Source organism: Chiroxiphia lanceolata, chromosome 6 (assembly GCF_009829145.1).
Source record: "Chiroxiphia lanceolata isolate bChiLan1 chromosome 6, bChiLan1.pri, whole genome shotgun sequence".
NCBI lineage: Eukaryota > Metazoa > Chordata > Aves > Passeriformes > Pipridae > Chiroxiphia > Chiroxiphia lanceolata.
In genome coordinates this window covers 25696532-25922301 of record NC_045642.1, presented here as the reverse complement: position 1 = coordinate 25922301, position 225770 = coordinate 25696532, and the positions used below count along the sequence as shown (strand labels likewise).

The 225770-nt window shown below is 41.6% G+C and overlaps 2 protein-coding genes across 4 annotated transcripts in view; one reads left to right on the top strand and one right to left on the bottom strand.

Annotated features, from left to right (window-relative positions):
• The first annotated feature begins 12028 nt into the window (after window positions 1-12028).
• LOC116788286 (transmembrane protein 263-like) lies at window positions 12029-217051 on the top strand. 3 transcript variants are annotated; one of them, XM_032690978.1, is made up of 3 exons: window positions 12029-12247; window positions 22980-23070; window positions 212138-217051. In XM_032690978.1, exons 1-3 carry the CDS (start codon window positions 12044-12046, stop codon window positions 212422-212424), a joined length of 582 nt encoding a protein of 193 aa, XP_032546869.1. In that variant the 5' UTR covers window positions 12029-12043; the 3' UTR covers window positions 212425-217051. The 3 variants fall into 3 exon arrangements, with proteins under 3 accessions (XP_032546869.1, XP_032546870.1, XP_032546871.1); XM_032690979.1 differs by lacking the exon at window positions 12029-12247 and adding an exon at window positions 12352-12596; XM_032690980.1 differs by lacking the exon at window positions 12029-12247 and adding an exon at window positions 12638-12836.
• A 2358-nt stretch (window positions 217052-219409) lies between these two features.
• The window catches only part of CHST1 (carbohydrate sulfotransferase 1), a 9133-nt gene continuing 2772 nt past the window's right edge, over window positions 219410-225770 (bottom strand). Inside the window, 3 exon segments of the mRNA XM_032690977.1 lie at window positions 219410-220194; window positions 220197-221141; window positions 221144-221410. Coding sequence (XP_032546868.1) covers window positions 220109-220194; window positions 220197-221141; window positions 221144-221366 — 1254 coding nt within the window. The 5' untranslated portion in view covers window positions 221367-221410 and the 3' untranslated portion in view covers window positions 219410-220108.

Here is a 225770-nt window from a genome sequence, read left to right as displayed (position 1 = left end):
AATGATCTCATCAGGAACATCCCTGTCCTGCTCCATAGCGTGTGTCAGCCCTAAGGGATACACAGATTTGTTGCAGTAACCGTATCTTTTCCTTTACTATCTTGCTTATCTACTGATTCCATCAACTTTGGTAGATTTTTGGTTGGTTGTTTTTTTTTTAAATAAACATATTTTTTTAAATAAACATATAACCCATGTTATATGTTGCCATTTGCCAGAATTTACAATGGACTTTATTTTCACCATCCAGATATGACTTCCATTCTTTATTTCTGCTGCTCTCTAACTATGATTGTTGTCTTTTTAAAAAGTCCATCTCAGATAAAGATATTTTCGTGCTATTTTCAAGATTTTATCCTTTTATTTGCTCCTTTTATCTAACTTCTTTGCTTTTGGGGAGTTACACTTTTTAAAGGCTAAACACATGAAAAATGTACAAGCAGATGATAATGTTCAAAACTTTCTTAGCATATCCCATTCAAATTATTTTGAAAATATATTGAAATATTACACTAAAAATGAGATGTGTAGCTGCATTTCATTGATAAAGAAATTCAGATGCTGACTTATGATAAAGCATATCAAGGATCTCTTAGTAGCAGAATGAGAACTAAGAGTCCCATATCATCACTCCCTATGTGGATTGCTACACGTTCCTGACAAACAATATTTCATAAAGGAACAGAGCCTCCAGTTTCCAGGCATTCTCTTGTAAGCACTTACAAAGCAGCTGGATGCTATTATCTCTGTTCTAGACAGAAATTAAGGTCAGGTTTTCAAAGCTGATTGCTAAAGAGAAGCAAATTCAGCCACATTAAGAATTCGAAACAGGTGTGCTAGTTCTCAAGTGTGCTTAATACCTGTGGCTTTCACAGAGTTTAGGGATTTAGCTTTGGGAAAGCGTTGAAGGAGTTTCCTATCTTTCTACAGTGGAAACTTCATTAGTCAGTGTTTCTGTATTTAATCTTTTCATACTTACTGATGAACCCCAGGGACTGCAGGTAGTAGTTGCTGTGGTAGTGGATAGCATCTAGTTAACAGCAGAAACTGGGTCTTTTGCACAGGATTTTCCCATGTGATGTGAGAGGCTTGTGGCACCTTTGTAAATGACTAAATAATTGATATTTTAGTACTGAAAATTCTGAGCCAGAATACAGTATGTGCAGGAAATGTTTGTCAGCACAGAAGAAGCACTGTGAATGCTTGATGGTATGAGCATGTATGAGTAAAAGACTGGAAGGACCCACTTAGTCCAGCTGCTGCTGGTGCAGGCATTAGTCTCATAGGTTAGCTTTCTTTTATTTTAAATTCAGACCCTTTTCTTCACCATACTTGCATTCTTGTTAGAATACTATTCTTAAAGTAGGTTTTATGAATCTTACCGCTACTAATGATAGTTTATTGAGGGTTCATGGGAGAATCTGGAGTCCAAGAACACATAGGACCCAAAATATCCTTTGAAGTAAAGATTTGTGATGAAGATGGATTGTAACATGAAGCTCAACTTGGGGTTAGATAAGTAGCATATCATCAGCACTAAAATATCTGTATTCTAATCACCATTGCTGCCTCTTACAGCACTGGTTTACCTGGTGAGATTCAACTCTACAATCCTATAGTTCTAAGGTGTTCTTTTCTGAAGTGAGAAAAATGTTGAGGGCACTGAGCTATGAAGGACAGTGTTGAATAGAGCAATCTAGGTTGTGTTAGGCAAAATTTTTCAATTAGCAAAAAACCAGCTTGTGAGGCTTGTTTTGCAGGCCTCTAAATATGTCTATCTTCCACCTTCTACAGAAAAATTATGCTGCTGAAATGGAGCTGTAGCGCCCAAAAGAGAGAAGAAAAGGCATAAATGGTCCAACAGCAAAGTGATTTGTGCTCTGCAAGAGAGATGAGTGTTTCCAGGTGTGCTGGAGGAATGAGGCAACATGGAGATAGAAGACAGTTTGCTTATGCCCTAGGAAAATTATAATGTCCTTTGCAAAAGCAAAGAAGAAATCTAGGAGCTAGCAAAATCACATTATCCTTCCTCAGTTTTGGAATATATATATTTTCGACAGCTTAAGACCTGACATCACATATTAGAAGAGCTTTCCTGAAAATAAATATTTGAGGCCCTAATTTTATAATTCATCTGAAATGAGGAGTTTCCAGCTGAAAGTACTTCAAACACTAAGCTGTGAGTATCAGTTGGCTATACTTAACAGGAGAAAAAGCAATGTATTCAATATATTTAGCAGTCAGCACCGTTTCTTTTATTTATCTTGACTATCTTAAAAATGCTTTTACACAGGTATTTTCCAGGTTTATGTCTGCTTTTGAGATCTCATGGGCATGTATAGAAGATAGACACTTTATAACGTTAACTCTGGATGCTTTCAAGAGTTAGAAATGTAGCAGTTTGACTGAGTTTGGTTTATTGCATTGCTGGGATTTGAGAATAGCTGCAAGTCAAAGATTGTGTTATCTTGGAAATCTCCGAACTGTGGCTTTTTGCCTGCATATTGTTGGTGAGATTCAAGAGCAGTTTCCATGCTGGAGCCATGTCATGCAGGCAGCCCTATAGCCTGTACTGGTACAGAAAATAATCTTCATATGCATTCTGGAGTCATACTGGATTCAACCTGCACATCTACTGCCACCTAATCTCCTAAGAGACTGGTGGCATTCTTGGAAAGGCATTGTTCTCTCTAGTGTGCTATCCATGCCCAGACTTCCTCTGCCTTGTCTCTCTGATGTTTATGAACAGCAGCTGATTTCTACGCTCTTTTTATCAGTGGAATAGATAAAGTAGGGGGAAAAAATAATTCAACAGGGAAATCTGAGAATCAGTCATGGTATCTTAGTGTCAGTTGATATTTAAGTCACACCTCTTAGACACCAATGTTGTACAGGGAAAAAAAAATTCAGTTGGTCACTGTCTTTCTCCTGGAGACTTAAAAGAACTGGATACCTCATGTACAGTAAAATTAAAGCAGGGAAAGGAAGAAGAGAAAAAGGTGACAGAATCGGAGTCCGTTGTATCTGAACCGGTGCTGACAGTTGTGGGATTGCCACAGCATCTTTTGCATGGAACTGCCATGCAAACTTAGCCCTTTTCCTGGCTGCAGCAGAGAACTGAGACCTTATGCCTTTAACATGTTGCTTTTAAAATAGCTCATATATTTTTCAGCAGTTACTAGAATCCATATAACTTGCCCATGCTTTTATCTCCAGGGCTAATATGCTAATATCCTATCTCCATAGTAGCTTTACAGTAGGTAAACCCAGGCCAATTTTTTTTCTTCTAGAGCTATCATTACCAAAGCACAACTCGCTAGTGGAGAATAGTATGAAGGAGATGAAAGAGATGAAAGTTCCCTTTCTTGGCAATAATGGTCTTACCACATTTCACTAGGCTTAGAAAAAGGACTAACTGTACATGCTAATCCCCATATGCAGGCATAAAAGCATAAGTGCATGCATAAATGCAGAAGCACAGGGTTTTGTGTATGGGCACTGTCTCTTGAAAGCACATAAGCATACAAACATTAACAAATATTTGCTCTGCAAGTTTTTTTTAAGAGTGTCTGAGATCTGTAACAGGCATTTAAACAGTCTGTGCAAAATTCTTCTGTGTAGTTTTGTGGTAAGAACAAGGCAAGAATCTCTTTCCTCCACCCCTTCTAATCCACTGCTGTGAGTTGAGTCCGAGATGGAACTGGATTCCTGTGAAAATGGTGGTTATGTATTTTACCATCAGCTCTGAAGCATTGTTGTGCACACTTTGTGTGCAACTTCAGTTAAATATTCAAAAATACAAGAAGATGTATCCTTTGACTCATGTCATGCCAGGCATTTTTTTTGTATGTGTTCCCCCATCATTCCTGTTCATGGAGCATCCCCTGTGCATGGTTTAATTCATGGTAAATTATTCCCTCATTCATGCAGCTTTTGCTCCAAGTAATTATCTGTGAGCCTCTGTTCTTACTGAAGTGAAACCAGCACCTACAGAATGAAAGACGGTCCTCTAGAGTTCATTTATCATCTCTAAAAGTACTAATTTTTACACAACTAATTTATTGATCAAAGAGTAATGGGATCAGTGTACTGGAACCTATCTGTCATTAGGAGAAATACTTATGCAGTTCTTTCCTGTTGAGCAGTCTAAAACTGGTTACAAGTCGAGATGATACAGAATACATTGAGAGCACTGCTGATACCAAGTGAATCTCCTCTTTCGATAGCAGGTACTTCAGGACATCAGTCTACTTTTGCAACACAATTTGGATAAAGCCATATGATGGCACTTAATCAGGATGCACATTTGCAAATGTTGACAAGCATCTTAAATGTAGTGGTAGACACCTCTGCAGGTAGGGCTGTCTGCTGGGATGCAATTCAACCTAGCAGAACTGGGCTATAAGACAAAATCCCTGGAATCTCAGGGCTCTTGATACAGAAGGAACTACAAAGCTGGCTATAGATGCAGCAAAGTTCTGCAACCAGTATGCAGAAGTAACAACTAACAACCTGAGTCTATCTGCTACAGTGCCTCTGATCTTAATTTCCCCCTGGTTCCCACTACTATCTGGAGAGAATCTCTCTCCAGCTAATTTATAAATGTTCAATACTGTTTAGCTGCTTAATTGTGCACCGGCATCCCTATATGGAAACAATGAGCAAAGCAGTGACCTGAGATTGAGCATTTGAGGGAAGGAACTCTTACCAGTGAAAGGGCAGCAGGGAGAGCCTGAGGAATGTCAGTGTATCGTCCTTGACTTCTTGACTGGTAGAAAGGTGGGCATGTGAAGAAGGCATGTTGCTTGGGCAGTAATGCCTGCTCAAGCTACACCATAGGGATGGTTTCAGAGTCCAAATACTCCATGTGAGAGAAGCCTTGAGGAATTCCTGGAGTGAATGTCAAGAACAGTATTTGTAGAGTAGGCCAAAAAATTAAAAAGCAAATCACCTTTCTACATATTTACCACTGCTATAAATAGTCAGAGGATAAGCTGGGAGAAGGTCTTCTTTAGAAAGTCTCTAAATATTCCTGATAGACATGTTAAGGGTGGTATGAGTGATCTAAAATACTGGATACTTCATGTCTTACCTACACTTAACCTACCAATGGCTTGATTAAAGAGCCTTGTTCTCCTTAACTGTGTCTGCCATCTCTGTTATAATAACTGGGAGAGAATTTTTGCTTTCTTCTCTTCTCCTCCTTGTCTTTGTCTCCTGGGACAGATTACTCACCTTTTCCCATCTGCAACTGTGGAACAATTTAATTTAAAGGGATGTGCATGTGTGGGCAATAGTGGCAAGATGGGATAAAGAAGATTGTTTCAAAGGAAGAATAGGGGAAAGGAAAATTCCACCTACTCAAAAAACAGCACAGAAACTCAGCAGGAATTATAACTATATATTAACCAAGTTAATATTTCATTAAGCCTTAACACTGTGAGGTACCATTTATGCTTGAATAAAAGTGTATCTCAGTTCAGTGTCACTAGTATTCTTTGAGGACCACAGATTCTGAGCTTGGAGGCTGCTAATTGATTTCTCATCCCTGTTGTTATCAATGTTGAGAAGAAACTTTACTCTGAAGAGGGGAGATCACAAAATGGATGGTAAATTCATTAGAGATATTGGCCAGAAGCATTGGTTAAAAGAAACACCATAACTCTGCAAGCATTAACATGTCAATGTCTCTTTCCCGTAAAAGAATTTATTCCCTGTGTAGGTGGAAAAGAAATACTTAAAACAAACAGATAAAAAATACCCTGAAAAGAGAGACACCACCATATGAATTCTATTGTTCATGATAGGGGAGAAATATTATCTAGAGCCTTGTTCTGGCATCCTGAGAACAAATGACTGGTGCTTCCAAATGTCAGCAAAATCTACTAGCAGAGCTTTGCTATCTGTACAGTTCAGAGTCTTTGGCATGAGTTCAAAGTAAAATATAATCTGAAATCTGAGAAGCTCATATGTGAATTCAGTTACATATCCTGGCATTTTGCAAGACTTTGAAGCCTACATAAAAAATACATTGCCTTCGTGCTCTATCACTAAAGGCATTTGAAATACAGCAGCTTTGTTAAGTGAATCCAAAAGTTCAAACTTGCTTATTTTCAGGGTTTTTCCCTCATTAAAGTTGTCAAAACTTGCTTTTATTGCGAAACGCATGGCTTTTTATGAAATGGAGCTTCCAGTTGCTTTTAAGGCTGGATTTTGCTATTAATATCATCTGAGTTTTAATTTTGGAAACCTATAAGCATAGATGCTTTCACAGTTTATTTGCTATAAAGTGATTTCAAATTTTGTTAGTTTATTCTTCTCAGTGATGCAAAGGTAACCATATGTTATATGAACAAACTGACTACATTTTAAAATTTAACTAAAATTAGTATCTTCTTCATTCTCAAAGAACAAAAATTCTAACTAAAAAGAACAATAATGTGAACTTTGGACAAAATAAAATTTTTGACCAGGTTGAGAATTAAAAAGATAGAGTATCTGATACATTGCTATTGAACTCCAAAAGACTAGCCCTATGGAAATTAGTGGGAATTTTGTATGACTTCAGTGATGAAGTCATAAATTTAATCTCTGAATGCTCCTATAGCTATTATCTAAGGAGCAGGAGATGCAACTGCTTTTATAGTTATGCTTTTATAGTGGCTCTTCTTATTTTATCATTTATGCCATCCTTCCATGTGGTAGCATTTTCTACCTAGTACATACTGTGTTCTGCAGGGATGTGCATGATATGAGATGCAAGGCTGTAAGAATCCTTGGTTGCCAACAAGGTGCCCTTTCTTATACAACCCATTTTGTAAAAAATCTCACTAGAAGAAGCCATCATCTGATGGTGGAAGTGCTTTGACCATTTAATATAAGAATCATGAAGTACCTCCTGTCACAATGTAATAGAAACTCATTCTTTCTTGGTGCTGTGAGAACAACCAGACCATGGCCATAGTTCAGTGAATCCTCATATCATCTTTGATGTATTTATTTTCTTGTCATGCTAACAGTTTTTGAGAGACTCTGTCACAGGTGTTAAACAGCTGGCCTCATTTAACAATGCTCGTTTGAAGAAATATAAGGAAAACATGATAGAGAACCAAAAATAATGATACAATAAGCCAAGCTGATACTGGAGTTCAGGTTTTTACACAATTGAGCAAAAAGCATTTGCATTCAGAGAAGTGGGCAGACTGATTACAGTACACCTCTAGAAGGTAATGGGTAAGTGCTCTATCTCTGTGCAGAAGGATCTTTAATGAAGAGATTTGAAATAGATTTTACATAAGAACTTTCCCAATAAGAGGGATATATGGTCACTAAACCTGCTTTATACATAAGGAATGTAATGCAGTATTTAGAAATATCAAAATCTCTTCCTTTCCATGGGTAAGATCCAGATGTCATGTGCATGAAGCTAAGCAATAATATATCAAATTCAGCTACAAATAATTTCAGAAACTATTAATAAGTCCCCTATTGTTACCATCCCCTAAAAGGGCATTCCAAAATATGCTGACCACTTATCTACACTAGATTTCATTCCTTTTTGTGATACCTCTCCTATTTCCTGAAAAAAAAAGACTTCCCACTGCCCAGGGGGAACTGTAGCTTACCTTTATTTCATGCAACATGCCAGTCTTTTGCTTTTAAACATCTTCACAGGAAAGGGCAGGTAGAAACCTGTGGACCTTTGAATGCTCCTTTCCACAGCTATGAATCATGAACCTCCAGTGACACAGGCAAATCACAAGATTGTCTATGCTTTTCCTGTTATACCATTAGGATTTATGGGTGTTTTAAAATGAATAGGAACAAGTACTTAAAAGGAATCAGTTCCTAAATTAGGCTGTTACTGATCCAGAATGTAGAAGGTTAAGTGATGCTCCTTGCTCTGTCACAAATGTTTTTTATGGCATCAGATAGCTCGTTCAGATTCCAGTGTAGGGTGGTGTTTAGGCAACTGACTGCTGTAAGTGTGTAGATTCCCTTGGTTTAGTCACCTTTGTGCCTTCAGAAACCTGAACTTCATTCCCAGAGAGAATTTTATGAATTCTCTGCTGGTGTTGGAATGTTCTCCAATATCCAGCTATCCAAAGCAGCAAGTATCTCCCTACCTTACAGGGATGTTGTAAAGGTGAAGTCAGGAAAGAGAGAATGAGATGCTACTGTACTGACAGCTATAGAAGCCTATACAATATAGAAATTCACTGGAGTTATCACAACATGAGTCCTTCACCAAGATGAAGCATGAGCAAAGGTTACTGCTTACATCTTTGCGAAGTTGTGGCTAATTTGTTTGCTGAGTGTTCTTGGGATTCTTGATAAGGCCAGTGGCAAATTTATTTTCTCAAGGTAAGGGAAATTTTTTTGATCCAGAACAGAGATGCCTGGAGGAGTTGCAAAAGCTACAGTCATTACTAATTAACAGTTTCATTGTCTGGAAATAATTTCCTTTCTACCAGGACCCTTTAGGCCATAAGCCAACTACTGCCACCATATCATGACCACCTGTTACAATAATTATTACTGTGTATTGGTTTTCTGTCTTATACCACCTGGCATTTGCATTTCTTTTGTGCTGCATTATGCTTTTTAACAGCAGGGAATGTGAAGGCTGTTCAAATGTCACATAGGGCAAGTATGTGGCTTAAGAAACTAGAGATGAAAAAATCATGGAGGTAAACAGGGACAACAAGGCAGGGCCATTCTGTTTTATGATGCCAGTCACCTGTACTCAAGTGGCAATATTGAAAGGTGAAACAGAACCTTGCACAGTCTAAAACAGATGAATTATCTCTGTTTAAATGTTTGAGACAACATTTGAGACAACATGAGTGCTTTAAAATGATCATGAGTTATCTCAATATGTTCAAATACATCTAAGGGAAAGCTCTATCACCCTAGGGATGTGATTTGGACTTTCAGTTGTTGATCAGGTTTATTATCTCTCAGACAGTGTCTGGTCATCAGTGCTGAAATCTCATCTCCCAAGGTTAGTAAATGTGACAGAAAGAAACCATTATGTTGTGCTACACCTGAGGAGTGTGCTTTCTAGTCTACACAAAAAAAAAATATGCCTGAATATCACTCTTTCACACACACACACACACTCACCCCTTCACAAAGAATGATAACTTTTATGAAATTGTCTTTCCTTTTCTTGTAGAAAGTTGTTCAGGAATGTACTGTGACCAAATCTGAAGGTCAAAATATTTTTTTTAAGTGAATATTTTTTAAGTGAGCAATGCTTTGGTTATGATGTTTGAGATCCTCACCCTTCACTGAAAATTCTAGGTAGGCAAATCTCTTAGAGTGATCTGCTCTTCAGGAATGCTGGGAAGGGAATTTCTGCATGAAAAGACATCATTTTTAATTTACAAACTGTGCAGTTAATGGAAGCATCTACATTAGCCTTTTTGCTCAATAGAGACACACTTTTGAGGTGAATCTCACCAGACCAGGCCTGGAGTGCATTAAATGAATTAAATCCTTTTGGATGAAACTAAATTGGAAAAGCATATTCCAGGAGCACAGTTATCACAGGCCTTAATGGGCATTCAGTCTAAAGTATTAAAGCTTGTTTAAAGCAATCACCCCCTGAAATATGTATAATAAGGACTGTTGTGGTTTAAACCCAGCTGACAACAATGTGTCCTCAGCACCAAGTATTTCACTGAACAAAATCATACCTCATGATACCACAAATACCTACTATCTGCTAGTAGGTATTTTGTTAGGGAATAATTTTGATAGCTGCTGAAATAGTTTCAGGACTAAAGTACTTTCTTTGCTTGGCATAAAGTAAACAAATTGCTATTTCCCATTCTTTGTCCCCTCCCCCCATTGTCTATCATCCAGAATATTCTGATTTTTTGGCTGGAACATTCTTTGAATGTTCTGCAGACATTGCAGACATTACTATCTAAAGTCAACTTGTTCAAATGATTGCACTCATTTTGAGGGGCTTAGGAACCTCATGAGAAATAATTTTATGTTCATCTGAAGTTCTGAATTTTAAATGGAGAAATGAATAATGTAGAGAAGGGAAAACATATTTTTCTTTTTTTTTATACTTTAGGCAATGTTATTTTATTGTAAATCAGGCTATAATTTACATATTAAACTCAACACAAACTGGATACGAGCTTCTTTCTTCTCACCAAAATGTGGATTTGTATTCTGCAGTTAAAAATTTAATATAATCTAATTTTACTAATACTATTGGTAAGATTATTTGATATAAATTTTGTTATTTGTGTTGAGGGAAGAAGTTATATTTTGATTATATTATTACAGTTAGTTTTAGATATCTAATGCATAGGTAGTATCTCACACACATGTAGTAGGTGTGCTTACATATAAACACATATATACATGCGTCTCTGTAGAGATTATTGTGGTATGGAAACCTTCCCTGAATTCACTGCCTTCCACTACTGGTCTCCTGAAAAGATTCACATGCTTGAAGTGAAGTATGTGTATATGTGCATAAGAAATTATAAATTATGCTATGAGAATCTCTGCCAGGAAAGGGCTGCAGAATACTTCCTCTGAGAAGTGATGCAGATAATTATTTAAGGCACAGGTGTGTTGTGAGAAGCAAAGGAAAGGAATCTCTCTAATTATCAGCCCATCTGGGGTGAGAAAATTACTTTCTTTGGTGTCTTTCAAGAGTTTCCTATTTAACTGAAAAATGGAGATGAGACTTATGGTACCACTCTACCTCTACCCTCTGAGGAGGTTCTGCAATTAGAAATGACAGTATGAAACAAACAAAAAGTTAACTGCTTTTCCTCCACTGTGCCCTGAGAGAAGGCATGTCTAACCTTTAAGCAATGTAATTGTTCCTTTTAGGGTTTCTGATTTAATAGGGTCCTCAAGAATGCTTTGGAAGACATACGTGGCTGCCAAGGGCATATTCTTTAGAGAAGAAATTGCAACATGTCTTAGTCAAGAAGTTAAAAAAAGGAACAACAGCAGGCTTTGCTCTTTTGGATTCAACCATTTGTTGAGTTGTAGTTATGTTCTCTACATATTAACTCAATATCACGTGTAGAATAATACTAAATCATAGAAAAATTAACTCTTATCACCAGCATTTGCTTATTTTTTTTTCCTCTATTACTTCACTGTTCTTTTTATTTTGCTTTGTGTGGCTTCACTCTTTGCACCAACCCATCCCCTAGCAGAACACAATGCTATCCGTGTGTGTGATTGTGCTAGATGATAGTTTTAATGCAATACACAAGAAAGAAAATTCTACATACTGAAGAATATTTCCAGATTCTTTTATCTTTGCCACCAAACTGCACTCATGTGAAGAAGCAGCACTGGGTACAGCCCCATCCCACAGGCTGGAGCCATGCTCCAATGGCTGAGGATAATGTGCAGAGGGCTAGAAAGCCCCAAGCCCTCCTAGTTACGCAGCACTCGACTTAGGATCGATTGTCCAGAGAAGGGCAACGAAGCTGGTGAAGGGTCTGGAGTGCATGTCCTATGAGGAGTGCCTGAGAGAGCTGGGGTTGTTTAGCCTGGAGGAGGCTCAGGGGTGACTTTATTGCTCTCTACAACTACCTGAAAGGAGGTTGTAGCCAGGTGGGGGTGGGTCTCTTCTCCAAGGTAACTAGGAATATGAAAACAACCTCAAGCTGTGCCAGGAGAGGTTCAGGCTGGACGTTTGGAGGAATTTCTTCATTGAAAGGGTGATTAGATACTGGAATGGGCTGCCCAGGGAGCTGGTGGAGTCACCGTCCCTGGAGGTATTTAAGAAAAGACTGGACATGGCACTTGTGGCCATGGTCTAATTGACACGGTGGTGTTCGGTCACAGGTTGGACTCGATGATCTTAAGAGGTCTTTTCCAACCTAACTGATTCTGTGTGATTCAGTGAACGCCGGCAAGCGTGCAGTGAGGGCAGAGCCCGAATAACTGGCTCCCCACCCTCAAGGCTGCCTGGAACCCTGCCTTCGCTGGAACTTCTCGCCTCCGCATCTCCCGGAACATCCCTGAGCGCTCCGAGCCCCCCACCAACATGGCGCCCCTGACCCCCGCGCTTCCTCTTCCGGCCGGGTTGCCATGGCGCTGCCCCCCGGCCCAGCCTCCCCCCGCCCGCCGGTGTGTGTTTACATCGGGCAGGAGGAGCCGGAGCCCCAGCGGCGGGGGAGAGGGGCACGCAGCCGACTGCCACCCGCCCTTCATCTGCACCGGGCGGTGCTCCGGGAGACGCGGCATGAAGGTGATGCTGGGGGCTGTCCCCGGGGCGGGGGGGGGTTCGCCTGGACCTTGGCGGCTCCCGGCGGCGGCGGAGGGGTAGGGGCCGGGCTCCAGGCGGGTACTAGCGGCGGGAGGTGGTGGCCGTGCGCTTCGTAACGAAGTACATAACTTCCAGAAGCTTCCAACTTCGCGGGGGATGTGGTATCGCTTCTTGGAACTGTCTCCCGAACGACTTCCCCCTTCTCTCCATTAAAAGCCGTATGGTTTCCTGCGGCACTGTGGGAGCCGGAGGAGGCTGCCCGCGCCTGCTGCCCTCCTGGGCTGCTGTGTCCCTGCTTTCCCCGGGCGTCTTCCCTCATCCACAGCATCTCGTAGGCGTTTCACTCCTCTGGCAGCCGAGGAGTTCCTGCCTTTGATGCGCGGCCGGGAGTGGCTACAGAGCTCACTGTGCTGCTTCTCTCTTAGGCCCGTCCGAGAGTGTGGGGGAAATCGTAGCCTTTCTCCTTAGTTTGCTGTGGAAAACTATTAGGATAGAGCGTATTTAACCTGAACCGGCTATTGGCTTCGGCGCCGTGGGAGAGGTGGACGCCGAGGCTGGCTGGGCTATGAAAGTAATATACAGGCTATCAGACGCGAGGTTGTGTCTTCAGTTGTGTTGGTTAGGAAGCAGCAGCGCTGTGGTATTGATTTTTATTCGGTTTATGTTGTCATATTTCTTTAATTTTCATGTATGCGACTTTTGAAATGGTTTCCTTTCGTTATTCAGCCTGAAACAGGCGGCACACCAGGCATTCCCTGTCTCCTGAATTTGTCTAGCAGTAGAAAAAATGTTGATTAGCTGGGTGGTAAGCTCTTTGAAGCAGAAACTGTATGTAGCTATGGTCTGTACCTATGCCGATGGAGAAATTTGGTTCGGGCCTTTCTCCAAGCATCTGAATCAAATAAGTATGTGTTAAAAGTTCACCAGCTTGTGCAGGGATTCTGGGCAGTGCACATGTGTCAGTCACTTGGGTAAACAATCGTCTCTGTGAACAAGAGGCTCTTAACCATAAAGGTCTGCACAGCTGAGAGATGAAAGAAAAGGGACAGCTTCTGAGTACATAAAATAAATATACATGAAAAGAACATCTCCTTCTATGCAGTGTTATATTTTGTTGTGCATTCATTCAAAACCTGATAATAAAAAGTATATTTTTTTCTTTCTCTTTGAATGCTTATTAGTTGAAATAGAGTGGGATAATAAAACTATGTATTGAGACAGTTAGTGTCAAATAGCACTATGGTTTTGGGTTGGTGTTGACTTATATTGTAAAATAAAAACTTCAGAGTGCAGTCTGAACAGTACATCCAGCTTGAGGCCAAAACTGAAAAGATTTCCTTTAGCTTCTGTTTTATTGCATGCAGAGTAAACATCTGCTTATTCCTGCTAAGCCCATTACTTCTGCCAAATTCCTCTTTTGCCCCACTAGAGTGGGGAAAGCTCATACCTATTTTAGATGGGCTCACTCAAAATACAAGAAGAGTGAAGTTATGTTCTGATTGCAAGGAAAATGTGTGTGTTTAGGGGGAAAGTTTGGGGCTTTTTAACCAATCATTTTTCAGGTATAAGCACTGCGTAAGAACTTTTCAATATAAAAGCACTCTTAGCTTGTCCTTTGACACAGTAATTTCTTTCCATGTGTGGTGTCTCTTGCTGTAGCAATTGCTTAAAGTTTTCTCTAGGTAAGATCATTGCAGATGATGCATGATTCAAAGTCTTAAGCTGGGACTGTGGATAATTACCTTTTTTCAATTAAGAAGTGGAATGCATCAAAGTGTGTAGTTTTTTTTACCCCTTTGAAAGGGTAAGGAGAGGAGAAGTGAGGAGAAGGAAGAGGTGTCTGTGTAGTGTGGGAGTTGGATCTGAATCCCTTTTATGGGCCTGCTCACAAATAGTTCAATGTGACTTTAAAACAAATGAGTTAAGTTGTTGATCATTACAAAGAATACAGCAGAACTAAGCTTTCTGAAAAGCTATAGTGCCATTTCTCTGAATCGTTGTCACCTCTTGGGAACTACGCTTGAATTTGTGTGGTTTAAGCAGCATTAGTTTTGATGCTGAGCTCACTGATGATGGTTAGCAGGTTGCTGAGAAGGCAGAGCAGTCAAAAGAAAACAAATTAATGCTATTGTGTATAAAGATGGTCTGCCTACTTTTGGGAGGGAAGAAGCAGGCAAAGGGAAGTAAGTGGTAACATCAGGTGAGTTCTCTGGAAGCGATCCTTTCAGGATCCATTACTAATGTCTGATCCTTGCTGAAGAAACTGAAGCTTGATGTATTTTATTTTTAGGTCAATCAAATAACATAAGTATCCTGTTAAAAAGGTAGAGTGAAATAAAGTAGTGTGGCAAACCAGTGCTTTAAAACTTGAGGTGTTGAAGCTGAATTGGATTCAAAATAGTCTTTGTGTACTTTTTTCCTGTTCCCATCTCTTTCAAGCAGTGTCAGTGCCGAAAGATAGTACCTCTGGGCCCATCCAGGCTATGCAAAATAGAAAACAGGTTAAAGCCCCTATTTCCTGCACTATAGGACAGGAATGAGAGGCAGTCAGCTTGAAAGTGGACCATTCCCATATGTAGGAACGCATATGTATGAATATGTCAGGAATGTTTTCTTTCTGTCAAGGGCAGATCGTCTTGATGGCAATGAAATACACCTTTTCAGGCTGCATTAAGAGCCTGGGTAACATGTCTGTCTGGGGGTGGGGGGCAGTTTCATTTCTTAGGGCAGGGGGGAGATGACCAAATCCCCACCTGTCCATCACAATAAGCCACTAATTACTGTCCCACAATACAGTACATTTCCAATCTTATTGTGTTGTGGCTGGACACTGGATTTCTCAGGTTAGGCAACACTGGAAAATGTTCTTGCATCCTTGCTAACTGAATCTCTTTGTGCGGTATCTTCAACTGGTGAATTGGTTGGGGCATTAGGATAGTCCCTGATGGTTACCTGGTGTGGTTGCTGCTGCACTGACTGCTTCTGACACTGCTCCTGTCACTGGTCTAACTTTAAGCCAAAATCAGAAGAATGAAAAGTGTCTAGAGTGTCAGGTTCATATTGATATTCTTATTTGTGAAAGCAAGTTCAAGATGTGGTTTCGGTTAAGTAACTGCTCCCCTTTTTATTAAATAGAAGTGACTCTCCAAAGTAGAATGAGAGCTTGTGGTGCTTTGACGTGTGCTGCGTTTTAAGTTATATATTTTGGGATAAGACGGGTGTCATAAATGGGACATTCCACTGAGAAACTTACAGCTATATTTAAGAGAATGACTTTCTGACTGCCTGTGATACTTGGTCTTGGCAGATGTATTTCAGAGATCAGATAAAGGCAAGATATTTTGAAGATGCAGCATCAAACATTAAGGAAAGCCCAAGCAAGTATTTTTCTTGCTTGTATTTACAGACAGCTCTGTTCCTTAAGAATGTCATGGATTGTCCTGTCAAGATGATGTATATGTTACTTTTTTTTTTTACATGTCTCCCATCCTGTTTAGCAGGGCTCTTGACAGTTGAAATGAAAAGTACTTGGGAAAGGAACAGCTTATAAAGAGAAGAGACAAGAGGTATTGCTTTCTATGGAGTATACAGTAATATTTTGTTTCCCTAGCATTTTTCCTAAGTGTGTTCTAGGAAGCAGGAGGAACATGAATGTAAGTGATAGAGTAAAAGGGAACATGGAGTGTAGATTCTGTAGATAATTTTGATGTAAGTATTTGCCTAAGGTTGATCACATCTGTTTATTGATAAATGTTACAGACTTTGTGGTGTTTTTCTTCTCACAGTGTTTCAGCTGAATTTCAGAGAGATGAGAAGAGGTTACATACCTTCAAAGATCTGAGCAAGGTACATTCTTACATAGCTGAGGGCAGTAGTAGAGCTCTTAAGCAGTGTCTTGATAAGAAATGTTCCTGGTTGAACTTTCTGGAAGTCACAGAAGTGGCTTGTGCTGGTGTTGGCAAATCTTACAATCTTAATGCGTCTGCAGAGCTGCTTAAGATCTAGTGCAATTCTTGAGCTTCCTTTCAGTCTAAAAACATTTTGGAGGATGAACCTGTGTACCTCAGAGATCCTCAAAAGTAAAAGGCAGCAGTTACCAAAAGCTATTGCTGCCCGAATGAATTCTTACTTTTTAGTTGTGTTGCTTGTGTTCTTAATGATCAAGTGTTTTCTCTCTCAGATGGCTGTTTAGTTGCCGAGTGTAGTAACTCTGTTTGGAATCTTGTATGCAGCAAGCTGTGATCTTTCTTACTACTTCTTGGAGTGAATTTGGAAGAAAATGAGATCTCTGTGAAGCCTGAAATAAAAGGGGTGTTATTGCTGACAGTAGTTCTGGCTGTCAAGTTTTGACATGTGCGTTAGGTGTGAAATTGGAGGGCTTGATAGTATCAGATGATGTAGTTTTTGTTCTGTAGAGTTAGTAAATATTTTATCTGAAAGGTTTCTGGTTTAAAACACTATAGCAATAAATGCATAGAATGACATGCTACACTCAAAGAGCTCTGATCTGAGTTCAAAACTCATTTGTAAGGAAGGAAATACTTAACTACCTAGCCATCAACAAAATAAATTTAAAAGTTATGTGGTAAATACATCATATTTCAATGTCCCAGCTAATTCCTAAATGTTCGATATTTTGCAGAAAATGCATTTTGAATTTCCTAATGAAATAAGGAAACAGAAATAAGTTCTGTCCTGAATAAAATATTTTCTATTTATCTTCAATTTCTAGCATTTAAAATTACTTTTAGGGTTTTTGAAGCAACTTTTTAACTTCAAATGGATTTGCAGCTTTTATTGTCTAATTTTTAAAAATGAAATTAAGATTTTGGCAAGATGACTTGTGTTTCAAAGTCTTCCAGTGATGTGTCTTGTGACTCTCTTTTAGGGGAGAGTGCTCATATTTTTCAAACTGGTTATATGCTTATGTGCTTTGAATTCAAGTCTTACTGTAAAAATTCCTATGTTCTAGCTGTAAACGCCCTTGAAAAAATTACTTAAATTTCAGCTCATTACAGCTAAAACAGTAATAGTGCACTTCTAAGGAAATGGAAGTCAGGTCATATGAAACCACAGTTACAGAATACTGCTTAATGCATCTTTCTATGAGGTTTTTTTCTTTTTTTTCTTTTTTTTTTTAATTGTGACTCCACTGAGGATAGCGAGAAGGGTATTACATTTTAAGTCTCTACCATGGTTAAGAAAATCTTAACAACCTCTGTTATGTATGCCTATTTTATTAGGCAAAGGACTTCTTGTTTTTATTTCAGACAAATTCCTCGTGTTGTCTGCAGCTTTTTAGAGTGGTACTTCTGCATCTCATTAGGAAATGGAGAATATTCTTTCTGCATAGTGCATTATCTTGTTTCTTTAGTCAAACTGGCGTTAATCATTAAATCCATCTGTCAAGAACCAGGCTAGAAAAAACACATTTGTAGTATGTTTGCTAAGTGTAGTTCTGTAGGAAGTGCAATAAAACTTCAGGCCATTAAGTCTTATTTCTTGCCTTTGGTTCACCAGCTCAGCTGTCTGAGTGATCTCCCCACCACCACCACCAAGAGTCTGTTGACAGACAGTGAATGACTGGCAGGATTTAGGAAGGCTTCTTCCCACTGAAATTATATAAATTAGTCAACAGTTATCAATAAGAGCTAACTGATATTTTGAGATTTCATTATTGGTATTGAATTGCTCTGAAATTGGTTTACTGGGATGCAAAGTCGTGCTTTGGTCCCACATCATTCTGTGTCAGGCTTGTCTCTGTTTCAGAAGAGTCTGTAGGTGTTTCTGTAATAACTCTTTTTCCTATGTATTAGCTTGCCCCCAACTTGAACAATTGCTAATTGTTTGAATTGTGCTGTGAAAGGGCACTTTGCCTTCATGTAACTTTTTTTTTTTCCGAACAAATGCAATTCAGCACAGTCAGGTTTTGAATATAAACTTCCCTGTGGGGGTAGTAGTTTAAAGTAGAATTGACAGCAAATTGTTCAGTATGTTTCAGGGTGGCTTTACAGCCTTCACACTGCTGCATGGCACCCTTCTGATAGTTGCGCTAGTTAAACTGCTTGGAGTGAGTGAGGAGTGTTCTCTTTGGGCCACATTGGTACATGATCAAATGAAATGTGGTTTGTTTGGTTTGTTTTTTGAAAACCACTCTTACATTCTTCCTGTGCTGACATTGATTTAGTATGTAAAATTCAGATGGAAAAGAAACGGTCAATCAAGACAAAATTCAGTATAATAATTCAAAATCCAGAACTGTCTGATCTACCATCGAGCAGACTGTATTGGCTGTTTGCTCTATAAATGGTGTCAGCTGCCCCATATAAAGCGTGAACATAAAAAGTGTAAACCAAGCTGTTTACTGGCATGCTGAATGGAGAATAGATTGTGGTGTCATTAGTGCTGTTGAAAATTTACTTATGCCAAATAAACCCTAATTTGGATTATTGACGGTACAAAAGTGTTTTGTTGATGTAAAAATAGGGTTTGGCTGTTCTGCTGAGAATAACAGAACTCAATCTGATTTGGCGTTTGTGACATTAAGACTCTCCTTGCCTCTTTTCTCCACTTTTGTTGTTGACAAAATTAAGTGTTGTTAAAATCATAGCCTCCCTAATGTGTTTGTCCAGATTTGGAGAAGAGCAAGTAATCTAACCAGATTTTTTAGCTCTTTCTTACAATGTACTTTGAACAGAGTGGTATAATTTTACACTACTGTCATCCTCAGCATTTCTATTTCTGTACTTTCCTTTAGTGTTCTAGGGAATTTATAACTGCAACTCAAATTGCCCTTGGGCTAAAACCTGGCACAGAAACTCTCATAAATGAACTTTGTTCTGCCAAATTAAAAGCAAAGCATCCATCAAGAGGCTTTCTTAAACATAGAGGAAAGTGAAATAAAATTGTTTATGGTTGCAGATCAATTTTATTCCCTCTGCAGGAAAAAATCCAACTGACTTTGGAAACCCCTGAGGTGTGGGTGTGCAATCAGTAGTGATGGCAGATTCACTGGAATGTTCCTATTGCATTTTAAAAAATTTCAGTGAAAGTCTTAATTCCCCAATATGCAGAAAACTCATTGCTGAAATAAAAGCTGCAGCTGCAACAGTTACCTGCCTAACAAAGGCACAGTGATAGTTTTAAACTTCCACTGTCTGAGTGTGCTTATCTGAGCAGTAGAGAATAAGGAGATGGCTGGGTAGTTATGTGCTTCAGCTGAAGGTAAGTACCTGTAGATCCTCAGCTCCCTGGAAAATGATGTCATCATGTTGAACAACCTACCCAGTGGCTGGTTGTTTAATTTTTTTTTTTTAAATACCCAACCCTATTGTTTTCTGTTGGTATTGAGACTTTATGTAATTGTGTAGAAGTAGACAGGGCATTGTGAGACACAAGCCACTTTCAGATATGGAAGATGGAAACATTTAATTCATATAAACATGAAATTCAAAGATAAGGTCTGTGAAACTTCATAGGAATGGACAGAGGAGGGATCCCAATTTAACCCTGTCATTAATTATGTCATTTTAGGAAAGTCTGATGAAGGTCAGCTTCATGATTACTGGATCTGACAAGCCCTTTGGAATCTGCAAGCAGTCAGCCTATTCATAATTTGAAGGAAGTGAAGCTGGGATGAAAAGAGCTGGTTTTTTTTGGTTTTGTTTTATTTGTTTGTGGTTTTTGTGATTTTAGAAAGGGGCAAAATATGCAAATATGCAGGAAATTGCGGGATTTAGTAGTGTGGATATGAAATAAGCATTCATTAAACCTGATGCAAAAATAGCCAGTGCTTTCACTATACTTTAAAAATATCATTGTAGCTTCCCAAAGCACTTAACAAACTGTCCTGTATTTGGGGATTATTTGTTTCTTCCCAGAGACCCACCAAGTCCTGTAATTCTTTAGCGGTGCATCTAACCTTTATAGTTACCAGTTGAGATGTATTTGATGCTATATAAAAAAGGTGTTGGACCTGTGCTGGGAGGCTTACAAGTGAGATCACAGATGTGGAGGGGTGAAGCCTAGGCTGCCATTAATTTTCCTCTGCTAAATTGCTTTATTGGAATTGTGCCTACATAGAATACCATGTCTGAAAGTCAGTATTGGGCAGAACATCATGGCTGGGCCTCGCGAATGAAGATTTGGGAAGGGCTCTACCCACATTTGTTACAAGCACGCTGGTGGCTAAATGGGCCAGTACGAGATAGACATGTCCAGTTGCAAAAGGCACAGCAGAAAGACTCCTTAGGTGGTATATTCTGCAAGACACGGTTCTTTCTGCGTTGTCTTTTCTCCTCGAGAGTGACCCTGCGTGTGTTCTCAAAGGAAGCAGCAGAGTTACAGATGGTGTGTCTCCAGACCTCCCGATTGCAGGCCAGAGTAGACCAGTTATGTTGATCAATATGGCCAAGGCTGAGATGTTGTTTCAGGGAGTCCTTGTTCCTCCTCTTCAGGGCTCCTCTCTTCGGCAGCCAATGGCAAGTTCACCACGGAGCACGATCTTAGGGAGGCAGTGGTCCTTCTTCCTTGAGATGTGCCCTGCCCAACACAGCTGTGTTCTCAGCAACATGGCCTCAGTACTTGTGACTGCTGCTTGTTCTAGAACAGATGTGTTAGTCACAAAATCTGACCAGTGGATGTTTAGGATTGTACAGAGGCAGCGTTGATGGAAGCGTTCTAGGAGACGGAGGTGGTGGCGGTAGATGACCCATGATTCGGAACCATATAAAAGAGTAGACAGCACAATGGCTCTGTAAACACTGATCTTGGTACTTTTCTTCAGGTGTTTATTTCACCAGACTCTTTTATGAAGCTTTCCAAAGGCCCTGTATGCCTTTGCTAACCTGTTGTCTATCTCTCTGTCAATCTTACCGTCCAAGGAGATGTGATTTAGGCAGGCAATTGAGGATTTGCATAGAGAGAAATAGCCTGACCTTGTGGGCTCTTAAGGAGAGGCTTTATGAGGAATGAAGCAGTTTCTTAGAGTGAAAGAAGTGAGATTCTAGGCTCAAGTCCAGAATGTAAATGAATGTGAAGATTAATGTCATAAAGGAAAAACTGGAGTAAAGTGTTCAGGAGGAAGAATGGAAATATGAAGATTTAGGTCAGGAAATAAATATCATTTTCAGTGGCAAATGCACAGGGAAAGTAGTAGCTAAAGCTGCAGATCTTAGAATTACTTCCAAAGGGTAGTCTCAGAACTGAGACAGTAAACTGCTGCTGAAGCCATGACTTTACATTCCTCCAGCTTCTGTTCTGAAAGCAGAAAAAGATTACTAATAAAATTGAGTATAATGGAGAATAGTATTTATGTTGTGTATTTCCTTTTGATTTTGCTTATCTAGGGGATTTTTTTAATGTCTTTTAGGAGTTCAGTAGGAATGGGAAGAAATAACAGAATTGTAAGATTTGTGGTTCTCTGAAGGTGAATAAAGGAAACTTGAAAGTTATTTGCCCCAAACTCATTTAATTTCTTTAATAATTTCTCACAGAATATATTCTTTTTCAACCTTTGATTGCCCTCCCTCCTTGTTGCCCTTCTTGGCCTTGGTTTTGGCATTTTATATTTTGCTATTCCTTAGCAAAATGAATTCCTGACCCAGTGAACAGTAAATTGACAGACTCTATTTCAATTTAAGATTATATACCATAATTAATGTAATGCTTTGTACAAAAGTAGAGTCTAAAAGGCCTAACACTGGAGCTGGCTTTTTACTTTTTTCCAGATGGCCTGTAGGGACTTTTTAGAAAGCTTGGCAGTTTCCAGTGTTGACTTACCTATTTGGAGCAATTGTTGTGACAGTCTCATGTATCTGTTGACTTAGATGCAGACTGGGCTGATACCGATTTGACTGGTGTTGGGGTTGCTCCTGAACTATGTGGGTATTTTGAGTCCTTAATACTCTGCTGAGACTGAAATAGTATGTGGTAGTTTGAAACTCAAAAAGCAACTACATTTTTATAGCTCCACAAGTCACGAAAATATTGTGTGTGCAAAGTGAGCTCAGCAGCCTTAAATACAGTTGTAAATCTGATGGCTCTACTCAAGTCCTTCCAGCAGTAACATTGCAGGGTCTTTAAGAGATTGTGAAGGCTGGAAAGTGGAAATGCAAAACTTTGGAGAGTAACTTTGTAATTTTTCAGGAATGGCTAGTTTGACATGTTACACATGGAGGTACAAATGGATGTATTGGGCATGTAGGGAAAAACTACATGGTCAGTGGTTAGAAAATTGCAAGTCAGTTTGCTCTGTTTTCCTTTGAAAAAAGAGGCATTTCAGAATCTGTCTTGATAAGACAAATCAAAGATTAGGATTTTTCCCTGTAAATTACAAGTGATGGTGAATCTGCTGACACCCTTGGTAAATGGAGATTTGAATTTATTATTTGCATTATATATGTTTTGGAAACAGTAATTTAGAAATTGTGCTTCACTGGTAATTTTCTGGTTTTCAATCTACTAAGACCCTTGTAACATTGCTTGCTATCTTAAAGGGTCCTCCCCCCCCCCTTTTTTTTTTTTTTTTTTTTACTTTCTGCTTTCTGTAAGTACTTTGACTGCGAACAAATCTCCCAGCAGCTTTTTTTCTCATCAGCTAAAGTGAGCTCCTTGTGTCTCTACTGTCTGGTGTATTATCTAGTCCTGTATTTGTTTTTGTGGTCCCTTTCTGAACTTTCTCCAATTTACCTCCTCTTGCTCTTTTGTTCTGCAGGGCCCTAGCTTAGAAACACAGATGGTGGATGATGAAACTGAGACTACAAGTGAAGAATTGCCTCCTCATCTGCAGGAAGAGCCTCCTGAAGGTACAGTGCTGGCAGTCAATATAAACTCTTTGCAATAAATTGCGGAAAATGTTCTGACCAAGAAGTCTTATTTCTCTGTCTGACTTGAGAGCTTATATCTGTCTATTTTCTGAGAGGGCTAAAGCTTTGTCAGTGCTGACAGTTGAGGCAACCTCCCAGCAAGAGGTCTAGCCAGCCCATAAGCTCACTTTTTGCATTCAAAAGAAGGCTTCACCCACTGAGGTGCAGACATTGTTCTGCATTCTCTTTAACAATATGGTTTCTGATTAAAATTGTCGTGCTCGATCATCCTGCCTGTAGGCTTAGGAATAAAATGCCTCCTCTGCTGTCTTGTTCATGATGTTTTGAGCCTTCATCAGGGAAGACTTTGTAAGTAGTCATTTTTTCTCTTGTTACCTCTCTCTGCAGCATCCTGCTCTTGAAATTGTCCCCAGCAGAGATTTGCAAAGTTAGATATTCTAGTGATTTTGTTTCTTTCTGCTGTCTCTCTTGGAAGCCAGTTTAGCCATCTGAGGAGGAGGCAGTGATACGCTGTAAATCAGCAGGAGGCTCAAAAATACCACTTCTAATTAAAAACCTTGTTTGCAATGAGATGCCCTGGATTTATACATGGAACAGATTTTTCCCACTGTGTAAAAGTTGTAGACTTTGTATATACGCAACAAAATAGGTGTTGGTACCTTTTGACTAGAAACTGCTAACGTTGCCACAAGTGATGATGCATTCTGAGCTTTGTCTCCAGTTCAGTGACTTTTAAAACACAATCACTCATAGTTGTTGTGGATGGCTTAAACAACCCAGAGAGTGATGATATTCTCATTAGCAACTTACTATTAAAATACCATCACATGTCTCTGGGATACGTAAAGTGTGTTTTGTATTTTTCCTTTAAGACAATAAGATGCTGATACAGCATTTATATTGACAGCCATTCTTAAAGGGAATGTGAACCAAGTAGATGGTTTTAGGAATTTGCTGCTCCCGTCCCTTCTTGTTGAGCATTCTGTTATAGTTTTCTTATTAAGTTGTAATTTCTTGGTCTGCCATTTCATATACCATGTGCTGACAGTTAGATATAGAGGTAAGTGAAAGGCGGGTTTCTTTTTGCAACTCCTGTAAAGCCAGAAGGAAATAAATGTGGAAAATGTTGTGATTACTATATATATACATGGAGGATATAATATTGCTATTCCCTCCCCTTCCTGTCTTTGTAAGTAATGCCAAGTCAGCATGTAATGACAGTGTATTGTTGAAGTAATAATTCTGGTCACTAGCCTGAGCTGATGATTACATGAGCCTAGAGGCTATATCCTGGAATGTAAAGCATATCTTGTCTCATCAGTTTATCAGGAATAGTACTAGATTTTGGACTATGGCTTTGAATTGAGTAATCAGAAGGGTTTTTTTTTAATGTGCCTAAGTATTTTTGCAAACCAACTTTTTAAAGTTGAAAGTAAGTGCTTCTGCCTGCAACCCTGCTGATTTGAATGACAATGAAATGTGTCAGTGCTGATGTTCCCCTTCTGTGACTTGTTGGGTGGTCTGGAAGAAGTATGTACTCTGGACATACCCACTTTCCTGGTGTGAAGAAAAAGAACTGTAACAGTTGAGCTGATTTAGTTAAGCAGTGATACAATAGATAAAGTCTGAGCTCAGTATGTGCTTTTTAAATTTACAACGATATGAAGAGTAGCAAATAGGAGGGATGCTGAGAGCACAACTGAAACTAGAGTTTCCTTGGGAGAAGAGGTGGAAAAATTGGTCCTGAAGGAGAGCCATCAGGATTTTGCTGAACTTACAGCTGGCTTTGCATGGAGCTCAGTAAGTGTACCTTAAAAGCTTCTGTCTACCAAGCAGAATTACTACAAAGGCCATGTAGTTGCAGGAGCGATTGCAAATGCCTCATGAAATAAATAGATATCTGAAGTTCTTTTACTATTGGATGCCATTCAGAGTACTATCTTCTTATCTTTGCTTTTCTACAGATTTCTGGTGTCTTCTGGTAGCACTTTCCTAGTTAAATCAAATGCTTTGCAATAAATAAAACCGTGTTGTTGTGACTACCGTGTTCTTGTTTCCTGGGATCTGTGAATTAAACGCTGTATCTGCTTGCCTTCTGGTAATGAGTGCATAAGGGATGGAAAGCTCTCCAAAGTACGTGTCTTTCTAGCACAATCCATTATTTCATCAGATTGCATCATAATGACTTCATTTCCTAGCTTGCACTGTGTATCTACTGCTCTCCTGAAAGGAGAATTGGAAGGTCTGTGCTGTAAAAATACTGCATTAAAATAAAAGTTTAAACTTCAGGGATTGTCATATTTCTAAACAGTGCTGCAGCATGGCCTTCTACAAATAATAGGACAATTTTTCATGTTCATTGTGTACTAACTAAATGGAGTAGATGCACGTGTGGGTAACAACTGGCGCAGAATAGCAAACGTCAGTTCCAGGTGTAGTGTGGCAGCCTGGCAGTATTTGAGGCAAGAGAAAGTTTTGTGTTTTAAAACGGGGACTAACCAGGGAATCAAGACGTAACCAAGACGTATCAAATGAGATGTAACCAAGGCACAGACTGGTTGGTATCTGTGTGTAACCTGAATCTGTTTATTTTATCTGCTGTTAAAGTTAGCTTTTTTTCTATTTGACTAAGTCAACAGAGTAAATGAGTTAAAGGTACAGCTGATGCCGGATCCTGTACGAGGTATTGGATATCAGAAGGGGCTTTTTGCTCCATAATGACGATGTCCTTCCCAGTGGCACTGCTGGCTGTGCCCCGCACGCTCAGGGCTGCGGAGCCCCGCGCTGTGGGGCCGCGGCCGCGCGGGGGCGCTGCAGGCCCGGCCGTGCCGCATTCCAGACAGCGCTCGCGCACATCCCGGCGAGCAGGAGAAAGTATTTAAACCTATTAACGCCTCTCCCATAAGCTACTTTGTGATATTACAAGGGAAGCTTTCCACGCTCTGCCTCAGGAAGGGTGTTTATCCCCTAATGATACTTTACCTCTTGACATCGTGATCCATCTGCCAAATTCACTTTTTTATTTTTTTTTTATTCCCCCTTCTGCTTTCGTTTCTCTTCGATCCCGTTAGCATACTTTTTTTTTCTCCCCTCATTTAAAAGGCAAGCATAGGGGAACAGTAGCAATTAGCATTTGGAGTGCTGCTCCAGCTAGTGTGCTTATCATTTCACAAAGCAGGCTATGTAGGGCAGGCTTAACATCACCTAACAGTGAAGCTCTGCAGAGGAGAAAAACTGCTCTAAATGGTATGAAATGCTTCCCTCTTTGCAAGAGGTTCAGTATGGCTGATCTGTGTTGCCACATGTTTGAGCACTCAGCTACCTTCAGGTAGATTCTGTTGGATCTTGAATGTTAAATGGAAGTCCGATCACAGAGAGAGAACTAGATTTAGTTACCCAAGTGCAGCCACACATTGCTATATCTGTTGCTTCTTTATCCTCCACTTCAGAGTTCTGTTGCTGATCACGTAATACAGTGCAATGCTAATTGATATAATCACCTTGCTTTTCTATCCTTTTCCATAAAATTACTCAAGGAAAGTGACAGCAATGAAATCCTGTGGTGATTAAATCTTCTGTGACGTTCTCCGTTATGAAATGTCAGCACCTCCTTGGTTGGATGACTCGGATCCTGATCTCTTCGGTTTGGTGAATCGGTAATCCTGATCTTGCTTCACAATTAAAGGATTGGTGCATTTCTCCTATGAGGAAAGGCTGAGAGAACTAGGACTGTCCAGCCTGGGGAAGAGAAGGATCAGGGGATGTTAATGTGTACAAATATCAAAGAGGAGGGTATAAAGAAGATGGGCCCAGACTCTTTTCGGTGGTGCTCTGTGACAGGACAGGAGGGAATGACACAAATGGAAACACATAAGGGAACATTTTTCCACTGTGAGGGTGACCAGGCACTTGAATCGATTGCTCTGAGAGTTGTGGAGTCTCCCACCTTGGAGATATTCAGAAGTCATCTGAACATAGAATCATAGAGTAGTTTGGGTTGGAAGGGACCTTGGGATTTAGGTGCTGAAAAAAATCTCCTGGAGCAGTTAATTAGGGGTGAGATAAGAAAGGGTTTATTATGCCAAGGCAAAAGATGTTACAAGACGCGCGCCGGCCGTGCCTGAGATGTTACATTTTATAATACCATCCATCCAATCCCAAATGTGTCCACCCTGTGGCCTTTACTCTGGACCACCCTGGGTCCACCCCCCTGAAAATGGGTCTGGGGTGTATTTTGGGACCCTCTGTTCATCCATCTTCATCTTCTTCAGAGCACAAAGGGTACATGGTTACCTAATTCTTGACTTCATTTTGTTGTTCAGGCCCTGATATGCTGTTCTCCAAACAATCCAGACTTTGCCTTGACAAAAGACTAAACATTTCTACTGGATTCAGGGGTAGAAGTGATATAGGGAGCATAGAATGGGGTAAGAGGGTTAAGGAATGTGTAAACAAGGGTGCTACAGGGAAGGGGATGCTGCTTTTAGAGTCTACTTCCACTACTTATAAAACTTACAAAGCTTACAAGTATTAGAAAAATAAAAAACCCTTAGGGGCTTAAGGCATCATTGTAAAAAAATTCTTCCTTGTAAGTAGTCTGTACATGGTCCTCAGTAACCTGTTCTAAGTGACCCTGCTTGAGTAAGAAGGTTGGACCCTATGATCTCCAGAGGTCCCTCTCAACCTCAACCACCATGTGATTCTCTTATGTACTCATACTATCATATGATAGTATATATATGATATGTATATCTCATATATTCTTGTACTATCTCTGTGTATTTAAAGTCTCTTTCTGACGTTCCTGCATATATCTCCCATTTATTACACTAATTTTTGTGGGAAAAGTAGCTTTTCTATGTCAAACTGCTAGAAGTTATGCATTTCAGGAGTGCATACTTGGTTGATATGAGGTATGACTGTAGTTTGTTTTGGCCCTGCATTGCTAAGGAGTACTGAGCTCAGTGCAAAGTAGTGTCATTGGTTAACAACAGTACTCCCTCTTGAGAGTTTACAAACCAGTGCTTTCTTCCAGTGCTGGTCTTTTAAGTATTAAGCATTAAGATTTTATCAGCCAACCTACTATGATCAATTTGGCAATAAGCCTGAGTCTCGTGTCTGAACTGTCTGCTACCTCTTCTGCAGTTTTCAGACTTAGCAGAGATGGTCCTTCTTTGTTGCAGACAGATTGGGCCTTGTGGAGTAAAGCTTTATTAAAAGCAGTGGGTCTTAGCAGCTCAGCAGTATATAACAAATCTTGGGAAATTTACTTTCCAAATAACTGTGGTGTTCTTAATTCAAATTGTTTTACACTTGCTGTGGGTAAAGAGTACACAGAGATAGTTACTGTAAATCTGATGATTTGCACCACTTTAGAACACAGTACCTTGTGTGAGCCTTATAATCTGCCTCCATGGAGGCATACAGCCTTTTCTGCTGTTTTATATCTTCTGCAGGATAAAAGTATATTGCATGCTTCTGTAGGAAGCTTTAGCATTCCTTATCTGCAGTTTGAGAATCTCCAATCCAAAGAGTCTGGGAGTTTTGTGGATTGCTCATTCAGGATTGACTTTTTATACCAATATTTTTTCCCAGATATATTATCAGTACAGATCTAACTAAATAAAAAAAGTTTAGTTATGTTTCAGTTGAGGTAGAACCATGCATCTGAAACTTCTGAAATTATTAGACTGTTAACTTCATGTTGGTGTATTCTCTTTCAAGAACCTGACAATTTATTGAAACCAGCAGATGACAGAAGAACGTACCTTTTCGGGCGCGTTATCTGTGATGAGACCTTCAGCTCAAGTCTGATACAGGTGTTTAATGTTGAAAAGGTATATTCCTACAAACAGATCCAGTTTTGATGAGTGGGCGGCACTTTTCCAATTAGTTTGGTTGAAGTATTCTTTGCAGAGAACAGTTTGGGCCAAGTGTCTGCTGCAGTAATTGCCACACCAAGTTTAAATGCTGCAAACTTGATCTGCACTTTTTTGCATCTTCTTGTTGCAAGTAATGTCTAGTATGTCTGCCTCCAAACTGCCTTTCTCCAAATAACCACAAAGAAATGACCCTGGAAAATGATGCCGTTAATTGCAATTCCATTTCCTTTCAGTATCAAGCTCTGTACTAAATACTGTTGCCTTTTCTGGTATAAAGTAACTTTAACAAAGTTGCCTGTGGCACTTAATGTCATCTACTACATACTAAGTATGTGTTTATGTAGTCTACCAGATTAGTATCTTGAAGTTCTGTGAAGCTGGTGGTGCAAAACTATGGTATCTGCTAAGCCCTCCTCTACTTTCCTGAGTCAAATTGCTCTCTTCATTGTGCTACCTCGTGAGGTCCATCGGTGAAATCCTTCTCTCTGAATGATCTGCTTTTTTTGTCTAGTGGCTAGTTGGCAACATTCTCAGCCTGAATTTGGTTCTGCAGTTCTGTGGTTGTGTAACTGAAGCAAAAGACTGGCAACTGGGACGGCTACAATCTATCGAAGCAATGTGCCCTGGCAGCCAGGAGAGCCAAGAACCATGTCCTGGGGGGACATCAGGCACAGCATGATCAGCTGGTCGAGGGAGGGGATTGTCCCACTCTGATCTGCACTGGAGTGGCCTCACCTGAAATATTGTGTGCAGTTTTGAGCACCACAATATAAGAAAGACATTAAGCTCTTAGAGAGTGTCCAGAGGAGGGCAATGAAGATGGTGAAGGGGCTTGAGGGGAAGCTGTGTGAGGAGTGGCTGAGGTCACTGGAGGAAACTGAAGGGAGACCTCAATGCAGTCTACAACTTCCTCGTGAGAGGAAGTGAAGGGGCAGGCACTGATCTCTTCTCAGTGGTGACCAGTGATAGGACCTGAGGGAATAGCCTGAAGTTGTGTCAGGGGAGATTTAAGTTGGATATTAGGAAAAGGTTCTTCATCCAGAGAGTGGTTGGGCACTGGAACTCCCCAGGGAAGTGGTCACAGCACCAAACCTGAGAGAGTTCAAGATGTGTTTGGACAATGCCCTCAGGCACATGGTGTGACTCTTGGGGTTGTCCTGTGCAGGGCCAGGAGTTAGAGTGATGATCCTTGTGGGTCCCCTCCAACTCAAGACATTCTAGGATTCTTAGCTCTACTGTTGACTTATTCTCTAGCTGTAATCAAGTAATTTGGCCTTCCTTGAACCACAGTATTCTTTGTGTATGAAACCGAAATTGCTGTTCTTATTTATAAATGAGGATGGTGAAAAAGTAAACTGTAAGTTTTTAGACTTTTGGAGATGAAAGATATGTGGAAATTGAAACAAAAATTGTGATTGTAATATATAAATAATACAAAACTTTACCTGATATGTGGCCTTTTCTTTTTTTTTGAGTCCTCAAAAAGGTGATTGGACTTGTCAGATAACTCTAAATAGAAAGGCAGGTTTCTTAAAAAGCAGAAAAAGAAATTAGTAGTGAGGCTTTCTGTTCTTTGGAACTGGGACTTTATGTACTGGTGTGTCCTCTCATCTGTAAAAACATTTCCTGAGCTACTTCTGTAAATGGCCTGAGGCTGAAGAGCAACATTTCAGTATCATCTGTCTCTAAGGCACGGATTCCTTGCAGCTGTACTCTTTTGTTGGCCAGACTGTTCTTGTTTCTGCAAAAGAAATGACCTGTGGTGTCAGCTCAGTCTTGTGCACAAAGTCTACCTTAGTATTTCTGGTAGAGATATAAAACACTTCCACATCTATCGAAGTGCTAATGTTGTGTTTCTATTAAATTTATCATCATTGTTTTAGTAAAGCTGAGGCTCTTCTGTGTTTAAATTCTCCATTGGTTATATTGGCTTCCTCATGCTTTATTTAATTTAGTTCTCTAGGGGAAATTGACAATCTGAAATGTGATTAATAACCAGTGTCTGTGTGTACCCCTTTTTTCCCTCTTTGAGCCCCCTGCCCTTCTGTTTTACTGTTGCTTGTTGCTGACAGCAGGCATCTTCCATTCAGCAGCTATGTTACATAGTCTCCTAGAAACAGCATGAAAGCTATTTAAATTGTTTTTATTCCACTTCTCCCTATATCCTATTCTTTCCTCTTCACTATTTTCATATGATTTAATGAGACGTTACTTTGACAGCTCAGCATCCCTTTTCTCTAGCCTGCTCCGTGCCCTGCAAATCATTCTGTCACCAAGCGTTGTATGTGTGCACAGCATATGCTGTTAATGGCAGCATAAATAGCCTCCAAGTGCCTGGTGAATTCCAGAAAAAAGGTTCTCATAACTTAAGTGTGGGAAGCCACTTATCAGTGGATCTTGTTAATACAATAACGTTGTGAAGTGAGTCAGTAACCATCTGGTTTTCCCTGAGGGTCTTTGCACATAGGATGGGGCAACAGTAGTTTTACCATTTGCCTGGGTATAGTAACTGTAAGTAAAGTATATCATCCAAATGTAAAGATATTTCAGTGTGAAAAGCCAGTGGGAAACCTCTATCAGAAGATACCTCTCGATCAATTACTAGTGAATGTGTTTTATTCTAGCAATAGGGGTTCACACTGTGTATCTTATTACCTGGCAGATGTTTGTCACTGTTTTTATACTAATTAGAGATGTATGAAATAACGAGTGTAAAAGAATGTATGTTCTTTTATAATGTATTTTTCATTTTGAGGGGCAAATACATTAACATAAAGATGCAGACAATTGTTTTTAAATAAATGTCATGGTTTAACCCCAGCCAGCTATCAAGTAACACACAACTGCTCACTCACTCCCCCACCAGCGAGCTCGTGGACAGAATTGGAAGGATAAAAGCTAAAAACTCCTGGGTTGAGATAAAGACAGTTTAATAGGAAAAGCAAAAGCCATGCGCGCAAGGAAAGCAAAGCAAGGAAGTAATTCACTGCTTCCTATGGGCAGACAGATGTTCAGCCATCTTCAGGAGAGCAGGGCTCCATCATGCACTATGGTTACTTCAGAAGACAAATGCCATCAACTCCAAACATTCCCCCCTTCCTCCTTCTTTCCCCCACTTTATATACTAAGCGTGATGTCATATGGTATGGAATATCCCTTTGGTCAGTTTGGGTCACCTGTCCCAGCTGTGTCTCCTCCCAACTTCCCATGCAGTCCCCAGTCTCCTCCCCAGCATGGCAGTACAAAAAGCAGAAAAGGCCTTGTCCCTGTGTGGAAGGCCTTGACCTGCTGCTCAGCAATAACAAAAACATCTCTGTATTATCAACCCTGTGTTCAGCACAAATCCAAAACAATAGCCCCATACTGGACACTATGGAGAAGATTAACTCTACCCTGGCCAAAAGCAGCACAGTAAATCTTTTGGACTTGTAGTTATCAATCCCGTTTGAAAGCTGAATAAGGAAGCAGTTCTTACCTGTTTCTAATGGACTAAAAAAAGAGTCAAGCAAGTCTCACTTATAACTACAGTCTGAAGTGCTAAATAAGAATGAGCAATGCAGTAAATCCAGGTCAGGAGTGAAATTAAATCGATACATCAGTGAGTTAACAATGATGGTATCTTGAACTGCTAAACTATCAGAGTATTATAGCAGGCAATTAAATCATAGGGTCAGTACATGAGGCTGTTAATTCTGCCTCAGAACTGAGTGAAATGCCCAGTTAACATTTCATAAACATCTGTAGTCTCATCCTGACTACCTGTCTTGATTTCAGCTGTTGGTGAACAAGTTAAGCCACTACCTTGATTACCACTATGATTGCATCAATCTGGCCTCTCCTGGACTGATCAGTTTGGATCACAAAACCAATCTTATTATGAAGAATAGGTTTTTTCAAAGCTGTTTATGAACTTAAGGATGAGCTGTAAAGTGAGGGGTTTAATGTCAGTTTCTTGCCCTCTGGGATAGTATTCTAGAAAATCTTCATCTACTTTGAAACTGAGTAGAATTCTAGAACAATTTTTATAGAGAATGGTCTTGTACTAGTATATGCATGTGTAATTCTATCTCTTTTTTTATTTTCATAATACAGTGAAGACCAATGCATATTCTTTTTTAATATATAGGATTATTAAGCTATTGTAGTACATTTCTTTGGCATATTGTGGGGAATCTGTCTTCTTTCTATCTGGCACTTGCATGGTCAGAAAGAATTTAGCGAAGGCTGTTGTTTTCTTTGTTATGCCCTCTCTGTACCACTGGTTTCAGTTTTTGCCTGAAGTATGTAATGAGTAGGATATACCTGCTGCCAAAGATTTAGGTGGCTTTATATTTTTGGGTCTTGTATTATGAAAAATGCATGTATCTTTCTAGATAGTATCCAAAAGGAAATAAGTATTCTTCATATAAAACATTACATCTGTTTTGCAAATAATGCTAAAAATGTGGCCATGACATTTATGTAAATTGTGGGAGGGTCTTAGCATATGGGATTAAAAGAATGTATTGGAATATTGTTACAGTAGAAAGAACAGATTTATAGTCTTGAACTATAACTAATTCTATTTTCTAAGAACTGAGACCTTGTCTTTGGAATAAGTGACCCATTCACCAAAATACCTGTTCATCCATTTAAGATTCTAAGCTGATAATGTTGTTGATATCTACTGTTTTTACCTTTCTGGAAATAAAATTTTGCTGTAAAGGTATAATAAAAATACTAAAAGGTCTGTCCTATGCAGACATTCAAAGCCAAGATTGTTTCCTTCTGCTTTCTCCCACCCGCTCCCAGCTTCTCTGGAGATTTGTGTGTGGTGGTGATGTGCTCTGGATTTTATTTTTTACTAGTTTGTTTTCCCCTAGAAAGTTCCTATATATATTGAGTACAAAATTGGAATAATTCTCATTAGTTATGTGAAGTCATCCTCTTTGATTAAGCCAGACATTTGTATGTATTCAGTACTGGAAAGTGTGATTGTATAAATTGCCCAGTACTTCTGGGCATCCCACCAAAAGCCAAAGAACAAACCCCCAAGATTTAATACAACATTATTACAATATGTTAAAGTTAGGGCTCACTTTGGGAAATGCAAATTGAGACTGCAAGTTTGGTTTAGTGTTTTTATAGCTTGAGAACATTATTGTTACTGTTACTGCGGTATTTTATTCCTAGCAACTTGGGGCTTGTTTTTTGCACAAAATATTAGACTTAATTGATCAGGGAAGTGTGTAAATTCTTCCAGTCTATGGATCTTGTACCTTTACGTCGAAAAAGGAAAAAACACATTTACTAAGTTTGACTTTTGCTTAAAAGTCTCCTTTATATTATGTAAATAAATCTGTTTCCTGGGAGATCTGCAGATATTTAAAAGATTGTAATTAGCTGAACCCAGCTGTAATTGAAAGACAGTTTGGTCACTGGTTTAAGCTTAATATGTGCCCACACACCTGCTGAAAGAAGTGTTCTTGCATTCAGCCCTGGTTGAGCATTACCAGTTCTGTCCCACTGCGTGGCCATGTGTGTTTGGGTCCCAGCACAAAAGCTACAGAGTACCCACAGAGGGATAATGCCTCTGTCCAGAGACAGTGTGGACATAACTGGAGCTAGTGAATCATGTCACGGGAACAATGTTCCTGTGAACCATAGACTGAAGGATGGGTTGCCCAGCTGAGTAGAGCCTGTACCGTGCATGTGAGATTGTATGGAACATAAGGACAGGCTCTGGGTTCCACGTGTGCTGTGGGGCTCTCCTGGCTTCCTCCTTGCTTTAGTGAGGAAGAGAGGTGAGGCCGCAGGCATCATTAAAAACCTCTTTTGTGGTAGTGTATAGGAGGTCATCTCTTGAGGTCTGTGTTTCTAGAAACGTCAGTGTATGGCACAATGATTAAGATAGAGACAAATGCAGAGGGATCTTGGCTTTCAAACTTACTCCACCTGGCTCTGATCCAAGTATCATTAATAAGACATGAGACGTTTTGTTGGTATTTGATTAACTGGGAGGCTTGTTCTTGTTTTGTGTGACACATTGCAAGTTAACCACCCGGCATGCCGACATGTGCGATTAAAAACAAACGCTTAAACTAAATTGAGGAGCCGGCTGCCAAGTGTGCTGCATGGAGGAGCTGGAGCAGCCTGCCCTGCAGGGCTCCACTGGGACAGGCCTCACCGACTGCTCTCCTGATCTTCTGTCGGCAAATTCCCAGCTCGGTTCTGTATTGCCGACTGTTAGTTTTTAAACGTTTTCTTCAGCTCTCTTGTGCAGTTAAAACACTCCCGACAAAATCTGGGAATGGCAAATGGCAACTCAGAGCCTCATTGTTCAGGCAGATGGTGATGGCCGCTTCAAGATTTTCGGCACCTCTGGGCAGCGTGGTGTTCCTGCTGTCCGGAATGGGAATGCCGTCCAGTCACGGGATTTTCCATTCTCCGCTTCCCGGGAGCTCCTGGCAGCCCAGCAGGGGGCTGCCGAGGGCTGGCCGAGACCTCCGCCCGCCTGCCCGGCTCGGCCTGAGGCGAGTGACGGGACCGCCGCTTTTATCCTATCACAAGGGTACTTTTGCGGTTTTCCTGAGTTTAAATTCCAGGACAGCATGAACGTGTCTGCACTTTCTTGGTTTATAATTAACTAATTAATTTTACAAATGAGACATGGAGACTTAGCAAAGCTGCTTTTCCCTCTAGCACCCTTCTCATTCTCCTCTTTATTTTAAGGTTTTTAACCTCCCCTCTCATTAGGGTCCTTGCTGTGGAAACAATTCTGCATTGCCAGTCAGCAGTAGGGTGCCTAAAGGAAGCCAGACAGAAAACTGGGTTTATGGGTACTAAGGAGCGAAAGCCATGGCAGGCACAATATCTCTTGAAGTCTTGGAAACCCTTAGGTTTATTTTCAGACCCAAAATGTGCTTCACTGTGTTAACAAAAAACCTGCTGATTCAGTGGTCACTTTCAGTTCCACTTAAAGCAAAACATGCCCTCTGACCTGTGCACAGATATGCAGTGCTTGTGAAAACTCACAAATCCTCTTGTTTAGAACTGCTGATCTACATCATGTGGTGTAGCCTGGTGTTGGGCAGCCTGGGAGGGCCCATGTTAGCTCCTCCTGGAAGAGACAGACACTGGGAGAGGTGCAGGAACGTGAGCACTCTCACACCTGACGGGTTACTTCAGCACGTGGCTCCTGTGGGAGTGGCAGGGCTGTTCCCATTTTGTCAGCTCTGCAGCTGAATGCTTTACTTCTAGTTTGCGTGCAGATTTGTTCCTAAAGCAGGGTAGTTCCTTAATTGATTATTGACTCTGTTAAAAAGTATTTTTGGGAAGGGCTAAGCAGGCCTTGTATAAAGCTATCTAGTTCTTCAACACCGCTGTCTGCTTTCTTTTCCATTGAGGTAAATGACAGGGGAGAAAAATACCTTTAAATGTACCTGCTAATTCCCAAGTTGAGATTTTAGGCCTTTCATTTGTAATGTTCCTTTTCCCAGAGGAACAAATTTTATGCTTGCAGAACAAGAACCATGACTAGAGTAGAGGAAAAACAGCAGCAGCAAGTGAAGGGGAGGTGACAGCAAATGTGCTGAGAGGGGACACACACACGCTTTCCTGCTGCTGCCATGAATTACAGCCAGAACCAGAAATCTGTAAAGACACTTAAAGTAGGGAACAAATAAGAGTGTTTCCAAATAGTTGGAGTCTCCATGACATTCCAGCAGTTCTTTTAAATGACCTGTGAATTTACAGTAGCTTCTGGCTAAAACGCATTTTTAGAGTACAAGAGCAGAGTGTTTTTTCAGCTGACTTCTTCCTGCAGCACAAAAAAACCCTGGACTTCAGATGGAGATAACGAGGGTTCTGCAAGGACAGGTTGGAAAAGTTATTCTGACAGTCTCTCAGAAGGACCTAGTTGGAGTCCATTAGTAGTCACAGGTTTGATTTGAGATCATGAGAAAACTTTTAGCTCAGAGAAGCCAACCATCCCTTGCCCTCAGTTTGTCCTGAACAAGCTCCTGTTCTCAGAGGGTCACTTGAACTGAATTGCTTTTCTCTGCCACACTGGAAAATGGATCTATGAATAGTGAGTTGACAGGAAAACAAATCTTCAACCTGTCTTGGAGTATCTAGGATATTTTTGGGCCACTACAATTGATAAATAGGGAAAAGGTAGTCTTTGAATTGCACAGCAACTTTTAACTGCACATTTTGCTCTTGTTCCTAAAAATTGTGGTCAGGATTTTCCTTTCAGATGTTCAGCCCTTCAGATGTAGGAATCCATTTCTTTTCAGACAACTAGGAGTTTCACAGTCTTTAAAGGGTGGGTTTGAAGGATGTGACCGTACCCCGTGTATTTTTCCATTTCCGGTGCTCGGTGTGGAATGGACGCTGTTTGAGATTAAAGGTGTCTTTACTGTAGCTGGACAAGATATCCTACATTGCTAGAGAAAACAGTGTGATGTTAAAACGTAAAGCAGTAAATATGTGCATAGCTAAGTGACTTTAGGAAAAGGAGGGAGGAAACACAGGAAGGGGGGAAGGAGGTAGGTAAACTGACTCTGGTGAAGATTTTGACAAGAATATAATAACTGTAAATGAGATTTGTCCCCAGCAGACACTGAAGACATCCTGACCTTTTTTAACTCTGATTTATTCATCATGGGAATGGATTTTGTACCTCATCCACTCTGTGACTGATGGGCAGGAGTAATTTTTCTCTCAATACAAATGAGTGTGCTATAGTAGACTCCATTTGCCACACTGACAGGAGCAGAGTGCCATCAACCACAAAGTTAGCTAAAGAAATATTTTCCTTTTCGGTCTTGCACTCTAATGTGTGCCTGATGTATGTGTAGGGTGGGGGGCAAGGTTACTGAATTTTAAGAAACTTGAGTCATGAATTTCTTCTATTGTGTGAAATCTTCTCAATTAACATGGAAAAGGAGTATCTATGGCTTTACTCAAAAGAAGACAAAGACTAATTAAAAAAAAAAAGCTGTGAAGAAAATTATCCCACCCAATCCCAACTATCCTAATATTATCCCAAAACTGTCTCAATAATCTTTCTCCCATATCACAGTTTTATGGATCTTTTGCTTGTAAATATGCTCCTTCTATCTAGTGTCTTTAACTGTTTCAGCCACATCAGTTTTTACAACTGCTTTTTCCTTGTGAGTGGCTTTGGGGTGAGAGCACGAAATACAGGAAGGGAAGAATGAGATAGTTGAACCAATGCTAAAGAATATAATATTGACATTGTCAGCTTATTGTATTTCAAAATATACATACACAGTAAAGTCTTGTGTCAGTGAATATCAGAATAAAAAACCCCAAAACAACCAAACCCCTAGAATTCTGATGGTGGGTAAGAAGACAGGACATATGTAGTGAAAAATTGTAACAGCAGGGTTTATAAATCATAGGGGTTCTTCAAACATAAATGAGCTACTCCTTGGCTCTGGTCACTAAACAGTCACCATGTTAGCAGGCTATTTATTGGAGCATATAGGCAGGTTTTGTGTTGGGACAGGTGGTGATAGTGCCTCTATTCTGAAGTACTTTACTACTGCCCAAAAATGTGTTCAGGAAATAACCAAATTATGTGTCAGATATAGTGATGGCTGAGCATCTATAAATAAAGGAGGAGAGAGGGGGGAGAAAGTCAAATGTGAGGATACTGGCATCAGTAGAGCACTGTATTTTTCCACTGTGGTTCCAGTGCAGAAATGCTTCAAAAACTGTTTCACAAACCATTTTTGCCAATCCAGTCTTGCTGTTCAAGCGTTTCTTCCTGCGAGTAGGTGAAGCCCACATAAAGGTGGGGAGCCCCTATTAGATGTTACAGTGTTTTTCAGAGAATCCTTCTGAAAATCAGTATAATCAATTCCTAGTGAATGGAAAGCATCTCTAAACCATGGTTTCTTCTTCTGGATTAATGATCTTTAAGGCTTTCCAGAGAATTACTGGCTTTGCCGAGGTAGACTCGGCATCTTCATGTTGTTTTTCCTCAGCTTTATTTAGTAAAAGCTTGAAGTCCATTACTGTATTTCTTTCTAGACTTTGGTCTACTTGAGATTTTAATCAATACTAACTGTCAGTGTGCTGCAGACCAAAGCAAACATGCAGCAGTATTGTCTGTGATACCAATTCGCTTTATGAGATTTGGGAGCTCAGCTAGAATGTCATTGACACAGAGGGGAGGGATAGTGTGGGGCAGAAGGTTTCCGGAGTTGAGGGATTTTTAAAAGGCTTTCATAGCTGGCCAGCAAGTCATTGTTTCAGTCATATGTTTGGAGTTCTGTTGCTGGCTCATTTGGGATTTGCTTGGTATCTCAGCTTCTTCATTCAGGAGTCTTTAAAATGGACAGATGTAAGCCTGTTGCACAAAACCTGGGGTATCTGCTAAAGTCTGCCTGCTTTTTCTGGAAGGTTCACAAAGTAGAGGCCTGTTGATGGTGGTTTAAGAAGCTGAAAGGAATAATATGTTGCTATTTTTTCCCTTTACTCTTTTTCCAGGGTTACAAATGATGAGATCACAGGACTCTGACCCGGTTGGTTGCAGAGGAGACTTCAATTGTATGAATCATGGGCAAACTGGTCAAGTCATCAGCTTGAAACAAAATCTCTGTGTTTTACCTTTCACATTTCTAGGGATTTTTCTCTAATGACACAGACATTAAATGTAACTAGTAATCTCTTTGAAAAGACCCATCTTATTATTCTATTTGTCCCACCAAGTCAAAACTGATTATATGTTAATTTCACAGGACCCTCTGAATTTCAGCTGCATCTTCTGAGGCTGGCTGCTCCCTGTCAATGTCTACTGTGCTAGGAAATGAATATAAGAATGACATAAAATATACTGGACTTCATATTGAAATTAATGGAGGTCATGTGTGGTTTGGTTTTTTGGGGTTTTTTTCAGTATTTCGTATATAATTATAAGAGAGCTTCCTTTTATCTGTCTAGATATACCATTGCAGCACATGAAAATTTTACCACTGAATTTTGCACTTGCCTACTACATGATAAACAATGTCTTGGCATTTGACAGCTGCATGATAAAAGCTTTGGTATTTTCAAGAGAAGAATGAGAATGCTTGCCGAAGTGGAATGGTTTAACTTCCTCACGCTGCTTCCTGCTACTGACCATCTGACTTTTTTCTCCCCTTTATCTTTAGTGATTCTTTCCTTCTTTCACTTTCGGAATATAATTTACCACTGCCTCTTTGCTTTCATGACTGCTTGGTGCTGACCTTTAACAAGCCCTGTGAGTGTTACACTGGGTTGTAGGATTTGTCCACTTTTTAACAAATAAGGAATTTATACAGCTGGTAAATGTTCCAGTATCAGTGAAGTGTTTTTAATTGTGTAAAACCCAAAAAGAATGGCTCTAAAGAGACAAAAGGGATAGCCATCCCAAAGGGCTGTTGCTTTTTTAATAGTTTTCCTATAATACCAGTTCTACTTTTCATTTCCCTTTTTCTCCATAAAATGTTGGCTGATATGGTTCATGCACTAGAACAACAGCTATGGCACTCTGAATTATTTCCATCAGCTTTAGTGTCCAGACCAGAACTGTTGATCCGGTTTGTGTTGATTGCTCTCCTCCATCCCTTCGCCTTCTCTTGACTTCTGTCTGTATGGAACTCATGACAAAGCTGAGATGTACTGTGAGACACTAAAGTAGCACTCTTGGGTTTTTTTAATGTTTAATATGTTTGGGTATTTAATTTCAAGCTTGACATTAAATTTAATAAGTTCAATAATTCTAAAAAAAATTGTCCTTAATTAAACAATTTCATGCTGCTATTCAAATACAGCTTTCCAGTCTCTCTGTGAAGTGTAGCAATGCTGCTGCTTAGCTTGTGCATTAAAACCATAATGACTTGTGTGACAGTGTCCAGCATACTGTGATGTTCCCAAAGCTTGGGATTCATTTCAGTTTGGAGGGTGAAAATCTGTGTATAATCAAATGAGTGATTCTGGTATTAACAAAATGCCAAGTGCTCTAGTGTTTCCAGCTGATAATAAGTGCATTGTTAATGGAATGCTGACACCTCTTCCATGCTTTTCCTTCTCAGAGGGTTTAAACAATCTTTTCAAGTAACCTTGGGAATTTTAATCCTTACTAAATACAGCATTTTTTCTTCAATTTGCCACTTTCTGCTAACCCTACAGTATTTCCTTGCAGTTCCTGCATCAGAGATAATATCATCTAGGTGCCTGAAAGTGATAACCTGATGTTGTTTCTCATTAAAAGAGAAAAGAAAATCCTGTTTGTAAATTCCTACCAAAAAACCCCTAAGCACTGTCATGGCACTGCCTAAGTATACGTGTGGGATCCAGCTCCCAAAGACAACTAGAAAGAATTTTTCTTTTGTTGTTTTTGTTTTGTTTTGTTTTGTTTTGTTTTTTCTCTTAAAGTGAATCTGCTTAATCTGCCATCTTCTGTAGCCCATATGTTTTATGGGTCGCTTGTGTAACACTGGATAAAAATTTGGCCTTGTCCATGTGCTATTAGTTTCCAACCTACCTACCATATTTAAGGAAATTGAAAATACATTCTATTGTGTAACACCTGTAAAACATACAGGATTGCTGAAGAACAGTCTCAGTGAAATGATTGCTTTCTTCTTGCAGCTGATCAGTCAGAAATTTTGACTGGGATGTAATGGGCTGGGTCACAGCTACAGTTTTTGGGATCTGTGTGTTTGCATCCATGGACAGACAGCTTAATTTTCAGTTCTGCCATTCGTTCTTCAAGTACCAGGCTACCTCTCTGGGTCTGAATGAGCACCTCCTTATGGTACTGGGCCTGAGTCTCAAACTGACCTATGCTAAAAAATGATTGATCTAGCTTAATTTTTAACTTATCAGAGAAATAAATTATTTCTTTGTTGTTTTGAATGTGTCATTGGTTCCCCTCAAACTGTTACAGTTAAACCAGAAGCATGTTCAGATGGATTACCATCTAAGAGATCATATTTTACAATAGGGATCAGCCTCTTCTCCCAGGCAACTAGTGACAGGACAAGAGAAAATGGTCTCAAGCTGCACGAGGGTTCAGGTTGAACATCAGGAAAAATTTCTTCACTGAAAGGGTGTTTAAGCATTGGAATCCCGGGAGGTGTTCAAGAAATGTGGCACTTCATGCTATGGTTTAGTTGACATGGTGATGTTCAGTCACAGGTTGGACTTGATGATCTTGGAGATCCTTTCCAGCATTAATGATTTCTAACATGGGCATCCTGCCCAGTCAAAGAGATAGAAATGTCATCATTTATCATTTAAAACCCAACCAAACCCCTATAATTTGCTCTGTTATTTAGTGGCCATTATGCAGTGTACAAGTATGTAATACATTTTTTATCTTACCTTGTGTTATAAAATTTTCAAGTAGGCAAAACTAGTCTAAGAATGCATCAGTCAATAGTGAACTCAAAAGGGTAGGTCTAGGTAAGGAAATGTTGATCTTTCTTCTAATACCTCTGGGCACACTGTTTTCAACAAGTCTTTAACTTCCATTCGTGAACTTCTGTTGCGCTTGCAACCTGAGGGGACCATTCTGATACAATCCTTTTATTTTACCATAAATTGTGAGGAGGGGAAGGGGACTGGAGCAGTTTTCCTGAACATACTCTCTCTAATGCACATCCTATCTTTCTGATCCTCTTCCAGAACTCTTGGTATTTTTTCTTGGTTTTGGAAGGCTATGTGGATTCTTACTCTTTGGTGGCAATAAGCAAGTATAATCTCAAACTGGTCTCGTTTCTTCTGTGAAAGACATGGTATTGTCCTGAGAGATTTTACAATCAATGTTGAAAAGAGGAATTTCTACTAGAGCAATGTTATGTTTCTGGTGGAACGCAGGAGATGTGAATTCTATCGTCACGCCTGTACATATAATTAGAAAGATAGAGAATTGGAGGCCTAAGGTTCATGACTGTGGTATGTGACCTGAATTTGGTCCCTTGGATTTGATCTATGTTGTACTGTTCTGTGCATGCTCTTCCAATGTCTGCAACTTTTCATTTAACAAATGTAACCTAGTGCATATAAAAAAAACCCCAAACCACAAAACAAACAACTGTGTTGGTACTGATGTTATATTTTAATTGGACTATTGTATAGCTTAGAGGATGGGCCGCATGGGAGCAGCCAATTGCTCTGTGTATCTGTCTAAAAGCCTTTTCATTATAGAATACTGATTAAGATTGTATAGCTTCATATTGTTTCATGTTATTGATTTCTACCAGCCCCAAGTCAATGGTTCATTAATTGACAATTACCTTTTTTCACCATGTTTCAGAAAATTGACATGAACAACTTGAGGTGTTGAGTTCAATTTCAGCTAGGTATCAGTGTGCCTGTTTAATCTTTAACAAGACCCATTAGGCTCCCTGTTTTAATTTTACACAGGCCATAAAGGCATCTCCACAGGGAGGCTATGACCCTCTCACTATAAGGAGAGCAAAGATAGTCTTTACAGAAATAATAGGGAATATTTTTGATAGAGTTTCTTGCCCATCTGTGCTGACAGGAGGAAATCAATATTTTGTGTATCACAGATACACACTAAAGTTTGGGGCCATTGACAATTCCAGCTTGATTTGTGCCATTAATTTGTTTCACTGGATGTGTCTTGTTGGAGTTATCGGATACAAGGAATGAAATCTTCGTTTCATATGTCAGAGGTGAAAATGTTTGAAACCTAAAGGACAGAACTAATTATTTTTTTGTATAAACATGTATAAACTTTGTTTTGTGAAATAAACATTGCCTTTGTTCAGGATCCCTTACCTTTCCAAAAATACTTGCTTGCCTATGTTGTGTAAAGCAGTCCACCTTTGATCAATGGTATGTTATATCTACCCTTCTAGCACCTTCACCTGGCTCAGCTAGCTGGCACTAGTTAGTCTTCCAAGTTCCACATCCTACAAGACAGCTCTGTTCCTGAGTATCAGTCATTGTGGAAGTGGCAGTACAGGGCTTGAGGACATCAGCATGCTGATAGTGCCACAGCCCCATCTCTTCATGAACTTTCCCAACAGTCCTCAACCACAATGAGAGCCTTCTGTATCTGCAGAAGAGATGCTTCAGGGCAAAGAAACAATTGGCACAACCACCCTTTGTGTTTAAACAGAGAAATAAAAATGCCTAGTCTGGCATCTCTGTGCCAGCAGAACTTTATAACAATGGAGAGCATCAAAGGTTTTCTCATTGTGCATAATGTTTGTTCATGCAAAGAGTAAAATTTATTAATGCTGTGGTGTTTTAGTTGGTGTTTCTTGGTCTCATGCAGGAGCTCAGTGCTATGAAATTCATAGTTGTGTACGTTTGTCAATTCTCAAAATAATTGTTTTTTCCAGTCCCGTCATCTTGTGAACTTCTGTGTCCAACTGTACTGCACTTTGTTTTGCAGAACTCATCTTTCTCTCTTCTTGTTTTAGTTCTGATTCACTGGATAACCTCAGTGACTCAAAATTAAAAGATGATTTTGAGAGAGTTTCTTGGGAAGCTTGTGTTAATTTAGATTAAAGTAGTCTTCAGAACGTCTTGGGTACTGTCCAAGTGGAGAGTATAATCCCTCTTTCCCAAAGGTTATTAATTCATTGATTATTAATTGTATCAATGTTATTCTTGGGAACTTTTGGCTGGGACCCAAGGATTCCAAGTTTTAGAGCTGTTCCTCTTTGTTCTTCATACTTTCTTTCATTTTTTTTCCTGATGTGGATTTTAATGAGAGATCATTATCATTTTACTTTGAAATAATATTTTGTTTTGCTACTGCTGAGTCTATCACTGTAAATATCTACGGTTTTGTTTTATTTAGTTAGTCTTTCTAAGAACAAAGGAGATTTATGGTTCAATTACAGACACTTCGATCTTTAATGAGTTGTGATAGAGGAGATTGTAGCAATCTTCAGTGAGCCAGAATTTGTTACTGTAGTTTTCTAAAGAAACAGTTACAGCGGTTTTCATGCTGATGATTTAAATATTCATTTTAGCTTCTCTTCAGGTTAAATAGTCAATCCATTTGAAGTTGATTTCAAAACTTCTGCTGACTTGAAAACATCAGAATTTTACCCTCTGTTTCCTCTGTCCCGTCTCAGAAAAATACTACTTTCCCTTTAGCTGTTGCATCAGGGAAAAGCATGTTTTTGAAAGAGATTACTGTACACTGATTACATACATGCAGCCATATATCCATTCTGGTTTCCCACAACCTCACTTTTATTTCTTATCTTGGCCTGTTTTAGAATTGAATCTCTCCCAGGTTTCATTTCAGGATGAGGTTATACTAAGGAAGAGGTGGTTGTTTTGGTTTTTTGTTTGTTTGGGAGTTTTAGTGGCTTTTTCCCGGAGGAGAAGAAGCTGTTTTTAACATTCTTCTCTCCCTCTACTTCCCTCCATTCCTTTATTTGGTTCTACTTTCTTAGTGGGTTAGGAAGAGTAAAAGATACAATAAACTGCAAGCATTTTGAGGTTTGCACTGAAAGAATTTGAAGCTTGGTAGGTCTGCTTTTTTTTTCTATAAGCCATTGACACACACTGAATTGATGTGAAGCCTCAGGCCTTCCACTGCTGAATTTGTCTAGAGCATGAAGAATCTCATTATTACAGAGTGCACTTGAAGCTTGAAGTACAGAGAGGATGATGACTACATTGATGCTTAACTTCTGCACTGTATGAGTCAGTGTCATCAGTGCATTTAATGTCTAGGTTTGTGCCAGCATTCACATTCATGTGCTTGAGTGATGGCAGACAATAATGACTCATGCTTCATTTACTGGTGTCCTATCACTTTTTTTCTGGCTTCATGGACTTTTTGTTGAATCTCAAAGAGCAATTACTGGGAAAGAATGAAGTCTCTATGCATGAATAAGGGTCAGAGAACTCAGAGGTGCTCTGAACATTGTTTTACCAAAGAAAACAGGATGTTCTTCTTTCTTCAGTTTTCCTGGTTTGTGTCATATTTTCTGATTTTATGAGAGTAGTTTAAGATTCCATGTTTTAGGTTTAGCTCCAGAAATTCAGACAGTAGGTGGCTGTGCTCATTTGTCCACTTCTTTATTGAAAAGTAAAGTAGGTATTGTTGCTCTAGCTTAAACATTAAAGCAAACAGAAACTGTGATATTTAAATATGTTGCACCAAAAGTGGTTCCACAGTTTCCATTTCTGTCAGGAAAAAACCCTGTTGTACTAGTAGAGATCTGGAGAGATTTTAAGCTCATAATTACTTAAATAAGTACTGCGTTAAGAAGTTAAATTAATTATTATCTAAATGGAGAATTTTTAAGTGCCAGATATCTGGCACTTACCATCCTACTTCTCTATTTCTTATTGTCCTTCCTGGCAGAAGCAATGCAGAGAAGTATGGTTGATAGCATAAACATGTGACTGTAAGGCGACCAAACAGACCCAACCAGGTCTGTTCTAAAGCTGCTTCTTGATGCAACATCACATGGTCTGAAAGTTGCAAAAAATTGACCACCTCGATGTGTGTAAGGTAAGAGGCATCTGCAGCAATTGAATACTTAGTATTGCTGAAGGAAGTTTTAGGTCATATTTGGAAATGAGAAAATATTTTCTGGCATGACAAGTCAGACATCTGTGAAAGGTTTGGGATTTTCATTGGACTCAAGACAGATGTGCAGTGTTTTGCAAATTCTTTTGTGTGTATGAACAACTAAAATAGTTTTCCCGCTTGTGGGACCTAGAACTGTAAACACAACTATCTACATGTGGAAGTAAAAAGACATGTTAGAAAATGTTGAGTGAGTAACAGGTTTTCAAGGAAGTGTAGAGATGTTCGTATGGGCTGCAGGTTTCTTTCTTCCTCCAGCTGAGAAAGAAACTGAGGCCAAAGTAATTTAGAAAGTCTAATGCATGCGTTGTAAGGCAGCCTTGCATGTAGTCTCAAAAGGCTTGCAGAGAAACTTTAAAATGAGGAAGCTGATATAAATACTGGTCTTCAAACAGTTCTTTTCCCTGTAGAGATACTGAAAGGGAAAGCTCGGGAAACAGCTCCCTGCCACAGCAGCTGAGAACCCACAGTGTTACTTGGAGAGCAAGGGTGAAGCTGTATGAGACAGCAGGATCTCATTCTGACAGTGAAACTCTTGATATTCCTCATCTGGGGAGTTGAAAACTCTGTTCTAAATGTTTAGCCATATGCTATATACATTTTCAGTATTCCTAGGGGAATGGCAAGTGTTTATCACTGATTCAAAAATCCTGAATAAGCCCAGAGTGCATTAGCCAGCCTTTCCTGCTCAAGGCAGTTTGATTGCAGACTGGTGCTTCTAAGATGGTGCAACATTTGAGACATCACTGATGTGACTGCTGAAAACTTGGTGTGATGGCTTCTGCACCTTGTTACATTTTAAGCGGCAGTGGCTTGAATCTGTCCTTTCTGAAACACAAATTTGGATCAGATCTTAGTTACAGCCTGGCAGGTAATGAACTGGTGCTAGGAGACGGTAGCAGACACTTATACCGACCTGGGAGATATACTCATGGCATTTCCTAGATCCCTAAGGTGTAAGCTGGATATGCAGTCTTAACTCTGAAACAAAACTGTTGTGCTTTTTTTTCAGTACCTAGGCTACTCCTCTGCACTGCGAAGTTAGGAGCTCTGCTCACCAGCATTAGGGCTGTGCCCTGGCTGAATGCACACAAATGTACTGGGCTCTTTTTGAGGCAGTATTCCTAATTGTGTATGTTGCCTTTGGAACAAGATAGAGTTTTTTCTCTGACTTTGTTATTTTACCCTTTTAGCCATCAATCTTTCTTTCAATTGATTTTAAAAATTAAAAGCAATTAGGAAGTTTTAATAAAAGACTGAACATCAGATAAACTTGCTACCCATTAAGAAAATCACTAGAAGACAGTGCTTACTATAGGGAGTTAGAGGGGATGTAGAGAAAGCAGGGTTGGAGTTTCTTCCCTGAATTATCATTATGCTGTGTAATGAAGCAGAGGCTTACACAGCCATGAACTAATTTGTTATGGCTCCTCATGAGGTCTGCAGTCCAGCTGGAGAGAGGTAAAGAGATGACAGTAGTTTGTTAGGAAAGGGAAGGAAGAAGCTTCCTTTAATAAGTTATTTGAAATTTTGGATTTTCTAATGCCATCTTTGTTCAAAAGCCATTTGGATTAAATCACTTGTGGCTGATCTATAAATTGCTAGCGCTTACCTTCCTCTCCCTCTTTTTTTGGACATCATGAGTGTAAAAAGAGAATGTAACTAAACACCGATGAGTGATGCTGTTCACACATTGCAGCAATCTGTTACCAGCTTCAAGGGTAGGGTGCTGTTTTGGATCTGTTTAAATGAGAAATATGTTTATCACAAGGGTGCTGAGCTGTGCTTCCTTTTTGATTCCTTAATTTTTAATGTGTAATGATTCTGCTGAAAGCACTTCTCTTTCCATTTTTCTTAAGGCACTGCAAATTTCATTAATAAGAGCAGCACTGTTGTAAGGTGCAGCGTGTTGCTGCTGTATTGAATAATACATATTTGAAAACAGCATTTAAAATGATGGTTTGAAGTTATGTTTCCCATGAGCAAAACAGAGGAAATGCTATTTTGTCCTTAATTCACCTTGTTATGTTACAGATTGCAAGAACAGTAACATTTGGAGAAAGTTGGGTTTTGTTTGTCTTTTTTATCACGTGACCTGTTGTTTTTAACATAGGTTATAGAGAATTTCCTGTTATTTTTTTTTTAACAGATCTTAATTCATCTTGCAATGAGAAATCTGATGAAACATCCTTAAAGAATTTGATCTATAGCTCAGAAATCTCTTAATTTTTTTTTTTAAACATGAGTAAGGTTTTAGTCTTTGAAGCTTTGAAGCTGACAACCTGGACACAGAAAACAGGCCTTTTAAGGTCTTTACACAACTTCGATGCACCAGGTACTTGAAGTTAGTTTTCCTGCTTGATGGCTCACCTTCTCTTAGATGAGGTCTGTGTATGTAGCCCTGTAATAAATGCAATATTTTGCCTTTTACAGATGAAAAGGATTTCTAAATTTTATTGTTTATCTTAGTCCTTCTTTTAAAGTTCCTTTTTTTACGACTGTAGAGTTCTTGACTGAGATTTCAACAGCAAAACAAGCATATGTGCTAGTGTGAATCACAGTTGCTACCAGCTTTGTTTGCAAGTGGTCCCAGAGTGCAGCTCTGTCTCTTACAATCTGGCTTTTCTGGCATGGGGCTCATCTGCTTTCCCTTGATATGGAACAGGGATTTTTTCTGAAACCCTTCATCACTCAGCACCTTTCCCTCCCCTGCATGAAGAGTAACAAATCCAAGAGCGCAGAGCCAGTGTCTGTCATTTCTCCTTAGCTTCCCAAGGACTTTTTGGAGGAAAAAAATATCCAATCTCTTTATTGCAGCAAAGGGGATGATACCTACTTGTCACTGCCAACCATTCTAGCTCTTTTTGCTATTTCTTTTAAAATGCTGGTGGTACTTAGGAACAGCATTCTCAAATTTAGGTATTTTTTACATACCTGGAAAGTGCCACATAGTTCCTCTGAGTTCCTCTGGCAGTTTTAGACAACCAGTAGTCTCTTTCAGGAAATAAATAAGCAGAACATCTGTACTTCCATTTTGATTTTGAGTTTATCCCAATAAGCTTAGACAAATTGACAGCTAGGGCATATTGAAACAGTGGTGCTTAAAACAGCACACACTTGTTGAACAACGATACATTTACATCTTTTGAATCTGCTGGTGTTCCTTGCCTCTTGCTTTTCTGTGGTGAGGAACTCTTCTGTTTGTCCATGTTAATCAGGTGTATCTGCCTGCTTGATTCCAGCAACCGTGTCTACTGAAATTCAGGGCAAATTATCAGTAGCTGGTCATCAGGTTCCTAATTTATCCTGTGCAGCAAACTCCCCTGTTTGCTGAAATTGTCTACAAAATTTGTTAGAAGGGAAGAAACAAAGCAGAAACTCACTGGTGAATAAAATGCCAAAGAGCAGTGAAACACTACCCACAGCAAAGGTAGTGAGTGTTGCCTTGCTGCTGAATTCTAGTACGTCTGGCAGGTGTTTAATGCTTAGAGTAAACTAACCAGTGGTTCAAAAAAACTGTGGAATTTTCCATCATGACCAAAATAAATACATTTCTGTCTCTTCAAGTAGGAAGACAGCCTCTAAACTGCTGAAGCTGCACATTGACAGGAAGACTCTGAATTGATAATTATGAGAAAAATACAACTAACTTTTGAGTCTCTTACAATGGTGGGTATCTCTTCTCGAGTTTTATGACTTTTTTTGTTCTGAAAGATGGTATTGAGAGCAGCAGTAAAGAAATGTCATTTATGAATAAATCTCTTCTCTACAGAGAACTACCTTTTTGCTTTACTGGTAGCATGTAGACCTTGCACAATAACACTCTATATGCACTTTCTAACTACAAATACATATATTTAAAAAAATGCACATACAGAATGGTGGAAATAAATGCCTTGTTAGACTAAAGAAAAAAATCACCTCAGAGAAAGAATTATATTGAATATACACAAAAATAAAGGGTAATGACTGCTGCACAGGCAAAAGGAAGCAGATTATTTCATTGCATACAACTGTATTATGTGTGATTGGCAAAAAGGAAAAGGGAAAACCTTTTCCTTCTCTCACACAAGAACAATGATTCTTTTGTATTATTGGCTCTGATGCCAGGTTCCAAAAGTGGATCCACATGGTTCCAAAGTGGTAGATTTCCCCTACTTGTATTGTTGGCTGAATTCAATTTCCTCTCAGAGAGCTGGTTTGATAGCTCCTCTGATCAGTCCACATAACAAGAGGATTCATCTCACAATGTCTGTTTGATGTTAACATACCAATTTTATTTCAGAATAATAAACCAATATGCCATTGCAACAGGTCAAGCATTGCTAGACCATAATGTAACTTGGACATGTGAGAAGGCTTCTTTTTTTAATTTAAAAGTGAGACTTCATCATGGCTCAGATTTTTTGGAGGATAAATTAGGCAGGGAATGTTTTAATGGTGGTATTCTGAAGATCATCTGAAGTTATTTTGTTTAGTCTGTATAAAGTACAGTTTAAATATATGACTTCCATTTCTGCTTTCCCATTAGTTTTTCCAGACTGCTTATAGAGCAACTCCCTTTAAAATCTAAGTAGACAATTGTTTAATTGCCTGTCTTAAGCAGAGCGCTTAAATTGTAGGTAAAGGTTAGGATCTGATGCATTTAAAAACAACAGCTACAACTATTTTGTTTTGCTGTAAATGACTATCCCTATTCCCTGTGATAGATAAGAGTGGGAAGTGCATCCTTTTTTTTTTTAGCTGCTTTAGACCAGTCCATGTTGCTGTCTTAAACTGCTGAAGAAGGTGGGTTTGAGCTGTATTGTGAATTAAGGTACAGGCACACACACACTGGCTGGGCTCTGTAATGGAGGTTGTGACCTCTGAAAGTGATAACATTCCCACATCTATTTTCCTGGTGATTTCTTTGAAGATACAGCATTACTTTCATAAGTCACCTTATTTGTAGTGTGGCTTTGGGTTGTGGAGTGCAATGGTCAGTTTTAGTAGCCTAAAGACAGAAGGATATTGGCACTCCAATATGTTCTCAAAGTAATACTCTTGAAGATGCATAGCTGAAGGAATGTGTCGTATCTACCCCCTTGCTTTTCGTCACGGTTTGTTAACACATTTGAAACCTGATTTCAGGTTATGTTATTTCTTTAATAACATAATGTTAAGGCTTCTATTTGTGTAGATAAGCAAGCTCATTGACTACTTGACTCCAGTAAGCTGATGTACGTGTGGTGGTTCTTCCACTAGACCAGGTTGCTCGAAGCTCCATCCAACCTGGCCTTGAACACTTCAGGGATGGGGCCTCCATAGCTTCTCTGAACAACATGTTCCAGTGCCTCACCACCCTCATAGTGAAAAATTTCTTCTTAATATCTAAAATAAACCTGCCCTCTTTCATTTTAAAGACAATCCCCCTTGTCCTTATAACTACCTACCCTTATAAAAGTCTCTCTCCAGCTGCCTGTTGGGCCCCCTTTAAGGTACTGGAAGGTGGTGTAAGGTTCCCATAGAGCCTTCTCTTCTCCAGGCTAAACAACCCCAACTCTCTCAACCTGTCTTCACAGGAGAGGTGCTCCAGCCCTCTGATCATCTTTTCTGCCCTCCTCTGGACTCAGCTGGTCCATGTCCTTCTTATGTTGGAGACCCCAGAGCTGGATGCACTACTCTAGGTGGGGTGTCACGAGAGTGGACTAGAGGAGAAGAGTCACCTTCCACAGCCTGCTGGTCACACTTATTTTGATGCAGCGCAGGATGTAGTTGGCTTTCTGGGCTGCAAGCACACATTGCCAGGTCATGTCAAGCTTTTCATCCACCAACAGCCCCTCAGGTGATTCTCCTCAGGGCTGCTCTCAGTCCAACCTGTGGGTAGCACCTTTTCCTTGCTGAATTTCATGAGGTTCACATAAGCCCACCCCTCAAGCCTGTCAAGGTCCCTCTGGGTGGCATCCCTTGCCTCCAGGGTGTAAATGACAACCACACAGCTTGGTGTCATCAGCAAACTTGCTGAGGGTCTGCTCAGTCCTACTGTCCATGTCACGGACATGGGCGTTAAACAGCACTAGTTTCAACCCTGAGGAGCACCACTTGTCACTGCTTTCCACATGGACCTTGAGCCATTGACTACAACTCTTTGGGTGCCAGTTCCTTGTCCATAGAATCATCCATCTGTCAAATCCATACCTCTGCAATGTGAGACTAGGATGTTTTGTGGGACATTGTCAAATGCTTTGCACAAGTCCAGAATGTTCATCTTTGCAGTTCTTAGAACATTACCATGTAGTCATGGAGCTGTTCATTATGCTGTAGTTTGGCACCCTCCTCCTCTGTAAGGTTTCTCTCTTGAAGGCAAAGATAACAAACTTACAAATTATATTTATTTATATAAATTATATAGTCAAATTCTTTTGTTTCAATTCTGTTTGTAGCTTATCCTCAGTCAGCGGTTGTGCTAGGGCTCTGCTGCTTTGACACCTTTACTAACTTTTTAACTTCAAATAACATGAAAATAAATCTGACCTGCCAACCCTGCATTTAAAACCAAACAGTGCAGAGAAGAGGCACTCGTAACAAAGCAGTGTGACAGCTCTGGTGCTCCTGTCATCCATTTTTTCCCTAATGTCTGTGACTTGGCAGTTTTTGTGATTCTGAAGTTTTCCTAAGTTAAATCTAGCACTGCGAGACCTTGTTATATTGTATTTTGTTTGAATTTATATAGACTGGAGTAGTGCTACTTTACACAGTACTCTATGGTTTTTCCTCAGAAGCGTATGGATAATGAAATCTTGCCTCATGGTGAGTGCAGAGCCTTTGGCTGTTTTTCTGTATTACAAGACAGCCAAGCTGAAGTCTTTGTTCTGATAAGAGTACTTTATCCTATCTCTTGCTGATTCAGCAGTGCAGGTACTAAGTCTGTGCTCCCTACTTTGGGGGCTGACATTCTAATTTTTGTCTTCGGTCTCAATTCCCCCTCCAGTTTTGAGAAATAGTGAGTCAGAACAGCATTTTTCTTCACACTTCTGGGTTATCTTTAATGCTGATGAGAAAGGCACACTGTAGATCTACCATGCACAAAGGCAGACCATACTGTGCTGTACGCTATGGTCAGTGAACAGAACTAGACAAAAGGCCTCTAAAGGGTTGGTAGCTTTTGCTGTCACTTTCACTACAGCAAGAAGCATTGGTGTGTTTGGGTCTGTGTTCCAGGAATCATTTGTAATGCTAGTGAAACTGTGTGAGTATCTGCAGGATATACCGTGTCTTGGAGTTCAACAACCATAAATAACCCGTCTCTACTCTTTTTCCTCTAGGCTGTGTTGTTAGGTACAATAGGCAGCATATAATTTTACAGAGTTATCTATTTTGTTTTCATTATTGAGCCAATTAATATCTCTTTCATTCTAATATTGAAGATTTTGGTACTTCCTCAAATTGTTCATGTACAGAAGCAATACAGTCTGTGTTGTTAATCCCTTTACTTGTAAGCAGCTATGCAGCTGTGGGTGGAGAAATAGGAATTGAGTGATTTTTCTACTTTTACAAGTTCCCAATGTCTCTGGAGAAGCATACTGTTCAACACACAATAAGAATGAATGTAAGAAAATGAGAACATATTCTGGTAGCATACATGAAATAATTAAGATGAGTTTGAACGAGAGCTCAAAGTAGCAAGTAAAGTATGATACTTAAAATAAGAACAACTGCAAATAATCTTAGGAGAGGAAAACTTTAATCGGTAATAGAGGCTGGTTGTACTCTTGTTCATTCAAGTTATCATAAGGTCAAGTTCTGGGAAAATGCTAGTGCAGGAAGGTAGTGACTATAGCCTGTGGTGAGAGGAGAGAATTCTTTCTGTTTCCATTTCATTATTTATCCTGCTTTCCACAGATTTTGGTCTAACTGGGAACCAGAAACTTTCTCTGGGGGACTTTACCCTAGGCTAGAAGCTGCAGGGCAAAGTGGTGGTGGGACCCTTTCCCTCCCTCTTATTTTCTCAAGGCAGGGAAACCCATTACATTGGTGTGATTCTTTCATGCAGTTTCAGTATCAGCTGACTCTGCCACTCCCACAAACAAACAAACAAAAATTCAACCCAAAACCTCAAAAAGTGGCTGCTTTGATCTGAGATATGGTGAGGAAGAGCTTGGCACCAGCTGGTGCTAGAATAAATAAGGTGCATAGGGGCTAATGTACAGGGCCAGCAGGCTACAAAGAAGCACAGAAAACATGAAAATTGTGAGAGTGGGCTAGTATTGATTCGTAATGTTTTGGGTATTGTTTGGTTTGTTTGTATTTAGAGTAGCAATATGAATGTTGACAGTCTCTGGTCAAGAAAAAAAGTGAAATGGTGCAACTCCAGTCTTGCATGAAGTGAAATCCTGGCCCTAGTACAAGATGTCATGCTGCACGGTGGAAAATCACTGTACACCTTCCAGACAAACTGTCCTAACTTCTGAGCCTTAAAATGTTCCAGTGTTTCTTAAATAAAGACTGTCTGGACCAGTTCTCACATTTGTGCTTCCTGTATTGCTTTCTTAGAAATCCATTTCTAATCCCTTTTTTGGGGGGTGGACATGATACTACAAGAACCTTAAGATGATGTCAGATTTGACTTAAACTGAGTTGTAGCAGAGATGCAGTGGTATGGTTCAGATGAGTTCTTACTGTATTTTGATTTTAGGAAAGGAATTCCTAAATCTGTTTATATACTAATGAAGCATAACTGATATATTTTTCCTTGCCACCTCACCCCATGACATTGTTTCTTTCTTTGGCTCTTTCTGTGAATGAGTATATGCTTTGTAAGGCAAACAGTCCCCATGTGAAGGGACTATGTAGCTCTGACAGATTTGATGCAAATGATAACCTCACAGAGTTAGTTTGCAAGTTCCAGGGCAGGTGTTTGATTTTGTAATTTTAATGAAAGAGGGTTAAAGGTGGAAAAGACCTAGAAGTCATCCCGTCCATCCTTCAGCTAATGTTTGGGTCATGAAGCATGAGATCCTTGTGATGTTTGTTAATGCTGCAGCATGAGATTGTCCAGACTGATTTGTTCATCCACCCATCATGATCTTGGCTTGGAAAATGGTGTCAGATATGATTGTTGTTCTTGTGTTTTGTGCTGGCAGATTATTGTTGCTGGTTTCAGCTACCATTGCATCAGGCAAAGAAAATAGACCTTTTCCATCCCCCTCAAATTCAATTACAGCTTTGGTTGTGGATATCAAATACATTCATAGCATCAAAGAACAAAAATAGTCCAAAGATGTTTGTCATAGCCATAGGCTGCAATATCATACTGACTCATTTCTGCGTGCAGTAAAGTATTAGAGAAGGAGGAAAAGGGGGAGAGGAAGCAGTGTGCAGATGCTGTGCCAGGCTGTCTAATGCATAGAAATAGATTAGTAGTGTCTGTGGGGCCAGGCTTTTTCTCATAGGAAACCTTGAATTTACAGATTTGTTCAAAGCAATTTGATCTGTACCATTTCCTGTCACGCAATGTGCTGTGTTCAGAAATTGCAATGCATGTGTTAGGACAGATATGGTAGATTTAGAGAGTCATATGAACAGAGAAGTGGGGAAGCTTACCTATTCATTATTCTCTTTCAGGATGGCTACCAGAACACATCCACTTAAGTTTGGGGTTGGTGTTTATTCACTCAGTTTATCGCTTAAGGAAAAAAAAAAGTGCTCTGGCACTGTATATTAACCTTTGCTGAAAACTCTCCAAGTATTGTTGCTGCTGTTCTCCGTCGTCTCTCCGTCTGGGTCTTTATGGCTTTTTTGTTGTACCATGTCTGTAAATGTTTTCCGTGTTCCTTGACATAGGAAGCATGGCTATTTTGGTCGACTTTTAGAGGCCTTTTGGGTGCTTCTTCAGTAAGAAAAGGTGAAATAAAAATGAGCCTGCCAACTAGTAAAGAGGTTGCTTCCTCTCTTTTGAGAGCTTCCATGTTTGTTCATAACCTGCTCAAACAGGAATGGATTTGGGGAGAATTATGCGAAATTCCTCCTTCACCACACCTCCTTTGTCTTGTGTTTCTGTGGTATAGATCTTGTTAGAGTAAGCCATGATGAATTAGCATTTGAGAGATGGTGCAGTATCTCAGATGTTTTTGTTTTGTATTTTGTGTGTAGGCTTTCTTTTCCTCTTATCTTTCTCCTCTTAATTAGTTAGTGCTGTGTGGAAAATCTGATCTGCTTGCTGATTGTTGCCTTCATTATTGAGTTGTAGCACTAAAGCAGTACCATTATCCTGTGAACTACTTTATTGTCTTTAATAAATTCACTCTTACTACTTTGCACAGGGTCTTAGATTGATGGCAAAAGCTCAAGATGAGAGAACAAATTTCTTCAGTGTTGTGCTCATGTTCTGTTGCCTTTGAGCTGCTGCTCCTTGAGCCATAAGCATAATGAACACAATCATTTAAATCGTGGTTTTCCTTTGAAAAAAATTAAAGTGTATTACCATGGGTACCCTGTCTTTTCTTTCTACCCTGTGGAATGAATGTGTTCATTAGAATTAGAAAGCTTGGTGAATACACATAGATGGATTTTTTTTCTCCTTAAAATGAATGTGTGTTTATGATCATGTTGTATGTGTTCCCAGTATCAGAAATAAAATGGAAGAGATCCTTGCCCAAAGACAGGCTTCTCTCTTTTGCTTTGTTTCCAGTTGTCATACAATCTGATTATGCATGTGTGCACTGAATGACTTCTACCACTAGGAGAAAATAAACAGAGGCCTTGGAAGACTTTTTTAAAATAGTCTAGAAAGCAGAAGCTGAAGTTCAAAGAAGTCTCATGTATTAATTCTCTTTTTTTTTTAGCCTTCTCGGTCTTAGCTAACAGTTTTAAACTAAATCACAGCTTGTCCAATATAGCAAGTCTAGCTAGGTGAGTTGATGCTTGTTTCCAGTTCTTCAGACTATACGTAGTAGAAATTCATCTCCTAAGTAGTTAGGCTCTAGGGCAAATCTTAAGTGCATGCTCACACTGGGAATGGCCACTCAATCCAGAATAACAGAGCAGCAAAACTAGTGTGAGTGTGTAGGGTTGTGCCATCAGAAGAAAGAGTCTTATGCCTGTTCAGACAAAACAGGGCTATGGGGAATGTATTAATTTTACTCATTTGCTGGACATTAAATCTGTATAACCCAGGATACATCATAGCTCACTGGTGCTGTATGATAGAGTTCAGTCCCCATCCTTATGTTTTTTATCTTTCAACTTGGGCACAGGCAGAACAGTGGCAGCTGATCTGGCATAATTGTGGTGAATTCTCTTAAAGCATTGCATCGTTCATCAGGATTAGCAGACTGTTTTCTTACATAGTTATACTGTTCTATTACCTCTCTCCTTCATAATACCCTTTCCTTCTCAGTGAAAGATGGCTATATTTTTCTCTTACAGGTAAGACTGATAACTTGCTGTTACTCATGTGGAGGATGAACTTTGGTTAAGTGAGAGAAACTTGTAAAATCCTCAGATAAAATTATTGTGATTCTTCCTTATGTCAGGTAACTTAATCTCTTCAGGTATATGCTACCTAAATAAGGGCATGTTCTTTGAAGCCCATCATTCATCTCCTTTTCTAACCAGAGTAAGCTTCTGGTATGTCAGTCACCTCCATTAATTGTGTCATTCTCACTAAAGGATTATATTGGATTTTTTTTAGTTAATCTTTATAAAGTAACATTTGGATAAATAGCCGGAATATATATGGATATGTATAGCCAGAATTTATATAGCCATAGAAATCTGTAGAAGATAGTGAGTTGCATGTAGGCAGAGAAGCTGCATTAGTTTGGCTAAAGCTGTTTAGAACAGCAAGGTTTCTAATGACATAAGCAAAGTGAAGACAGGACCTAGTTGGTTGACTAATTCTTACATAATTATCTAATTTTCCTTCCCTTAGCATCTTCACTGAATTTACCAGACTGCACAGAGATCTTAAGACTGATACAAAGGAAGTGTTCACAGTATAAAGATGTGTTAATGCCAAGGTGCTATATCAGCCATAGCAGATTGGGAACAAAGTTGCCTTGGCTCGGATATTAATTGTTTGTTTTTAATAAACTCTCAATTTACAAACTCTACCCTTAAGAGTTAAATTCCTTCTCTCTCTGGCAATAAACTTCCCAGGGAGAATTCTGTAAACACTCTGTGTGCAGTAAAGCTGACACTTCAGATGGAAAGAGGCTGAGGTGTTAGCTCCTTCCTGTGTGCAGCAGAGCTACACAGGTATGGCTGTCACAACTCTTTATGTCCCACCTCTTCTTTCTTCCTAGTCCAAAACACACAGACTGAAAGAGCAGGAGTCTCTAGAAGAAGACAGATATGGCCATTTCTAGGTGTGCTTTGCTTAAAGGGTCATTGAAAGTCTTCTCTGAGTGTTGATTCCCATGACTTTCAAGAAAGGAAAAGCCAGGTAATCCTACTTCATGGGTGAGAAGGCTGTATAAAAAAGAAGCTTACTGAGTTGTCCAAAACTACATAGCAAGAGTGATGAAGGCAGGGAATCCTTAATACTCTACCCCCCTACTCTGACAACTTACTCTGACTGGCAACAGCAGCGTTTAGAACCTTAAAATTGTGATGAAGTCAGAAATGTTTCAGAAGCATGTGTTCTGTCCCTGCAGCAAGCTCCCTAGCTCCCTAGATCAGACCAAATAAGGGTTGTAATGCATTTTTTTAATGGCCTTGGTTATTTCCCAGTGCACCATCATGTTAACTGTGCAGTTCCATTACACTCTCAGAGTCTTGTTGGGTGCTCAAGCTAAGTTGCACTGCTGTGCCTTCTGCTGCGAGCAGCCTTTATATCACAGTGAAAGTTTGAAGAAGGCTTGGGGTGGTGGAGAAAATCATTCCTTTGAAAGGAACACCCTGCAGTCATGGTGGGATTTGTATTCTCAGATTTATCATGGGTATTCTTAACTGCACTTTCCCACTGTTGTTCAGAATAAACAGGGTATCTGATTTACTGCCGAAAATCAGTTTTATTTTGGAGATTGTTGTTGTGGAATAGGGTCTTTAATGTTTTTTTCTGTTCCTACAAGGACACAGGAGTAACTTTATTAAGTGGCAAATTAATGCAGGGTATCTAAAGCTCTCAAGTGACTGGCTATGGTGAAAGTAGATTTTCTCTTAGGACTTTACTGTGGGCATTGTACTTTTCCTCTAAACTTTAGTGATGATCTTTGCGAGCTAAGCTGCTCCTCCCATGTGTTGCTTTTGAGAGAAAGCTGAGCCTTATATAGTTAGAGGTACATGTGCAATGTAATTTACTATGTCTTTTCTTCCCAGTCTTCTCAGAAGACCTTGTCTGAAGAGTGGGATCAATCAGCAGGACTGCTACACAGTACTTTCAGCTCAGCCTTTCCATTATAGATCTCCCCAGTGAGTGGCTTATCCTCAAGGTCTGATGCCTGAAGTGCTTTCAGGCTGAAACTAAGTGTACAAGTTCTCTGCTTAGAAGCAATCCCCACTTTAATATTCCCCTAAAAGCAGGTTAGCTACAGAGAGTGCCTTCTGCACTCTCCAGATGAAACTGTTTAAACACTTTTCCAAACATTAAATTAATACTTCTGTCAAATCAGTGGCTTGATACTAAGGATAAGTAGATCGATTTCATATATATGAAAACAGAAGAGCAAAGTGGTGTACAGAAGGTTGTGATTGCAGAGCTAGAAATACAAGTGTCTAGTGTCAAAAACTGCAGCCTGTTTTAAGAAGAGTCTTTAAAACAGCTTATGAGTTGTTGTTTAGTTTTTGTGTTTCTTCCATCTACAATCATCTTATTGTTGTCTGAGATCTATGTGGTGGTAAGTCTCTGACTTTTAAATGTACTTGTATGGCTCTTGACTAACCGAGCCAATCTCTTGATTTGGGTTAAAAGTAGCCTTAATAAAATAATAAATCATGTTAAGATTTTGTAAGAAATGTGTCACTGTAAGTAGCAAATACAATGCTTTAGAGCTTCCCAGCATTTGCTTTCAAAAACTTCTTTAAATGGTTTGCGTACATGGGTGTGTATTTCAGTCAGGCAAAATAAAGTTTATACATTGCCTTGCATTTATGCTAAAAAACATTGAGGATGGACTCTTTTGTTTATACTTGATTATGCCAGTTTCTCTCAGGAAAACAAAAAAGCCTTTGCTGTCAATGCCTCTGTACTTGTAGGGTGCAGCAAGATTGTTGGAATGTGTTCTGTAATAATTTAAACAAAGAAGAAAATTTATTATCTTGGTCACTGTATGTCTGTCTAGTTATTTACTAGTCTAATGACCTACTCAAAAACCAGAGACTGTGAAGTCAGCTGTTTGGCATGGATATTTGGAGAGCTGTGGGAGGCTCGGATATACAGAAGTCTTGGCAGATGTTTGAGGCAATCATCTTGCTTGTCTAACCTGAAATCTCCCTCCTGGGAAGAAGAGATATATGACAGCATGAAACAAACCATTTTCCAAAGTGTTTAAATCAATAAAATAAGGAAATGGTGAATTTAGACTTCTGCGGAGTCTTTGACTCAACCTCTTGTGTCTACCTGTTAAAACAACGTCTTTGCTATGCAGAAACACAAATAACTGAGTTTCTATGCTGTTATCACTTTCAGACCAAATGGCAGCATTTCTATATTTGTGTTTAATAATACAGAATTGAGTGCAGGTCTTTAGTTTCCTGCAGAGATGGAGTTGAAACCTGTGAAGTCTACACAAATGAATCAAGAATTTGAAGATTGACTTACTTTATGAATTCCAATAGACCCCTGTTTGCTATTGCATGTTAATAGGAAGATGAAGGAGGAAAGTGATAAAGACACAGCATGTGTGATAATAGAGATTCCATTAACCTGAGATCCTGTGGCTTCTGATGCTTGAGCATCACTCAGGATGTATCTGCTCTCAAGACATAATTACTTCATGGCACAACTTTATGTATATTGACTAAGGGACCCAAGGGTGATTTTCCAGATCTGTGTAGGGCCAGATAATTGAAGTGACTTGAGCAGTTGTTTAATGGCCTACACCTCATGCTTGTTCCCATGACATAAATAGGGAGAGTAGCAAAAGCTGAAAGAGATCTGAAATGAAGAAGTTAAAGGAGACAACATAATCAGAGGTGGTACTTTTACAGGCTGGGGAGGGTGCAGAGAGGGAGAAGGGAAACAAATTGTCCAGCACCAAATGTTTCAAATTCAAAATGCCCTGGGAAAAGTAACCTGTAGGATTTTGACTTAATGATTGAATTTTAATTTTTCTTCCTCCACAAACAAGCAAGTTAGGGACACATTTCAAAGGAAAGTTCGCAATCTTTCCTTCTCCCCTAGTCTGCAGCTCTGTTTCTCTTATAGAATTATCTGCATTCATGAGGCAGCCATGTCATTGTTGCTGTAAGGCAGCTTGAACTGTAAGGCTCCCATTAAAAAAATCTATACGCTGGACACAGCATTCTGCCTCACACCTGTTTGCAGAAGTGCTTACCCTCAAGCAAAGGCAGTACACAAGTGAATCGTATTCCATTGCTCTGACTTTTGGAGAGCTTCAGGTGACACTTAGATCCCATGGAACACACACTGCAACCAAACCTCCTGCATTTTTTGTGTTGCAGTTTTTTAGTGTAGGCTAATCACAAAGCAGCTTTGGTTTTTTCCTAATTTTTTCTTTTTACTTCTGTAGAGGTAACTCCCATTCCTCAAAGTCAAGAATATGTGATTTTGATGCTTTTGCTGAACAGTGTTTTTGGGTCTCTTGGAGTCTCTGGCACATATTGGTACAGAAGTATGATTCAATGATGAGCAGACATAGAGTTTAATTTGCATCCCTTTTAAAAATTCCCTTGACACAAAACCTCCTGTGAGCTGAACTAGAGCAGATTAGCTTCCTGTGCCCCAGCTCTCTGCAGAGGCAAGGCTGCGGCCACCTGACAGGAATCTGTTAAAAAGTGTTTGTATAGATCAGTTTTAGAGATCATGTGTTTGTAAGTACCTATAGCAACACTTTCTGCAGTAGTCCTAAAGAGCAGAGAGTTGTACCAATAGCTAGCACAGTAGGTGGCACTGGCTTTTGTACTGCAGGTAGGCCTACAGATCTGCTTTGATGCATTGTTAGAAATTAACAATAGAAGTTCACGATTGGTTTTGTATTGTTTTTTTCTTTTTTAATAACTTGTAATTTGTTCCTTGCTTGCATATTATTCTTCTTTCCCTTACTGATACTAGTGACAAGAGCTTTAGCAAACATTCATCATTCTGCTTCTGTCTTTGCATTCTACTGTGAAGTGCATCTTTCTTTGCTTATCCACAGTCTGTGCTCATGCGAACACTGGATTATTTTTTTGGAGTAGGTGGACTTGAAAACATCGTGCTATCATTTTAAAGAGATCCTGTACTGTTGGGAGAGCTGTTAGGAATGAGATGGAAAACCCATTATAATCAGTCACTTGATGATATTCCTTCTGACTTTTATGCAGAGAATTGCTGAATAATTTTTAAATTAACCCCAAAAATAGGTAGCCACCAATTACAATACTGAGCATTGGTTCACCAGCAAATTCAAGTTACTGCTCCTGGCAGCCAAACCTCAAAAAGACATAATATCTTGGCAGTCAGACATGAAAGTCCTTTCACCCAAGAGGTCCTCCAAGTTCCTCCTATAGGAGAAATATCAGATGCAATAATAAACTTTAATTCTGAAAGTCACAGCTTGTCTGTAACTAGCAAGTCACTGAACCCTGAGAAGGCAGACAGTACGCGCAGACTTTTCGCAGCTGCTAGATGTTCCCATGTGCCATACTGTTCTCCGGGGACTTGTCATGACAGCATTCTCTCTGGCAGTATTATCATCCCTGCCAAGGAAAGTCCATGTGTTCTGGGCACCTGTGAGGCAGGTGAAAACTAAGAAATTAATCCAAGATGGAAAAACAAAGGTTTCTTTTGTCTTAGTTTTGCCCAACTTATCAAGCTGTGGCCACCTTTAATTTAAGTGTATTGCTATCAGTGTATACATATCCTGATGTTTTGGTATTTGGCAAGGAAGAGATTTTTAGTCTTAAATAATGAATAAATTTTTTAATCTTTGTGCTGTCTTATATCCCTTGATTCTGCAATCCGTGTAAGGAATCAGGAAAGTTTCCCCAAGAGAGACAGTAAAGCAAGAGCCTGATGTAACTGTTCTGGACTACCTCCTAGAAGATCTCATATTGACTACATAGGGATGTTGTATGGCTGCAGATCTATAACCTACAGTTATGCTTTATAAACAGTCACAAATATTTTTAATCAAGGTTTATAGAAGTAGTTTTATGTAGTAAACTCCTAGAATGTTGGTTTCGTAATGGTTCCACTTTTAAACAAAAATGGTCTCACTAGGGATTTACTTACGATGATCTTGATAACACTAGAAATAGTTTTGGTATTTTCTTCTGTTGCTCCAAGGCTACAGTCTACACTTGTGATGTTTCAGTCTTTTGTTATATGCTGAAGTTCCTAAGAGCTTTATGGCCATCTTTTTTTCTAGGGTACGTCTTTTCCCTGTTCTGTGAGTCTCTACTGCATAGGATCTCTTGATTCAGTTATTGCATGCTTAGATTCTAAACTCGTTCAAGTTGTGTCTTACCTGAAAATCAACCTTACCAACAATGGTGATACATTTCTGTCAAAATTGGGCAGAATATGGGCTCTTGCAGAAGCAGGGATTAAATAACCCAGTTAAAAACTGAAGCAGTGGTTTTGAGGGGAACAAATCTTTTTTTGCCTTTTCTAAGATTCCAGCTGAATGCAGGTGCCCAGTGACGATCTGATCTTTGGTCATGTAATGCTGTCTCCGTAATGAGCATCAATACAAAGCAAGAATGTGATTATATTGTCGCTCTGCAGGTAAGATATAAATAGAGTTTTAACAGATTCCGTATCACTTGCAAGGCTCCTGCTGCTCACTGGTGGTGGCGATGCCTTGAAATGTTTATTAAAATGACTTAAAGTGTTGTTTAAGCAGAGTGTCTCGCAGAGTCAGCTAAGTTAGCTGCTGTTTTCAATTCACTGTATCAATCAGGACTTTAAGTCTCTGTATTTTAATTTCTTTTGCGTCAGAATCAACTTTGCCGGCTCATTTCTGGACCTCAGTTGCATAAATTGCCTCCTCAGCTGTCAAAAGTAGGTAATAGACTGCTTTGTAAAGAGTCTGTACTCTGAGGACTCAGGAAAGCTTTTTCCAGACCAGACATTTTTTAAGTCCAAACTTCCCGAAAAACAGTCTTAGCTCTCTCCTCTGAAGTTTAAACATAACACTTTAGGCACTGCCTCGTATTTTTAATAGCTGATAGTAAAGGTTTGGCCATGGGACCTCCTAGATGCTAAATGCTGACAAGCAATGTAGATGAATCTGGCAGTATTTGGGGATTCTAACCAAGCACACAGAAGTAGACTACTGATCAGTGTCCAGGACTCAAGTGACTTTTTTTTTTAAACTTGAAAAGCTGAAAATCTAGGCTTTCGCTTTCCGGATTAATTCCCGATCTGCCTTAGGGAAGTAACAGGAAAGAGGCTGTTGAAAGCAGTAGTGCTGGCCTACCATAACTATGAACTTTCACTTCAGTAGTTCTAGTGTTTGATACAGACACTTTGTTTTAACTCATCTATAGTAATCCCATTATAAAATCATAAAATTGATTAATGACTTGATATTTTTACAATCTGAAACCTGTGAACAGCCTTCAGAAGAAGCCTGGCTTCTTCTAGCTCTTTGTAAAAATGCATATGGATGAGTTTTCTTCCTGTGTCTTCATCCTGTGTCGTAATGTGCAAGTCTGGTACCTTGCTTTTATCAGACAGGGCCATATGACCTTCTGTATAAAATGATGAGAAGTTCTCTTGAGGCTAGTTAAATTATTGGTCCTTGGAGTAAGTATCTTCTCTTGCAGTTAGAATCTTCTTGTGCAAAAGGGCAGTAGAGCATGTCAGCAGTTTGGATCCTTGAGACTGTAAAGAGATTAGTCACAACTTCCTTCTCAAGCTTCAGGACGAGCCCTTTTTGCTGAACATAATCCCTGGTTTAGGTGCTAAAAATTAAAACAGTGTGTTTTGTTTGCATATGCTTCTTGTCTTTTTCTTCCATGACTAGCGGATTTATACAACAATCAAAATATTATTGTTTTCCTCTTCCTAATGATTGCACCAAACACGGAGTATATTTTGTGATTTCAACCTTCTGGGTTTTTTTATTAGAAAATATTCTGGCTCTGTCACTTTTGTGTCACAACCTTTTAAAGGTGAGCTCTCTGGATAACTCTTTTGGGACAGTCAGTTCTATCTCTGCTTTGCCTTAAGATGAGACTGCAGTGAGATTGGCAGTTGTTGGAATTTGAATTTCTAATAACCATCAGGAGAAAAGGATCTCTGCATTAATAGCGGTTCATGATACTTTTAAAATACCGATAAACTTTCAGTGGCTATTTCCAAGCTTAAGGGGTAACAGTTGTGGTTAGTCAACCCACCACAGTGACACACTCATAGTAGTTGGTAACTGGAATTTGTTTGCAGAAAAACTCCTGTGTTTCAGTGTTTAAAAAAAATAATAAAACGTCTTTAAATAGTTGAATTCTGTGTGAGTGTGAGACCAGGTGGGTTGCTGCTCTGTTGAAACCAGTAGTAATGTGGTCTTCATGTCCAATATTTGATCCTTCAGAAGAGCTGCTGGAATGGCTCATGGTATTTAACTGCCTCATTTCAGCTTGTTTTGCGGCAGAAAATGGTCTAGTGATATGAAAAGAATCCATTACTCAAACACTGCGTGATCTGTTGTTGCCTCTGAGAAAAAAGGAGAACAGATTGCACACTGAGCTGCAAGATCAGTGCAGTTGGCCATGAGTTCAGTGGCAGTAAGAATAGTGTGAGTCTGAAAAGTTCACACCTATGATATTTCTTTGCTGTTATCCTTAAAACTGTGTTCCTGTAGTAACAGCAGAAATGCAAAACCCAAACTCTCAATCTAGGTTTGCTTAATGCATGGTTCCACCCTGCCCTCAAATGTTCAGTTTCTCATCACCATTTTCTTAGTAATGTTTTGGAAGTTCAGCATCCGATATGAAATGCCTTTTTTTTTGTTTCCCAGCTAAAATGAGATTGGTGGTTCTAGATGAGATCTTAATTGCTTTTGGTTCACAACATACTCTGTGTTGCTAGGTAGTACAAAGCACAGCACTACATCAGTCTGCTGAAATGAGTCTCAGGAGAAAAATAACAGAATTGGGGAGCTTGAAAATTAGGTGTGATGTACAATGTCAAAGAAGTGGTGGAGAAGTGGACTAGAATTGGCCTTCTAAAGCTTCTTCTAATCCAGGAATAAGAGAACCTGACACAGAGATAAATTTAACCCCAGGGGTCAGAACTGCGGTAGCTGTCTGGACTGCAGGTCAGAGCTGAGGGATGCCATCAGGGTTCTATCTGAAGGTTTTAACAGCATCTGCCTTCTCTTTGCTGTGTAGTGTATGAGCTTGCCTTTGTGAGTGCTAAAATAGGCTTGTATAAAAACACCTATCATATACTATGTGTAAAGGCTTTCTATAGATTACTCAAGAGAAACAGTAAGAGGGATACAGACTCTTCTTGCTCTGTGTGTTTGTAGATGACAAGTCAGCTTTGTCAGCTCTGATGTTTTCCTTGAAAGGGCATGGTCTAAAGTCACAGAGCAAAAACACTGAAAAGGGAATGTTTTAAAAAGGGCACATACTAAATGAATACATTGCTGACAGCCCCATTGTATTCTTAATAATCCATCTCACAAGAAGAAAACTTATAGTGCACAGCCTTGAGTTTATTTTACATCTGTCATGTTTTGCAGTCCTGGCCCTGTCTCTGATTTAGATTTCTTATACTCTTCATCTCTCAGGTAAATTATTGAAACAGCTCTGTGTTGCCTCTCAGAGTATTGCTTCTATGTGAAAGAACAGCAGTGTTCCACAGGACAGAAATTAGATAGGCTCCTCTGAGGAGAAATATTTTTACATCTAAATGCCAGCCAGTTGAGTGAGGCACCCATATGTGGTTTTCAGTATTGATCTCTGCTATTATTGCTGAAAAGATGTGTCCTGTCATGAGGTAGGCAAGTGAGAATGTAACATCTGCTAAGGATAAGGGACAAAAAGATGTACTTCAGACCTTGCTGATTTAGAGTATTAGATGCATTTGACCTGCAGTTGTTGAAAACTGCATCTGTCGGATCACTTTCATTCATTTAGTGCAGTAATTTTACCAAAAGAAGGTAGGCAAGACTTTGTGACATGTAGTGCTCGTGAACACAGTGCTGCTTTTTGCTCCCAGTTTTATCATCTGGTTATTTAAATATTAATTTTATAAATGTTTTTTACTGAAATCTCTGTACAAAGAATAGAGGGGTTTGTTTGTATAGAGCCTACGCTGCCTTCTCATCTTTCTCCTCTCTCTTTTATCATTCTTTTTTTTCCTAGAGTACTTAAAGAAAAAAATTATCGTGCACTTTGCTATGCTAGCCAATATTTTTCTGTTCTAAAATAGCTATTATTTTTCTACTGATACTTGTTAGAAATTCTGCATATACCTAGACTACATTAAAAGAATATAAAGTGTTGCACTCGTTCTAAACATGCTTTGGTTAAGACAACCCTCTGTTATGTATTATGGTACTGCTTAATAATATGTTCACATACTGCTGTGATTTCCCACAGAACAGCTGCCTTGGTGTATTTGCTTTTTCTCATTCTTTCTGAGACTGCATCTTAAATACTGCATACAATGCAAATTTTGTGGTAGGGTCAGAAATTCTTCTCACAAGTGTTTCTGTAGAATTGCTGTGATACCTATGTTTGACAAGAGTGGGTACAGTTGCACTGTAGCGGTGAAACAAAGTATTTTCATCTGGACCGAAGCTGCAGCATAACAGAATCTTTGATTCGGTTGTGCTGTGCTTTGTGTTCAGTGTTTCAGCAGGTAGCTGGGAAGTGTTCTCAAGTTGGCAGAAAGATGGGGTAGGAGCAGAGCTCTTCCTGCCCCTGCCTTGACATAACATAGTGCTACAGCTGTGAAGGCTCCACTCCAGGCAGCCAAGGCAGGTGGAGTGGGAGGCTGTGATCATCTTCCCTGCTGAGATGTGCAAAATGGATTTTTTCAAAAGCTTGTAAACAAATAAATCCCCGGTGTTTTGGATTTTTTAGAGTGGAAGAATCAGGGTTCACAAGCCTTATGTGGTTGTCACATGTTTTGCCTCCTACTTGCTGATAATCTTTAGAAGTTAATGAGTGGTGGTTGGCCTTTGATTGTATCTCAATGTAAAGTCACTCTTATGTTGACAGCCCTTGATAATTAATTGGTAACAGACCAAACGTTTCTGTGTGAATCATTCACACCTTCATTTTCTAATTCCATCTGCCACCCAAAACCTTTTAGTTCTATCAGGTCACAATACAAAACAACTGGATAACCAAATTGCAGAAGTTTTAATAGCTCCTCTGGTAACATATGGGAATTACTTTTTTCCTCACACAAGTGTGCTTCCATTACAGAATTTTACGGAGAGTCTGTCTCAATGACACTGCTGTGACTGTCTCTAAGCCTACAGAAAACAGAGGTCCAATTAAAGTTGTAAGAGAACATATACAAATATTTCTTAATAAAATGAATGTTATGTGGGAGGTAATGATAAACCACTTTTGCAGGGTTTCCTTTCCTGTTTCTGTTGACCTGTATAATGTGTAATGAGGTAGTTCCTTTGTAGTCCAGGTTGTTCTTGGGTTTGTTCCTTTTCTACAGGGGAAGGTATTGCATTTTTACTTTTGGTGGCATGTAATAAGTAGTAGTTATAATGTGGAAGTGTGAAACTTTCAGTTTAGTTATCCTCAGATTAAATTAATTTTTCTTTGAAGTAATGGAAAATCTTTGTCTTTCCATCTTGGATAAAATTGTTGGGAGGAGTTAAATTTTATCTTTTGATGTGCTTTTGATTGATATTCCGTACTATGTCTGCAAACAAACAAACAAAATGTTTAACCCCTCTCATGTCACTAGTTCCCAATGGAGTTTATTCAGATGCTTGAGATTATAAAAAACTAATAAAAATAATCAAATAGGTCCTCAAGTGATGCAGGCAGTCAGATAATTCTAAGTTTAAAAATTTGTGCAATATAGGAAAAAATGGGAGCTGGACAATCCTCACTTCCTGTTCAATAGGAACAAGGAAAGAAAATGAAGCCAGCTGGGAGTTGTGTAGCTGTTTGCATGGTGTGATCTGTAAGGCTGAGTCCACAAAGCATGGAGCCAATCTTGCATGCTTTTAACAAGAGAATTAGCTAATAAATCTGCAGCTGTTTGGTGCTGAGGCACAGGATGTGTGAATTTACTTGCCAGGCTTTAGATTTCTAGCTGGGTTTTTGTTTGAACTGGGTCTTATGGAAAACCAGGCAAATGTATTGAGCTGGAGCAGTCCCATATACACTGCTGAATGCTACTGATTAGAGAGCTTCAGGTCAGCTGAGCATGATCAGTATGTAAGGTGGTGAAATGCATTAGGAGCCCTTTTGCCCTAAGTATCCACAGTGCTTTAAAGGTGCCTCCTCTCCTCCGGCATAAAGTCATATTACCTGGAGCCACTTGTATACAGCACTGACTTCAGCAGTGCCTGCAGCCTCCAAGTATCCTTTGTCATATGTACCTTTGCCAGCTCAAGGGTAAGGTGGATCTCTGAAAAACTGTTAGTTCTTCTTCTCAGTTTTCTTATGCTTCGTTAGAGCTCAAATGTCTTTGTACCTAGATGTATAATTGTCCTCTAGAAGAAGGTAGATACCACCGGAGAAAACAGACCAGCAACAAACAGTTGCTTCCTTAGTTTCCGTTTTGATCCAGAAATATAACAATATTAATCCTAGACAAGAAATTCCAAAGCAAGGCCCAGAATCTTTGGAGGGGTGTGGGGTGTGAATGAGTATAAAAGGTGGGATATGAAAGGCTCCTCAGGGTAGGATTAAAGGAAAGTTCAGTCATAACCTAAATATTAAACAACTGGACAAAGTTCATAATCACATGAATTGAGTATCTGTCCCTGAATGCTGTTTAAATTGGTAGCATGTGGCTTGATTAGTTTCTCTTGGGTGATAGGTGGAGAGCGAGGTCTGAAATCAAAGTTTATCATGTTCCTGAGAGTGACTTAACTGCTGAACCATCCTTACCAGATCTAGTTGCATAGTACTAGTCATCCATCTTGTTAGCACTGCCACCTGAAACAGGGCTTTATGAGAAAGGAAGCTGAATTTTAGTGTCGAAGTGCTGTTCTTTGTTTGTTATCTTTGTTTGCTTACCTAAGGCTCCTGTCCATATTGCATCTCTTCCTTAGATAAGCTGAGGACATGTGTTTTAGAGTCATCCAGCCTACAATTCAGCTAAAATGACCTCTTACTGCTCCAGGGAGGCTTCTTTTGTATTGGTGCTGGAATTATTCCATAGATGTCCCTACTTCAACTCTGATTAGATTTTACAGACTAATTTAATGCCAGATATAAGAGGTAGTGAAGGCATGGCTGGTCAGCTACTCTCTCCTGAGTCCTTGTGGTGTGTGAGATTGTCCCTGCTAAATATTTATGAAGGCTTATCTTTTTATTTCTTAATATTTATCCAGGAGTGGGTGCTTGCACTCTTGACTTGAAGAGCATGCCATATTCTCATTCTTCTAATTCTGGAAGCTTTTCATAGTATGAAGACTCAGAACTCTCCAGAGTTATATTCTTGCTAACATCTTGTATGTTTTACTGCCTCTCCAAAGACACTTTGCAGGTATTGATTGACAGGCTAGTATCTTGGCATCTAATATCTTTACCTTCAAAACTGTAAATATTTTCTGTCTTCATATGTCTGTTTCTGTGTGGTTTTTGTGTTATTCATGGCTGCCTTTTTTCATTTTGCTGATTTTCATCTGAAGTCTCATGATTTTGGAGAAAGGCTTCTTTAGCCCACTGCATAATGAGTCAGCAAATGAATTAATGCAACAGTTTAGGGGGCCTGTATGCCTGCAGCACTGATTCTTCCCTCACCCTCCTTCAGTGGACTAACTAAATTGATTTCTACCTGGTGAGATCTCAGGAATATAGTTTATACCTTGAATAGATTGATGAAATTTAGACACAGTTTATTAGTCTGTGGTTTGGTGGGTTTTGTTTGTTTGGGTTTGGTTTTGTTTGGTTGGTTTTGTTTTTCTTTCATGTTTCATGCCAACCAAGCGTTTCCACCTGAGCAGCTGGTACTGACACCTTGTTCCTTTTCCTTGTGCAGACAATGCCTATTGTAGAGACAGTGGATTTGGTGCTAGACTATGAGTAACGAAGTGTCATGTCTCCCATGGGGTGATTGGGATTTGAGCATCACAGGGAGGTTTGGGGACTTGTTCTCAAAACCCCTTTCGATGTCTTTAGGTTGTGACCAAGTTATGTCCAAGTATATTCCTCATCTTTGCTGTTCTATCTTTCAGTTTAAAAAAATAAGGCAAATAAAGAAACCTACCCCCAAAAGAAAGAAAAACCCTCCTAGCTGCCTAATCCCCACAAGACACTGTAGAGTTTTCCTGTGCCTTAATGAATGTTATTAAGTTGCAACAAACATTAAAAGTGCTGTACATTATTAATTGTAACTTCTCCTGACAAGGAATTGGCTTTGACCATTTGCATGGATCAGGTTTCTCTGAGGCCTTTGAAAAGAAATACCAGCTAGTGCAGCTTCTGACCTAGAAAGGGTTTTTCATGCTTTCCTTATGTGAGTAGTGCATTTTGTAAAGGAGCCCTTTCTACTGAGTTACTGATTTCAGTCAAAGACTTTGCCTGCTGTTGCTGAGGAAGGACAGAGATGTCTTCTATCCTCCTGCAGAAAGTAGTGGTCCCGGAAGGTTCCCAGACAACTGTACAAACCACATAGTTCCGTTCCCAGGGAAAGAGTGTAAGACCCTTTCAGGCAAAACTCTGGTAAAGAAGTGCTGAAAGAAAAGGAGAGAGAAGGAATGATCCAGAACTCTTCTTCAAAAGTCTGTTGTGCAGCCTAATGACCTGTGGCCTTTTAAAAGCTAGATCATCCCTATTGTGTAAATCATAATACGCTGGTTGGAAACACTGTATTTAAGTGAAAGCTGGGAAGAGAAGTGAATATGAAAATAAATGTCATTTCTGTAGCTATTTTTTAACTTAATTCTCCAATGCTTCCTGTAAAATTGTTCTAATTTCAGTCATTGTTGTGGATGTTCAGTTCCCATTTGGACAACACAGGGAAATGGTCAGCTGCCATCTGCTAACAGAAGTACCAGCCCTCCCTACTGTGTACACAGATGTGGCTGGAAGATCTCTCTTAACAGATAGATACTGCATGTGTGAACTTCAAATAAAATTGGTGAGAATGCCCTGGCAATGTTGCATTCTGGGAGTCATGCCCATCACCAAGCTGATTGCCTCCATGTGTCTCAGAGCTCTACAGCCTTTAAAAGAAATCTGAAGGCTTGCTTTTGAATATCTGTAATAGAGGAGAATGTGATTTGAAAGGCACTTATATAACTATCTAGGTAAAAATAAGTGAAATATACCAGATAATGAAAAGCCTCTGAACTCCAGTGATGCATCTAGAGTGGTAATGTTCACTGCTTGTTTTTATCTTATTAAATGTATAGTTTTAACACCTCCGCGTAGCACATGCTGTAAAAAAGGAGAGTTGACATCACAGTAACTGTTAGCAAGGGACTCTCAAGTTGCACAGCATTATCACTGTTATGATATTAGTATATTATTATGAGTATATGGATAGGAGGGACTGTTGAGTCATTGAGTGTGCTCTTCCATAACAGCAACAACTGTGTTAAGCTTAGAAGTATTCACAGAAAATGAACTCCACATATTATGGGTGATAGTATGCTTCTTATCAATGTAGTATGAATTGATAACCTGTAATAAAAGATCAGATATTACAACTAAAATGTGCCATAAAGCAGAGCTAGAGAGTTTGAAGATATCACTAGAGTCTTAGGCCTATGCATTTGCATAGTGTTTATTAGCCAAAATTTGTAGATTAATCTAGGAATTAGACTGTATATCTCATTAGTGAGGGTGGCAAAAACCAATGCAAAAATCCTAGCATTCTGACCGGGCTATGAGGTGGTGCCATGTTACAGAGTTTCCTTCCACTCAAAAGTTTTGTTAATGATTTAACATCAAACATGAGCAGGTCACAGCACTTAGGCTGCTGTCTGTGTAATTGCATTAAGAACAGGAACACACCGAGTGGTCCATTCCCTAGCATCTCGAAGTTTTGTTTGCCTTCTGCACCATTATTCTACTCATGTGCTCAAACCCATGCCCTCCCACACTGCAGGAGGAAAACGTGGAGGCCAGAACATGAAACAGAATTTTATCTCACAACAGGTTTGCATTAAAAAACAAGAGAGGAGGTTGGGCAAGTTTTTGGCAGTGGTCCTTCCTCAGCCCCAGGTTTGACAAGACCTGGGAGGCTAGACTGGAGTCCTCTGCTCCCACTGTTTCTGAACTCTTACAGTCACCTGGTCCCTATCTTTCTCTGCAGTTGTTTCAGCAAACTTTCCTAACTGATTTGCTCATATATTTTTGCTGCTTTTGTACTGCATATTCATCCCGAAAACAGGCTGATGTCTTACCTTCCCATCTCCTTGCTTGAGCAATCAGTCTCTGGTGAAGAGAAAGTCTGGAGTGGGAGGCTTGTGTTGACAGCAAATCAAGTACTCTCACACACTGGAGTAAATACAGAGTAGTTTTTGCTTGGGCTCTGCATAGGTGCTACCAAGGTCAAAACACTGTTCATTTGTAAATCTGTCCTGAAGCACACACAGATGCCTGCTGAGCACCCAAATCATATGGAGATGAAACGGAAACAAATCTGCTTCATAGCTTCTCAGACTTAAAGTTAGCAGATGTGTGTCTGTTTCTTCCTCACACTGCAAAATCCCTTATGTCAGTGCTCGGGACAGAATTACAGATATTTGCTGCCTTTTGAAATTGATGTTTGTTTTCGCCTTTCTTTTGAACCTCTTCTGTATTGGTATTTTTCACTGGATGAAAAAGTGACAAAAAAAGATATTTTCTTCATCTTTGCCTTGGAAGTGTGACAGATAGGGGCTCTTGAGCCTATATACCAGGTGCACCATTGTTAAATTATGATACATTATTGCTTCCATTTCTTTGCTGTCTTATTCTGGTGCCAGAAGGATAGGGAGTTTAGGAGAAAACAAAGGGGCAGGCTGCTTTCGGGGGTGGGGAACCTGAGGAAGGAAGACCGTCACAACCAGCAGTAAGAGAAAGGATGTGTTGTAAAGGGAAAGGAAAAGGTGCCCAGCAGAGGTGAGGTGGGGGCCTGCACCAGCAGTTGCAGCAGTGGGATGTAAACACTGAAGCAGTGCTGGAAGGAAGGTTAAGATGTATTTGGAGCCTATCACTGGAGGCACAGGCAAGCTTGCAAATCATGTTGAAGTGGTCACGCAATAGAGACAAGTTTAACCTTGGCACATACTGAAGCATTTTCTTAAAGCATCCACTTTTCAAATGAGTGTCCATTTAACCGATAGAAAAAATCGTGTATGTACTATAGATCTTTTCCAAGACAGAGAGCTAACATGTAAATATTTTCTTCTTTTCCCTTGATGGGATGGAGGCATTTGCCATGGCTTCCTTGAAGCTGTGACCTGCTTCCATGTGGTGCGTGTGACCAGCTTGCTGGTGCCCCTTTTTGCAGTGGGGTTCCTCTGCGAGGCAGGCGTGCTGGTTTTTTGTCAGCTCCCCCCAGCTCGAGTTTTCAGGCACAACTGAAACAAATGGTTGGATGTCTTGCTAGTACATATACTCTTTTCAGGCTGTGAAATTTAAATGAAACTAGTTGTAAATCCTAGGCATGTCAGAAAACTAAATAACAAGTGAAGGACAATGTATAGAAGATATATGTAGAGAGAGTATTTTTTATATGTGTAGATATATAGGTAAAAAGAAAAAAAAAGTAAAAGGAGTTATCTTCATGTGCAGCTGGAGAAAAGGAAGACTGAAAGAATGACTTGAAAGAACTAGGGAGATGGAGGAGGGGCAGGCATAATACACTTTCTTCCTGATGGAAATCAGAGGTAAAAATTTTGCTCTAAGTTTTCTGAGCAAGAGCAGTAGTTGATTGATTGCATTTCTAATTAGACGCAGTAACATGCACATGCGGTGGATGCATGTGTCTGAAAATTATGCCCTAAATGAACTCAGTAGTAGAAAGATTTCTTTTTTAGTGCAGTTAACAAAACCCCAAAGAGAAAAATGTCCTTAATCTGTATTCACTTGTGGACAATTTAACTTTTAATTTAGTAATGTTACTTAAATTCTGATCCTATCTTCTGGTGTGGTATATGAGCACCTTTTAATTGTTGGGTCACTGATGATCTAGGAAAGCAGACTTGCTAATTGGATGATTCAGACAGAGTTTAAATCCAGTTAAAGTTTGAGTACCTTGGGCACATGTTGCTTTTAAGACATGAATTTGACTGCTTTGAGCCTGGGCTTTCCAAACTTGTACATCTTTAGAATACCCATTATTCTTCAGAGAAACAACAAATGCAACGAGACACTTGCTTTAAGGTGTTAAAACCAAACCACGTTAATTGAATAAGTTGTTAAATTGTCTATTGAGCTTCTGGGAAACCATTTTTACTCTTTTCAACACCAGAAAAAAATGAAGATGACGTACTTTCATTTTGGAGGGATTTATAGTTTTAATAATGCAGCATTTCCCAATAATACCACCATACTATTTTGTTCTCTCTAAAAATGATTTGAAAATTAAAACTTAAATCTGTACTTTTAAAAATAAATCTGGTGAATTGAACATCAGTAGTTTTCACAGGAACTGTGGTCTAGTCCATTAAAGTAGACACGAAGAGCTTTTTTGAGTATTTTTAATTTCCATATCCAGAACTCTCCATTCAAGAGATGAAGAAGTTAAAGCTTGTCAAGCTGTGGAATTCCCATCTGAATTTTAAGAAATAGGCAAAAAATTTGCAAACATTCTGTGGAAGAAATTGTAAATGTAAATAATTATTTCAAGATTCTACATGAAAATTACACTTGAGCTCTTGGTGCAGCCATAGCTCTCAGGCTGTTGGCTCATGTGTTCCTTTCCTTGCTTGTGGCAATGAGTGGCAGATGAAACGGGGATGATCTCACAGGACACAGGGTGAGTTTGGGATTTGAACACATGTATCCAGGCAGCTTGGAAGCTTGCCTGTGGTTTGTCAGATGGTGTGTTAATCGACCTCAAATTTAGGCAATCCGAAAACATAGTCCTTCATACATGTATTTCATGTGTCCTGTGTGTAAACAGAGGACCAAGGGGTGTGTTGGTAAGGGAGAGAGAACAGCTTTCAGTGACTCCTCAAGTGTAAGAACCTTGTGTCTGCTTATCCCTGGAATGTTTAGCAGTGGTATTAGAAGGAGTCTTCCAGAATTTAAGTATTTTATTAGTTGGGAAAACACTAAAACAGTTTGTTTTCTAGTCTCTGCTTTTATTACATACAGTTAAAATGGAAAAGTAGAATCCCTCCCCCTCCTCTTGATCCTGCCCTCTGGCAGAAAGGTCAGTAGTTGTTTGTGATCTCTGTCATTTGTATCTAAATTCAGCTGGCATGCTCTGTTGACTTGTAAATTTGTAATGCATCACAAGTTCATGAACAACAACAGCAGTATAACATGGGATAGAGACCTAAATGCAAAGGGATTTGCAATGTCAGCTTTATTAACATGTAAGCTTCTCTGTAATATTTGTGGTAGCTGATACTGCTTGTCGTTCAGATTTTTCGATTCTCATTGACAGGAAATGTAGCTCGTGACTTTTATCTGATTCAGTACTTTGATTAAAAATGATGAAACAATTAATATCTAGTGTGTGCTGCAGGGGGAAGTTGTATTTCCAATGTATTTACCCTTGGAAGCAAAGGTCCCTTCCTTAGTGGTTCCAGTTTTATTAGTCAGTTAAAAACAGGCTTTTACAATATACAGTTCTCCTTTAGAAAAGTTATTATTCACCTAAATGTAGTTTGTGGAGATGGACAGAAGACTTTGAAATGGAGGATTAAAGATTATTTGGAGACCTTACTCAATGTATTCTGAGATGTAGAGCTCTTTCAAGGAGAGAAAATAAATGACTTTTCAGATGTTGGATGAGAACTAATTCCATATGTTGCTCTAGGTGGTAAACATTGATTTCCTCTTCAATTCAAGAAGCTTAGAATGTGTGAAATCCTCTTTAAGGCAAAGAGTTCCCAGTGCATCAGTAGGGCCAGCTTTTGCTGCAGTTACTGCAGTTTACTCCAATGCTTAGACTTTGGTGAGTTGAGATTTTCTCAGTACATAATTTTGCAGAGATTAATCTGGGAAGCAAAACATCTTCATTGTGCTACACTTTTGGAAGGCATTCTGCATGTGGCTATTTTCCAGTTATATTCTTAACTTTAAAATCAATAGAAGCTTATGACCATAAACCTCTTGTGTAAGAAGATTAATTGATGGTCATTTATTAATAGCAAATTACAACAATACTGTATTGGGTTTCTAAGGGAGACAGACAGGTGTCCATCTAACGGTTTTATAGTCGTTCTGTCTTAGCAGATGTCTTTTCTTTCCCTGACACGACACTGAAAAATATATGGGGTTAGTAATTCTAATAAGCTTAGTACTTCTAACAAGCTAGATGCATTCCTGAATTTTAAAAAACTCAGAGTGATAAGTTTTAGAATTCCAGGACAAATGAAAGTACTTATTTCCTTCATAACTGTGTGATCTAAAGTCTTAACTTTAACAGCGGTTGATATCCCAAGTTCTGTGTTTGGTTCTGCCATAGCTGGTTACCAAACATGTACTTTACCAGACTTTATTAAAAAATTGTCTCAGAAAAGCACTATTATTAGTTAATATACTTCATCTTCTTCTGAGGAAGTGATGCCTTTTTCTCAATTTCTCTCAAGTCAGATAATATCAAAACAAGAGCTGTAGTAATGATGGATGCATATATAATATTTGTTTGACATCTCCTTGATGAAGGCTGTCAAAATACTTAATTTCTGTGGACATCATCAAATGCCTGGATTCACTTGAGGTATAGAGGAACCAAAGCCAATCCTGTCCACATATTTATCGAGAAATAGAAAAACTGATGTACAATGAACATAGTGCAATTGTATCCAGATTCCCTGGGTTTGCAGCTTCTAGAAAGACTAAAGCACTAGATTTTTTTGCGGCCTATCAAAATTTTCAACTCTCAAATTTTTTAATAACATGTTCATTTTAACTGCCTTGTATGTGAAATTACTTCTGCTCATAAGTAAACATACATTCACAGATAAAGCTTGAGACAGAGGTCTTCTGGTGAGGAGTTGCAAGATTGCTGTACTTGTCTTTGCCAATATAAATTTCAATAACATGTTTAATAGTATCTTGGTGTTATTTTGTGAGCAGTTTGAGTGTCTGCTATAGGTCTATTATGGGAAATAAAGTAGAAGATTCTTGTCATAGTATTTGTATCTGGAAGAGCTGAGTCTCCAGTATGAAGAGTGCAAAAGCAGGCTGCTTGCTGTACCTGTTGAGTCGCTCTCCCATCTGGATTATAATTACTGAATTTGCAAATGATAGGAGCTTGGAGAGACTGCAGATATGCTGAAGGACACAGTGAGAACTGAGCGTAACCTTGGCAGGTTGGAGAACTGATTTGGGAGGAAGGTGGAACAACACCATGCAAAGAAAAGTGTAGATTCCTAGACTTAGAGTAGTGAGGGGCATAAAATGCATGAACCCAAAATAGAGAATAACTGTCTAGTGAGTAGTTCTGTAGAACAAATATGTTATGTTAGCATTTAGTCTGTGATCCACCTACGTGGAAGGGTTAGACTTGCAAAACAGGATGTCAGGGGGCATGTACAAGAAGATGTATGAAATAATCTGTAAGACCTGAACTGAAGCGTGGTGTTTGGTTCTGGACATGCTCCAGAGAGGAGGTGAAGCAGTGGCAGTGCAGAGGAGAGCAGTGAGGATGATCAGCCTTGGATAACTTGGTGTCTGGAGGAGAACTGAAATATCTGGGCTGATGAATCTAAAGAAGAGAAGATGGGAGAGGGAATCTTAAGAATAATCTTCAAACACTCTAAAAGTCAGCTGAAAAAAGAAAAGGAAACTGAACTCTGTGTACATAGTGACTAGAAGAAGTGGTAAAGAGCTCTAAACTGCTCTAGTAAGGTAGATGCAAGTTGGGAAAATACTTCTAACAGGAAGAACTCTGTCAAATTGTGAAGGAGATTGGGATATTGTGGAGTCTCGCTTATTGGATTTCTTTCTCATTTGCTGTTGGGTTTTTCTCAGGACAACCATAAACCTGGATTCTTCTGTGGACAGTGTATAGACTAGATGACTTTTTAAGATTTCTTATATCCCTGGTTTTTGTGAGGTTTTATGGAGTCTTTTGGGGGGTGTTGGGTTGATTTTTTGTTGTTTTTTTTGTTTGTTGTTTTGTTTTGTTGTTGTTGTTGTTTGTTTTTTTTTTCTTTTGGCACTTTATGCTGGACTGCAGATCTGCCTCAAGTGCTTTTATGGATGAGGCATTTTATAAACAGTGTATGTCTTTTCAAGAATATAAAATAGTATACTTTAACCTGCTGTTTCCAAATTTCTCTCAACAATTCTCTACAAGATCAAGTAGTATAAAGAAAACTGTGTTTATAAAGAAAACCAGCTTTTGGAGACTATAAATAATGGGTAATTTTCCTTTGTGATAATTTGAGAATTATGGCTTGGGGTCACATCAAAAACTGCAAGCAAAAAAAACAAGAGTGAAATTGTTTCTTTTGTCCCTCTTCCTTTCCATTTTACCAAACTGGTAATAATGGAGAGATATTTTAATTTTTCATATTTCACTATTTAATTTGATCTATTAATTGAATTTTAAATATAAACTAGCTTCTTGTACGTATTTAAGACTGTTTTACAGTCTGAATATCTTGGCACGTTTAATATAAGTGGAAAATTGTATAGAAATTTCCTTATCATCTATTCTCTATTGCTTTTTACTGCTGACCTCATCATTCAAATACACATAGCACATGCCCAGCTGGTATAACTTAATTATGTTCAATTTATGTAACTTAATTATTAAACACCAGTTTTTAGGAATTTGATTTCTGTGCTTCCTCCAGTACTCTTGATGGCTTAAAGGAACAGCTCTATGGAAGAATACATTTTCAGGAAGACGTTCTTTAAAAATTGCACATTTGGTTTTACTTTCTTTTGCCCCCATTTCTTTCTGGGACCCTTTTCTTTCTGAATTTCAATTAGGTCAGTAAAATACTACTTTAAAACCAAAACAACTTAACTTAGGGAATAAAAAGCAGGAGATAAAGATGTAGTTTGTCTAAAATTTATTTAAAATACTCTCAGAAATAAGACCTTAGATTGTTCATGAAATGTGACGGTATAATAGCAGGATAATTTTTTTTCCCCTTCTTCTCAGCAGAGACACCGTTGAATGGTTGTCTGAACATAGCGCTGTGAGTGACAGGCTGAAAAGTTTGCTGCTAGTGCTGGAAGACCACAGGTCACCTGCTGTATGTCTGAATGGACAAGAAGTTTTGTGAGATGGAATTAGATTCCTTGGGAACTGGAGAGCTGAGTGGTGTGCATATGTAGATATTGCCCTTGTATAAATGCTCATCATTCTCGTCCTTCTGTGGCTGGTGAGGCACTTCACGAGGGTGATTCAGAACTTGGTGTGAATCATCTTCTGGAGGTTCTTGTTTGTGTAGAAAGATGAAGAAAATTATGCGTTTCATTCAGGGATTCTGTCAGCTGCTTAAAACTAGGCTGGATTTATCTAAGCCAAGGTCCTTGTGTCTTTGAAAAGTAAGAATTAAAGACCAGATGAGAAATAGCATTAATGTTACCTGCTTCCGTCTCTTATATCTGTTTCAGGACATGAGATGACCTTTTGACACAAGATACCACCAGTGTTCTGAGACCCCTGTCCCATTCTGTGTGCTCTCTTGGTGTATGTGTCAGTCCATGCTCCAGGTTTTAGATGGGCATAAGTTTGCACGTGAGAACTTCCCAGCGGGGAAACTGATTCACAGCAAGTGAATACTTAGTATAGTAAGTATAATTAACTATTTACTGTAGTAAAATAAATAAATGCATACACACATCCATCATCCATTTTCCACCCCTCTTAAGCCCCCTCCCCCTCTCCATTTCTGGAATCTTTACTTGGGAGATGAGTATGGTCATACATGCACATCTGTCTATCCATGTCCCCCCCCTCCATTTCTGGAATTTTTACTGGGAAGAGTAGAATGGTTCTCCTTCTCATGGAGCAAGAGAGCAGTTCTGTTGACTGCTGTGGTGGTGTTATGAGTGCATCTGAGCTGAAAACAAATAGAATTAGCCTAAACCATTTTTTTTACATGGAAGATGTTTCTGAGTCTCTATTTTGAATATTTATTTCTAGAATGTCTGCCATTTTAAACAAAAAGTCCATAGTGAAAATGCTGATAATTTTTCTTAAATTGTTTTGCTTAGGAGTTGGTTTTATCCCAGGAGGAAGGATAAATTCAGATGTTTTTCTTCTTCATGGATTTATTTTTTTCTTATCCATTCATTAACAACAGCAAAAACATTTGCCCTGCTTTGTTAGGTGTGTCCTTTTGGACTGCATTTTATAGGCTGTGTTCAGACTAAATTTAGAGGGAGCTTCACCATTCGTTGCAGGCCTGTAATTATAATTGCAGCAACCTTTGAATTGATCCAACTAAATTAAAATCCAAATTGCTTATGCTGCTCCCACTGTTTGGATCACCTGAACATTTATTCAATTAATGGTACTTTTGAAACTGGAGAATTTTTGGTTTTGAAGAAGGGGGAGAAAAATAGTCCAGCTGAGCTTTGACATTAGAAACCTCTCTTGGTACTATTTCTGATGGTTCCCCCTGCTCCCACTATTTGTTTTTTGTTTTTTTTTTTTTTTAATCCAGTCATGACCCCCCGTGGCAAAGTGCCTTATCCCTGCTGGTGAGAAGATGTCAATAATTCAGATCACATTATGCTGGCAATTCAATCAAATAGAAAGTTACCTATGTTTCAGAAACATTTAAAATTCCTAGTTATGTAGGAAGTTAATTTGAAAGAGCAGCTGAATGCCTCCTAGAAAATTCAAAGAGTTTCTCTTTAGTACCCATTCTGCTTGCTTGCTCTTATCGTATATTTTCTGAATTTCTCTAACCTTGTTCTTGATGACAAAAGACATTTGCATGAAAACAGGATCTTTGTTTCTTAAGTGTTCATCTGTTCCTGCTGTTTATTTCCAACCTAAAGTCATAATCCTCTGTTTGTGGCATCACAATTGGTTGCAGTGGAAATTATTATGTCATCACAATCGGAGGATTATGACTTCAGGTGGGGGCATAAGCAGCAGGAGCAGATGAACTCTTAAAAGCAAAAATGCTGTTTCATGTAAATGTCCTTGGTAATAAAGAAGAAAGGGAGGCAAAATACAGAAGACCAGAAAATTAGTGTGGGCAGACTTGTGTCTGAACAGTAGTGCAGCAGATTTTCCTTCAGGCAGGAGTAGCTATTTTAAATTAGGGACATGTCCATGTAGAATTTATGCTTTTAAATATTTACCTCTCAATTAAAAAAAAATTACAAATACTGATGTTGCTACTCAAATACTGAGATGACTACTCCATTCAGGGAGGGATTTTTCATGTTCTTTAAGCGTTCTTTTATTCCTTTATGTATTTGTTTGTCAAGACACTTCTAATCTTAAGGGAGATTCCCTTTTTGTGCCTGCTGATAGGATTTTCAAGCCCAAACCCCACCATTTGGAATGGAGCATCTGCCCTGTGTAAAGCAGGATGACCATGCTGGAAGCTCATCTAAACCACGCTGCTGATCCAATCAGCCAAATGCTTTTCACAGACTGCTTCCATTTAAAACCACAAGCAGCAAGCTGACATTTCTCTTCAGTATCATAAGATGGAAAGCTCTGAAATGCCCAGAAGCAATCTCAGCTTGTACTTTATTTGGGTTTATGCAAGCTTTTCTTTTCCCCCCCTGCAAGTTGCAGCGGCTCTATTCTTTAGTAACAGGAGGTTAAAAAATTATTGATGCAAATGAAAAGGTTTATAAGAACAGAAATTAAAATAACGAATAGAAATGGGGTTAGGGAAAGATTAGTAACAAAGCCTATTGTGTGCTTCCTGTGGTTGCAGCCGATTTGACTTGCTTTCATTAAAATTCTGCTTGTTAGCTCGGGTGATGTTTTGGGGTGATGGACTATTTGATGTCTGAGAAGTGGTGAGAAGTTAGCTGTCTAATGATAGACTAATTAGAAAGCCCATCCTAGCAGGATCCATGGAAATTGATTTGCACAGTGCCATTTTTGCTAATGACAGTCGTGAATACGTTTACAGTCCTTTACTTGCTCTTCCTACCTACAGCTAATGAAAGAAAAGCAATCATTAATAGCTCAGCTACAGTCTGTCCAGAGTTTCCTTTGCCTTGTAGGAATAGCCATACTTTAAGAGCTTCAGTTTTAACTAATACTCTTCATAGAGAAGCAAGGGCCTCGTGTCTGCCTCCTATAAAATGCGTGTGTTTTCTAATGGATCTCTTTGCAAATTATCCTCACTAAATAGGGAGTCAGTGTCCTCTCTGTGCAATTCACAGAAAATGACCATCACTGCTTGGGACTAGAAGAAACCATAAATATGTAATCTGAATAAAATTAAAATCATCTAATTAGATGGTTTTTCCTACAAGGATCTAATCTGTCTATACACAACTAGGTCAAGCATTTTTAATGTTTATTGGTCTAAGGCAAACAAAAACTATTAGTATCTCATCTTATGATTTTGTTTGAATTCACAGTTACCCAGTTGCTTTCGCATACCTTTGAACTGCCCAGATGGTATTTGCCTTTCTAGGCCCATATGGCCCACAGATTATCCACAAACTAGAAGTTTTTGCACAAAGATCTCCTAAATAAAATATAACAATCAATGCAGTGTGGCTGCCCCTAAGTATATCCTCTGTTGTCCATAGGGCTTTAGCTTACTCTCGCTCTCAAGTTTCTTGAGGTCTTCTCTAGCCAATAATGATCTGGCATTGCATTGCTTTTCTCTTTGACTTGTATAAACTCCTGTAAACTCTGCAATAATTAAAGAAAAATATAGACTTTTCAATATACATAACTTAGCTCTTTTAGGTGGTGACAGATATAACCAGTTGCTGGGGGTTATTGCATTGGGCTCCAGGTGTTAGCTGTACCAAAGTTTTCATATGTTTTCAGTGTAACGGTTGTCCCGTAAATGCTGCAGGCAAAGGCGGAGTTTAAGAATAGAAGCGAAAAGTGTAAGCTGACAAGCAACTGAGGGTTGAAAATAAGAGTGCAAGGGAGTGGTGAAATGACTTTGTAGGCAGCAATGAAGGAGTCAGTGCCCGAGGTTGTGCAGTGAAGGACTAGAAACAAGAGGAATGGATAACTTGAAGCTGATTGTTATCTGGATGGATTAGAAGGCGGCACAGCAGAGGAATCAGAGTGAGTTACTCAGAAGAGAAATAATGGAAAGGAAGGAGGAAGGTTCTAATGACTTTATCTGGATTTCTTAGGTTTCGTCTTAGTTAAAAGAGACAGGAAGGAAAAAGGAATTCTCGGGGAGCCAGAGATAGCAAGCAGGTGGGGAAACTTGGAAATCTTCGTGAGAGATTCTAGTAACAGGACAGTTAATATGCTCTGGGACAGGGAGATTATGTGTAGACAGTATCACCACAACAACATTGTATTGTTTTCAATGTCTGATTAATGATGAAACAAGAAAAGTTCCATTTATTTTAATGAAACTGAGTTACCTCAAAGTAACACTGGGAAAAAAATATCGTCCATCTTGCCACAAAGGAATTTAGGTGAGGTTAGCACTTTAATTTATTTCTGAGATTGAGCCTGGCCAGTTTATCTTGTGCCTGCATTCACTACTTTACTTTGAGGAAGTTCCTATACATTAGTCCCCTGAAGCAAAAGCATTGTCTGATTTTAGCAGTGAAACGACTGTAAGTGTATTCATCTAATGGCTTATTTTTCCCCTGAAAGAAGAAATTTTCTAATTTAAAAATTTACTTTTAGCTCCCTACATTGAAGTTTTCTGCTGTCAGCATCTGTAAAATAATATGGATGTGCATATTATACATGTATACATATATATGAGCAGCATCTAGATATGGTAGCTACAAGATTTTGAATTTCTTTGCTGTTCAGTGTTTACCTCCCAGCATTAGCTACTCCTTAGGTTTGTGGGGTTTTGTAATACTTATTCCTTTTTATTGCTGTAGTACAACCTATGTAAGATATTAAGAAGAAATATCAAACCCTTATGTACTTCCTGCACTGTTAATGGAGTGGATTTTCAGTAGTCTATAATGCATACCATGCAACATCTAAATGCACTAACATATGTAAAGAAAAAATCCTAACACTTTCTTTAAATTAGCTTTATGGACATTTTTGGTGTGCTCAACTACTTGAAAATGAATTGCAAAAGCAGTTGGAGGATGCACAACTCAGATAAAGGTATTCCAAAATGGCAATGGGGATGACTATCCGGTTATAGCAGACTAGCGAATATTTATGTGGAGACCATAATAGGACTTTCAGAAGATTACTTAGAAAACTAAATTATGAAAGATATGGGTATACAGTAATGTGATCTGCTAGCATCACATAACATACAGTATTGATGACTATCTTTTTTGAGAATTATTGCTATATACAGGCTCAAAATCTCAGTTAATTTAAAGTTCAAGTCATATAGCTGTTTACTTACAAATGAATAGTCTAGATAATGATTGTGGTGTGCTTCGGACAAAAAAGCGTTGATCTGGGCAAGTGGTTGCACAATTCTGATAAATATGTTAGTTAACTGTACTATATTATATAAAGCAAATATTAAAACCATGTTGAATGTTAGGGTTTTGCAAAGACATCATTAACGTAGATCATGTGGCTAAGTATCTATGCTCGGTGCTCAAGTCCTGCCATGTTCTTTCTGTATGGAAAACATCCCTGCATCCAAAGAGTGTTATATTTTAGAGATTTTGATAGCTGTTAAAGTGGATGTAATGGGGAGTAGGCAGCCACTGGACAGTGAATTCGCTGTAATAATACAGAATGCTCGCAAATAAATCCCTTACTCTTCCAGTTCCCGGTCATAGTCTTCATAGGAAAAGAACTACTTGGCTGCAATGAAGCAAACAATAAAGGAAAGGCCACATTAATGAAAAAGCAATGGGTGATGTTAAAAACCTAGATACTCTGTTAGAAAAACAGTAGTGATCTACCTAGCTGGTATCTGGTGTCTGCATGTAAAAGCAATCACTACACAGTTCTGTTCTCACGTAAATGCGGCCTTTGTTCTGCTTTGCATTTCTTCCCCTCACATGTACTTCTCATCTTTCTTCCCTTAATATGCCCTTTCACTTCATATTCCCAGTGGAATGCACTACCTCCTATGCAGGCTCTTTTTTCCCATTGCTGAGAACTTGTATCCTCTCTTCCCTTTCTTCCTCATTATATGTATTTTACTTGCCACTAAATTCATTTTTGTGAGTTATGCTATTCTTGTTTTTCCTCAATTTTATCTTAAGAGAGGCAGCATTTGTTTTTGTTTTCTGGTGATCAATCATTTCAGGTGGGTGTGTACCATGGAACTTATGTAGATCTCCATGGGAGCTTCCTTAAGTAGAGCCAGTGGCCTTGCAAAGCACAAAGATAGATGATCGCTGTCACTTCTCCTTGCTCAGCTGGAGATTGTTTAGTAGACCTGCTGAATATCCAAGGATACCTAGCTTTTTGTGTTGTAGTTTATTGGGAAAAGCTTTTACAAAATGTTTGGATTTACTTTTTAACATTTTTAAAAATACTTTTGTTGCTCTTGTCATCTTCCGTTTCCTTGTGTTTACTGCAGTCAGAGAATAGTGGCAAAAGCCTAGCAACAAGTGAGCTTGGGTAAACTTTAATGCCAGGAGCTTCTCTGGGGTGTCATTGCTTTTATTTACAAATCTCTCCTGAGTTTTGCTCCAGGTTTTGCTTTCCTATAAGATGTGTTAAAATGTAGCCCTTCACAACCACAGAAATCAAAGCCATTGTGCATGTTGGTAGGTGAGCATTGTATTTTGGAAAAGTCTGCCCTGGATTCAAAGTTATTTCAGACCAGTGAAGTACTGGAAGTATTTCTTCATCTGAAGTGTAGTTGAAGGAAGCTGTTAAAGGAAAGCCTTTTGTTTTCAGTGGGGATAGTTAGGAATCCTAGTCAGGAAACAGAGAAAGTCTTTGGAATTAAGGTGAAGAATCACAGTGTTCAAGTTCCACAATAATGATTATTAGAATAATTTTTGAGAAACTCATTGACTGAAATATGTTTTTAATAGTCTACCTCATACTTTCATACTTTACTTACCTAAAAAATGGAACCTTCAGAATTTTTTAACATAAGGGGTGCATACAAAGAATAGATAAGTATCTTGGTTTATGGACTGTAGTTGCCTATTAAGATGACAACTGAGTAGAATATTCTTGTCTTATCTATTCATCAGTCATGGAAATTTTCTGCACACTCTGATTTCCTTGGAGAAAGTTTGTGTATCCCTTGGGAATTGAACAGTGAGCTTGTGAATCATCCTGCAGTTGGGTAACCTCCTAATCTGGCCTCTCCCAAAAACCTGTCCTAGCAAAACCAAAAATAGTCTGCTTTGCACTTCCACATCCTCTCCTGCCTCCATGATTATCCTTGACTGAGTGTAGTCTGTTGTATCTGGGGTTTCTTAAACCAGATGAGGTGAGGAAGGGGACACCACTGGATTTTCCTGCTCACCATGTTGACGGACCAGCTTGGCTTATGCACAGTGGTACCCATAGATGTGATTTTTCTCTTTTATTTGGTTCACAGTTGGTAACATTGTTTAAAAAAAACCAAACAATCAAACAAAAACCAGCAAAAAGCTCCCAAAGACCCCAACCAACCAAGCAAAACACTGAAACAAATAAAAAAGGCTCAAACAAAAAACTCCAACACCATAACAACAAAATCCTCATAACTTTGAAATCTGTAGTAAAGAAAAGGATCCATAGCTTTATTCAGAACTTGACACAGAATTAAACGGGTCATATATAGTTTTCTCTACTGACATTTTTCAGAAATGAAGACAGTTTCCTAGAGAAACATCTTGGGGAAAACAGTTATTAAAAAATTGTTTAGTTAACTAATTTTTTGATACATTTCTTAGTTCCTATCTGTCCTACAGCTAAAGTCCCCCAGAGTATTACGTTTGTGTTAGATGTCATCGTGCGTCATAGAACACCATTTTTTTCAGTGTTAGGATTAAGTCTTTTTCTCAAGAACTCCCAGAAGTTTGATACCCCAAAAGTTTCAGTGTATGAAAGCCAAGAACAGATACAATATGTGACCGTCAGTGAAACCATCATTGAATATAACACTTTGCTCCTATAGCCTTGCTCACTTTGTCCAGGTGACTCAACAACACAAGAACAGAATTTTGAAAATGGCAGTTCAGATATGAAACGTCTTTTAACACCAAGCAATTGATTAGCTTAGTAATGATTGTGGCTAGTTTCCCATAGGAAACATGCCCTATATAGACAGGTTTTGTATACATTGTCTCTGCAGTGCAAGGATTTAACTCTTAGAGTTAGGCACAATTCCATTTAATTTCTGCGTGTAGATTTTCATCCAAATGCAGTTGCATAGAGTAACTCCTTAATTACAAGGAGCTTAGTTTTGGAAGTCCTAGCCCTGCCTGAGAGACTGTGGACCCAGACCCTCCCAAGGACCTCACCTGTGCAGAGTTCTGGTACACACATTCCAGGCCATGGCCCAGCAGACAGGGCAGCACTGTAGCCTTTGCTTACTCTCCAAAAAGGTGTGCTTGCCACCTTGCATAAGCTGGCTGTTATTGACACTGTGTGAGTGTTCTGAGCCTTCAGTGAAGGAACTGATGTTTGTACTCTTGTCCCAGCTGCTCCTGCACCTGCCAGTAGTGACTGGATGCCAGTTTACCATGTGACTTAAAAATGTTCCCAAGCATACTTGCTTTCATGAAGGACAGGTTTCATTCCCACATGTCTGAAAACTGGGATCTTCTCTGAAAGCTATGAAACAGCTCTAGGATGCAATGAATAGTGACAAAACAAGAAATTGGTTTGTCATTGCTGGGAGAAGAGGAGCACATGGTAATTGTGACTGAACAAGGCATCCACCTTGCTGTGACAGGCAAAAATTTTAGTTAGCACAGGTTTTTTTCCATTGTATTATGGATGCAAAGAAAGATACAGATGTAGACAGAACAGCTGAAATATATTACTGTGTATCATATCTGCTTGAAATATTCAGAAATTGTTAGTAATGGGTAGTGTGCTTGGGGAATTGTACAGTTTAGCCAATGTTCAAAGCAACAATGTTCAAGGCACATTCAAAATAAATACAATGCAAAGAAATTTTAAATATGAGGGTGTTTTGCCATGTAATTATCTATCTCTGATGTGTATGGGGTATCTTCTGGGTTGAGTATTTCACACTCTTCTCTGCTGTTTGGGCTCTCCTAAAGGAGGACCATTTTTTGACACTGAAAAAAGAGATTTTTATTGACTGACCAGTGGCCCATCCAGTGACTAAACTTGTTGATTCTTCTGAAATTTTCAGCTACTAGCAGGAGAAGCCAAAAATGAGAGAAAATGAAGGACTAAAGTAGGAGAAATACCTCTATTAACAATAAAAGTATAGACATCATATTCTCACTTTACTAATGGATTTTTTAAATCTTAATTTCTCTTTGGGAGAGGATAGGCAGTAGACATGTACGCCTGATGCTATTGCAAAAATATGTTTCAATTTATACTCATTTATTGATTATATTAATTTATATTCATATAAGCAAATAGAATGTGTCTATTCTGCTTTACTGAATTGGAACTGTATACTGCAATATAAATTTCATCAATCAGCTGTGATATAGACCAAGTGTGAGACAAGAATCTATCATGAAATACTTTTTTATTAAATACCTTTAGTCACAGGTGCATGTTGGGATGTAGCATGTTGTACGGTGTTGTTACTCTCAGAGTACTTGAGTTCATGAAATGCTACTTTAAATCTGCAGAGTATAGTAGGGTAAGGGAAGGAGGGATGAATTCTTGTCTTTTCTTACAATTTTTCTGTCAAGATTTTTAGCTGTACTTTTATATTAAGAGATTCTGGAATTTTGCTTAGGTGTGTCCACAACAGTCTTGTGCACCTTAATTTAATAAGCTCTCTTTATTGCAGTAATGTTAATGCTAATCTTGTGACAGGAGTGCCTTCACAAGGTTTCAGGTCTGTCTCTGCAACCCTAGAGATCTATGAAAAAGACTAGGAAAAAAAATGGAGACATATATAGGCTATACCTCCAAATATCCAAATTTTTCATAGGTAGAATTTGAAGGATCAGTAAGGTGACAGTTCAGAGCATGATTCTTTACTCCTGTGTTGTGAGTCAGAGCAACATGAGACATTCTTATTCTTTTCAGCAATAAAAGTAGGTGAAGTAGTTAAGTGTAATAGCAAGGAATGCTTAATCCCAGGTGTTGTGTTGTCTTACAGTCTCAACGTGAAACTATTGGGGTGGAAAAAATAGATGAGATTGAACACTTCACAATATTGCTTCCATTGGAACTCTGCAGAGGTGAATGGGTAGCTGGAACACTATGAAGTGTCAGATGAACTAGAACTGAAAACCGCTGTCTGCTGCTGACAGGGCTGAGAATATGATTACTGAACACATGAGCTGAGCTCTCTAGTACCTCTGCTGCTTAAGACTAGGGACTTCTTATGAAGACCTGCTGTAGAAAGTGCTCTGGTTTTAGCAGAGTGAGCCTGAGGTGTCCTGACTACGCAACACGAGCTGCATCAGAAGGAGGGCTTGGTACACAGGCTACACAACTTGTAGATGGCTTTGGAGTAGAGATGTTCCTTCATTTTTGGATGGTCTCCAGAGGCCACTAGTAGCCTGTGTAATTTGTGGAAGTCCTTTACTTAGGTCAAGTTGTGACAGATATTACCTCATTTGACACTCAGGGTGTTGCACCTAGAATTCTGTCAAGCTTTGGAGAAAATATAGGCAGGCAGATAAATCCAGGCTCCCTCCCCCCCCCCCCAGGAACTTTAGGATAAGATTTTTTGAGATATAAAAAGGATAAATACTAATAAATTGCTCTTAGGTACTACCTTTGAATATAAGCCAATAAATTAGACTCACTGGTGAAATGAAGAGAATCTGGACTGAACTTAACAACCATCCAAACTGACCTTAGGAGGAACTGGGCAGAAAGACGATTGCTGAGACTCAGAGCCTTGTAATAAGATTTGAGACAAGGCTTTCAGCTTTTTATGAATATAAGTAGTATGTAAAATTACCAACAAATAGGCTTCAAAAGCCAAACTTTGTGTTAGGAATGTTAGTGACTGCTAGGAGAGGAACAGAAAACATCATTATAGCACTGAATAAATTCATGGAACATCCCCATCTCCAATTTTTTTATGTGGTTTGTGTTCCTTTGTCCCTCCTGTCATCAGTCCCTCCATCTCAGAAAGAAAAAAAAAAAAGGACTAGGAAAGAGGTAAGATGCAGAGAAAAGTGGTAAATATAATTCAAAGTTTACAACAATTTATGTATTGAGGTAGACTGAGTCTCTGTACTGTGAAAAAGAAACAATGTGCAGGAAATCTGTGATACAGACTTCTTAAATTGTGGGCATCAAAACAGGAAATAGTTGTTCACTGTTTCTCCTCATACAAGGACTGAAGATCATTAATGAAGTTATTAGCTAATAGGTTCAAAACAAATGAAAGATAGTATTTCTTTTTCTTCACAACATCTGCAAACTGGGATCTCAGTGCCATGGGTTGTTTTGATGCAAAAGTTTACATAGGTCTGAAAAGTGAGGAGAAGAATATGAGAAAGAAAAATCCATCAGGACCTATTAAACACAAGGTTAACAGATGTAGCTTAGTTCAAATGCCTTAGCTGCAAAATAGCTAGAAACTAGGAGAGCATACAGAAGAAATATAATTCATTATAAACTTACCTTGTTCTTCCCTTCATTTGTGCCCAAGTGTTGTTACAGAGAGAGAAAGATACTGGGCAAGGTGAGGTTTTGGTCTGATCCAGTTTCCAGTCATTCCCACTTTTTAAAAAAATAAAATCCAAGGTTCTTGCTTTAGGACGTGATTGATGTTTCCTTTAGGCTGGTTAATTCCTTTCTGTGCTTTCCAGAATCTGCCTGTAAACATCTGATGATGATTGCTATGGGAAGCAATCATGTTGAATTGTCCTTTCAGCCAGTGCTTTGTGTCTCACTGTGCCTATGCATTCTAGTATGTGTCTTTTTTTTCTCATATAGAATACTTCCATAGCTACGGTGTGTGGTGCAATTGTGGGAAATGCTGGAATTACTAAAAGGATACTGTGAACTCTGAAATCATACAAGTTCTTAGAGACGCTGGTGATATGTAATTAGGAATACTTTACTGACTGTTTAAATGCTCTTCTTTTTTTTTAATGACACCTTTATCGTAAAACTGAAATCTAGAGCTACAAACATTATGTAGTGTTAGCTAATGCCTTATTTTGACTACAGAAGTTCCGAACCTTACCCCATGTTTGCTCTCTTTATACTCCTCAAGAGAAACAAATTAAGTACTGAATACATCCAAGCATGGGAACACCTCCAAATGCATGTACCAGCACATTTGTATTGTGCTCATAAAAGCAGCAATGGCGTATTGTACATGTGGCAGATAATGACATATCCAAGCCTCATTTGAACTCCATCTGCTCTGGACATCCTACACTCAAAAAAGCTCGCTCAAAGATGTACCCTCAGATGGCCTGAGCAGATCTGTGCTACGTCCTGCAGACCTCTCTCTATCCAACATTTCCACCCCCCCAGCTGGGAGGCAGCCTGTTGGAGAGCACTGCCAGCCTGCTGATCTACATCATCCCAAGGTTGCTTCTACTTACTAGGGGACAAACTTAGAATAAGCTGTACAATGGAATAAGCAGCTTATTTGTCAAGTCATACAAACATTTTATGGTCTCTCTTTAATCAGTATAAAGCACTTTGCAGAATTGTAGGTAAGCAAATACTCCTCTAGAGGGGCTTTTTCTGCCTTTCCCTGCTGTGTCCAGTTATATGCATCTCCTAACCTTGAACACGGGGTAAGCAATCTCCTGCTGTTGTTCTCCTCTACTCTGTAGTGTATGGTGGTGTGGAATAGAGTATCTAAATGCCTGTCACGGACTGTTCTGCACACATGGGTGCAAAAAGGCAGGTTAGTGGGAAGTACACAGAATTGGTGACATACTGAGTTACTGAACAAATGTTGGTTGCTTCAAGGCTGTAGAAGGCAACACATACAAATGTTAATTCACAATGTTGATACAAATGCTCTTCTCTTTAAAGAAGCTTTGGGATGCCCTCAGCCATGTGGTTGTCATGGAACAGCACATGGCCCTTTTCATGTAACAATTTGTAACCCTTTTTATCTTCTTGATTACTATTACAGTTAATTTGCGGAATTGGAGAATATTTTACTTGAGTTTCAGACATGACCTCTTTTCCTTGCTCTTTCATTTAAATAGTTTCATTAGTGTCTGTCTCACTAAGGCCACTCCTGATAATGCAGTTCTTGCTTTTGTCACTTTTCATTCCTTTGTAGAAGTTGCCACCAGGAGACTTTTGTTCTGTCATTGGAGAATTTCTTATTGTCAGAGTTGCTAAATAGGAATAATGCAGCTATTAGTATTTTCAGATGCAGAAGGGTAACTGACACAGTTGAAAGAAAACTGATGGTTTTCACCACAGTTTGTGATACAGTGTATCTGGTAAGGTGGTATTCGACTTTTCATTTGTCTGAAAAGAGAGAGTCTGGTTTTTTCCGAACTGAAATTATTTTGAGTCTTAGCCTGATCTACACTCTGCTAGATGATGAAACCTAGAGATTTTGCAGACAGAGGAGGAAGTATGAGATCAGTGGCATCTAGGACAAGACTTGAGTACCCACTGCTACTGGAGAGCAGGTAGTGTGGCAAAGAAGGTCCAGCGCAGAACAGGGATGTCCCAGGCCAGCCCAAGGATGTTGAGGTGGTTGTTTGGCAAGGACAGAGGGTTATTGGCATGCTGGATTGTATTCACCTTGGGTCAATCTTACTACTTACTACCTTCTTAATTTGAGCTCAGATTTAGCTCTAAATTTGCCTAGATTTAAAAACAAAACCTGTAACTTCCTGGTAGCCTTTTCATTTTAATATGGCTGTCTTTGTTGTTGTTCTTTTCTTACAGTGAACAAAACAAGTGTGGTTAAAATTGAGTTGCTAGCTCATTTATTTGGGGTTGTTCTTTTCATTGCAACCTCAGGAATAAAAAAAGGTATGGTTGGAAACTGTTGTGAGCTGTCAGCTCAGATCGAGTGTGGTCCGTGCAGCTCAGTGCAGCACGCAGTGTTTACTGCACACAAAAGAGAAGGAAGTATAGTTAATTCTTGCTGCACTGCTTTCTGTGAAATCTGAAAAGAATGCTAGGAGGATTTTGATTTTGTTTCTGCTTTGGTAAAAACTATTTCGTGTTTCTCGGGGTACTGTTCTCAACAAGCCACGTGTCATCAGAACCCAGACCAAAACTCAGCCCTGCTTTTCCTAACACCTTGTGGTGCACTAGGAGCCTGGCAGGAAAATCTCAGTCATCCATCCTTAAGCCGTCCTATTTTGCCACCATTTCCCCTGAACAGTAACCCAGCAGAGTCCTGCCCCACGCTGGTCTCGGCTGCAGGCTTTTCAGTCAGCACCGATAATTAGACTTTGAGATAAGCCATCTGCTTACTGGCCCCCAGTGGTCTGTGGGCTTGGCACGGAGCTGCGGGGGCCAGTGACAGGTCTGCCTCAGGAGAGGCTTGGCAGTGACACAGCAGCTGCTCGCCGAGATACCGAGCGCTCTTGCAATTGAGCACCTACGTGCTGGGGGTTTTAAAATATCCCTGGCCAGGAGGAGCACATGGTGCTCCCATAAACAGCAATTGCAGTCCCTCTGAAGCATGCACTAATGGAGGAAAGTCAGGGTGGGAGGGCAGAGGGCTGAATTCGGTAATGAATTCATTATTTTATCATGCTTTTGAGCATCCATGCAGGGATGGGAAGGCATGTTTTGCCCAAGTTAATTCTGGCTGATTATGAATGGAGGGGGGCAGGGGGAAACCTGCCTATTAGATGTTGTTTTTTCTGTGGTTTTGGCAATTTTGTCCCCTTTATACAGATCAGCAGTACGCAAAGCTGTATTTGCAATGTGATAGATAGCTCAAATTGACACCTTATTAGAAGATTAGAAGTACTGTGCATCTACCTGTACTGTGATTGAGAGACCTGCTTACCTATAGAGTCACTTCCAATTCTGCCTTTTGTTTCTCCTCTTGCCTCATCATTTGGCTAGAAATCCCTCCCTTATTGCAGGCTCCTCTCTGCTGTGATTCTGACATTGGAGTACAAAAGCTTCATCATCGTCATCATTATTATTATTATTGTTGTTGTTTATTACTATATTATTAGTGCCCCAGTCTAGTCCAGTTGACAAATTGGTCAACAAAGAACCTGCCTTTTTCTTCTTTTTCTGTTGGCATTGAACATCTTGTGTGAACAGAGAGGGATAAATGTTGGTTTCTTTTCAAAAGCGAGCAGCATCTTAGCTCAAATCAGTCTCTTTCTGCCTGGCTAGATTCAACAGCAGGATAGCTGCAATTTTTGTTTTATTAGACAGGAAACTTCTTACTTATAAGGGTAATCCCAATGAATTCCAGCTCTGTGGGTCACCTGGCTTCAAGAACATCCTGGAGGGTGTAATGGCCTCATTCTGGACCCTAGAAGAAATAGAAGTCCTCCTATTAACTTAATGGACAGAAGTTTAAATCTAATATTTAAGAGACTGATTTAATTTACTTTTCTAGTGATGAGGTTAAATTGTCAACAATTGCAAAGAGAGACTAGGTGCCCCCCCTCTGCCTTCAGAAAAAAGGAAACAGAAAATGTTGGTGGTTAGTTACTTGGGACATACTTCTGATTCTGCAGTGATGGAAACTGTGAAAACACACGTGTTCAAAAGCAGATGCAGCACTGACTGCATATGTAGTGTGGGGGCAGTGTGGTGTGAGCAGATGCCAATCCATTGATTTAATTACAGCTGGGCTCTGATATTCCAAGCAGCAATTTGCCTTTCTGCCTTCCTGGCTGGATGACACTGGTAGGAACAGAGGAGAGGGCTCAGGAATAAGTAAAGGATAACAGGACAAAGAAAAAAAATTAAGGACTATCAGTGAAAACCACATCAGATTAACAAACTTTAATTATATTTAATTTTAATCCTTAACATTATCTAAAAGGTGATTGAGGGAAGGTTTATAGGATTCTGTGTCCCACAGCCCTTCTTTGAAAGAACACTGAACAAGATGATTGCTTGCGTTTCTCTAATTAGAAGTTTTTCCCCTCTTGATCACCTAAAGTCAAATTCATTTACTCTGCTTGAAACAAGGATTTAATTTGATTTTTTTTTCATCAAAAGATGTCTCTCAAACATGATACAGAACCACAGCCTGCTAATCAAGACAGAACCCATTACCAGCCCAGGTTTTATGAATATTCACATCAGAGGGCAGCACCAACCTCATTAGGAAGGGTGTTGGCAATAATTATAAACTGTTGGAGTCCATTATGATTCAGAGTGCTGTAATGATGACTGATACCCACTGAGGAGCTGAGAAGAATACAGAGCATAATGACCTCACCTTTTTCATAAGCTTATAGGGCTTTTAAAGGCTTTCAGTTTATATAGTTTGTATCTTTTTAATCAAGTGCGTGAAAAGTGGTCTTAATATCCCTGATTCTCTTGCACAAGTGATGTGAAGGGAAACACAAGAGCAATTAGGGAACCTGGAGGTTATGTTTGGGTGATGTGCTACCTCATTATATGAATTCTTTCAGATCTTAGGTCTCCATTAATGAGTAGATTCTTGTCAGTTAGACTAAAGCTCAAAATGGATAAGCTGGATCAAACCCCTTCTGTTCCCTCCTTGTAAAGTGCGAAGACGTAGTGCTCCTAAACCTGAGTTGGATCATTTGGCAGCAGAACTGCTGTAGTTAATGGACCATCAGCACTGTCAGCATAAGCCCTTTCTTCACTCCTCTTTGCTTTCCTGCTCTAGAATAACATTCACTTGAGGTTAAGTGTTGCTACAAACAAGTGCTACCCTTGTCTTGCTTTCTTCAGATCCCTGCTTTAATGAAGCACAGTGAAAGGAAGTTAGCCTGAACTCTCCAACTCACAATCCAATGCTGCCTTAGTATAGTTTACATAAATTAATTTTGTGCAAATTAGCATAGTATTGGTGGATTTTTTTGGGGCATTTACAATAACCTGGAGGACTTGTGGTAGCTGTTAGTATACTATCTGAGCTCAGAAAGAGGTTTCTGATCCCAGCCTTCATGTAATAATGCAGTAACTCTACCTAACCAAAGAAATTTGTATGATTGTTGCAGTGTCCAGTAGCTGAGAGAGAGTTCTACTGCTTTTTTTCTGTCCTCAAGACAATTTACTACCTTAATTATACTCCTCTGTTCTCCTTGCATCTAGAGATTATCTTCAACCCAGGAGGAAGCCTGTCTGGAGTCCTGTGGGATCTCCTTTTGCTCAGCCCTGAAGGGTGCTGAAATTTGTGGAGGTTGCATGTGCCACCCTGTTCCTCCTGCAGGCTGGGACTGGAACCTGGATGTCTCTTGTAGCACTACAGGCTCAATGCATCTGTTTATAACATGTTTTTAATTGACATTTCTTGCTACAATCTTCTTTTGCAAGAGTCTGTTAATGCAACTGGTGAGGCTGATTGTGAATTATTCTGTGATAATGATGCTATAAAAAGGAGGCATTATGGACAACTAATTGGTAAATTTCAAGCGGGATAGCTGTGTGCCACAAAGAGCATCTCTTTCTTCGTTCTTCTTCCAACTTGGCTTTGCACTAAACTGTGAAGGATCTCTCTTAACTTGAGAGCTTTCACTTCTCAACTTCCCATCTTGTGTGAAGCGAATGTGTCCTAGCTGGTTACATAGTTGTTACAGCTGTTCACAGCAAAGTACCATCACTCTTTGTAGGATAGAAGAGGAAGGAGCTTCAACCAACTGCAGTGTTAATTAAATCTAGTGAAGGAGTGGAAATGTAAGGGGTCTTGTAATAAGCATGGGTGGAATCTGGATTGTGATTAAGTGATATGCCAAGTGGATTAATTAGAAGATTAACTCAAATACTCCTAGAGGAGTCTGTAGAGAAGAATGTCTAGCATTTCAACAAGGGAAACTGCAGTAGGCATCTTACAAAGACTGGGACACATCTCCTTTACAGTGATTTGGCAGAAATACCAAGTTGTGAAGCAGCCTGTGTCTGGCAGCTGAGACCATCTCGTAATTAGACTGTTTGCACAACACTTGTTGGCAGGAGAACATATCTTGTTTAGGATCTTTGGGGATGTCCCTCAAGTAAACCTTTCAAGATGAGAATTTAGACTAAGCCTTTATATTTATGTCGTGTCTGATTCACCCCAGTTTACAGATTTTATTGCTGGTAGCATCAACCATTATTCAGTAATACTGGTGTTCAGCAAAGACAGTCCTCTGTTCTGAGGTGAACAGAGACAGATTTTGGGCAAACCATCACTAGATGAAAAATTATTGTCACCACTTCCTGTGTGAACTTGTATTTTGCTGAATGATGCAAGGTCACCTTCTCAGGTTGATGTATGCCTTCATTATATGTGGCAATAAACAACAAGTGGAAAAACTGCAGTTCAGGCATTCCACGTCTTTGGAATCGTAGTACAATTTATTTCTAAACAAGCGTAGAAAACTCATCAGTACTTGGTTTGAGAAACAACCATTTCTTTAACAGGGAATTTCGCTTGCCCTGGATTACATTTCATGTGTCCTTTTAACAGTTCTATTTCAAATAAGTCTATCTTAATTGATCCCCTGAGAGCTCTGAGAAGTTCCTGCTGCACCAGCTCTTGCTCATTATGCGTTTTACTATTGCTGAAGATATGTAAACACCAAGTTGTTTAAAAAAGGGCTTCACCTCCATTATTTCACAATAAGCCTGCCATTCCTACAGATATTTGCTGATGTTAGTTAACAACAATGCCTGTTTCTAATGATCATCTTGCCCTGCAAAATAACTTGTGATACATTTCATGGAAATGAATGAGAAGCAATATATCAGCTCTGGTAGTGATATCTGGGGCATTGTAAGAAGCAGAGTTTGCTGTTCTCTCAAGGCTTCAATTCTCAGGAGACGTTAAGATGCTAGCTTCCCACCTGCACTGATTTTTTGATAGTATTTCAGTACTTGACTCTTTTTATTTTCCTTTAAAAATCTTCACTTAGGTGATTGTGCGATCCTGAAATTCTTAGAGAAATTATTTTTCTTATACACCTCTTAAACTTGAAGTACTGACTTTTTTTTTTGGTCGCTCTTGAGTACAGCTACCATTTGTAGCAATTCTTTTGCTTGGCCACTGACAGACCCGTATAAATCCTAGCCAGGAGAGAGAGGGAAGGTAGAAGAAATGCACCCACCTTCTGAGAGTTAATTGTATGCAAGACAATGATCGAAGGGTTTTTGAAGCAAATGGAATTAAAGCACTAACACAATAAGTATAAAACTTGAAATATTTTTGTTAGCATCTCTTCAGTATCCATCCCAATGATCCTTCTGAAGCTTGTCCGGTTTCTCTTTGTTAGGCATCGGAGGATGACTAACATGCTGCTGTTCAGAAAAATGAGGCTTTTATTGGCAGTAGTCATCTTATGCAGTAGTACTGCTATTTTGGAATTATAAGATGCATTTTGCACATAAATCTGTACTGATTTCACTGTACCTTTTTGATTATTTTCCACAGAAAGCACAGTAACCTTATTCTTCCTCTAAGGGCTGGTTTTAAGTAATTTTTGCTCCACTGATATATAATGTAACATTTTCAGGAACACTGGACATCTGTTTCTTCCTGTTGGTTTTACGTGGGATCTGTTCTGTCTTTGAGGAATGGGTCGCTTTTGGTGTCCCAGTGTACAGCTTGGAGTTCAGCTTTTGGCACCTATCTTTGGCAGTTGATAAGATCTCCTGCAACTTAAAGCAAGAAGTTTGATCCTGCTTAAACAGACAAATATTAAGCCAGGAATTTTCAAGGGGCTTGATTATTTCTGAAAACTGCAGTACAACTCTGCCTGTCCCCTTCAACCGATCGCAGTGATTATGTGACAGTTGGAATTTGGGACTGTGTTTCCCTGAAGCATCCAGAAAAACAATCCAATACATTGCCCATCTCCTGTTTTCCATACCACATAGAGAGTCTTCTTTGGATTTCACAAACTAAGGTGTTCCAAAAAATAGACTCTAGAAATGGGCTGTGTTTTCCTTTTTCTTTCTAAGTGACTGCCCTCTTTCAGCTCATTTAGGAGAGTGGGAGGAGAAGTGTTTGTGGTATTCTCTCATGTTATGGGCTCTTCAATGATTGTTCAATGGACAATTGCCTTTGGACTGGTACTGAACTTTGGTAATGCTTTAGATTGAAAGAGTGGTTTCCACATGTGCAATTTCAATGTAACTGTTGGAAAATCTGTTTCTGACACGTTCTTTCTGATAAACCCCTTAATACTCACTGTCTTCAGGGATAGGACACATTCCCCACATATAATTAGCCTGTCTCATTTCACAAAAAAAACCTAAATGAGTACTTTTCCATCATGTTGAACTGTCTCCTTGCTTTCAACCCACAATCCAATTTCTCATTTCAGGCTTCCTCTGTGAAGACAAAACTCTGTGCTCAAAGAAGAGAAAGGAAGTGCGTAATGAATCAAAATAGGTTCACTTTATAGTGTCTTATTCTAAATGCACATCAGGGTATGTTTGTTTAGTAATTGTGCATTTATGTTTAACATCTGTGTTTTATGTAAGTCTCTGAGTTCTTTACTATTGTGAAGATCTCTAAGGCGTGGCAGAGCAAACTTCAGCCAGCTGGAACTGAAGTAGATTCTTACCTGTGAGAAGGGGAAATATCACACATATTTGCCTACCCGTGATATGGATCTTTGTGTGTCTGTATTTGACATGCATATGTGATGTTAGATCCTTTAGGATCTACAGTTACTTAAATATTCTCAGTTTAATAACCTGCTTTCAATCACTTAATTTTGCTTACCTTATTAACCTTGGCATTAAATTCTTGGGCTTTTTTTTCTGCTAAAGGTAAATATTTCGGAAAATTTTTAAGGACACTTCTCTGACTACAAGAGGGGTGAATAGAATGACTGAAGACAGTGTGTAGGGTTTTTTTCAGAGCTGAGTAGTATCAGTAGGATTGCATGAGTGAGAACCTGAAAGTTATCATGGAAGTACTTGCATGTGTCAAGAAGTGATTTTGCATGTTCCAGTGAAGACTGGCTTGGTGCTTACAATATGACTCCTTGAAGACCCTTTACCTGATTTATTGTATGACTTCAGCAAGAAAAGGTGTCCAGCTCTGAAAAAACATGCAAGACAAATACTTTTGATTTGTGTTCAGTAGAAAGTGGGCCATCTGGACCTTGGTGTTATGTATGGAGTTTTCTTTCTAGCACTTCTGTCTAAGCATGCAAGGTGAAAAAAAACCTGAGAATATTGTCTTCCACATATTTTAATGTTCAAAATTCAGTCAATAACAGCACTAGTACTGCATGCCAGCCTTGTTGCTTTTTCTTTATGTGAATATGTTTGTGCATACTGTAATCTAAATGCCTTGTTGCATGGCACCTCCCAGACATGTGTGCATTTTTGTACAGTCCTTAAATCCCTTGGATAGTACCTTTTACACTCCCTTCATCTTCTCTGTTTTCTGCTCCTCTCACTGTTGTTATGGTTTAGAATCGTAGGCTTTTTTTTCCTGTGACTTGGATCTTGTCATCACATCCATTATATGCAGAAAGGGTGACCCACAGAAAGTAGCAATGGAGTGCATGTGATTCTTCAGAGGCACAAGTATTTGTCGAGGTGGTTACAGCTGCATAGGGCTGGGGCTGCAGACCATAAGCTTGAGTTGTACACATCATGTTCAAATAATAACCTTGCTTGCATTAGATGATTTCCAGAACTACAAAGGCTACAAAAAGGCACTTTTATTGGAAAAATAATGTTGCCAGAATACATGTATTTACTCTTAATCCTGGAAAGTGCCTACATATCTGGAATTTTACTAAAAGACCATTTTTATATGCTTAAGAACTATTGTAGGGATGTTACAGGTTTTAAAACATAGCAGTTACAATTTTTCTTGCTGCAGGGCATGCCACAGTGACTTAGAGTATTAAGGTGACCTGGTTTTATAGGCCATATGGAAAATACTACCAATAAAATACCTCAGAAGTCTTAAAATAGCCTAAAATAGAGCAGCATGGTGGATGGTATAAAAAATTACTTCTATTTTGTTCGAGATGACCAGTATAATTTGTTTCCCACCTCTTTAAGCCTTTTCATCACACCACACTACCTTGTATTTGTTTCATTCAAAACCTTTAGAAACTCTTGGCTTGAAAGTACTGGATAGTAAAGAGAGATTATGGGTGATGAATGGATTGAAAGAAACCATATTGAGAAAGGCTTGGGGATACTGGTAGATGAAAAATTATATGTGAGCTGCCAACATGTGCTTGCAGCCCAGAAAACCAGTCATAGCCTGGTCTGTGTAAAAAGCATGGCCAGCAGTTCAAGGGTGGTGATTCTCCCTCTCAATTCTGCTCTCATGAGACCCTTCCTGGAGTGCTGTGTCCTGCTCTGGGGTCCCCAGAGGAGGGCCACGAAGGTGATAAGAGGGCTGGAGCACCTCTCGTATGAGGACAGGCTGAGAGAGTTGGGGCTGTTCAGCCTGGGGAAACATTGGGGAGCTGTTACTACAGCCTTTCGAAATGATAAAAGGATCTTAAAAAAGGATATAGAAAGACTTTCTCCCAAGGCCTGTAATGACAGGACAAGAGATAATTGAAAGAGGGTAGACTTAGAGGAAATTCTTTGCTCAGAGGGTGGTGAGGCCCTGGAACAGGTTGCCCAGAGAAGTTGTGGATGCTCCATCCCTGGAAGTGTTCAAGGTCAACTTGCAAAGGGCTATGAGTAACTAGTGGGAATAGACTAGATGATCTTCAAAGGTCCCTTTCAACCCAGACTGTTCTCTGATTACACCCATGGCTCCATCGTGTCATTAGTTAAGTCTCTTTTGCGTTGAGCAAAGGCAGAGGAGAGGCAGCTGGGATGTTAGGACTCCTGTTTTTGGGAGCTGTGCCCTTTTATAGGAAAATCTTTCAGAGGCATTGCATCCTGATGAGATATCTACCTTTAGTGATTGTCTCATGGATTGTTCAGTTTAGTTACACAGCAGTTGTGCTTGAGTTGGGGTAATGCAAAGGTGACACAGTGCCCTGTTGGAGTGCTGTGACATGACAAGACAGCCAGCAGTTTGATAGGCACTTCTAACTGACATGTAATGCCATAGCTAAAGTTCTCAGTCCCTCCAGCAAAGTATAGGCCTTGATGATGAGCTCCTGTATTTTGGTTGTGAAGAAGGGAACATCTGAAAACAGTTCAACTTATATTTAATATTGATGGTGAAGAAAAACCATGCCAGTGGCAAACACAACCTAAAATTCAACCAGTTTAAAAAATAAAGCAGTCATTTTCTCATGTGATTTTTCATTCCTGTCTCTAGAAAAAATGTAGGGGAGGTGGCAGGTTTTAGCTGACATGTTGGCATCATCTAAGAGGTTTAGCTGCAGTGAGAGAAAAGCCAAGCTGACTGGGAACCTGTAAAGTACCCTTTTGCATCAGTAAATGTATGCAGATGTGCAGGTGGGAGGTTACAGATCTTCTGTTAGCAAAGCTCTAACAGTCAGATTTGCATCTCACAGTTCAGGCACTAAAATAATTTCCCATAGTAGTGGGATTTCAAATTAGAATATGTGCATGTGGAAGGGACAAGTGAGTAGGCTTTTACATAACTGAATAGTTGAACTTAACTTGCGGAGCACATCTGCTGGGGCGGTCTGTCTCGTAGAGTTGCACCATCAGAAATGTCCCACATAAGGTTAGAGAAGGACTGCTAAGGCCATATCTGGTTTCATTCTCTTTAGCTCAGATGTTGTGTTGATGGTTTAGTCAGCTGGAAAAGTGCATCTAAGGGGTCCATTTACCTCAGATCAATTTTCTCCAGAACAGAAAAACTAGTTTATTTAGTGTGCATGTTATCCTCAAAAGAAAGAGATATAAAGGCAACTTTTCCCACAGATATTGAAGTCCCAGCATTTTATCGTGAATCACCCCAATATCATGAATCAGCAAACATGGCTGCTCCTACAGTAACTAAAATAAGCGGGTGGGAAAGGTGACATTAAAATGCAGAAATTTTAAGTGTAACTGATAACCTCGTTGGTGCACGTGCCCTTGCACTTCATAACCAGAGAAACCTAATTGTCATTCAGAGTAGGAATTTGCACGGGGAAAGAGAGGCTGGTGGCTGGTTTGGGATTTTTTCAAGGAATACAGCAAAAGGAGGCATGTCTGTCAATTGTGTATCTGTTTCTAGTGGATTTCCAAGAAACCCAGTGTGCTGCATCAAAGACATGCAGAGCGATGGCTGGGAAAGATTGTCTACCTGGTAATGCCATCTTTTTATGACATTTAGCTACAGCAGAAAACATATCACAGATCTGAGAGAAAACAGCCTAATGAGAGTATTCAGAGGTGTTGAAATAAAGATAATATTGTCTAGGTGGTGACATAAAAGACAACTTTGTGTCTGGAATGGTAATGAGGATGTTTCCACCTTTTAAGCTCCTGACAGACTTTGAAGTAAAGAGGGGAAGAAGTATAGACAAAAGGGAAGAGTCAGTGGTGGCCAAAACACAGGGTTGGACAGATCATAAAATGCTGGCAGAGAGAGCTACCAGAAAATGCTGGAAACTGCACCCATCCTGCACCTTGCCCTATATTGTAAAAAATAAATAAATGGTAAAGCCATCTGCAAACTGGCTGATAGTTAGCTCCAAATGAGTGTATGCTAAATAAAGGTCTTAAAGAAACAGGCTACAGAAAGCCTTTTGTCAACACCCCTGGCAGACCTTTCCCAGGACTGTTGCAGTGAATGTTTGAGCACCATCACATGCACTGTGATGTTTGTAGCTGTCTGCGGGCACTGCCACATGGGGTTCTGCTGCCTGCTGAGAATTCTGCCAGCAGCAGGGCAGGTTTTTTCCTCCCATGAGATCCTTCCCATCTGATTTCTGCTGCCTTGGAGCTGCTGCATGACTTACCTTACTGTCTTGCAGTGCTTCCTCGCAGCCATCTTTTAAACATGCCTTTCTATATGCTAAGTTTTGTAAAAGTTATGGTTGGTTCATAGCACGCAATTGCTTGGAAGCTGTGTTAAATCCCCTCTTTTGGTTAGCAGAATGAAACCTGATAGCTTGACCTAGAAATTGAAAGAAAAGAGGCAGAAGGAAAAGGAGAGTTAGTGGATTAACCCAACAGAGTAGCTGAGATAAAGGTTCCATGTTTCATTCTGCTGCTGTTTCAACAAAGAGAGGTTTTTCTTTAGGTGTCTACTTTAACCCATGTGGATGGATCTCTGCTAGCTGGTGACCCAGGAGAGCAAAGAAATTTCATCTGTACCAAAGAAGTGCACAGGTTCTTTTTTATCTCTTTCAAACTCATTTTAAAAATACATTTCCATTTTATTTAGTGAGAATAATGAAATGCCAAAGGTGAGAGTTAAGAAGGCAGAGGTAAACAAGAAAGGGAAAATGTTTTCTGGTTAGCCTACTGGAGAACGTGGTTAGAAAAAAATGTTGCACATGGCAGGGGCCATGAGGGGAGGTTCCTCTGCTGCCAGTGAGAGAAGGAGCAATTCAACGACCAAATCTTTCAGTTATATTATAAAAATAAAATGTGCAATTATCACTGGGATTCTGAAAGTACATGAAGCTTCTGTGTATTTTGTGGGAAGCTTGGGGTTAGCCAGTGGTGGTCTAATCTCCATATTATTCTGAAGGATTCTATAATTAAATAAATAAATAAATATTGGTGTTTATTTCCTGTCTTGTAGGTGACAAAGGTCTGCACATTTCCTCTAGACAAGCCTGTTTCCTATTAAGAAGATGCTGATCATTGACATTTAACATCTGTGTCCAATAGAGAGCACATAGTTCTATGTGGGAACTTAGGTTTGGGAAGGAGGCAGGGACCTAAAATTGTTTGTGCTCCACTGAGACATTCATATTTACTGATGTCTGAGAGATGCTTAAAGGGCTTGCCTGGTAAATTATTCTGCGGTCTTGCTTGACTCTGGGGCTGCACATTGGAAAGATCATATTTTACCATGAAATGAAAAATAGAGAGGATGTCTGTCTCCCTGGTCTGCCTGTGTGATGGTTTTGCTGGCACCATCTATCTTGCAAAGCTGTGACCTAAGAGGTAAACTCTGTGACTGAGTGTACCCTGCTTCTGGTCCAGCTGTAAAACAATCACTAAAAGAGCTCTGACCTTTCAGTTTCTTTCCTTATGTAGTTTCTGGTGTGATCTAACAACAGTTAAGTAACAGCCATGGAGATGGTATTTCCCCAAATAATTTTCTTCTGTTGATTGAGAAACACTGCTTCCTGGCCAAGAAACTCACAACAGTTTGTACTAGATTTTACATACAATTCTGTTTTTCTTAAAAATTTAGCAGTTTCTCTTTGCTCGTGTTTTGAAACATTCAGATACAGTAATTTTTAATTAATGTTAGTTTTTATTTTTTACTTCTAGAAGTTTAAAACTGTAATTTGATTTGTTTGCAACTTATAAGCTTGGAAATTTTTTTTCTTTTGAGAACCCCTTTATTTTACTCATATAATTTTAGTCTATTCAAGTCAAAGGGCAGTTCAGGTACCTGCTCTCTCTTTGTGTTTAGACAGTGTTTGAGGTGGAGGTCTGCAGTTTATCAGAGAACTGAGATGTGACACCCGCGCTGCTTGGCACTGCCAGAAATACTGATTACCCGGACAGTTACATGGTTCAACTGCCTTGTCTCCCTTAGCAAGCATTCCAGTGAGGGTGTCCAGGATCATCCTGTGCTTACAGATTTTCTTCTGAATCAGGGAGCAAGTCCTGAAATGAGTGCCCTTACATTTGTCAATGACCAATTAACTGAAAGTTTCAAAATTGCAATAATCTTTTATTTGGAGAAATGCACATAGGTTAGAGAGCTACATTATCATCCAGAACAACTGGTCTGCACAGCTAAACAGATTGTCTAGTAAGGGATGATCATAGGAGAATTATGAACAGAAGAAGTGCCACCTGAAACAGGGAGTAAACAAGTCATACATTCCAGAATGGAGATTTTAGCCTGACACACGTACAGAGACGATGTTCAGTACAGTGGATGATTCTTTATCTGTACATTGGCATCTTTTCCAAATCATAACATAGCTTAAGATGGAACTTCTAGTTTTTCTAGTGCCACAGTGTGTTGCCCTACACTTGTCAAGCAGAATATAAAAACTCAGAATATGAGAGTACAGACATGAAGAAATTAAATAATACATTTATACTCTTATCACGTCATAACTCCGCATGTCTGTATTGCATGGTTTGAGATGGACTTCTGACAAGAATAAATTCTGCACTTTAGTTGGCTGATGATGCACACTTCTTGATCTTTAAGTAAGAGTGAAGGCTTGAGGCAAAAGATGTCAGCTCTGTAATAGTAGTTAAAATATATATACATCTAAAAGAATTGCAGTTAGGTTTTCAAGGCCTTCACTTGTAGTCTGTGGACAGGACAAAGTCTTACCATGAAAAGAAAGGAGATTCAGGAATGTCAGACCCCGGACATGAGTGGGAATGAAATCTATTTGTAACCTTTGAACCCAAATTCTGAGGTTACCATAATAATGAGATGATGCAGTTGCAGATCTTGTATAAAAAATAAGAATGCCCATAATTTATATTTTTGTTCTTAATGAGCACACACTCAAGCTATTTTTTTATTTATACTCCAGATGAGATTCTCCTTTCATCACATAACTCTGTGAACTTAAGCTTTATACATAAGGCTAATATTGCAAGCTTTGTGACAAAATAAAAAAAAAATATTGGCAAATCTGTGAGTAGAAGATTAAGTTGCTTCAGATTATAAACATAATGAATTTTCAAGACGTGTGATGACTTCCAAGTAATCTTTTGTCATTCTGGTTTTTTGAAGGTTTATGAAAATCACCTGAGAGCAAATAGCATGTAGAATGGCACAGGAGGGAGTTTTTCATCACTATGGTATTTATCATTTAGCACAACCTTGAGTTCTGTCAGACTTAAATGGCAAGCTCATTGTTAATTTCAAAGTTCAAAGTGTTCTTTAATCTTTCCCTTGTTTTGCACACTCATAAATAGCATTATGGTTTTCAGTGCCCAGTTCCAGGGTTCCCACCAGTACTATCAGGTTGTCCTTGATTGGTGGGAAAATCCATCTTACTAAAGGTTTAAGAGGCCAGAGCATTGTCTGTCTCTGGAAACAAGGCCTATAAAATACAGCTTAACAGTAGGTCTGTTTGCAGTGTGGAGCCTGAACATATATCTGTTAAGTGCCTGAATGTCTGAGCTGAAGAAAGAAATTAAAATAAAGGAAATAAATACCCAGTGCTACTAAACACTTGCCAGAGAAGAAAGAAAATGAGCCACTCAATAAAATGAGCCACTTTTTCCTTTTTTGAGGAGTTTTCTTAACAAGAATTATTTCTTACTTTTTGAAATATGCTCATGGTGTTTTCACTTCTAACTAAATGGGAAGAGGAACATTTTGTGAGAGGCTCTTGCATTCATCCCTCCTTCCCCTACAGCTTTCATGCTAATAAGCTGCACAGATCCCAGAAACAGTTTTCTGTGTGACTGTGGCAGGTTTGTTAGTAGATTAAGTGGTCAAGGTGGATTAATGAAAGGATTTAGTATGTTTGAAGCTTTTGAGAGATTTTGAGTTTAAAACTCACTACAGTTGATTATTGTCAGAAGAGATAAAAGTTGGGAAAAAATGAGGGAAGTTCCCCTTCCTAAACCACCCAACTTGATCCCTTAAAATCTAATATAGATGAAAAAGAAAGGCAATGTTGACCTTCTCAATCCTGGAAATACAGTCTGGTTGGCTAGCTTTGGTGATAATTCAGCAGTTCTGTCTAGGAAGTGGGTCTGGAGCCCAGAGTCCATGTAACCCTATGAACGTTTGGCTGGATTTCAGGCTAAATTATATTCAGATTGGTAAACTAGAAATTAAAATTTCCATTGCTAATGTGCTTTATTTCCATTGCTTTATTATAGTGTTTAACACCATGCTGCCCAACCGACCAAGTCCATGTCAAACTGGAACGAATGCTCACAAAAGATGTTATGTCACCCCCTTCTAAAAAGCCACTGGAATTTCACAATGTCTATTTGTCTTTCAACTGAGATTCTCACTCTTCCACATAGACATTCACAAGTGTATAATAACCTTTGTTGTTGTAATAAAAAAATCTTTAAGTATTTTAAATGATTTTCTGCTTCATGTTTTCTGTATTAGAAATGTGTTTTCTAAATGGGGACCACAGGACAGAAACTGTTGTCTTTTTCACGGGATCAGTGTAGGTTACTGTTGTTGGGACTATTTTGCAAATGCAGATTTTTTGAACTTTGGTTTATTTTTTGTTAATACAGAATACCAAAAGACAACAGTAGTTTTTCAGCAATAGATAATTCTCCGAACTTTTAAGGGCAGGGGGAAGATAATACTGAGTACAGTCACTGTGCTGGTCTGATTAATGCCATACCTTCAGCAGTGGTGGTTCAGTTTCCTACCACCCATCAGCATGCCTCCCAAAGGCAGGAAAACCAAATAAATACGTGTATTCTGGACTTGCCACCATTGGGGCAAAATGTCAGCCTTAGAAAACCAATGATCAAATACCTCATTTAATTCAATTTTGGGAATGCTTATCAATTCTCATCAAAGATTGTCTATTCTGCCTTTATATGAGCAGCCACAATCAGCAGAATAAAAGCTTGTTTAAAAAAGATGATGATAGAAAAGTGAGATTCCCCTGCTGATACATCTGTAGCAGGGTCACATGTACTGGAAGGCACAGGGGAAGCAGAAGAGCTCAACCTTCTGAAAGATGCAGCAGTGTTAATTTAGTCTGTTGTTATGTAAGATGTACCACTCTATGCAAGCAGATGCAGGTAGACTCGCTGCTGAAAATAGTTGCTGGTAAAATGCTCATAATTTTTTCATGTGTCAATTATATTTGCGAATGGCCTTAATTTCCCTTGTCTGTGTGACCTGGCCCATATTCCAAGGTCTCAGCTTGTAGGGCCATTTAAGGTCTTTCTGTTTTAGGAGTCCCAGGATATGGAAGAGGTGTTCCAGCCATTTATCTTTCTGCCATGTCAGCATCTGTTCAGCTCACTCATATCCCAGCTCCTTCAGCGCTTTGTACTGTCCACCTGTGTGGGGAATGCAACGGGAACTGAGAGGAAAGAGGGCAAACAAATGGGTCCCAGCAGGAAACTCCAGAAGAAGGCGTGGTACTTTTGATGGAGCAAAACAATACCTTCCACAAAAAGAATCATTTAATTAGGTGGACATTTTATTGGGTAGTTGTCAGGTAAAGAGCCTGTGGGATCGTGCAGAGTTCTGAGGAATACTGCAGAAGATATTCTCAGGCTCTGCAGAAGGTTGGACATGGACTGGCTTGCTGGATTTAGGCTATCTTTTTGTTGATAAGGCCAATGTTTTTTTTTCTAATCCTAAGATTCTACAGAAGATCAGTCATCTCATTTATGTATATAGCCGGCTTCTTCTTTGAATTATTTTACTTTGAGGAGAGGGGTTGAACCGCTACCCTCTGGAGATCTCATCCAACCTGAATGATTCTCTGGCTCTGTGATTCCATACTGCAGGCTGCCAGTTCATCTCCAACCATGCCTCTCTTTGCAGTCAGCAACTTTGCCCACAGCATTAACTTGCTTGTGCTATCTGGGGACACCAGCTGGAGTAATTTGGAAGCCCTGTCTGTGAAATAAGTCACAAGGTGTTTTGTTTCTTAGCATGGATTTAGTTTTCAGGGCAGTGACCATTTCCAAAATGATGTCCATTTGTCTTTCATGCAAAAGTTCTCCTTTTCCTGAGACTTCATAAGCTTTATGATGATTATTTCTGGGTTTGGAAGTTACAGTCATAACAGTTCTTCAGGCCAACACTAGCTTTGGTCCTGCATAAATTCTGTGGTACCTTTTTTTTGCTTGTTTGCAAGAAAATTTCTGAAATTCTCAGCTTCCATATTGTGATGAAATATAAATGTTCTCAAAAGCACAGATTATAATGTGGAAAAGCAGCCAATTCCTGAGAATACTTTTGGTCGAAAATAATTTCATACTATTGCATGTAATCTTGATGAGATTTACATAAGGTCACTAACCTATCAGTAGATGATGCAGTACCTTGTCACAAACTCAGGAAATTATATCATTTATATGAAGTGGAACAGGTTTTATCTGTTGTTGCTGCTGGGTTTGGGACTTTTGCATTTGTGTTTGTGGCTTTGTTTGTTTTAAGTAAGCACATCCTACAGACGGCAAACAGGGTTTAGAGTGTTTTCTTATTAAAGACAGCTATAATGCCGTCTGTTCTTAGCTTTTATGTTAAATACACTGACAACTGTGAAGCAGATTCCCTGTTTCCAGGAGATGAATCTCAGCTGTGGGCTCTACTAGAACCATCCTGGTTAGGTCTACTGTGTAGCTATGTAATTATATGTATATAGTCGTGTATGCATGTAGCTATTTGTAACCAGAATGGTTCTCATATGAGGAAAGATTTCCTGATGGAACTGCTTTCAAAAGGAGCTCAAAGAATTTCTGCTTCTTGCAATAAAGCAATTCCTAAACTTCACAGGGTGTTTTAGCTGTGATATAACTCTGGTAAGATAATGTCTCCAGTCAGCTTTACCTCTGACAGGAGTAATTTCTGCCCCCAACCATTTGTTCCCTTGCTCATCTCTTTTGTCAGTGTAAATGTTTGTGCAGCTTTATGGTAAATCAGACTGGGGAGCGGACATGGGTTTTTGGTCAGGGCAGCCTAAGGGTGATAAGAGGAGGCTGGGGTAGGGAGGCAGGACTGCTTTCAGCAACAGTGTCAGTTTATGGCAGCTTTGCCCATTAGTGATACCACAGCCAGAGGCACTGGGACTTTTCAGAAAGGAAGCATCACTCATTTCTTGAAACCAACTTTTGCAAACCAGTGTAGACTTGATGAAGTGTGTGTTGGATAAAAAAAACTTATCCCAATCCAAGGAACCAGTTTCCACTTAATAATACCCTGGATGGATGAAGTGTTATGTTTGACCTTTTAAATTGTCCTGTGTGCATTTGCCTTCAATGTGTGTGTGCACCTGCTTCAACACCAAGAGATTATAAACTTAGCTAGTTTCAGGCTCCTTAGTTCTGCTCTGAATCACGTCATCCATGGGCACAACACAGCTGTAATTCAGCTCTGAGGATGAAGAATATTGGGTCTTTTGCTCAGGGGGAGTCTCTCGATTCACTAGTCAGCTGCCAGGTAACCAGTCTGGGAGGAACTGAAGCCCTGGCATGTTCAAGAGGGTAGAACGTACATAAGATGACAGAGAGAGACCTCTTTCCACTTTACTTGTAAAGATACTGGATTGCAGCTGGAAGTAAGTGATAAGGAACATAGTAAAGCTGGAAATAAGCAGTGACCATCTTGCCTTCTTTCAAGTGTGTTGTGCCCTCTTGGGACATCAGGGAGCTTTCTGGTCTGTAAAGGCCGGTAAATTGCTGATTAGTGAGCAGAAAGGGGCTGTAAATCCTTCCAAAAACATACTTTGCATTTTTATTAAGTAAAAAGTCCCCTTGAATGATATACAATCAAATGTGTTTGTATTTCCTATCAACTAAGCTAATTGATGCAACGACTCACTTTACAGAAAAGCTTCTCTCCTGCATTTCGTTTCTTCATCTTAGTCTAGAAAACAGATCCTTCTTGTAAACTGGCAGAGACCTTCAGGGCTAATAAATTACATAAGTTTTAAGTAGAAATAAGCATGTTGTTTCATTGTTCTCTGCCCTTTCTCTGCTGCAAATCTAAATGCCCTCTAATGTTGCCCACCAGTGTAGCATGGGACATTTGCTCATTCAGTGCTTTTGAACTGAGGAGAGCCTTAGAAAACCAAATTAACTTTATTCAGTGTGAGCTGTCAATAGAGTCACGAATGTGGTCACCAAAAACAGTGAATATAGCAGAAATAGGGAGCAGCCATAGACAGCCTCCAGTACCTTCACAACAGCTGTTCATGCTAGCAACTTTGAGGTGAGGAAATAAAGTGGACTGGAATTCTAGTGCTACCAGGGCAACATGAGGCAAAATCTGTGGGTAAGTGGCCCTGACCAACTTGAGGACTATGCTGACCTGTCCTTACTCTTTTTCACTCTGAATGGTTTTTAAAATCTTCCCCATTTTCAAGGGAAATAATGAAACCAGCTCGAGAGCAATATGCTTCCAGGCTTTTCTTGTATGGTTGCTTTAACAAAATGTATATTTTCATTAATCAAATACAAATGCAATTAATTTTATTGAATTACTTTAATTAAAATGAAGACAATTCTGTGGAGAAAACACACTGAACTAATGAACCTGATTTTTTTTAAAGCATTTGGAATTGAGGTAATCTTTGGTTTCAGAGCATAGAACAAAAGTAATTTGAGTTCAATTAATTCTCTGTTTTCTAGACTGTACCTTTAAAATTCATAGCAGCTGGTAAAAGAGAAAAAATAGTTCATTTCCTTATCTTTCCTTTTGCTTTCTCTGCTTTAGCTGAATTTGGGAGAGTGACGGTTGCTCCAGTGGCAAGTGATTAGCTTGTCCGTGTCCTTTTTTTTATCATTACTTGCCTGTCATTTTCAATCCCCTTCCCTAATTCTTTTCTATATAACATCTCATATGCATGTCTTCTATCATCTGGGCATCCTCTTCCCCTCCTTTGCTTTACTTACCGATTTCTTTGTTTTTCTTTCAATTATGCTTATTACCAGCCTGTGCTGTCTGGAGTCAAAAGTGTGCATGTTGCTTGGTTTTCCATGGCTTAGAGAGATTTGGCTAGCACTTTGTTAAATAGTCTGTGACTATGCCTTGCAGATGAACTACATGCTATTAGGAAAGATCTCTACGCTCAACTGGTATAGTCATCAAGGGTATGCATAGCTCCTTTACTTTGCTTTGCATTAACTGAGTAGTTTTATCTCCTTTCTGTGAATTTGCTGACTGACATGCTACAAAACGTCTCTCTGTTTCTCTATTTTTTTCATCTCCCATCTGGGGTGTGTTGGGATACAGAAGAGATTCAGCGTGAGATAGGGTTATGTTAGTGCTTGGATGCAGTAATTACCTGTGTTAAGCTGAGCTGCTCTTTAAACTGAATCACTGCACTCAAATGTTGTTTTCTGCTATGCCAAAAAACTGTGTATGTGGGCCTGCCTTTTTTTTCCTCCCTTTTTCAATCCATGGCACAGCAGATAGGATAGCCTATTTGCTTTACGTTCTCAAGACAGACATATGTGCAGCCAACTCCCTGAGACTATGCTAGGTCTTGCATCGCTGTGAAGCAATCCATTTTTCAGTTTCTATTCAGTATACATGACATTCACTTAAGTTTTAGTGTACTGAAAAATAGCAGGGTTGTAAGTGTAGTAACACAGTTCTGTTTTCTCACCAACTGTGCTCTTCCCCAACAGAAAGGAGAAGAGAATGGAGGAAAGTGAGAGGAAGCCCTAGACCTTTCCAGCAATTAAATTATATTGTTCATTTTGGGTTTAATACTCTGTTAAGGAAAGGATCTGATGGGTAGTGCTGGTTTTGAAGATTTTAATCCAGTAGTCCCTAACACAGATGAATCTTCACTTGCATTTTTTGGCAGCATGCTTCATATGTGACTGACTTACGTGCTGAGACAGCCAGGAGAAGCATGGTTGCAAATCCATGCTGATTTGTTGGTGGGGTTTTTTCTCTCTGCATGAAAACAGAAGTTACTTCCAATTGTTCTTCATCAATGTAAAACCAGAGGAACTATACTAAAACTTTATTTCCTCCTTCTCTTTTTTTTTTTTTTGTACTTTATTTTCATATGCTGCAGCCCTTTATGTCTTGCTAGCTGTACCTCCAAAATGCCACGTCTAGTGCACAATGCCTACAACTAGGGTTGAAAGTAGGAAAACTGAGGACTTGCAGAATGAAGCCCAACTCTGGCAACATCAGCAGATTCATGATCTGCCCTGCTCCTTCCTTTCCTACTCCTTCTGACCCAAAACTGTGTCTTCATTCAAAACCTGTCTTTGGTTAAGTCATCATCTGTATTCTAATAAAATCGACTGTGGATTGTAGGGATAGGTGTCCTTTTTTCAAAAGATTTCACTTCAAGGAGATTAGAACTTAATTAAATGTTCACTTGAGGAGACTTTCTGCCTAAAAAGAAACCCCTTTTTCAAAGACAGGGGGATGTTTCTTTCCCTCTTGCATTCCAGAGAAAAGCTGTCCCTGTGGGCAGCTCCCTGGAATGTGGAGAGATAAAACAGATGTTACAGGCAGGCACAGCAAAGAGGACAGAGAAGATAAGAGGCCTGGAAGAAAACAGGAGTTTGTGTCTTTCTCAGGCCCAGCACTGTTTTGCAGTGTGGTGCAGCTTTTCCTTTGTAAGTTTTTAGCATTCTCGTCTTCAGAATAAACCTTTTTGTATTCTTTCCACTGCCTTGGCATTTTTTGGGGTACCTGCGTGTATCTTACTTTACATGGATGCTCAGTGATGCCTGGAAGGACTGGTAGGTCTGTTGAGAGAAGTGCTGACTGTTGGTCTCTTTCCTCTGTGCTTGGAAGTAGCCCATGCAGAATAACCTCTGGTGAAAGCCAGCATGGTCTGTAGCTCATCCATGGATGTAAGGGTAAGTGCATCTGCTCATTATCTGGATACAATTGCAGTAGAAAATGTGACTCAAAGATGGAGGAGAAAACTTTGTGTGAGAGCACAGACTGTGCTGCCCGGTGTGGCAGTTGGTCCTACTTGCCAGCTCATCATGACACTGCTATGAGGTGCATCCAGTTTCAGTAACATATATTGTGTCGATGATGACATTTATCTGCTTCTTTGATGACCAGACTAGAATCATCACTGGAAAGAGAATAAGAAAATGGGAAATGTTATTTGGAAGGGAGAGATGGAAGGCGTAAAGGAGAGGACTACAACTGTGTGGTCAGGCAGGATCTTCACAGGGTACTGGAGATTGTTTAATGCTCTTACTTTCCTATGTTGAGGTTGACTAGAACTTAAGGAAACTCCTTTACTGAAGAAAGTTGATCTAGCATTTCAGTGTGGTTGGTACCATGTGATACTTTCTTTTCAGTCCCAGGAAATTCCCAAACCTTATGAACACAAGAAGATACTTTATTCCACTGAACCTTCACTAGTCTGACTTTATAGGAACTCCTAAATAGGTCTCTGAGGCAGTGGAAATTCTCATTTTCCGTAATACAGATAGGACATCTCTCCCTTCTCCTTCCTTCTGCTGACGTTTGGAAGAAAAAGATGTGGTACAGTGAGGGGTGTTTCATTCAGAAAGTTTGTTCTTAAAATATGCTGGGCTGTATCTGTTTAAGAATTTACAGAAAGCTTTTTTAAAGCTTCTGTGTATGTTTAGCATACCTTCCCTGCAGGGCAAGAGCACTCTGGTGTTTCAACCATAGGCAATGGGCCTGGAGTATGGATATTAGCCCTGAAAATGGTCCTGTCAAAGTCGTGTGGTTGGAGTTGTTTGGTCTAGGGTAGCTTAATACATGTGAGACTGAGAGTGAGAATTAGCCTCACACTGGGCACAACCAGAAAGTCTGAGACTCAAACTGTAGGTTCTGGATAATGTGTGTGAACTGTGTTTGTCTAATAATAATTTTTGTAGACTTATGTGTGTTGCTTAGGGGAAAATCAGAGCATGAGTGCCAGATGTGAGAAACAGGGTAGTTCAGGTGGCATCCCATCCCTTTCCTCTACTGACTGATAAGGAAATAGTTTCAGAGATAGATCCGCTCAGTTGTTCTCTAAACATTTTAAAGTTTCTCTTAGGCTTTTGCTGTCAGGGAGAGCTACTTGTAACACAGAATCAAAATGTCAGTGCCTCGCAAGGGTTTGTTTAGTAATAATAAATAAATGTAATATATCAGAATTCCTGAAATACTATAGTGTTTTCTACATACTAGATGTGCATAGATGTCCATTTGTAAGAAGAAATGAACAAAGGAGATAATTTTTTGGCATCCTCCAGACTTCTCCATATTTTCTTTAGGTACTTTGAGCTTAACCTGGGAAGAGGGAGTGAAACAGTTTGATCCCATGTCTGTTCCAATTTTGGCCTTTTTGCTGACACAGCTAAGAGGAGGGTAGTAATGAATTGTTGCTGAAGCTGCGTAAATTGTAAGTCATAGACACACTACGAAGAGATTATGCTACAATGTCCTCATATGTAGGAGGAGATGGTTCTGCTGTACATTACTTTCTTACAGGGTACTGCCTGTGCTGCATGCAGGAGCCTGGAATCTTCTGCAGTCAATTCTTTTTCTTAAAGATTGTGGGGCACAGTGCAGCCAGAAAAAATGTCCAGTGAACAGAGCACAGGACTGCTAGTTAAGTGAACTAAACCCGTTTTCAGCTCTGCTACTGATTCTTTGTAAACTTTGTCACATCACTTAATTTTTGTGCCTCAGTTTCAATATCTTTAAATGCCATGAAGCCCTGGAAACAACTTTGGAATAAAAATGTTCAGTGCTTTCCCACAAGGGAACCTTCAGGTCGCAACTGTATGAGACCCAGTTTTTAGATGACTGCTGCGCAGCTGTATGAGAGCCCTTGCATTAGCAGAAACTAAATTTAACAACTGCTGAATGCTCCTTCGAAGGTCATCCTGTCCTGAATATTCACCGGGTTCTATTGCATTTTTTGTCTGTCAAGAAATCTCCTGACTCCTATTGCTCTGTAAACACCACTTTGAAAACTGGAGGGTTTTTTTCAAAAGTGCTCTGCTCCCTGAGCTTCCTGGTTTTCCTCTCCATCCACCTCAGGCTCCTCTTTCTCTTACTCTCAGTCTCTGTGCTTCTGGTGTTGCTGGCTGAATCTTGCACATCCTTCTCTCCATCCCTTCTAACTCTTATTAAATGCAGTTTATCTCTCTGCTGTTAAGTAGTCTATTGATTCACTTTGGAGTTTATTAGATTATCTCTGTCTGGGTTTTGAATTTTTTAAGTGGTTTTTCAGACGTGTACGTGTGCACATATGAAAATAAATCAATGAGCAGGGACAATGCACAATTATTTACGCAGCTACAGCCGCTACTCTAATGTAATATTATCATTTAAATGCTTGCTGAGTATTCAATCAGTGAAGGTCTGTACTGCATGCTCCAGAGTGCTGGAGCCCTAGGGTAATGTTTTTCATGGCTGTTTATTCTTGATGGAAATACAAATGCTACCAAAGCTCCATATGTGGTTTGAAGTACTGGAGAGGCCTGTATTGTTTCAAAAATGGCACTAAAACTTTAAAATATGTCTGAAAAAGAAACTGGGATGCAGTGGGTATGGTTGGGAGAAAAGAGTGATAAAACCAAGTAGAAAATTGATCTGCAAAGCCTGTAAGTTTATTTGTAAAATTCCCCTCCAGCAGAGGCTTAGACACTTGACTGAAAACATGCTGCCAGTGCTGAGGTTAACCCTTAGCAGCCCTGAGTAGTTTACGTCCACCTATACCTTCCTTGTGAGACCTTTACTGTTATCTTTGCAGGATTTCTCTGGGCAGGAAAGGCAAACAATTCATCCCATCAGTACCTTATAGTTGTATCTCTGAAATGGTTCACATTTGTTTAAGTGCATACAAATGCACTACACTGTTTTAGATTGTGATGGAGCTGTGTCATGCTCAGTGGGGTTATATTTTTCATTGTGCTGGCGAGGCTCAAACGTCCTCTGCTGGATCAGTTCAGTTTCACCAGCTGGTGTGAAGACAGGAATTTGGGGATTACAGATGTTCATGCAACCAAAAAGGAAACAAGCCAAGTTTAAAGGGACATTGTTAAACTCAGTCCCAGGGGTTTGGCTTTTGCTTTCCTGAAGATATGAAGACTTCAAAGGACTTTTTAGTGTCACAGTTAATCACTCCCCTCATTTCTTAGTAATTTCTCTCTCTCTTAAGAGTTTTAGATGAACTCTTTAGTTCATCTAAAGATTTTCAACACACCAAAATTATATAGTTGCACCAGAAAAGACTCCATCTTTTCATGGAAAACCTCCAGTTTACTGTGGATGTTTTTGTTCAGTTGCAAGCCTCAATTTAGCAGAACTTAAACACATACCAAAACTGCTATGGTGATCGAACATTACATTTAGAATCACAGAATATCCTGAGTTGAAAGGGACCCACAAGGTTCATTGAATCCAACTCCTAGCCTTGCACAGGACTATCCCCAAGAGAGTGCCGTGCCTGAGAGTATCATCCAAATGCTTCTTGAACTCTGTCAGGCTTGGTGCTGTGACCACTTCCCTGGGGAGCCTGTTCCGGTGCCCAACCACCCTCTGGGAGAAGAACCTTTTTGTAGTATCCAACCTAAACCTCCCCTGAGACAACTTCAGGCCGTTCCCTCGGGTTCTGTCACTGGTCATCACAAAGAAGAGATCAGTGCCTGCCCCTCCTCTTCCCCTTGGGAGGAAGTCATAGACTGCATTGAGGTCTCTCCTCTGTCTCCTCTTCTCCAGGATGAACAGACCAAGTGACCTCAGCCGCTTCTCATACAGCTTCCCCTCAAGGCCCTTCACCATCTTCATTGCCCTGCTTTGGATGCTCTCTAAGAACTTAATATCTTTCTTGTATTGTGGTACCTAAAACTGCACACAATATTCAAGGTGAGGCTGCTCCAGTGCAGAGCAGAGCAGGACAATCCCCTCCCTGGACCACCTGGCGATGCTTTGCCTGATGCCCCCCAGGACATGGTTGTCCCTCCTGGCTGCCAGGGCACTGCTGACTCAGATTCAACTGGCCATCAGCCATGACCCCCAGGTCCCCTTCCATGGCACTGCTTTCCAGCATCTCATTCCCCAGACTGTATGTATATCCAGGATTGCTCCATCCCAGGTGCAACATCTAGCACTTGCTCTTGTTAAACTTCATATGGTTAATGATTGTTCAGTCCTCTGATTTTGTCTAGATCTCTCTGCCTTTGAGGGAGTCAACAGCTCCTCCCAATTCAGTGTCATTGGCAAACTTACTTAATATTCTTTCCAGTCCTGCACCAAGTAGTTTATGAAGATGTTGAAGAGCACAGGCCCTACGATGGAGCCCTGTGGAACCCCACTAGTGACAGGTCACCAGTCTGATGTTACCCCATTCACTATTACCCTCTGTGCTCATCCCACGAGCCAATTGCTCACCCACTGCATGATGTGTTTATCCAGCTGTGTCCAGAATTATACTGTCTCTCACAGTATCATTGGGGACACTTGGGGCCACACTCTTTGTATGGAGAAAAATATATAAGTATGGACACATGCATGTATGCTCAAAGGAAGATATTTCATATCCAGTATTAAAACTGAGCCAAAGCCATTAATGTGGGTTCACAGTTTCTTTGCGGGGTAAAGTCTCTTTCAAAGAGCTTCTTGTTTGTCACCTTGTTTTTTAACTGATTTTTCTTTCTTCACTGAATGATTCCTTTTTTAGTCCCCATATCAGCAGGGTATTTGCTTTCTGTGGCACAGCCATTGGTGTGGTACAGTCAGACTCCTCTGTTCCATTCTTCTGCTAAAGGCTTCCTCCAGCCTAGCTTTATTTTGCCATCAAAGGCTGATGAAAACAAACTCTGTTGCCTTCCTGCTTATTTTAGTGAAGCTTCACTGTAAGGTTAGCATTAGTTCAGCTGGAGGAAGAAATGTGTAGTCCTCTTCTATACTAGATTTTCTCTACTGCCATGTATACTGGTGTGTATTGGTTTTAGTATGGTTCTGCAGCTAGTGCTTTCTTGTGCAGCCTCAGGTGTTCATTTCTTTGTCACTTACCTGTGGTTTTGTTGATAAAAACCAAGGGCAAATTGTTGATGTTATCCAAAATAGATTGCATTGCCGGAGGTGTGCGGGTTTATTTTCGAGTGTTAAGAATTTCTATTCCATGCACCATGCATCTCTTTGCCTCTCCCCGTTTCCGTACCTGCTTTGCTGGAGCAGTTTCCATAGCAATAACCTCTTCAAGTTTTCCAGAAGTGTTACAGGAATGATTTTCTATCTCCTCCTCCTCAACAATTCAGGAAAATGGAGCTTATTAGAGATACTTTTTTGTCCTCTGTGCCTTGATAGGAGCCTGGCAGGGGCACTCTGCAATTCCAGGTAAAGCTGTCTGCAGCACACAACTGCTTGTCCATGATGAGGACCCCAGCCGGGCTGCCCACTGCTGCAATTTGCTTGACCTAATATAGGTTGTCTTTCCTTCTCTCTTGACTTGGGCACAGTATTTTTATGAGAAGAATGATCAGGACAAGTGTAAAAAAAAAAAAAAAAAAAAGGAAGTCTTCTCAAAATGAGGAAAAACTATTATAGATCCAAAAGACTTGAGAGCCAATAATTCCATCACATTTGTTTTTTCTGCCAGGCATGTGTGGTACTACACAAGAGTTTAATTTGCAGCTAAGTAGCATATGGGAAAATATGCCCTAGAGAAGGAAAGCATTAAGCAACTGCCTGGAATCCCTCAGGAGCCTAACAAAGGGGGAAGTTGGATGTTAACATGGGATACTCAGTTATTATCTTAAAGATATTAAAGTTACTATATTAAAGTTATTATCTTAAAGAGTAATGCATTTAAGAGCTGATATGAGGTTGTGGTTTGAAAGTGAGATGTAGATGATGGGCTCTGTAGCAGTGTGGCAAATCCTTACTTTGTGACCTACTAGTCCAGGGCAGACTGACCTGGTAAATGCAGGTATCTGCAAATAATGCCTGAGGAGCCATCCTGAGATGCTGCCTAAACCTACAGCACTAGGACCAGGCATTAGGATACTACCATTTCTAAATCGATAAGCAAGCTATCATGCCAAGAAAAGTCAGAAATTATTGGTCAGAAATACATTGAAAGCCGTTTATATACAAAGCTGTGAAGCTCTAGGGTGACACATGCAAAAACAGCTCTCAAGCACGATAGGGCTAAGTTTGCCTAACAGAGACCTTGGAAATAGCTGACTTTGAAGCACTGTCTGAGGCACCAGTCTGTATGGTTTATGCTTGATGTTCACATTTGGAACTGAAATAGTAGGACATAAGTTTGCTTTATTTTTGCATTCTCTCTCCAGATTTGTGACCAGACAGCAGCAAAATTGTGACGTTCATGAGAAAAGCCTTTCTCTCTGGGCACAGGAGATGAGCCCCATCCCAATGCTAATGACCTCCATGTGCCCTTGCCCATATCTGAATTTTGCCAGCACCCTCAATGTGTAGGCTTTCTCTTTCACAATTTGTTTCAACCTTGAAAAGACCTTTTTGAATGCTTTAAATTAACTATGTTGTCATTCCTTAGTTAAGAAAGAGCTTTTCTTCCTTCATTTTTTTCCCCTTTAACCTCAGTTGTTCAGACTTTTAATAATTCATATCCCTTTAGACTTCACATGCTACCTCACAGTGCTCGGTGAGAAATGTGTTCTTTGCAGAGCTCAAAAGATCAACTGAGAAATTAGTTAAAATTAAGTAGGTGGAGGGTTATGTTTTACCTCCTAATTGAAGTACTAACCTACAAGTGTTAGGGCTCCTACAGCAACCTAGCCAAAATGCCAGTGCTAAGTTTGTTGATGGCTGATTTGTCCAGTAAGCATGGATGCAGGCTTTGTAGAAGTGAGTTGTTGCTGAAGAAACTGTGAATTCAAAATTCCTTATCTTTGTGTATTACATCTCAGCTGCAACATTGTGCTGTTGTATTTTGCACACAGTTACATGCACAGACTAGTAGAGGGAAGTTTGGAGAACAACACCAGTCTTTCATCCCTTTTGCAATTTCTGTAAGCTTCCTCTATATGGAAATCCCAGGTGTTGTGCTATCTTACTGACTTAAAAAAACCCATCATTTTGACAACCTAATCTTGCAAAAAGACAAAGTCAAGTGTATTTCTTCAGGAAAGTGTCTTAGCCGCATACATACAAGATTTGGTTTTTAATTATTACTACATCCTCTAGCTATAATAAAAGACCTGTCAGCATATTCATGCTGTCCCTATTCATATTCAGAGGGTTGGAAAGGAGAGGTTTAGATTCATTCTGGATTGAGGTTAGGCTAGCAAGGTCTTTTCTTCAGCATAATGTCTTTCAACTCAGTTTGGTGACTGATCAGTTCAGTTATCTGAATTGTGTATGCACAAAGAGAAGCAGGGTTCTGCTTTTGCATACATTCAATTTTCATATTTATAAATCAGAATCTGTCTCCATTTAAAAAATGAAGTGTCGTTGCCTTGAGCTTATAAAGAGCAGCTGCCACTGCCATTAAAACTTTGAAATGTTCCCTCGAGAACTCTGAGAATGCATCTGTCTGAGCCTTGTAGTGGTCTGAGCTTACAAGTGGCAGCAAAGGGTCCCTTATTGCTCAGGAGTTTAGGTAATAGATCAAAGACTTCAGGTTTAAGCAGCTATCTTTCTTGGATGAGCCTGTCTGCATGCGTAGTTGCAAAGTTCCAACTGAAAAGGATAGCCCTGCTGCAGCCAAACTTAGGCAGCGTACTGCTCTTGACTTCTTTAGAAGCAGCACTAGGTCCTAAGCTAACAAACCACTTCAGCAGCATAAGAAAGACCTCTGGTAGCTTTTGGCAGAAAGCCTTTTCTCATTGTCCCAGTGGCTTAACTACAAAACTACAAGTGATGTTGTGGAGCTCTGCAGATCAGTGCTCTTCTTGCCTCTGAGGTGGTGTGTGGAGTGAGGCTCCCCTGAGTATTTCAAAGGGCACATCCACACCTTATGATATGAAAATTGTGAGATAGCTCTAGGTGGGTTTGCTCCAAAACTGGAAGTGACTGGGCCACAGTGGTGTAGTGTGGGTGAGACACAAGGCTCGAGTGCCCTCCCTCAGTGACATGGCCGTGCTGTTGTTGAGACTTATGCTGGTATTTCCATATGGCATTGCACTGCATGGGCTGAGAATTATTTCCACTGAGGAGGAAATGTAAGAGGTCATTGCCATGCTCATTGCCTTAGATTCCTTAGCTTGCTCCTGTGTGACACTGACACCATGAGTGGTGCTACCCTGCAGCTACTGTGGTGCTGGCAGTAGGAGGAGCACACAGGAGGTGGCAAGGGCTAAGGTCTTGTTCAGGGAGTGTGTTGGGACTGTACTGTCTCTAAAACTGTGTTCTTTCTGACTATCTTTTCCCACCAAGTCTCGGCTTCTAACAGGCAACTGTGGCCCTATTGTGTACATCACACAAGGAGGAAGCCTCACCTCTCTTCACATAGGCATCATTTGCCATGGCTGCACTGTAAGGATACAACTGCACACTTGGAAGCATCTTTGACATGTTACACTTATCCTTAAATATTCAGCACATCAATAAGAGAGGTAGTTGCATACTATGATGCAGCTGTAGCCATGCTAAGTTTTGGTGACTGTGAAATGGTGTCTACACATGAGGGATCTTAAAAAGTAATTTGTAACTACATCTTACTCAGCTTTACTATATCTTAGTGTTGCCTCTACCTCTTGTCTTACAGGTCTCAGTCACAAACACTCTCCTGTGCTGCAGGTTTGAGTTAATGCTCAAATTAATTTTAAAGACTTTTTCCTCTGACTTTATACACAGAAAATAAGAAGGGATAGAAGAGCTAAAGTTGTCTACTTGTGTAATTTCCTAGTGTCTTTTGGCTTTCTGGGTTTCATATCTAATTAATTAACTGCCTTGGCATCTCTGCAGGTTGTACAGCTCTGAGCTCATTATTGGCACCTTCCAGATGATGACTGTAAAATGCTCTGAAGAAAGTGGTAGTGATCATGTGTTTTCTTTTTGTGTTTTTTTTTGTTTTGTTTTGTTTTGTTTTTGTTTTGTTTTGTTTTGCTTTTTTTCTTTTCAAATAAGGTCATCTATATTGTCTTCCTTCATATGTCTTTTTCTCATTTTGTTTCTTTCCTTCTTTATTTTTAAAGATCTTCTAAAAGAGTAGTGTGTGACTAAGAACCATGCTGAGTGTTGGTACTTCCTCTGCACTGGGCACTGGGCAGACAGAATTGTCTTCTTTGCTCACAGAGTGTTACAGCTCTTGTGTTGTGCTCTTTTAGCTTGGGACTAGGGTTACTGTTGTGCAATTCAGCTCTCAGTGCCAGAGAATTGAGCAGTGACACTTGATTGAGCCCACTCTCTCATATCATCTCTGAATCATGCCAGCTAAAGTGGGATGGTGTCATAAGTGGATGGGTTTTGGCCTTTCATACCACAGTCTTGTGAGACTGGTGGCTTTGTATAGAGTAAATGGCTCAAATGAATACTGTGTATTTGGACGGGTAAGTGGGATATAAAATAAGTGTAAGCTCAGACCAAGAGTTTTGGCTGTGACATCAGTTGGTTTCACCTTGTGGATTGATGAGCGTTATCCAGAGCTTGGCAGCTGAGGTCAGGCAATGGCAGCACTGTCTGCATTTGAGCTCCAGGCTCCTTGTGTGGCAGTGTCCTGGGGCCAAGGGAGGACAGAGCAGCCCACAGGGCAGGCATGAAGGTATCTCCTCTCAGGGGGATCAGTGGAGTCACAGACTGGTAAGTGTCAAGCCTGCAGACCTTCCAAGTGCTAGTGTTTGACTGCACTTGAATTCTCTTCCCCTGGGGGAGGAAAAAAAGCTTTAATTTATGAAGTGAAGTGTCACAACACATTACAGCACATCACATCCCAACACACTGCTGCATGGAGCTGACATTTGTTTGCTTTAATTCCTCAAAATAGCTTTTATTTAGAGCAAATGTTCCCTGTTAATTCAAACAGTTCTCATTTTCCTGTGCTCCGTACTTGCCAGTTCCCATGGGGACAGTTGTTCCTGTGGTGCTTTGCCCTGTATTGGTGAGCTGTCAGGCCTTTTTAGGGCTTTCAGTTATTTTTCTTATTAGTAAAGGAGGACTTCCTTGTTGCCCCTCAATCCAAATAATACTAAACAAGATGCAGTGATGCTTATATTTTTAAATTAGAGTATTGTGACATACCAAGTGCTTTGCAATCCTGAAAGGAATGGGTTGTTTCTTGACAGAGAAGCAGGCTTCAGGTGTCTGGTGATCACCTTACTGGCTGAGGTAATGGGAGCCACGATGAACCCCAAGCGCTGTTCTACATGAGCTTGCTGGAGGGGGCAGCTGTGGCAGAACCCACCTACAGAAGGTGTGTCTGCAGATTTATGGTGCTGTGGTAGCTGCTTTGCCAGGCAGCAGCTGCCTTCCCAAGGGTGGATACAGCCTCCCCAAGGTCAGCCAGCCTGTCAGGCTGTGTGTCACTCCAGCCATGCAGGGCAGCATTCTGCCGAGCTCCTTGGGGCAGTTTGTTCTGAACCTGTCCTCTGAGAGTGCTCTGATAAGCTGAAGTTTGTCAGCAAATAGCTGATGCTCAGGCCTACTGAGGATCAATACCCTGTTGCAGTGGGGACTACATAAGCACAGAAGAGGCACCTGTATTGAAAAACTAGAGAAGATCGTCACTTGTATATTCAGCAAGGATTTTCTTGTATGTGTCTTGTGGGAGGATGAGTAACTAGTTGCTGGACCATTTTCACAGCTGTATGTGGACTCCTGCTCTTTTTTTTTAACAACTTTATGGCACTTGGTAAAGTCCTTGGATCAGGAATGTTCTTCCATCTCTCTTTATTTGGAATAAGCAGAAGAGTGAGATGATTGTCAGTGGCTTTGCAGTTTCTTTCCTTGAAATCTTCCCTTTTCACACAGTCTCCTTCACTGTCCTTTATTTTGCTGTGTCTCCTGTGAGGAGAGAGCCAGAACTGACTGTGCTCAGAAAGGATTTCTGCCTCTCACATCTCCAAATGGTTCAATGCATTAGCAAATTCCAGGTCTGTGTTGCATCAAGCCCTATGTCACACTACTTGTGTGGAAAACTGCTGCTGTCAAAAAGTGTAACTGCAAGCAAGGTGAGAAGGACAATGAACAAGAAGTGGAAAGCACTAAAATTCATCATCCTTCCTGTTCTATGTGCATTCCTGGAAACATTTTTGCTATTTTCATCCTTGATCCCTACGTGGAGCCATATTCATCTCCAGGCAGGTACTACAAAAGCAAAAGGGAAAAACAGTCACCAGTGTTGCAATGGGTAAACATAATATAGAAAGAGCCTCCATGAAGTTTGTGTCCACTGATTCCTGTCTCCTGGGCTTTGGAAATCACCAACAAATTATCCCTTCTTCAAACCACACATCATGCAAACAAATCTGCTTAGACTTCTGAACATATTTGAATACTCTCTTTTGGATGGAGAGGTAACTTGGGCTGTTGGGGAAAGTAAGAACTTAAGATCTCAGAAAAATGTCAGAACTTTTTTTATTTTCAAAAACATTTTCACTTATGGTTGAAAAAGCTAAATGAGTAAGGGAGGCTGTTTTGGAAGAGAGAGTGAGTGAAGGAACAGTGTGAAGCAAAAGGAGATAAGTAAGCAAGCACGTTTTCTGTTGATAGGGGAGTCTCAGCTCAATCAAAAGCAATGTTTATGTAATTTAATAGTGAAGTGTGCCTCTTGCTTTCCTTTTCCTTGCATCAAAACTATTCTATTCTGTTATGTTGTGAAGTAACGTGCATATATTTATTTGTAGGTGGTCATGATTTTTGTTTCCCATAGTGTCTCCAGATGTCTAAGTAGGACTTGGCTTCCCTCTTGAAGTGAAGTGATGGCCCGAGCTTTGAGCGTTGGGAGCAGTTCTTTCTGTTGCAGAGGGATGAGCTAGAGCTCCTGCCACTATAAAGTTATCAAAATGGCAGCGAGTACTCACAGTGGGTAGAAGGCCTTCCCAAGCCTTAACACCACAGTGGTAGGCTGCCTTTAAGCAGAGGTTAAGGGATCATTCATATATAACAGCCTATAAAATTTATGTATGGTATTTTTCCCCCTTTATAACAACACATGCTTTCCCTACTATCCATCAGCATTTCTGTGGAGCTGATTCTTGTTCATCTAAATAGCATCCTCCTTCTCTGGGCAGAGACCCAACTCACTTTACTCCTTCTTTTCTTCATTTTTGTTCCTCACTATACTCCATACCCAATGGTAGATAAATAATAACTTCAATAGGAACCACAATCACCCAGTTTATTCATGCTGCTTTGTGCTTTCTTTTCTGCTCATCATGATGGGGTTTTTTTCCAGGATTATTTTTATGAGCTAAAACTCAGTAAGCTTTTCCAAGTGCAAAGCGTGTCAGGTTTTTCCCTGCTTTGGGCATGGAAGCTTTAAAAACGTGTTGACAATTTTAATTTAATACACACCCCCCCCTTGGTTTATGAAAAACAGTTACTGTTTTGTATTTGGGAGACCATTGATTCTCCCAAACCCAAGAGTCACGGGACAAACCTCGAAGTGTTGATTTTCTGTCTGCAAGGATTTTGTGTGAAACTGCTTTTCACTGTGTTGTTCCTTGTCTGAGACACATTTCTCTCAAGGGAACATGTGACACTTCAGTCCTATGCCTGCCTTGCATTCCTCATGTAATTTAAAGCATTGGCTTCAACCTTTAACACTTGAAATAGGAAGAGTGGTGTGTGGTATAGCCCAAGTGCATCTGTTGATTTTCCCATCCTGCTAACAGCCAGTTGGCTTAGAAGAAGGAACAGTTTAACTGGAAGCCTTTGGTGCTGTGATACCTTTTGGGTGTTGTCTTGCCAGTGTCTGAATGTGTCATTCTTTAAGAGGAATGGTGGATTCTCCTGTGTGTTGGGTGTTGGAAGACAAAGGAGCATTTTCTGAGATGGGGCATAGCAGGGCAAAGTCCCGTAACCTGTAGAGCTCTGTGGGAATGCGTGGAGCATGGGGATAGGCATTATGTATACGTCTCCCACTGTTATCCAAGCATGAGATAGGTAAAATTGTAAAAGCTGTGAAAAGTTACTAAAACTGAGGATGAAGGGAAACAAATATGGAGTATTTTCCTCCAGCAGGTCAAATGAACAAGCCAGGGTTGCTTTGGGCAGCCACCTCCCCCTTTCCGATTTTCTCTGTCCTGGGAAAGAATTTGATCCAGACAGGAGGCTCTCTCAGCTGCTGTGCTTAAGCTCCATTAGGCAGAGCCCATGGATTCACTCCAGCTTGTGTCCTCTGACCTGTTCCAGGATCTGTACTTAATTCGCACCTACTCCTCACTGCCTATTGTAAGGGATAATATGAACTTTCTGGAAAGCTTTCTCTTTAAATTACATTTATTTGTATTGCCTAGTGCCTTAATGTATTGCTTTGCCTTCAGCAAAAGGAAAAGGTACTTGAATGAAAAGAAAGGGGTAATAGCAGAGAAAAAAGAGGGTTGTTATGTATCGTAATGTTAACATTCTTAGGAGAGATGCTACTCTTAGTTGGAGGAAATAATCTTGGCTTGCATAAGTAGACAGAAATGCTGACAATTTACAGCAGCCGCTCATACCCAGATGTCAACTCACATTTCCAAAAAGAATCATCAACTCAGGAGATAAACAGCTGGTGCATGTGAGAGGAGAATAAGCTTGTAAGTGTTTAAAGAAAAAAAAAAAAGTGTTAATTTTTATGAAGTGTAGTGTGCTGGCATCTAAACAAATGAAAGTTAATGGCTAAGAGCAGGAAAGTGAAAGGGTTTCTTTTCGTTTGTAACATCTGAGGAAGTCTTGGTACCTCTCATAGCAGCTTCACAGCATCCCTGTATTTTTGTATCAAGTTTTTTCTAGTACAGTTTCATATATGCTAGCAGCAAAATGAGAGCTAGCGTTGTTGAGTTTTGGACATTCCCACAGCCCTGCCTTGAAGTGCGTTAAACTGACCCAAACATCACAGTATGGCCGCACACCCCTCTAATTGTAGATTGTAACCTGACGCACGTGTCTTGCCATTGGAGAGAGTCTCAGTAGCTGCTTCAATGGCTTCAGGTACACTGCTGACCAAGAGACAAGGCAGACCTTGACATGTTCTGGATGCCACATACAGGGTACTCAAAATTAGACTCCCTTTCTTCTTGAGAATTCAGGCATTTGCCTAAACTTGTAAGTATTGGTCACTAGATAATTATTAAACAGTTACATGTAAAAGCAAAGTGTTTCCATAGTCAAAAACCATAGAATTGTAGCTGCAGGGAAAGTCAGTTATGGGGATTATTGCTGAAAGAGCATCTCATAAAGAATGCTGAGTTGCAGCATCCTTTGCATGGAGTGAGAAACAGCAGGTCTGCTGCTTGCCTGCGGACATCTTTCTGTGCTGGCAGGAGGTAGGTTTCCATCCTAGTTGAGTTGATAACAAAGCAGAGTAAACAAATCTTGGGAAAAAAATCTAAAAGAGAACTATAAATTTTGTACTCCTTGAAGGAAAATAAAGTGTGGAGTATTTACTCTCTTCCTCCCTTCCTCCCTCCTGTTCATTCTCACTCCAGTCTTCTAATGCTCACAGGGCCTAGCAGGGTTTTATGTGGAAATCATTGGGATTATCTCCCAATTTTTTCTCAGATAATTCAGTTGAAAGGTTATACAGAACTGAACAATTTGGAGGCTGGGAATCACAAAGCTAGGGGCTTTAAGATGCTCACGGGCTCCGATTTGGACAGAACAGTTCGATATTTATTGGATGTGCTACTAGTTGGATGAAAAATCTATATTTCCAACTTTTAAAAATTTTTTTCAAGGTCATTTTCTGAGGTTTGGCAAGGGCGTGAGAGAAGCAAGTGTCCCAGCTTTCTGAGATCTCAACCTGTCAGAGTGTACTGAAAATTGCTGTGGTGACTTGCGATTTATACTACGTTACCCTATGGTACTTTCCAAATGGAACAGTGGCTTGCTGACTATCTCTGTACTGTTCTGGGATGGGAAACCCACAGTCTAGCCTGGCCCATGCAGCCAAGTTGTATGTGACAGTGCATGGAGAAGCACCGTATGTGACAGGCAGCACAGCTTAGAAGGTAGACTTGGAACCATATTTATATGTCTGCCTTATTCGGAGAAGGGCTCCTGGTTAGCAGAGATAAAAAATGCAAGCAGAGAGTCCATACTGTAGCTCTCCCTTAACAGCCATTCCTACAGAAGCAGACCCCTGTGAAAGTTCTATTCCCCATCTCTTCCAGTAACAGAACCTGCAGCTGCCAGCACTTCCCTCCACTAGCATTTGAAACAAATAAATTGTAATGAGATGAGCTGTCTTAGCTGTTACAGTATTTACAGGATAAACAGTTTCCACTTCACAGCCATCAATATGTCCACCCTTTAAATCCATTAAATTCCTGACTGCTATATGCTGCCTTAGTAATGGACTGACACTGATTTAAGACTAGAAAAAACCCTGTTTAGAGCTCCACATTAGTGAGAATGAATGTAAATTGTGAGCACACCATTTGGCCTGGGACTAAAAATGTCTGCAAAAGTGACACATTTCAAACTGTGCTTTGGGTTACAACAGTGATGGTGTAGTGTTCTTATAGTCTTAGTTGGTGGATTAGCAGGAAACCTGGAAATTAGCAGCGCCAGCTTTCTTGAGAGTCCTTAATCTCTAGAGAAACATGGCTGCTCTGGACTGCTCTGTTGCCTCATCTAAAACCTGGCTCTGCCCTGGACCATCGTGCTTGCAGATTTTGCTGATGTTGATTCCCTGCATCAGTGAAAGTCTTCCAGAAAGATAAATACTTTATTTCAGCCATGTTCAATTCCTGTCTTGGACCTGTCACAGTAGCATCAAATGGTAACTGTTTTTAATCTTTTCTAGCTGATTGTTTAGAGGAATTGAAGCAGACTTCACTTATTTATTGATGGCTGGAAACAAATACCCTGCAGCCTCCCTCTTGCATTCCTAGTGTGTCCGAGAGAGGAGAGGTGTAGAATTGGAATAGAAGATCTATCACATTCATCTGCAGGGCTATTATTTGAGCTGCCTCAGAAATGTTTAATGTTTTTGCCTTTGTGTTAAAGCATTGGCAGTTGGATTTTGCTAAAGATGACACAAGTGGAGAGGTTTTATTTGTATCCCACCCTCATAATCTTCAGGGATTTATGTACAACAGAATATGAAGTTTCTTCCCATTTTTACATATCACAGATTGGCCTTTTTATCTTGTGATGCAGAGAGTGTATGCATTTCAGAGCCTGGGAGGGAGGAGAAGGGAAGAAAAACAAAGGAGGTGAGAGAAATGCATTCTTTTTATCCTCTCCTGATATATTTAGTGTATGGTTGGTTAAAGCCTCTACAGCCAGATGTAGTGGGACACTGAGAGATATAGGCCATGCAAGGACAATCAGTTGTGTATAGTCTAGCAATGAGATACCATTTCAAACTCTCCCTGGCCTGTGCATGGAGAGAGATTCTGTGCCATGCTGTATCCATGAGCAGCGATTTTATAGGTGGAAGCATATGACCCTGAGCAGCTAATACAAGAGCAGCTACACTGGCTTCATCCTACACGAGCAATCAGCACTGAACCTGTCTTCTCCACAGATACAAACCTCCTGATGTTTTGCTCCTGATGTCTTTCTCATGAACCTTTCCTCTCCTGTTCGGGTTTTTTCAGTCAGGGACACAGGGCAGGCAGTAAGAATACGATTTTTGACGCTGTATCCTTCAGTACACAGTGAGAACCAGTCCAAGTGTCTTTTTTGCTATTTGTTTACTTCCTGTTATTACAGTACTGATAGATGATTGCCAGTCTCCATTAGAAATAAGCCTCCTCAATTTCATTTGAGGGAGGACCATGTAGAGAAAATATATGGCAAGAACTTGTGAGACACAGCCTGTCACTTCCAGGAGGTGAGAAATAAAAGGGCAGGTTGCTCTGCAATCTGCCACCAAGTTCACTTGTGCATGCTTTTGGAGTGACCGAGGGTGGGAGGTTTCCTACAGGGCTATTTGTGGATAAAGCAGCCAAGCAATTTTGAGCATCTGTTTCATTATTAAACCATTATCGTTAGCTAATTTTTCAAGCCCAGTCAGTTTAAGAAGGGAAGCATTCTGCTTTTTGCTGTGTGTATACGTGCAGCTTCCTTCATTTTCTTTGTGGATGCGATTACTCTATTTGATGGACGTTAGCTGAAAAACAGTAAAGTCATTAAAGGGCCATAGGTGCCCTCCGGAGCCACTTGCTGAAAGTTGATAAAGGGAAATGGCACTATAATATAAAATATAATCTGATCACTGCATCTAATTACATACAAGAGTAAGCTGCTAAAGAATGGTTCTGTAAGAATATTATAATTGTGTTCATACAGTATGTCCAACTTGAAAGCTGTCAGCAAATATCGACTAATCCACCCAGCAGCCCCTGAGGTTGGGAAGGTAAATCTATTACTGTTTATTAAGAATTTGTTTCAATTAACTTTAACCACTGCTAAAATAACTATGAATTGCTGAAAAAATTACCAGCATTTGCCTTCTAACAATTTTGAACAACTTCGATGTCTCAGTTCTGAGCAGCGTTTTTGGTATCTCCGATAGATGGGCATCATTTGACTGGAATTAATTTTTGGAAGCATCAGAAAAATGCGTATTACTTTTTATTTCCATTAATCTTTAGTGTCTTATTAAATACTAAATATTCGTGTTTGTTAAATATTTAACAAGCTATCTGGGGCTTTGTAGAATGTATTGTTTTCAATAAACTTACACAGCACCTTATTATTATTATTACTACTATTATTATCATTTGAGGAAATATTTTTCTGTGCAGTATAAAAGTGCAGATGTTACTAGTAATGTCTCTTTTTACAGCACAGAACTACTGCAGTTTGCTCCTTTAATTGGAAACATTCTCTCCCAGCCCCAGGCTAGGGAACAGGGGTGGAAATTATAGATAAAATCATTAAGCACAGCCTAGGCACCTGCAAGGCACAGAATGGACAAAATGTTGGTTTGGCTGCTCCTGGTTTTTGGGTTCTAGATGATAGTCCTTGATGTTGATCGTCTGGCTGACAGCCCCTACAAATTTCTACTGATGTCAGGTTGTGCTGTGGAGGGTCAAACCTTCTAGCAGAGGAGTGGCATTTCCTATGAAAGGCCGCTCTAGGAAATACAGCAGTTCTCTTTTGGCATCTTAGAGACTGAAGAGTTCTTGCTTTCTTTCGTAATGTGTGTCTCGATGGCGAGTCAAAGATGGGGATTCATTTCAATCTTTGCTTTATTTTTATTTGGGGGGTTGGCTGGTGGGTTTTTTGGGGGTTTTTTTGGTGGTGGTTAAAGCTTTATTCCAAATTTATACCTAATGTGTAGGCCCAAAAAATTGAATATTCTGTTTGGAGGAGAAAATGGAACATTTTTACTAGTTGCATGAGAATTTGGCTTAGCTTTCGTAAGATTTATGCTCTGGGCAATCTCTCTCTCTCAAAAAAAAAAAAAGAGCCATATTTTGGGGTTTTTTATTATTTATATATCTTATCATGAATATTTATCATCATTTTGGAACTATCCTCTTCATGCAGAAACATGTAGCAGAGTACGTACTGTATTCTTGTCGCTTTCTCAGTGAATGTTTTCTATGTCATTTTGTTACATAAAACTCCTGGATTTGACTCAATGCTTAAATAGTTGTCAGGTGCTTGCAGTAGATGGCTGAGTGTCTTGTGCCCCTTTTTTGCTCATGTATGCTGAATGAAAAGCTGGTGTTTGTCACTTGTTTGGCAGAGGCTCAGTGCCTGTACGCAGCTTGCATTAATGCTAATGGGAGCTGCATACGCACTGAAGAGACAAAAGAGCCAGGTTCCTCCTTAATCTAAGCTATTAGATAGTGAATACCTTGTCATAGTACTCAGGGTGGCCTTTTGCTGCCCAGAAATTCAGTCTACCATGCCCTTATTGCTTAAACTGCTTCTAGAAGCTAATCGGATTCGTCCCCAATTCTGACAGATGAAATATGGGATAGTGTATGAAAGACAAAGCTTGAATGAGCAGTAACAATTGAGTAGGCAAATGGTGCGTGCAGAAGATCACTAGATCTTTCTTCCATTGTCACTGGAAATCAGTGGGAAACACCAGGCTGGTGCAGCTGAAGGTTTTGGGCAGCCTTCCTTGTTGTTTGTTCTTTTTCAAATGTAGCTCTTCACTGTTCTGCTTTTGTCTGTAGGTGATGTGCTGGGTACCTGGTACCTGCAGCAAGGGTATGGGGAGGCTTAATGAGAGAACATCAAGGGTGAAGGGTAAGCAAGCAGCTGATTCTTTGGCAGCCCTGGGCTCTCCTGAACTACACTTGCTTTCTCATTTCTTGACCTTTTCTTGTTTTAAAATAATCTCTTACTGTGTGTCTCATAGTTAAGAATTCCCTTTTTTTCTTCAATGGCTCACAATAAAATTGCCCAAGAAGTTGGGGCAGGGTAGAATTCTGCCAGAAGCTGCTTAAAAGCAGAGTCAGCACTTCCCGCCTGAGTGGTTCTCTTCCAATCGTGTTTCCTCTACCAGCTTCCCTCTGAAATGTCTCCCATCTCAATACAATACAGTGTTTTGAAGCTTGATCATTTCCATAATTTACCTGGATTTCCTTTTTATGACAATTGCAGCCCCTAAGAGCAAATTAAAGTGATTGGGCTTTTTGGTGGCTTTTATTTTGTATTACTTTGTCTTTGGAGGCATTGACTGAGGCTCCCAGCTGAGACTCTGGACAAACTTAGTGTGCTGCCTACTTCTACTTTTTCCTTGTACTGATGTGCTCCTGTTGTTCTTGAATGCCTGAGCAGCCTTAGAGTTGCTTTTTCCTTAGTCAGAGTTGATTACAGTGATTTTGAGACAGGAGAGTCTATTTAGTTACTCCTCAGCCAGCCTGAGTGTAGTCTTTCCAGTAGAGCTGCTGACCTGCTTTGTATGGACTGACTGGCAGAAACAGCAGTTGTGGGTCTTCATTGGTTGTTGTGCCCCTTTTACAGATTAACCTCTGCTCTCTTCCTATGGCATTATTTTGTAGGCATGTTGACAAGCTGCTTTGATAATGAGAAGTGGGTGTGTATTAACTGGGAAAATGTTTTGGCTCACCTTCCTGTATTGTATGAGTCAATTAGACAGCTGCCTCCCTCTTGTAACTGGGATCTGGGTGAATAAAGCCAATGGTTAACTATAGGTGGCAGCAGCTTTCTGATGCTGTTATTACGTGTGCATGTTGTTGGGTTTCTCTAGAGTGGAGATGATGCTTCATTCAGCTGCTATTCTTCTTTGTTTAGCTGAAGCTTTTTTAGCTTAAGCTTTTGTAGGAAAAAACCTAGCTGGCTCGACAAGTCATTACTACTCAGAATTTTTTATCAGCAGAAGAGGATGTGCTCTGATTGTCACACTCCTTGAGACTTCTTAATTTGTAACTTGTATGTATTTCCATAACTACAATTCCAGACGTACAACGTTTAAGAAGATTTCAGACTTGGCCCGATTTCTGACTGCCTTGTCTGCTGTGCTCTCACAGGTTTTCTTGAACTTGGTAGAGATGTATAGCTTCCTACACCAGCATCAAGCTCTTGAACTGGCCTGCCGTGGCAGAGCAGCAGCCTTCAAGTTGCAATCTACAGGCCCTTGGGGACCCATGTGCTACTTCCAGGGAGAGTCTGTTAAAAGCAACTAAGAAAAGTCGATTGACTGTGAACTTAGGCTTGCTTATCATGTTCTGCACCCACCCTGGAAAATGCCCTCAGGGGTCTGTAAATCGCAAAGGTGGAAAAACACTGTAAAGAAAAACAAATATGTGCACTAGGAATCACCTTTAAATCTGTCAGTGTTAATGCAATAAACAAAAACATTTTGGACAGCAAAGCCCAAACACTTCTCTTAACCATGCTGTAATACATTGGTTTGCAGCAAATGCGGTGGTAGACGTTCTGCTATAACAGAAGAACCCTGCATCTCTCTTAAATCCCTTGAATTTAAAACCAAATTACCTTGCAGTTTTATTTGCTAGATCAAAATGTTGCACTTGTCCTCACACCTGATCTTTTGTATGCTCGCTGTAGGCTGCTTCTCCGTCTAGTGGGCAGGATTCCCAGAGCCGTGTGGCACAGACAGTGAAACAGGGGCTGCAACAGCACCTTTCAGAGGTCTTGTGCCTGAAGCTATCTGAAGGCATTTTGAGAAAATTAAATACTTAGGAAATGATGGTTTTTGAAAAGAGAATGGTTTGCACTATGAAAGCTTTCACTGGAAGAGTATTCTGTTTCCAGGAAGGAATTTCAAGTAAAATTCAGGAAGCTCCTTTCTATGTTCAGTACTGTCACTTGCAATATAAAAGATCACACTTCAGGTTCTCCCTCTCCCTGAATTAAGACCAGAGACTGGACTTCATTTTTCCAGACTAGGTGAGAGTCCTGGCCAGTCACTTCGCAGCCCTTAGATGGAGGCTTTCTTGCTTGGTCTGGAACAAAGTCTGAAAAGCCTCTTGGTTTCATTCTGGAGAAATGTCTGAAAACCTCGAGTGGCATGGGATGAATAAACCATTGCCATTCACCTGTAGACATGATGCGTTGCCATCTGGACACCTGTTGACTTCTGTAGGCTTTCCTTCAGTATTCTGGCAGGTGAGCATATATTTGTTCTGTACAGTGTGTAGGTGAATTTCCTCATAAGGACCTTGGTGTTAAATGCAGCTGCACAGCTTTTAATATGCAGGATAACTGCTTAAGCTAGTTTAGCTGTCATCTCTGCACAGTACCAATTAGGGTACTGAGAAATTACATCTAGCCCTTCTTGTACAGCTGAGAGGGGAATGCTTCCCATTCCAAGGGGCTGGATCTTTCCTTGAGTCCCCAATGATATTTTACTATCCTTTTATGTCTCACAATGCTCCTTTCACATCCTAACTTCATCCTGCAGTCAATTAAAAAAATACAGTACTTGGTTTCCCAGGAGTTTGGTGTGTTCATGCAAAAGCCATTTAGCATTAGTCCATGAATCAAGCCATCAGGTGGTGGATGTGTCTCTTGCCCTTATGCACGGACACACTCTGCAGCTTTCTACCGATCAGGAAGAAGCAGCAGCATGACTGACTCATGATATTCCCGGTTGCTGCTGTTGCCTAATGAAATGCTTCAAAGCCAGAGGGTTAATGTTTTGATATGTAGTCCAGGCTCAGAAAGTGGTGGTTCTGAAAGAGACTGAGTCCATAAGCTAATATATTTTGTCTCCTGGTAGAAATTACAGAGCCCAAACACTGCTCATATTTTTTTGCAGTCATCATTCCCTCTTCTTGTTTGTTTGCAATATACTTTTGAGTGGAGACTGTAGTGGGACATTGAGTGAATGTAACTATTAAATTTTGCTGGAAATTATGAAAGTGCATATTATATTCATACCTGATGCCTCATTCTCCTGCCTCTACCTTCCGGCCCATCACATTCCAGTCTATTTCAGAGATTTAGATGCATTTATGTCAGATCTCCCATCCCAGAATACAATCTACATCCAATTATCAACCCCTAGGGATACATTAGATGTAACTATTATATCTTCTTCTGTCAATAAAATTATAATCACGGAATGCACAAATGTCCTACTTTGGTTTCTAAAAGCATCATGGATAAGAATGAGATGAAATGAAAGGGCTGTTATGCTGCATCTTACGCACACTTATATGCAGAAGATTACCAAAATCTCACGCTGAGGTATATATCTCCTTTTTCTGTCCTCAACCCTGAACAAGCTAGTGCCTGCTTAAGATCTGGCAAAATTACACACAAAATGAATTAGGCTTTTCCTTGATTTGTTCACATGCTATGTCCAGGAGAATCATGAGGGCCTGAGTGACTTCTGGAGGTTCAGTAAGGACTGTCACATACAGATTTTACAGGCCTGTCTACACAGAAGTACTTGAATGAATTTCAGATATATTAGAACTCACTAAACCCCTTCAACATTCTCCTTGAGTAATAAATTGCTCTGAGTTCTCATTAGCTCACTCAGACTCTTTTTACTTCTAACTGAGAAGATCTGTACAGGGGTTCCTTAGTTAATGCACCTTAAACTTAAACCTGTACTTAATTTGGCTTACCTTGCCTGAGTTTTCCTTAACTGTGACATACCCTAGGTGAAACAAGCTGTATTAGCTCAGGAGAGCCTGGAGAGCAGTAGTCACTCTTTATCAGATAAAAGTCTTGTTCTTCCTTTCAGGCAGGCATGGTTAGTTACCTCGGCTCATGAAACAATCATCACTGGTGGTAAAGTGATTCAAAGGAATCCTTACACAGTATGTAAAGCACACTTTTATTATGGCCAGGGCTATGCAAGGGTTTTTACCCTCCGAGTGTGTGTCCGACAAGTAAAAAAAATCCAACAGCTTTTATACATTTGGAAGGAGTAAGTTTCAAATATTATCTATCATATACATTCTTAGATAATTGGTACAAAGTCTGCCTTATCTAAATATACATTTGGTTACCATCCCCTAAATTTATTACTATAGAATAGTTACATAAAGGCTTATAATTTCAAGCAACTATGCCCCCCACCCCCATGTCCTGTCTCCCTTACAATCTTATTGATTACTCTTGCTATCTGCTAAAAGCCCTTCTTCTCTGGCTCTCCCTGTCAGTCTCTTATCTTACGCATTCATGCAAGCCATAGTTCCCCTTTATCTTAACTGCTCAGAATTGGGCAGACCCCTACTTGCAGTGGGCTACACTTTTGCAAAGTCACATTTTATGCTAAATTTCAAAAGTTATGCTAACATGGTTAAACTTTTATTTTATTTTGTTTTGTCTTTGTTTCAAAAGAAAGAATTTTTTTCTCCTTAAAAAAACTGCATGACACTTAAAGGAGTAAGGGAAAGGGAGAAGTTACTCTGCGTGCAGAATGTCTTCTCCAGTGTGTTTTTGCACCTTTATTTAAATTTTCTGATATTGACTACTGTCAGAGAGAAAGGATAAGGCTAGACAGTCTCTCGCTGATTCAGGAATATGGGAATTTTAATACTCTAAGCTTCTGTGGCAGGGCTACAGGCAGGGCTAACAGCATCTCTCTCGGACTGCATAAAACAGAATTTCATTTTCTAGTACTTCTAACAGTACAAAAGCTAGAAATGCCCATGTGAAATACTGGTATCTGGCAATTTCTATTGTAATTCTCAGTTTTTAAACTAGAGCTCTTACGTGAGTGCCAAGGAAATGGGAGGGGGAAGACGTCTTAAACTGCAGAAATACCTGAAAGTACAATAACTTGGTTAAGGATTTGGTGATCACTACCAGTAAAGAGAAAACACATGGGCTGAGTTGTGTTTTTTTAAAAACAAAAAAAAAAAAACAAAGCAAAAAAAAAAATGGGGGGGGGAGGTGGGAAGAAAAAAAATAAAATGAAAGGGGAAAAATTAAAAAAAAAAAAAAAAAAACCCCCACAAAACACAGAGTTCTGTTTCCCTGGGCAGTAATTAAAGATTGAATATCTCCCACCCTCTGAAAGGAAAGCTTTCTTGTCCAGGTATGTATTTAATGTCTCATAGGTTACCACAATTGAAAGCAGGTGATAACAGTTGGTCTACTGTGTAATATCCAGGAGAAATGTTTACCTAGATTTAGAAACATACTGGGATATCAGTGGGATTTGTGCAGTAGCTTGTACATAGGGCGAATGGAAGAGATGGGATTTTAGGAGGGATCAGGAGCATAAATCTGATGGTTAACATTTTAGGAGCACAGAGTTTAACAGGTAGTCAGATCTTCAATTCACTTCTACCATGGGATTATATTCACCAGAAATTTTGCTGAGAGATACCATGGTGAGCATCTGTAAAACTTGAACATCTATTTCATACAGTCAGCAAGCTTGCAAGGATTGAACTCGACTAAATTTCATCCAGGTTTGTTAGACCTTAAAGGGTTTTTTGTAGGTAAACCAGGTACAGCTTAGAACTGGACAAAGGAAGTTTTAAAATGGGGAGACTTCAGTCTTTTTTTTTTTTCAAAATTGCCCTGATGCTGTACACAATTGCCATATTGGTGGACCTATCGCTATCAGAAATTCTATCTGTTTACTTTCATTTATCACTGTTACACTCTTTCAAGGTACTGCTATTTCTAAAATCACCAGCATTTCTGTAAGATGAAGATCAGTTGTGCTTTTACTTAAACTTCCTTGCAGAAATTGTTTTCCCTGGTCTGTGTATGCATAATTGCACTCTTTACCCTTTTTCCTTTCTGTGACTCTAATTTACAGTGTCCTGTAAGCAGTTTGTGCTTGAGTAGATGACTGCAATGTAAGTTCAGGAAGAAAGCAAATGAGACTTGGAAGCAGCAAAGCAGATCCAGTTGCCGGAGGATGGCTAACAAAAGAAATGTGCTGAAAAAACGCTCTCCTGCTCTGCACTTTTGGAGTACTATATAATTTATAAGTGTTCTCAGCAAAGTGTCTGAGGCAGTGCCAGGTGGTTGGGAGTTAAATTAACCCCTGTGGCGTGTAGTTATCGGCAGAGGCCAGAGCCGTGGATCGATACCTCAGTGCTGTGAGTCACCGTATCAACTGGGGAAAGTGAATCTGTAAGCTCCTTATTTCGCCATTCTTTTAATCGCAGGGCTGTGTCTGGCTGTGATGAAGATGGAGCAGACACAAATGCCTGGTGCTGGAAGCTCTTTGATTTCTGAGTTGATGGGGTGAAGCCAATGAAAAGCTGTGAGAGACTCAGAGAGCTCATAGTGTATTGTCTTTTTCCAAGTCTCCTTAGTTCCTGTTCTCCTTTTTCTTCTCTCCTTCCCCACAGATCTGGTTACACTCAGTAGCAGCATAATCTGTGCTTTGGTTGACCAACACAGATAATTTCTAGCATCGCTAGTTAAGCCTGTTTTTTATTATTATTAATAATAAAGGCTGGTTTAGTCTCGCTTAAATGGATTAGCCTTGCTCCTGCCTGCTTTTTGATTGTTTTTGCTGCTGGGGGCTCACTCTTCTGATGAGAGTTCTTGCAGATAGTTATTGCCAAGCTGATCTGTCACTGAGGCATACCTAATATGGATCAAACAGGATGGTGTAATTGGGTTTTCAGAGAGTTACCATACCAGGAGAATGTGTCTTACTTCAGGAATGAAAATTTTCGTTGTAGCTATGAAAGTTACTTGCACAGCTGCTGAGTCAGACGCCTCCTCTAATGCATCCTCAAACTTTATGGGTGTGCCCATTTTCTGTATGCAGACTCCTGAATTCATGCCTGTTGACAGCTGAGTCTTCTTGCTTCCCTGAAGACAGTGTGTGTCTTCCAAATCTATTACCACCCCGTCCACCTCTCTCTTTAAATAAAATAAAATAAAATGCTACATTCTTCCGGTTAAATTTTTTCAAAAACTCAGAGTTACCCATAAATTGCCCCTTTGGAATGCACTGTAAATCAAGCAACATGTTGTTCTTTCCGAGCTGCACCTACTCTCTAGAGGATTCAAAATTTGGCATCTGTAGCCACCACCCAACTGAAAAATAAACAGGATCAAACAGGTGCAATTAGTTTCTTATAAAGCCAAGTGTAACATGTCCATCAAAACCACTCACCTTCCTTCCCCTCACAATAAGTGAATTATTTTTCTCTTTAAACAATGACTGTGACCCTTGGCCCTAAAAACCAGGTGCCCCTCAGCTGAGACTTGAAGCAGTTACAAGGTAAGCTGGCCTTTTAGTTGAGCAGTGGTAGCTGTGGATGGGCATGTTGAGTGATTGGTTTCAGTGATTAATGAAAGTTGAATTTACAGTCACTCCTCAGCTTAACAGCTGAGTTTCTGGCTGTTGTTCTGTGTTGTATCTGCCCTGTCCCTGAGTTTATGTTCCGACTTTAACCTCACTTTCTAGCTCAGTTCCTGTCCTTGTTCTGCATCCAGTTGTACACATTGATTCTAACCACTGGGCATGACCATTTATGTCCTGGTCTCTTTCTTTTAAGAAAATCATCTGAGCCAGGACTGAGCTTTCCAGGTTTCTTATTTATTTATTCTCAACCCATTGTCATCCTCTCCCAGCTATGGAGAGTAAATACATATGTGCAGGTTTCTGCATCGCTGTTCCTAGCATAGCCTGGGACATTTCTGCATAATAATAGGAGGTATAATTTATCTCAGTGTGCTGACCGTGTTGTCCAAATTGGTTGTCCCCATCCACCTTCTCCCCAGCTTTTTGTACGTGGTCAATTCTGTATCCCTGAGCTTTCTTCCTATTTATTCATATATGAAGGCACATGAATACTTAGGTCAAATAAAAAATACATTATGCTGAAATTAGAATGTCTGGAGAGGGATTTCCATCCCTTAGTTTTATTTGGAAAAGCATTAGGTAGGTCTTTAGTAGACAAGTATATGTTGATTTTAGATACTTTGATTAAAAAATGTCTCTGTGAGCTTGAACAGAAGTGACCAGTTTTAATGCTTACAGCTTTTACTTCAGTGCAAGTTTGTTTATGGTCCCAAGAGGCTGGGTGAGACATGTGAAAGACTCTCAGGGTCTTTGAGCTGGGATGACAACAACATGCTTCATCTCAGACATAACAGAAAAGTAACTGTGGTCATAATAATTGTGTCAGCCACAGACGAAGGGCTGATGTTGCAGCAGAACTGCGTTAAAGACGTTTTCTTTGGCTCACCGGCACTTGAGGAGTGACTGTAAACAAGACACTGCAAGGAAGCCAGTGGACAAACAGGTAGACAGTAGCCGACACTGTCTGGATCCTGCAGATGGGAAGTTACTGGTTTTACTGCTGTACTTGTGACTTGGCATTGGGTATGATTTGTGCATCAGCACAGAGGTTCTTGCGGAGGAGTAACTGAAAAAGTATTGATATGAAATAATGGGGAGCAGAGTCATGTGCAGAAAAAGGGGAGGAAGGATCAGTGTTCCCTTTCTTCATCCCAGCATGACTGCTGTTTGGAGGACTGTTGGCAGAGTTGTGAATGAGTTTTCCACAGGCTGACTTCAACTGCCTAAGTGAGGTCACTGGGCTTTCGAAATATTTGAGGTAGTGGTTTTAAACAAGTGGCTATCTCAACACAAACAGGAATAAAGCAATCTTGTATAGTCTTGGTCATACAGTAACCACTTTGTTCTGCCTTCATTGCTCACCTTGGAATGACTTGGCTTGGTAAATTGGAGGCTTTGCATCCCTCTGTGGTCATCTACCCCCATCTGAAGTCTACCTGAGTCTGCACTGCAGATTTTCTGTGCTTCTGCTTCTCCAGAACTGAATTTATATTTTCAGTTTTTAAACTGAAAGAATTGAAGCTGTGGTGAAAACAAATAGCTGAAATTAGAAAAATTTTTTGATATAACCCTGACCCTGACAGCATGTGATCCAATACAAGTGACTGAGGGGAAACTCCCTGCATCACAGTTGATGCAGAACAAGCCAGCAGCTGGGAAGCTTGCTGAAACCAAACGCCTTGTGGTAGCAGTGCCATGGTTACAGTTGTATGCTGGGAGGAGTTTTAATTGGGTTGTATTTTTTCCGTTCTGAAAGAAGGTGACTAGCCAGGGACAGCTTACACACAGATTTAGTTCTTATGTTCTCAAATGTTTGTCTGTAACTGTTTGGCTTATTTCTTTATAAAAGCTTAATATGAAGTCACTGAGTTTTGTTAAGGCTGAATTATGTATTTCTTGGCAGTCCTGGTTTTCATTATTGACCAGAGAATTTAAAAAAAGCATTGCCTATGTCTGTGAGGATCCCTCAGAAGTGAATCTTGAGTAAACTGGCCACGGTGTATATATTTGGTTTTTTAATGTTGGATTTGGGATTATCTTTTGTTTCTGCACTTTGTGTATAAGCCTAACTGCTGGAGGGTTGGAAACAGACAAGATTGAATGGGTCAATTGTTTGAATTGGCAAACACAAGATTTCCTCTTTCACACACTGTGCTCCTCTGTTTAATGTTCTGCAATAACAAAGAAACATGAAATGTTTGGTCTGAGTGGTGTATGAAGGCTTTTCAAATAAGTAAATAAGCAGAAGTTTCAAGTACAGACCTTACTTGTGAAGCAGAATGATGCTGCACACACATCTAACACAAGCCTGCAAAAGGAAAGAAATGAGAAGCTGAATCCTTGCTAGGTGGTTAAATAACAGCTTTCCAGCAGTGGCTCAGAGCCCTTTGCCATCTCCATAATCCTGGTGGATTATACTGGAGGTGGGGTACAGTCAACTGCTTCAAAACAGGTCTGGGGTTTTTTGCTTTCTTTGTAACATGAGCAAAAAGAGAAAAAGCCCATATTTTACCAATTCTTTTATGCCTGAAAGTTTGAAATGTTGCTCTCATTTCGCCCTCTTTCCTGTCTCTCCGTTTTTGCTTCATATTTGATTTGCAGAGAGATGGGGTCAGTCAGACCCATTGCTCCCTCCCCCCCCCCCAGGAGTATTGGCATCTCTCTGTAGTGCTGAGGTGAGCTGCTTGAACAGGGGAAACCTGTGGCCCCAGCTCTATGTGCCCATTTCTGTCTGTTGACAAGCTCCAAGAGAAGGGCATTGGTCTTGCACTTCTGCCAGAAATATATGCTTTTTCTCTTGGGGACCTTGCCCTGAATCACGATATTGCCCTAGACCTGCCTCAGAAGGACACCACCACACTTTGGAGCAAGGCCACAGTTTTGCTGACAATGTGGGAGTCGAGTTTCCCACTGCTGAAGTATAGGTGCCTCTCAAGAGGAACATAACGGCTGTTTTATGACAACACTTTGAGAAAACTACTTTTGCTAATGGTGAAAGGTTGTGTTTCAGTGTAGTATTAGTATTTCTTTCCGAACATGAAATGGAAGTGTAGCTCATATATCTCCTGGGTACTGAATGAGAGAATAACTCACATGGACTAACTTTCTGCACAGAAGAACAGTGCCAATGGGCTGTGAAATAAAGATAGTTTTGGGGTTGTGCAGCTCTAAGTAATGTATTTCATAGTAGGACACATAGTGTCTGTGGGAGTTGCATAGCATTGCATGCACCAGAGGTATATTCATGGACACGTTGTGGGCAGCATCATACCTTCCATATCATACACTGTTCTGTCTTCCCACCTGCAAATAAGCTTTTTTAGCCTTCGTGGCTTTGCTATCTGCTAGTTTGAGAAGACTTATCTGAGGCTGGTGTTGTTTTGTTGGCAGCCTACCTCAGTCATCTTGTCAGAAAGCAGCTGTTCAACTCTCTTCTCCCCATCATATCCCAACCCACTTGCATGTCAGCTTCAGTGTACTGTTGTCTTATTAGTCATCTTGGAGAAGGGGTGTTTTGAATTATATTCACCAGGAGCTACTATAGTCGTGCCTACTACAATTTTCAGTAAGAAAAAAGTTTGTAACTCCCTTAAAAATGGAAAAAGTTACTCCCTTATCCCTTGCAATGTCCAGTACTAGCAAGGCACTTTGGGTTATATTTTCTTACCCTTCCACCTCAGAGGCTGACTGTCTGATTTGCTGAACTGTGTAAAAAGACAAGGTGGCCACCATTTATCTGCATCGTTCTTCTCTGACTCTGTTGCCGTTCCTCGTGTTCTTCTAAGGATTGAATTTGCACACAGCTCAGCATGGATGTTATTTCCTGCTTCCCACAGATGTCAGCCCAGCAGAATAATATGTATGGCCCAGATGTCTGGATATCGTGGTAACAGGACCTAGGTGGCTGAGTTGGATGTCCTAAAATCTCACATTTTCACATATCTGATCCAGTAACTTGTGAAATGCCCATGACTCCTGAGCCTATGAGATATGAGCTTTACAAGGTCCTACTGTTCACCAGAGAATAGCTTGCAAAAGGATCAGAGCTTCCTCTGAAAGAAAACACTGGGAAAGGATCATGTGCAATATATTACCACACTCAGTAGGAAAACAGATTTTCTGGAAATCTGAGCTAAGTAGAGCTAGAAGTCAGTTGTGTTAAGTCATCCAAACAGGGTTATGCCACCTGCTTGGGGATCTTATGACAATCTAAGTCACGTGGGGTTTTTTAACTCATCACGGGAATCAAGACTTACACTTCAAGAAATAACTCCCCAATGCCTTGATTTTACTATCTTTGAGGTCAGCAGGGGCTAGGAAGAAAAAGGTATAAAATCGAGGGACTTGGAGTAGTAGATTGAGTCAAAAAACGTAGGTAGCCTGCCACATTTAGAAATCAGGGTATGCTTAAGTTACAGACTGCAGCAGTCCCTCTATTGCCAGTTCTAGGCTTCTCTTGAACCTACTGCCAGATAATCAGTTAATGCTGGCAGAGAGCTTAGAGCCTGACTTGAGGGCTGAACGTTGTCATGACGCTGGTACGCATCATGCTGTCTGCTGGTGTGAAGACATTATGGTGTAGAGTAGAGTGATTCCAATTACTCCTCCTCCCTTGCTGCCCTACTTCTGAAGTTAGAGGCTGCTGCTGTAACCCACAGTTCACTCTGATTCTTCTCCATGTGGATTTCAGGGCTTTTACATATAATTGTAACATAAGATTTTATCAGCCACCTGCATTATCCTGCTCTTGTGAGTATCACTAGTGAAAACCAGCAGATATGGACCATAATCTGTACGAAACCTCAGCAGGCAGTGGCACTCCTGCCACTCTGTTCAGGCAAGCCCAGGCACCACACAGGCAGGCGTGTCACCTGCCATCATCATCTTGACTCTTGTTCCTTGTGATGCTGATGATTATGGAGCTACATAGCAACAATGAAAATCTAGGCAAAGCAGAAGGTTTTAGCAAATTTTCAGTGGAATGACAGAGGTTTGGCTTAGCTTGTGTTCAAATGGCTTGTCCCACTTTCCTTGCATCTCAAGAGTTTCCTTGCTTTGTGATGTGAGACAGCTGGGTTTGAAGTCAATCCCCAGGGTTTTGGGGGCTTTTTGTTCCCCTGACAAACTTGAAAGATTCTTCAGAAATATTACCCATTGGTTGTTACTTGGTAGAAACTGTAACAGTTGGTGATGGTAATAGCATTGGCTTTAAACTAGGAGGGAAATGCAGGTGTAGCATACGGACATCTAAAATCTATGCAGTGATAGCTCTGAGGAACATGACACATTCAACTAGCTTTTGAGTTCAGGGCTCCGAGTTCAAGTTTTACAGCATCAAGCCTGTCTTGGAATTTGGCTGCAGTAAGCTGTTAGTGCTTCAATAGAGAAATTTCCAGTTAATCTTTTTTCCTGAATTTGTCGGGCAGACTGCACTGAGTCAGCTCAGCCTGGTCCCCACTGTGCAGCAGCTGCAGCCAGTCTCACTCCATCACTTTTAATGAATCTGAGTCTCTGTGGTTTTCACTAATTTACTCATACACAAGAGAAATGACCAAGTATTTTCCTGTCTCTCTCTGATAATGAATGAGATATGAAAGAGCTTCATGGCCAGTAAGCACCCTGGAGGGACTTGAGTTTGTCAAAACGTGCAAGGCGTCTTCATCAAAGTAACAAAATTATTTTCTTTCCCCTTACGCTATGAAGTGAAAATTCACATGACAACAGCCAGAAATGTTCCCACTTTTGCTTAGACAACAGAATTGACTTTGAAAAAACTGAACGTGTGGCAAAACTGATAACATCTTTTGCATCAGTATTTTTCACAGTGTATCTTGCAATAATAAATGGTCGCTTGAGGCAGGCTTTAGTGTCGGGCTTTTGCTGTAGTCTGGTTTGGTGTCTGCACTGTGAACCCTGCTTGCACAATGTAGTGTGTTGTACTCAGTGCGGACCATAGGCAATAAACATATTTCCTTCAAGGGATGTGTTGAATTCTGTTTACCAGAACATCAGAAGGGCAGAGATAAGAGTTTACAGAAGATTAAACAGGCGCAAACACATTAAGAGAGACAGTAAGGGATGCAAATTGTTAAACAGAAATATTAAAGTCCACTTTAGAAGTCTTCAGGGCTTTTCAGTACCCAAACTTAATAAAATTAACCAACTACTGCAGCTTAGCTCCAGTGCATACCATTGCTATCAGAAGCAATCAATGGGAAATCCAGCCTTATATGGTATGGCTTTGGGGTACAAATTGTAGGTTCCACTCTGAAGTGAAGAACAACTGCTCAGGAATATTGTGAGCCATTAAATTTTAGCAAGGTAACTTGTTGCAGTGCTCCTGAGTGGACTCCTGTACTTCAACCCTTTTTAAAACACAGTCCTCTTTGGAAGGTAGAATAAATAACTTGAACTCTTACTTCAGTTTCATGTGTAAAAGCAGACAATGCAGACCTTGAAAAGGGAGCTGAACACTTGTTAGTCCAAGGAGTAAATTAGCTGGCCAAGAGAGAATTACCACCCTACTAACATCCCGTTGAAATCTGAAGGGGGGTACAAGTATTTTTTGCTGTTCCATTCAAGTGGTGACAAATATTCATTGAACCTACTATTTAAATATTATTGCATATTAATTGAATATTGTGTCTGTAGCATGCAGTTTGAGTGTCACTTAGTAGTCCTCTCTCTGGTACTCCCTACTTCGCTTTGATTTCAGCATTTTATGGGCTCTTAAGCATTTGTCATGTATTGATTCCCATGGAGTTCCCAATTTTTTATCCCCCTCAGGGAGCCTTTGCCTGTTTGATGATAGTGGAAAAGGGGAATATTGTGGTGCTGAGGTCCTTTTGTTTGGATGTATGCTAGATACTGTCTGGGTGTGATAATATTTCATATTTGTGCAATTTTTATGATTTTACGGCTTGTATCAGGTAGAACAGGGAGGCACTAAGACGTTCAGGGCAGTGTTGTGGTGTGTACTTTGTGTGCTCCTGACAAGACACAGTTTCTGGTTCAAAGAGCTTGTCTGTGTTCTAAAATGAAACCCATCAAGTGAATGCAACTGGGAAGCAGTGGAGAAAAATTAAGATAATTGTGACACAAACACCTCATTATATGGATTGTCTTCCTGCATCTTTTGCCAGTTCAAAATCCATTTTTTATGTGGCTAAACTATTAATATCATACAACCCTGTTAGCAAAGAGGAGACTATCTCCAATTCCTCCTTCTGCATGTGTAACAATTAGCGTCATGGCAAATAGTGTCCGGCAGTCTGTGGCTTGTCCCTCTATAATGGAAAATACAGCTCAAGCTCTTGTGAGGTAAGATGAAGTAAGCTCCATTGCTCCTGCAATTTATTAGCTTTCATCTTAATCTAGCTTCATCTTAAAATGCATGTCCAAGGAAGCAGCTCCTCAGAGGTCATTTGGGCTCTTCTGTGTTGAGCTGTGGTTGTGTCAGCACATCTTCCTGGCCCCACAGCTTTTGTGGGGAGTGGCTGAACAGCAGGAGGATCTGTTGAAACACACCCCCCCGCCAGTGCAGAACAATTCCTGCCCTTGCTGAAGACAGCTCGAAGGAAAGACATGGGCTGGCACATCCATATGACCTTCTTCTGGAAGGAGTGAAGTGTGGGGGAGCCATTTGGCCTGTGCTGACAGCCAGACTCTCCCTGGGCACCTGTGCCTTATCAGTACACATCAGCAGACTGATCAGACTCACAGCTGGCGACCTTTAAGAAGTGATCTCTGAGGTTATATTTCCCTCACAGCCAGATCCTGAGCAATAGACCTGTCACCTGCAGTCCCTGTTGCAAAGCTGTGACAGTATGAGTTCGAATTTCAGACATTCCAGTGCCCTACACAACATCTCTAATTCTTCACTTCCTGTAAGGAAAAGTTTTCATAGTTCCTGTGCTGAATGACATTCTTTGTTAATCAAGAGCATGAATTCTGTCTTGCCTATATATAGAGAGAAGCTCCTTCAGATAAATATTTGAGTCATTAAGGATGCATTACATGGAGCAGAAGCTCCACACGCAGTTTCCACTGCTGTGGGTCCTTTACCAGTAGAAAGAATGATTCTAAAAATCTATTTAAAATTAACAAAAAGAATCATTAAGCAGAGTAAGATTTTTAAAAATGCACTTTCAAGCTGGGAAACCACCTCATTTAGTATAATGAGTGAGCAGATTCTTAGGCCCTGAAGAGAAGCAAATTGAAACAAAATGGCTCCAGCATTGACTTGCATAATGATGGACTGAGCACATGTTGTGGCATGTAATGATCCCATCTTTCCCACGAGGCTTCAGAAAACAGTACTTATTGTGACAGAAGGATCTGGCCAGGACACTGTTTCCATCAGGAAGAGGAAGAGGGCTGGTAAAAGTATGAATACAGAGTGGAAGAAGAGGATGAGTAGAGTTAGCAAAGTTTAAGGTCACAAGCTTTGGAGAGGAGAATAGTGATAATGCTCACAGAAGTAGAGTGGGAGGCAGGAAAAGGGGAAGGGCTCAAGGGACACCACATTTGGAAGGAAGGATGAGTTGGGGCGGTTGAGAGATGCTTCCAAAGAGTGGATAGTTAATTGGGTTAAGAATGAATGAGCAATTCCTGGTGGGATAACTAACCCTCACATCATCCCTTGCCAGTCCTAAAAGCTTCTTTTCATTTTCTCTTTCCAAAACAGCACAAGGATGTTTTGAGAGAGAAGGAACCACCCCACCAAAAACGTAATGGGGCAGGACTGATAGGAGCCGTGCAGCTAGCAGCTGCACATACTTGTACCTCTCCCACACTCTTCTGCCTTTCCAACAGAAAGGAGTGTACCTGCATGTACTTGTACCTGCCCCAAGCTCTTCTGCCTTTCCTGCATAGTGAAGTATTTCCTTAACTGGAAGAGAAAGTGCCCTTCCTTAAGTGGAAGGCCAGTTGCATCCTTGGCCTTTCTTCTGATTGTTGAGATGTGGATGCCTTCTCCTGAGAACTAGACTGGATCTTTCAACTGCTATTTCTTATTTACTGTGCTATTTCATAGAAATTACTGGGCAGTGGAGCAGTGGATCTCAGCTGCCAGATGCTAGGATTTTCCTCAGCTACCCACAAAGACCTTGGAGGTCTTGCTCTATTTGTAAGTTCCAACTGATACTTAGTCTGTTCTGGCTAAGTAGGTTTAGCGGGTCACTGTGCTCAATATTGCCCTGCAGCAAAATTACTTGTCCACTTTGCAGGTACAGTATGGAGAGTATAAGATCCTTAATTAATGACCCACTTTATGATGGAGGCAGGGGGATTGCTTTCTCCACAGTGTCAGTCAGCTAGCCCAAATGAAGTAGTGGTCACAGTGTAGGTAATTGAAAGCTAGATTGTTACCCTTTACAGTAACATCAGAAAAAGTCTGACTGTTCTTTTGTGTGCTAGCTAAGAATTCAGGAAAGGCTCGGGACTGATGTAGCAACTACATGCATACTCATCAAAATTTGGTGGTCCCAGTGGAATGAGGTAGTGCACTGTCTGTTCTGCATGCAGCCTGCCTGCCGCCTGATCTGTCATCCATTCCCTTTCATCTGTGATTGTGCATGGGAAGCAGGGAGGCTCTTTGCTCCTCTATCTGTGGCTTCTGTCATTTTTTTATTATTGCCTGCTGTCAAAATGTTGTCTCTCCCTACACCTCCCTTTTGCCCGTCTCCCTTTGGAGTTTGTGCTGAAAGATAAAAGCAAACCCATCTTTCTTGGCTGCTAAAAAGGCAGAAGGTTTATTCTGATATGCGTGGCCTGTGGAGACACAGAGATCACACTGGTGATGAAGAGGTGAATATTTGGGTGGAGAGAAGCCATCTGTTTTTCTGGCTAGAGTATAGTTTACCTTCTTGTGGGCTCTGAGAGGTTTACTTGCTGAAGGAACACCTATCATCTTGCTTATCTAAGCCTTCATTCTGCCACTTGAATGAATCTGTGACCCAGTCCAGCACATTATTACCAGGCAACACATCAACCTCATCCATCAATAAGGATGCATAAATCTGTGTTTCATACTTCTGAAATCTTCACTGACCTCAAGACTGTCCTGCCCGTCAACTAAAACCTTTTCTGGAAATGCCAGTACACATATAAATGTTTGTCCCTGCATTTTTACCACATGCACCATTTAGAGCCAGCTCTTTCTTTCCAAAGTCTTATTTTCATGGCATAAACTCCTTCAAAATCACTCAAAGAGGAGGAGGGGCTGTGGAACAGGCTGATGTTGGCACTGAGTGTGAGGGCCACTGGAAGAGGGGAATTCAGTGTGAGGGCATTCAGAGTGAGGGCCCCAGGCTCTTTAGCTGTCCGAGGGTAATGCTTGGGAACTGCAAGGAAAACTCATGGCCTCATGAAATTTTGGTCTTTCCAGCAACTTTGCAAATTAACAAGATTTTGAGTGGAGTGTTATCTTCACCTCCGATCTGAAATTAGATTTGTTTGTCCCCTCACATGTGTCACCATCCCTGCAACCCTGAGCAATAGCTGTGTTGATGAAGAACTTGTTCAGAAATAAAAACTCTAATGTGACCTTTGAAATCTAGCCATGCTCCCTGGCTCTTTTTCTTTGGGTTGTTTGGTTTTTTTGCTTTCTGACTTGTTTATGTATTCAGTAATTGTTAGAAAACTTGTGTCGCTTCATGTTTAAATACATCACAGAATCATATAGGTTGGAAAAAACCTCTGAGATCATTAAGTCCAACCTTTGACCAATCAGCACCTTGTCAACTAGAACATGCCACTAAAGTGCCATGTCCAGTCCTTTCTTGAGCACCTTCTGGGATGGTGACTCCACCACCTCCATGGGCAGTATTTAACAACTCTTTCCATGAAGAAATTCCTCCCGATGTCCAGCCTGAATCTTCCCTGCACAACTTGAGGCTATGTCCTCTCATCCTGTCACTAGTTGCCTGGGAGAAGAGATTGATCCCTACCTGGCTACAACCTCCTTTCAAGTAGTTCTTGAGAGCAAAAAGGTCACCTCCTGACCTCCTTTTCTCCAGGCTGAACAACCCCAGCTCCCTCAGATGCTCCTCATAGGACTTACTCTCTAGACCAGCCTCCTTGCCCTTCTCTGCACACACTCCAGCACCTCAATGTCCTTCTGGTAGTAAGGGGCCCAAAACTGGACACAGTGCTCAAGGTACAGCCTCAGAAGTGCTGAGTACAGGGGAAGAATCACTTCCCTGGCCCTACTGGCCACACTATTCTTGATACGAGGCAGGATGCCACTGGCCTTCTTGGCCACCTGGGCACACTGCTGGCTCATGTTCAGCCGCTGTTGACCAGCACTTACAGATCCTTTTCCGCTGGGCAGCTTTGCAGCCACTCGTTCCCCAGCCCGTAGCGCTGCCTGGGGTTTTTGTGGCTGAAGTGCAGGGCCCAGCACTTTGCCTTATTGAACCTCATACCATTGGTCTCGGCCCATCAATCCAACCTCTCCGTATCTCTCTGCAGAACCTTTCTACCCTCCAACAGATCAACACTCCTGACCAGCTTGGTGTCATGCATAATTTTACTGAGGGTACATTCAATCCCCTCATCCAGATAATCAAGGCTGGGCTCCAATGGAAGGGACTGAAATACCATTAGTGCCACATTGATATTGCAAAGCACCTGAATGTGGTAGGGACAGTTTTATCTTTCCTGCACTCTTCTGCTACCCGGAGCTTTGATCCTGGAGAGGGGTATGTAACTCTGACTTCAGATTTTAGGATATTGCCAAAAGTCCAGTGTTACTATTCAGAATTTCTCATTCCTCATGCCTCTCCATCCAAAGCACCATCCTTAATCTGGTTGGAATCTGAGGTGCTCTCAGATATTCTGGTGTCTTTTCAAAAAAGCTGAGCTGTTGTAACCTGGTGCTCTGGTTGAATTTCAGTATATATGGTTCTGACAGTGTGCATCTCTCTGCAGTTTCAGCTGGATTCTCTCATCTTTGCTTCCTTCTTAAATGTTTGTTCCCTCACATATCAGAGACCATTGGAACTTAGGGTTTATAAATTGCCTTTTTTTTTTTTTTTCAAAATACTGACTGCTTAGACTTTGTTATTTGAATGTCTTAGAAGGCCATTACATTTGTGGTAGTTTTGGGGGGTTTTTTAGGGTTCTTAGTAACTCTAGTACTGTTAACATAAGTCACAAAAAGTATAGCTATCCTAAAGACTTGCAGCAGCATTAGGAATAGTAAAACAACCCCATTAGGTACCACCTCACCATGTGTGTCCCAGCAGTTCAGTTGCAATACCAACTGTTGGCACGTCATGGTATGATCCCAGGTCAGCCCCGACACTGACCTCCTGCAAAAAGGATTGCTGGCAGCCAGCATAGCAGGGCAAGATTAGGAGGAGTGGATCACGTGAGTACAGACTAAAAGTAATTGATAGGCAGAGAGAAAATGGAGTCTGCCTGAGTTTGGAGGAAGGAGTAACCGGTTATAAAATAGGAGTTTTTCCTTAGCAGGTGTGGAACTTCACTTATTCTGCAATCACAGTCCTGGCTCCCATTTTAAAGACAGTAAGATATTCAGTTTAATATCCTTGCTATTTGGGAAATCGAAAGTTTATCACTGTCCTTGAAAATAAGAATTAATGCAGTTGCTTCTATAGTGGCAATTAAATCCTCCATTTAATTCTGAGAGCCAGCTGGAGATGTTTGTGACTGAGACTTGAGATGTACTCATTTTAATGCATCTATCTTAGTTGCTCTTGGTGTTTTCCCTCTCTCTGGTGCCTTATATCCAGGACAGCTGCTTCTGAGGACATCAGTACTTTCTAATCCCCTACGTTCATGGCTTTCTTGTTTAACCCCTGTCTTTGATCTCAGACTGAAAACCCTGTTTAGTTGTCAAAATATCATGAAGCCCAGAATGGTCTCATCCTTACATATGAAAGTGAATAGTTGAGAACTGGTTTAAAACTGCTCAACTGAACAGAAATTTAATGCTTGTTGTTAAAGGATTAGAGTTCCTTCTAGCAAATCATATTTGGGGGGGGGGGGGGGTAACAGGTATGAGAGTTGTTTGTTAGTCTAAGAGTTCCAGATGTTGTCTGATGCCTCTTGGAAAGCTTGCTCATACCCACAAGGTTTCTGATGCGATTGCTATTCTGGGATCTGCCCTTTACCTGCATTGGCAGTCTTGTCGAGCTTTTAGGAAAGCCTTTGGCCAGTGATTGGATGAGAAGAGCTATTAGTGTTTGGGTTCCTTAATTTAATGCAAATTCCAGGTTTTTTCTGCTGCTGGAGCATCTTTTCTCCTTCTTGCTACAGTGGTGGGCCAGGTACAGGCAAGTGAAGGCTCGTATCCAAGGAACAACATTAAATTCAAACCGAGGGCTCTGATTCATGATCAAGCTCATCTGTGTCCACCAAACTGGAATAGCTTCTTGTATGTGCATTCTTATCCAGCATGAGGTAATTTGATTGATTTCACTTTCCCGTGAAAGAGGATTACTGGATTTGTGTTACCTTCCTTTGCTTTTCCCACTGATAACCACCACCCACAGAGCAGAACTTGATAGTGTCTGAATAGCTGCCCAAACCACAGTACCTTGTCATGTTTACGAATCTTGAAACTTTGCAATGACCAAATGATAATTTAGCAAATGGGGCTGGTTTTTTTTAATTCCTTTCTTTTTAAGTTAATCTCTGTTTAAAACTTAGTGAGCCTTTTCTGACTATACCTTTGAAAAGCTTTGTAGACTTAGCCAATTGTTGCTGTATTCAGTAATATTGTTATGAATACAGCTAATTCCTTGAGCAATGTGATTTTCTTCTGGCTGTTTGCTCTTCCTGCAGAGCTCCAAGGTGATCTGTAGCTGGGAGTGCAGAAGCCTGGTCAGTCATGCTTTCTGAAAAACCCATCCTTAACTGTCTGCACGGAACTGAATGCCCTTTATTTAGCACTTTGAGTAGCAGTAGAAGAAATTAATAAAAGGAAGGCTAGTCTTGCCATGTTCTCTGGCAGTCAGTTAAGTCAGTGTAGTCTGCACTAACACACATCATGGAGCAGGGATAAGTTAGTTCTCTCTAATCACTTCACTAGTGTTCAGGCTTTCACTTTTTGCTTAGACTTGACTCATTGGAGTACTTGTCAGCTGGCCTAGCTAGATTGTCATGTTATCTGTTGTGTTTCTTCAACTAGCCTGTCTCTCGTGCATGAATGAATGCATGAATGATAACTCTTTAATTGGGATATTATAGGAGGATGAGCCTGGCTGCAGGTCTCTGTTAGAAGCTTCATCACCCATTCCTGAGATGAACAGTTACACTGCCTTATTTCCCAAGAGTTAACTTTTCCAATGAGACTTTTTTTTTAATGCAGAAAAAACAAGTCTTTTCCATTTTTTAATTTTATTTTTCCCCCCAGGGAGACCTAACATTAAGATATTCAGCTGTCTATCTCATTTCTTAACATGCAATTTGTCAGGAAGTGAGTTTCCATTAAATTCTTGATAATTAGTATACTCGAACTTTGATAGACATTTTTCCTTTTTGCAACAAATTTTTTTTTTAGCTTATTATCGGCAGGCAAGATCAGTCAGCTAAATTCCTGTCTGTCAGACATCTCTGTCTTTGCTCATTCTTAACCAGTTTGAGGTCCATAAGTATTGAATGAATTACTGCACTGGATCTCCGATTTTATGTGGGTCACAGGTGAAATGAGTAGGGAAAAGTACCTAGAATATGCTAAATGGTTCCTTCTTCCTTGCAACCTGTTTTGAAATGACATTTTTCCCTGGTTTTTTTGCTAAAAAGGGCAGCAGGACTTCAGGTTAGGTCAGCAGTGGAGTGTTATCTGGAGAGCCCTAATCCTTTAAAACAGGGTATTTGGTATTCAGCCCCCCTTTTGATGGGACTGGCAGGACTTAAGGCAGCCTCTCTGTATACATTATGCTTAGTTCTAGCTAGGCTTATTGAGCCTATCACAGGCAGGATTCAGCTAATTTTTTATTATTCGTCACAATGTGTTCTTTAACTAAGTTGAGTTTTCCATTGCTATTGCACCTGCTTTCTCAAAAGAACTGGTTATAAATGCACAGCCTCTTTTTTTTTTTTTTTCTAATCATACTGCTTAAGAAACACATGGACATGGCTGTATTAACATAAAAATTTCTTCTTGCTCAGTTACTCATCCACTGGCCTTTTCTCCTGTGGGTGGCTGTTGTAAAAGAGCTCTTGGAAGCGCAAACAGTGCTGCAAGTTCTCAACTAGTTCTGTCCAACAGCTTGTCAAGATGTCAGAGGAGAAGACAGCTGCGGCAAAAATCCCAGCCCTTACCCTGGATGACATCCATGGCAATATTCAGTAATTTTTGCCCCAGGGTAATGCTAAAGTAAATTATATATTAAAAATGAGGTAGAAAAAGTAGCAAAGAAGTAGCTAACCCACTAAGCCATGGGCTAGAGAGAACTTTTGGCCATGAGCATGGAATGAACAGATCCCAGCTGGCTGCAATGGGCCATCCAGTCACAGTAACTTCAAAGGGGTTCTCAGCAGCTATGGGCTCTCTCAGGCATACTAAAATCTTCCAGGAGCAGAGAGGGGAGGAAACTATGCTCAAAGGGGGCAGACTGTGTTGTCCACTGGACAATTAGTAAAAGGACTTTAAGGGAAGTAAAAGCTGTCATGGCTCTGCATAAATACGTTCCTCTGTGGAGGCAAGGCAAGAAACATGAGCAGCAAATGATATGAAAAGCTCTTCTAAAATTTTTTCTCTAAGCAGTCCTCACTGTACATGTGTGCTGTGGTCCCAGAACTTGGTGTCAGCTACTGTGTAGCTCTGACCTTGAAACCAGGGCAGATAGGGAAATGGCATTCTCTTCTGTGGCCTGCATTACATCCCTTCAGTCTGGAGTGCAGATGGAAACATGAGCCAGCTCTTTGGACTTTCCTGGCCCCAGGCAGCATGGCTTTCAGTGGGCCTCAGGTCCCCTATTTGCAAGTGATTTGAATCTTGTGCACTTCAAAGATACTGTCTGCAAAAGATAATGATGAATGTTATGCATCAGCCTGTGGCTTCTGGCAGTCTGACTTTAAAAGAGGTAGAGCAAACTTTGAAAATAATACCAGCGGGTTTTGGTTCCTGTCACTCTTTCCTATACCACAACATTGCTCATACCACTGCCTAGTTTGTGTTGAGAGAAAGAAAGCATATGGAAATCAATGCAGAAGTTGAATGTAAGCTAAAGACCAACAAGTCACACCATGACCCAACCATAATTCCAGGACAGCTGCTTCCTTGGAAGCCCTCATGTGGGCTACTCAGACAACAGGGCAAGGAGGAGAATGTAGGTTAACAGGGCTTGAGTGTTTGCTGTTGAATTATCTCTCCAGATACAAATATTGATGCAGGACGGTAGCTGAGGCTGTCAGACTTCTGGTTCAGGTGGGTGAGTCACTTAAAAGCCACATGGCTGAAAGGTTAGCCAAGGATAAAGAGCAAGCGGCTTTCACCACTGAGGTGGCTGCAAGCCACCACACACAGGCGTAAGGTTGCAGGCAACTTGTCAATGTGGTGCTGAGGGAGCTGACTCACAGCTGCTGTCTGATCAAAGTCAGCGCTCTTCCCTTCTCTCCTTCAGAAGGGGACCCTGTCCTCGTTTCTGAGCTGCTGCAAGCCAAGTGGCTGCTTTTAATAGAGTGCACACAGAAGATGGTTGTAGGCAATTGAATTAGGGTTGCGTTATTAGTCCATCTGTGCAATATGCTCGGTTTATTGACAATCTGGTTAGAGTGGCTGGAGCTTGTTAAAGTGTTTCCTACTGTTGAATTTTGGGAGTTGTCCTCCTGTTGAGAAGGAGCGTTAGAGAAAGGCCTCTCTTTAGACTGAGAAGGGGCTCTGTTATGAACTGTCTGCACTATTTTTCTGGCTTTCTGGGAGGGCAAAAGATTGCATGGGAAAGGCTCATAAGATAGCAGGATTTGGCTCTGTAGTTCATTGTGATGTGCATGCTCCCACTCCTTTTGCTTGAGGCAAGGGGCAGCTGCTGGCACGTGGGATTGTATGCAGGGCTCTGGGGAGAGCTCTCTTTTGTTCACTTTTCTAGAGGTTGCGTGGTAGGGTCTGATCTGTGGCAATCATAAGCCAAAGTCACTTTCTTAATGTCGTTGGGTCCACAAAGTATCTTTGTGAATACACTGTGTGCATCAGACAGAAAAAGCATGTGCTGCGCTATTGGTTCAGGAAGCTGTGGCATGACTTCTGCAGCAGCCTTTATGTGCAGGTGTCAAGCTCTTGCCTGTCACAGCAGCCTCCCTGTGGTATTTGAGATGGAAAGCTTATCTTTAAGGTTGATCACTAAGAAAGTAGGGGACCAATGCTGCAACTGCTATGCAACAAGTATATTGCTTTTTGAAGATAGCAGGTCCATACTGTTGTCTGGGGAATAGAAAAATGGTCAGAATCATAACTCTTTACAAAAATCATGATGCTCATTCAGGCCTTTGACTTCCCTGGAATGCCTTATTTCGGAGGTTGGCTATCAGTGCACTCCTGTTCACCAGCCTCAGATATTTATTCTTGTATACCAGAGCTATCCATAGTGGTCCAGTCACATCTTGCAAATAGTCTTGATGGATCTTTTTCAGTACTGTGTCCCAGTAAGTGAGCTTGATTGTTGTACTTTGCAAGACAACACAGAATGTCTTTGGTATCTGTATCTTTTTATAGGTTCATAGTGAAAACCCCATGCAGAGAAGCAGCAGTGATGACTAAAGAGGGTGTGGGAGTGACTTAGGAGAACAGACATTGAAAAGCTAAATAGGTGTAACTCGACTACAGAGCAATTTATAAGACATGCATGATTTATAAGACATGTATGTATTTAGAGCTTGAAAGTAACAGGAAGATGGATAATTGTTTAGGGTGATCTAATGGGGATTCAATTTAAGCAAAGTATCAAGTATCAGAATTCTTTGTGATATGGATATATAAAATCTTCACTCTGAATAAAAAGACCCTCTATCACTTTCTTTGTACAGAGCAGAAAGTAGTCATAATCTATGAAACACTGCATAACACATGAGATGCATTTAATCCTTTTAAGATAGATACTAGTGGTTTTGAAATTGAATTATGAAGCAACTTCAATTTTTAGAGGTCCAAGCTGCAAAGGATGGCTCTTGAGAACTACAAGGGTTCTTATTGTGGCTAATTATTTTTAAAAGAATCAGAATGAGCTAAATGACAAAGTCAACACAGTACTCAATTTGGAAAAGTCTGAATTTTAAGCAGTATTGTTTGTACTAACATGAAAGTTGATGTAAACCTGGGAAGGCTTATCTTCAGTTACCTGAATCAAAACCTGGGAAGCAACATAGTATAAAAAGAGGAGAACAGTTAAGAATGTAAAAATTTGCTGTTCTTAAGACTATCAGCACTACCATAGCATGCCAGTTCTGTGCGGGAGCACCTCTCTTCATTGAGAGCTGTGAGACTGCAAGAGTCAGTCCATATGAAAATAAGCAACACAGTTTAGAGACAGTCTGCAGTTACAGAGATCAAACTTTGAAAAGCCGTGGATCACATAATACGTCTGCATCGTGTATTCATTCTCTTCATCTGGAAGAAGGAAAAGTTTAATAACTGAAAGCTAGACTAGGGAATCCAATCCATCCAGATACTACAGAGAGAGAAGACTGTGGAATATGAATGCACTTTGAAATCAGTATCCTGGTAAACCCCGGTGTATTTGTGATGATTTGCAAGTAACCTGACAGTGCATGAAATAATTGTCTTTGTAGATATGAAACAACATTGACATCGACTTTGAAATTTAAATGAAAGAAACACAGTAGAGTTCTTTTAGATGCATAACCTTGGTGCACTGACTTATTTTTTCTTTATAATAGGTTAATTACTTGAACAGGTATTAGTTAAATAGGTTTCTGTTTTATTATAAAGCAGAAACAACCATGTTAAGGATCCATGTTCTTGAACAGTTACAGTATATTGCTTCCCACCCTGATATAAATGCAACATAAACCAAAGTGATTTAATTGTCTAGGAGTAAATAATTGTTATTCAGGAAATGCTGTGTTTGGCCTGTCCTGTTGCAACTGAAATGCAAATCACAAAGCAAATAGCACTATAGTCTCATTGCTGTGTGTGGCACACACAGCAAATGCACAAGCAGCAGCTTTAGTAGCCAGTTAAGAAGCTGCACTGGTGTCCAGTGTCTTTAATGCAATTTCTTTGCAACAAATGGTTGTATTTGAGCAGAACCTTTTACTGAACAGTTCTGTCCTTTTCAATGTCTCAGGTTTTCTGTTGTATGGCATCTGCAGATAAGTAGGGAGTTATTCAATATTAATAGGTTTATTTTATCAGTTTAAGTGTTTATTAAAGAGAGTTCCCTAGGATATGATAAAATCTTTATGCAAAGCTATGAAAAGTGATAGAATCTGATAATCATTCTAGTGTATTTGGTACAAAACCATTTTACATTTCCAACAAAGACCATTGCTGCCCTAATTACAAACCGTTCCCTCTAAATAGTAGAATTTAATCTTGTCTAGTCTCAATATCAGCATTTGCTTTATCAGGTGGTATTTGTTGGAGGGGACATTCAATTTCATGCCATTTTAAACAATTTCACTGGCAAAGCACATAGATTCACAATGTATTTAAATGGAAAATGGAAATTTTCAGTAAGAAATTCTGAAGATCTCATTTGAGTTAGCATATAGTCCTCTGTGGGACATGAGTCTGTGTGTAATTCTAGGCCCTTCTGTAGCATCATCCTTCAACAGTCTCCTCCAAATTGCTTTGCGGAAGAACACTGGGTTTAGTTTTACATTCAGCACCTAATTTCCCCATTTAATAATGGAAGTAAATTCACAGTGTAAAATAACACAGAATTGAGAATGTCCAGGCAAACCCAGCTGCCAGGTGAGCTCCAGCTGTTAGCCAGAGCTAATGAGCAATGCACTGTGTTGTGAGTAGCTTAAAATATGTTATTTTTTCCAGAAATCCAACACAACAATGCCACAGTCGATGTAATTTTTGGTGGAGAGAGAGGACTGTTTGCATTGCTTTCTGTGGCTTTGCCAGGGTCAAGATGTGTCCAAAATCCAAGTGCACCCTGGGGAAAACACTTTTAAGTCCCGTCAGCAATATATGTGTGAGTGTATGTGCAGTGAAATAACTTGTTTCTTCTGCTATAAAACGTAGTAGGTTCCCACTGGAGGAATGTGCTCTGGTAGGAAGTTAAGTGGTACAGAGGGTCTTTTCTCGCACAGTCCCAAGCTTTCAGGTGATCTGCATGCTTTCCTTTTGTTCTTAAAACTGCTCGACCACAGCTGTGGCAAGGTGCTGCACTGCTGGTATTGTCCTCAATGCAGATGTGAGGAGTGCCTGTGAGCTGTGCAGGAATATTTTCTTACCAGGATTTTTTACTTTCCCTTCCTTCCTTCTTTTTCTTTCCCCACCTGCAACACAAGGGAATAAATCAGTAATAAGTCAGAAAATACTGCTTGGGTTTATTGTTTAATTCCCTCAGTACTTGATTTCTGGAGAACATAGGTTTGGTTTGAAGCAGTCCCTAAGCAACAATCTGGCTGTAATTCATGCTTCCTTTTCTTACCAAGACACAGGAAGCCCCGGGTCTTCACAGAGATGAGTCTGTCTGAAATTGAGAATATATTCTCGTTGCTCTTAAGTGTGCTCAGGATGTTTTATTACACTGGACAGTATTCATGTCTTGGTAATGGCAACCTGACTTCCAGAAGTATCACATTTGGCCTGAAGTCTGTCATTTTCATAATTTTTTTTCCCAAAGTTGTTAATATGAGGGCAATATCCTGCTCCCATTGAGAATCTGGCTATTTTTCTTTAGTGCCTTCATGGGAAATAAAATATCTTAAAAATCTGCCTCCAGTCTGTACTTGATGAACAGGCTGAATGTATAACTCTGAGATTGCTGTTCAGACATCTCATTCCATGTTTTACTGCAAAATCACAGAAATCAGGAGAGGCAGGAATGCAGCTGGAAATTTGTGCTAGACAGTCTTTTTAGCTCTCTGGACTTGATGAAAGTGCCACCTCAATTTGGTAATATGGACAGCTAAGCCTGGTTTCATTACTGCACGCACAGATTTTTGTATGAAAGAGACCAGAAAAAAGCTGAAATTGTAACTACAAACCAGAAGAGGAAGTCAGAGCAGGAAATGGGCATGTCATGTCCCATAATTTGCCAGCACTTCTTAGTCCTCCATTGTTGTAAACTTCGTATTCTATTTCTGTTTATCCATCCTTATCTCCAGAGCTGCGAACTCAGAATAGCTTTGCTTGTGATACCCCATCTGTCCCAGCTGTGTGCTATTTCTGAGCTGATGATGCCATTTGCAGCATGTTGCCATACTGTGTAACTTTTGCTATGGGCAAATATCCACCAACGGCTGTGGGGGCAACCCCAAAATTTATTACCCTGATGACCTCGCACAGCTCTCCAAGGGCTGAAGGTTAATGCACTAATTTATGGTATCAGTCTACCTTCTGCTGTGGTACTGTTTCAAAGTGCCTACTGCATTTCAGGGAATGTCTTGAGTTCAGTACATTTAAATCACTTTTATATGATTTTAGGTTCAATAAGGTAAATTTGTTGCCAGTATAAAATGTCTTCAGGTATTTTGGGAAGAAGGGCTGATTTGAGCTGGTGTTCATTATGGGAAGAGTAATGGGGCCACTGATCTCATTAATTTGTTATTGACCTTCAACTTCTTATAATAGGTCGGGCATCCCTACTTTAGCTTCAGGACAAGTTTACCCAGTGAACAAATTCTCATCCTGTTGTGTAATATCTTTCTTTAGAAAAGTTCCATTCATCTTCAGTGTCTGATTTTAGTAGGGTTTCTGCTTTATATCCAGTCCTACATCTGTGTAATTTGAGCTATAGAGGCAGGTTATACAACTTGGGCAGGGTCCCACAGCATGTCCTGGTGTCTCCCCAGTACTGTAATATAACTGTGAAGAGGTCTGTGCTTGTGGAGTCATAGATAATATCTTTTTCCAGCTTAATCTGTCTTGGGTTGTGGCTTTTCTAGTTCATCTGTACATACTGAGACATGAAATGTTCTGCAGAGCGCTTCAAACAGCCCAGCTTGCTTTTGTGAAGGACAAACCCTAGGAGAGTTAGCATTTCTCTAACAGTGCTTGTGTTATGGAAGCACCAAAACTTGAGCTCAGTCAGTAGCACGCATGGAGACTCAACTTACTTGGACCACTTGATGGGTAAGGAATTGGCTGGATGGTCACACTCAAATAGTTGCGGTCAACAGCTCGATAACCAAGTGGAGACCAGTGATGAGTGGTGTTCCTCAGGGTTGGTGTTGGGACCGGAGCTGCTTATCATCTGTTTCGGTGACATGGACAGTGGGAGCACCCTCAGCAAGTTTGCTGATGACACCAAGCTGTGTGGTGCAGTCAAGGTGCTGGAGGGAAGGGATGCCATCCAGACATGACAGGCTTGAGAGGCAGGCCTTTGCGAACCTTATTAAGTTCAATAAGGCCAAGCACAAGGTGCAACACATGAGTTGGGGCAATCTCAAGCACAAATACAGGTTGGGCAAAGAATGGATTGAGAGCAGCCTTGAGGAGAAGGATTTGGGGATGTTGGTGGATGAGAAGCTCAACATGACCTGGCAATGTGCACTTGCAGTCCAGAAAGCCAACTATATCCTGGGCCGCACCAAAAGCAGCATGGTCAACAGGTTGAGGGAGGTGATCCTGCTCCTCTACTCTTGTTTTCATGAGACTCCAACCTGAAGTACTGAGTCCAGCTCTGAGGTCTCCATTATAAGAAGAACATAGACTTGTTGGAACAAGTCCAGAGGAGAGGAAGGAAGATGACCAGAGGGCTGAAGCACCTCCTCTGTGAAGACAGGTTGAGAGAACTTGGGGCTATTCAGCCTGGAGAGGAGAAGGCTCCAGGGTGACTTTATTGCAGCCTGCCAGTACCTAAAGGGGACTACATGCAATCTGGGGAGGGACTTCTGACAGGAGCTTGTAAGGACAGGACAAGGGGGAACGGCTTCAAACTGAAAGAGAGTAGATTTAGAGTAGATGTAAGAAGAAATTCTTTACTGTGAGGGTGGTAAGGCTGCCCAGAGAAGTTGTGGATACCCTATCACTGCAAATGTTCAAGCCAAGGCTGGATGGGGCTTTGAGCAACCTGGTCTGGTGGAAGATGTCCCTGACCGTGGCAGGAGAATTGGATCTGAATGCTCTTTAAGGTCCCTTCCAACCCAAACCACTCTAAGATTCTTTGATTCTATAAGTGTTATCATAATAACGGAATTGCTTGTTTTTCAATAATGCATTTCTTCACCTTTTTTGTTTCTCTGTCCTCCTGTGACAGAATCCTGCATGACTGCCCTTATGACAGAAGGTTTTCAGGAAGGATCTCTTCAGACAACTGAGAAGAATTCTGGGTGCTGCTTGCCATGTCAGTCAGGGTGACTTTTTTTCAAGTATCTGCTGTCTCTGCAAGCAGTTTTTCAGTCTGGCCTCCCCAGTTGTCAGCATGGCAGCCAGAGCTCTGGTGAAGAAGGATAGTGCAGCTATGTTTCTCTGTGTCTGGCTACAGCATTCCCAGCCCAGGGTACAGTGTCTTGTCCCTGCCACTGGAGGGAGTTAACAAAATTTGGAGGGAAGGAAGAAGTGTATGAGCTTCCTTCTTAAAGCTTTATGACAATTTGTCTTTAATCTCCAGACAAGCCATGCCCTTCCTTGACAATTTGTGCATCTTCAGGAATCAGTAAGTGTCAGATAGTGAACCTGGTTCAGGGTGGGAACCTGAGCTGTGTCTTTTGCTTCTCTGAAAGAACACTAGGTTTCCTGCACCGTCCTGCCCGAGGTTGAGGTGCAGTCCTACAAATGCAGGTTCAATATGGCAGCCAAGGTACTACAAAGCACCTCACAGCTCACCTCCCCTGTTTTTAAGTAAAAGTAAAGGGTGCCTTCATTCACATTTCCCTGTATATTTGTAACCCCTTTAACAGACATTCTGTGTGTGCCATCTGTGCACCCTCCGAGTACACTGTGTCCCCCGATGCACTCTCATCTGCACGGCCTGAAGGCAGCAGCACGGTGCTTGTGTTAACAGTTCATGCTGTCTTCTGTGCTTGGTGGGTTGTTGAATTGCTGCTGTCCTGTCACGCAAGGTGCCTTCTGTGTTGACTCTCTTCTTATTGGACTGGAATATTACCTGCTATGGGGGAACATGGCCATCCTCATTTCGCTGTTGGGTCTGGTCTTTTGCCATGCTATTTATGCTTCTGAAGGCCCAGAATTTCTTATAAACTCTTTTTCTAATAATTTAATCTTGTAATTTCATGTTTTCTAGCAGACCTTTTTTATTAAGGAATGTTATTTATATACAAACGTACGGTAAAAATGTGAGAAATATGTACCTTGCTGAAAGCATACTGACTGCAACTTAAAAGACTTTTTTAAAGCCTCTATTTTCGTTTCCATATGCTTTTTATCTCTTGCACTACAGAGAACAATTTCCTCTGCTTTGAGGAAGTTCTGTAATTTAACTTCTCGTTTCCAACGTCCTCCTGTGTCTTTTATCTCATGTCTCGGAATTTTAAAGAATTTCATTAGCCACTTTAAGGACCTTGCTTTAGCTAGAATCTGCTTTACTCTGTAAAGCCTTTTAAAAAAATCTTTTAAAGCCTAGTATTTCTTATTCTGGTTCTTATAAGGGCTGTATTTCACACTTGAACCAAAAGTACTAGTCTTGTTAAAATCTACATCTTCCCTATGACTCTTGGAATCAAAAGCATTTGCAGGCTTTCCAGGTTCCAACCAGCTCTCTTTTCTGAGGACTTTCCTAGCTCGTTCACTCCTACCAGTAGGTCTGGACATTCCTCTCTCACCTGTGCTCTCCAGGGAGCTCTTGCTGCACACCCCATGCCATGGTCTCTTTGGAGTCTGAGCAAGAAGGAGATGGTCCCAGCTGGGGGGCTTGTTCTTCACATTGTCTGAGTTTCTTCTGCCTCTTCATCACTGGACTCTCTACCTCCAAAGCAAGTGCAGTTATGGGACCAAATTTTCCAGGTGTCTTTGTCCTAAATTTATGGTCTTGTGTTCCTGTGTAACCTCTTGGAACAGCTTGTCTTCTCCAGAAGCTCTGCTTTCGCTAATGCTGCTTAACTGCAGATTAATAATGATCTTCTAGCCATCATGCTTCTTATTAAATATTTATATTGTGGTAGCATATAAGGGCTGTAATTGGGATCTAATTGTGCTGATTTATTCAGACCAGTTCCGAGACCTTTGGTACTACTAACTCTGCAGCCAGCAACCCTCCTACGTGTCCTTGTCCTTCACTGTCATTTTCCTTGGTCAGGTCAGCACATGAAACCGATCCCCGATTCCCTGGTGTGGAAACTGAACAGCCAAACTGCAGTGTGCTGACAGCTCTCTGCGCTTGTTCTCTCTTCATCCTTTCTTTGATTTATTCTTGGAGTTTTCTAAAAGAAGGGGACAGGGCAGCCTGTCTTCTGAATTCCCCTGCAAATTTTTTTGCTCGTCAGTGTGTCTTTTCTGTGTTCGTGTATTGTAAAGATCGTGAGGCAGCCCAGGTGAGCAACTGCCTTCTTCCCTTACACACATAATGCAAATTGCTTCTCAGCTCAAACTACATAGCTCAGCTGCTGCTGGTGCCTTATACATGTTCAAGAACTTAATATCTTTCCCATTTCTTAAAAATTAATCTCCTTTAATCCTGGCAACACTGTAAGGTTCAAAGATGTTTTACATTATGTGCAGGTAGGATTATGGTTTATTCCTTAGTAGAAGGAAAAGATTGAATTTTTTTTATTTTTTTTTTTTTTACATTGCATCCCTGGTAGGTTTTATTTTGCTGAAAACCAAGTTGGTGCTTTTTTTCTCTCAGCCTGACTGCAGAAGATGAAGGTATAACCCTCAATACAAAAAGTATATGCCACAAGTCCCACTGAAAGCAGCAAACTATCATCACTCTTTCTGTGACAGAGATGTAGCATTCTGAATCAAGTTGTGCAAGGTGATCTGCCCTTACACTGTCTACTCTCCTGTTAGCCACTGTGTTATCATCCTCAGTTTTTATTGTTTTAATAGTTGCTCTGGTCTGGAAGGAAGAGAATTTTGGATCCAGAGCAAGATATAAGCTTGTCAATAAATATTCTCTTCCTGCTCTAGGATTTCCTTAAACTCCAAGGTCCAGTTGTCAACACAAATCTGTCATATCTTAGGCAGCAAATCACTCTAAGGCAAAGCAAAAGAAATTCTCAGCTTGAAGTGCCCCCAAACCCTTCTTACAGCGACAGGGGCACTGCAAGATGTGCTTTGCCTTGTCTCTCTGGGTGATTGAAAATGGAGCTTTGTTGACAAGCCAGAGACCAATTTTTTATTTTAAGAAAGTGGAACAGAATACACTGGTGTGTTGCAGAGCAAAGTCTTCTAGCAGAAGTAATGAAGGCAATTCTGAAATAACATAGTTGTTTTAACTTCAGGGTTTTTTTTTTCTTCTTTCCTTGTTTCCTCATGTCTTGTAAGCACTAGACAGCACAAAAGACAAGTGAGCTTTGAAGTAACAGGTCCTTATAGGTCCAACGATTTCTTTTGCAGAAGCACATAATCTATTGTACAGCTCTATTTCTGTATATCAAAGAAGCCTTTAGGTCTAAAAGTCTTTTGTCTCCCAGTCACAGTTAAGTCCTGTTTGTAGATTATGATTACTAAGATCTGAGATGGGACCAAGGGTTTTAAGAATTGAAGGGGTTCTGTCTAGATTATAAAGTGGATGTAAACTATCAATGTAAGGAGAACACAGAGCAGAATTGGATGCTTCAAAATTTGGAAAAGGCACAAATATGAAGCCTGAGGCAACACTGATGATGTCCAGAATTTACACAATTACTGTGGTAAATGAGGAATTATGAACACAAGAAAAGAGGAAGCTGTACAAAAATAAACCTTGTTGCAGTTCAGTCTGGAAAGTCTTCTGACATGATTCAATGACTGGTAATTACTAAACAAGGAAGATCCAGAGAAAGAAAGGAAATGTGACCAAAAAAAAAAAAAAAAACCAAACCAAAACAAACCACAAAAACCCACAAAAACCAGCAACAGCAAACAAGCAGTGAATGAATTCAATAAATGATGAAAAATATATGGCCATGCAGAAGAGAGTGCTGACAGACCCAGATGCCTGGGATGAGGATTCTCGATCTAGAATAAGTTTTTAATGAAATCTCTGGTGTAACCAGAAACTGAGTTTGAAGATGGGCTATACTAAGATTAGAACATGGTCACAGAGTCTCAGCTATTCTGATTATGGCTCTGTGCAACATCTGGAGTTCACAAAAACAGTCTGCATAACACAAAGGCATCTGCAGAATGATGTGGAGGTTGTGTCTGGGCTGAGCAGGAGTATTTGTGGCCTGTGTGCTGGATGCCTCCAAATAGGTCTGCCAGGTGCTGTGGGTAATCCAAATGTTGTAAAACTTAGTTCCTGGTGTCATGGATTTACCCTGACTCCGCTAGGGTGCCCCACAAAGCCACTATTGGCACCAGTGCCAGCCAAACATTGAAGTTCACAAGAAGGAGCAGGGGCCAGTTACCTAGGCTGTAGCCACGAATATGAAAGAGTTTTGCCTGACTAGGAACTAGTGTGAATAAAGCCAATTCCAGCTAAAACTATGAAGTTTTGTATCTTCCTTCTGATTCCTGAGCCATTCAGTTTCCCTTTACACATCATTTCAAATAAAGAACTTGTGAAGTTAGAAATGGACCGTGAGCCAGAGGGACCTGAGCAGCAGGGGTGAGACAGTCATGCCACTGTGAAAGATGGGAAAAGAAAGTGTGGCTTCCCTCTATTCCCCAATCTTTTCTAGCCTGCCACCTTCTTTCCCCCGCGTACAGTATCTGCTGTCTGTGTGTCATTTAGTGCTAATTAAGAAGTGAGTGGGAGCCATAAGCTCGTTACATTTAGAACCTGGAAATGGCCTCCTGAGAGCCCAGAGAGGGTACTGTCTGCTTTCTCGCCACAAAAGCTTCTCCACCCCACTGCCGTAATTCTAACCACCAAGCTCCAGAACTCAAAATTCAACGCCAGCTCAGATTTACAGAGCATTAAGCGACTGAATTAAATCCTCAGCATTCACTCGGCGTCAGCCTGACTGAGTAAAGGATTTCATGGGCTAGGGTGCTCTACAAGGCCATAATTTATAGCGTTATGCAGAAGCTGATCCTCCAAGTTTTATTTTGGCTTGCCGCAATTTCTTTTTATTAAGGCCCCAATAGTATTTGTTGTTTTTCTGTTTGCTTTGATGTGGGAGTTTTAGATTAAATTCAAATAAATAAATGTTTAAAATTAAATTAGGTTTCATTTGCATGAGTTGAGGAGTGAAGTGCATCTTTCTTTCACCGTATAAAACATAACAGACCCATTACCCATCACAGAGCCCTCAGTTGCTCCTGAAGAAAAATGACATTTCCTTCTGCGTAGAAAATACTTAAAAGTCCCAAGAATAGATTTATAGGAATATTTTAACCTTTTCTTTGATCCCTGAAATGTCATTGTTCTGTAGGCTACATTGCAAAACGTGACCTTTTATAGGAACCGTGGGATGGATTTGATCTTTGGAAGACGTTTTAGAGATAATGCACTACAGGGTGCAAAGAACGTTCACTCCTGAAAAAAGAGCTGAAAATGGTTTTGTCTGCTGATATTTGTGTTTGTGCTGTACCTGGAGGACAAAAGGATTGTTTATGATGAGGCTGGTACTTCAGGGACAACAATGAAGAAAATAATAAGAGAACACAGCATCTTCTTCTGGTTTAATGTGCAACAGTTTTATTTTCATTACATTTAAAAGAAAAATTTGAGTACCAGAAGTTGTTCACATGGGGGATGCTTGCAAATTAATCTGTCTGAAATGTAACAAGTTTTTATAAGGATTAGATCTTAGCTTTTCAGAGTGCACTCTGACTTCCTGACTGGCAAAACACAAAGCTGAGCAGTTCTGGGAGGAGAACTGACCCTTTGCTTCAGATTTGTGTTTGCTGTCATAGTGTCCTCTTTCATGGTTCTGCTGCCCATCTCTCTTGGGCTCTTTCTCTAGTTGTTTTACACCCAACATTCTCCATGACAATCACAGTATGAGTTCTCCAGCAAGAGATCTCATCATGAAAACACGTTTCAGTGTTTTCATGATGACTGCAATAAGCTTGTGAGCGAAGGCAGATGCGAGTCCGTGGGCTCACACTGTGTGAGTGTTGTCTCCGTGCTTTGCTGGTAACATTTCCAAAACAGATCTCTCTGAAAGATGTCACGACTTTTATGACCAAATACTGTCAGGTTGTACCTAATTCTGTAGCTCTTCCATGTGCAGAATTTTCACTGAAACCTATTGTTGTTGGCAAAATGTATTGGATTTTCCCCAGAATAAGAGAGATGTTTCCATCCTGATAGAGCTTGCAGTCCAAGCAAAGAGAAAACCTGAGTGAGAATGTAGTAAGGAAGATAGTGGGTGAGAGAACAAAGATCACAGGTTACACCCTAGTCATTGTTTATCCAAGTTTACAATGAAATAGGGTGCAAAGGCACCAAATTAATTCTGAGGCTGTACCAATTTTGAAAGAGTTCCTGGCACTGGCTCTGTGGGCTGCTGAACTGCCTGCCCCTAGTTAGACTGTGCTGGACCCCAGTCACTTTGGAGCTTGGAATGCAGATATAAAGAATTTACAAATATCTTAAGAAGTCAGAGTGCAGAAGACTGAAGGCTAGGAAAGAGATACTGGCCTTGAGGCGATAGAGTTCTAGACAGCAACAACCTTACCTTGCAGAGACTGAGAACCATGATGTGGCACATCATGTCCTAGGGGCCTTTCAGGGTGGCCGTGGAGACCTGAACTACGTTGTCTTCATAGACACAGGGCCTGAAAGGACTTCAGACATACCTAATGTGCCAGAAAAAAAATTAGTGTCTGGGAGTCATTGGCCTTTTACAGTGTGACATGACTATTGGGAAGTGATGGCTGGTGACATTTTGAATATAGGAAGTAAAATGAGCAAAACAAAGACAGCTCAATGGCAAGTTGCATCAGGATAATGATGCCCATATACATTAAGTAGCAATATAGTCTCCTCGCTTTGCTCAAATAATTGAGCCGTTACGCCGATGCTTTACACGGATGACTTTTTATGGGGTTGTCCCTCCACTGGGCAAGCAGGGTTCTGCATGCAACAGACACCCATCTGGTGTGTGTATCCTGTTTAGTCTCTGTGTGCTGCCAAAGACAAGTTGAAAAACTCAAGTGCAATGTCACATGAATTTTTCTCTGAATCTGTGATAGTGGTGAAACGCTTAAGTGTAACATAGTTAACCCCAAAATGCTTTGAACAGCTGAGAAAAACTTTCAGATGAACATGGGGTGTTTCACTTTCATTGTAGGAAAAAGGTGATGAGGTGTAAACTCTCTGTTGTCAAGTGAGAGTTGTCAGCAATATTAATATGATGTGTAGCATCTAGTTACATCGCACACCCTCTTAGAGGTCATAAGATTATCAGAAAATCATAATGGGATTAATACGTTTTATGCTTGGTGATTTGTATGACACTGTGAGATCAAAAAGAAGATTTTGTTGTCTAGGGAAGCAACCAAATCTGTGATAATCCAAGCATGTAGTTAGTCATAAGAAATCACTGCATCTAGAAAAGTCTCTGACAACCAAAGGTGAACTTCTCCCCAGATGCATTCAAGGTTGTTTCATTTGCCTTCCTTCTGCATGTCACTTAACTCTGGCTGCAGGATAGTGTACTTACCTGTATTAAAGAGTGAGTGAGGAACAGAGAAGGCAGTATCGATGTCTTTGATATCATCAAGTGTCCTTGCTCTAAGAAAAAAGACAATTCTAGGCATTTAGTGAGACTGTACTTTTAAGTCATGATTTGAATATATGAGACACTATATTGCATTGTGAATTCAAGCCCTCTCCACCAATGCCTAGGAAGCATCTCCAACTTAATTCTCTGAAATAATACTCAATAGAGAAATGTTACTGGCTTTGTCCTCTACACCTTAATGTGGGAGGAAGCATTGGGCAGAATCCAGAGCAGAAATTCACAACTGAGTTTCAAGAAGATAGCAATTCACTTTGTTGTTTTCCTCATTTTCCCAAAAGACTGAGAGTTATCACACAAAACAGACACTCCCAAGATTCAAGGAGGCAATGAAAGTCTATGGCAGAGCTCCTTCAGAATTACTGCCCCTGTTTTTCTTCTAAATTGTATAATCCAAATAATTGCTTTTGTTCTGTAATACAGTGAAATTGATTTATCCTATTCTAAATCTCTTTCAGTTGGCACTCTCAAGGTGATCTGCAATGCTAGGCATGCCATTCCACAGGCCACAGTGAATCTGCCTACAGTGGTGGTCAGCCTTGCCTTTGAAGTGAGACATTTCTGACACTTTTAAGTGTTAGCGTGTGTTCTCCGCTCCCCTGCTAGAGGAGGTCTGGGGTGATTACTCCCCAGTATATCTATCTCTCTAGCTTCTAGAAACCTGCATTTTAGGCATTTTATGAGCCAAATTCCATCTAAACCACCATGTTTGATAATCACTGATAGACACGCTCTCTATGAGTTTATCTAATTACATTTGGAGCCGTTTATACTTTTGACCTCCAGAGAAATCCATGGCAGTTTAATTCCACGATTCAAGTGTGTGTTGTCTAAAAAAATCCTTTCTTTCATTTGTTTTAAACCTGCTGTTTCATCATTTTATTGGCTGCCTCCTTTGTGTGATATAAAAAGTAATGAATAATCATCCCCTATTCAAATTCTGTATACCATTCATGGTTTTAAAGCTTTTTATCATATTCATTCTCAGTCATATCTTTTCCAAGCTGCAGAAATCTAAACTATTTATTTCGTTCTCATCTGGAAGCGGCTTTATAACTCTCAACCGACAGAATTGCCACATTATTTTATCTAGTTCCATTACATCTTTTTCAAAGTAGAAAAATCATAACTGTGCATAGCACTGTAGATGTGTGCTCTCCAATGATTTATACAGTAGCATATTTAGGAACTCTTAATTCTTTCTTGGTCATAGTTCATTCATGAGGGCTACATCCCTGGTTTGATTTCACAGCAGAAGCAGAGGGATGTAATTGGAAAGCTGTGGTCTAACACAATCTGGTGGAGTCAGAATAAGCCAGGTTCCCCAGAACTGCACATCTATAGCTCAGATCATGATTTATCATTTTCTATGCTACAGTCTCCATCCATCACCCTTCATTTCACATTCTACTGCTCTCGATTCTTCAGTGTCATGAATTGCTCATCTAGAACACTTACTAATGGAAGATGTCAGAAATATAGGTGGATTTTGCTTCTCTGTTACATAGAGAAATTAGATCCTGGATGCCTTGCATTTCTGAGCTATTTGTTTTCACTTAGTATGCTGTGTTTTCAAGGAGTTATTGCTTAATAATACCAAGTTGTTCTAAAATAGAAGGCTGAGTGCCTAGGATTTACATTATTGTATGAATTTAGTGCAACCCCCATTTCTTCAGCGATCACTTTCCTCCCTTTTTAAGAGGTACCAAGCTGAGAGTATGAGAAAAATTATATTCCACAGTAATTTTGTGGCATGAGCACACATTCTAATTTAGGGGTGATTTTTTCATTACCATTGGCATTTGGAGGGTTTCAGAGTGCTCAAGCTTTGCAAGCCCTCCTACCCATATAAGGTAATGTTTGAGTTGAATGTTCAAGGAGTATGAGTTTTGAATAATGTATTGAATTGCTAAGTTCAGAATGTTATTTGTTTTCATATTGGAAATTGCATCCACATCCAAAACCTTTTCTTTCATCAGCCACTTCCTCTCCCACCCCAAACTCCACATCCTATTAAACTGTTTGATAATCACTTGTGTCACTCTACTTGGGAAAACATAATCTCGGGGAATGTCTTCTCAAGAAGACGTTGTTGGGAACCTGCTGTAGGAGCGCATCAGGAGAGAGGTGCATGGTAGGAGGTGGCTGTGTTGGGGCAGCTCAAGGACAGCACAAAAAACTTAGAGTTTTCTTTACAGAAAACTTCACAGTGGTCTAAGAAAACTCCTGCTAACAGAAAGGTGAACTCAGAAAACAGAAAGTAAAGCTTCCCAGAAGAGTAAAAGCAAGGTGCTGTGTCTTGGACAATCATTATTATAACTGAGTCTTGTCCTAGAACTCTTGCAGAAAGGTGTGGCCCAGTCCTACTACTCCTGGAAGCCACAAGTTCCTTTTTCTCTTCTCTCTGCCAGCTGTCTTTCTCCCATGGACCTTTTCATGGCAGCTCCATTTCTCCATCCCTGTTCCCAGACTAACCCTCTCTCTTCACCGCATCTGCCTTCTGCTGCCAGAGACTCTGCTGATGGACAGACAAATAACTCTCTTCATGATACAGTTTGAAACCCACCACATTGGCACAGTATTTGCACAACAGGCTGTGGAAAGGACTTGCAACTACTTGAAAGCACATTGAGATTTTTGCAGCCAGCCTCCTGACAACTTGTGCTTGGTGGAAAAAGGAGGAAAACCAGATGTATCAAATTATGGGCTCAAAGTTCTTTGCATAGGTCTGCTCGAGATCCGCTGTTGCCCAGTGCAAAGGCATGATGCCTGGCTAAGGATCTCAGTAGTGGGTCTGCAGGGTGGATATGTCCCCAGTGGTGTAATGTCACTTGCAGTGATGAAAGAAAACCTCTCTGGCTGTGTAAAGAGACACCTGAACTTTTTGTCACCTTGAATACTGTGCTTATCCTATGTTTTCTCTTCCCCTCTGAGCCCTCATCTCTGCTGAGGTTGTTAGAGCAACATTTTTTCCAGGTGTTTGGGGAAGTGTTATGACCCAAGGACCTGTATGTGCTGTTGTATAGTGTAGCTCTGTGATGCATGTGTTAGAATATCTCTGCTGCCTTCACCTCACAAAGCCCAAATGTGAAACTCTCTGTACTTACTTTTTCCTCTTCCCCTCCCCATGCTGACAGCAATGCACAAGTGATGCATTAGCAATGCATCTGAACTTGAGTCACGGCCGTCTGAAATTTTAGCCCTTATGAGAGACAGCAGACCGTGGAAGCCACGATTTTTATTGTGCCCTAGGGTTGTTGTGAGTGAATCATCAAAAGAGTATGATTCAGTTGTAGCCATAACATTGTTTTTTCCTCTTGTGCCATTAGCATGGAAATGCAGAATTGATATGCTCTGAGTTCTGGTCACAGGTGCTGCCTGATCCCTTTAATGCATGAACTGTAATGGTTCTTATTTCTAGTGCATCTAATCCCTAGCACACAACTCCTCAGGCTAGGTGTATGTCCTGGTTTGAGACAATTTGGAGAGGCGGAGACCTCAAACAGAAGTCTCCTCCCTCAGATTCAATACCCCTGGTTTCTCCCATACAGAGAGAGCAGATACAAGTGAAAAAATAACTCTTTATCAAAAGGAAATGCTAATAACAACACTGCTAAAACTGAGTTAAAACAACTGATCTTGAGAAACTCCCAAGCTCCACCCACCAAACCAAATCGAGAGGGCAGCTGATGTCCCCCACCTGGAAAAAAAACACACATGACTACAGGACAAAGACAAGATGGGTGGCCCTTCCATTTGGTTTGCCTCCCCCATGCCCAGGGGGACAGTTGGAAGAGTTAGTGCTGGCAGGAAACAGCAGATAGCTGTGATTCGATACCGGCAGATGCTTGTGTGGCACTGGAGTAAGGCTGCAGTGCTGGTGCAGGCAGTCGGAGCAGGGCTGTGGACCCCCAGGCAACTGGAAGGACCCACAAGACGCCCACTGGATCCAGTGATGAGACTTGGTTGATGCAATTTCAATGTTCATCGGTCGAAGTGGTGGTCTCAGTCCAGATCAGTCAAGGTAGTGGTAGTGGTGGTGGTGGTGGTGGTGGTGGTGGTGGTGGTGGTGGTGGTGGTGGTGGTGGTGGTGGAACCCCTGGGTTGTAAGGAAAGTCCTGTGTGGTGAGGGAAGAAAACGAGTGTGGTCTTTTATTTGGTTTAGGCTCGGTAGACACACCCCCCGTACTTCCCCTGGGGAGGGGATTTCTACACTGAGTGATGTAATAATGGATCATGGGACATTTCAGGAGTCTTCTACACTTTCTAAGGTGTTACAGCTGCCTGGTAGGTCAGCATAGCTGGATCCACTATGGCCCATCAGCAGAGATTACAGGCTATGTGTGAATTGTCCCAATGCTTCCCCTATGGGAGTTATCACAGCTGAGTCATTTGCATAAGAACAAAGGAACACTACCCTGCCTCTCTCCTTGCTGAACACCCAGCCTGTAGCCTGAGGTGCTGGATGTGCATGCCCTCAGCACCTGGGTGGCCACTGCACATTGTTAGCAAAGCACACTGCTGATTAAGCCATTAGCACCAATAGTCCAGTCTCTTACAACACCTGGGTGGTCACTGCAGGTGGTCGAATGTTTGAGTCATTAATCACTAGCAGTTCAGTCTCTTTAAAGAAGGCAAAACACCAAAAAAAACCAAAAGGGCATATTTGGAGAAAAAAAAGAAAAAAAGTGGATACCAGAATTCTTTGTGTAACCCAGGACAACTTAATTCAGGGACAAATAGTAATGTAAGGACTTTGCTCGTCTGTCTGGGTCTGTCTCTTATTCAGATACTTCTCAGTGACCCTATGCCTTTTTAGATCTTTCCTATCAGAGCACAACCATCTCTGATACAGACACGAGCCAAATGTGTTCAGACAGCCCATGCCGTAGGATTTGTGCTTGTTTCAAAATGACTGTCACTCGTGTTTCGCGGGGCCTCGAGACCGTAACTGCATAAACAAAGTGCATCAGGGATGAAGAGGTGCCAGACACAGGTGCTGATTAAGACAAAGGACTAGGTAGTTCTAGAGACTTGATTTCTTGGTGTAGCTCAGGTTAGCTTTGTTAGATTGTCAGTCTGTAAAACATGATTCATTCATGAGATCTTAATTCTGTGTCTGTCTCTCAGGCTAACAGCACACTTGCCTCATTCTTACCATGATGCCAAACTACCTTCCCTTCTTGTTCCTACTTATAAAACGTGTTGTACTTGTGAAATTATGGAATTAAACCCTCCATTTCAAACCAGATGGTAGCTGCAAAAATCCTGAGGAAACATCTATGAGGAATTTTTTTTCCCCTTCTGGATTTTTTTAATGTGGTTTCTGTTTCTTCCCTGCTCCCTTCTCCTCTGTGACTTCTGAGAGCAAAACAATGCCTCTGCGGACATGTTTCAAACCGGTAAACAGGTTTCATCTCAGGGTTCCTCCTGTGCTTTTCAGACACAGTTCGCCATTCTTGTCTTCAGACCTGGGCTTACACAATAATTGTATGAGCCTCTGCTCTGCATCTCCTGCCATGAATCAGCTTTACTGCTGTTCATTATTTCCGTGACTGCCAGGAAGCTAGATGGAAGTCACCTCTTTACATCTTCTCTCTCCTTCTGTCAGTATTGGACATGACAAATAAATGAAGATCTCTTCTCCAGAAAGTTTACAGAAGTCCAGAGGAAGAGAGATGCTGTGTAAGGTGATGGTTTGCACGGTAGCACTGGTTCCTTGTTTGCCTGCCTTTAGGTGGTGTATTGTGCAGCATTTGCTCATATGATACCCTCGTTCCTCTACCCATGGAGGCAGGTCTTCATGGAGAGCTGTGATGGAGTGGGAACAGGTGAAAGGAAGCAGGAGGTAGAGCAGAGGGAGGGAAAATCTTCAGAGTGAACACTAGAAAAAAGCTGAAGATAATAATGGCATTAGCAAGCCTTCAGCACGTGGATTGGTTTGTTTATCTAGCTCTTGCTTACCAAGTCTCCATTGCTTCCCTGAAGTCACACAGAGAACAACAGCAGGACTGTGCAAACCTCGATGGCCATGTAATTGATGGGAGAGGTAGAACGTTTGCCTGCTGTCCACTGATGTCCAAATGTCATTAAAGAACCTTCATTTTTCTTTTACATTTCAGGTTTCTTGACCTTTCTGCTACTCCTTTACAAAGAAATAACCAGACAAAAATCCCATTTTTTACTGAAGTCTGTCCAAAATTCTCTTTTGAGTGGCTTCATGTTGTAGTGCATTTTTCATGGTGCTCCCACTCCTTAATGCCCAATTTTTGTGTTTAGTCTTACATAATTCTTTTCAAAGACTTCCTGAAGATGAAATCTAATGGCTGACTTCTAATGGATTGCTCTAAGTTTGGCAGGACCTCAGTTCATGGAGTAGAATAGTACATCAGTGTAGCATAATGTCTGGGCAGTACTTTCAGGGCAAGCAATTAAACTGCAACAACAGTGACCCTTAAAATGCAATGTCCCAGCATACAGTAAATTTTTTCATGTTACAGGTTATGTTGCTTCCTCAGGAACCATTTTGGGAGTTTTTTCACATCACAATCTGGATGTTACTTATTTCTCCAACAGGTCCAATACCCAGTATATTTCATTGCTAAGCTGAGTGAGGCTTTTATTTTCTCAAATTATATTTCTATCAAACATTCATTTATCTGTTTCATGGTTGACAGAGGATTTGGACCTTCTGGTGCTTGCAGCAAGTGAATTTACCCAATGGATTTGCTGTTCTTCCAGCTTCTCCTTTAGTGACAATTGTTGCCAGCAGTAGTTTGAGTTGCCAGCAGTAGTTTGAGTGTGGCCACTAGTGTTTCATTCATGTAGCCATGGCTTTCCCCCCAGATGAAAATGTGAAAATGCATTGAGAACCAACTCAGCAGATGGCTTGTAAATTTTTAGTATTGCAGCAGTCTGGGGTCTAACAGCAGTTTTTGCTGTGTTTTCAAAGAGTTGTAGGTTTCTGATATGAGCAGTTTATATTGAACTTGGTAGGCTGTACAGAACTCTATACAGTTGAAGAGAAAGTACCCTCCAGGAGAACATTAAGGATGCAAGAGAAAGTATGCAAAATTCAGAAAATATGTATCATCATTTTTTGCAGACAAATCCTATCTCTGCTTTTTGCTGCATTTGCATTACAATATTATATTTAATAACACTATGACAATAGTTCTCAAATAATATACTATAATGCAATATGGTAATTTGTATACAAGTTTAGAAACTTTTGTAGGATTTTAATGTTTTTAATTTTCTTGCACTACGTTTCCCTGTTTTCATTGTCATGGTGTGTCTGAATTGGACCTCTTACAGATGTTCTCAGTAAATCATTTACACCAATAATTTTGTAAGTTACCTTATTAGCCATGTTCTTTCCTGAAGCTGAGGCAGCTAATGATGAACCCAATTTGACTATTCATACATAGATTGAATGCAGTATTCCTTAGCTGTAATTTAGGGACTAAGGTCAATAAATAGGGATCTAAATTATCTGCAGTCTTGCATTAACCCTATATGTGATTCAACTTTCCTTCTTCCCCCAGGGAAATAAAGTCCATCTCTTAAGGTCAGTCTGCTTATACTAAAATCTAAATTATGTTCTTTTAACTGCAATTACTTTTCATACATAGTTGAGCTAGGCAGCATTTTTATAATGTAAGTAAGTTTGGGGAGAGAGAGATGGGCTGTAATTACTTAAACATTTCCTCATTTAAAAATATATTTTCTAGTAATGTTCAGTGAGGAAACAGCAAGGGAGAGACGAGGAGATATCACGAGAAATTACTATCTGGATTCTATCCTATCCATGGAAGACTCTAGCTTAAGTGCTCATGAAGAAAATAGGAGAGAGAGATGCTACTCTATCCTTTCAGGTCAGAGGGCTTTCCATCACTTAAGAAAGTTCCTTTTCTAACGAGCTAGAGAGTGTTTTGAGGCCGATGCCATTAGTCGTGCTTCTTTTAGTCTTGTGAAGGTACCGAATGCTGAGCTGGCAGGGAGAGTGCTTTAATTCCACTTCTCACTCCACTGCATGGTTAATTATTTTTTGCATAGAAGAAAATGCTAAAAGAAGTCCATTCCAAAAAACAGAGTAGCCTAAGTATATAGTACTCCACAAGCAATTTGGAGATAAAAATTTGAATCTTTAGGGCCATTAAGCGTAGTTTTCTTCTATCCTTGGTGAATGCTCTTGCCTCTGAGCTATTACGTAAAAACTAAATGCACCACCAGTTTTGTGAATCCAACCATTCATTTTCATAACTTTTTTTTCCTTCTAATCAGCACTATAAAGGCCATGTTGTATTCTGGATAAACTAGAATTTTTCCTGTTGAGCAAGGCAATGATTTCTGGTTGTGTCTTCTCTGTGCTGAAAGATTTTATATTGAACTTCATTTGAAGCAGATCTTTTAGTTAATTTTTATTTTCATAATATGTCTGTTTCTACCCACTTGATGTGGTAGTAGAAGTATCATCATCATTATTATTATTATGTAGCTTGGGTCCAGCTCTGGGTTACTTTGAGTGGGTCTGCAAAGTTTGTTAAGACAACTATGCCACATTTGCAAAATTTTAGAGAGGTCAGGATCTCATTCTGGGACCAAAGTTGAATTCATGGAAAACAACAGGTCAAATCTGATCCAGCAAAGCACATAGACACCTGCTTAATTTTAAGAAACATGCTTTAAGAAACTTTTATGAGTCTCATGGTTTTATGAAGCATTTTTCAGGACTGAGGTAGAGCACTTGGTGCAGGACAAAATCAACTCTTTAATGAACTTAGCAGAAAACCCCACAGGCATACTCAGCCCGTGCTTTTAAAACATGTATAATTGGGTCAAATGAAAACTAATTCCCACTGGAGCCCAGCCATGCCCAAGGAACCCTTCCAGGATTATTCTTTGAAATCCTTCAGGCAGAAATATTTCCATGCCGATTTCTACTTCAAAACCTTTTGACTGCAGAACTGTTCAAGAATAGACTAACAAGAATTCTTCATATATGAGAATTTTTCCTGTTCTCTATATCCCTCCCCTTACCATCCTTCTCCCTCTTGCTTTCTTCACTGCCTCTCAGCATAGTAGAAAAGGTCAGAAGCAATTTGATCAAGTGTCCAAAGAAACGAGTGTCTTTGAAGAGAGTGCAGGCTTACAGAATTTGAATATGAGAGGATAATCTTTTGAAGAATTGTTGGGTCCTGGAAATAGAGCTTTATAATGAAAAATCACCTTTGAACCTTACATCTAGCTATTTTAGGTTAAAGAGAAGTAAGTCCTTTCAATGGGGAGAAAAAAAAGGCTTCCTACAAAAGGTGTCTTCTCTACACTTTGCTGCCTGGATAATATATTTGGGCTGTTTTTCCCATCACTTGATATATACTGTACAGACACCAAATGAATTAACAGTCCCAGAGGGCTGTCAGAATGCAGAAAGTTATAAATTAAGGACAGACTTAGCCTAAATTGGTGTGTCTGAATTTGTGAATGAATTGACACATGGCTGTGCTTATTCTCTGAAGCAAAAGCTGCTGAATCTCTGAATCTCTTCAGCTACTAAGCTTACCCTCCCTCACCAGAACTGCCTAGTTTTTTCTGTAGTTGATCGTGCAGAACAGATGCTGTATTGCTGTTGAAGTGTACATCATTCTTATCTGCTGGTAGGAGTTGCTAAGCTGTATATTACTGATATAATCTGAGACTTTAGTGGATCCCTTGCACGTGTTAGCGTATTCTTTTTCCTTGATGACCCAGTTGGATTTGTCTACATTGGAGACCAAGCATTTTCACTTTTACTATAGCTCATGTAAAACATATAGGAAATCAAGCTGCAAAGAATCGTTAGCTTTGCAAGTGGAGGGGGAAACTTACGCATCCCAGTGCTTTGCACTGAATCTGGAAATGAGCCATTCTGAATTGGCTTATGCATTTCACTGTCAGGCCTTTTCAGTACTAGCAGCATTCCTCGTCTTGACAGAGATACAAGGTGAGAAACCTTCCAGCACTTAGGGGCGGGCTTTAACTCCAAGTGCTTGGTGCACTTCATTTTCATCTTGGCTCTCTGATTCCCACAAGTTCCACTTTACTTTGAGATCTTTCCATTGTTTAAAGCTGACACACAGTGTGATACTTCTCATAGAAAATTAGGGTGCGCTTGCCAGAGGATGATGTTAGTCCTCTCTGGTATGGGTCCTTTAATGTATAGTCCCTGTTAAATGGATCTTCTCTGGGATATTTTTCATTCTTGACAGTGAAGACAGACAATCTGTTGAGAACAAAGGGGAATTATTTCCTCTTTGGTTTAGGACTGCTTTGCAGAACAGCTAGATTTCATCTCTGGATGAACTTCTGTCTTCACACTCCTGTAGGAATACCTGCAGTCAAGGAGTGTTTAACTTCCAACCCTTGACAGGAGAACACAGCTGATGTCATATGCTTTCTCTAGCTGCAGCTTCCTTATGCAATATACAGTTGTCTCTTTGTCCATGCTGGACTGTGCCAGCAGGGAACTAATAATGTCCAGCAAAGGGTGGGAAAATGATCATATCTGTTTTATTTTAAACTGAGTAGTTTAGGCTTTCTGGCTTGCCTGTCAGTTTGGGGGGGGGAGGTTGTTTGTTGTTTGTTTGTTTGTTTTTTCCCCTGTAAGATATTTTAATGCTTCTATAAGGAAAAGTAAGTGGTCAAGATGGCAGCTGAAGGGGGTGGATCAGTCACCATGCTCCAAGCAACTCCTTAGAGCTGAATTCTGCCATAGGGGCAGGCTCCTGGTCATGCAGAGCCCATTAAAAGGCAGAGTGGTCTCCTGAGTTTGCAGAGCCAAGAACCGAGTCTGGCCTGCAGCACACAAGCAGGCAGCTGGAGAGTGCAAGTCTGGGGTTTTCCCATCAGGCAGCAGCCCTGATGTTCTGTGAATTCGTACATGAGGTAGACTGCAGTTTAGCCTAATGCACACTGGTGCTTTGGGATGGCCCAGAGCTTTGGAGTTTTGCTGCATTTAAACAAATTAACATAGTCATGGCAGCAAATGACTGTGATTTTTCCTAAAGATGAACAAACCATGGGTCTAATAGGGACCTGCTATTTCTCAGAAATTAAAATGCTGCTTCCCTAAATGAGGCCAGGGAGAATGATCAGATGTACAAAGAAGGAAAACATTGCCAGACAGTATCTGGGGCTGGATAATTCGCGTGAAAATACTCCCCATGTCAGAATCAAATAGTCTCTGTGATAAGAAAATAATTTTTCCCCAGCTTATAGGATATTGAGTACTAAGATTTTTACATCCTCTTAGAAACTTGCAAACAGCCCTTTTGTCCCTATCAGTGCTGGTGGTTTATTTTTTTCCACTGGACAAACATTGATTTTTCTTGCTGCCAAACCCTGCATTTCTAATGGAGCTTGAAATTAACACAATTTTTTTGTGGTTGTTGTTGTTTACCTCCTTGTTTGTGCACCAACAACCTAAATGATGTTGGCACAGCTTGAGGAACTAGGTTTCTTAAAGTTTTAGTTGAATGCAACAGGGAAAGCACAACACATCTTTTTCTCCAGGCACTACACAAGTAACAACGGCCACATGGTATCAAGGGGTGGTATCTGTGACACTGATTAAAAGGCTTGGGAAAGCTTGCATTTGTTTAAGATATCTGGGATCCAGAGGGCATTCCTTATCATACTCTGCTGGGATGATGATTTCAGTGTGGTGCACATACAACCTTGAGGTAGCAGCTGCTGCAATATCCTGTAATTCTGCTCCAAGAACATATTCCTGTGGAGAACCTATTCCCGTGTTTTGAAGAAACCTTTTGTGAGGTCTGCAGATTAATCAGAGATATCTTGATTCAGAGAAAGTGGCAATTAAGCTAAGATGAACAGTATTCCTAAAACCCTCTTACATATCAGAATTCCTTGTCCCTCCTGGCCTTACACACTGGGATGCTGAATTGGGGTGGTACCCTTGTACAAAGCTTTAGTCAGTGCAATAATTCACCCTTATCTGGCTAACTTTTGCAGTTTCATCTGGCTATAAATTACAGCATGCACCTTTTACAGTAATTTGAAAATATAAATATCTGAGTGGGCTTTTGAAACTTCGCAGCTATCCTTTGGTCACAGTACTGATTCCCCTTAATCCTCTCAAATACACTTGGAAGAATCCTTGTAGTTAGAGATAATGGTCGTACGGTATGGCTGAATTTCCTTGGTGTAGGTATGAATGAATAATAATAGCAACAGATTTCTCCTTTCCTTTGATGTTCACACATTTTCAGATTTTCAGATTTTAAAAAGTGATATTTTAAAGCCTGTGACGAGAAATGACTAAAGATAAGATACTCCTGAGTCCTTGCACTTGGACCTTTTGGTAATGTGGGTTATTTGAGAGAGCTTTTCACCCCTACATGATGAGAAAGGCTATGAGTGAATCCCAGTTCTGCCATCAGCAGTTTGGATCCATGTGGGCCTAGTCTCATTTTCTCAGCTATCTGCCAAGAATAAGATGTGATCTTTGACAAGAGTTCATGCTCCCATGTATTGAGAGTGGGAGATGTACACCACAGAAGCATTCTGTATCAAACCTGATTGGGAAAGTGTCCAGAGTATTAGGTCAGCAATTTTCCATCAAATTGCTATCAATTATTGTTGATACAGTGTGAAGGTCATGAATTAAGCAGAAAGGATTTGTGCAGTTCAGGGTCAAGATTTGAGCAACTCTTATTCAGTGAGTAAGAGACTCCCGTCAAGGCCCTCGTTAACTACTGCAGCTGGAAATTATTTTGAAATTAATGTGTTAATGTACTATTCTACTTAAGAAAATGAGTGGCAATGTGACACTGTACATTTTTTATTTGTTTTCACTCACTGACTTACAAAATCTGTTCACTTTCCAATGCCAGCAATGATTTTTCTTTCTGCCAGAGTCACAGACTTCAGCTAGGATCTGGAAAAATCGATCTATGGCATCTTTATCACCAGTGATGTTGTGCAGAGCAGACATAAGGCAGGACTCAAGGCACGTGTTCTAGAGGTGCAGAGCATCCTCAGTGGTACTGCACTGCAGGCTCCAATCTCATCCTCCTCTCTCAGCTCTGCAAGGCCAGAAGTTGAAAGTTCATGCACGTTGATCAAGTCAGTGGTTTTAAAGCTGAGGAAGGGCAGGGAGCAGAGATGGTGGATAACATCACCACTTCTCAGCACTGCCTTTTCTTGCTCATTCCCTTCAGTTTTCCCTGTGTAAAGCCCCCAGAGATGGGATTGTACACCGGGATAGAATTGCTATTATGTGGGAGAAAACCAAGAAATTTGTGCTCTAAAACAGAGAGTTTGGAGGAACTCATTTGGAGGTAAGTCAGCAGTCTTCCATCAGTGAGATGAAGGTGTTAATGAACCAGCACCAAGGACTTTTGCACCTCTTGGCTGTGATGCTGTGGGGCTTGACTCAGAAGCATTCAGTGGTATTCCCTGCACTGTGTTTTACTCCTATTCATTTCTGCTCTCAAGATTGAAATGTCGTATTAGATTAAGAGTTCTACAGATGTCAACAGCGTGAAAGACTTCCCTTTCACTTTCGTAGGAGTGGGGACTGAGCTACTGCGATGCTGAGAGTGTCTGATGGAGTTTGGCTAATAAGATCTGATTTCATGAGGTTTGCATCCTATTAAGGCAAGAAGGGATCAGGCCTGAGAGCATGATAGAAAAGTGCAAACACAATGGAATGCCTCTTATGAATATTAATAAGCCTTGAAATTATACAAGGCAAAAATGGTGATGAGATGGGGAGGTGAGCAACTGCTATCTGGTGTAGCACAACAGCCTCCCTTTCGCCCTGCTTCCCCCGCCATCTGCCTGCGGCCTGTCACTCACAAACCCTGACAGATTTGGGGATGGGGCTTGGGAATTTGATAGCTTCCCTGAACCTGTTTCAGCTCTGCAGCTCACAGCCTCTGTGTAGGTATGAGTGCAAGAAAAGTATCTGATCTCAATGCATCAGTGGTCAGTCTTCCCTAGCAGCCCTACCCAAGCCAAGATCTGCTCTTCAGCTATCCAAAGCATTGTTTTTAAAAGCAGCTTGGCTTTTTCTTTATAATCCCCTTCATGGATGAGATACCATCCATGTCAATGATCTATCTGCATCTCTGACCTCCGAATAAAACATCAGCTGGTAAAGCTCCTATATTTCTCTGCAGTTCTGGGACTGGCTCACAGCCACAGCTCTGTCTCCCTCCACGTGGATTGCTTCCTCTGCTCTAGCTCAGGAAATTGCTGCTTGTGTTTTGCACGATCTGTGCAACACCTGTGATGCACCGGCTTTGGTGCTTTCCTGCAGTACTTTCACAGAAGAGTCAATTAATGCCTGCCTGTTATCATCCATTGTAGTTCACTCCTCTTGCCTGCCTAGCAAAGAATTACCCTCCTTTGTGTATCCTTAGCTTTTGAAAGGATATTCAGGCATGAACCATCCCAGCATCCCAAAACAGACCTGCCCTTAGCCCCGTTTTATGGACTGAGACACAGAAGCAAAGGAAATTAGGATCAACAGACAGGTTGGCCAAGTTATGATTAAATCTTCTGCTTCTCCGAGTGTGCTCCCATGAGCGGCCCTATGGCAGCCGTCTGCCCAGCCGCCACTGCCACGGCACACTCTCCTGTCTCTTCATGCAGCACATGCAAGGTGCCAGACCTCTGGGCTACAGGAGTTCCCGGGATGTACTGGCCTTCCAATTTGTTCACATTTCATTTCTTACAAAGTTCATCTCTCTACAGAAGTGTTTGAAATCCCCAAAACATTGATTACATTTCTTTACACGCATTTCTCTATCAGTTGAATTATTTAGTAAAGAGATATGTTCATATATTATTGATATAATTTGAGGTGTAATCTCACTCCTTTTCCCCCTAGCACTTGTTTGAAGAAAACAGCATTTACTTGTCTGTTGCTTTGTTTGTTTTTCTTTCATTCATCCCTGAATCTCCAAACATTTTATTGCCTTTTTGTGGGAAAAAAACTGAGTCATGGAGGTTAAGTGATTTGCTACCATTTATAGAAGGGTGCAGCAGTCAATAAAAACAGCATCTAGGCATCACACCTGCTACTCTGGCGCTGGCCACACCGAAGTGGTATCGGGCAACACGTGGGCCAGTAGTGCTGTCCTTCCGTTTATCCGCAAGCTGCTTGTGGTGGAGCTTTTTTAAGCAGGCCCTACCTAAAGTGATGTTTTCAATTGCTTGGTAATGATTTCATGGCTTGAATTAACTTCCTTACTTCCCTGCTTTTTTCCATCATTTTGCTGTTACTTTCAGTTGCTTTCTGCCTCAGTTTCCCCTCTGTTACTTGGGGCTAACTCATTTCACTGCAAAGAGCCATAAAAAGTTCTGACATTCTGAGAACTGCAGAAGCCAGTACAGGAATATGGCTCTGCAGAAAAACTCCCTAGGAAAATGGGGCCTGGGCAGGTTTGACTGAAGCACCTAAAGCTTGTTAAAGAAGTGAGTAATGGTTACTTCATTAAACTACCCTCTTCTTTGTTCTTCTGCTCTTTGGTGGTAGAGAGCTGAGAAGCCAGGTCCCACTTCTGCACTGTCATCTCTGGCCCCTGTTTGTGAGAGAGGTGTTTTATGCTTGGCCTCTTCAGGGAAAGGCTGCTTGTTTGCATTGTATTTGTGGCATAATTACTAATGGTACAGATCATTTTTATTAGCCAAGCTGTCTGCATTAAAATGATAGATTTTCTTGTATTATTAAGAACATGCAAGGGAGTCTCCGCAGCAGCAGGAGAAAGATGATAATTTTTCGTTTAGTTTAAGAGCAGATGGTTACAGAAACACTGTATGTAAATAAATTAAGGAGAAGCCACCCTCGCTAATAGTTAAGTAAACAGGTTTGGAAACAGTCGACTCAGGACCAGAGTTTTCTGTTCTCTCTCTTTCTCACAAGAGCTTCATCTGCTCTTCAGCTTACAGCCCCATATGGATAGGGTGTTAATTAAACCAATTTGCTTTTGGGCCAAAGTAATCTAAAACAACTTGAGTCCTGCTAGAGCAAGACTGTCACTCTCATGCAGCTTTCTTGAGCACTAGAGAATACTTATCCAGCCTAAGCATCTGGGTTGTAATCAATGTTATTGATAAGCATTTCCACATGCCTTTTGTCGGTAGTGAGGCTGTGAGCGATCTAAGGAGAGGTATTACTAACATTGCTGTGTTTTATAGCTGCATCCTGCAGTCTCTGATGAGCGCTGTAGTCACAATGCCATGCTGCCCTCGAGAATTTTGACTCAACAAAACAAGTAAATTAGAAGTGGAGAAATGAGAGGTAATTAGGGGAGGAAAGTCGTTCTGTAGCACAAGGGCTGCAAATGCCTCAGATAACGTAGCTGGAGAAGAAAGCAGTGCTTCTCTTGCCACCATCCAAAAGAAAACGAGATATTGTAAGGAGGAAATTGTGAAAAGCCTAGTACTCAATGGGTTCACAAATTGAAAAGCTGCAAGAGCATTGAGGATTGAGAAAGTTATGCTTAATCTTCTTTGAAAGAAGTCTCTCTGCTCATCAGTTAGAACAGAAAAGTAGGCTGCTACACAGAAAACACAGTTGGACAGGACTGTTCCCTCTTCTGTTTTCACAAGCAGATTGATGCAAAAACATCACCTGGGCTTCTTCCCAAGGTCTCCAGTCACACAGCTAGTATTCATTATGTTTGTAGGACAGTTTGGAGTTTCAGGGAGTAGCAAAAAGCAGTTTGTGTCCCGTGTTGGTAGGAGATCACACGCAGGTGATATGGTGCTTTTCTCAGTCGGTGGAGGCTGGAGCTGAAGGAGAACCAATCCTCTTCTCAGTTTGGAGCAGATACTTGCCAGGGTTGAACAGATTCTAGATTCCTGCATAGATTTTCCACTCGGTGTGGACATACGAAAAGGCACCATACAAAGCAATTAGCATATTACTATTGCTGGGAGTAATGCTTGTGTGTCGTAGAGCAAAAACTGATGACCAGTGGCCAATATGATAGAAAGTAACAATTTTTAACAGTACCACAAAAAAAACCCTACTATAACCAAAGGCTGGTAACAAGAACATGTGGTATGAGCTGAGAGCTCATTAGGGAGTTGAGGGAAGAGAGGGATTAGAGTATGTTAGTTACTGAAAGAAATTTCTATACCTATCGGTGTACTGTAAACCAAATGCAACCCTAGGTCATATAAGGCAAGCTGTCCCTTCAGGGATAAGGTGGTATCAGGGCTTTGCCAGTTCTCTGTACACTACCAAACACCCATGTACAAGGAAATCGACATGAGACTGCCATATAGACGGAGGGAAAGGCTTCTCGGATGGGAGTGGGGGTGGGCAGTGGAGAATCCATTGTATACATGAGGACTAGAAGTGTTTGGCTTGTTTAATCCAGCAAAACAAAGGCTGAGAGGAGATACAAATGCTGTCTATAAATACATCAGAGGAGTAAACACCAGGGAGGGAGAACAGTGATTTAAACTAAAAGACAACATTGCCACGAGAAAACGGGGAAAAATGGCTCCTCCTCTACCATATCTGACACTGGAGAACTGAAACTTATTATCCTGTGGTTTTATATTCATATATGGAGGAAGATCAGCCTGAAAAAAGCAGCACTCTCCATATTTGATATCTCCAGAGTCAGAGACATCGTATGTGTAGCTTATGTGCTTCACAATAATTTCTACTACTTAATTCTTCATAATTAAAAAGAGGCTCTAAATAAATGAGGGGCTGCCCTCAAAATTATGAATTTAAAGTAAAACTTGTATTTACCTAATCAGCTACGATAGGGTCCTAATTTATGAGAGCAGGCTGTTTTTTTCAAGGCCTAGGACTGCTTCTAAGTTTGGAAATGCTCAGATGCAGGTGTTAACAGCTCTAATGTCAAGACTCAAATTGTCATTTGTGCACGGTTAAAATTTCCCAGCCAACCTTAGCTGCTGCTGATCTTTCACCACCCAAAGCCAGTGACAAGCCTGTTCTCAAGCAACATATATCCTCACCGCATCAGTGACTCTGGAAATTGAGAAGTGATCTCTGTGTGGTCTACCTTTCTCTTGTTTGATAGTGATTTTTTTCTCCCTTACTCTGTAGCATTTAAACCAAAGTCTGTGTGTCTCAAAGCAGCAAGCTGCTTTAAAAGAAGTGGTTTGCAGTGAAGAAAATTCTGTTGTTCACTACAAGTAACCACCCTGTGAACTCCATTGACCAGAATAAAATATGTAAGGTTTTGATATATGCCATTTACTTCAGTGCATGACAGAAGTATGGATTGAGGGGGATGTTTATGCCAACAGAAGATTTTTGTCTACACAAACAACATTCATATACTACAGACTTAAGGTTTTAACAGCTACAGACAGGTAATGTCTTACATTTCTTCTCTAAACCTCCTTGTTAACAAGTTCTTATCCAAGTGGGATAGGGTAGGAATGAAGGCAGAAGGTTTTAAGCAGGTAGAGTGGAATAAAATTTCAAAGGCTTTAAAAAATTCCTATTCCTTAGCTTTCTAGCATATGGGGCAGTTAGGGGCTAAGTCACTGCAGCCTTTTGCTGGCTGGATTTGCGAAACTGAAGGATTTTTACTTTGATTAGCAGGATAATTAGTGCTGTATTGTAAGCATAAGCCTCACTGAGCTTTCTAAGTATTCATTTCTTACCTTAATCTCAGAGACTCACCACAGTCCTTAATGCTGTGCAGAGTAGACCTAGGGTGTCTATTTAAAGACCTCCTGTGCATTTAGCCAGTGCCTCTTTCCTGCCCTGCATTAAGCTCCCCTTTGGCAATGGTGCAATTTCATAGCTCCTGGATGTTTTTTTTCAGGTTGCTGTCAATCAGCTTAAAAAATTCTCACTGAGGGCCTTAATGCAGTGAAGTCATGTCAGCCATGTGGGCCAGGGTCAGGAAGCTGTGAGCCTCTATGGCACCAGGGGACAGAGGAGAGGAGACTGGCAGCATTATAATGGGGTTGCTTGGATGCTGATTCCCCATGCTGACTCAATGCCAATCTCTTATCTTTGTCCTCCCATTCCCTTTGCTCCTCCTTTCACAGTGGAAATCAATCCCACCAAGCAAGTCTAACTTGCAATAAAGTCTTCATAGTTAAGTTGCTGACTGCAGAGAAAAACTGGAAATCCTCATCAGTCATTTTGCCTGTACAATAGCTTTCAGTAGGCAAATTTTCTGCTGGCAGGATTCACTGTGACTCTTGAATCTTTTTGCAAAGTGCTCATTTGGTAGCTCCAACCTATACACTAGAGAGAATCCAGCGTCTCACATCAGGTATCTGTGCCCTTCTGAATTTACAAACTAAATGAGTTACTTCGTAAGTAACAAATTGATCAGCTGTGATCCTTGAGCAGGAAAGGTTGGGAGCAGTAGCTGTTGGACCTTGTTATCTAAGCAGGCTCAGGCATGAACTGGGAGATCTCCCAGAAAAGTAAATAGGTGGCACAACACAGCTTGTTCAGCCTAAATCAGTCCAATATTAAATTAACACTGATTCTGCTTTTGCAGGTCCTACATTATAATTAAGCATGAACTTAAGATGCTGAACCTGGAAGTTTGCAACCTGTGTTGAGATGTTAAAGTAGTGGACACCTTTTGAAGTTTGTCAGGATATGTGACATTTCATCCGCGTGGTTACTGCCACGTGGTGCTGACCGCTCTTGAAAACTTACAGTGTTTTCCAAGACTAGGATGAACCTTCCTAGCTAGACTTTAGTATTTCCAGACCTACCAACTGCTTTTTCGTTTCCCACTGTTTACAAATGGAAAGTTTGGTGTTCCAGAATCTATCAGCTTAATGAAAGTTAATTCCCAGACAGGCTTCAATTTTCCATGGAGACCCTTGACAGGTTGTGGGGCAGAGGAGGCAGGTGAAGGTAGAAGTGACTGGACTTCAGTGTTGTCTGTGCTGCAGTTCATTTGCTTTTCTGGCATTCAAGACGAGCTGGACTGAATATCTAGAAGTGCTCCTCCATACATGCCAGCTCTGTCTCGGTGCACTGGCTCCTGGGAAGCTCTGGTATGTAGAATCTGACCATCGTCAGGGCTTGCTATAAGAATAAATTTGTAAGCCGACCATTTTTGGCTCTTGCTGTAGTAGTCTATGAAAAGAGCCATTCTTTCTGTCTTTCCTCCACCTCTCTTTCAGAGACATGACCAATGTTTTCCACAAATGGAGAAGTTTACAGTTCTCCACACATCGTAGCTCCTGCCAGAAATTTTGTTTTAGTTGCCACAGCAACAACTTAACGGATTTTTAAAGCCCCTGCCACTGGCCATGCCTCTGCCCTGTTTGTTCTTCCTGTGCATTCCCCCAGCACTATGCGAAGCTGCAAAGGCAGTGACTGAGAGCTCTAATAACCCAGTAATGGATCCAATTATGGCCGGTGGTGCTTCTGTTGAGAATACATGAATAAGTAAATCCATGCATAAGGATGAAAGAGTGTGTTTTTAAAGCTGCCTGAGCGGGAGTTGTGGCCAGGTTGCTCTTGCCAGGCCCTGGTGGAGGATGGCAGCTGAGGATTTGACAGCCACTCAAGTCTGCTCTGGACCATGTCAGCCCACAGGCTCCCTAGCTGATGGCCATTGACTTACAGGCACGGCCTCACACCACAAGCATTTGTCTGTGCTTGTTGCAGTTGCATTTCATACACCTCTCTGAGGCAGCTGGGTGCTGGTGTGTCTGCTGGCAGAGCCTCTTGTTTGATGGCAGCCACGCACACAATAAATAGTACTCCATTTTCATTAGCAAGTGTCACCGTGTTCACATGGTTGTGGGGTGTCTTGGGTTTGCATGGCCAGGTTTTGGTAGCAGGGGGGCTACAGGAGTGGCTTCTGTGAGAAGCTGCTAGAAGCTTCCCCTGTATCTGACAGAGCCACTGCCAGCCGGCTCCAGGACACACCTGCCACTGGCCAAGACCAGGCCTATCACGAATGGTGGCAACACCTCTGTGATAACATATTTAAGAAGGAGAAAAAAGAAAAAAGTGATTGCACAGATGAAAATTGCAGCCAGAGAAGAGCAGAGTGAGAATGTGAACAACAATGCAGACACCAAGGTCAGTGCAGAAGGAGGGACAAGAGGTGCTCCAGGCACTGGAGCTGAGGCTCCCCTGCAGCCCGTGGCACAGACCATGGTGGAGCAACTGTCCCTCTCCAGCCCATGGAGGACCACAGGGATCTACCTCCAGTCCATGGAGGAGACCTGCACTGGAGCAGGTGGATGCCCGAAGGAGGCTGTGACCCTGTAGGAGGCCCATGCTGGAGCAAGGTCCTGGCAGGGACCTGTTGACCGATGGAGAGAGGAGCCCATGCTGAAACAGGCTTTCCTGGTAGGACCTGTGGCCCTCTGTGGGCCTCCCACACTGGAGCAGCCCATGCCTGAAGGACTGCACCCTGTGGAAAAGTGACCCACATTGCAGCAGTTTCTGAGGAACTGTTGCCCATGGGATGGACTCACACTGGAGAAGTTAGTGAAGGACTATCTCCCATGGGAGGGACCCCCTGAGGAGCAGCAGAAACAACCTGTGATGATCTGACTGTAACCCCTATTCCCCATCTCCCTGAGCCACTGGGAGTAGAACTTAGGAAGGAAGGAGGTAGGGAAAGGTGTTTTTAAAATTTATTTTACTTCTCATTCTCCTGCTCTGATTCTGTTAGTAATAAATGTAATTAATATCCCCACTTTGAGTCTGTTTTGCCTATGACAGTGATCGGTGAGTGATCTGCCCCTGTCCTTATCTCAACTCGTGAACCCTTTGTTATATTTTCTCTCCTCTGTCCAGTTGCAGAGGAGAGTGAGAGAGCGGCTTTAGTGGGTACCTGGCATCCAGCCAGGGTCAACCCACTACACGGGGGTTGTAGCTGGGAATAGATTGGGCAGGACAGAAAAAGTGTTATCAAACTTTTGCAAGAAGCGTTCCACTCTTTGAGAGCTGCTCTGTCAGTGCAAAATGATCCTTGCATTCTCTTCATACCATCAGAAAATCTGTTTCTTCCTCTATCACTATGTCTTCCTTCACTGTCTACTGATGGTGCACAGGCATCCATCTGTGGCCCAGCTGTCACACATGGTGACACATATTTGTGGTCTTCTATCACCTAGCAGTTGATCAGACAGAGAAAGGTGCCCTCTTCTGTTCCCAGTGGTTTCCTTCCTTGTCTGCTTTTTGCCAGCTGATGCATGGAGTGATCGGAGAATAAATGTCCTTTGAAAAGTTTATGGCAGATTTTGAAGAGGAGGGGTCTAGAGTGTTGGCTGTCCCAGTGCTGACTCTGCAGATGTCAAGAAGAGATCTGGAGGGGCAGGTATCTGAGCAGGAGAGGTTGGCTGCAGACCTTTCAGCACCTTTCCTTTTCCCATTCCATAGTCATACTCCAAGATTCAGGCAGTGAGCTCATCGCACCCAAAGTCATTTGTAGGCACCAACTCCTAATGTTATGTATAACATGAATCCTTGTGCTTGTTTTAGCCATTCTTCCCCTTTGTGTGTCACTGTCCATTTGTCCTAGAGCTTCAGGATTGCAACAGCTGCACTGCCTGGGTTTATTTTTCTGATGCTCTCAGGATGTCTCTGAATGGATTGGGACAAACTGGCTGCCAAAGACCATGATGATAAGTCCCCAAAGTCAGACTTCCATACTTTAGGGAGTAGGTACTGGTGAATCTCTTGAGAAAATTATGTCCTATAAGATGCTTAGTGAGCATGAGGGTGATGGTCTTCCATTAGCATTCAGAAGACAAAGAGCTATGAAGAAGATTCAGCATTAGCTTTTTCTGGATTGAAACTACTATTGTGTGATGAGTTGCTGAAGGGCTGCTTTACAGATGAGCCTGTGAGGAGCAAGCTGGAAAAGACTGACAGTATGTCTGTTATCAGGAATAGATCTCCCTTTGAAACCTGAGATTCATTTCTATGCACTACATGCTGGTTCTCTATAGCCTTGCTTTCTGAAGTGAGGTCTCATTTTCCTGTCCTACAGGAGTTTGCAGTATTAGCCTGCTCTTGTTAACTGTTGGAGATCTGAAATATTAGGGTAGGAATTACAGTTTGGAAGAGATCCCTTGGGGTGGTTTGAGCTGGATGCCAGGTGCCCACCAAAGCCACCCTATTACTCCCCTCCTCAGCTGGACAGGGGAGAGAAAACATAATGAAAGCTCATGAGTTAAGGACAGGGAAGATTACTCACCAATTACCATCACAGGCAGAACAAACTCAACTTGAAGAAATTAACTGAATTTATTACAAAGTGAAACCAGATTAGGATGTTAAGAAGTAAAATAACTCTTAAAAACACCTTCCCCTCAGCTCTCCCTCTTTCCCATCTCACCTTTATTCCCATTTCTCTACCTCCTCCCTCCCAGTGGCACAGGGACATGGGAATGGGGGTTCTGGTCAATTTGTCACATGTAGTTTCTGTTGCTGCTTCCTCCTCAGGGGAGGAGAAGGAGTCCTTCCTATGCTCCAGTATCAGGTTCCGCCCACAGGAGACAGTCCTCCACGAACCTCTTCAATGCTGAGTCCTTCCCATGGGCTGCAGTTATTTATGAATTACTCTAGTATGGATCCCTTTCCATGGGTTGCAGTCATTCAAGAACAGGCTCCAGTCCGGATCCACCATGGGGTCACAGGTCCTACCAGCAAACCTGCTCCAGCATGTACTCCTCTCTCCACAGGTCCTCAAGTCCTGCCAGGAGCCTGTTCCAGCACAGGGTCACAGCCTTCTTTCAGGCATCTGCTCTGATGTGGGCTCCTTCATGGGCTGCATGAGGATCTCTGCTCCCTCATGGGCTGCAGGGGCACAGCCTGTGTCATCACCATGGTCTTCACCATGGGCCGCAGGGGAATCTCATCCCTGGTGCCTGGAGCACCTCCTGCTCCTCCTTTTGCACTGACCTTAGTGCTTGCAGAGTTCTTTCTCTTACGTATTCTCACTTCTCTCTTCTCTGGCCGCAAGTACTTCTTTGCGGTAACTTTTTCCCCTTCTTAAATATGTTATCCCAGAGGCACTACCACCATTGCTGATGAGTTTGGCCTTGACCAGTGGTGGATCCATCTTGGAGCCGGCTGGCATTGACTGTCAGACATGGGGGAAGCTTCTAGCAGCTTCTCGCAGAAGCCACCCCCGTAGCCTCCCTGTTACCAAAACCTTGTCATGCAAACCCAGTACATCTCTGAAAGCAGTTTCTGGATAGTGAGCCCATTTTGCATATAGATCTGCTCAAATGATCCAGATCCCAAGAAAAGTTTGAAGTGCTCTGCAAAATAAGATATTCTTTAATATCTCCCAGACATCAGGGAGTCTGAGAAGAGAGTTAAAGGAGTGCTTGTCTGCTCTCTGCTCAGCTAATGCCTCCAGGTAAAAGGAGTGATTCTTTTCCCCCTCACCTAACCTCACCTAACAGTGTCACAGGAGAGTTCATTTCTGTTATGCATCATTAATCTGAGTTTCTAATAGCAATAAAAGACACTGAACTTGGTTGACAGAGAAGTTAACAACCAGTTTGGCAGAGCCCTAACAGTTGATCATTTAGCCTTGGTTATTAACTGCAGGCAAGGACCAGTTTCTGGGAGATAATTGAGGTCATAAACAATAGCTGTGTAATGGAGAGCGTGCCCTAGGAGAGGGACTAAACATACTCAGCTGCAAGAAACCTACTGCCTTTGGACGGCATCCAGGGTACGGACAGCCAGGTTGTTGCTTTAGGGGAAGAGAGGCCTTTAATGCTCAGTAGAAAGCATCTATCTGCATGCAGGATAGCCCCAAGCTGGAAAGATGCTTGAATGCAGCCACAGGAGGCTTGATAAAACTTCTTAAACAGCAGTCTGGAAGGTGTGGATTTCCACTTCTAGTCCATTTCAGAAACAGGACTCAGCATTTAGGAGTAGTAAGTTCTGTAGCCTGGGCTAGGGTTGGTGGCAACAACTGGATTTTCCAAGTTGAAGGTGTCTGAGGGAAATGCCCATGCTCAGAACTGGTACAGGACAGGCCCCTGCTCCCCATTCCACTCGCAGAGGCTCCAGCGCACAGCCGCTTGTGGCTGATCCCTCTTGGGCTGCTCTTGGTTGCCTTTTACCCCATGGGGAATGTGTGGAGATCCCTCCTGCAGCCTGAGCAGTGGAATAATGACACCTCCTTGTTGCTGACAGCACCCAGAAGGTGGTGGAATGTTTGGTTTGGGCACGGCAAACTCTCTGTCTCCTCCAAGTGTTCCAGAGTTCCTGTGAGACATAGGTGTCATCAGGTGGCCACTCTTTGGGCCAGTCTTCTCCTCAGAGAGTACATAGGGAAGGGCTTCACCACAGCGCCTGGTGCTGGGGCCTTGGTCTGTGGCTCCTGCTTGATGAATTGAGGAGCAGCTGAATTTTCCTCCTCTTGTGCTGGAGTCTTTGTTTGGGTTGCCTGCTTGACACAGAGAAAGGCCAGATTTGCCTCCTCTTCTGCCACATGCACAGTGCCCCTCTTCCTCTGGAGCACTGGGAAGGGCTGACTGGTTCTCTGGCACTGACAGGCCTGCCCACCCTGCCCCTGGCAGCTGCTCACTGGAGCTGGGGGCTTCCAGCACATCTTCCTTCTTGCCCGTGGCACCTCATTCAGGTGCCTCTTGCAATGTCTGCCACAGATGAGGGGATGATTCCCATTTGTATGCCTGAAAAGAGGGCAGGGGATTTGCAGAGGTTGCCTGGCTCCCCCCAGCCAACACTTGCTTGGCCCAGCAGGCATGAAATCCTATGTGCAGGGGCTCCTAGAGCATTTGGGCTCTGTGTTGTTGGAGAATTAAGATTTCTCGGCCTGGAATCCCTCAATACAGAGTTGGTTTCTTGGTAGGGAAAAAGTCCGAAAACACCTCTGTAGGAGCCAGGAGGGTATTTGAATAGAAACGGGTTTTTTTCTGTACTTTGTAAAATAAAAGTCAGTTTCTGACTACTGAGCCCATTAAAAATCCCTGCTGGGGACAAAATGTACACAGGGGTTCTTCAGGCCATGACAAGATGTTTTGTTTCAGGGGAGAGAGAGCTTGTTGGGACTAGAAAATAGCTTGATGGGATTTCTGATGTGGCATCAGCTTCTGATTAGATTCATGTCACTCCAGTCGTTCCCTGTATGCATCTGATTGGAAACAAAAAGAGGAAAATAAAGGTAGAAATGAGTTTCTGCAATGATTGCACTAGCCAAGCTAAAGTGTGGCATGTTGGAATCTGGAGTTTCTGAAGTTTTATTCTGTTGAGAATGAGGGTAGCATGTACATGCATGTGGACCACAAGCTGAGCTGGGCACCCTGATGTAAAAGCTGGGAAGGTACCTGACATACAGATCCTGCAACTCTGCACTGTGGTACTTGGAAGCATCCTTGGATGCTCTCTCATTTTGAAAGGAACCCCTTGTTCTGCCCTGTTGCTCCTCTGTGTGTACAGAACTGCAGAAGAAAATTTAAGGGGAATCGGTTGAGGACGGTAATGTTGCTCTTCATTTCCTAATAGCAGAAGCATGACAGCATTGCCAGGCTGCGCTGCATTACAGGATCGAGACAGTAAATGTCTTAACTTGGAGGCCTGGGAAGGCTGCTGTCGGTGTACAGCTGAATTTTTTTCACATAGTTCTTTGTTCTGACAGCCAAGTCTGGCTTTGCTTGACTTTGATTCACAGCAGGTAGATACCAGAAAAGGACAGTGATCCCAGAGGGGTCTTGGATTCTCTAGGCTTTTGGTCTTCCCCAGCACATCACTATCCCATCAGACATATGGGATTTCCAGCAGTTGTTAAAGCAAATGAGAGCAGAAGTATTAGCAATATTTCTGATACTGGTCTCACATGAAATCCCTGCTGTAAACTGAGTTCACCAGGCTGAAGGAACATCTTTGAGTTAGGCAAGGTCTTACTGAAACTGGTGGGAGGTTGTTTGACATCCCATCTCCTCAAGCAACAGAGGTGCACTGCAGGATAGAAACTCCTCAGGAGAACTAGAACTGGAAAAGGGAAGGAATCAGGCTCTCTACCTTCATGCACTGTGATTCTGGTACTTTATGGTCAACTGGACTTCTCCGAGCAGTGACAGGGGATACCCTAAGCTAGAGCCAAGACTGGCACAGGAGAAAGCCAAGATGTAACAGGGCCTCCTCCCTTTCAGATGAAGCAGAGCCTGTTTATCACTGCTTGGCGGTGGGGGAAAGCAAACTTAGACAGACCTCCCATGAGAAGCTGAGAGTGTAGGGCTGATTTGTGTCTATGCCGAGGAGGTGGGCAGGAGTCTCTCTTATTCCAGATATTCCTCCAACTATATGAAGCACTAGTCTCAAAGGGAGGCCTAGATATTGTAGCATTTCTGAGAGCCAGACTAGATCCTGGCTCCATGGCAGTCCTGCTACAGTGTCAAAATTTACCTGCAGCACCAGTGGCAGAGCCCTTCATTAACCCCCCAGAAGCCAAATGTGCATGGGATCCCTGTTATGCCGTATTGAAATCTGCCCCAGAAAGAGAAATGACATGAATATAGAAGGAAACAAAGGCAACTGTCACACTTGCAGGTTTATGTTCCTAAGCAGCAGCTCTTTGTGCAGCACGGAGGCAGAGGTTTGATGTCTCCTTGGGCAGTGTTAGCACTACCTCTAATTTACGCATTCAGGGCTGAGATTTCCAGGTGATGGGCTCACTGGGAAAACAACAGCTAGGACCGGCTGGTTTGCTTTGAAGTGACAAGAGGTTTGGGTGCGGAGCTGGGGTGTGATTTTTGCACCAGAATAGATCTAATTGTCTGAGACATGGGTGGGTCAGAACAGGGAACATTCTTCCCTCTTCAGCCTGACTGTGGGGGAGAGATGCTCTGCCTGTTGGCTCCCAGAGGTAGCATACTTGCCCGCTCATGACTGCAGTGATCTCCCCTTGACAGCTGAGACAGGGAACAAGTTTTTGAGACTATGCCATCAAACACCTACCACCAGCAGAATAACAAAGCCCTGTTCTGCCCATTCCTGGCATTCTGCAGCATGAGCAGGGAAGCATACTCGTACCTCCCCAGTAAATCCCTAGCTCAGCTGCTTTGGTAGCACACAGCTTTTAGCTTAACTGCCTTGTTATCCTTAGGATGGGCAGAAAGACCCCTGGATAGTCTCTGGAATGAATGGGTCATTTCTCTGAGTCAAAAAATCTTCACTCACTGACCTTAGGTCAGTTAAAATTTGTGCTTTTGCTTTTTGAGCTGCTGCCCATGTTTTTCTTCGGTTCCTCCGTGTGCCTTGAAGCGGAGTAGGGAGCACATAATCAAAATAAATGGGGAATTTCTGGATTTCGCACTGGTGCCAACCATCCTGCTGAAAAGCATCAGTATCCATTTCTCAACTGCTCCAGGAGTGGGAAGAGGAAGTACCTGAACAGGGTCCTTGGTCCTTCCCTATTACCAAGGCAGGATATATTCCCAACTTTACTAGGAATGTTTTTTGACAAATTCTTTGATATCTCAGCTATAAAATGCTCTAGTGACAATCATTTCTTTCCATAAGGTAGGGAGATTAAGCCTTTAATAAGAAGATGGCAGAGTATACAAAATATTCATGACAGTTGATGAACAAGCAGAGGGGACTTCCGATGTCTGATCTTGGCAGCTTCGAGCACCTTCCTGTTAGTTAGACATGACTATCTCACTCCCATGCTCCTTCCTAAACTGCTGCTGGGACCCAACTTCATGCACCTTTTTGATAAATTGTGAGTTAGCAATATTGTTGTGGGAAGGACTTCTAGCCTCACTGGACAGAGGAGGCTTAACTGAGTCTGCCTTTGTTTAAAATCCACTGGTGGGGTGGCACTAGAGCATGGAAGAAAAGTAATTTCTTACATAAGCTTGGATTATGTTATTTACTCTCCATTGTTTGTAAGGGCCTCATAGAACCATGAAAATGACCTTTATTTCTCTATGGATTTTGTCCTTTTTCACTTTACAAATATTGATTTCTTTTTCCTCCTGTGTCTTTATCAGAGCTGAATTAACAAGACTGTTTAACAAGATCCTCTGATTCATTTGGGGTCTTTTTGTGCCAGGTACTATCACAAGCATCTGAAAGCAGCTCAGTGAAGAATGTGCAACCACTGTTACAGAACTGACAGAGGAGGTGATGTGCCCTGACAAGAGCTGAGCTAAAATGAGTCAAAGAGCAGGCTTAAAAAGATGATCTCTTCAACCTGGGCACAAGTGCTAGGAAGGGTTTATTTGTGAAGAATAAAGTTTTCTGTTGGAAAGCTCTCCTCCTCATAACATTCAAGCTTGAGGCCACTGAAAGTCGTTGAGTCTGCTGGATTATTCCTGTTCCACCCACAGATCCCCAAATGAGATCAAGAGCCCATATTCACAGCAAGAAGTGATTCCTCTCCTTGTGATCCAAAATCTCAGTGTCATGGTAATGAGACTCAAAGAGGAAAAGGAGCCATTGTGGCTTTATATGCTCTTTCCTTCCAGCTTTTAGGCAAGCCTCTTGACTGATTCAAGAACTTGTAGGTGGAGCAGAGAATGGAAATTAAAGGCAGGCAGGAGCATAAAGTTCTAACAAACCAAGTCTGATGGCCACTTCTGATGCTTTTAATACAAGTGCGAGGGAAGGGATAGCCAGCTGATAGTTCTCCTTTGGTGTTCATACTTGGTGCCATAATGCACCATTGTGTTTTCTAGCACAGGACCCAGAAGTTGGCCAGGGTAGAGAGGAAGCAGTTGCCATGCACAGTTCTCTGAGGCAAGCTGAAATCTCTTGCCTTTTGGGATCAGCTCTCCACTCTGTCAGCAGCCTTGAGACATCCTATAGGTTTTTTAGTGACCTGTCTGTCCAGTAGCAAAAGCCTCATCTTCTGTATCTATTCCACACTGAGAAAGAGAGATGTCAAAATGGAGATAGAAGGGATATGTCCAGATTTCTTTCTGAAGGGCCAATACCACTCGTAGTTTTGCTCTAGGTCTTTCCCATGGGCTCATCTTTCTTAAAACCTATATGCCTTGGTGAGAGATGATATTTGCTTCAGATGAGACAAGAATCTTCTTAAACCAGCTGTTCTACAGGTCTATAAAAAGGCCTGTAGTTCTCATCCTTAAGCACTTGTGATCTATTTCAGAAGATAACACACTTTAGAGGACTTTGTCCCAGCATGCACTTCTTTCTCTCCGAGATGAGAGTTTAAGTATGCCAGTAGGAGCTGGGAGATTGTCTCCAAGAAGTACCATAAGGCCAACCAGTTGGCACTCGTTAGTTTTCCCTCTGCAAAAGGTGGACTCCTGCCTTTCCCATCTTGCTGGGCTCGGCGTAGCTGGGACTAGCTCCTACCTGCCAGCCCACTCCCCTGCAGGTCATGCAGGATACCCAGTGACAGTCTGGCAGTCACACTACCCATGGCTGAAACAGGCCAGGAACATGGAGAGGAAGCAGAGGAGACATAGCTGTCAGCAATAATGCTGAGAACAGAGCTGGGTCTCCAGGCTCCTACCTCATCCATGTCCTTTCTAGTAGACAGTGCTGCCTGTCCTGCAACTCACTTGCATTGCAGATGGAGCATTACCTCTGAGCTGTGCACCATCCTGCTCTTCAACATCATTAGAGACCACGTCTGTGCCACCAGAGTAGCTGAAGTCTTGTAAGAATATCCAGGATATCCAGGTTGAAGGAGACTCCAGCTGTTCCTGGCAAGCTGTTACAGCTGTATAAAAGAGATATTTCTGGACCATGAAAACAGTGACCTCCTGCAGGATGGCAAAACAAAGGAACTAATACTATTTTTCAAAAATAAGAAACCCATCTCAGGGCAGATCTTGGCTCTGGTATTGAAAGCGCTTAGGAAGTGAGAGAACAAGTTTGTGTTCCTCCTCCAATTAGTATCTCTTCTTGCAAAGTGAAATAATTCAACAAAAAGAGTGAAGACAGCATTCACTGCTCCTTGGGCCACTTAGTGCATGTGTGTGAGGCTGGGCAGTGTCCTTGGGCTGACTCAAGGCTGGTCAAATGCCATGACGACTGGGTTATTAGCTGCTCTGAGGCCAATCTCCCTGAATTCTCTTTTCAGTGGAAGTTTGAACAATACCCCTGTGTCTTTACAAACAATTTCTGTTTTGGTGACACAAAGCTTCCCAACAGAGTCAGGAAGCTCCAGAATAACTAAGCCTCACACTTCCAGAGTCAGAGCATTGGTTGCTTCTCCCCCAGGGCTTAGCTGAGAAAAACAAGCCACTCCATATCACTGTTCATTTACCCTCCTGAACCCTGTTTCTCGGTGCTTCAACGTAGATGCTTCAGCAGTTAATACTGCTCCTAGGCCATATGCAAGAAAAATTAAAGCTCATTGTGCCAGGAAAGAGCCCTGGGGTGAGCTGGGATATGGAGACAGCTGCCCCCATTTTGCTGCGTGCAGCAGCTTCCTGAACAATCCTGTTGCAGGGAGAGGTGAGTATGTCTTGCTGATTGCAGAGTTAAAGTTTAAAACTCCAGGGCTAAACTCAGTGTGGCATTTCTAGGCTTTTTGCTGGTGGCAGCCGTTGTGGTTTGCAGCATTCAGCGCCTAGGCAGAGCAGGGCTGGGGAGAGCCCAGCTGCTGAGTCTCTGAAGCCATTTCCAACAAGCTGCAGCATGGGGACTAATTGAAGGAGTGAAGCACAAGTGTTTGAAGAACAAACACTTTGTAGTGCTCCCTTTAACACTTAGCCTGTGACACTGCAGGATCTAGGATCTAGATCTTTTATCCTAAAATGACAGCAGTTCTTTCATCTCAGACATAAATCCCTGCTACAGATGTGCCCTATAAGCCTTCTCCAGCAGCAGACAGGAGGCTTGGAAGAAGGCAGTGTTGGTCATTCTCTGGAGAAGGGTCCTGCTAGGTGGTGTACTGTGAGATTTTATTTGTGCCCAGCTGTCACCAGTGGTCTCTGCCTGCTTCAGCTGCTTGTGCTAGAAGAGGAGCGTATCACCTAAAAAGAAAGTTTCAGCTACAGGATAAACTTGGTAACTCCACAATAGCAGGCTGGCATGTGTGGGATGGGGCAAGTTTTTCTCTCACCTTTGTTACTTGTCTGGAAACTGGAAACCTCTCCAGAGATAAACTGGAAGTTGTCATTAGTTTCTCTACTGAGAATGTCAACAGGAATCAATGCCAGTCGTGACAATACAAATACAATTTCCTCATTTAAGGCACTGCACCAACTGTACCTAATTAACCTTCATGACAGTACAGCAATACAAGGAAATAGGGATCATTAACTTCAGCTTTGCTTTACAGAAAGGGAAGAGAAGCATCAGTGCCAGCCCCATGCATTTCAAATTGAGGTAGGCTTGGAAGAGTCACAAGGTTAAAAATAACAGTAATCCACCTGGGGTTCTCAGAGCATTAAGAGTACACTTGAATCAAACTTTTAGTTTTTTTCTCCAAGAAACATCAGGACAGGAAACTTCTCTCCCATCCATGCTTGTTTGTTACTCAACAACCAAGGCTTTTAGAAAATCACACACTCTCAATCACAGTGGTGCAGGAGCAATAAAGGTCAAAACGATTTGCTCAGTGTTGCTTAAAAATGAGCTGGGCAAAGCTGGGACTAAACTGTGAGTAGCTGACCCTCCACCCCTTGCTTGTTCCTCCAGAGCAAACATTTTTCTAGATGGGGGAACCTGCATTTAGTAGCTGCCAGAGGGGTAATTCAGGCTTGAACTAGTGACCTCACCCCTTCCTCTCACGTCTGCTGAGGGACAGACTGATGACATTGACTGTTTACATTTTGGTCTCTGAGCCAGCCCAGCTCCTTTGCCTGAGGCCCAGCAGGAATGGAAAGATGCAAAAGCAGTGCTGCTCCCTGACTCTGCTTCCCTGGCTTGAGGCTGTTTTTATAAATTAGTAGGAAGGAGCAACTTGTACAAGTCCTTCTTAAAGAGTTCACCCTGCCTGTTGTATCACCTGCTGGCAAGGGCTGAGAAGGAAGAGTAATGCCTGTGCCATTTCTACTGGGCACCAGCACAGGCTCTCATTTTGTCTCGCCAAATGAATGCGGTGCCAAGCCCTGAGGAGCGGCATGGAAGCTTTGAAAGTTCTGTCTGTTATTACTGATCTTTCTTCTGCCCCGCGTCAGAGATGCTGTCAGGATCAGATGAGAAGACCTTGGTTTGTCTGGAGCCCCAGTGGGCAGGACCCCTGCTCTGGAGAGAAGCCAGTGGGGAGTACAGAGGGCAGTGGCCAAGGAGGAGAGCCTGTTGTGCGGGGTGCCGAACCCGACCCAGAGAGCTGGCTTTCATACAGGAGAGCTTTTTATTCAGTTCTTTTCTCCTACTTCTTCTATTCTAAGATGACATAGAGTGAAGTGAAGCTGAAGGGACCCTTGAAAACACCAGGTCATTGATGGAAAGGAAAAAGGGCTCCGCAGATTGTGAAGAGCTTTCATGAGCAGCGTGGGCTGCTGCCAGCTTCAAGGAACAGAATTGTTCCCCTGCTCAGGCTGTGTGTCTGTCTCTCTGATTATTTGGTGTATTTCATCTCTGCTGTCTGTCTCACTCTTAATCTGGGCTCCTCTGTGCCAACAAAATGCTTAGCTCACTCCATTGTCTGAGAGACTAATTTGCACTGTAAATCTGATGCTTATCTTACATGACAGCTTACTGTGAGGTTTATTGCAATCCTGAAGACAAACTAACCAGGGATGGCTAGAAAGCTTTCAACACATCATCTGGAATATAGAACAATTATGACCTACATTTCAGTTGCTGCCAGGTTAGGATGTGGCCCCTTGTGGTGGGGGTCACCAGGAATTTCTCTTTCATTGTTAAATCTATTCAAACCTGAGCACGTTTGGGTTTTGGTTTGGGTTTTTGTATGTATGTTTGTTTGTTTGTGGGGGTTTTATGTGTATTTGATTTTTTGGTACATCTTCTGTTCTGTGTTGAAGCTGTTAAAAATGCTTTACAAGAGCCTCCCAACCTCTAAGGGCCAGATCCTTCATCCCTCCTCCCTCCTCTCTGTGGAGTTTAAGGACCATGAGTGTGGCTATGGACCAGGTGCAGGCGGTGTGCAAACATTGGTGCTCCAGTGTACTTCAGCTTCATTGTCTCTGCCTAGCTTAATCAGAAGGAGCCTTTGTCCTTGTCTGTCTTCATCAGTATTTCCCGATGCTTTCTCCAATATGTTTTAGCTCTTTGCTGACAGGGTAACATCCCCCCTCAATCTCATCTGCAGTTGCCACCTTCTCTCTGGTCCCTGGGCTGTCCACCTGCAGGCATTTATATACCATTCAAGAGATTTTTCACACTAGTTTTGTTCAGATAGGTGGGCAGCTCCAGAGGCATAATTCCTTCTACAGACAGGTTCCAGGTAGCCTCAAATGCAGTTTTATGTGGGGAGAGTCAGGAAGATTATAGCTGCTTTGATATAGGTCTTGGTTCTGCAGCTGAGCATGCCAGTAGGTGTTTAATGCCCAGAGCTTCTGCATTGCAGCCTTCTGGGACACAAAGTATCCTGCTTCCTTGAACAGGGGCAGGAGCACAAGACCTGCCATCCTTGGAGGATGGTGTTTGTTTGGAGGACCACTGTGGTTTTCACTTAGTCCTGCTTTACAGTTGCATGGATTTATGGATTCCTCAGTTCTTCCTGCCCTCAGTCTGAAGACAAAACATAGAAACGGCTGTGCCGGATAAGCTCTGTGCAGCAGCTGGGGGCTGGCAACTGAACTGGAAATGGAGCCAATGGGTCTCAGTAACACTGAGGGAGAGGAGAAAAAAAAAAACCACTCAGAAACTGCTGAGGAATAGGTGAGCAATACGTTGTATACAGGGTAGAACTATACACTAGAAACTCTGTACTGGCCCCTCTCAAACTCCATTTTGCTGTCCAGGTTATCAGATAGATGAGTACTTTAAGGCTTATTCCAAGTCATCAGAACTGGTGAACACCATACTCCTCACAGGCACTATCCTGAGGCTCTGTATAGACTGGAAGAAGCTCAAGACAAAACGTATAGATCTGAGAAGAGTCCAAACTACGGAACTTTAGAAGAATAGGGACAAAAGTACCTAGGAAAGAATCATCACACCGCCTGATTCAGGCTCATGCTTAGCCCGGGTTAGGCTACAGTAAGCTGCCTCCTCCAAAGAAGCCCCCTTCTCTTCCCTGGCTAGAAATCAAGTCAGAGGAATCTCATCACCTTACTTAAACTTCCATGTTAAGTGCCTGAAAGTTAGCAATTTGAATTTGAATTTCTTTCCTCAGAGGCCTGGAAAATCCCCCTTTCTCACAGATACCTGGAGTGAGTAGCTGGCCCCTCATCTGTCCCAGTGCTTGTGGCAGAGGCAGTGGCTCTGATCCATTTGGCAAGGTCAGGTTGCCGCTTCAGCTGTGTGCATCCAGCACCCCAGGCAGCTGGTGCTTCCAGGGATAAAAATCCATGCCCTGCTGCTGCTGAGTGTTTTCTGTCAGACTTCTGCCTGGTTTGTTTAAAAAAAAAAAAAAAGGAAAGAAAAAGTGCTGTTTCCCAGCCGCACTTAGAGACCCTACTGTGTTGCTGACATGCGGACAACAGGAAGATAGTCTCTTGCTCCAAATGGATTCACAGGATAGCTTGGCAGAAGTACACTGAATAGCAGATGTGGTGAAGACAACTGTGTGAGACAAGTTAGTAACACAAAGAGGAAGATGTTTGTTTACACTGACTAGGTCTGACATCTCCATCAACCACCGGTGTGTAGTGTGTGAAGGCCCTGCAGCTTGATGAGACGCTGGGCCAGCCTCCTGGAACTCCCAAGGTCTTTGCTTGCTGGCAAAAGAAATCCATTGCCTATATCAGTGCTGCTGAAATCTGTGTGGAATGAAAGTGGGTGGAGACATAAAGGGGTCTTTTCAAGTAGAGGTTTTTGCTTCCTGGAATATATTAAGATTGAGGAAAGAAGCTGCTGCCAGGCTGGATAAACAGGGGAGTTTTCTTCTCGGGGACAGGGGAGCTTTAGAGAAAGGTGTAGGGGAGAGCTAAGAGTGTGGGAGAGTGCTGTAGAAGGGCTCAGATCTCAAAACAAAGGTACATTCAGACAGCAGCTTTTGGCTACCTTTCATTAGCTGTATTAAGCTTGCCCACCTGCTTAGGTTAGCAGGGCATCCCTTCACACAGTCCAGCCTGGGCAGGCGGCAGAACTCAGGTGCCGCAGTTAGGCTTTCTCCCTCTTTGGCCCCAAGGACGGATGCCAGGCCCAAGGTGTGCACAGGGCTGTGCAGTGCAGGCTGGCTCCTTCCTTGGAATGCTGGCAGAGCCTCTGCAGTGCTCTGCTCTGAGACAGCAGTTGGTGCTGACACAGCCCCTGTCCCAGGCTCTCTGCAGAGGCATGGCTGCCTCATGTTTTTACACAGACTTGCAGAAAGTCCTTTCCATCCCTGTCATTTCCCCACTTTTAAAGAAATGGGGTGTGCATTTAGCAGAGGACTAAACCCCTCCTGCTGCATCAGCACTGGGCAACCACTCTTCTGAGTAAGTAATGGGTTAGAAGGGCTTTTGCTGCTCCAAGGATCCTGTATTCCCAGCTGGTGTCTGCTTTTTTCCTGCTGGGATTGCTTTATGTATTTTGCAATTATTAGTAACTCATCTCATGTACAGAACTAGCAGTGAATCAGAAGTCAGAGTATCCAAAATATCTCGCCCCACGAAAAGAGCAGCTCCTCCATTGCTGCCTGCACACTGCATTAATAGCTGATGCAAATGGAGAGGATTGTGTGGAGGCCAGCAGGAGAGCTGTCGGTTTTGAATCCCGTGAGTACCAGTTCGGAGTCAACCCTTTCCCAAAAAGTGGTGAGCTGTGAACATTATGTCTGCAGTTTTGTGGGCAGGTGTGATGGCAGCTTGGGTGGGTATATCATACTGGCCTTGATCCAGCTGGCACAGGTAAACCAGCAGTGACACAGTGTAGTAACTTAAGCACTGTCTTAACACTATTAAATACGTAGCTGAGATTTCCGGAGGGCTTGTACAACTCGAGGTGACGTTTGTGTCACTGTATCTTTACTGCAGTTTGCTATCTGTACTCGCTCAATTACAGTTCTCACAGTTAGCTCTGTGCTGTGCCTCAGTCCCACATCTGACATGAGTGCAGACCTGCCTCCAGACAGATGCTTCTGAGGACCTGCAGGCCATGCAGACATCAGCTGTTGCTGTCTGCAGTTCGTGCCTCCTTGCTAGCATTAGTCTTTGTGATTTACTGGCATTAGCCAGCATGCAAGGGAGGGGAATTACATCTCTTGTAAAGTAGGATTTGCTTTACATTGCAGCACTAAGGCTTACAACTTCGGGGCTGTAACTGACCTGCCTTCTTGCCTTCTCTATCACATGGACAATTCTGCTCCCACTCCTACCACCCCAACATCCTTTCCTGCCATGCTGTAGGCCTGGGATCGCCTTGGTTCCTCCTTCAGGTACCAAGAGGTCTGAGGCTGCAAAGCAAGGCACTGTGCATACAGGAGCAAGTGCCATGGTTGACAACCCTTGTGGGCTGAAGGAGGTGCCCGATGTGAATACCTCTGACTTTCCCTTTCTCTCCCCACAGATGCCAGCAAGGACCACCCGCAGCAGCAGGCAGGAGTGATCTGGAGAGTGACAGGCGGCCTGTTCAGTATCACCCGGGGAGCTGTGGGGGCCACACTGGGAGGAGTTGCCTGGGTGGGCAGCAAGAGTCTGGAGCTCACCAAAACAGCTGTGACCAGCGTCCCCGCTGCTGGCGTCGGACTGGTGAAGGGCAGCGTCTCGGCAGTGACCGGCGGTGTCGGAGCTGTGGGCAGTGCGGTCGCTGGCAAAGTCCCTTTCACTGCAAAGAAGAAGGACAAGGCTGACTAATCCCTGTCACAACTCCCTTCCAAAAGGTCAACCTGCCCATACTCTTCCCCTACACAGCACCTCTTTGAATTGGAACCAGCTGCTTCAGGGAGGGTCAAGCACCCGAGCAGACTCCAGCTGAAGCCTGCTCAGCACCGCCTGCCTAGCTCAGAGCTCACAGAGCCACTGTCAATGCCTTTCACTCCCATCACCTACTGGGAACCTTTACTCTGAGGGCTTTAAAGGCGCAGTTGTCTCTGTCTTGTAGTTTCCTTCCTCCCTTCTTGTTCTTGTAAGCATGGAGGGGTAGGAGAGGATGTCAGGCTCCATCTTCCTGGAGATGGGGGAGTAACAGGGGAGGGGGAGAAACTATGTCTGGCTTGAAGTGTGGGTTGTATAGTAAAATTCAACTTCAGCTGGGAAGACTGCCTCTGAAACACCCCTTCCCTTTGCTCTGGGAGGTGTGTTTGGGAGGTGTGCCTGGTGGAAAACTGTAGAAGAAAAAAATCGCATTGACACAAGGGAGAGAGATACTGTGAAAAGAGGGAAGCCTCCCTCCTGCCCTGCGCCTCTTACCTTTTCTTTGCAGGGCCCATCCCACAAGCTCCTTCCAATCACTTACTCCTTGGCTGAATTGCACCCTTCACAGAAGGAACCCTCAAGCTCAGCAGAGCAGCTCCAGGGATGATGCCACACTGGAGTATGGTATGTCCCAGGCCATCAACTTCTGCACAGATTTTCTTGATGAAAGGGAGAGCTACTGTAAGTTCCCATTTGGGGAAGAAGCTGAGTGGCACTTGCCAGCCCTCTGTGATATTGCAGCACAGGCAGTGATGCTCTACAGAGAGACCCTTTTGTTTGATCCTTGAAATCCTTGCAATATCCATGTCTGCAACAGGGGCATTTTGTCTCTTGGCCACACTCACACTCCACAGACATCAATAGCAAGCAACCGGGAGCAAGCATGTTTCCAAATGCCACCCAAATTCTGCTGCAGGGAAGGAGGGGGGTCCAAGAGCATTTCTTACGACTCAGCACCCCAGGAGCGGAGGCCTGGGTGTGAATGGGCTGCACTGTGTTGGAAAACACTTCCCAAGTGGCTGAGTGTGCTCCAACAGCAGCCAGTCTGCATGGGGCACCAGCAACTCCTCCTGTGCACGTTGCTCCTGGGGCCCCAGCCCAGCTCCTCTAAATGACTCTGTTGCACTAAATAGCCCACTCGTACTTGTAGTGCCGCAGAAACCCAGACACCTGCATCCATCTGGGAGTCAGAGCCATCCCCAGCCTGGCCCATAACATTGAAGGGGCCACGTGGCATTACACACACATAGACACACACGCACACACAAACACAAACACAAATGTGCACTCACTCCCTCCAAGGACCCCTGTAATGCTTGGGATGAAGAAAGGCACAGCCTCCACCATTAACTCTGCTGCTCCTGGCTTTGGCAGATGATTTGCCGAGGTCCATAGGTGTTGGAAGCATAGGCAAGTGAAGCAGTGCTTGTGCTGTATTTTATAAATATGCATCTGTATTAGCGTGTGTACGTATTAGTCCACAAGCATGTCTTCAGCCAGGTAAACAAAACTGTGCCACTGCTGCGGAGGAGTTTACATAGTCATCTTCAGCACTTCCAGGATATAGTTTTTATATAGGGTCTCGGTCAAAATAAAAATCATGTTTTAGAGGATGTTTTGCCCTCTGTTGCCCAAGAGTGTAGTTTATTGAAACCAAAGGAATGTGAAAAATCCCCTTTCTCCCATCTGTGCTGTTTGTTTTCTTTCTTCCCTATCTTTTGGACATTGAAGCCAACTTTATTGATCTTTATTTCCCCTTGGAGGTCATCACACTTCCTGGCTGCTCTCTTGTGCTTAGGACTTAGATATCAGGGAATATTTTAGTACAACACACATACCCACCCCTGCCACCATTTTTGCTGAATATTCTTGGGCTCGTGACGCAGTTTTCATTCTGACCTTTATTAAATCCACATTATAGGACATATGTCACTGTGTCCCTGTGCTAGTCATGCTGGTGTTAGTCTCTCTCCATACCCTTCGCTAAGTAGTCCCTGCTGTTTGCAGCAAGAAGCTGCTGATCTCCACAGTGTGTTACTCTTGATAGCATGAGAGAGGTTTAACCTACATCTTTGTTTCTGAAGGGGGAAACAGCATTTGGTATGTGTGTGCATTTCCTCACTTTGTCTCTTTTGTTCTGGTGAAGGCCAGGTTGACCCAGACATGTCGGTTTTGTCTCTGAAGGCAGAGGCTTCACAGGAAGATCAGTCCTTGATGTGTGCCTGTACTTTGTTGGGATGCTCGTGGCAGTTGGCAAGGCCAGAAGAAGTCTTGTCTGTTCTCCCTTTGTCTCAAAAGCCCTGCAAAGCAGGACAGTTTGCACTGCATGGATTTCTGCTCACTGCTCTCCCTGAGCACGTCTCATCTCTTATTCCAGATCACAAAGTGCTCCTGAAGTGAGCTTTAGCCCCAAAGCTAAAAGCTGCTTGTGCGCAACTGGCTGTGCTGTCGCTCTCTTGGAAGGATAGTTTCTGACCAATGGGGACAGAAGACAGTCATCTTCCTACATGCCTCTCCCAGGTCTTGGACAGGAGGAGATAGTATCTAAAGAGCTTCACCAGCCATTCCGGGCAGGTGATGGGAAGTTCATCATGCTTTTGGCATGCCAGTGTCTCACACAGGCTCTTGCTGGTGGAGGCAGTACTTCCTTCCCAAGCTGTTGTCTGCAGGCACTGTGTGTGCAGAGCAGGCATGGCAAATGGGATAAAGGTGCATGAAGGAAGGGCACAGGGGTCCTGAGGGTTTCCCATCTTTTTATTTCTTCTCCTGTGTGTGGCCTTGCAGTAAATGAAGTAAAGCTTACCATTTGTCTGGAACTTCCGTTTCTTTGCAGGATGGCCTGGAGAAGGGAAGATGAGCTTGAGAGAGGAACTGACAGCTTAAATCACTGTTCTTATAGCTAACAGAACTCACGGACCATTGATAGCAAAAGAGATCAAATTAGCAGGCAGGGGTAGGCGGAAGATTAAATCTACTCCAAAACCAAGGCCCTGCACTGCTTAACAGGCATTCAGGAATATGTAACTCTCAGGATTAACAGGATTCAAAGGCTTCTGGGAAGTCTGTCTCTGTTAGCGTGCTAGGCCTGCTTGGTTTATCATGGCAACTTAGCCTGCTTTTCTGGGCACTCTCAGTGCCAGAACAGAAGGAAGACAGGGTCAATCTTCCCAGTCTGAGAGCAAATATGCCTCCTGACAGCTTTGATTGCGGTACTGTGGGATCTGGATTGGAGGGGAAAGCTCTTGGCTTCTGTTGAATGTCCTATCTTTCCTCCTCCCCCACTACAGAGATTCCAGCCACCTGGGCCACCAGTGCAGCCCTTCTCCCACCACCCCTTGTGGTAAAAAGGGCAAGAACTATCCCATGGATACTAGATGGGGGGGCTTGGTACAAAATAGGAGAGGGCAGCATTGAGGTGGAGGGAAGGATTGACAGGAGTTAATACACAGAATATGAGGAGGGAGTGGTGACAGGAGGAGCTGATGAGTGGGGGAGCAAGAAAAGGGCGAGTGTGGAAGAAATTTGTTTCTTAGGACAGGCTTTGAATCAGAGGTTGAACTCAATGGAATTTGTCCTAGGGAAGAGCACAGAAAGGGAAGTGGATGAATGTAGGTTTTGATGTGTGGTAGTGGTCCATGCCTGGCTTGTGCCCTTCTTCCATAGTAATGATTTCTAGGAATTTCCATTTAGATGGAACAATGTATTCAATGAATGGTCAAAGCGTCAGATCAGCTCCCTTCTTACCACCCGCCCTTCCCAGATCTCCCCCAGGCTTTTGTCATGATCTCCCCATGATGGGTCTGGGTTTCCCCCATGGTGCAAGTGGAATGTAGCCCTGGACACAGCCCTGTGTTCCACCATGGCTAGATGCTCTGCATGCCCAAGGAACATGTCCCATCTGAAAAGAGACCCACAGTCACATCCTGTTCTCCCTTTTCCCTTTCCTTAATCTCATTATCTTTCACTCTTTTCTGTCCCTACCTTAGCTTTCTGTCTTGCCCCTGGATAGAGTTCCCCAAAGCTTTTGCTGAGACTTTTGTTAAACATCCACTCATAGTCTGGGAGGGCAGAGGATGACTCTGTCCCCACAGCTCCCCTGGCTGGGAGAGAAGTGCATGTCGTCCACCCCTCTTTGTACCCTTGTGTTTTGTGTGTGGAAGATCTTAATCTATTTCTTTTCCTCTGGGTTCTCTCTGTTGGCTCTCGTCCCCATGGGTGGGTCATTTCCATATCTCCATTGTAAAGTGTCTCCTTGTAAAAACAACAGCTGAGTGGGAATATGGAGAAGGCTAGAAAGAGCCACAGAGCTGCTGTAACAGATGCCAGAGCCCAGCTCTGCTTCTCTAGGAGCTGAGGAGCCCTTTGGCAACCCAAAACCATCACTGCGGCCACGCAGTCCCATGCACAGTGCTGGGCTCTAGAGAACACTTTTGTTCTTTATCATTTCATTGTCTGTAATTGGTTTCCTACTGAATTTGTTTGCTTGGTTTGTTTTGCAGTGTGTTTCTGGGAATATTCTGCATCTCTGTATTTTAATTACAGTAAAATTTCAGGATAAACCCCTTGATTACACTGGCTCTTGTTTCCAGTGGGGGAAAATGAGGAGAGGAAGCACAGTTGAAAAAAGATGTTAGAGATTCCTTGGGAAATTAGATCTCTCCCCTAAGGGCTCTACATGAGGCACCAAGCAAGGCTGAACCTCCATCCCTGCTTAAACTAGGACACAGCTTTCGACTGCAGTTCAAAAGCCATTTTGCTGCAGGCACCTTTCCTGATTGGAATGGTAAGAACAGTTTGGATAAGACTTCTAAACTCAGTTTCTTGTGTTGGTTTAGAGACCAGTTCATAAGAGGGCATTTGGGCTGGAGACTGCTGACCTAACCCTGAAAGTAGGATCTCAGCAGCTAAGATAGGAAATTTTGCCTCTACAGCTGCTCCTTCAGGTGGGTTTGCATTGCCACTTTTCCCAGCTGAGGAAGCAAATTCTCCTTGCAGCAGCCTGCTCTTTCTGCAGGAGAAGGCGGTTTGACATCCCTCCCCAGAGCTTCTGGGAATCCCTGTGGGGCAGCCAGGCCCTTGGCATTGCTTGCTGACTGGCAGGCAGCGCGGGTGCTGGGGGGCACAGCTGGCTACCCCAGCTACCTCACCCGCTCCACAGGCACTTAACCCAGGGCAGAGCCACCAAGTGCTCCTGGGAATGCACAGCCCTCCCACGGGAGGATTGCAGCCCAGTGGCTGGGCAGTGCTGGATGGTGCACGAGACCCTTTTATTGGGTCGAGGCCAGGAGCCAACAGCTCAGCATTTGTTAAGTGCTGACAAAAGGATTAATTTAGTAACTAATAACAGGGCAATCAAACCATTTATTTGGTTGGCATTTTGCTGCCAGCTGCCTGGTAGGAGCAGCGCGCCGATGGGGTTGGCTGCAGCCACCTCTGCCACCTGCCCTGTTCCTCCATCCTCACTTGCAGACACAGGCTTGGAAGGCACTGAGCCAGTGGCAGGAGCAGATTTGGCAGTGATAGGGAAGACACCTGGGGATATGGTCTCTCCCAGGGGCTGCCCCTATGCCCACTGTGGGGAGGCAGGTGAGGGAAGTGCCCATCCCACAACACGTGCACACCGTCCCTCCACTGTTCCTTCTCACAGAGCTGGAGCCAGCTGTGTCGCCTTTTGGACAGCACAAATTAATTACACGTGAGCCTTGAGGAGGAGCCATCAGGTACATCACAGCTGCTCACCTTCCCTGCAGCCCAGCTGGAGCAGGTTTGCCATGTTAAGCCAGGTTGCAAAACACCACTAACAAACTGCCCCTTCAGAGGTCTTTTAAGGGGCAAAAAGGTGCTGCAGAATCACCTCTAGAGAGAGTTTTGTCCTGTCTCAGGCAGCAGCTGTGCAGACAGAGTGTCCAGCTTCCTGCATGCAACTGCAGCACCCAGTCTCACTTTCTCCCAAGTAAGAGAGGGCTGGGACAGCAGACCTTGGAGGAAACTTTTGGAGAGAACTGCCCAGGTAGGTGAACTCTGGGTGGCTTAAACAGCCCTGGGCCAGGAGTGGGTCCAGTGCTGGGAATGTGCAGCTGTGGGTAGATGTGACAAGCTGTGGTCTCATCTCTCTATGGGTCCCTGCCCTGCCTGGCTCTAGGAGCAACAACTGGGAAACTGCTGGGGTATTGTTGTCCTCTGTGCCGTGGGGACTGGCCCTGGTGGCTTCCCATCTGCAGCTGCTCGTGGTCTGTCCAGAGGGCTGGGTTGTTTGGTGGACTCTCCCAGCTGGGTCAAAGGAGTTGGCCCATTGTTCCAGCAGGCAGGGATCAAGCAGACCAGCAGTGTCATATAAGGCTCTCAGTGCTCCTGCCTGCATGTCTGGCTCCCCGGTCGAGCAGCTTGCTGACCTGCTCGGACCACAGGCCTGGGTGTCTTGCATGCAGGGCCCTGCCTCTGCAGGCAGCAGGAAGGAATACTCATGAAGGAATACTTATCATCTTGTTCATTCATATTCATTCTGGCAGTTTCATGACCTGCACCAGAGCATTTTTCCCTGGCCCTCCAGGGCAGGACATGCCGACACTGGCATCAGCAGTGTCAGACAGGGTGAGGGGGCAGCCTCATGGGGCTGGGTTTCACTGTGCTCATGCCATTAGCTCTCTGGGCTAGACAAGTCCCATGCCCCCATGCAGGCCAACAAGCTTTCAGGTCAACAAATAACCACAGGTTCCTTCTTTGGCTTAAGTGCTTGCAGTTTGACACACTTCAGGTGCAAATGTGCATATGCCCAAGGAAGTGGCTGCAGCTCCCTGCTGCCTTGGGGATGGCTCCTCCAGGCTTGGCCCCACCTGCTCGCAGCCTTAGGAGTCAGGCAGAGCAGGAGATGCTGCTCTTTACCCATTGGTACATCCACCCCAGTTTGCTCACTGACATCTTTCAGTTGAAGTTCACCCCCAAGCCAGTTTTATTGCACTTTTATTTACAGAAACACAGAAATAAAGCATTAAATGTGTTGGGCTTTTACGAAACCACCCAATCACTTTTTTTTTTCCCTTTTTCTTTTATCTTTGCGGGGTTTTGGCACAAAGAATATCACAGGTGTTACCAACAACCATGTAAGAGCAGCTGACCAACTGCCCAGCCAATAACAGGACTTAAACAGACAGACATTCACACCAAGATCAAAAATGAGGAGGTCGTTCCACTTTCACCTTCCAGTCTAACCTGCTCATTGAGGGGCAAGGGGAGTTATTCTGAAGGGGATGACACCATTCATAAATTATATTTACCTCTTACATTGTAAAAGTAAACAGTGCAAAAGTACAGTACCCCAGATACCCTTCGATTGGAAAGCTTGAAGGTTGCTTTATACATTTTGTGTGTTTTGTAAACATTGTTACCCACCCACAGTTCTAGCTCTTGCTTGTAGAGACCCAACTCCTCTTGGCATCCAAAACATATTGAGGGGCAGCAGTCACTTCCCCTGGACTCAGCTGTTGAGATTCCTGCTTAGGTTTAGTGCAAATCTTGGAGAGGAAAAGACGAGAGAGAGAAAGGGTGAAACAAAATGAAATAAAACAAATAAGGCATCAGTTAGTTAGAAACAGTCTGCATCAAAAGTGGGCCCCTTGGGGTTGCCTTAGGAGAAGGGCAGGAAGTCCTCTCTCCTCACCAGACTGATGGAGAGGTTCTTCAGCTCCTCCTCGGAGCCAGCAGTTTTGTACCAAGCTGTGCCAGCACCTGCTGGCAGGCGTGCTGGGTGAACGCCACGATCTCGTAGGACAGACGGAACCGCCACTTCTCTGCCGTTGCCGCTGAGTTGCGCACCGTCCCGTACTTGTGCTTGGAGGAGGACCTGTCTCCTCGGGTGTTGTTCTGTATCCAGCGCTCAACATTGCTGTCCATGGGGATGCCCAGGAAATCATAGATCTCCTCAGTCTTTTTCATGGGGTTCCTGGCCAGGTCTTCGTACCGCACCAGCATGTACTTGCCCTTGAGCCATGGTGGCCGGTTGAGGCCGGTGGATACAGAGTTCCAGAAGTCCTCGCACACTGTGGTGAGCTGGGTCACGTCCAGGTTGTACGGCTTCCTGCCAGTGCCATCCCAGATCCTCCACAGCCTGTAGGTGTCCCGGAAGGTCTCGCTCCGGGATGCCAGGATCCCCCGGGGGTCCCTCACTAGCTGGATGACCTTCAAGTTCAGCCGCGGGTCCTCCACCAGGGCCCGGAGATCACTGACCTCAGGCACCCGCACGGTTTTGATGGCCACATGCCCGTGCTCTCTACAGGACTCAGTGGCCAGAGTCAGGTTCAAGGTCCCACATTTTTTCACACAGTCTCCCTCCTCCAAGTGGAGATCCACAGCTCCCAGGGACTCACAGACAGGCGGTGAGCACAGGGCCTTGCTGGCTCCCCTGCGGAAGAGGCGGTCGGTGGTGTGGTTGACAGGCTGGGGCTTGATGTAGTTCTCCAAGAAGTAGAGGTCGCAGTCGTACAGGCTCCTCAGCAGATCTCGGCTGGCCCCCAGCATGACCCGCCTGTCCGTCGTACTCTTGCTCTGGGTCAGCTTTGGGATCAGGGTGTACTGGACATGGTAGAGGGGCTCAAATAAATAGAAGACATCAAAGTGCTGGTTAAACAACTGCCCGACAAACGAGGAGCCACTGCGGGTGTGGCAAGGATGAGAACGTGCGTCTTCCTGGAGAGGTTATACGAATAAGTGGGGCTCTCATCGCACAGCCTCTCAGTCACATCAGTGTCCTGGCTCAGGCTGCAGTTCACAGGGTTAGGGATGGGGCAGCTATGGAAAGACTTGGCAGTGAAGGTCCGGATTGCTGTGTACTGAATTGCAATGGATGCCAAGGCTAGTAGGAGGACAGCCTTCCAAGAACATTGCATGGCTGGTCACCTTCATGGAGCTTCTTCACAGGTTGTCTCAGTGTCTGCAATCCAACAGAGAAGTTAGTGGTTGAGCATGGACTTCCAAGCATGGACTGCTGGGGGTTACCAACAAACACCCTCCCAATGTATGTTCATCAGTCGTAACCACTTGAACCCCAATCACACGCTGCAGAGTTCCATTTCAGACACAGGAAAGACCAGGCAGAGGCTGGCAGTCCTGGAGAAACATGTCCAGCCAGGACTTCAGCCCTCTTTCTTACAGGCTGGGGCTGTACACAAATCCTGTGCCCCACAGGTCACCCCATGCCCTGCAACCCAGGTGGGGGGATGTCAGAGCGTGGTGGTTACACTGTCCGTATGCCTCCATCCAGCTGCTGCAAACCCTCCTCCCCACCTGCCAGTGCCTTTGACATGCAAGGGCAGGAGCTGTGGCAGGGAAAGGACAGAGGATGGTGCCATCTTGTCTCATCCTTTCTGTCCAGCTGTCAGGATAAGGCATGGCCCATCCAGGCCAACAACCTCCTGCTTGGAAGAGGGGCAATGTCTCTCTTGGAGCGCAAACCTCCCTGCTTAGAGGTCCAACAGCCAGGCCAGCTCCGTCTGTCAGCCTCTGGGGATGAGCAGCAGCCAGAGCTGTGCCCCAGCTGCCAGCCCAATATGCCCCCAGCACTTAGCTCATGGGGCTGGTAGGATCCTGCTCCACTCTGGGATTCAGGCCTCTCCTATTGAGTACCAAAAGGGAAAAGCAATACTACAAAGGAGGAAGTGTGAGAAACTGCACCCCTTCCATCCTCTATTGCCAACAGTGTAGCAGCAGAAGCCCTTGGCATCAGGGGCGGGTGCAGGGAAGAGAGGGGCTGTAGCTGCACAGGACAACTTCAGTGGTGCTAACCCCTGCCTTGCTGCTACCCACACATGGGCAAAGGTAAGGGAAACTGAGCAGGACATTTGGATAGGGTGCTCAGAGACTGTGAGGCGAGGAGTACCTGTCATGCCTGGGGAGCTACCGCATTGCTGGGAGGGGATGTAACCATGGTAGTCCTTCAACATTCCCCCCTGTTCACTAACCAAATAATGTTCATAGACTGCACTGCTGCTCTCCAAAGCACAAGGTTTCACATCCACATACTATTACTCCCCACAGTCAGTGGGACTGGGAGCAGGAGAAAGCAGACGCATCCAGAAACCCCCAAAGCTAAAACACCTGTGTGGGGGAGACACCTCAGTATTAGCAATGGCTTTGAAGCTCCCCTGCATCCACTCTCCTTTGCCCATCTTCCTTCCATGTCCCCCCTCTCACAGTATGCTACATTCACCTGTGCACGTGCCTCTGCAAGCCTCCTTTCCACACACCTCAGGCAAACCAAGGGAACTAAGACTTAAGTATCTCTGCTCCCTGCCCAGCAGAGCCCTTCCTTCCCACTGCAACATCACTACCATTGCTTCCTCTTCCCCACTCTCTGTGTGTCCCCAGGGAGAACAATGTGCTGGCCCCAAGCTTGTGGTGAGCCCCAGCTCTCCTGCCGCTGTGGGTGGGACTGTCAGAGCTGCTGCTGTCCATGCCTCTGAGGGAGACCAGGGGCCAGCGATGGATTTCAGCACGTGAGGGCCTATTCAAGCCCACTGAAATGCCTGATGGTCTTGGGATGATGCAGTGCTCCTCATGTGTGTTCCCTGCAGAGCCCATGGCAGCTAGCATGGTGTGTTGTTCCCATATCCTCAATGTGTCCCACTCCCCAGAAAGACCCTGTCACCCAGAAAGTGACACCAGGAGGGGAGTTTAAGCCTGCAGGCAAGTCAAAAACCTTCTTACTTATTTTAATTAAAATTTTTATTATTTATTAATTTCCCCACCTGCTTTGTGCAGGCAGGAGGCTTCAGGAACTAAGAGCTGTGCTTTAGACCCATGACGATGCTTTAAATACAGGTTGCTTTCTCCTGGACTGCTGCCTGACAGGGATTATGGCATGTGGCAGGGGGGTCAAAGTTGCAGATGCTTGGCTATCACTGCTGCTGGATTAGGATTACCCACCCTGCAGAGGAGAGACCTGGTCCCAGTGTCCACATGGGATAGTCTATCCCTTGGATAAAGTGTTTTTCCAGGTCTGCTAAGTCAGGACAGGAGGGTCCCTGCTGGCATCTTCTGGCCCAGGTGGCTTCTGCATGCTGCCTAGGTGGAAGCTGCAGTGGGAATGCTTTCCTGCTCTCTAGTGATGGCCAACCACACTGCATCTCTCATGCACAACCTCAACTTCTGCTCTTTGTTTCACTGCTGATGGATGCTGGAGCAGATGCAACGCAGATTGTCCGCATTGTAGCAGAAGCCTGCTGCTGGCTCCCCAAAAAAGGCAAACTAGAGACCAGATGCCTCCTTGGTCCAAATTCCACTGGATCACTGGCTGTGAGCGTTCAGGTTCTACACCCCAATCCATTCCCCTTCACAATGCCCCATGCTGCAGAGGGGAAGAAACAGGGTGTTGATTCACCTCCTTGGCAGAGCAGGTGCTAAACTACAGCCCAGCTTCAGCCTCGGCTGCACCTTGACATTCTTGGGGTGTGCCCTGCCCATCTGCTGAGCCTCAGTCAGGGAGGGGTGGGTTTTGGGAGAAGTCTTCCCTCCCTGATGTCCCATCTGTGGCCTTTAAATCCAGACAGAGCCTCCTTTCCCCCCACGGCGGCTCTCCTGTCTCCTCCCATCACTGCCTGTCCCTGAGGGGCTGCAGTTCCTGCTCAGTCCAGCCCTGGGCGGCAACTGGCAGCTGGGTGCTCTGGGGCAGCAGAAGCACATGGCACCCGGGAGCTGCCAACACAGCTGAGGATCACTTTAACTCACACTCCCCCTTGTTCACCTGTCAGACACAGGCAGCTGGTGTGAGCACCTTCTCAGGAGGAGGGGTGCCGGGCTCCGCACGGCTCAGAGTGGGCTGACTGAGCAGCAGCTGCAGCCAACATGCTGCAGGAGGATGTGTCCTGCACACAGGCACAGCAGGACAGCTGCTCACACTCCCATCCCTGCCCTGAGGGACCTCGTTCTTAAATTGGCCTGTTCTCTTCAGGTGCTGATACCTGGGGCCAGCAGTTCAGTCAGCAGCTGGAGTGAGAGCTGTGCCCACATGGGGCTGCATCCGAGAGTCCTGGGTGAGGTATGTAGTATTTTGGCTCCTCAGCCCTAGCCCATGGGATGCTGTAACCATGGGAGTCATCTGAAACGCTGGCCTCACAGATGTTTCTGTGTTAGAAGTGTTCCCAGCCAAAATCACCCTCTGCTATGTCTCCAGCTCAGCTCCACCAAAGATGACGAGCAAATGCAGCCCAAGGGTGGGAGGTGAGTCCACTACGTCCCTCCAGGCAGTTGGGGCTATGAGATGGAGCATGAGGTGGGGGTAGGTCAGTTGTACCTTCCAGCCCACAGGCACTTGCTGGCACTGCAAGGGACCTTTGAGAAGGCACATGAGCTCTTTTTGCCCCTTCCCCAACTCTAACCTCCCTCTGGTCACAGCATGCCAGACTGCACTCCACTGCCTATCCAGCTGCCTGTGGCTGCACTGGGACCAGGCTGTCCACAAGGAATACGCAGCTTCCGGCAAATGGCCCCAAGTGCAGCAGGAGGCCAGCCAGTGCCTGGCACAGGGACAGAAGCATTGTCTGTGGGAAGAGGAAGGTGCTGAGCCTTTCCTCTTCCCTGCCCCACTTCCCGCAGCCTTGAGCCCAGAGGAAGGGAGAGGATGGGCTCAGGCATTGCAGCCTCCCCCACCCTGTATACCTGCCAACAGCAGCAAATGCATAATCACCTGCCTTCCTCTTCCTCCTCCTCCTCCTCCCCTGAGGAGCACTGCTCAGAGAAGGATGAGCAGGCGAGAAACCAGCAAGACAGCCCAGGAGCCCCAGGGATATCAGAGGCGATGAATTAAGCTGAATGGCATCTGTGAGTCACTGGTGTGGGGAGCAGCGAATGTGGCCGGCCAGCCGCTGTGCAGCAGAGACCCAGAGCTTCTCTTCTGGGGATGGTCCTCCCAGGTTTGAAGGGAATAACCTGCTTTTGGAGCTATGCAGCAGGGCCACGGCACCAAAGGTTGTGCTGGCAACTGAGTTCAGGTACTGCCAGGCAGGCTGGACTCAACAGGGTTGCTGCAGGGGTCAGTGCAACTCCCAGGTCTTCTGCCCCCCAAAAGCAGCAGGGGCAGAACCTTACTGCACTGTGGCACTGTCATTCTCTTAGGGGGCTCTCACAGCAACTCTACATGTGTGGCTGCCCTGACTCCTGCCCCAAGCTTTCCTTGCAGGTTCCCTTGCAGCTCCCCAAAGGTGGCTGTGTTTGGGCAACTCAGGGGTGATGGCAGCTTTAGGCAAGACTCCTCGCAGTAACTGATACTGTTATTGCTGTACCCAAGGCTCTCTCAA

Coding starts and splice junctions, on each gene's coding strand:
- LOC116788286 (XM_032690978.1), top strand. CDS start 12,044: ATGGCGCCCCTGACCCCCGCGCTTCCTCTTCCGGCCGGGTTGCCATGG. Junction 12,248..22,979: donor CCGGGAGACGCGGCATGAAG/GTGATGCTGGGG, acceptor TTTGTTCTGCAG/GGCCCTAGCTTAGAAACACA. Junction 23,071..212,137: donor GCAGGAAGAGCCTCCTGAAG/GTACAGTGCTGG, acceptor CTCTCCCCACAG/ATGCCAGCAAGGACCACCCG.